Here is a 256,638-nt window from a genome sequence, read left to right as displayed (position 1 = left end):
GGATTCTTGCAAGATGAGCACGATGGGAATTACCCGTAAAGGATCGGCCGTCAGTCGAAAAGCCTACGCTCGACTCTCAGGAGCTCCTAGAATCTGGATGGTGGGTGTTATCTGTCAACTATCCGGATGTCTGTAGACGAGCGGACACACACACACCAATCCTTGTCCGCCCGGAAAAGTGTCGATTCGAACTATTTGAAAAGATAGTACCGATCCTTTCATTGACCGGGGTAAGAAATGCTTAGTACGCCCTCCCGGAAAGCGAACGATAAATGTCTCCGGTTTTAGTTTGCTGTCGACTTTGGATACTGGCCAGAGATTGTGTCCAAATCCATTCGGTCGAATGCGGGGCAGAACCCAGGAAGAGTGCACAGATTTTTGCTGATACAATCAATTAATTGCTGCAAATGGTCGGTGGCTCTCCACGGATGAACCTGCCTGCAACCAGACCACGCTTCCGAGGACTCGGTACGTCCAGATAGCTGCTGCTGCTCGTCCAGTACGGGCCAGTGACGGCGTCACTGTCGGTGAAATGAAATGATCCGCAAAATGCAAAGTTAATCCGTACCGGATTTGGCACGTTACATTGGCTGCCGACTGTCTGGGCGACTGTGTGTGTGTGAGAGTGTCTCTGCTACGGACGACAAATATTCGACACTGGTACTGGATGTGCCCGGTTCGAAACCGCACGAACCGACGCTTCCGGATGTCATTGTCGGTGTGCTTCTGTCGAATGGAAAATCAGACACCGCCCGGTCGCTTATCTAGGCTAGGCTGGCGGTGTGGTACCGAGAGACGAGCGATATGGTCCGGTTGCTTTATCTCTCTGGACAGGACCGATATTTGGTACGATTTAAGCACACCGCCAGCAAAGCTTCTCGATAGTGCCTGTGAACAATAGATTTATTTCTTACGGTGAAGCTGTGTGCCTGAAAGGTAAATATTTGATTGCTGTAGCAATTTAACTTGTTGTAAAAAATGCGTGAATTTTACTCTCCTTTAAGCCTTTTTGGCCAATTTTTTGAGCTTATATGATTAAAATTTGTTATTCAAAAATACTAATAATAATGTGCTGAACTAAAGGATAATCAAATGTTTAAAGAATTTTTTTAGAAATTTCTTTTTCTTGGCTTATCGAGCTACTGGGTTACGTCGAGTGATTGACTTACTTTAGACTTGCTGATCCGCCGTGATTTGAGAGCTTTAAATGTATCAATTTTAGGTTATGTCCAGCCAGTATTCCTACGATATCTCGAAAGGTGCTAGTTTTCAATAAGCTTTATGAAAAAAAGTGAATTAATAATACAATGAAAATAATTGAAGCTGGTTTCTTGAAACTATAGGTAATCTTTGATAAAAATAATTCAATTTTCTAGCCATGCTAGACACGCTCTGCTATCCTATTCGAGCCTTCACATTAGTAGCAATCCTACAACATGCTTCATATTATGCAAAATACCAACATTTGAAAAACTCTAGCCAATTTAATTAAGATTCAAGTACATATTTTTATCTCAACATTCTACAATGCATCCATCAAAGAGGCAAACAACACTGCGCAGCTGTATGCCGCACAATCCCTCTCGGCACTGTTTGAACCAAGTGGTAAGGTAATGGAAATTCTTGCTAAACAACTAATCACAATAAAATGTGCAACACTATTCAGAGGAAAATTCTCACCCGTACCAGGGGAAAAAATTGCATCCAATTGAAGTGACTCCACCTCCAAGAATCTCATTCATTTTCAATCTTCTACCGAGCGCGCCTGGACGTCTTTTCTTCGTATCCGTACATTTTCGTTTTAAAAACGAGGAACGAAACACACGCAAAAGCATCCAACAAGCACATTTTGAAATGGGACGACACCGTGACAGTGAGTTCATATTTCATTACGAAAAATATTGTCCAGCAATTTATCCGCCAGGGCCGGGAAGCAGAGTGCCCAGGTTGAATAAAAACCGTCCGAGTCGACAACTTTTACCGGTTTTTACCTAGTTTATGTATGTTTTTTTGTTGCCTTCTTTTCTTTCTGCCCCAACACCGACAGTTTTCGTGCCCCAAAACGTGCACCTTCGGCAAGATGCTTTCCCCTTCCCCACGAGGGGGGAAAACAAACGCCAAATGCACTTCGGGATCCCCATCAAACACGCGCACGAGAAACGTGATCTTTTTTAGTCGACAAATAACTGTGACAGTTTGCGAGCGTTATCTGTGTGGAAACTAGAGCCCTGTGCATCGCAGCTCAGAAGTGCTGATCGTGCACTGGCAAGACGATTATGCAGTTGACAATATTATGCTTTGCTGCAAATCGTGCCCCATCGGACGGGGAAGCTTTTCGCCGACACTGGCGAAAGGGTAGTGCCAGTCGGTGCATGTGCAGCGCCCATCATACACACTAATTGACAGCCGGTGAGCATCGTTCATTAGCGCCCGAAAACTTGGATGATGCTGTTGGGTGGAAAATAAAGCCCGGACTCCCGTAATATGACACTCTGCACTGTCAACGATCGGAGGCATCAGCAGCAGGAAATTCCACCAAACCAACACTAAAGAGGTTTTAGCACACAAACCCATTTTTATGTCACTTATCTTTATCCAACAGCAACCATTATCATTTTGACTATTGTTCTTGGCTCGTATCAATAGACAAAAGTCCATTAAAATTGTGCTAAACTTTGAACTTCGAATCAGGGCTCTACTCAAGCTCTCCTACCAGATTGACAGGGTTAAGGAAAGTATTAATTATTCTTCCACAATACATCCATATATTTTTATTGCACTCTTAAAGCAAACACACACACACATACAACCCCTCAGTGACTAATCCTAACAGTGGACCGTTATCGGAAAAGTCGAATGTTTTCACTACACTTCAAAATCTGAACCGCCATTTGCATGAAATTGAAACCAGCTTCAACCATCCGAACGATTCGGGGCGTGAGAGGAAAAGCGAAAGAATGAGGAGAGTGTCAGTGTTAGGGAACGCTTACTTAATGCCTTAAGATTACGAAAACCATTCACCATTATCCACTCGATTCCTTTCTATTGACCTTTTTTGTTGTTGTTGGTGGCTTGGTTGCGTTATGCTAATCGGGGAGTCCATCGCTAGAGGGATGTTAACATCTCCTTTGGGGGTTTTGCATAAGTGGGTTTTGCTGGGTTCATGTTTGGAGATTGTTCGAAAGAATAGTTTCGGTAAGATGGTGCTCTTTATGGAAGTACTCTGCAGTTCATAATGTCTTAAAAGTAGGTTCCGTTTTTCATCGCTCGTGCTCCAGGCTCTTGGCATTTTTAAAAGTAGCTGTGTGAGATGTTCATTACGATTTTCTAGGACACAGTATCATTCAAACGTTCTACTCAATTAGGTCTCATTTTTAGTGTTGCTATAAACGACTTTGCGAGATACGTCATCTATCACCCCAATGAATCATTAACGCATCTTTTCTTTCTCCAATATTTTGGGAAGAATTTCTCACAATATAATCCTCAATTTAAGCTATAGAACTGCCTTGAAAAACTTGCTACAAAATCTCAAACTTTAGAAAAATATTTTTATTTGTTGAAATTATTCAAACTCATTCAGTCTCATGCAAAACTATCAGAAAATTAAATCGAGCAGTAATTGCTGAGTGCCCTTTTTCTTCTGAACGTAATTTAACCTCTTCCAGCAAAACACGCTGCGGCAATTGAAAGTACTCAAAAACCTCTACATACTGTGATTTTCTCTTCATTGACTTGCTGATTTTCGTACAGTCCTCGTACGAGACTGTCAGCAAATTGATGTCGAGAGAAAAAGTATTCCCTAGTCCATACACAAATAAGCAAAAATTATATCGTCCCTGGCAATTCTGCATTCATGCAATCATGCTAAAAAAAAATCCTCCGGCTTCGACACATTCTGCCAATCGCTTCCGGTTTTGGTACGTAGTTAACACAACTTCCCAAGCACCAAGCAGGACGGTTAGACGATTGCATCAACCGAGCACCGCTTCAAAAAACTGGGCACTGCTGAGCGTGATTTTCTTCCGTGTGTCTTCCGACCAGATCCAGTCCGACAGAAGAAAAGCGGTATCGTTAAAGTGAAAATTTCTACGATTGTTCACGACGATCAGGACACCAAAGTGGGTGGGAGGAACAATTCAAATCACCAGTACTCCACTGCACATGCACACGTTCCGCCACACACTGAGCAATCGTGCACAGAAGAAACGGGGAAAAAGGCTCCCATCGAGGGAGCAATTTTGGGGAAGTTGTTTGAAAACGATTCAAACGAACCAAAAATAAGGTACCGCACCGGGTATCGTCATAGTTTGGGGGTCTGTTTCGTACTCTAAAGGGCGTCAAGCTTTCTTCATTCAACTCCAGCTTTAGCTTAGACGATTGTACTGCGAAGAGCATTCCGGAAGAACGTACCCGTTTTGCTGCTTGTTGGACACTCGGGTTGGGCTGTGCGAGAGTTTTAGAAAGTTCGTTTAAGATTATCGACAATAAGCGGGTTTTCGTCGAGCGTTGACAAAAGGAAAGCTACCGGAGCAGTCGGTGGCACAACATTCCTGGCTTCCGCTGAGACTGACGTTTAACAGTGGCGAACATCGAGCGCTTGGAACATCGACAACCGACCGGTAACGGGACCGATCCCGTTCACCATTAGCGCCATTACACCGTTTACGGTAGTTGGTTGTTGGAATGTGGCTGCCCAATAGCAGGGGAGCTGTAGTTGAAAAGGGTTGTAGTTATTTTCTTGGTACTCTAAATGTCTACTTTGGCGACGCTGACTTGGAGATTTGGGGAGGTTTTTTCCTGGTGTTCGTTTTGAAGTTTCCAACAACTAGTACGCGGTAAAGGATCGGGTGATGATTGCCGAGCTGCTGTTGTACGTACGAAATTGCCAATTGTTGCGATAGTGTGATACACGGGTCTGCATAGTTCATCATGATCCGTCAAGTGCAGCTAAGTGCAAGTCAGTAATCGTTGGGTTTTTCAATATTCCAAAGGAAAAAGCTCCGCTATTTCAATCGCAAAGGAAAATCTACTTTGTTTAGTGGAGTATAACTTGGCATAACGACCTACTAAGTCACGCCGGTCGGCCAGCCTTGACAGTGTCAGGACGTCTTCAAGGAGCATTAAAAAATCTTATTGGACATAATTATAAGTGCAACATAATTATGACTAAATAAAAGCTGAACAAGCTGATACAAATTAAAAATTACATCATAGGAAAAAGGGGAAAGTTTCGGCCTTCCCATTCCTTTTATTTTCTTCTTCTCGGGATCCTCAGGTTTAAACCACGTCGTGATGCCGAGGCCAGATTGAGAGTTCGTTTCCAGGGAATTCGATCTAGAGTTGCAATCCTCTATTGACGGTTGCATCCGATCTACGACAGGTTCCTGAACAGGTAACAGGCTGAAGTCTTCTGAACTTTTCCTGTGTAACAGAACTTCTCTACCACTTCAAGATCGTCGCTGTCCACTGAAACTACGGAACTTTGTCTTCGTCGAATTGGTCTTAATCCAGTTCCAGCGTCTTAGGAAACAGGTGTACATCTTTCCCACCGACCCAGATGTCCATCCAATAATGCCATCTGCAAACCCAAAGAATTTATAGAATTCGGGTGAAAATCACCTACACCTACCCCTAGAGATTCCTTAATTAGTCAACAGTTATTGCTTAATAAGACTTCATTTAATTTAATCCCTAATTAATCAATATTAATAAGGCTTTATTAGGACAACTTCGTGATGTAAATTGACCTTGATATAAGCTAAACCAGGTTTGAAAATAGCCATCCAAGCTAGCTTTCCCTCCATCAAAATCCTTACAAGCCTAAATCCCTTTAGCTCTACGACGACCATACGCTGTTAACATTGTAATCCCTTTCCACACATTCACGCGCACCCATTCGCAACCAGTACGCAACCAATTATTGATCTTATTTATCGCTTCGATGAATGATTTTAATTGATTTATAATCCAACCCAGGTCAACACTGCTCAAATGCTGCTGCATAGCGCATCCGCGTGTGCGTTGGGATAATGACTTGCCGCTGCCGAACGTTATCATCACCGTCACCAACCCCGGGCGTATGGCGTCATCATTATCGCCGCCCGTCAGATGCTTATGGTGCCCTTTTTGCTCAATGGAGTGAACTTAAAAAATTGGTTTGCCACAAAACTCTCCACAACCCGATTTTCAGTTTCACGAAAAACCTCAAACTTCGAATCGAACGTTCACGTAAAAGTTTTGCTAAATTGCATCGATACAATTTACTTGCAGCCCTTAATGGCTGTTTAAAATGATTCTCATCCCTCCGAAGGTGGGTTTGGAAGCAGCGAGACACCGAAGAAGCAGCCGACAAAAATGTATGCAGAAAATAAATGCACATTACAAAAGTATAATCGGCTTAACTGCTTAATTTGAACGACCCCTCTTGCGTGTACACCGTGTGTACGGGTGCCGGAGCGAAAATATTATCAACTTTCCTAATTGAAACATAAGCAGTTTAGCTTGCCAAGTGCAACCGACACAGCACAGCATTGCATGTGTCAATTGGAGCGACATACTACAGACAAGCGCGTCGTCTGGGCGTTGGTTGTGTGATGAATGTGACAAAATGGAGACGGCAGAGCACCGATCGGAACAGGGTGAACAACCGGCAAAAAGGGAAAATTAAGAATGTACAACAGTGTTGCTTGTACTGCGCTACGCCAAGCTCTTTACCTGTGTGCGCCATTTTTCCTCGGAAATTCCACACTCACACACATAGTAACCGTGGCATACAATCCAGCCCGGGCGCCACAACTATAAGCAGCAGCGGTAAAGCTTTTGCAACCAAAGTTTTCAGCCCAGATTTCCTCTGATGTTACAACGCTACAAAACGACAGCGGACCCACTTAAACGATTCGAAACCCAGTTTTCGGAGGGCGACCATTTTCCAGTGAATGATTTCCATTCGCCGAAAGAACCTTCTCAGAGCGAAATTTGTATGAAGCGTGGAAAATCGCGCCCCTCCCCACGGTCGAAATATTAATGCAGTGTGCACACAACGGCAACGGATTAAAACTTTCCCTTGATTATGTTGATCGGATTTGATACGCTCGAGCGACGGTGAGCCTACCGGCCCTTTTGCAGGCCTCCATAAAGGATTGCCTACCCCGTAAGCATAATGGCACAGCAGTGGATGTATTTTACACTCCAAAATACGGCAGAGAAAAGCTTCTTGTTGACAGAAATGCGCGAAAGTTGTGTAAACGTATTAGCCGACTGCCGCTAGAGCTTCTTTAACTGAGCAGCAAGCGTTACTTCCTTGCCCAAAGTGGTATGGAGAAGAAAAAGAATGTGGCAAACTGCCAAACAAGGTAAATTAATTAATCCTCTCTTTTACACCTAGCTGCCGCACTGATAAAAAGATGTAAGATTAATGTCAACCGAGTGGTAACACCGAACCGGTGTGGGGTTAGAAAAATCGCACCCCAGGAGAAAGTCATTAAATCTGAAGCCTGGGTGTGTACCGTTGTCGATAGCGCTGTCGTTGGAAAAAGTTTAGGCTACATCTCAATCGTGATGATGTTCAGAATTTATCGTGCGTTTTTTAATTGGTAATCTGAGTGGAAAATCAGGACATTGGAAAATATTTACAAAGATAGGGAAGGAACTACTCTACTACGCTTTAGACCAATCTGTCTTAAGGAAGATATTCGTGGATTTAGAATTGTTAGACCACTTAGCCCGCCAAAAACCCGTTAAATACGTCTTTTACTCTGTAAATCTTTTTCACATAATTAACACATAGTCTTTGAAAAACGTATTTCCCAATAAAAAATCCTAACACCTCTAAACTTCCAATAACTTTAAAAATCGTTTAGTGTTTCTCTATTCAAGGTAAGTCATCAAAACTCTTCCGAAATCAGAAAGGAATGTTTTTACCGCATATCCACAGTTGTTTATTGATACCGACGTGCTCCATCAATACTCAACAAGGGTCCCCCTAAACAAAGTAGAACTCGATGTCTCCAGCGTTATTGAATCATGAATCCAGCGTGTCCAGAAGTCCAGAAAAAACCAGCGTGATCATGAAGATCACCTAAACAGTCATTTGAGTAAAGCATTTAGTGAGCTCGATCTCCATTGCGATTACAGTAAGCGTAATCAATGAATTTTTCCAGAGTAATATTCTACCGCCAGGACAGTAGCTCGAAAGACAACATTGTGTTAGGGATTTGAGCATTTTTCCACACGGGAGACTCTCATTCGAAGAACAACTCGATCACGTTAGGAATGGATCGGTCAGGAATGGAGTTTGCTAGCGTAGTGTGCGGATATCACATATTGAGATACATCGCAGGATCTCGATAAGACTAGGGACTTGAAAAGCATCTTGAACAGGCACGGCCGTCTTTCATGACAGGTCTCTTAAATTATCTTCGAGTTAGTATCTTCGATTGACTGGTTCGAATCCGTCAGATCGCTTTCGAACTCGGACAATGCTGGAAATTACCGAACCACGGACATCTTTTGCCTCCCGCGACTAAACTTAAAGCTAAACTTACGCTTCATGAGTACTAGCACATAAATGTAGGCAATATCTATTCGCTTTGTTGTTGAGTCTTGAGACCGTTAATCAATCCTTAACAACAGAGTCCGCCCTGACCTGCGTGACCTAGCACCTCGTAAAGTCAAGAAGAAGCAGTAAAATCAATTGCCTGCTTCTCGGCGCCAACAAACATGAAATCTACTTTCTTTACCCTTTAACCCTACATCACCGTCACAGTATCAAACATAAATCAAATGCAGATGAATCTCGTAAAAGAAAGCTTCAACTAATAAATTAATTACAACACGAATCATCCATCCATTTTATCCCTTTCTCTTTCGTTCCACTATTTCATATCCTCTCGCTATCAGGTAAGTAATTTGAATAAATCATTCTCTACAGCGTGTGCACGTTCTTATCTCGATATCAATAAACTGTTCGAATTGCCACTACACAATTACGATAATTCGATTTAGTTTTTTTTTTTTCATTTATTGCGGAATATATTTCTTTCAAGTCGTAACCGGAGGAAAAAAAAGAAGGAACAGAAACAGAGCTATCCAAAATGGAACGAAATCCAACCTTCTTTCTGGTGCGGGAGCTGACTCAACAAAACTACTTCAAACGATCGACGAACCTACTTGCCAATAAAGCATTCACCCAGCGAATCCAGTGAATCGCCGGGAACACAGCACCATTCACTGGCGAAATGAATTTTATGCAGCTCACATAGATTTCGTTTCCCATTTTTTAAGGGGTTTCTATTTCTTGCCCTGCTTTCACCTGCACTCGGGTGCGCTTAGTGCTCATCTTCTTAAAAAACCCCCTTACGCCGATGCCGGGGCAAATTCAATCAACCATTAAAACGAATCGCTTTTAAATCCTTCCCTTACCATATCGGGGCATAGCTTTCTGCAGTCTTGAAGAGACGCATGCTTTGCGTTGTTCATCTGGGTTCAGCGGGAGCGATTCCAGGGTAATCGTACCACCGGTCAATCCATTCAATTCACCGGGCAAAGGATTTACCTTCCTTCCTTTTTTTTCTTCTTTCTTTACAATGAGAATGGAAGTGGAAACCCAATCTGCTCGCTCGTTGGAAACTGCAGTAACTGGAGAGAAAATTAGGACCCCGGGATTGTACATATTTCCTTCCGCATGCACGGCGGCCAATTTTAGTCTGAAATTTCAAACATTTGCGGGACGCGTCGTTGGAATGGCGAGCGAAAAGAAAAAGAAAGGAATCTTACCGTACAATGGCAAGAAAGATTCAAGGATGAGCATTCGTAGCATGAGCAAGCATTTTCCTGTTTTCCATCGACTCGAATCGGGTCTAAAGCGATTTTCAATCTTCACTTTCAGCAATGACGATCCCACTCTTTCTCTCTCTACTCGTCTACTTCCCTTACTACTTCTGCTCGCAATCAAACGACACGAAAATAAGCCTCAACCGTGGTGAACTATTTCCGCTTTGACACCCCACCATCCCGGCGGGAATACACGGAACGGGCATTCTGACATTAAAATTACAAATTGAAAACACCTGAAGAATCCTTAAGCGCTTCAGCAGAAGAGTGCCAGCAAAAGTGACGCAAACCGGGTACACACAGAATACACAACACATTGGCAGCGTTAAAACCGGCAAGACCGGCCATTTTCCGTGTGTACCGATTTTCCACTTCCAAGGATTGGTAGAAATGTTGGAGGAATGGTGGGGGGGTGGGATGGGTAGAAAGAAAAAGTTTTTACGTCCGCTTTGCCTTCATCAAGGTGTCGGTGTGTGTTTCCTGTAATTTTCTCTCCCGGTACGGTACTGGTGCCTGGAATATCAGCTCTACGGAAACCGGGTCTCGTAGAATTCACCTTCACTCTCGGTATGGGAAAATGGAAAACTGAAAAGTGACTAACAGCTCACGGGGAACAGGATGGGGAGGGGGGCTGGAGGGATGAATCTGCTTGTAATCGTTTTGCATATAAATACCTGTGTAAGCCTTTTTCGCCAGTTTCCGTTCATCGTTGAAATGATGAGGCGAAAAATGGTCGGGATGGGAACGGGACGGAAAATGCTTCTATTACATTGACGAAAATAAAATCAACCCAGAACGGCTGACGGGAAGAGATGGTTACGTTACAACTATGGTAAAATTTTCCAAACGAGAGAGGAAAGGAGAGGTAGGGTAAGGTTTTATTTTTCGATTAAAGTTTTCTTTCCGCATTAGTCATTTGCATTCAAAGGCTGACAGACAGTTTTAACTGGCATCAAAATTTAATTGAAAATTCATTATATTCCACACAAATATCTCTTCTCATTTTATGCAATGGGAAGAGTTATACATTTGTGCATTAAACAATTGTCTATTAATTTGTTATTGATTATGACGGACAATTGTCTATTAATAAACTCCTATTTTTTTTATTTATGTCAATTCGCCATCATATTTTAACCCTAAAAAATTCTGTTCATAGATAAGCAGAGGCAGGGGCCTGTGAATTTAATGATTCTTTCTTATAATTCACTGATCGGCTCTCTGAACTGGATGATACCTCGTAGTTGGTTAGTCAAACCCTACTGCTAGGGAAAGGTTCGAATGGGATTTGAATCCTGGTCCTTTCATGTGAAGGCTGTCGCCGCTGTCAGTTCTACGTGCCGCCCCGGTGAATTCAAAGCATCTGTTCTATGTTAGAAAAAAATATTGGCAATTAAAAAAGTAGTGAAGAATATAAGAAAGCTTCTTGGGAGTATGGGAAATTGTAGACAAACAGATGTTGTATTTGGTCTCCAAAAACGTCGGTTCAATATCACAGTTCTAGCAAAAGGCTACCACTACCGGAAATATGCTTGTTGATAGCTATCTTCAAAACTGAGATCATTATCTCATAGGTTCAGAGCCCCTCATACGGCCCCTGCTAACACGAGACCCTCACTACAAGGTCTGTGGCAGCTGTTTACTCCGCCATCCATTATATCTGCTGTTGAGGCGCCCCTATCAGATTGAATTTAATGGCCGAGGGAGACATTGTGACTTCGGAGACCTTAGTCCACGTTGGCTGGTACACAACAGGTTGGCTGATAAATCCCCGGTCTAACAAAGAAAAACACATTTTTTTGTCAAAATTCGTTTTTATTATTCAACATAGTTCAAGAGCGATACAACGTTTATAACGACCTTCCAATTTGTTGATACCATTTTGGTAGTACTCCTTCGGTTTTGCCTCAAAATAGGCCTCAGTTTCGGCGACCACCTCTTCATTGCAGCCAAATTTTTTCCCTGCGAGCATCCTTTTGAGGTCTGAGAACAAGAAAAAGTCGCTGGGGGCCAGATCTGGAGAATACGGTGGGTGGGGAAGCAATTCGAAGCCCAATTCATGAATTTTTGCCATCGTTCTCAATGACTTGTGGCACGGTACGTTGTCTTGGTGGAACAACACTTTTTTCTTCTTCGTTCTTTTTTCGTTCGTCAAGCAACCAAAAGTTGCTTGACAAAAGACGCTCTGTCTCACAAACTAATTGACATACAGACGTCAAAATTTTGACACGAATCATTTGAAGGTTGGTGCTATATAAAAATAATATGCATTTAATTCTAGCGGCGCATTCTATGTGTCAGACCGGGGACTTATCAGCCAACCTGTTACATCTACATTATATTATTTTTTATCAACTGAATCTTCTCCTTAACAGTTTCGTTCTACTGACCTGAACGCTATCATCAATGAATTAGTTATCGTTGAGACTATGGTGGTTATTTAAAAAAAAAAAAAAAACAAATCTGATTCCATATCCTAACTCAATATTACTTCTCCTGTGAAGTCTGATGTGGAATTTCCTTACTAACTTCATCCCTTTTACAGACATTTTTTCCGCGTATATTTATAGAGGCTTTGAGTCTCTGAGACTACATTCGCCTCTCTTTCAAAAGACAATGAAAAGGAAAAACTTTGAAGTCCTTACGCAATTTTCTGGACGGTGGTTTGTGTCCGAATTGAATCAACTCGTCAAAAAAATTAAAAATCTTTTTTTTTTCTTTATTCTTTTTCCAATCAAAAATAGACAAACCTCCACTTCGCATCTGAATTCTTCAATCATTATCAGTGGGAAAAAATGGAAAACTTCTTTCTAACTCTATTTCTATCATTAGCGCCTGATCATTCTGATCAACCAAACTCTTTATTCAAAACTTTTTTACACTCACTCTAAGCCTCTATGCTGTGATTACAGCAGAGAGGGCAGAGGATACATACATAAAAGAAACAAATTTGTTGCCTCATCCTGGTGGGAATTGTGAGCAAAATTGTCCCTCCAAATCCGAATGCTAGGCAGCAAAACCGTGATGGTTGGTACGGGCAAGTAAAGCATGCCACATTTCGTCACGTACTGGACACACACACACACACTTTGTCTCTCTTTCTCGAGGGAAATTGATTTCGCCGCACAGCAACTTTGGCAACAATCGAACACATGATGAATTCGGCGATGTAGTAACGATTCGGCAGACAGGCCAGTAGTAAATAAATATAAAATTCTTGCCTTCACTTCAGAGACAAACCCCTAGCTGCTGATTCGCACGGCTATCTTCTAATAAGCTTCCAAATTCCCCCAATTTGAGCAGGGCACGTCCACAGACACATCCGAGCGGGACGCAAGGGCAAAGCAAATCGCTGATTTACAGGCGAAAAATAATCGGATTCGTACGTTTACAGATGGTTAAGATGGGAATTGGCAATCGACGAGAGAAAGGAAGAGTAAAGCAAATATAGGAAAAAAAGGGGACGAAAATTTGGAAAACTCTTCCTTTTTTTTTTTTTTTTTTGGTGGACGAAAAAATCCAACCGGGGCACGTCTTGTAACACACCAGCATGCACATGGTATGTTTCAAATATATTTTTCACCAAATGTTCCCGTTTGTTGTGGAAGCGAATGGCGGAAGCAAGGACATACCCATTCTTCCGCCCAACGACGGGACTAGGAAAGGATTGTTGGATGGATTTTGAAATAATGCCAACGAGAACGAAGCATCAAATCAACCATCCAAATCATGTACAGGCGCGTACGTCTTCGTAAGTTTTGGAGCTCTCTCTCGCACGATACTGACTACGCTGGATGTACAGTACACACAACACCATCCGATCCGTGTTGATGATGCCGATGATGATGATGATGATGATGGTGGTGCCCGGGAGCGTAAAGCATTCTAATGGAGCTCCCTGCAAACCCGGAAGCGGTACAGTTGACAGGATTGTACTTCGGCATGCACCCGCGTTCTACTCAACTCGCCTCACTTCCCAACTCCCTCCCACCGGAACCGACCGGAAACTGTAGCAAAATCCATCACGATGCCACCCTCCGAAACCCCACACACCATTTGACCTCCTCCATCCGGTGGCAAGTGTAAAGGAGAAAAATTGAATATTTTGTGATCAAAATTTCAATTTCTCTCCACGTTCGACAAAACCCCAGAGTCTGGAGGCCGAAACGAAACGTACCCGTACTACCCGGCCCCGTGAGCTGCGATGCCGCTGGATTTGGATTGGAAGGAAACGGCAAATCACATGCCACCAGCATCGGTCCACCATACGATCCTTCTGATGGCGTCCATGTTACTCCATGTTGCTGTAGCCTTCCGGAGTGGCGTTGGGTAGTTATAAGTGTATAAAGAGTTCACTCTCACTTCCGCCCTCGGGGAGGACGAGGGGGATGAAGGTTGATCTTTGGCCCAGATGCAGCTTATGTGTGTGAGTATGTGCAGCACTAAATCGCAACACGGCATCTCAGCTCGTATACAAAGCGAATGCAGCCCAACATATCGGAAGGCACTGCGTTTCGCGAGCGTAGAGTGCTCGAACCAGTGTAGAATAAAATATGATGTAGGTTTTTCCACCGTTATTTGTCTCATCCCTGTGATCTGTATCGAATGATTCACAAGCAGTAGATATTGGGAAGCAAGTACGTATTGTTCGCATGCTTCAAGATAAGTCATTACTAATGATCGAATTTTAGATTTCGACTTCGTTCTAGTTTTCGTAGAGATTTGTTTGTGTACAAATATGATAATGATCTATCGTTCGCACGAAAATAAAATCAAATAGTCACATTACACATTCAAAGAAATCCAAATCATCAGATTATAACCAGCTCATATCAGATATCAGATATATCAGATTATTTACACAAATCGTATCAGAATTATAGTCAAGCTTTTGGACCATCAAGTACTTGATTGTATCCGAAAAGATCGTTATTTTACACTTATTTCATCATCTACATGAACATTTCCGTAATATTTAATCTATTCAGGCTATAACGTTCTGTAAAGTAGAATTTGATTATTAAATTAATACGCAAGGTCCCGTTGAAGGAAAGAAATACAAGTAAACCAGTTGCACGTCTCCCCGGAAGGTCCTCGTCTTCGACCTTGTCTCGACCATTCTTGAAATCACTTTACCATTTTTACACATTTTTCTTCGACATAGATTCTTCCCCGAAAGCTTTTTGTAACATCCGCAGCGTTTATTTCATTGCGCAAACAAAAATTTAATACATGCGCGCTGCTCCATAAACTTGGACATGGTCAATATGGACAAAAACACTTGGCGCAGCTCCGAATAAAAACTCGACTCGTTGTGGCTCGAAAAGTGGCAGAACTGTGAAAAACATAAATGTTAACAAACTAAAACAAAGGGCTTCTTTTGGCGCGCGAAATTTGACATCCAATGTCATCTTACTTTTCGGACACAGTTGTAGATGTTGGTCTCGGTGCATCTAGTCCCAATTGCCACATAACTAAGATTGCAAAATGTAGCTTTCGCCACACAAAGAACTAGTAAAAACCTTACTTTCCTTCTGAACGAATTTTTGACATTAGTTAGCGGATTCTACTCAGACAGCTCAAGGACAAAAGGAACGATTTGAATACGTAAGACCCAATTTATAAACACCTGGAAAGAACTCTTTTCCTGCTAATTATCAGCTATGTTTCGTGCTTAATCTCATCTGTAACTCAAACATTATCTTAAATTCAAATTGTTTATTCATTTTAAAGCATCTCCTTTCTTATGTTATTCTGATAGAATCGATATGCATTTTATGAGCTATCTCTATCTACAATGGTAAAACATTGCATATATGCAATCCCCCGGTAATCCTCTTTCTAAGGCGTGCAATGTTGTAATTCCAAGAATTTAAGTTTCGATTCATATTTGTTATGAGAGAGAAAAAGCTTATTCAAGGTTTTTGTATACCTCAAGCAAACAAAACGAAAACTCATGCTGAAACCTGATCAATCTCAAGTCATTCAGGAGCGTACGGAATTCCAATGCAATCCCATAGTTTGATTTTATATTGCTCCAAACATTCTCAAGATTTTCTTGAATCCGGGCAAAAGCATGCTGATATTAGCATTCCTAGAAATGGGATAGACAACATATTGGAACACACATACACCCGTCCAACCGTAGTTGAAAATAAATATAAAAGAAAACGTAAAATCAAACATTGCAAAGTCGGAGCCACACACACATCGCGTGTCGTATAATCACGCGCATAAAAACTAAATGCACACTTACCCGTATGAGAAGCGTCATGAATTTTTGAGAGATTTTTCCTGCCCTGACAGCTGGATAAATTCGATTCGACATGATATGGCACTCACAGCATGTAAATGCAGATGTCATAAGCCAATTAAATGTGTTTTTCAAAATCTACCGTTGTGTTTATGCTACTCCAACCTCGGACGGAAAACGGTGCGCTCCGGTTCGATTCCTTACGGTATGGCAGCTGCGTGCTGTAAATATTCATACCGGCGTGAACAAGATTCGAGGCAAAGGATCTTCGTCGGGCTTTTCACGACACACACACACACACCCTTCCACCAGGGACAAGCGCTTGCACCGTCACCGGTGTCATAATATGCTTTGATATGTTTTCCTTTTCATTTCTTCTTTTCCATCTTGTGTGAAGTGTTCCTTTCTTTATATGCGGAGACTTCTTCGGGGTTTTTTCCATCCACCAATTGACCCCCACGGTTGCCGGTTGCAGAATCTAAAGACGGTGGCATGCTTCCACAAGGAGCGTCTCGTTTGTGCAAAACCGCATCTAAGGAAAGCAAATGTAGGGGACAAAAAATGAATATCAGCTTACGAAGGGGACGAGTTCAACTTGGTCCCCGGGAATGCACCACGAGAGCGTCACCGAAATTGCATATCGCTCGGTACGGTCGCCCACGGAGGAAGGCTAAATATTTGCGCAAGCACTTTTGCCCGGAACATGGAAAATAGATTTGCGGCTTTTCGATTGAAAACGATGCGAGTGAAGCGATAGTCGAGCGCATCCTTTGCCACCATTTATTTGACGTCGACAGCTATAACGGTGCCGGCGTGTGCTCCACGGCGAAGTCCAAATTGTGAAATATAGAGCGCCGTCCATTGCATTGTGCGGTGCGGTGGGAGTGATTTTCGTATTAGCCACATCTTGCTGTGTATGTGTATGATAAATCGGGTAGGAAAGCATCGGTTCAATCAAATTTTGAACTGATAAGTTGAAGCGATGAAGGTGCAAAATGCAATTTCCGTGTGCTATGAAACCAAAAAATGGGTAGTAACTCCTCATACTTCTTATTTTTATACGATAAAAACTGTAGTTCTGTAAACTGTAAAACACTGTAAACGCCTGTTCTACGCCTTCAAAGCTATTTTTCATCAGGGACGTCCTGGCAGTATTGCCTCCAAAGTTTGTTAATAAACAAAAAGGATTTACTATAATCATAATGTTTTGTGGGAAGGTACAGTTATTTTGAGAGTTCCAAGAAAATTTTTTTAACCTAGGACATCACAAAAAACATAACTCAAACTACATCAGTAACGATCTTTAAATCAAAGAGCTCGTTTATAGCTTCAAAGTTTCAGGACGGCGTAAAACACTCTCAGTATCTAAGGTGACATGCCTTCCCCAAAATTCTTCGATAATGAGTTCTGAGAAGGCCACATCATACAGTTAAAGTTTTTTGGATTCCTGACAATATTTTACAGTAATGAGTTTTAAAACAATGGACCATAATGTGTTTGAGATTCCTGACAATGCTTTAAAGTAATGAGTTTTAAACAATGGACCTCTTTCGTACTTAATAGCAGAAGAAGAATATGTTCCGAGAAGGCTAACATACGATTAAAGTTTTTGCGATTTCTGACAATAGAAACAGTTAATAGTTAATAGTTAATAGCAAAGAGTCTAGTACAGATATCTAAGATCATTCATGAAACATTCTTCAATATTATACTCTGGATAAAATGTAATTTAAATTAAAATTTTAAGCACTTAACGTAGTCATACAAGCGATATGTAATCAGTCAAGTAATATTTATCCATTACAAAATGCACATCAAATTGCTTGTAACCACAACCGTTGTTTAAGAACACGGCCATGCTGTTCGCCGGGAAACTTTATCCACTGCGAAGCGCACAGCTCAAAGGTGCATCAAATGTTTCACAACTTCATCGATCGTAATGAGCGGACGACTTTAATTGGTACGGTAACGAGACACTGGGACACACAAAGATTGACACTTTCAAATTGGCCCGATGGTTGCACGATACCCAGCGACCCAGCACCCTTGTCTCCCTTCGCGTTAGCCCTGGGATCTGGGGTCAAAAGTTTACCTTGACAGTCCCACTTTCTGTCGACTGTGGCAACCCGGATGTTCCGCCTGGCTGAATCATTGAACACGTTCACCAGCACCAGACCACCTGTGTGCACCACCACCGGTTCTTCCCTCTTCCACAATCCAAGTGTTCTCACCTTCCCAGAACACACAGACACACACACACACCGAAGGATTGAAAGTTTCAGGAAAATTTTAAGTGACAGTTTGAAGAGGGAAGAGATATTAGTCCCGTGATGATTTAGCACCACACCGGTACGGGCGATAACTTTCGGCACCGATACTGAACGCGGTGCGCGATGGATGGAAGCAGCGTCTTTTCTGTCCGCTAGGGCAGCAAGAAATGTTCCACCATACTCGGTGGAGAAACTTCACCATCCCTTAAAAACTTTACACGGCCGATATAACGGCTACCGGTTGTATCGGTTGCCGTATGGTTTATCTCTTCACCCAACTGTCACCCCTGCAACGTTACACAGCTCAAGCAGAAGCAGCAGAAGGATAAGCTCACCCATCCGGTCGAAGTTGACCTATTATTATTATTATTGGCTTTGCTTAGGTTTCTCCTGTTCGGGTCCTAGGCGCACCGACTCTTACTTTGTTGCTGGGTGTGGTTTTGGGGGCCACCATTCTCTTGTGCTTGCTTTATTGCGCTTCAACGCCAAATTTAATTGAAACGAGCTGATTAACACCTTCGGAAAAAGGGACAACTTCCGTGCCAGGCCTTTTTGACCTTCGCTTCTATTTCTCTTTAGCTGATTCTTCCATCCATCCCGATGGTGGGTAAGGCTTAATCTTTTTAAACGATTTCAAATCGTCTTTTTTTGGCACAGATTTTGGAGTTTACCTGTTCAGGGATTATTTATTCTAACGCTTCTTGAAATCTATTTCTGTTGTTCAAAGGCATGTTTAGTAGGACTTTCAAATCCTATCTTTTGCACTAAAAGCATGATACACGCTGTGTTGTAATTTCACAACATGCATTACACGCTGAACCTACAAAGCTTCCGGTCGGACACGAAGAAGGAAGATAACAAGGCCAGTAAATGTACCGTCGCCTCGTAATGGTCTATGATGCACTGCTCATGTGGGAAATAAAATAAGATAATATCCTGACAGCAAATTAGGTTGATTCTGTTTGTCGGTTCAGCATCGTCGGTTCGCCGTTCCATCCTTCCCATGGGTGCCATGGTGCCGGTGCTGACGACTCACCTGTTGGGTACTGCTTGGGCTTCACCGAACCAGAGTCCACCACCAGCAAGAGCGGGTGGGCACAATTGTTGAGATAAAACACAACCAACTAAAGTAGCACGGGGTAGAAGAAGACCGGGAAAAATCGTTGTTCGTGAGGCAAAAAGGCGGACAACCCCAGAGCGGTCCTAGAAATGATAACGATTCAAGTGTTCAAGTTGCCCGTCTGTGGGTGTGTAAGTTCCCAAGGAACACATTACATCCCTGAACACTTTCTAACCGCAACCGTAGCTAGCGGGAGAGTTTCGTTACTTTACACAATATTTCTACCGCTCTTCACAGGAACAGCAAATTGAGACTGTCGTGGCCTCGTGCCGTCATGGTGGCAGGTTTATTTTTCTCAAACTTTTCCACCAATACCGACCCCGAAAAACGGGGCACCAAACGAGAAGCCAGGTGTGAGTTATCTTGCCGCGTGAATATTTTACCCGGCACGGCTTGGGATAAAGGCTTCGTACTGCAACGCTTAAACCACCGACTAGACACAGTCCTAATGGAGCCACTATTTATCTATCCGGTAGTCACCACTAACTAATGATCTTCCTTAAGCCACACACACACTACGAAGACCACGACCAAAATGGAAGTAAAACTCGGAGGAAAGACGAGCGGCTGATGATTTTTCTTAACTGCAGCCACAGAACAGCAATATTCACTCGCCCCACCTTCTCGTTCGTAGCTGACGTGCAGTGAGCGGAAGTGCCGTTGAACATTTGCTATCTATGCAGTTACCCATCGGTGTAATTCAACGGCTTCAATCCGACACACGGCTCACATTAACATTTGCTTGCCACCGAAATTAAGCTTCGATAATGGTGGTGCTTGGTGGAAAATTTTGGCACTTGTTTTGCATACCCAACCATCGACGGAGTTTGCCAGCATGGCCGGAAGTAATCTTTTCCGTACGTTCCCGGCTGTGTGGTCCCCGCGGGTGATTAATATTTATTGGAAGGTTGGAGGAACGCTTTTAATTGGTTTCGGTGGATGTTTTTAGACCATTTGCACACCTGTGGATGGTAGGTGGAAATGAGCTGGTTAGTTCAATGCACAGGAGAAAACACATGCTGCGAATATTACATTCGGTCACATCGGTTACATTCTTCTCCGAGTAATATCGGAAGGTTTTACGTTTGTATGAGATACTCTTAAAGTATGCAATCATTAGTATTTAGGGCATTTTAAATCACGTATTCGATAGAAGATATGTTTGGTACGAATCGATATGTTTGTATCCTTAATATTTAGTTCGAGTAAAAATGTTTAAGCGATTATACGGCTTTATCTGTGCCATTTGTTTTGTAAAGTTTGATATAAAGTTCTCTCTCTTTCTCTCACATTCCCTCGTTTCCTTGCTCACTGTAAAGCATGTCATCGTGACAACAATAAGTCATCCTCCAATAAGGGATACTCGATCCCTGAAAGCATTTTCCCATACATGTTGGTACCCTATCTCCGGCAGCCCCTGCTTTACCCGATCCAGATAAATCTATTCCCGGCATGATCCTGGAGGTCGTTAAGCCAAAAATAAAAATAAGATGAAGTAGAAAAACTTCAAGCTATGAATTGAGAAATTACTCGACATATGCCTTAATTGATAAATAATTAAGCATGCAAAAAAGATGACTTGAACTACAAAAAAGTCATCAGTATTTCATACTTCTTGGAGTAAGCTTTCAAGAAACAAACCATACTGAAACCTGCCTCAATTATTACTATTTAACTTTAATACATTAATTCATAGTATCTTCTTCATTCAACAGGCTTTACCATAACCAGAATGCATTTTTATAGCAAATCGTTTATGTATTCGATACCAGCTATTCGATTGCATTTCTTACTTTCTTACCACTAACCACCTCCAGTTTGTGGTGCACTTTCGAAACGAACTCGGTATTCCACATCGTCATCGTCACGTGCGTTACCCAGCGCACTTATGGTCTAACCGCCATGACACACATAAGCCAAAATGTTCCAATTTTTTAAGCTTCGCCAAATGTCTTACAAGTTGAAGAATGTAATGTGGGCGAGAGAGAGAGAGAAAAAGAGAGAGAGAGAGAGAGAGAGAGAGAGAGAGAGAGAGAGAGGTAGAGAGAGATTGTAAATATATTTAACCAACACTTCCTAAGCTGACGCGCGGCTTCCTTAATTTTGGCCGAGCAAAAACTATGCAACCATTTCCGGAACCACTCGCCATGCGGCCACAAGTACTAACAAGAAGCTAGGTTAGCGCATGCATTCACTCCCATGTTCAGTCCCGCTTATCAAAGACCGTGCAGTGCATAGCATTCCGGACCGCAGGTGTATCGTTTCTGTCAAGTTTACTGCAAATTGAGATATCGCCATTTTACCAACACACCATGAGAGCGCTGTATTGTCGCGGCGTACCCGTGGAATCTCAACGCGTTCATGCCGGCTCCTTCTTTGGAGCATAAGTTCGTTCCGTGCGGTTCCGTTTTTTTGGAACGCTCCAAATGTTTGGCAAAGAAGTTTGGTCACACAAAGGAAGGCGAGCGTTTTCGCACGCACAAGCTGCGACACTTGCGCCGGCGAAAGTTATTTGTGCGTTGTGTAATTGCTTTGATATTTTCTCGTGAAGTTGATTTCTTTTCACACTGCCCACGGGCAACGTTCGACGGTGTGTGAATTTATTTATTCCTCCCACGGGGCGTTCCTCAAACCCGTTTCTTTCTTTAAGGCTTTCATTGCAATTTTTTGTTTGCTTTTTCTGTTCATTTCACATACCGTCTCGCCCCCCCCCCGGTTTTGGCTTTGATCCATCGCATTCCGGCGTTAAATCCCATTAGCTCGGGCCCGCAAGCTGGTGGTGGATCTAATTTATAAAAGAACACAAAGGCTGCTTCCGATTGGCACGCATCCCCCCTACTGCGGCTCACCACTCCACTGCCGGAAGCATAAACACTCATACTGGATGGCAGCACAAGCGTTGTTCCAGCTCCTGTGCCACATTGTCCCAACCGTTGTGCTTCCGGCTGGGAAAGCATGCGGTTACGCACGATACGCTACGTGGAAATGATCATTACGACCGGGGTTTCGAGCGGTTCGCACGCGCTTCGAAGGGAAAAGTCAACTCGTTCACTAATTGCGTAGGCCTCCAGCAACAGCAGCGCGCTCTCCGTCCGTGTGCAAAAGTTTGGCTCCGGACGCGGTTCCGGCTCCGGTTCCTATTGTGTGTGTTTGTGCGTACGTTGCGTTTGTAAAGTTTGCTTTCGACGAAATTTCTACCCCGGGCTCTAGGTTTTTGCTAAACAATTAGAAGAGTTATGATCCGCGAAGACGCAAACACGGTAAACCACGGTCTGATGATTGCTTAGTGTTGGTGTACAATGGCGCGGTCTGGAAATCGGTAGACAAAGGCCCTTCAATGGGGGGGTGCGTATGAACTGATGTGCGTAATCTAATATTATTTCTGGCTATAGTCATTTGCTTGTCTCGCTCACTAATACTCAATCGAGGTGGTAATGATGTCAGTTTAAAAAAAAACTCAAACATATAAGCTGATAATTAAGGCTTAACAATGTCATGTAATGTAGTATAAAATCATTTTATCATATAATAAAAATATAATAAATATTTAAAAAAACAAAAAATCATTGGATATGAAACAGATAAAATGATTATGCATAAAACTTTAACAAAACTAAACAGGGGATAATTAAAGAAGAAAATGTATTCACTGAAATAGAATGAATAAAATAAATTACATTGAATTTATTTGTAAAACCTTAAAAAAAACGACAAAACACTACATATTAAAAAATACAATGAGAAATAATAAAATTTAAAAAAGCAACATGAAAAAATGGTAAAATAAAATAAAATAAATGAAATACACAAATAATAATGACAAAACAAAAAAAACTTTTATAAAAAAGGAAAGATTGCAATACAGCAAAGTACTATAAAATAAACTGCAATAATTTAAAAACAAAAACCATTGCTAATTTTAAGGAAAGCAGCTAAGATCATACAAAAAATATAACAAATGTTGCAATAAAAATTATTAAAAATTACAAAACACTGGCAAATCAACTTAAATCAGAAGGAAAAAAAAGAAAGTTACTACAAAAACATTCCAACATTCTAAGAAGCTTGTATTTCACTAAAGAGAACCAGGTAGAGTTCGCATAGCTACCATTTTCTCTCAAAACAGCACAATAATTGTGTAAATTCTTTACCTATACAAGCCAATCATAACTAATCGAACCCAATTGATCAGTCGACTTCTAAGAACTGTCCGCATAAAATACCTTCCCAACCCATACAGAGCAGCAGCACAATCGTAATCATAATCCAATCTTGTCTAATCTACTGACAAATTATACTCATTAATTATTTCACCAGAGAGCACTACCTCCGGTCTCGCATTTGCCAGAAAATGAAGGAATTCGTGTACCCGATCGTAGCCACGTCACGATTATCTAAATAATTTTCAAATTCATTATCGCTTATGTCGATGTAACGAGCATGAATTATTCAAATGAAGTGGCCCAATTCGGACGGCTGCAAACCGACACACTTGGCTGGTGGTTACGATACACGAAACACTAGCTCACACACTCCAGGCTGGTGGTTTGATTTATAATGAAAGCTCGTACCGGGACAGGGCCAAAGTGTTCCCCGTGTATGCAGATGCAGATCCATTCGATTCAATTTTATTTTCTTCTGACCATCACCGACCAAACGCGTACGCAACTACTTCATTTTCCTTTTTGTTTTTACTTTCAACTCTACGATACCAACGCGAGAACAAAACACAGCAGCAACCAAATACCACACACATAAAACAAGGTGCACAGCACGAGAAACAGCAGCAGTTGATTAAAAATTGATGTCGCTTGCCTTAATTACCGCTAAGCAGACTTTATTAAAGCTGCTGGACGGACGCACGCGTTGCTCTGTAAGTTGCCCAGGAGGGTCGGGCTGCCTTTCTTTTCAGCAGAATGCGCCAAGTTGCTACCGGTAGGCTATCGTCTTGTTCTACCAAAAATTAAAAAAAAACCCCAACTACACTTTGCGTTTGCTTGCACCAGGTGCAACTTCACTAGAGGGCGCTTCGAAGCAGCGAGGATAATCAACCCAGACTCCTGAGGGGTCTGTGGGTCGGTCGAACTCTTCGTCCGTCCTTGGTGCAAGAACACCACAACACTGCAATGTGTCTGCAATTGAAAGTGGTGTAGTGTACTTAAGCATACATTATGCATAATGCAACTCGCCTGAGTTTGGTGCCTTTTTTTTTTGCTGTTGTTTGCTTTGGTCTCATTTTCCCCCGATTGTTCGCGAGATTGCACCGGCCAGGGTGAGTTTTTCCTTCGTGTATTTTATTTATTTTCGCCTAAGAGAACAACAACCCCTTAAACCACTGTGCCACCTGGAGGGATGCTTCCTGTTGCAGTGTGTATCGGTGGAAGGTTTAAAGAAGGAATAGTACCAGCACAACAGTTGCCCAGCGGTAGCAACGTTAATGCAGTGCCATTTGTCGAAGGAATAAGTTATGTCGTTGCCATGCTGATAAAAAAACCCACTAAGTGCTGAGAGTAAATCAGGCAGCTTTTGGTTTTAATTTCTAGAAACAGTACCACAGGCATGCCCTTTAACAAACGATTGCCTAAAACGATTATTAATCATTCATTTCATTGGTGCAAAAGCAAAGTCGTGCTCGAGCAGGAGCTTCAAACAAATCTGATACGGCTTCCCGTTGTAGGATGCAAATCAATTGCCGCACTAAAATCGACTGCCAAACAAAATCGTTCGTACACGAACGCGAACCGGCTGCCGTTGGGTGGCCTTTAAAAAAAAACCCCATCTTTTACAATTTATGTTCCACGCCAAACCGTTAAACAATTCTCACTTCATCTGCCAACATAACGAATGGAGTGAACAAATCTCCGTGCCTGGAAAATGGGAAAACAAATGCAAAACGTTCGTGGAGCATGATGGTGAACACGAGAAGCCAAGTAAAAGGGCGAAAATAAAAACATACACTCGCGCTCTACAAAGAGTGAAGGCGGGGCAAAAAAAAATCATGCCACGAAAACTCTTCAACTTCAACTACAAGCTCGCCCCAAAACCCGGGCACACGGAGCATTTTCAGCCGGGGAATCCTTTCAAGCGAGAAGCACTGTTTATGCCCTCCACCCTGTTCAACATTACTTTGAAGGGTAGAGCTGTATTTGTTTTTTGTTTCAATCCAAAGCTCGCTTGTACTGATGATGTCAGTACATTACATCCACTCCAAACGCGAGTCACAATATTCTGCCCTGCTAACCGAAATGGCGGTCACATTATTACAAACAAACCTTTTTTTTTTTTGGAAGGGTTTCTGCATACCAAAGGAATGAGGCATTTGTGCTTAGGGCGCAAATTAGAAGGAAACTATTTACTTTGGATCTATTCTTAGGATTCGGTGGTAAATAAAGTGTTGCTCTAAATCATTCATTTGCCGTAACATACTCACATGTCGTGCAGTTGCTATAAATTCAATAAGTGTTTTGAAATCTTATTACAAAAGCACTATTTTATAGCTTACTGACTTAAGACGATTATAGCACATCTTAGTTACTAATTATAACAAACCATTAATTAACAGTGCTTCGCTCGGTTTACTCTAGCTCTATTTTTGCGATTAAGAAGTGAATGAAGAGATGCTGAATATCTTTTATGATTTTTTGGCTTCAAGAACTTTTTGAAGCTCGTCACATAATAACTATTTTCTAGCTTACTGACTTCAGACTTTTATGGCACTACTTAGTAACTAATCATGGGAAACCATAAATCAAAAGTGTAAACGTACATACAGAAATGGTGATAGCCATGCAAATCAAATTTCATTTGGGATTTCCATTGCGGTTACCACGTTTGGTATTTCAATAGAAAACCCCTGTAAAGCTACACCTTCTACATTTCACATTCAAGAGTTAATGGTTGGCAGCTGGTTCGCCTTGCATGTAAACCCACCCATTGCCGAATGGGGACGTGTGTTGATTTACGCAATTGAATTACCTTTAAATTCCAACAGCCGTGTTAATCCTATCAATCAATCGCCATCCCACGTTCGAATGTAGCTCCCTCTAAAACACCACCCACTAACCCCCTCCTGACCCGCTCCCCACCAAAACGGGAGAACAAAATAAAAAGCGCAATCACGCGATGGATTTTCGCGGTAGGAAAATCGAAAAGGATTGCATCAGCCTGGCGCCAAGAAGTGTGTGTGTGTGTGTGTGTGTATGGAAAAAAGCACCAAAACCTTTCAACACCGGCTTTGCCAACTCATTCCCAAAAATCTCTTCCTCACCTACTCCCCCTCCACCCACCTGGGTGAAACTTTTCCAATAAAATAGCGCTCGAGCAAATTGAAATGTTTTCGAACTCGTAATTTTACGGATCGGCAAATGGCGCCATCGGGCCATCCCGCCAGCCATAGATGGATTGTAAATGGCCGTAGCCTGGGGGGAGGGGAGATCACCGGGAAACGCCAAAATCCTCACATGGTGGAAAATCCGTCACTTTGAAAAAACATTACCACCGGTACGTACTGCCAACGATTCGCCACTGTTCTGTTTCATCAGTGCGAGTAGTCGACATGACTCCAATGAACTTTCCAACCGTCAACCGACTAATGTGTTGCGAAAATGTATTACTTCATGTGGATGTTTGAATGGTAGGAGAGCTAGGAGGAGGATAAAGCGAGTTGGATCTGAAGTTTAACTAAAAAGCCCCTGTACAAAAGCGTTTGTTAACAGCAACAAGAAAGAAACATTCGCGTTGGGATTTAGGGGTTGTAATCAGCTTTCACTAGTAAAAAATGAATAAAACACACTTTACCCAGAATAACAAACGTACATCAGCAGACGAACGAGCAGGTATGGAGCGAAAAATAAAAAGAGTTTCCTTACAGCTTTGAGAAGCAACAGAAGTTTGTCAAGAGCAACATGTATTGGGCGAAGAGATGCAAAATAAACCTTACTACCAAGCAATACCACACAAAGATTTTCTAATTCTGCCATAACATAATCCCATAAAGTGTCAAATACTCAAAAGCCTCCAATTCATCACCTAATGTGCTTACGACACCCCCCAGTAAAAGACCATTACATATGCAACAATTCTTCATGCTTACTGGTGCGAGATATTGACTGAAGTCACCAAGCTCATCTTCACATCGGTCATGGCTTCAAAGCTTCTACCAAAACGTACCAGCTTATTAGGTGAATAACGGTCGCGATCCAACACTCTATACTCTAAACGACCTTGTAGCTAATATTAATGCTCATACATCAACCCTTTCGGAGGCGCGTACTGTTTAACAATGCTAAAAAAACTAGTTTTTGACTCACCTTTTTTGACTTCCGACTATCATGATCATATTAAAGATAAACCTGTTTTTCAAAAGTCGGTACAGTAGGATCATAAAACATGTTTCTTCACCAAAGATGTTCACCTACACCATAAGAAAGCACGATGCGTTCAGGAGAGAGAATCCGGTGATTCTATCGAAGAAAAGCGACGCAGTTCATCAAATTCGACCACTTAAAATCCCCAAAAAACCTGTTCTGCAAACCTTGCCTGCGAAAAGTGCGAAAACTAACGATAATGTTACCCATGGAAGCGTGTATCAGAAACAAAATAGTTGCCTCTGAGCTCTCGCAGCGGGCGGTTGGGCTTCACCGGAGCAGCTGGGTAGTTTAGAGTGTTTAAGTGTGAACAAAGAAGACGGTATGGAATCTCCGTTCCGGAAGCTCGTTTTTTGGGGGCTTGTCCTCGGTGTGATATCCGAAACTTCCGCCCAGGATTATCGTGCAACTTGCGGCAGACGGAGGGTGAAATCGGTTTACCTTATCCGAAATGGGCTAGATGCAAAGCTGGGTCACTGGCCATGGTATGCGGCCATTTACGCGAAGAATGAAAGTGGTGCAGTCAACTATAAGTGCGGCGGTTCGATCATCGACGAGAACACTATCCTGACAGGTACGTGTTTAGGGAGACGCAAATGGCATTCAAATAGCATAATTGGTGCTTGTTTCTTTCGTTCTTTTAGCTGCTAGTTGTCTCTTTAAAACTGGCACGACAAACACAAGCGACATCTCTATCCAACTCGGCAACATCCATCTGACGGAAGAAACCGAGGACACTCAAATTCATGATGTAAAGGAAATCATACAGCATCCCGAATTTAGTGGCGATGCTTCGAATGATATCGCCCTGATCAAGCTAGCGACCAACATCACAATGACGAAGTTTGTGCAACCTGTATGTTTGTGGACCATGAGTGACTATTCATACTCAATTATGGATAAGAAAGGAACGATCGTGGGCTTTGGTTTGGAAAATCATTTAAAACAAACAACACTAGATGTCGTAGATTATTTGACGTGTATAAATAGCGATCGCGAAGTGTTTGGCAATCTACACATGTCAGAAATGTTATGTGTTGAAGGACAGGATGGTACCGGTGCGTGTAGCGAAGAGAGCGGTGGCGGTTTATACTTCGAAGTCGAAGGCAAATGGTTTGTTCGGGGCATTGCTTCGCTCATTCCAGGGCAAACGGAAAATGAAATATGTACTACCACCAAGCACGCTGCTTTTACCGACGTTACAAAGCATATCGACTGGATTAAGAGGTACATCGATCCTGAGATTTTGCCACTAAGTTCTGAAGCAATCGATGTGGATTATGCAGAGAAGCTTGAACTGTTTGATTTGAATACGTGTGGTGTGGCATCGAACTCGATCGCCGCCGGTGGTGTACAGTGGACCTTACCGTGGGTTGGATTCGTCGGAATTTATCGTCCTTTGGACCATACTATCGATAAGAGATGTGTGGTAACGCTACTTAACGAATGGTATGCTGTTGGGCCTGCACATTGCTTCCAAAACGATGGATTAGAGTAAGTAGACGACTTGAGTTATTTCTTCTCAAAACGACGACAATTGCGAATTAATTCTTCACGTTATAGGAGACGAGTTCTTCTCGGTGGTCATACCGAAATGGCACAATCGAATTGTGATGATCATATGAGTCAGGAAGCATGCGAAAGCCATACACAAATGCTCCAAATCCAAACAATCTACATTTATCCAACGTACAGTATCAACAATACAGCGGACAATATAGCGCTTATTGAGTTGCTCAACCCAGCCGATACCACACAACCGAATGTAAGGCCTATCTGCATACCTATCGAGCCCAAGTTGCGCATCGACTCCACAACCGGTCTTACAATTGCCTTCCAAACATCGTCTCCAAAATCCTTTGGTAGCAAACCGGTTAACTACATCGATTCCGAGATCTGTACTAAAAAGTACGCTGAACAAGAGTTCCCTCTATTCCTTGCATCAAAACGACTGTGCACACAAATCTCGACTGTCGATGCGCAGAACTGTACTCAGCTGAAAGCTGGTGCTCCTCTCCAGGTGCGAAAGAGGACTAACGACAAGGAGCGATATTTCCTGCGAGGATTCGATTTGTTTGAGCGCTCCTGCTCAACAGAGTTGCCCTCTGTCTTTAACAATGTCAATCCCTATCTGGACTGGATACTGTACAATATGAGATACAGAGATTGGGAAGATGTGGACGATATAGCAAACGATGAGGATTCTATCATAGAGGAAAGCTGGAATCAGTTGCGCCATGAACTAGACCAGGAAAAAATTTCTCTATTTAATCTGGACACTTGTGGAGTTACAGCCACAATTGCTAACAATGAAACAAAAGTTGATCGTACCTTCTATCCCTGGATGGGACTGTTGGTAACGCACAAAAATACAATGAAACCGCTAACGTACATCGAGAGCACGATTGTATTGATCAGTGATCGATATGCATTAGCTCCAGCACACATCGTGAACAACACTATGTCATGGTGTGTATATATTTAGTTATAAAACTACAACATTGAAATCTTCTCATAGGATTTGACGAAATTGTTCTTTGCTATTGCAGGCGATTTGTTATTCTAGGACAGTGCAACGATTTGCTCTTAGCCAGCTGTGCCAACTCGAATTGTGACCATTTGTTTCATAAAATGGAAATTAAAAACATCCTAATTCATCCCTCGTACGTCGGTGACCCCAAGCTTCACAACATCGCTCTAATTGAGTTTATGAAACCAGCGGATTTGCAGCATCGCTTCATCAATCCCATATGCTTGCCACTCGTACAAGAGATCCGGGATACAAATCCATTAGAATTGACAGTGGTGCCTTTCAGGAACTATGATAACGAGATTAAAACTTTAGCAGTGATGCATCCATTAAACTGCCAAGTGCAGTTTGCACAGGAAGGCATGCTGGTATCATTAGATCAAATTCCCAAATGTGCTGAGGTCGCGAATAAGATAGTTGGAAAACGTGTGTTCCTTAAATCTGGAGCAATGCTGCAAACTACTTCACTGATTGGCGGACAAGATCGCTACTTCCTCAGAGGCATTAATATACTCAATGACAACGTTACAGAAAGATATCAATACTTGCCGTACGCGTTTACGGATACCGATCGGTATCTAGACTGGATCTTGGCTAACATGAAACCAATCTCCAACCTAAGCTCATCTGCAACACACGATCTAGCCGAGTATCAGCCTGTTAATTCTGGTCCAGTAAATCTTACTTCCGTGAAGAATCAGGAAGAATCGCTCAATCTGACAACCTGTGGAGTGTACCCGAAAGTGCAAGAATCGACAAACAAGCTCTACTCTCCTTGGATGGGATATGTGACCGCTCATCCCGATCCTAAGGATTTACTGTGTGTGGTAATTTTGATAAGCGAATCGTACGTCTTGGGACCAGTTCACCCCATCATCGATCGTACAGAGTATTTATCTTGAACAGTATGTTTTACCTGTTAGTTGGTTAGTCTTATTAAACTCTTTTTTTACCTACAGCATAAAGATCCAGCTTGGCAGTATGATCGACTCATCCGACGTGGAGTGCGAAGAAGGCGACGAATCTACGCTTTGTGATCCGGAATTGCAGCGCATCCCAATAAAGAAAATGATTGTCCATCCGCTCTTCAATCGATCGGATTACAGCAACGACATCATGCTGCTGCAGCTCTCACGATCAGTGAAAAAACCCCAGATTAATCCGATTTGTTTGCCGATCAACGATCAGATTCGAAGTTACGATATTTCGAACATAAGAGCCCACGCCTTTAATTTGGTCACGTTGAACTTCGTCGCGAAAAAGCTGGACGAGAACACGTACATTCCTTCGACCGAGTGTCAACACCGGTGGAACAAATTGGCACTGAACTGGCAGCTGGAAAATGTGACCCAATGCATAGTGGCTCAATTTTCTCCAAACACGGAATGTTTGACAACACTACCCGGTTTTCCGGTGTATACTCTTCAAACATTGGATGGAATGGAAAGACTATTCCTGCGCGGGTTTGCCAAGGCATGGCCTCATTTCTGTAGCAAATACTATCCCGTCATTTACACTAGCATTGATGCTCACCTGGGCTGGATACTGGAGAACGTTAGCAACAGCAGTGCAGTTGTTTAACTTACGAAAGACGAGAATCAACTGTTAAAAAACCGTTTCGAACATAAAGCATTTAATGTAACCACTGGTGCATGAAATAAAGATTGGTGTGAATCATCTCATCTCTATCGGTTTGTGTTATGAGAAAATATGTCTTAAGCCTCTAGGTCTTATGACTGCCACCTTATTAAGTTTTACTTTCTTATTTCTTTATAAGAAACCTATAGCGTACATCAGTTAAACCTGTTTGATCATCTATTCTTAGCTACAAGCGATCATACAATCGCTAACGTGCGCTCGTTTTCGGGCTTTTACACACAAACTAGTTTTCTGTAGCAACAGGTTTCTGGAGATGTTTAATAAAGATGATAGAATGGAAGAAGATTTTAGATGCACAGCTCATTTGTGCCGGAGGACAGTTGAGTATATATAGAGGTGGCAGCGGTATTTTCTTTGCAGTCGAAGACAAATGATTTATTCTAGGTAGTGTTAATATCTTTTATCCAATTGACATTAACATTACAATTCTTCATTGCATACTTATTCGGACGTTGCCGAGATCTTAACTACCCAGTGATCATACTGGGTAGTTAAGATTTGATTGAAAAAGATCCTTGTACCCATTTTACTATATCAAGAAGTTGTATAACTTATGACTTCTTTCTATTTTTGATTATGATTTATGATTCCCTTCTATTTAAGAACAAAGGATTAATACGTACATGGGACCGGTCGTCATTATACGAATTACTGATATTCGGACGGACAACGGTATCTAACACCATTGTGACCAGTTTCTTTCGACTCTATAGCAAATATCTACTATGCTGCGTCTGCCCTTCAGGCAAACTGCGTGCCTTCCGTGCCAGAACTCAAGAACGACCATTTACAGGCTTTACAGCGCACCAAACGGGGGAGAAATGGCTTTCGAATTTAACGATATTCGGAATCCTCTGATCCAATATTTTGTTATTCGCATGAGGTCCGTTTTAAATGCGTCATCAAAACTTCTGGGCGTATCATACTGAACGATTGGCCCCAACTTGTTCACTTCCGAGTATTAAAAGCATCGCTACTTTCACCATCAAACGGCATATGTTCTACGTAATCAAAATCTACGCTCATCCACGCAGTTCTCGCTGAGCTCTTACGGTGTGAAATTGATTTTTACGAGTTCCGACAGCAAGCTCATTCCTACCACATAAGATGAATTATCGGCGTTGGATCTACGTGGTTCTGACATTAGTGCTCTATGCTGTATCTCAAACTTCTGTGAGGAAGTCGACTGCGATGAGGCAGACGATTTTTGAATTCTGTGGCTTTAGTACGTGTCCAAAACCGACTGGATGCACAAGCAGCACACTGGCAGTGGCATGCGGCCATTTATTATAAGAATAGCAAAAATGGCATCTACTACACATGTGGTGGAACCACCATCGACCACAACACGATCCTCACTGGCATGAAAGGAAGTGACAAAAAAACATCACTTGATATGCTAAATGGATATTTATCTTTTTTTATCTTCAGCCGCTCATTGTGTCTTTGAGATTGGTGTGCCTAGTAAACTCTCATTTCACATCGGCCGCATCCATCTGACGGATGATTCGGAGTATACTCAGAAATTTAACGCCGAAGATGTAATACTCCATCCCGACTTCAAGGGAACTAGAATTGATAACGATATTGCTCTGATTAAGCTGGCGGGCAAAATCAAGCTCACGAAGTCAGTAGCGGTCCGGGTAAAATCATCGGCAAGAACGGAACGATCGTTGGGTTTGGCTTCACCGAAGCAAAAGCTGTATCGAAAGAAAACGCTGGAGCAAACGTTAGTGGATGTGGTCGATGCGTTGACATGCATATCTAGTGATTGCGATGTACTTGGAATTCAGCTTACTACAAATATGATCTGTGCAAGGGGTCAGGAAGGTGCGTGCAGCGGAGATAGTGGTGGTGGTATGTTCTTTAAAATTAAAGACAGCTGGTTAGTACGAGGTATCGCTTCGTTTACTACACGAAAAATCATAGACGGACTTTGCGATCCTTCGGTGTACACCGTGTATACAGACAGAGCGAAATATATGGCCTGGATTGCCGATGCCCGTCTTTACAATCGTTAAGCCAAGACGAAGAAGTATAGTAAGATTAATAATAATAAATTCATCGTTTGCAAATTCTAGCATTTATTCTTCGAAAATCTTTAATAAATTTTTCTCTAAAATAAAATATATGAGTCTCCCACTAATTATTTTATGCATCAAACAGACACTGCTTTTAAATCTTTTCATTTTTGTCTCTTAGAACGCAATAATTAAAAATCTTTCAAAATTGGGTTTTCAATTTTAACCAGTTTCAATTCAAACTACCCAATCTCATCAGGTTTTTCGAAAAAAAAAAATAAATACCCGAATCTTCTTTTTAGACGTGTTGAAATAAGTCCAGTATATCGAAACCTGTTCTTGAGGGCATTTTTTTTCTATCTACCAGCTGACAAATTTTTAGCGCTACGAATAAAAGAAGTATTTTTCCAAACCTGTTTTGTGTTGCAACAAGTTTTCGTAAATTTTATATCTTTATGATCGAAACACCGATTTAAGAAGTGCTTTTTTGCGTATCTACAACGTTAGCTCAGTCAGTCAATCAATCGCTCAGAACGAATCAATGCTCAGTACAGAGCAGAATAGAAAAAGTGCAGAAATAAATCATGGCGCTGCTGATATATTGTGAAATACATACGCTGTGCTAACTATTTTATAATTGTTTAAATTGGGAAAAGCTTCCAGATCAGATAGTTCTATGTTTAAAATCAATGACAAATAAAGCTTTATCACGCAGCATGTTAATAAAGATCTACTCCCAGTCAAAAAGGATTCTAAAATATAATTCTAAACAAGTTTTATATCGAAAATTGACAATATCTCGTTTCCATTGGATACTGTTGAACTTGCTTCCTGTAACGTGTGAGTGACATGCTAATAAAATGCTAATCAGCAAGTTTCGTCTAAAGAATTTATGGCTCGATACTGTAAACTATTTTAACGATGTTTCTAATGAATACAACGGCAAAAAATCTTTAAATTCTTTCCAGCAGTGTTCACGTGCTGCTAGTATCGAGAAGTCTACAAACAGCAATCGTAAATTAGCGTCCGGCAAGAACATTCAAGTTTAACGACAAAACCAAACAACCCAAAAACCTGTTCGACGTGCCCACTAATGAAAATCGTAAGAACGGGCCCACAGCATCCAAACGATGGTGTTTTATACAGTCGAGAAGAACGCAGAACACAACAGTTGCCGCTGAGCTACCACGCCGCGCAGTTAGTACGAGTGTTCCAAGTGTCAAGTGCCTGTGTATAAGCATGTGGTCTCAGTGCTGGATCTCTATCTCTCTGGTGCTCGTGCTCAGTGCAATTTTCCAAACATCGGCACTGGATTATCGAGTGATTTGTGGCAAACGAAAGGTGAAATCGGTCTACTTGATCCAGAATGGGCTAAACGCAAAGCCGGGACACTGGCCGTGGCATGCGGCCATTTACTATAAGGATAGCAAAAATGGTATCGACTACAAATGTGGTGGATCCATCATCGATGACAGCACTATCCTCACAGGTATGAGTTTGTAGACATGGCATACAACTCCGAATGGCACGTGTTCTCTCTTCAATTCTAGCTGGTCATTGTGTTTTTTCAACTGGCGTGGTACGAGCAAGCAAACTCTCAGTTCACGTCGGCCGCATCCATCTGACGGATGATTCGGAGTATACTCAGAAATTTGACGCCGAAGATGTAATACTCCACCCCGACTTTAAGGGAACTAGAATCGATAACGATATTGCTCTGATCAAGCTGGCGGGTAAAATCAAGCTCACGAAGTTTGTGCAACCCGTTTGCCTGTGGACTATGGATGACAGTAGCGGTCCGGGTAAAATCATCGGCAAGAACGGAACGATCGTTGGGTTTGGCTTCACCGAAGCAAAAGCTGTATCGAACACGCTGAAGCAAACGTTAGTGGGTGTGGTTGATCCATTGACATGCATAAATAGTGATCGCGACGTATTTGGGAACCAACTTACATCCAACATGGTGTGTGCTCGGGGGCAGGAAGGTGCTAGTGCGTGCAGCGGAGATAGTGGTGGCGGTATGTTCGTCGAAGTCGAAGGCAAATGGTATGTGCGGGGCATTGTTTCCTTCATTCCACGATTGACCCAAGAAGGACTTTGCGATGCAAAGTCATACACCGCCTTTACCGATGTAACAAAGTATGTAGATTGGATTAAGAAGTACATCGATCCTGATATATTGCCTCGGAGCTCTGATGTGATTGAGGTTGATTACGACGAAAAGGTTCAATTGTTTGATTTGAATACGTGCGGAATGATATCAAACTCGCTCGTCGCCGATGGCGCCCGTTGGACGTTACCATGGGTTGGATTCGTCGGAATCTATAAGTCGGCGAATGATACTATCGATAAGAGATGCGCAGTTACATTGTTAAATCAATGGTACGCTGTTGGCCCTGCACATTGCTTCCAAAACGATGGACTAGAGTAAGTGTACACCGTGGGTGTAGGTTGGAAGCAATTTTCCTACGATTTAATGAACATTTTCAATTACTTTCTTCATTACAGGAGACGAGTTCTTCTCGGTGGTCACACCGAGCTCACACAGCCAAAATGTGACAATCGAAGGAGCAAAGCATTATGTGAAAGCCCTACACAAATGCTCGAAATCCAAACAATCTACATTAATCCAACGTACAGTATCAACAATACAGCGGACAATATAGCGCTTATTGAGCTGCTCAACCCAGCCGATACCTCACAACCGAATGTACGGCCTATCTGCATACCTATCGTGCCCAAGCTTCGCTCAAACACTACCACAGATCTTACAATTGCCTCCCAAATGGCATCTCCAAAATCCTTTGGTAGCAAACCGGTTAACTACATCGATTCCGAAGTCTGTACTAAGAAGTACGCTGAACAAGGGTTCCCTCTATTCCTTGCATCAAAACGATTGTGCACACAAATCCCTAACAGAGCAGCACAAGACTGCATTCAGCTTAAAACTGGTGCACCACTCCAACAGCTGAGAAGGATCAATGGTAGAAGGCAATACTTCCTGCGAGGATTCGATATATTTGGACGCTCTTGTTCCCCATCGTTGCCCTCTGTTTATAGTAACATCAATGAATTCCTGGACTGGATACTGTACAACATGAAGCCTAATGTTGTGGAAAAGACTGAAGAAACTACAAACAGTGAGGACACTGCTATAATGGAAAGTTGGAATCAGTTACACCAAGGGCCGGAACTCGAAAAGCTGTCTCTGCTCAATCTGGATATCTGTGGCGTGACGACTGTGAACGTTGATACGGTCGAGGATCGTACTTTCTATCCCTGGATGGGACTGTTGGTAACGCACAAAAATACAATGGAACCGCTAACGTACATCGAGAGCACGGTTGTATTGATCAGTGATCGATATGCATTAGCTCCAGCACACATCGTGAGCAATTCTGTGTCATGGTGAGTACCGGGAAGCTTTCTACTTAGAATAAGTGTTTACTAACTACCTAATGCAATGCCATTTCAGGCGATTTGTCGTTCTAGGTTACTGTAATTCCTTGCTTTTAGTAAGTTGTGCCAGCACGCCATGCGATCATCTGTTCAAAAAAATAGAAATCAAAAACATCCTAATCCATCCCTCCTATAATGGTGACCCCAAGCTTCACAACATCGCTCTGATTGAGTTTATGAAACCAGCAGATTTGCAGCATAAATACATTAAACCTATATGCTTGCCGCTTACTAAAGAGCTGCGCAAGAGTATACCGGCAGATTTGACGGTAATGCCTTTTAGGAACTATGATAATGAGGTACGCAATTTGACACTGATTCGCAACACAACCTGTCAGGAGCGGTTTGTGCAGGAAGGATTCGTAACTCCCTTGAATACAGCTCCACTGTGTGCTGAAGAAACATACAAGGCTAGTAAAGACCGTGTGTTCCTTAAATCGGGCGCAATGCTGCAAACTCCGTCTCGGATTGACGGACAAGATCGCTACTTCCTCAGAGGCATTAATATTCTAAATGACACAATTAAGGAGGAATACCAATACTTACCGTACGCGTTTACCAACACCGATTTGTATCTAGACTGGATTCTGGATAATATGAATGACGCGTCCCAGGAGAACAGCACCACAAACGATCTAGTCGAACGTCTTGCAGTTGATTCTCGTGAGGTTAATCTTCCAACAGTAAGACAGCGCTTTAAGAAGAAGCTGTTCAACCTAAATACCTGTGGAGTGTACCCGAAAGTGCAAGAAACGACAAACAAGCTCTACTCACCTTGGTTGGGATATGTGACCGCTCATCCCGATCCTAAGGATCTACTGTGTATGGTAATTTTGATAAGCGAATGGTACGTCGTGGGACCAGTTCACCCCATCATCGATCGTACAGAGTATGTATTTACTTCTTTTACCTGCTAGAAGGTCAGTCTTGTGAATCTCTTATCTTTCTCTACTCACAGCATAAAGATCCAGCTCGGCAGTATGATCGACTCATCCGACGTGGAGTGCGAAGAAGGCGACGAATCTACGCTTTGTGATCCGGAATTGCAGCGCATCCCAATAAAGAAAATGATTGTCCATCCGCTCTTCAATCGATCGGATTACAGCAACGACATCATGCTGCTGCAGCTCTCACGATCAGTGAAAAAACCCCAGATTAATCCAATTTGTTTGCCGATCAACGATCAGATTCGAAGTTACGATATTTCGAACATAAGAGCCCACGCCTTTAATTTGGTCACGTTGAACTTCGTCGCGAAAAAGCTGGACGAGAACACGTACATTCCTTCAACCGAGTGTCAACACCGGTGGAACAAATTGGCACTGAACTGGCAGCTGGAAAATGTGACCCAATGCATAGTGGCTCAATTTTCTCCAAACACGGAATGTTTGACAACACTACCCGGTTTTCCGGTGTATACGCTTCAAAAGATTAATGGAAAAGATCGACTGTTCTTGCGCGGGTTTGCCAAGGCGTGGCCTCATTTCTGTAGCAAATACTATCCCGTGGTGTATACTAACATAGATATATATTTGGACTGGATACTACAGAACATGGATGCAAGCTTAGATTACCAACAGCTATCCTTTGACCTGCGCAAGGAACTAATATTCGATTAGAACGTACCAAAACAAATGAATTTCTCTGGTTCAAACTTATGTATGTAGTTATTTGAACTGCAGTGGAAGTAGATGTACGGAGCTGATGTAAGTGAGATTATAATGAAGCCTGTTTTTATTACAATAAAAACCATTGCACATATTCTAAAAAATGATTCAAATTTATTACAACGATAGAAAAAAAGCTTCAAAAAGCTATAAATTTACACCGAACCAGAAAGCCAGCAGAATGTAACGTCACAACTTTTACCTCTGCCCATCGGTACAAATATTTGTCAACCGCACACAACCACTTTTGACAATTGGTCAAAAATCAAGTTGATCCGGACAAAGTTTTACCGTATATTGCGTGTAGTAAAAAACATACCTTTCATCCTTTGTGACTGCTATTGTTAGAGACTTATGAAACGTAGTTTTTTTTAAAGGGAATTAAAATCAATTAGTTGTATAGAAACTATTTGATTGACATGGAAATAGAGCAAAAATCTCTTATTAGAATGCATTAAGAATGTTGGAAAAGCAAACAAAATGCAGAAACGCTAGTTAATCCGATGCTGCAGTAAGTGATGGCTAAAAATAGTTTGTGTTCCACAACGATGAACTTTTGCCATGTTCTGTTTGCCATCAGGAACACTCACTGCGAAATACAAGAAAGAACCTCCAATTGGTGCATAGGAAATGTTTGGTGTAATGAACAAACCTAGCGTCTCTAGGTTTAGCCCAGGCTGGCACACATGTTGGTAGCTTTCTTGCACCAGAAACCAGCCATCGTCATTCATCCACCAACCGGGAACATCAACAGTAGCCGAAGTTTATCGTTTGATAAAAAGTCAACGATAAATTAACGTCCGCTTTTGACGTTACCGAAATGAATTCTTCTACCAACCGCTGGGGATAGCTGTTTTTGAGCTTCTCTGCATTAACGCCGATTATAGGGCATAAAAACAGGGCAAGATTAAGCAGCCTTGGTGCCAGCTTAATGCCACAAATACATCCAAAGCATCTGTTGCAATCCAGTTTTGCAGTTGGTCAGGACACGCTCAAGAGTGTGTTTTACGTTTTAAAGACATTTAACTTTGAAGACATATTTTGCCTTCATTGTTCTCCGGAAGAGTGTCTATTTTATTCCAACGAAAAACCACAAACACGCCGACGATGTACTAGTAAGGTGCAAGATTCGACCGACAACTAAAGTAAGCTTTGTAAACGATCATCTCTATCACGTCCTTTTGGTTGGGGCAGTAACGCACACATAGTACACACAAAAACAAACACACTCATTGATAACGATCAGTGACTTTTGAATTATTTCACTAACTCCATCCGCTCTATGGTTTGCAATAAGTCTCCGTCTTTTTAAACCCGAAGCACACTCTATCCACTTTGCGGGGGAACCGGAGTATTCCATAATTTTCTTTCCAGGCACTAAGCAGCACACTGCAAAATGCACGGTTCAGTACCAACACTAACCATCCGTTCGGGATATCGCCGTACAGCCGTCCAGTGCTCGGAAGGACGAGAAAATGCTTATTAGTCCAGTCCGGCCAAGCCACACTATCCATCAAGATTATGCACATTGGGAAAGGTAGCGCCAAATTTGGTAACGTACCAGCAGCGACCGTAGCAGTGAGCTCCAGTTTCGAGTCCGAGGGAAAATATTTTAATTAAAATGTCTCATAAAGAGTTATCTTTCTAGCGGTATCGGTTAAACGATCAGCTCGAAGGCCTTGAAAGGAAGTGAAGAGTAGAGTTTATTTGCTTGATTTATTTATTTTTTATTTTTGAAATACATTATTTAAAGTAAACTGTACGTTCCCAGTTGCCATGTGTTTGGCGAAAATTGTGTGAACTACAGTTTCTTGATGATTTAACAGTATTTTATTTCTCTTTTTGCAATGCAATGAACTTATATTTACTCACCCGGATATGGTAGTGGCATTAGAGATGAACTTCTACCACCACCAATGTCAGCACTTTTACCACTTACGCCCCTTATCCGAGCAACCAGCACTGATTGCCAGCTGTTTCAAAGAACGCATCCTTCCAATTTGCCTTCGTTAGCTTAATTGCGAACCGAGGCACCAGCACCATGAACCAGTTGGTCAAGTTGATAGGGTTTATGATTTGCGAAACATTCCAGGATGGCTGATTTGGAGGTTATCGAGAATGGACGAGCTTTTGGGCATCTTGCTTCCTCGTGGTTTGTTGCCTTACGACGGACAAGTAAATACGACCAATGAAATTTGTGTTCTTCCCACCGTCTAGACACATTTCTCTAACCCTTGTTTGGATGTACGGCAGTAGACAACTTTCAGCAAAAGCTTAAACCAAACAACGTCACCATTTATTCACTGCCGTGATCATGCTGCAAGCTAGCACAAATGAATGTACCTCGCAACCTACACCAATATGCCACGAAACGTTTCCCGTGCAATCCATCCAAGATAGTGGCTAACGTTCGTGTACACCCCTGGTACACCTTCCTTCCCACAGCGGGGCCATCCGAAGCTGGTAATTCCGGCCAAATACCAAAGGCCATCGGCAGACTCCATTAGCGGACCGCCCGAGTCCCCGTGGCACGTATCCTGACCACGAACTCCACCGGCACATATGTGGCCCACACCCACACCACCGTCATTCGGTACCTGGAACAGCTTCTTGCACTTATCCATATCAAATCCGCGAAGATTTATCTGCTTCAGCAGGTATGACATGCCGGAATCTGAATTTTATGGGGAATAAAACATATTAGAAAGAGAGAAAGAGAGAGAGAGACCCAAACATCTCCACCATAACAGCACACCGACCTTGATCGGTTGAACCCCAACCAGCGGCCGTATACTCCGTACCAGGGCCACCCGGTGGCAGGAGGGTTTCGTTCACCGGCAGACAAATAGGTGCGACAAAGACATTATACTCAACGTCGGTCGCCAGCTCGATCAGTGCAATGTCGTTCACATGTACCGCGTAGTTGACGTGATAGTCGGGATGAACGACGAATCGGGCCACATCATAGTCCTTCCGGCAGATCGGTACATCGTAGCCCTCGACCTGTTTGCAATCTTTATTGCCACGATGGTTCATAAAATTCCATTCCGCTACACGAACAGAGGTGCTAGACAACGAGATGATGGACAACCGGTTAAGAGTATTGATCACACGGTGTCAGCTGCCCACTTACATCGCCCATCCCTTCTTCTTGGCCGCTGTGTAGCAATGGGCAGCGGTCAGAACGAACCGCTTGCTGATCAACGAACCAGCACAGTTCGACTGAATCTTACGATTGCGCGTCTGAAACCGTAACAACGCCATCCAAGGAAACTCTCCTATCTCCGTATCATTCCCACCGATAATGCGCACACCGAACGACGACGGTCCACACTGCGGTTCATTCTGAAAACGGGGACAGCAAACGAGTGCCGTCCCGTCTGGCCGTGTACCGCACTGCAATCCCTCCAGGAATTCTGTGTCGTTGTAGAAAAAAGTGTCTCTACGCAGAAAGTCCAACACGTAGCCACAGTCACGCACTCTTACACATCGTCCAGCGATACCTTTAGGCGTTACACACGGTTGCGATTCTTGTTCGCCATTAGAACATTGTACAGCAGCCGTAAGAATACACACTACACCGAAAAGAAATATCCACGAGTTATGCATCCGGATGACGATGTAGGAAGAGCGAAATTGGTCGTCGACTGTGGCCGATGAGTGTTAAAACTGCACTGCCCGTTCAACAGGGTCGCTATTCGATCTGGAGTGCTACGTAGAGAGAAGAATAACTAACGCCCCCTTTTTGTAAGCCAACTGCACTATCTCTGGTCCAGGTCCGCAAAAAATGCACCAAGAAATGGAATTCCCCCGTTGAGCTGACATTCATTGTGGATCAACATCGGTTGTATTATGGTGGATCTTCAACGTCAGATCGGTTGAACGGTCTTAGAACCACGAAATATACTCTTCTGCAATCAAACACAGCACCAACGAGACAATGTCAGCGATTGTCACATTTAGCCTTGCCAAGGCCAACGTGAGGAACGAATGATTAACCTCATTCTACTAAAAATAAATAAGCTAACGTGTAAACAGTGCTTCAGAAGAGCTAACACGACAACGCATTGGCGCCAGCTCATTCAGAGGCATGATGATTTATGGTGGGGAATCCCCGACGCTAAAAGCGAGAAGCGAGATATAATCGGTGCGTGGCTTCATGAGCTCTTCTGTGCGTTTTTTATGTCACAACGGCTTAGTGGAGGCGGTAATAAGATATGACATAATATGTATTTATCTTCTTCCTTTTTCTTCTTAATGATCTACGGCGAGAAGTGTTGGAGCCGCCACCTGCACAAATATTCGTCATTTTTGTGATAGCAGAGCCGGTCTTCACGCGATAGGATGGTTTGAACCGGGGTTCAAATCCCATCCGAAACGTTTCCCTGTAATGACGACCGACCGATCTAGTTTAACTAACCAGTAACTAAGTAAGAATGAGAGAGTGATTAAAATCTTTCCTATGTATGATTTTAATAAACTCCTCTCGAATAATTTTTACGACTCTTCTGTAATTTGAATCGCGCAGTGTTTTAACAAAACTTTTGGAATTTGTTTTAATAAAACTCACTCTAAAGGAGTTACTAGTCGCCAGAGAAATTCAAATCGCAGAGAGTTTAGGATCATCCGATGTTGAAGGACCTCTGACACCATCCTACGCCGGTCTTCACACGACAGAACCGGGCTTCAAATCCCATCCGTTAAGCAAATAATTTTAAGGAAGAATTTAATCTGCTTTAGTGTTATTATACAAAGTTGTTTAAATACAGTACAATCAACTGATGCAATAAATATCGCCGTCCATTCCCACACTATCCATCACGAACGAAACACCACCCAAATTTGCATACATGTGAGACCGTTTTTTAATTAAATCTTAATTGTTGCGCCATATTGTAGTGCTCCAAAAACTGGAACTAGAAAAAGATTTTTAAAAAACACGTCCAAAAACGCTATAAAAAGCCTAATCATTTCAGGCTCACCAACTTCAACCATCGCCTTCCATAAGCTGATCAGACAAGCCTTTCGTTCGCTACTTCGAGAAAAATGCATTAGCTACATCCTTTCAGGGATGCCAGATACACTAGCCGGTAACCTTTTCATTCATTCTTTCTACTGATCAGCAGCTTGTCAGCAAACCCTCACCTGACCGTGTCTGTTCTCCACAAGTAAGCACACACCGAGTGAGTGGTTTTGCGGTGCAGTGTGCCTTGTTGTGTGAGCTTTCTTCGTCCGGGAAGGTCGGTAGCAAACCGAGGGAAGTTGAGCCACTGGCGTTTATCGCATCATCGTACGCTTCTAAGCGACCAACTCATGCCGGGCGTCCAATCATGTTTTAATTCAACTTTATCCCTTGTTAATTGGAACGGACCCAAACGTACGTATTTTATAACCTTGTGCTTGTTTCGCTGTACTTTTTGCAACCTTTTTTTTTTTTTTTGTTGCGTTGCTCATTTCATTACTTTTTTTTTTTGTTCCTGTACCTATTTAGCACAACACTCTTTGCATCATCAGGCATCCTCCAGTCATCAATAAGGATTAAGGTTGAAAAAGAGGAAAAAAGGAAAATATGAAGCCACCGTCTCTGACTAATGGGTTGCCAGAATCGCTACGAAAGGTTCGAAAGAACCTTTATGGAAAACTAATAGAAAACAAGGATGCAATTATTCACAACCAAACTTTACAATGCCTGGATTCGATCGGTTTAAAGAATTTTTTGTTAATCTACCCTCCTGAATGTATGCAATACGCGTGTTGAATATTGTGTCTGCTCGCTATTATTATAATTAGCGAATAAAAGTTAACAATTGCATACCTTCAGGGTACTTTTAACTGAAAGTGTCAACACTACTGTAATCTCATGCTTATTACAGATCGATAGTGTTATCTTAATCACCACACACTCACTACAGAATCTCTACTTTACCAGGTTAATCCTCATTGTCAAAAGAAGGGTCAAACAAAGCTACTATTAAACCCTAAAACCAACCTGTAAGGCCTTAAACAATGACACGAATACATCGTTCTTGTGCCGTTCAACTATGTCCTTTGTTTATCTTTGAGAAATATTTTTATAAAGTACTTCACCTATCTTCTCCCAGCACGTTCTCTTGCCTAAAAGACAGTTTCACTATTTGTGTTTTCGTTAGTGTAAAGGTACAAACAGTTGTGACCCCTTTGCGTTATGATTTTCTTCCAAACGAGCTCGTATCAGCTATCTCAGAAGATGTTCTTCATCCCTTTGCTGGACTTGGTGGATGGAAAAGGCTCGGATCGCACTGACCGGCTGTGATTGCAATGAATGGCAGGTACAAGGCACAATAGTGTATGGATTTTCCCGAAGAAAGAGTGTTCAAGTGTAGGGCCTACAATTAAACATTACTCTTACCGTTAGTGATAAGGTGCCTTGGGTTTGAAATCACCTGTCACTTTTGTTGTTGAGTTTCTCACAAATACACGCAAATAATTCTACGCCTTTATGAGTGTAGATTGTGCGTGCTCGTATGTCCCTATTACGGTGCCCTAATGTGTAAGAATATAGGGCCTAGCATAATCTTACAGGCTCTTTGTCTTCCGAGAACGATCCTATCACATAATTTGCAATTCTTTCCAGTGTATTTCAGTGCCAGGTCTAACACGTACAATTTACAACATTAATAAAAGCGATGCTTTGGTTACTGTTGCAATAAAATTGTGAAGAAAATAATATACAACAAACCTCTACCAGCTGCCGGCAGCTATTATATTAGGAAAATAATTCCATCGTTTGTAAATCGTCTCATCTCTCTCGAGGTTACAAAACGAAGCGGAGAAAAAAAAGGCTCAAGCACTGCAATAAGAACTATATTGCAGTTTTACATCATTTTCCTACAAGGGAACGATTTACGTACGGCGTAAATACACCTCGCACATCAGGTACGGTAAGCACGAAGAGTAAATAATTTCTCCCTCCGGTGCCCACGGCCCCTCGGATGCGGCTCGATATTGCCTATACACATTCGCCATTACACATTATCCTTCAAACCCCGTACGAAAGTGCAATATTTTCTTGCTCTACGTGCCTCGTAGCGAAACGAGACACAAAACGCCCCGGCGAAGGTGTAATCGAATCGTTCTTTCACCTCTTTCTCATAATGAATGGTAAAAGTGTATTTCATTTTGAAAAGGGTTTTTTTTTATTTTTACTTTCCACCGCTGGCAACTGAACGCGAGCTGCAATGAATTACTGATGGGTTTACTTATTTTTTTTCTTAAATTAATTCTCCATATTTGTTCCTCTATCTTGCTTCTTCAGATTTTATTTTTCAAAAGAATCTTCAAGCACCTTGTAGCTTTTTCAGCATTACTCAGTACTACTGCGAGCCGCACGCCAAGTAGAAAATTGCCTCATTTAAATGTGTCTACAGCATGGATTTGAATAATTTATTTGCCAATGTCGGCAGAGTGGAGTTGAATAATTACAAAGCCCCGGCCGCACGTAATCAGCGTTGCCTGAGCATTCTGAGCATCTCCAGCCTGTTACATCGACCGCGCCAGTAGAAGAGGAACTGCGTTTCGATATTACAAGTACTTCATCAGACGTTGCGCATTTCCACTCGATGATTTTTCCGACCCTTTTGCCTGCCGCTCCAATTTCTCCCCCCCCCCCCCCCCATTTCCGTGTCATTGTTTGGGTGGGTGATGAGGGTGCTGACGAAAAATGCTTAATTTCATCACTTTCCCCCATCCTTTTCTTTGCTTTGCTTTCTATCGCTTTTCGCCTCGCCTTGCCGTGCTCTATCTGATCGGGATACCCACCCTGCCCTCCCTATCCCCAGTACCTACACTTCCGGTTGGCAATTTTCGGAACTCATATCGGGTGCGGTATGGTGTGTCGGCGTCGAACGTTCTGTGAAATCAAGAAATCACCATCAAGAAATAGAGATCGCACCGGAAATTCGTATTATGAACGAACGAATTAACACGTTGCCGGTTTCCTGTGGCTGTTGCTGTAGTGGGTATGCAAAAAGAACACAGTCTATTGTGTGTAGTGTGTATTCGGAATTTCGTATCGAAATTCTTTTCGAAATCGTCAAAAACCTACGGAAAATAGAATCACATTCCCTTGCGGTGCTGAAGATAGCGAGTAAGTGCATTTACTAATCGATTTGGAATGGAATGGAAATGGATTGAAATGACGAAAAGTTTTTAATGTCATTAATCAGTTCACAGAGCTCAGTGCAGTGCGTTACATTTTTTTAGGGACGTCCTGGCCGTATTGCTTGGTTCTCAGTTACTAACCAAATAAATTTTTCATTGTTTTGGAAACATTTCTTGTATGAAGGCCTTGTTGCATCCGCATATGTCATTGTACGCTTGAACAAAACACTTTTTTGTGTGAAGTTTTTGCCCCGTTTGTAAGAAACAATAATGAAAAAGTCTCTAAAACTACGAGTTTATCGTACAGCTTGGCTATCTCATTGTACTGTAAATTAGACTTTCCAATCAAAGCTCGCTTGGTCATGTCATGATAAAGATTCCTAACTATCCCACCTGTTATGCTTGTAGCCCACACGGATAGAGGAGGCGTGGTAGGCCCAGATTGAGGTGGGAGGACGGCGTGGAATCATCCTCCATCAAGGCCGGGATAACGTGAGCGGTTCCGGACTCTGCTGCGGCAGGCCAAGACCGCAAAGCGGTTGTAGCGCCTGATAAGTAAGTAAGTAAAGTTTGTGTTGGCTGCCCAGATGGACAGATTAGGTATGGTAGGCCTAAATAGAGTAGAAATAAATAAATTAATCTCCCCGGAATCGTCGAAATAACTGGAACATCTGGCGACGGAGTCCGGAGTCCAAGGCGGAGGCCCGGACCCGTCCACACCCATCCACAAGTGCTTTAAAGAACATTTCGATTCAAATCTTCTGACCAGCCAAGGAGAAGGGGAAGAGGAGGAGAGGGTATCCTGTGATTCACCAAGAAATGATTGAAGTGATATGCTGAGAATATTTGCGGTCATACCGAGGGGTTTGAGCCGAGAGAAATGTTTCAAAAGGTTCAGATGGTTTTGGAAGATTCCGGACAAATCCGGACGGTTCCGACGGTGCTGGGCGATTCAGGGCGGTTCCGGACGATTCCTGGTGATTGTAGGCGGATCCAGCGAAGCCGTGGGTTCACTCCAGACAACCCATTACCAACCCTGGAGTTGACATGTACGCCGGTTGCATATGTTGTGAAGCCAAAAGTTTACAAGCTTTTACAAAAAATGTTGAATATGACTTCTTCATTATATGACTTCTCATTTTATTTTTTATTATTGTTTCATTTTTTTTTCAATAATTCTTTCCCATTGTCGTGTGGTCAACATCACATGTACAGTCAGATGATGTAAATGATTTATTTTCTAATTTAATTTGATATTCTTGAAATGTTACAGGATTGCACAAACCCAAAATCACAGTAAATGTCTCACAATCACACCCATTTATCAAATTCTCAGACTCACAGAATCACCAGTTTTGCACCCTTAACAAACACATTTCTTGCTTCGATTTCTGTTCCCTTTGAAGAAATGGCACGAAAGGAAGCGAGCGCCAAATGATGATTAAAATTAAAAATGGATGCATTCACGCATCAACCCCTTAAATGAAAAGAATAGTAGAAGCTTCCGGAGCCTTTTTATTCCTCACGGTAGGAAACATCAAAACATTACCGAAGCTTTAGCGGTTCGCGTAAATATAGACGTACTAATTATAACACGATTATGATGCTATAAATCAACGATGGCAGGCAAACGGCAAAATTAAGATAATGGCACAAGGACCGCGAAGAAAGCGCCAAAGTTAAGCAAAATGAGATGGCGCGCACAAAAATTGGCGAAGCAAAGCGTGGAGTAGAAACCCTTTTTTTTTTTTGGCTGCACGGAACGGAAGCACGAAAGGTCGATTGCTTAATAGGCAACCGGAAGTAGCCGAGTCCTTTCTCGAGAAAAAAAAGGGTTAACAATCAAGCTGCCCAGTGTGGCCAAACGCTTTTTTTGTCTTGCTAACCGTCACTGCAGATGGGTTTTTTTTTTAATTTTACCGTTTCCCTCGTTTGCTTAACGTTTTGCGTGGACGATCTTGATTCTTGTGGTGCAAAACTGTTATTCTCGCTCATTGGACACGCTTCACGCAAATCGGGAGGGGGGTTGTGCATCGTTAGGCGGCAGGATGTGGCAGAAGCGCGGGAGGCAGAAGTTAACACGGGAGTGGTGCGGAAAGCAGGAAAGATAAATCGACGCAAAAATGAGCCACCAGTACGATGGACCGAGGATGGTTGGCGCAAAGTGGGAAACAATTGCAGATGCGCTTTTCTTCTAGCGCCTCATTTTGCTCGGTTTTTTTTTTATTAGATGTTGCTTTTCAAAGTTTTACCTACCGTTCGCTTTTATTCTACAGTTTGTGATGTCTTCATTCGGACCACTTCATCTTACCCAACCGCCAAGCTCACATCTTCACGAAACGATTGAATAAATGATGATGCGACAAAATGAGGGGAACGCTGCACAAGATAGAGCGATAGAGTGGGGAAAAAAAGTATTTTCAGCTCGACCAACTTCCAAGTGGGATGAGGAAAGATGGCGCCAGCCATTGCCGCGCCCGACAGCTGCCACCAAGGAAGTTCGATAAATTTGCACGAAAAACATATTTCCGGTAAATTTCAAGGTTTCTTAAAGGGTATACAATAAAATAGGGGATTTTTTATGTTCAACTTTGCAGGTCAAAATCATTTTTTTGTTGTATTTAAATTTTGAACAAAGTTATGTTAGTTGGATTTAATATTTCAGCCGCCATTTAAAGTTTTTTCAAACAAAAAAGCTTAAAATTTCATTAAAATGGAGACAAATATGCTGCTTTTGTCAAAGTAGTAAAATTATTCTCATAGGCGTCAAACATAAGTGGCAAGTCCTTGGTACTATCGATAGTTGTGGATATGATTTAATACCGATCATGTCGAGTGGGAGCCTTCAGTACATCAATTTCAGCTCCATTTTTTCCATCATACAAAATCCACACGTGCCATGGTCTATAAATGGTGGTCCATAAATTACGTAACGCTAAAATCATTTTTTACACTCCCCCCCCCCCCCCCCCCCTTTCGTAACAAAACGTAATACCAGAACAGCACCCCCCCCCCCCCAACAAAATGTCAAATTTTATTTAACTCAACCTATTTCATATTAAAATGTCAACTTATTTATCGATACCTGTTATTGGACTGTTTGACTAATAATACTCAAAATAAATCAATAATTACGTAATTTTTTGACCGTAACAAAGAGTTATGCTACAAAAAAAGATGAGAATTTAAGACAAAGGATTATAAGCCTTTGACTATCCCCCTGCTACGCTAGAAGGAACCCCTTCGCCCCCTTCGAGCGTTACGTGAGTTATGGATGCTCCCCCCCCCCCCCTCCCACTAGTCCTTTTGATCACCTGTAAAAAAAGCAAAAAAAAAACTACCGACCCTGAGCCTTAAAATATTGTGTCTGAAATTGCTTTTGTTTACATTATTATATACATTCGCTTACACAGCATCACTTTAAGAACTGCTCCAAGAAAATATAAGCTTGACGATTAATGTTTGACTTCTCTAACTCGAAACCAATAATGCCGTTTGACTCGATATGCGTGATTCAAGAAGGTTGGTTTGACAGTTTGTCTGTTAGAGAACCGTAATCGTCACTAAAGCATTTGAAATAGAAACATGTCAACCAAAAAAAAAAGGTCCTTCCCGAACAACGTTTTGTTTTTAGTGAGTGACATATAAAAATAGTTCGCACGCACGTGCTCTTACCGTTCAGAACCATAGAACTACAAACCCACGACTGAGTGGTACTTCCCCCGGCTTACCTACATCATATCAACCGACATACACCGGTACGTACATACCTAATTGAGAGACATTTTCATCGGGCATGAGCAGGGGCAGAGGCGTGGAGCATTTTTAAAAACCTTTTCTCTGCTACCTGTCATGTTGACCAACCGGCTCACCAGTCACCGCACGCAATCAGACCCCTCTGCCCTTAGGCGAAATTGGGCAGAAGTGATTATGTGAATGCTAAATGCCGTTGCGACGGACAGACGGAGCATACGAAACGGTGGAAAGCACTTTCTCGACGTGCAAGAAGGTAGGGAAAATATGAATTTTTCATCACATCCATGCATTTCCATATTCAACCAAAATAAGCATTCGAACGGCCAACCAACCGACCGACCGACAGACCGACCGACCTAACCCCGACAGATATGTCTGTGACTTTGCCTTTGCTACACTCTCAGCTTCGATCCTACGTTTAGCTGTTGTTGATCATCGCTTTCCTCCACTGAAAGCGAGCAAAAGCTGGGAAAATGTAAATCCCAACGAAAAAATGGAAAAACCTCCCTTCAACGAGCAAATGTCCATCTTTATTCGAGTGGCAAACGCTCCATGTATGTACAGGCTGTGGCATGTGTTGGGTATGGATGTGTGCCGGTCAGTTTGGAACTAGTTTTCCCGAAAATGGGGTAGTTGGAAGGTGTGGGAACAATAAAAGGCTTAGGATAAGTTTCCACCATTCGGTAAGGTAATTGACGGCATCAATAATTAATCTGCACCAAACCGTACGGTGTCTGCGGCGGTAGACACACTGCGGCCGGGCAGAAAAGGTTTTGGAACAACACTTTCCGCTACAGCTACTATTGTGATCGGTTATGTTATTCAAGGTGGAAACGTTTTCTTTTACGCATGATTTTAGTACAAACTACATTCTGGACGGGTTGCTAGTAGGACGGTAAATTATGTTCTTTGTACGAAGAAAAATCGATTTAATAGAGTTCGGAGAATCGAAAACAGGCTACAGAAATTGTGTTAATGTACATCAGCAGCAGCATGAATTTTTACCGTAGCAACTTCATCGGATTATTTAAATTTACACAACAAACAGCGTTATTCCTGGAATCGATCGTTGCGGATCGTTTTTGTGCTGGTTAACCGATTCCCAATAATTAAAGCCTGCCTTTTTTGTTAACAGATGTGACAGTTAAAAGCTAAACGAAACATTACTAAGTGACAAAGTTGCTGTAATATCGTTCGGGAAGCGGTGGATAACAGCGTTCATTTGAGTTCATTTGTGTTCGCCAAAACATCCAAACTTTTTTATTTGGTGATGCTAGCAGGCATAAAGGAAGCGCCCGGTAGTAAAGGCGATAAGCCTTCACACGACAGAACCGAGGTTCAATTCCCATACGGATCCGTTCTCCCGTGGTGAGAACTGTGCCTGTTCAATTACATACTATCAAGAAGTCTCGTAAGCCAATCGACGGCGCCGTGACCTTAGTAGTATACTTAAGCCAAGTAGTATTTTTTGTAGTTTCATATGAAAAGGAGAGAAAAATCAAAATATTAATAAAGTGCCATGCATTGAAGTATAAGAAATGATCATGTGACATACCAAGCTTGAGCATCTTGGCTCCATAAGTCAAGATTTTTGTCGTAAAAATGCTCTAACAATCTCTAGAGTTATAGAACTTTACAGTTATTCATTGTAAAATCCATAAATTGTGTGTTAAACTAGAGGAAATTTCAAGATTGATGCAGGATCTATCATTTATTGCACCATTGAGTATTGAATCATAAAAGACTTATAATCGTCCAGTATTAAACTAAGCAAATCCAACTAAAACAAGCAATTGTTCAATTGAGTGTTGTGTTTGTATTTCTGTTTGAGTTACGTAAAATGTTATCAAAATTGGAACTTAAACCTCAATCAAATCTTCAATGAAAAATTAAGATAAATCCTATTTTAAGAGCTTTCTTTGGAAATACCATCTCAGTTGGGGTTTCCTTTAGAATCACTGTATAATCAATTCCACGTACGAAGAGATAATCGTGATAAGGTTTAATACCAACTTCTTAGAGTTAGTAACAGGTAACGGCTACGGCTTCAACAAACTTACTAGAATTTTAAAGCTAATCTAAGGTTAGCACACTTAATTAAAAACCCTCTGGCCCACTGTCATTTTGAATAGAGCATCAAACGTTCTCGGAACGATCGAATTCAAGCATGAAGTCTGATTAACTTTCTTATTTGCAACCTAATCAACGAAAATCTAGCTCATCTCACTCAAGCAACTACATCGGAAATAAGCTAAATGTGAATATCCGTCTGCCGATGTCAGGTGTGAAGATTTTGCTTTGGCTTTCGAAAATCTGTCAAAAACACTATGTGTGTCACACGGTGCAAATGCGAAATACTAATACACTACATTTGATTCGTTTGACAGTTTCGTCGAGCCGCTGTGGCACCACAAATCGATCCCGAACGGTGCCGATTTCCGAAAAGATTTGGTTGAAAAGCATTTCCGTTTGTTCTTTTTATTTTCATAAGCCAACGGTTTGCTGCCGGACCGACGGGAAGACAACGAGACGAGCGCACAAGTGTGAATGGTGTTTGATTTTAGGCATTGCCAGAGATGTACAGTTGGTGCGAACGGAATACAACCCCCCGAATCGGTTTTATTCTGTAAGAAAAGTATAAAATAAATCCTATTCCCACCACCGACACCACCGAGGGTCGTCTATTCCTTTTCTTGCCTTATTTGCACCACACCACGAAAGACCACGTCTGTCAATCGGTTTGAGAAAGGATGACATCAGACTGACAGACGGATGCAAGCAAGATCGGGTACGGGAAAGCATTTGAAGATGGCACACATCTTCTCACTACTCCTCTCTTTTTCGAGATTCGACCACTTTTGTCGTGTGTATGCATTCACAGGGAACCGAAAGACAGAAAAACACACACACGTGCTCAAAACGTGTGATAACGGACGGAACGCTTCTTTCCTTTTGATGCGCCAATACCTCCGGCGGTCCTTTTTATCTTTGCCTGCGCTTGATTCAATCACAATTCCCATACATCACGCTATAATCCTATCGATCAAAGGAGTCACTTCCGATTATGTGCTTTCCGGACACCGGCGCTGTTCGAACCATTGCGACAATCACGAGGCGAAAGTAAATCTTACCACTTTTGATCCAAAGACACCGCCAACTGTTGAGTTTCGAAGAGGGGAGTTGGATAGGTCGAAGATTTATCCCTGCTGATCGAAGATTTATCCGAAATTGGGTGGGATATCGAATTCCCTCCCTTTTTCCCACACAATAATCCAGCTCTATGCCGTTTGGTTGGCTTCTTGAATCAATTACCAAACGGACGACTCGCCACGAGTAGAGTCGACTAACACTTATTCGACTATTTTTTTCCCAGTGATCATTCTTTATTCCTTTAGCCAAGGCGATTAACAGACGCATTGCGTGAGGTAACGAATTAGGTAGCGGAACCATCACCAGCCAGTTTCACTTTCCACCCGAGGATAGGTCAAGATCGATGAGATCGACAATTTCATGAAGATTGATTAGTATTCGACTAGTATTAAGTGAGTGAAAAGTAAGAAATTATGGAGATTTAAGTCGTTTAAAGCAGATGCTCGGATGATTTTTCTTTAGATGAAGATTTTATTTTTTATGTTCTTTGTTTATTGATTATATTTCTTGCTTCTTTATTTTCATTATAATATTTTTCTACATCACTTTACTAATCAATTTACATTTTATGAGCTTTTTACCCTCAATTCTTGCTTTTATTCTATTGTTTTTAATTTCATAAGTTCATGTTCATTCTCTTGTTCACTTCGTTCTTTGTAAGTTCATTTTATAAGTTTATTTTATTAAATATAATTGAATCAGTCTCTTTAATATACACTTTACTAAATTTTTCCTTTCTTTTTTGTTATTATTGCTTATCTTGGATGATTTTACGATTGATATATGTATTTTATCTTCTTTCTTCATTCCTTATTTATTTATTTGGTTATAAATGCCATTTTATCCTTTTTTGATTTTCATTGTAATTTTCATTTTAAATTATTTATTGTTTGCATCAGTAACATAATTTTTTTCCTATTTTTACTTTATTTACTTATTGATAGAACATGAATAAAGAAGTGTTCAATGGTAATTCTTATTTTTATATTTTTTCTCACATAATTCGCACTTCTTTTATCCTGATTTCTTTTTCTTTTTTTTTATTTATAGTAGAAATTATTTCACATTGTGTTGGTTTAGGTACATGATTTTTTGTTTCTTTGTTTTTCCTGAGTCTGAGCTATCTTTATTCACTTATTTTACTAATCAATTACATATCTTTTTATAATTTTTTTATCTCCTAAATTGCAAAATTTTCAGCAATTTTCATGCTCATGATCGCTGTATTGAAGCTTGGTTTCCATTTACCAACCACAAGCCAAACTCCTTTTACTCGATTTCCACCCCATTTGCTCCACGCATGCATTCGAAACGGATCCTTTTTCACAATATTTTTGGGAAGGAAATATTGTCGATGCCAACGCGTTCCCCATTTGTGGTTCGTTAGCTCGCTAGCCTGCCCCCGGGCCGGGACGTTACCCTCAAGTGCACCAGCGCACTGGACAAACGATGTACCGACAGCATGTAATCGGATTACTTAGTGTAATGTTCATAACCACTAAACTGATGATTCCTGTAATTGTCCGCAGAAGGCTCCCAACGCACTCCATGGCCGGTTTCCATTTTTTCCCCCCGTTCTGCTTTCGAGAGACTTTTTCCACCCGCTTTTCTGCACTGTTGTTGCTTTGCATCATCGTTATTATAATACTATTTACCCTGCTCCCTTTATGTAGCGTTAGCACGGCCAAAAGGATTTCAATCGTGGCAACTGTCGGATGTACATCACGGCTGCCCCGAGCGGCAAATAGTAAAAGAGAAGTTCGCCACTCATCCAGTCGGTGGTAGCGTTGATTCACTTACCCCAGCGAACACGGGACGAATCGAGCGTTGAAGATACAACCACACAAAAAATGGCACTCTTTCCTACGTGATGGAGTCGTCATTCGTTTGCCATTACACACGCGGCTGATGCGATGCGTCTAATTGAAATTTAAACGCTGTCCGACGCTCACGGACTCAAAAGGGTAGCTAGCTGGCCATTTTTGTACCATCTTTTCAGCGTTTCAGTTGGGGTCCGGTTTTTGGATAACTCGTACAGCATTTTTTTTATTATTTTTACTGACTATAATTATGGAACTCTGTGCCTGCGCTCTCTTTTCACACAGCGAAACGTCCTGTGGATAAGGACTAGACTTCGAAATTCCCCCGACTCATTGCACTAACTGTCTGAGTGTGCATTTGGTGGTTGATTTTATGCACACTTTTTATATCCCTATCTGTCTATAAAACTCACTCAGCTCGCAAATAGATGGCTGTAGCAGTTTCAAGGGAGAAAAACTGGTATATCAATTAAGTGTTTTTAATGTTCCACACCGCCGGATGGACCACTGTCCCGCATGAAGAGTTCCGTCCATCGTTGTTTTCCCGCCAGCGAAAGGTCCACTTATACCGTATTTTGCTTATTTACCCAAGCGCTTACCCAAAATTCTTTTAACCACATTCTTCTACCGGTTTAAGCCCGTCACGCCGTCTGAAGAGGGCTCCACAATGAGGGAAGAAAAAACTCAACTCACAAACTCGCAATCCGGCCGGATCGTTTTGCATTCAACCAAAAATTAATGCACACTCTGCACGCTGCACGCTCCACATGCGCCTCGATGTGCCACCTAGTCTTGGTCTCGAGTTCTATTTTTCTTTCCCTCACAGTGCAACTTGTACCGCTTCAAAAGAGGATCCCAATTTTGCGTGTGCATTGTGCCTCCCGGGACATCAACGCCATACAACGGTCCCCGCGCGCTGTGGTTTTGAATTGAATTTGAATATATTTTCCGCGGTGAAGTTTTGCGTACGATTCATCTTTTATCCATTTTTCAATCTCTGCGTCCAGATGTGCAGTGTTTCGGCCGGGGAGTTCTTTTTGAAGTTCTAGCTATTGCAATGGATGAATCTGCATTTTTGTGCTCCAAAACTCGTTTTCAATGTGCCAGAAGTTGTGCTGCGTTTCGTTTGGTTTCTCGTTGTGTACTTTTTTTTATCTCGGGTAAGATTTAGATTTTGAACGATAAATAAATAAAAAATGTTAGATACATGTACTGATAAACATTGCTTGAAGCTCTAAACTCACGAAATGTAATGCAAATTCATTAACAGTATTGTAGTTTGGCTTTAAATCAATTTCAACCATGTTAACACTATTTTACACCAGCAAATAGCCAGCGCTGCATCACTGCGTACGTGTACCAAAGCTGCAGACAAAAGACTTTCCCCCCGGAGATGGAATCGACTCCATTAATTGTTATGGCATTGTTTTTACCTCCGGCGATCTTCCTGAGCGGCGATGTACGCTGTACGGATGGACGGTAATGGCCATCAGAGGATCAGAGAACCGCTGGTGGTGCCCGCAAGGTGCGGAACACATCTTTCCGATGCACTTGCATCAAACGGATGGAACTGGTGATTCCGATAGCATCAAAGGAACCAAAACCGGATGTATCAATTATGTAGACACGTACCGGAAGGTACGTGGAACAGCCACGTACGCCCGATGGTAAAGCGAACGGACCTGATGATCTATCCGACGGCTGGTGATTGAAGGAAGCTAGCGACCAATAGTTACATACCGTTGGATACTGTTTGTAATGTACTCTAAAACATGCACCGCAGTACCGTGTACGGCCAAAGGGAGATAATTAAAGGAATCTGTTAACTACCGTTGCTGCTTTTACTTAATGGAAATTAGATATATGTATGTTTACATTATTAAATAATTATTTATTTAAGGAAAATATATTCCACATTATACACAAAAAGCTAGGAAGCGATTTTTTAAGAGGTACAACTTTTTTCTTCTGTCCCAATTTATTTAAACAAATTAAGAAATTGATCACGATTCCTACCAATTAACCCTATGAAGCACATCAGAGTGAATTTACATCAAGCATCACATGAACAACGAAAATGGTAAGCGCTTGTAACCAACTTTTAAACAGCTTTCAAGCGTCAAAAACTATCAATAACTGTTTTAGGTCTGTTTCAAAATGAACCAAAAAAAAAAAACACGTCAGGGAAATGTTTTTCTTTAGAGCAGCTCCAGATAAACACAAATCGCTGCGCAACTCAAATTTTGGGGAAAAAATGCTTTTGTACGTTTGGTTGGAAATGTGTCAAACATCGACAGTATTTTGAAAGAAAATTAAAGGCGAGTAATGTAACAATTTACTAAACCATTCTAAAACTATACTCACGCTGGTCACATCTGTCACAACATTCTGCAAGGACGTAGCACTGTCAGGAAATAGGAATTGCTGAGATAGATGAGAATTAGTGAATAAAATAGATAGATGAGAATTACTGAAGAAAAAACGAAAATAGCTAAATTTCTAAAAAGAGTAAAATGACGAAGATTTTATACTTAACCAAAATACATCCAGCAAAGTCAAATTCCTTACATGGCGTTCATTTAAAATTATACAAATTATTGTAAATTTGTTCACTGTTTCGATTCACAAATCGGTTCTATCACGCAAATTATGTTCAGAAAGCTTAAAACGCACGAAATACCTCCCTATGTCAACAAAACAGCTACAACGTTCCTTTTCCTCCTTAATCAGCCTTTAAGCAGTAACAAAATTGATTTTCTTTTTTTTTCTAACTATTTGGAATGCTTCTCTCGCTCTTAGTACAACCAGGAAGCAAAAGCGCTCGGCAGCAACGCAACCTATTATTGACCACTCACGACCAGCATACCCTTGAACTTCCAGACAAAATATAAAAAAAAGTCCCACACACCGTTAATTACCAACTCTTCCACTAGAGCGAGAAGCACTGGTACCAGCGCACCAGGCCACGATGGAAATCCTTTGTCCCTTTTCACCACCACTAATTATACGTCAATCAATGACAGTGACAGGAGCGGCAGGCGAAAGGTCAGCCGTGGATGTTTTGTTGGCGGCCGGCACACAACGGTGGGCAGTGTTGGGGGTGAAATAAATCTTTTTGTCGTACCGCTTTGCCGTATGCGCGGCGGAACGGTTTAGCCGAGGCATCACGCCAGCCAATTAGCTTTATCAATCTCGGACCGATTTGTAGCATCCGATCGTTCATTTGTAATCCTGTCAATAAAACGCTACCGATGCGATGAAGTGCTGATCCCGCTGTATACATGTACCCCCGGATGCATGTAATTAGGGAAGAATTACCATTCATACGGCAGCATGCTACAAGCGTTTGCTGTAACAAAACATGAATAGAAAAGCTCGTTGCACATTTTGCGCGAATAAATTACAACTAGCGGGTGCCGACCAGATCAAACGCAACTCAACGCCCTCCGCATGAACACATCCGAGCGAGTCGCTCATTACACCGGAATTAACCCGGAAAAACGGTTCTACACAGTGGTTCCCATTACCGTCCGTTTCTTTTAATTATGTGCCCCTTTTTCTTGTGACCGCCCGGCATCCCACGGCCGGATGATTAGGGAGGGCGAGAGAAGGAGCGTAAATGAAGCGGTAAATGAAAAGTTCGCCCTCGCATCGTCGGCAAGTGGACGATACAAAAACACTATCAATGAGCGGTTCGCTTTTTACGCTAATTTAAGCACTAATATAATCACCCCGAGGGCGAAAGGTAGGTGGCGCTCTTTGGGCTGCTTTTACGCGGTGCGGTGTGATGTTTTTTTGGGTGAGTTTGTTCTTACTTGTACTTTTTTTTTCCTCCTTACTATCGGATGTGGGATGTGGACTGAATGCGTATAGGTAGAATATTTGGGGAGGTATTATTACGCTTGCCAGGCATGTTTTCCACAAACTACGGCAGTTTCGGTGAGCAAGGACGCAGGGAACGGAAGCTGTTTCTAAGTCCTCTCGATTCTGTGGCTCATCCGTAGTCGAGGTGATGTGCTGGTTCGCGATGGGTATCATAAAATTTTTATGACCCTTGAAGCACCCGGTGCTGGTGATCTTCAACCCGAAAGCTACAACGAAGACGGCTAAGACCAGCACAGCAATAGCTCACCCTGAGATTAGGAGTGGACATTTGATGGTTAATTGGGACACAAATTAAGTAAAGCTTCAAGGGTAGAAAACAATTTTGGTTTAGGACTTGGTTGCAGGAGATTGATTGTGAAATGAAATTTGACATAAAATTATGACGGTTATCAATTTTTTTATATGTCTTGTTAATGATCAGCGATAAAGAAAAACTAAATTTATTAGACAGTACATCGAATTAAAGACAACATCTTGCCAGATAAGTGATAGAAAATAAATACTCCTTTTTATCTTATTTTAAGCGTTTCCAGCCGTTTTAAACCTTAACAGACTTTGCTATACGGCGTAATCGGACAGTCAGTTCTCACTATGAAAAAATGGTTTGGATGGGATTTGACCTCTGGTCCTGCCATACGAAAAACGATGCCTCTATAGCGTCTCCCATCGGATCGCATAAAATAAAATTAAATACAAAGGAAATTAAATTAAAAACAAAGGAAAAAGGAGAGATATTTCTAATCCAAGTACATGGTAGAAATCGGGAAATTAATTCTTCAAGACGATTTGACAGGTGTAAAAATTACCAACTTTGATGTACAAAGCCCTCAACTCTCAATACTTCAAGATGAAGGTGTTCAAGGTTTTTTTTTTTTATAACAAAATGTAAATTATCATTAACAAATTGTTATAATTGTTCATCTGTCCTAATCGTTCTCTCTGCAACACCTACTGTGCAAACGAATCAAGACATTACCGTCCGACGTAATCAGCCATGCTGATTGGACCGTTCCCTCGTAGCTCCGGAGCGCCCAGAGACTCAGAAGGACACTACGGACGCTTGATTTATGGTTACCGAGGAATCAACCCCGAACCAAAAACACACACACACACTGCAGAAGCACGGCAACAACAACTTAACAACAACAAAAACACACACAAAAAAGCTAACCACCGTGCGAAAACGTCACCGTGGACAGCAGGCTGGCAGGTTTATGCGGTTTTATGCTCGTCTAATTCGAACGAAAGCAACCATTCGCCGCGAGTCGTATGTTTTGCACGGCAGGAACACTTTACCGGCGCCCTCTTCTGGTACCCTGCCTTGCACAAAGAACGAAATTCATTAGCATTTCGATGCTCCTCGTGTGTGTGTGTGTGTGTGTGTGTGTGTGTAAGTGTGTAGGCGGACACACAGTTCCACAACAGGCCAGTGTGCAGTGAAAGCTCACTTAAAAGCTTCCGGATGCAAATCAAGCAAACCACCGCAAAACTAATGGCGGTTGAAAGCACGTCACGACGCTACGGTACCGGAGCGGCCTGGGTTGTGTCCTGTTTTCTTTATTTCATTTGATTTCATCCCCTGTTCGAGCGATCGCTCGTAGAGCTGGCGAAAGATTAACTTGCTGGCAAGCTGGCAGTGGCGATAGAGAGCCAAATCATGCGTTCGAGGTTTTTCGTTTTCGTTTTATTTCTTTTAATACAAACCATCTGCACTAACTTTTCACATCCGCCGTTCGCTCAAATCAACGAACAGTAAAAAAAAATGAGCCGGCTTTTTACTCGTGCTTTTTTCCCTTGCACAAAATGGTATATTATCGAGATCATCACACCGTGGCCACTGTTGGATAATGCTATTCCGCCACGGATCACTGTGAACTGTTTTTTTTCTACCGCTCTTTGTGCGTTATCCACTAAATCGAAAGCGGGGGCGATTTCGGTAAGATTTGCATAGCGGGATTTACGGGAATGAAAATTTATGGTAAAGTGCGTTGGCAAGCGATTTAGCGTAAAATTTCCCATTCTTGCACAGCTACTAACCTTCCACAATGGGCGGGTGGTTGTGATGTTTATGAGGCAATTTTTATCTTTTAAGCGTTACAAATCTTCAATCGAGGCACGCGAAAAAAAAAGTGCGCCTGGTAGCATTTTACTCACATTTGATCCGATGGGCGGAGCGCGAAAGGTAAGCATATTTGCCAGATAATGATATAAAATATTTAAATTTATTATTACACTCGTATCTTTTGCTACGCACCATCATCGTTACCTTACGCTCATCAAATATTTCGCCAACCATGCCAGACGAATTTATTCCACTCAGACAAGCTCGGCTGTCAAAGCTCCAAAATGAAACAAAGAAAACACGCACACACGTTGATTCAAAATATACAATGCTTTCTTTATGCATTAATTATTTTAAAGGCATGGCAAAACAGCAGACAAATGAAGCGATTCATTTTATTTTAATGCACAAACCACACATTCACAGAGAAATATAGCGCTCGGTAATGAAAATTGATACATTCCTTGTACGGTCCCGAGGGTATTGTCACAGACCTTGGGTCCAATTTTACAGTTTCTGATTGAAGCTTATAATTACGCGGTGTCGCACTATGTTTTAACAGTGGACATGGTGGTTTGAGAATGTAATATTTCATTTGAGAAACAATTTGTTTTGCTTACTAGACTTACTGATAATGGACACTTACTTGGTGGTCGGTTGTTGGTAGTTCAGCACTCACTGCGCTCGAAGTGTACACAAAGCTGCTAGCGCATAAGCTACCAAGTGACGTAAATACGGCCTAGTGAGGTAGCGTGTTTGCCCGATTTTTATTTATCTTGCATTCAAATGCATATAAGTGGCGCCAGTCATCACTGGACAGGACCGGATATTCGATCTCGTTCGGTATATTTCTTTTTTGTTGGGTCGATAATCTAGCTACGAGCCAAATTCAAGCCAAAGAAGCCCTATTAATGAATTATTTGCATCTAAAGAGTTAAACGAAGCATTGACAAGGTTAGCTAATAGGGTTTAAAAAATTACAAAATAGTACAGTTTCCGAAACTCAAGATACCAATTTTTTCATTTCTTATAATATTTTAAATAAAATGTCCGTCCTATGGCCTTTCAGCTAGACAGCATAGTGCAACATAAGTAAAAAAAACGAATAAGATCCATCCTCTCACTTTCCAAAAGCTGCACCGAATAACACATTCTCGAAGCCTGTGAAACGCAAAATAATGTTTGTTTACTCATACTGTCAGCCACTCCCCCCCTCCACCCGTCGTAAATTCCTCTGTCACCCCCAGCTAAAAAAAAACCCCTGCAAACATCGGAAAACAATCCGTCACCGAAACCGGTTTCCCTTTTGTGCGCTGCAGAAATGCATTCACACATTCCCGTGCATCCGACATGAATTTAATTTTCCCTCATCATCATCGCCCGTCGTCATCTTCGCTGCCGGTGCTGTGATTCATAAACAATCGACCCGGCACCCCCCCATAGGACCTTTGCTTCCTGTGATAGAGTCATTAACGTCACCGTCGTTAAAATAATTATAAAATTGATTTATTGTATCATTACTTTTAATACGATATTAATGCAATGAATTTTCCACCTAGCACCGTGCTGCTGTTGCGTCGTCGTCGTCATCAATGCAGGTGCAGGAGCAAGCCGCATTTCGCATGCAGCGTGCACATGCACGCAAGTGGCACACGTCACACAGCGTCGGGAACCGTATTGGTGGAAATTATACGGACCAATTTATGCTTTCAATCGCATCTCATATCAAGCGGCAAATGAATGCTTCAACTGCTAGTTTTTGTATTCTTTAGCGATGTAGCTTGAACGAAAAAAATCCTCAAAAGAGTTTTAGTATCAAACATTAGAGTTAATATGGAACAGAAAATGTGCAGCACATATCTATGGTACCACAATACAGTGTCCTTTTCCGTGCGTTACTTTTAATAATAAATTCTGAAACGCATCATCTCCCATCCTTCCACATTTGAATGCGTGTGTGATGATTTTCCCGAAACCCTTTCTCGTTGAATAAATAAACAAACAAGTCCAGCACGTATGGCTGGGTTCACTTTAATGTGAACAGCACCATGGAATGCATTCCAATGCACGCACGCTACTACAGTAAAGAGCCAATCTCCGTCTGACCGTTGTTCGGACGTAGCACCGGAAAAAAAATGCCAGAAATGGAAAGCCAGAAGTCCAGGTCCCCAATGAAAATGTTTCAGAGGACGGAGGGGAGGGGGGGGGACCTACTTTGCATATATTGATCCAATCCAATTATCGAGTAGACTAACGGCTATGAAATATTTATCGATACTACCGGTACCGGCTTGTCCCACCGGGAAGCAAGCAAGAGCGAACGTGTTCCGGAGCGGAAGCCTAATGATGTTGCAAAATTTGCTAAAAGTCACACTAAAATGCACCTCATCGATCCCGGGTAGCACCGGTACCGGAGCCGCATTATTCACTGACGCCTAACCGACCGGAAGGGTTCATAAATCGTGATGGCAAAAGCACTAACCGCGATGTTCTATACACACACACACACACACAGCTGGTACGCATTTCGATAGGTGGATAATGTTGCTCTGTTTTGCTGTACGCTCGGGTCATCAACACAAATTATGCCACACGGCCAGGTGACGTACAGCTCGAACGGCGCTATGCTGTATTCTTTGTGAATAATCTAAAAAGGACCAGGCGTCTCCATTATGGGGATGTTTTTTTATTTTTGTCGCATCATTAATACCGCTCGAATTTGCATCATCTATCATTTACGCTGATATAAGAAAAACTCTAAAAAATAGCCTTTTTTCAATCAATATAATATAAATGTATTTATTGATAAAATACTGTAAAGATCAAAATAAATATAGCAATATTTTGTAGCATAATTAAAATCGGCATTGGGGCTTGAAACCAGATACCAAGCGCATTCAAACAACCATTTCACATTTAACCCCTAAAACGACCAATACTCATCCTGACCCCTTGACAAAACACAGATTTTATCGATGGTTTGATAATCACACTGTCGAACACAGATTGTGACAGTGACCACGTTTCATGCCCCGGTGCTGCAAATGTCATCAAACTCAACCTCTCGCTCGCTCTCTCTCTCTCTCCCTCTACCTGTTCCTCCCTTTAGAACACACTACACAAATCACCACTATGTACAACATTAGCTACCACGGGATTGTGAATTTCCCCGGCACCGGCGTAAACCACTCGAACGCCCATTACACTCCTGGGGCCGTACCGTGGCATCAGGGCTGGTCAGTAATTATCGCAACCATAGCGAGTGTACAGGCGAAGGTTATGATAATAAAGTGATCGCAGCGCCCAGCTCCGAAATCCGATTGAGTCGCCAAATGCAGCCCGCGTTTACAATTATGTGCAAATTTAACAGATTTTAAATGGTTATCTAGCCAGTTACGGTTACGCGGGGGTCGCGGCCCGATGACACGGTGGTACGTGATTTTTGAACCGACAAACCCACAAAACGTACTCAACCGTGGGGCAGTTCACACAACTCACCAGGTCCGCCTCCATGTGGTCATGGGCTGCCACACCGTACCGGGCGCCTCCATTCGCTTTGATTCGATCATTTGATGTTGTCTCTCTGGTGAGCCTGTAATTTATTTTATTTGGCTTTGAATTTAAATTAGACTCATTAAGGGTGTGTCTGTGTGTGTGCGTGTTTTTGGTGTAAATTGTGTTACGCACCTTCCTGTGTTTTTTCTTCTTCTTCTTCTACCCCTAGTTACAGGCAAAGCGGTATGCTTTGTACACAGTGCACTCTGATCTGTCATGGGTAGTAGCGTACGATATGCTGTACACAATTAACCCATCACGATAATGTACGGTCGGTACAGCTAACTGCCCGTGCAAAGATCAACACGATCAGATAAATAACGCTTAATCGATAAATGGCATCCATCTGGGACCGCCCCGCAGATGGAACCTAGCGGACACACTCAACGCCACGCATGAATGGTTCATTCGGTACTTTGTCTCCGTTATCTTTGTGCTTGGTTGGGAAGCTATTACTATCGTTAAAATGGTGCACAAAATGGCTAATTGATAAATTGATTAATTTCATTTGCTGCACAATGAAGGTTTTTTTTATAGAAAAATAACAAAAGCATGATATAATGCATGGAGTGGGGACAATTTTGCTGCACATTAGTTATTTTATTGCAGTCTAGTTCTTTCGTAAGATCTTCAAGCCCATAATATTGAAATTTTGACATATTAAGATTTATTTTACAAAGCATCTGACGGTGGCGAAGACCAGCAGGATACGATGACTGGGGCATGTTATGAAAATGCCGGACTCATGACTCGCCAAGAAGGTATTCGTCAGCGACGCCCAGTTCGGCACGAGACGTCAAGGAGCACAGCGAGTTCGTTGGTTCGAACAGGTGAAGGAAGACCTGTCGGAGCTCGGGTGCCTACATGGATGGGAAGCTGCAGCCTGGGATCGAGTTTCCTGGAGATCTATTATTGGCCATGCCATGTCACGACGACGTGATCCTTAAAAGAGCAGGCCAACATGATGGTGATGATGATTTACAAAGTACCTGGCGCCTCCATTAATTCGTTCATATTCCAATTAAAAGAATAAAGATAATTCTTGTAATTCTGATCGCTTTTGTAATCTCAAGCTTTCACTCAATGACTAAAATTCATCTGTTTCATAATAAAAAAAAATCATTCATACATTTTCCTTATCGTAGTTTACAACCATATGGTGCTCAAATGTCAACGTCATGTTAAAGTTATCACTGTAATCAAATCCTTCTAGTCACCCACGATCTTCATCTAACTGTATATGACAAGAAACGTACGTTTCTCCCCCCTTCGAAGGCTATGACCATACCGTACCAGGTACGTTAAGCACATCATCAACTTCCAGCACATCACAGTCAAAAACAGCCCAATAGGTCACTACCGTTACGTGTGAACACTTTTGCTCTTCTAACCTCCCCAGTATCCGGCACGGAGTAGCATCAAGCAGAAACAACAAAAAAATAAATCCTACCATCATCATTCATCTCGAATGAAGAAGAAAAAAAGCAGTACATATTAAAACCCTCTGCGTACCATATGACAAGGTGGCGAGCATACACGTCCCACCAGGCACACCGACAGCCATCCCGAAACTATTTTTCATTTGCATCTGGCCACAGACCCGTGAACCATTCGTCCAAACTCCAAACCGTACGAGACACCGAAACATTCACACGCAGACACTAAAAAGAAAGAAAAGCATCCGTCTCCCAAGACGCGCTACGGACATTGCGCGAGGACACCACCAATATTAAGTGAGAAAATATATATGAAAGCCTCATTTTTCTGTCGTAAATTTTCCCCTGATATTAAATATAATGTATCATTTTAATAGTTTTCCGCCCGGGTTCTGGGTGTTCATCCCCCAACCGGCGATTCCACCCGGCTCGGCATGACATTCATAATTCTGGGTCCGAGCCGTTCGGGCTCGTCCCGTTTTGCCGCCATGATTTACGCTACTATTTTTATTCTCACTTAACTACACCACCGTATTCAGTCCCTTTTTTTTGCTTTCTTTTTCTTCTTTCCCCTCTCACACACACACACTCACACGCCTAAGAACACAGCACAGAACGGTCACACGGCAAAAGACAAATGAAAAGAAAAGTCTTTCAAAACGCGTCTGACTTTCTACTGGGGCAAAATAAAACGGGGCGTAAGCGAAGGCTGGATGGTGAGCCAAATAGCAAAAGCAAAGGAGATGAAAGTACTGAATGCAGGCAGGAGCAGCAGTTCAAGTAAATTGTTTCCCCATTCAAACTCTGGGTGGACTTCATTTTGTTGCGCTAGAAGCGTACCGGGGGTTCCCCGGACTTATTGTGACGGAGTGCAACGATCCATTACGCTGCGTCACTTGCTTTTATTAATCTTCAAGGTAAAGCGTTGTTCGTGCCCGGCTGCCCTGCTTCCCCTGTGAGATTGTACAGCACCAAGCACCAGGCTCCATCTGCAAATCCAATCTGCAATCGTTGCTCGTGCTTTTATTTAAACACCAACCATTCGAACGAATATCAAAGTCTCCCACCGTATGGTGGATTGATGTAAAAATGTATAGCAACGTCTGTTAAATTCTGTAATCTTTGCTCTTTTCACCAAACGTGCACCACCAGCCGGCACGCTCGAATGTGCTGGCCTGGTCCACCGCGCGAACACGTTGATTGGTCTCGTTTGGCGTTGTAAAACGCCAATCCAACATCGTTTGCGTCGACGGTAACGTGGGTCATCACCCATGTTGCCGGTCTGTCGTGTGCAAATTTGTGTGTAAAAGTATAAAAAAAACATATTTATGAGCAGCCATGAATTTCGCTCCAGCTCACTATCTCACTCGCCCTCTGCATCTGTGACGTTCATCGTTGTTTAGCTTGAATCGGTTCAGGAGTGTGTCTGATTTTGTTCGAGTGTGTCTCAACGATTTATTCACTGACATTGTTGGGTGAGCTTACTACTTCTTTACTTTTTTTTCTCTTTCTTCCACCAGTATGACAAAGACAACCAAGTGGGAAAGGCAACTTGTCCTTGTGCTACATGCCACCAGTGTTGTCATTCCGTTTGAAATTGATATTTCATTTTTCACGTTTCCATTAAATCCGTGTATGTGTGGCGTATGCACGACGACGATTCGTCCCAGGTTGTCGTTTGCATCCTACGCGCTCGTCCTTTAACTCTTGCACTGAATGCAGAAGCTTATGTTTGACTCCATTACGGATGCTTTTTATGATGTTTTTGCAAAGAAAGAAGCACTTTAGTGGAGCGGAGTCAACCCGCCATGCTGCATCGTATAAAACGTATTAAAGCACTGCTTGAAAAAGAATCTGGATTTGTACATTAAAAATGAAAAAAAGATTGTGGGAGAAGTTATAGAAAACATCAACAAAAATATGTAATTCAATTAAAGTATAAAAATATATTAATAATTCTTTTTTGCAAAATTGCTCCTGATCTACATGATATGGAAAAGAGGACGCCATATGTCACTCTAAAATCCCAATATTTCCGATACTCACATCAACGCCATCAGATTGACGCTTTTTTTCTAATAGGCCTGCTTTCTCCATGTGAAAGTCATCCAGTCATGCTAAAGGGGAGTCCACCGGGCCAACAAACTCCGACCTTCCCATCTGAGCCGGCTGGGATGCCAGACGAATAAGCTGAGGTTTTGATGGCTGCCAAAGCATCGGCCTTAGTACGCAGTGCATGTTAACGGGGACGGTCTACATGCAGCCTGATCCACCGCATGCAGTGTTATCATCCGCTTGGGTCCCCCGGTTCGAAAAGTGCTGCGAGCTGTAGCCCACAACGAATTAGTTGTTGTAAGAGCCCCGATGGCTTCCTCGAGTCTAAGCGATCGTGAACCTTATACACCAGACATCTCTAACCAAGATGTCACAGCGTGGCGCTGGAACATTTCCTTTATATGAAACATCTCTCTTACAGAAGTAAAGCCTACCCTGATAATTAGGTAAGAAGACGAAAAACGTTTAGGTTTACACCGCACGATTCCGTATCGTACCAAAGTACCAAGAGCGTGGCGCCTGACAATACTTGGTCTCTTTTGGGATCCAAGGGAATCTTAAAAAAAAACAACCAACGCCAACCCACCAGAGCCTGGTTTACTGCTTGTAGAGCCCGTCATTGTATTGGCTCCTCCTTATAGTTTTTCACATATGGACCCAAATACCACTGCAAATATTTTTCTCGTGAACGCAGGTAAACGATTACACGAATTACGATGTTTTCGATTCTGACTTCTTACACAATATATTTTCAACTAGTATAAAGATGCTATCACCTATCACCAATCATAATCACCATCTTGCAGGGTCAACAGTGGTTGTCGCCATTCTTTTGGTTCTTATCTTGTTGATGGTGGCTGTTGGAATAAGAAAGCTTATGCCCCTCTAAACGATCTTTCAAAAATACATCAAAACGAAGCTCAACAGAGGTTGTTTGTATTAATTTGTTTTCCTATTTCAAGCCTCCTTACATTCGTCATCATCACTCGTACGACGAAAGTCATCATATTCTGTTTACTGACAACTTCGAAACTCAAACTGATTGCATAATTTAAAGCCATCTCCAGAGAGATTCCTCTACCAAAAATGATGCAAAGCCACGAATGTTGCGACGACGAAATGCCACATTTTATCATGTATCAATGTGACTATTTAGCCCGCGAGGGGGCTCATCCACTGGGACATAGCGCACCCTTTATACTTTGCCATCCGTTGACTCCGTTGTACGATGTTGCATACACGTCTAACTTCCTTACCACCTCGTGCCACTTGAGCCCGATCGATCGAAGACGTTGTTTGGTATGCGAGGTTCGTAAATAAGACGCCCAACCAGAAAAGTTTCGACAGTTGCCGTGATGGTGATGCGAAAGCGCGATCGATAGAGCTGTAAGAGAACGGTCGAAGGAGAAGGTGGGTACCATCTTCCCAACGGCCCCCTCCTCAAAGCCTTGACTTTCTCATCCTCACCGCATTAAAGTTTAATTAATTAAGTTTACCAAAGTCAATTTACGATTATCGTGTCTCACGTGTATCGCGAAACCAAACGTGTCTAAATACGTCGTCGTAGTGTCGCTTTCACAGTTCCAGCGCGTATGTGTGTTGCAGTTGAGGGAAGAAGCTAACCCTCAAAAGTGTCAAGGTAGTAGCTACCAAGGTTTCATCGGTCACGGGCATACAATATGGATGGGCCCCGCTGGTGCCGGTGAGTTCACAGGAATGACAATTCATAGTTTATGCATTTAGGTTTCGATGAACAACAGGCTGTTGCTGGGTGCTGGTCTGTACCTTAATGGGTTGCCAAGTGAAGCTATCGCTACGTTAAAGGAAATGTCAAACGTGAAGCTGTGAGCTATGACTTTGCCGAGATTAAATTCTTCCTAGCTTGTCCAGTTAAAGGGAGTTCTTTTTTACCTTTAACACGCGCTTTAAGCCGTCCGTCATTAGTCGTCCAATGTGCTCGCATGCAACGGAAGGTTTAAATGGTATGCGGCAATCCTTTCCAGCACCGTTCCGTACCCGTACCGCATAACCCATAGGGGATTAGTTCATTAGTTTCGGGCGTACCAGCTTTACGTGCCCAAACTTTGTAATAGCAATGGTGGACCGCACAACCACACACCGACCGGATGATGGGTTGGTGATGTGTGGAGAAAAATGCGTACCTGATCAGACGTGGCGTCGGTATGGACAGAATCACACAATTTCGTTCATTTGTTATCACTTTCAAAAACAATCTTTAAGGTAAAGTTTGCTTGATTGTTGTCAACATTTTGTTTAATAAAGTACGCCTTAAGATATGCAATTTTAAATCGCTGTCCGAAGCTCGTAAAACTACATACAATTGCATACATTTAGATCGGATCGGGAAAATTTATTAAATTTTATCACAAACGACACTCTAATGCTTTCGTGCCAAATCAAGTCAGAAAAGCAAGATTTGAACTCATTATGGTTGAGCAACAGTTGGCCACAAAATTACCACATAGCATCAGTTGTGATTATAGAGTTCTAATATAGTGGAAATGCTTTCAGTGACGATGAGAGCCAAAGGATAGAAAATAAAAGGGCGGAAAAAAGTTTTGTCTTCGTTTTACCTTATTTGTTCTCGCTCCCTCCCTTGACGTAATGGAGGTTAATCATCAACTATCGTCCACTATCGACCACGGCCGTTGCATCATTCATTCCGGTTAGCGTGTAGCGAAGTGAAAAGGGGTTTAACGCTTTAAGTCATGTTTGTTACTTACTTCTACCTCCAGTCCCGTACATTAGTCTCAAAATGGAGTCCCGTCCTTTCCACTGAATCCTTCCCTGAATCTCGGAATATCTCTACAGGTACACCTGGTTGCTTTACCGAGCCGTATGGTACAATTTTAACACACACACACACACACACGCCCCATGTCTGCACTTGAATGCTTTTAGTCTCGATGAGATCTACAAACTTCGATCCTGTGGCTAATGTAAAAACGTTAACCGTCAGCCCGCTGGCCAGACCCAGACTCCGCAGCAATTCGGTCCTACCGTTTTCGATAAGACTGCCTAATTCACCTTTTACCGGTACGCCAGGCTTACCGGGTACAGGGTAGGATTTAGATTAAAAAACTTTCCAATGGATTCCGGAACATCGCAAGTACTCTACTCACTCAGTAGTTTTTACGTGCTGTCAGTTGTTTCAGCTGCACTGGCTTTACCATTTTGTGTGCCCTACTGCTGGGAAAGGTCACTTTTCATCAGCAACTCAAAGCAGTTGAGTGTTTAGTGCGAGAGTGAGATGAGATTTTTTTTTAGTTAATTTACTAGTAAAAAAGTGTTCGGTTGCCATATTGTAGATGATCAATTTTATGTCCCCAAACATATTTGTGTCGATGAATTCAGCTCACCTAAGCTCAGAAACAACCTTTGGAAATTACACTCCTTGTATTTAATAGATGACGATCTCTTGCCAAGGATGTTTTTATGGACCAAGTGACGGAAAAAATCCTTTTTTCTCGCCGTCGAATTTTTCTCGTCTACCCACCAGCATCGTGGTTCACGGACAACCGTTTCCCTAGAGAGTGTTCTAAGTTTTCCAACATATTTCAGAGTATTTTGTCATAAAACACAGCATTAAAGAAGTATTACAGAAGCATAACATTTGCTTGCATTAAGCGTTATTTTTCTTATAATATAACTTTAAACAAAACACCCCCTATGATACCATAGATCGGAAACGAACTATGGAACTCCATTAAGCAGTACGGATTCCCTGGGAAACAGGTACGGCTGTTAAGGGCCACTTTGGACGGGGTGCAGTGCAAGGTGAGAGTTTCGAGCATGCTGTCGGAATCGTTCGAGGGTGTCATGCGAAGCGCGGGTTTCGATATCCTGGGCACGATTTTCACCCGATCTCTCCAATTCCTTGGCTAACGGGGATGACATCGACATTATCGTACGGACAACTGCGGCGATGTGGGAGGCGTACACCCGACTGAAACGCGAGGCCAATAGAGTTGGATTGAGAAACAATGCGACGAAGACAAAATACCTGTTTGCCGGAGGCTCTGACCGCGATGGAGCCCAACTCGGAAGCAGAGTATCAGTTGACGGCGTCGATCTCGACTGTGGCAGAGGAGTTCTGCTACCTTCAATCATCTACGGAAGGCACATTGTTCAGGGGAATCGTGTCTACTACGGACTCCACAAACTCCTACAATCCGAGAGACTCCAACAACACACGAAATGCACCTGGACTATGCTGACGGAGGACGCCAATGCACTCGCCATTTTCGATCGACGGGTGCTAAGGACTATCTTTGGACCGAGTGTGTGCGAGCAGGGCATGTGGCGAAGGTGTCCGTTGGCTGGATCAAGTGGAGCCAAACCTGTTGGAGACTGGATGTAGCCGTGGTTGGAGGACTGTAGCTCTGCACCGAGTTTACTGCAAACGGATTGGCGACCTGGCCATGTCTACGCGACGTGCTCAACCCTGAGTAAGCCAACAAGAAAACTTGACTTCGCATTCTTCCTGATAAGGGGAAAAATCCCTGATAAGTTGAGCCGTTGTTAGCTTTACATACAATGTGTGGGGGTTTTGGTTTGTTAAATAATTCATACGGCAGTGAGCGTCCTTATTGAAGTTATCCTTGTTATTTGGGTAGTGCCATACTTCAGAGGGCCAGCCATTTCTGGCTTCCTTAACTCTAATTTACCAGAATAGCAAAACAGTTAGACTCATGCGGGATTCCATACGTATGCAATCAGCATCGTTACGCGGTCGTTCTGTACATGTACTAAAGCTTTTTTAAACCTTTTCCTGGAAGTTGTTTAAATAATTTTTCAACTAACGTAAATATTTAATTAATCCTTGCAAAATAAGTTTTCTAACATTAAAAATACTTTCAATTACAAAATTCTTTACACAACTAACACTCATTTTCGCTATCCTCTTCTCTTCGCCTAACCTTACCAAACTCTTAATTGCTATAATTCTTTACAACATCTGTACAAATATTCATTAAAATTCTGCAACACCACGCTCATCAAATGGAAAATGGTTTCCACGAAAACACTAGCACCCAGGCACACTATTTTATTGCTTTCCACCAATGAATGTAGCGCCATAGGACTGGCTCAAAATAGATTAATTTCAAAGCCCTATGATAGGAAAATCGTCTCCCCCTCGCTCTCACACACACGCACGTGCATCCATTAAACCAAAGCAAAGTGATTCCAGCGATTCAATAAATACGAGCGCAATTTATCATCTGACGCGATCGAAGTACATACGGATGCGACCAAAAAGAAAAAAGCAGCAACGAACACAGAAGGATAATTTCCCTTAAAATGTCATTGCAGTGCGGATATTTCTTTTTCCCTAGGCATCGCTTTTAAACAACAACCACATACACCGAGAGAAAAAAAGATATGTGCCTGCTATAGGCAAACATAACGCGCTCAGTAAAACGTATAGAATATTGCAAAATATGACCGACCGATCGATATTGCGGGCGCAAGTTAAACAAATAACGCGCAGCAAAAACGTACCGCCTGAGAATGCAGCTCAATGAAAATTATTTGGTAACTATCGGATTTTCTTTTTTAATTATCAAAATTGCCACATTTCTACTTCCGTGCGCGGGTTGGGTGATACGTTGACCCTCGTTCGAACCCTTTACGGTGGGATATTGTGGATGTGCATATTACGTTACCTTCTTCAATGATGATTTTGGTTTGGTTTTTTGGAAATTTATTTTTCGCTTTTTTTATTTGTTATTTGCTTTCTCTTTAAATCGATACTGCAACAGCTCTCTCTTGCTCTCTTTCTTTTTTTATATTGATTCGTTTATAGTGATTTTGAATGCATATTATCTCGTTTCTTTTTTTCTTTTCCATTCTTTTTTTTTGCGACATAATTTAGCAGTGTATCTTTTACTCGGGAACTCACTGTCATGCAACATGCCGCGGTGGTTTATGAAATGCATACAGACAAAGTTGCACAACTACCTTCAACAGCACAACACAAACAAAAAGTCCAACCCAGAATGCAGTCGGAAATGGTGACAAACGTGGCACGTAAAAGCGGTGCAATTTTTGCCGAAAATAAAACTCTCGGCCAGCTCTAAAGGGAGCGAAAAAAAACAAGAATTCACCAGAATCGACATAATAAACGGCACACTGCAGTGATTCTCTTTCGCGGTTCGGAATATAATTGATACACCCGTGTGCCGAAATTTTATTCTTCGCCATTTACATTTTCGATGCACCTCCTTCACACACATACCACGTGACCTTTTGCCGAGGTTCGCTTGTTGTTTTGCTCCTTTACTCACTGTTATGTTTGTTATTCACATCCTTTAGTCGCGATTGTATTACCGACCCGAATCCGAACATGGTAACAACACGTGGCAAGGATTATTTTATTTCAAACGGCGTGGAGAGATTTCCCAGCAATTATGAACTTTTGCTGCTCTTTCTCTCTTTAATTGTTTTTTTTTTTTTGGGCAGAATCGTCCATTAGTAAGGATGAATGGAGTAAGCATTCATAATTGAAGCAACCGATACCAATAATCTGTAGAATATGGAATTTAAGTGTTGATCATGATGGTTACATGTCCACTAAGTTCGCTCTAATGGTCTCTTTTTTGCCTAATTTATTCAGCCTCTTCTGCTTTTCCTCAACCACATCGAGAAGGGTCTATCAGCTTTCCTTGACATAATTTTACATGTAAGCTGGATAGCTTAAGCTCAGGGAGACGAACCAACGCGTGGAAACCCGACGCGTCTACCGCCTATGTCTCCGAATCATTTAATTTTTAATATTTTTTCAAACTCAACTTCTTCTTCTTGGCTTGACGACTTTCTAAGGTAACGCCGGCCATCAAAGTGGCTTACTAGACTCTCCGATACCACGTAGTTGGACAGTCAGTCCTCACTGCGGAGGACGATCCGGATGAGATTTGAACCCCTATCCTGCCGTTTGAAGACCGAGACCGTTGTCGCCTACACCGGCTCGATGGCCTTACATCTCTAACACAACTAATTATAATTAATTAACTCTCCCGCAGATACTTCAATCTTACCCATGCTTGCCTTCCCCAGGAGCCCAGGAAAATTTGCAGTAGAAAGCTCAATTTTTAACTGAAAATATGTCAAACATTCGAACAACTGCGGAGCAAAATCTTTACGTTTTTGCTGCTTTTTTGCCAAATCTCTACAGAAACGGTTGGGATGGGATTTGAGCTCCTGTCCTGTAGTCTGGTATCCGGCGGCACGGCCGTCTCTATCACAAGATCGCCACTACACGAGAGTCAACTTTGTGTCCTCCTGTAGCCGTAAGAGGAATTCTCGTCTAGAGTATAGTCGATATAGGCGATATAGTTTATAGACATACAGATAACTCTTCGCAGTGCCTTAAGCAACATAAACTGTTTTGAGTTGAAAGATAAGTAGTGATTGTCTATTGTATGTTTTCACTGACCGGGAAGACATCGAACTATCCGTAACTGTACAGAAGACAAAATCAAATGACAGATACTTATCTAATGCAGCAGTACGTTTGCTTTTGTCGATCGCCTTACACAGCATTTAACTGAGCAAAAAGCGGATAAATCTAAACTCCGTTTTTCTCTACCAACCACACCAATGCCTTACCGCTTCGACAGAAAGGGCAGCAACTCCCAAATGCTTTAAAACATATGCCTGTGTACACTAGCATGCTTGCGTCCCACTCAACAGAGCACGCTATGAGTAGGAAGCAAATAAAATTGACCCTTTGTCTTGGAATAATCGTTTAGCTGTTTTTCCCCATTGCTTTTTGCTGCCTTTAAGAGTGTAAGAGAGGGAGAGATTGAGCAGGAGAGAGCTGGAGACCGTAGAAAACGGATGAAATCAACACCAAACGATACAAACCATCCACGGGGTACCGGCCGGGGTGAAGACTTGTAGACTGGTACAATTATTTACTACAATTTATCGTCCCCACGGGGGGGGAGTTCTAAGGACTACACACTCATCTACAGGCTAGTAGTGACTTTGAAGAACGGAAATAGCTTCCAACACTACCCGTTTAATGTGGAGTATGTTGTAGAATGGAATATTTGCGATAGCATGGACAATGAAAGGCAATGAAGACATGGACTGCTCGGACTGAAATCGTTAGAAGAAAATCGAAAATTTTTATTGCAACATTATAATTTTGAAAAATAAAGTTTGTTGAAGTGTTTTAAAGTAAAACCATAAAAAAGTGACTTTTCAAATAATTTAACTACAATACAAAATTCTGATTCATCACACTAGCTCACAGTACACTGCCTATAAATGGTCCCACCAAACGTGACAGCTCTTTATGGTGTCTTTTTTTTAAGCTCACCAACTTTGCAAACTATCGTTCAAACAATCTAAATCTAAAACACATTCTATTATTAATGCAAGCAAGAATTTTCTTACAGTCCTGCCAACCGGTACTAGCGACAGCAACGTGACCATCATCACGACCACACAACGAACGCGAAAGACATATCGGTAAACAACCATCGCTATTCGAATGATGATCGCATACATATTCACGAATCGTAGTAAAAACGTAAACCGTTTCAGTTTAGTTAAAAAAAACAAGAAAAATCACACGAGCGAATGAGCGTGTAATAAATCATTGTTTGAAAGTGAAGTGCGCTCGTGTTTTGCTTGTGGCGCGTCTGATCGTTATGTGCTTTTGCGTACTGCTGGACGATGTGATGTGATGCCCGGACATGCACGGCCAGTGCTACCATGCAAGTCCGTTGCTGGATCTATTACTTTTTTCCTTTCCCTCCCTTGGCACCTTTTACCGCCGCTCTTCTCATGCACCAATGCCATCTGGAGCGATATTTCGAACAATGGTTTGGCACACACACACACACAGCCATATATACTTACACGATGCAAACAAAAACAAAGCGGTTCGACATTTTTTTGTCACAAAACATCATCAGCAAACGGTCCGCGGCCAGCCCGAAAGCATATGTGCCGCGTGATGATGCAAGATATTTGGTACAGATTTTGTCGTGCTTTTTTACGAGCTTAGCTTTGCCTTTTTCATTTGGCTTTCTGATACATTTCTGTTCGGAAAAGTGGAGTTTTTTTAACGATACCTTTAGGAAAATAAGCTAAAAAGTGCTGTTGCTGCTGCTGCTGCTACAAGAGGAATCAGTATTTATCGCAAATTCGGATGTACACGCTCATTGAAGTAACAATAAATTTTCATCATCTCCCATTTTCCGCGTTTTCTTTTTAGTTTTGTGGCACTATGTTTTCTTTCTCCCTAACACACACACACACACACATAGACACATTTACCTTACGCCTGAGTGGTCCGATACATTTTGCAACCGATCAGGTGATTTAGGGCCGGCTGCAAAAGACCAAAGCACCATCATTTGGCAAATGGCATCAAATGTCCCGCAACCCCATTCGCGTAACAACAAATAACGATAATTCGCGCCGCTCAGTAAGTGCTATAAATTATTGCACCCAAACCGAATACACCGAGAACCTTCCAGTACTTTTTTTTTTTTTGTTCGTTTCTTTCCCGAATGCAATCGCATCGCCGTTGCATTGAATGATAGAAGACAAAAACAAAACCTCTGAAAAGTAACCTCCTCGCATGCCGTTCCGCAAGCGGGAAATAGAGATTCAAAATGGATCTCCGCATCCGGTTTCAAGCCTGAGAGGGGTGAATGGCAAAAAGGGAATGGCAAAACAAATTACCCTTTCCGCCTGTCCGTTTGCCGGGCGAGACTGGATCGGACTGGCTCGCCCAACCCGAAGCTCGGCGATGACAGCTTGACGATGGCTAACTAGCGACTCCCTTAATGACCGCCGAGGGACGTGTTGAGGAATTAAGATAGATTACAGCAAACGACCGCGCGAAAGGATCATCGCGATGGGATGCAGTGCGGTGGCTGAAGTTATGTGTTGGCGCTGTTCCGTTTTCTTAAAGGTTAAGCTTTACACGATACATTCAACGTATGCAAAGGACTTTGACGAAGAGTGCTGATCAAATGTTGCATTAGAAATACTGTAATGGTAAACATTTCACGATTTTGTGCTTCGCCTGGAACCAGTTGCCTAAGAAGTTAATATTGCTGTACAAGTTGCCTATTTGCAAGTTGCTTATTTGACATCTATTATCTTGGATTCTTTTAGATGGTCAGAGAGGCTACAAAAAAGCACTATCCCTTCTCTCCCGCTCTCAAGTCTCCCTGAATGTCCCATTCCACTCCTAACGTCCTCGTACATTCCTTTCTGATGTTCCAATCTAACAGATCGTTTCTTGTGTGTCTTCAACCCTTTCCATCTCGATATAGATTTCCATCTTTTCCATTGTGGTAAGGCTTTTCGTGGTCTTACCTTAACCTTTATCCCATCTTTGTCCCTTCCTTATCCTTAAGATTGTCAAATACATCGACTCAATATATTAAAATGCCTGTCCTTTACTATACTATGGACTTATTACTAGCTAACGCTTATCGAAACTAATTAGACAGCTCTACCTGAAATAGGAGCCTAGCGAGAGAAAAATAGACGGGAAAGAAGTCGAAAAAAGGATAGATGTGGATTTGAACGCGCGCAGTGCACGCAACAAAGCATTGCAGTGCGGCGAGTGAGAATGAATACAGGAAGACGAGTACGAGAAGGAATTCATACAAAAAGATCTACGATGGTGCATCAACACAGTGGAGAAGGAGGGAAACAATGATATAGTATAAGGCAAAGGATCCTCGTGATTCAAGGAACTGCAAGCCGAGCAACCGACACCAGTCTACGTACCAGAGAAGTGCAGAAGGCATCAAACCTTCTGAAAAATCTCAGCACTCTCTCGATACAGTCTATGTGAATCTTAGCCAATGGTGACCAAATCACCGACCAAATCTGACTAGAAGATCATCGAAATCGCACTCAACATGCTCCAAAACTCCAAACGTGTCACGAACTCTGGTAACAAGGGAGGTCGATATGATTGGTGAAGGTGAGACCCTCATCCTAAATTTGTTAAACCTATGCGGAGGGCTAAGGACTACCTTTAGCAGGGTGTGCGAGCAGTGCTTGAGGCGAAAGAGAATTAACCACAAGCTAGCTGAGGTGACTGGTGGTGCTGATATTTTGACGGTAGTCAAAGGCGCTAGGATACTTTGGCTGGGGCACGTGTTGAGGATGCCGGACTCATGCCCCACCCCGAAGGTGCCCGTCAGCGACCCATTCGGCACGAGGCGTAGAGAAGCATAGCAAGCTCGTTGGCTGGATCGAGTGGAGTTAAACCTGTAGGAAATCGGACTGCAGTCGTAGACCGAGTATCCTGGAAACTGATTGGCGGCCTGGCCATGGCCTGCGCAACGTGCTCAAGCCTGAGCAGGTCAAGAAGAAGAAGAAAAAGATGAGGAGGGTAATGAAGAGAGAAATAGGGACAAAGACACTATAGTTTTACTGAGGACAGCAGGCGCCTTCTTGGCATCCTGTTGAGCCTTGTCGTCTAGAATACTGGGGATTTTTCTAAAAAAAGCTTCGACGAGTTGACTTTAGTGCCGGGATAAGAGCCACTAACAGGTCTTTTCTTCTCTATTCAACAAGGGTCATAAGTGTGACTCTCGCACTGCTATTCTTATTACTCTCTTGTTGGGCAATAGTTTTTTGTTTTTTTGAAAACTGATGATACAAAGTGCTCAGATGAACTTTAGCGATGCATCCAGACACCGATATGCTCATACTACGACCAATAAATGTAATAAACAACTGTCAGTAAAATGGTGGATATTGCTCTTTCTGTACTTTTAACAGGAAAATAATAGATAAAAATAGAAAAGAATAGAAATATTACACAAAATAGGTAAAGGTCCCATTACAACCACAAGTCAAAAAGTCATGCGTGCAAAAACTATCATGCAAATGGAATTACCTATCCCACAACGAGTTTTAAGGTCATTCTGAACCAATGTTCGGCTAATAAATGTGCCCGGTGGTTTTTTTTTCCTCTTGTCATCGCACCAAAATACCAAGATGTAGAAGCAAAACAGCCAAGAACATATGCACTCACGGGTCAGTGGGCCACCCGTGTAAGTTGATTGTGTTTCCACGAAAAGGTTCGATGAAAAGTGTAAGGTACATCAAAGTTAAACCGACGGCCACATTGTGCACCTGTCGAACGGTGGATGTGACGTATGGCTGTGACAGTGCGCAAGAGATCAATGGGGCAAATTCAGCGCTCCCGGTACAGCACGAACCTGGTACCGTGCCCCGAACTTCAATCATACTTTCTCGATGATGAAACCGGTCCCGCTTCTTTCCTCTCTTGGTCTCGGTACCAACAATTCCCTGTTTCGGCTACCACCCAGATCAATATCGTAATGTGCGAACGAGCGAACAACGTACGATCGACCCGATTCGCTTCCGACGGCAGCTACGGTAACGGCAACTTTCAACGTAAATTGCATTCATCCCGCCATAATGTCCGCAATGGGTCCTTGGGCTTCCCCGTGGCACGTATTCGTACATTTGTGGCTTCGCGAAAATATCAAAAACCAGTCAGTCAATATCATTTTCTCTCCCTGCCATGCATCGTCCCCGCTACCAGTGATGTGGGTCAATCGCATTACGGTTGAAAGCGGTGCAAAAGGACCCGGGCCAGCTGTTTGTGGCAATCAATATTTTCTACCAGTTAATACGATTCACCCGGATGGGCTTCCGTTGATTGCGGGTTCGTAACAAGATTACAGCCTCCCTCGGCTCTCGTTCGCCTTCAGTTCCCAGAATACTCCGTATTCATTTTTTTTGTGTGTGCGTGTGCAGTTTTTGGAGTTCGGACGCTGACAGATCCATCAACTGCACCACCAATGGCAAATTAATCCATCACAATGATTATGATGACGATGATAAGTTCGAGTTTTATGAGTGGGTGATGCAATAGAAGCGTACGACACAGTTCTTATTGCTTCACGTTCAGTCTAAGCTTCCTTGAACGTGGCCACATGGCACACAAGTGGTCAAGTCTTGTAGTGGCAATCAAAAGACACAATTAAACCGCACAACACAGTAGGTAGTTGCGAGAAAATTGTGGGACAAAATTATTTCTTTTTAAATCGCCTGCAGGACAGGGGCTCACATTCCAACCGGACTGATCCTCCGTAGTGTGGACTAACTATCCAACTTGGTGGCATCAATGAGTATTAATAGGCTATTCGAAGGTCAACATGAAGTAGAAGATCGTTAAATCAAGAAGAAATTGTGAAACTCACGCTTGGTGTATGAGATTTTGCACTATTCCACCGGAAGGCTGTAAGTAAAATTATCTTTTCTGCTAATTTTAAGGTGAATTAGTTTTAAGTTGAGGTTGTTTTTTATGCGGAAATCAAAGAAAAACATATGGAAATCATTTGGAAAATCTATTTGTTTTAAAATATCTATTAAAAATTCAATTAAAAAACCAAGACAGAGTAACAAAGGAAAAAAAAAGATAAGTCCCATGGAGACGCCTGGTATCTGGTATCGCAGCTAGTTTTACAGTCTGTTGGTTTGAAATTTGTTTCAAATAAATGCGAGCTCTGCTTTAAATTGAATCTTCATCTTTTATTGAATCGCTTTATACGATATGGATAGGTCGCCAAAGGATCTTTACATGTTACAGGTACGCTGCCACAGCATATCTAAATCGAGGAGTGCACAACGACTGCTATATTCTACGGTACGTAGAGCGAATTTTGTGATTTTTCGCTAGATTGACTCCAGGCGCGACAGAGACCGACCGATCGACCACACTACGGATACCAATTCTACGACTGGTAGAACTAGCTAGAAGTAGAGCGGTTTGGACGATGTCGGGTCACGTAGCTCTTGCGCCAGAGGCTTCAACAGACCAACAAGCTGGTTGCCCCAATTAACGATGCGCTCCAGCTGGTCAAAGAGGCTCAACTAATCGTTATGGGGCACTCCAACGTAACTGACACAACGTTTATGTGTGATGATTGAGTCGTCCATATTGTAGATATAAAGCAAGTAATTGCCATTTCTAGCGAAAGTGAGGGTAACGTACTACTCGTGGAATAACTAAAGGCCAGGAATGGACCCTCTCAAATATGGGCTGAACATCTTGAAGAGTAGTGGATCGAGGTTACTCCCATTGTGGCTCCCCAGTGGCGGATTAACCTATAGGAGGAGGTGGCGGCCGCCAGGTGCCTAGCCAACCAGTGGGGCCTCACCGACCAGGGATGCCTCGCGGACCTCGTCGAGTCTCGTCGACCAGGGGGAGCCTCACCGGAGACAAGAGCTTCACCGATCAGGGAATCTCATGGGTTAGGGGAACCTTCTATGAAAGGGAATCATACCCTCGTTCCACGACGACCTAAGGAGTATCTTGTTGGTATGCAAAAATACTGGACAGAACATTGGATATGAAAAACCAATAATTGTATTTAAAATGAATGTGGTTGTTGTAGTCAACCCTTTCGTTAACTTTTTGCTAATTAATAGATTAGTTTTTATGTGTTACAAGCTATTAATCAATGTAAATATGTATTTTAAAACTTAATTTCAACAGAGACTTTTTAGTTTTCTTATAGTTTTGTTCAGTAAAGCTATCCTTCTACTAGTATATATCACATTTTTTCAATACACTTTTATTATTCAATTAACCTTCTCTATCACCACGTTCGTCGTTGACTTCACCTTCAAAAAGAACGGCGATTCCTGCTCCGGCTGATAAGTGGACGGCCGCACCTGATACACACCGGCCGGTATGCCTTGCAGATCGAGCACACAGAACCCGGACCGATAGACGCCAGTTTTTTGCGACACAAACGGTGCGGTGACGGTTTCATCCGACAGGGAAACGACCGTCAGATCCAATCCCACCTGATACACCTTCGGACCGCGCAGCTCGATCACCAGCTCGCTCGTATCGGCCGGCCCGATGTGCAACCGGTAGAGTGGATTGTTTTTGTACGTCAGCGGATGATTGAGGCAACCGCCCGCTGTTTTGCCCTTCCATTCACCGTTTAGCTGAAAATATTACACAACACATGGTCAGTGGGCCAGACAGCGGTTCTGTGGGTTTGGCACAGTCTTACATTTTCCACCGTCGTGTACCGCGGACCGAGCTGTTTCAGCTCAAACTTCGTACGACTGTACGCCCGCAGCGAGTAGTAGATGGTGGCCGTTTTTTCATACTGGGACACCACCAGCGTGTACCGCCGTTCGGCAGCCGGATCGAGCCGGATCTTGCACAGATAGTGTGGACTGTTGATGCGCACTCCATCAATGTACGGTGGTGGATCGGTTGGATAATACACACGCTTACCGTTGCTGTTGTACACCAGCACCGTAATGTATTCGTGATTTTCGCGAAAGTCTTCAATGCTGGTGATGTGCCGAGTTAGCAGTATCCATACCGATCCCCGGCCTGCCGGTACCGTTAGGCTAAACTGAGGATTATCGCCCACATTGTAAGCGTCCTTGGTTGGGCCGACACCCGCACTCCACGACTGGTGGATGCAGTAGGTGTACTGGAACAGTGCCGGATCCCAGTTGAGGTAAAACACATCGAAAAAGTTCATAATCGAGCGATAATCGATCCAAAACACGCCATTATCGTACGTGGCCGCCATTTTTGGATCGTATCCAAGCGTTCGCTGTAGTTCCGGCGTCCAGTGGACCGCATCCAGCTCGGAATAGTTGCCACGCCAGCGCAGATGTGACCAAGGATTCTTCAGCTGCAGCAGCTTCACACCATCCACCTCACGCATATCCAGCACGGCGTAAGCGTGCGTAGAAACGAGCCCGGTACGTTCGGCTTCCGCGTCTGTCAGCTCACCGGTAGCGACAGTTACCAAGCAACGACCCATAGCAAGCCCTTCCTGCAGTCGATTAAATACAGCGTCGGCATTAAAATCGGGTTCGGTTGATTTGACCAACGCTCGTTCCGGTATCCAACCCGTCAGTGCGTGCAGATCAATATTCTGAAGTTTGAGAAAGAAAATATTAATTGAACACCCTCACGCAATGCTTCCCATCTCCTTCCTTAGCAATACGTACACTGTTCGAGCCTGGGAAGTCATACCCTCCCATCAGCTTCATGTACGCCTTCTCCAGCAACGACACCCAAAACTCGTTCTTATTGCTCGAATACGAACAGAGCAGCTGATTGTACCGACCCAACGGCAGATAATCATCAATCACCACCTTCCGCGGTATTCCATTCACGTGCATGCGTACCGTGTACTTGCCGCTCGGGTTGTAAATCGGCTCATCCTTGCTGTTGCGCGGATAGATGATGGAGGTAAGTATTCGGCGTTTAAATTTCTTTTCAAACTGTGACGCAACGGCAAGCGACGCCACAAAGCTGCAGTCCGATACGACCGTCTGCCGGATGCTGTAAAAGTCCGCATGGTCACCGACAATCAGCTGCGGCGTCTCGCTCAGCTCACTAACGCGTGTCCAACCCACAAAGTCACGCTTTTGTTTCGGGGCCAGCTCCAGCATGCCGTCCTTATCGGTGAAGGGCATCGGGAAGTGGAACTTTTCCAGCAGATCGATATCCATAAAGGGGACGTACACTTTCGCGTTAATGTGCGACGTGTGCTCGAGTACTTTTTTTTCCTCGTTTGTGTAGGCATGCCGGTTGCCACTGATCTCCAGCGTGGGTCCCGCGCGTGATGGACTGGCTATGGGAAAATGTGAAAAGAAGAGGAATTATTGAACTGTTTTTATTGATGAGCGCTAAGGTGCGCTTCCACGGCTCCGGAGCCAGCTTCGATACAACGATTCCGGATCCGGTTCCGATTTCAAAACCGGAGCCATAGATTCGGAATCGGCTCTGGAGCCATGGGTTCTGTAACACTGAGCATTTACCTAATCCGCTACTATTTTTCACTGGCTGTAAGTTTGTTGGTGAATGACTCACGGACGGCTGCTGCTGTTGTTTGGGTTGAACAACCTGTCCCGTGTATTTGATGCCCTTCAGCTCCTCCGCCCGGTCCAGTGCCTGTTTGGCGAACTTGTTCAACTTCTCCCGCTTCTCGCGATCCTCCAGCCGAAGGATCTTTTCCACCGCCTGTCCATACAGATCGATCGCTTCATCCTTTTTGCCCGCCTCATCGGCATCCAGCGCACGGCCAAGGATGGAACGAATTTCCCCTTCACTAGTCATCAATCTACAAGCCTAAGATACGAGGTGGAACTATGTTTTATATGTACAGGGCAACCGATTTGGTTTGAGTCAGCGGTTCAATGAGATTTTCCAGGCTTAAGAAAAGATAGAACAGGGAATTAGAAAGGATTAACACCCGCAGGACAGTGCCAAACTATGACTCAGCTGTTGGATTTGTTATTGTTTACACTGCAAACTGTCAAAATTTGGGATCGCTCCTAAACTACGCTCCATTTTCCGACTCACAAAAACTCCAATTTTTGTTTTTATTTACGATACAAAAAATGTTGCAAAAATGCAAAAATTTACAATGTGTTTTTCGGTATTGTTTTAGTTGATTATTTTCATTATTTTCACGTCTTACTCTCTTTTTGATTGGATACAATTGACAGCGTTCTTCGTTAATATCCGTTGCCGCTGTCACAACAAACATTTTACCGCCAAAAGGCGCCTTCTGTGTTTTTCTCAATACCCATTTGTTTGCAAGAATAGGTTGGCCGCCTGTTGCAATTCCGCACCGGTTCCATGTCGTCCGATAAAGGATTTGAGCTAATAAGAGAGTTTGAACGTTCGACCGATCCTATACCAGCGTTTAATGTGTGTTCCACAACCCTATCTGCCCAATCGGTACCGTGTTTAAAGCAGCTTTTTCCGGTTTTTATTATAGGACGATGGCGTACGATCGGTACTTGAGGACATTTCAAAGATATACCAGGAAAACTATGCACACGCGTAAGATATTTGTATTAATTTATCTATCGACCACATACGCTAATATTGGACTTCTTTCGCAAACACCGCAGCATCACGTTCAACGAGACCGGAGATCGTAAATTTCTGCCCCTCGTTATGTATCGTCACAATTTGATAAAACGCCAGAAACGATGTGTGCTCGCCTACCTGGCAAATCGTTTACATCGTCTTAAACGGCTCCGATGGCACGTAGGTCCAATTTTACCGCCAGAAATCAAAGCTTGCATCAACGAGCCAGAATCGGTGTGGTTTAATAAATACTCCAGAATACTGGCCGAATATATGGCCTCCATCCATGACGGGTATGGGCTGAACCTGACGAACGACATTAAACCACCGAAATCACTGTACATCGAGGTCCGCTGCCTGACCGATTACGGGAAGTTTGAGCTGGAGAATGGGGAGATAATACTGCTAAAGAAGAACAGCCAACACTATCTACCAAAGTTTCAGTGCGAACAGCTGATTCGACAAGGAATTCTGCAACACATTACGTAGCCTTGTATCGTTTTTCTTTTCCACATTTCTCTTTTAATCCCATCCTATAAACCCACTACCCCCAAAATGTAATAAATGTAACAATTTTGGCTTACAACACTAGCACCTTCTTGAACGTATCACTCCGATAATCACACACATTGCACTGGAATCCCGCATCAGCCAGCTGGTTACCTTTCAGACAGAGGTAACAAAACACGTGCCTACATCCCATATGGTGTGGCAGTATGACCCGCTCATTGCAGTACGCACATTTTGTCTCCGCATTCAGTTCCACCCGTTCGTCCTGCCGATGAGTCGCTTCGAGTCGCAACAAATTCCTTATCTTTCGCTTCAACGCATGGTAATTTACGAAAGGGATGGTAAATCCGAGCAACTCCATAAAGCCGGCCCACACCAACTCACGCGTCATGTACGAGTAACCGATGTTCCGTCGTTTGGCTCCATCCAGCGACCGATGGTTGATACGCAGCAGACAGTCCACTAGCGAAGGTCTAGTGCCCGAACGAAGAAACTTGAAGAAGTTTACCAGATTAAACAGTACCAGCGCATTCTCGGCTAGCTGTACCAGCTGCTGAACCCGTGACCATCCTATCAGACGGTACTGGCAATTTTCTTTGGCGTATGGTAAAACGGTTGTTAAAAAGTAATGAAAGGCTAACTTTTCCGGCGTCAGCTGATCCTTTTCGTACGCTATTGAAAGCATCTGTTGGCCAAAGGTGGCGTACGAGGTACGTATTGAAAAGTTCCATAGTGCGGAATTTAACACAAAGTTTATCTCTGGCTGCAGGTGACTCAGCAAACCAGGCTACAAAAGGATATAAAAAAGGGGGGAAAGGGTAAGATCGGTGCTAGGAAAACATTTCACGTGCACTCTTCTTACCGGTAGAACCTGTAGAATGTTCTGTATCTGCTGTCGCAGAAGGTTTGTTATCTCATTGTCGAGTTGTATGGAGTCGAGCTAAAGCAGACATTAAAAGCAAACGGTCAGGGCAATCGATTGGAAGACAGATCAAAAGATTTAAAAAAGATCACGCACCTGATTCACCCGTGGCACAAAGTTTGTTTTCATCTTTCCCGAGCTTTGGTTTGCGGTCCCCATTATTTGGTCTATTTACAAATAGATTTGTTTTGATCTACCACTCCCAAGTAACACTTTCTTATCAACAAGAAACGCTCCGTCAGTTCAATTTTCTCCCAAAAAATCTTTGATATAGTAAATAAAGCTAGGAATAGACGTTATAATTTTTTATGAATTATTTTATGTTATGAAAATTGTCAGATTTTATAAACCTTTTTTCAAATAAAAACAACAACAAGACGTTATTATGCGTTACAGGCTTGCATGTCCGCTTGAATGATGGCGTTACAGAGCTACTAATACAACATTTTGGTGGCTAACCATTTGCATTCATGGCAAAAACTGTCTTTTTTCTCTATTTAGAATCCAAACACCATTTGCATGCAGTTTTTCAAGCAGCAGCAGTAAATTATTATCTAAAAATCGATCCCATCGCCAACCGTTTCATCAAATGGCTCTTGGGTAATTTCTTCTGTCAACTGTCATCGTGCATGCCCATGCATACGATCCCGCTGTGCAACCACTGGTGACGTTGTCTGCTTGCTTCGCACTCCGCATCCGACGTGGAATCAAAAGTGGACACATAGAGGAAAAAAGAACACAAATCGCAGCCAAGAAAGCCATAGCGCGTACGCTCGTGTTTCATTGCGTTTTGGAATTCTGCTTGCACTAGATCGTGGTGTTATTGAAAACATTTCCAGTCCCCCAATAAAGGTAGGTCAATCGTCATAGTGAAAGTGACCGTAGAACGTAAAAACCTCCCCTGTCTCCGAAACACTGCTAATTGGCTTTGTGTTGCACAGTGACGAAATGGATCAATTGACGAAATTCTACGAACCCGGTCGCTCGTTCGCCAAGGACTCGATCCGACTGATCAAGCGCTGCACCAAACCGGACCGCCGGGAGTTCCAGAAGATTGCCATCGCCACTGCTATCGGATTCTGCATTATGGGATTCATCGGTTTCTTCGTGAAACTGATACACATCCCGATCAACAACATCATCGTCGGATCATAAGCCGTACATCCAAGCGTTCCCTCTTTCTTTTCCCGTTCATCGTCACCGTTTATCCTGCGAGCAGAAGCGTCCAAAAACCCATCCACACACCCACCTTCATGGACTGAAAAATCAACGTTTCCCTCTTCTGTGCTTCGACTTTCTCCGGTATTTCCTATGATCCACTGAACTGGCACGAAGACGAAAGGCAGCAACGGCGCATGGTGTGCAGTTGGTGTAGTCGAAGGTGTTTCGGCGCCGTTCCCTAACGCTCGCGTATATAATAGTGTAATAATCCTGTTTTCGTGCGTTGCATATTAGAAGTAATTCATTCTTGTGGCCCACCGTTGCGTGCATTAGCGCAGGGTCGCGTATATTTTGTGAAAACGAATAAATAATTTATTGTTTCACTAAACAACATATCGATCATACCGCTTGGTGTGTTACACAGCGAAAGAAACAACTGTATTCTGTATGGAAGAGTATTTCATTACAATGGTGCGGTACAGCTACGTACCTTGCCTAGTTTGGATACGTGTTGGCTTGAGCTATTGTTTGAAGATGTTAAAAAAGTGATCAAAGCAAGAATATCATAATTAATCGTTCAAATGAGGAGTAATTATTAGGCACAGCAAATTGCAAAAGGATTGAAAAACATCTTCCGGAGAATGCACTCTCCGCGCAAGGTTTATGGTTATCAAAACTTAGTAATATTATTACAAGAAATATTGGCTTCGAGAAGAAAGATTTGCGACCAACTGCAATTCTACAGTAGCAAACGAAAAACAGCTACACTTCAATGTTCTTGCCAAACATTTGATCAAATGATTTACTTATGGAATCAGTCAAGTCAAGATGGACAATTAATATAAATCTACTAAAATTTTAACGGAATACATCAATTGGAATAAATATTTCACATTTTTACGTCATTTCGTTTAAATAAAATACTGGCTTCAGTACCGATTTTGCCCATATTCGTAGAACCCACTGTGTTTCGTCAACATATGTCAACACCCTGCCACAGTCTGCTCCACACAAAACCTTCCATCGCTATTCGTTTCTTTACGTCACACAGGCGATTCAGCGTCTGCAAGACAGAGACAACAACAACGCTCGGCCCAAACCCAACCAACCCCATAGCTAGTGCTAGACTACGCATTTAATACTCAGCCTGTCAAAACACAGACGTTTTATTGTTGGGCCCAGAAACGAAATTAAACAGGACAGGACCGTAGACGAGCGAACGAGAGTGTGTGTGCAGCAGAAAAAGAAAAGCAAAGCTTGTTGTCCTAAGTCCTTCGATTCTGTGGGGTGTCGTTATTATCCATTGTTTTCTCGGTGCATCACAACCTCTCGATCAAGCTGTCGTTCTCCGACACGCGTCCCCTTCCTCCCGTTTTCGGTTGAATTCCAGACGGCTGCTGGATGCCCCAGCACTTGCAGGGGGTGGACCAGCCCAGATAAAGGAACCCTTGTCATTATAGTACGGAGTTCGGAGCAAAACATTGTTCGTGTTTGCGTAGGGATACTATAGATTGTTGCCAATCTGTAGCAGTACAAGCGACCAGTGTAGTGTGCGTTTTGGAAGACATTCCGTCACCGTCGTCTAGCTGGCACCGAATCATCCGGATCATTCCTGTACTGTGTTGCCGTGCGTGATTCTGTGCGTGTGTAGAAAATAAGCGTGAATTCGTGTCCGCCCTTCTCCGTCTGCCGGAGGTACCACAGTGTAGGGTGTGTGAGTGTGTGCATCCCAACGGGGGGCAGAAAACCAAGTGTTGCCGTGTCTGTGGGTGCGGGGTAAAGCGCAAAAGTGTTCGGTTACGCGTACGCATCCGGTATCCGCTACGGAGCAGGCCAGGTGAAGGAAAATGCTGGCAGAATGTCGAATCCAACCCCCATACTGAGTTCGGCCATCTCCCGCCGCAATCCAAAGGACGAGTACGAGCTGATCCACAAGATCGGTTCCGGGACGTACGGCGATGTGTACAAGGTACGTGTAAGCGGATAAAGGGCAATCCCCATTCCAGCCCCCCTCGCGACCAAGAATGCGTCCGCGTGTTTGTGTCTGGCATGCTGCTGCCTTGGAGAGGATGCGTACACTGTTTCCTGGTTGATAATTTTAGATCATGCACATACTCAGCAGTACGCGGACCAGGAGAGCGAAAGTGTTTAATTATTCCTCGGTCCGGGGAATCTCATCTCCTCTCTCTCTCTCTCCCGCTTACGATTCCCCAGGTTAAGCCTCACCCGTCGATCTATTATAATTACATTCTTTCGTTTATGCCCTCTGGCGCATTCCTCTTCCAGGCCAAGAAGCTGCAGTCGAACGAGCTCGCTGCGATCAAAGTCATCAAGCTCGAGCAGGGCGATGACATCCAGATCATCCAGCAGGAGATACTGATGATGCGCGACTGCCGGCACTCGAACATCATCTCGTACTATGGCTCGTACATGCGCCACGACAAGCTCTGGATCTGCATGGAGTACTGCGGCGGGGGAAGTCTACAGGACATCTACCAGGTGACCGGACCGCTGACCGAGCTGCAGATCGCGTACATGTGCAGGGAAACGCTCCGTGGGCTGTCCTATCTGCACTCGATGGGCAAGATCCACCGCGATATCAAGGGCGCCAACATTCTGCTCACCGAGCGGGGTGATGTGAAGTTGGCCGATTTTGGCGTAAGCGCTCAGATCACGGCCACCATTAACAAGCGTCGGAGTTTCATCGGTAAGCATAGCTGAAGTGTGGCGATGGGGTGGTTTGTATCGGCTTACAATCTTTCGTTACGTTTCGTCGATCGAGAGATCGAAAGTGTAATCGATCGTCTATGAGTGTGCGAGTACGGTTTTCACTTTCTGCGATTTCCGTTTGGTCTTTGCCACGGTTCATTTCAACCGCTCCAAACGCACGCAATGTACTTCGGGACAGTTTCCTATAGGCACAAAAAGGAGGAAAAAGGCTTCTGAAACACAATTCCCGTCCTGGTACACGGGTGGACATGCTTGTTACGAGGCTTCGGTTGTGTTTATTACATTTCCTAGCCTGCACTGTAATGCAACTGTTGGCGCATCGGAGTGGTTACTTCCGCAAAAAGTCCGCCTACTGCTAGTCAATTAACATGGCACGCGATAAAGGGAATGCATTATCGCACCAAGAGAGTGGTTGGATTAACCCAAATGTTTACTAGCCTATTTCGCGCTAAAACTGCTTCGCGGACGAATCTGGCACTTTATAGAAAATTTATGGTCCTAGTACACACCACATAAACCTCCGAGTCATGCACTCTGTCCAAAGAAAATTGCTCAGTAAGATGTCTCGTGAGGCTTCAATGGATGGATCATGTCATGCAATTACCACCAGACAACCCAACTCCCAAAAAACCGTTTTTGTTTGCCCATCCGCGAATACCCGCGAAAAGCCAGGAGGCTAGTAGATTGACTAATGAAAGGAAGGTATTAAACTAGTTCTTAAACACTCTACCCGTTACTGGCTTTTCAATTCTGCGCAAAAAAAGCTCACTTCATATCGTAAACGATGCACATTCGTCAGCGGGTTGGCTCGTGTTTGCCATTGCGGGCCCTCAAGGCAAAAGGTGACCTGCGACGCGTGACGGATGTGATGCGATCTTCAGTCCGCTGCACGTCTGCTGGCACTTTTCTGCCGCAAGCGGGAGGTGTTGAAATGGTTTTTAATCGAATTGACACACTACATTTACCACCGTCCGCGGGAAGTTGGATGGACGAGAGGGGCTGTTGTGGGGGTGAGAATCAAGTGATATCGAGCAGTGGAAGCACATTGCGTTCCATTATTTGCTATTATTACGAGGATTTTTTTTAAACTCCACGCTAATATTAGATAAAGCAGCGAAAAATTGTGATCCTACAGAACTGCTTCGAAATCGCATTTCTGATACTGAATTAGCATAGACTAGGCAAATATAGCACGATGGCTTTTGTTTTGCGCTCTGCAACCAGCCAGCAAACGATAAGATAACACGGCTTCTCGGTGACTGGGTTGCTTTAAGAGTTGTATAAGGGACACATTTTGCTGTAATGTCGGGACGGTTCGCTGCCACTGATTACGCGGTGGGGCAATTTTTAATGTTTACATGATGCGAAATAGGGCTAATATTTACATTACTTTAAATTACTTTGTTGATTTGATCCTTGCAGCTTTAGAGAGAATCGTACACAGCATAATACTGGAGTTTACTCTTGGGGGCGGTACGGTGTTCAAGCCGGATTGTTTTTGTTAAGAAAAAAGAAGTACGGTAGCTCCTGTATTTTTATGCAAAACCGTTCTAATTCAGTAAAGATTTTCTAAAATGTGAAATAATGACTCATTCGCTATTTTGGGAGCGAGCCTGCCCAATGAGCTAGACTATCAGACCCTTACTACGAGGTAACGGTCAATATGGACTTCGTTTTCCCCATTTCAAATTCCAAAGATCCAAAGAATTTGTGTAGTGATGGAAAAAAATTAAATATAATATTTTGCTGATACAACAATTCATATTTTTCCTTATTAGGTACACCGTACTGGATGGCACCGGAGGTGGCGGCCGTCGAGCGGAAAGGTGGCTATAATCATCTGTGCGATATATGGGCCTGTGGTATCACAGCAATCGGTAAGTGCAAAATGGAAAAAAAGCACCAATTCATACTAATCGCCCCCGTTCGTTTCCAGAGCTGGCCGAACTGCAGCCTCCGATGTTTGATCTGCACCCGATGCGGGCACTCTTCCTGATGTCCAAGAGCGGTTTCAAGCCACCGACACTGAAGGAGAAGGAACGTTGGAGTACCAATTTTCATTCCTTCCTAAAGGTGGCGCTCACGAAAAATCCCAAAAAGCGACCGACTGCAGAACGGTTGCTGCAGCATGCCTTCTTCCAGTCGGACATGTCCATCCGGTTGCCCCAGGAGTTGCTGCAAAAGTATCAAAGCCCGCACGCGAGCTACTACTATGCGGATACAGAGGAAGAAGGAGTAATATTGCTTGCAGGTGGTCAACATGGAGGGCTAAATGTTAATTTTTTTTTTTATCTTACAGGCCATCGCAAATGGACCACAAAGAATTACGAGTAGAATGCATTCCTCCAATTCTGTTTACCATTGCAGTGAGTATAAGCGAAGAAAGTGTCTGCCGTTTGCTTCTTAACCAATGCTTTATTTTACACTTTTAGAACCGTTGGAAAACGAACGTTCATCTAGTCCAGAAACACTACCGAGTGATATGTAAGTATATGGTGGCTAGCACACCCAACTACTCACCTTCCCTGGCTAATTCATCTGCAGGATACGATGAACGGCTTAATGCATTTGCATAGAAAAAGCGATGCTATTTTCGTAGAGCAATGTTTAGAAAATGTCCTAAATGTTCGCTGGCTATTTTAACTTTCCAGTAACCAGTTGATTAAACCGATCCACGCTTAGTAACGTTTCCTTTCGACGCGCCCAAAACTTTGGAGATTGAAAAAAAAAATCACTTGAATGTGCCCGTGAATGATTAATGTCACTGTAACGTAATGGGGCGCCAACCGATTTAAACAATAGTGTCTCACATTCACAACACAGTGGTCTTTACAAGACAAGGAACACAAACACACACAATCCCAATTCACCCATACATCTACTAGGCTCTATTGATTGGACTCGTCTAGTTAAACAGCTAATTTAAAGAATGAATGTTAACAAAATAATCGCCAAACCGTCACAAATCACAAAGCTTGGTTCTCACACATACAAACACACACAAATCGATCGGTTAATTCATGTCGTTAATGGTTGGACTAGATTTAAATAGCATAATGTATATTTGTGTCGAAGAATAACGCCCTTCAAAGCAAGGGACAGTTTGCTTTTGTGTTGGCTTGTAGGCCAACGGTTGAACCATCTGCTTCGCGCGTTACATAGCTTACGGTCGAACAAAAGACGAATTTTCCATCCTATACCTTTGGGAAACTATTTCCAAAACAATAAGATGATGCTCCCGCGTGTTCTATCTACGCCCAAGATCTTATACTCTTTCTGTATCTATTTCTCTTTTCCTCTCTCTCTCTCTCCCTGTTCGGCTCTTAAACAAATCTTCTGCAAAAAAACTACAAAACTGGTGCCATATCTCTGTCTTGTGTTTTTTCTTCTATGTTTTTTCTTTTTTTTTTCTAGGAGTCTATTGCATTATATAGACGAGGAGTTGAAGATAAGGTAACAGACATCCGCCATCGTGCCACATTTGTTGTTTTCCATTTGCTCATTCCACACACACACACATACCCTCGATCAGCTCCATCTTAGCAGAAAAGGCATCCTGGGCAACAAGAGAAAAAAAAGAAAATCATTTTTTCCCATCCTTTCATCGTTTGCGCTCTTATGTGCAGGCGGTCATGTACATATATAAGTTCATTTAAGAATACTATCCACTTTCCATCTGAGTTTCCTTGTACTTACTGCTTAAGCGGTTTTCCCTGTTTCAATTTGTTTGCTCTGTATGTGTCGCCGTTATTGCATTTGTGTGTGTTTTCTTAGTCGAGGAAAGGATGTAATGTATGTACTATAAACCGTATTACAAAATAATGTTCGCTTGCATTCGGCTTGCATTTTGCAATTCAAAATGCTATCAACTGGTTTCAAGATTAATTATCATTATGTTAGTCAACGATGCTCAGTTTTCTAAGTATATAAAACAAGCGTCCACATGTTTAAAACAATTCACGATGTGAGATAACAACAATGTGAATAATTTAAAACTTATTACTTTTATAGAGTATTCCCAAGATTTGTTACGCTTTCCCACTGAAATTTTAAAACTTTCCCACTGTTTATTGACACTTTCTCGGATTGGATTATAATTATCCAGCAGTTTATTGGCCAGCTTGTAACTTTCAACATTATTTATAAAATAAACGGTGTGGGAAAGTGCACAACAACTGCATGGTACCTTGTATCCAGAACTGTTTATTGCTATAAAAATGTTGACGTTTGTTGTATAAGCTGGAAAACCCTGTTATTATAACTTTTTTTTTTTTTTTGAGAATTATGATTACAGAAGTTTTAGTAAATACATGAAAAGGTGAATTTTATTAGTAATGAATCAATGCTGACGCATAAAATACTATACTGCCTTCTGCATTTAAAGCTTAAGCTATTGCTCTCTTCAAAGTTTTATCGCTTTGGCCTTCCTCGCGTAAACACACAAGTTTTTTAGGTATTTTAAAGTCAATTATATTACTCGGCACGTACTCACACCTCACAGAAACTCAACTCAACAAACACACAGATTCACATTCTACCCCTTTGCCGTCATGCAATCAAACACACTTCACGTACCGTTCATACCGTTGCATCTTGTTGGGTAAATGTTTTCACCTTCACAAAACACTAGTTTTCGAAAAATTCCCGATCCACAAAACACCCCAGGCATGTTTGCCAAATATACCCAAATATACCACTCTGTAGCGCCTGAAAACTTGGTAAACTAATAAAATAATATGCGGATATTCTAACTAAACGTACGGGAACCAAATGTGGTCCTGTGGTTAACCATCCCATCTATAGCCTCCTACGTAATCTAAACTAAAACAATATGAATAAAAAAAGGATAATAATTTTCTATCCGCAAGCTAAACCGTCTTTGCAAGCTACTACTAATAAGCTAACATCGTAAGAGTCGTGTTTACTTTGCATAAAATTGCTTTTGAAGGTGCTGCTTTCCTTTTTTAGTCAGTGTACTTCCCGTAATGCTTTCCGTTTGCTTTGTAACGTAAGGCAATCCCTCGGTAGCTTCCAGATTTGCCGTATGACATTTTCGCCGCAGTGCGAACTCGAATCCCCGGTGTGGTCTTCCTTCTTTAGTATTGCCGTATGTCTTCAACCTTCTCTAAAAAAAAAAAATATTTTTTTTTTACCAATTTTACACCAACGTTTCATTTTATACCGTAAAGTAGAGGTTTTGGAAAGATTGTATAATTTTAAATTTTATTTGTATTTTTTTATCCTTTTCCATTCTGCGCTCTTGTTAATTTACTCATTGAACCCACTGAACTACAACAACGCCAGGCGTACGCTACCCCTGCACGATAATTCTCTGCTGGCGTGTGCGAACGATGACTTGCCCAGCGGTGGCAGCAATGGGCAGCAGCAGCATCGTACAGGGAATGGGTCCGGTGGTGCGGTCGGCGGTAGCAATCATCACCATCTACACCGCCATCTGCTCGACGATGAGGAGGACAGTTTGATTGCGTCGGACAGCAGCTACAGCATGACGGTTGGTGGACTATCGACGGGATCCGAGTATGACAATAATGGTCGCGATGATTCGACGCTCAGCTACGATGCAATGGATCAACTGACCGCCAAACTGGAGCAGCTGAATGCGGTAAGTGTTATTTATAGTCAATTATTTGGTAACGTGGGCGCGGCCCATGATGTGTGCAAAAGGTGTAACTAACCCAGACAGTTGGGTTCTCCACAATTAGCTCCTCTTTTTTTTTCAATAATTTACACAATTGGCTACCGAAGATATGTTATCTGTAAATTATCGAATGTATTAAGAGTTAATATAGAATTGTTCTTCATTAAATCCGTCAATGCAATGTACAGTGTAAGACAAAATATTAAGGTCATCCGGCATATTTGGACATCCTTTTCCACTGAAAAAACCAGGACGAACGCTCCACGTGCAAGGTTCTGTGGTCTGACCAGTGTGAGGTCAACGCCTCACTAATTGAACTGTCCGGCCGCTCTTATCTATTTATCTATTAAAACTATTAAACCAGGGAAAAACGGTTGCGGTGATGAAGTTGGTCTTCCTTCTTGGCGTAACAATTTACTTAGGTTACGCCGGCTAGCTCATAACTTGTTAGACTTATTGGTACCTTGTAAATGGAAAGTAAGTCCTTCATTACGGGAGAATGGTCGGGAGAGGATTTGAGCCTCATGTCTGTCCTGTGAAGACAAGCTCGGCTATAGTCTCTACCATCGGTCGACCTCTGTCCCTGATGATTTTGGTCATCACCATGATATTCTTCTTCTGGGACTGCTGTCTTGGCGATGACCAATTTTTTTGTCTTTGTAGATCAAAGACAAATGGTAAAAAGGTAAAATATAGATCAAAGGCAAATCAAGACATTTTACATAATTCAGAATGCGTTATTGCCGTGAGCCGAAAGAGAGATTTCGGGTAAAGATTAGTTTAGCAATAAAAAATAGAACAAATTTTGCTGATTACGCAGGTGATCATGTTTATTTTAATTATATTAAAGTATGACGGCTCTCCGCCATATTGTCCGTGGTTCATCATAGGATGAGGATGATTGGCACGATCTCTCGATCTTTGTTTCATTCAAAAACTTTAAATGTTTGTTGAGACAAAACTCAGTGGCAGAAGAGCCAATACATGCGATCGAGAATGGTTCTATCTACTACTGGATAAGCTTAAAAGAAATGCCCTAATCCAAATTCCTAATATCCTTGCCAGACTTATTGTTTCGTCTGGCAGCGTATGTAATGTGTAAGCATTTTTATTTCAAATTTCGCTTTGATTTTCTTTTTCAGCAAAACGGAGCTACCGCCATGAACGAATCACAAGACCATGGGAACAGTAGTAGTGGTGGCAGCAAGCGGCATTCGATGGATCAGCTGAATGAGCTGTTCAAGGGCATCGATAAGTCTTCCAGGCAGCGTAGTTTAAGTGACGGTGACGGTAACAGCGAAGGAGGTAAGCCGACATTCCGACACAACCGTACGCTTCATGGAACAAACATTTACTCCTTTCTCCCCCTCTCTCTCGCGATCCATGCACAGCGTCCGAATCGCAACCGGATCTGCTGAACAATACGCCACCCATTCCCCCGAAGCGACATCATCGTACCCGCCGTCATACGCCACCACGTCCCGTCTCCAATGGGTTACCGCCAACGCCGAAAGTGCATATGGGCGCCTGCTTCTCGAAGGTGTTCAACGATTGTCCGCTGCACATCCACTGTACCGCCTCTTGGATACATCCGGAAACGCGCGATCAGCATTTGCTGATCGGTGCGGAGGAAGGCATCTTCAATCTAAATCTGAACGAGCTGCATGACGCAGCGATCGAGCAGCTGTACCCGCGCCGTACGATTTGGCTGTACGTGATCAAGGACATCCTGATGTCGCTGTCCGGCAAGACGACCCAGCTGTACCGGCACGACCTGCTGGCGTTACATTCCAAGCAGACGCACCGCTTTTCGATGCACATGAAAAAGATCCCGGAAAAGCTGGTACCGCGCAAGTTTGCGCTCACGACAAAGGTGCCGGATACGAAGGGCTGCATGCAGTGTTGCGTGACGCGCAACCCGTACAATGGGTACAAGTATCTGTGCGGTTCGATGGCCAGTGGGATCTTTCTGATGCAATGGTACGGGGTTTCGAGAGTTTATTTTTTTTACACGGGTTTGAATGTAAAGCATCAAGCAAATTTACGCATTGTCCTTTCACATCTCTCTTTCTATAGGTACGATCCGTTGAACAAATTTATGCTACTGAAGCAGTGCGAATGGCCATCCGGTAATATCCAGTACTACGGTGCAAACTCGAACGTGTTCGAAATGATCATCACGCCCGAGCTGGAATATCCGATCGTGTGTGTAAATGTGCGGAAAGGCCCGAACGAGTCGCTGAAGTTAGATTTGATCAATACCAATAGCAGTAAGTGTGCGCGTACAGAGAAGTGATAGGATTTCCTGTTTGGTAAGCTACATTATTTTCCTTTATTGTTCCATCCAACAGCTCCCAGCTGGTTTAATACTACCGTCGAAGAGATGGATGGTATGGCAACGGTCATTAATAGACGGGATACACTTCGACCAATAAAAGTGCATCAGGTACGAAGCATTTATCAGGATGAAACCGGAAGTTTTTTGGCATATTTTTCGCAGGGTTTCCCATGAATGTTTGGATCCGTTTCACAGTTTTTCTTAAACATTGTTTGACTCTTCTTAATGCTGTTTTTTTCTTGTGAGGTTTAGGCGGATTGTAAGTGGCTTTGATTTTTAAAGAGGCTGTTGATCACACCTTTGAAATCGTCCAACACTTCTTCTATCTACGGTAAAAAGTCAGCAACGACGGTGACATAAATGTTGACGTCACGCAAGTCTAGTTTAAGGACCTCCACTCAAAACACGGCCCTCCAAATCACGATGGAGGAAGTCTCCCCTTTATAATCTATTTGCTCAGATACGCCTTTGAGACACGAACTCTATTAAGAACCGATGGAACCCCCTTAGCGCGACGCTCATGAAGAAGCTGCTTTTAAGAATTTTTGGACCCTTATGTGTGGAAGGATCATGGAGAATCCGCTGACGAGTTCTACGAACTGTATAATGATCGTCGGCGTGTCCTTAGAAGGTCGTTAAGCCAAGAAGATGAAGAAGGCTCCGGGTGAGCGCTACGCACCAGCGGCGGGCTAGTAAAGTTTTTTGGGACCGTTCACATGATATGTTAGTCCTAAAATGAGATGAAGTGGCATTGATCTTCTTCCCCAAACCGGCCAAGACTTTGAAAAATTCTAAAACTAAAAAAAAAATATCTGACAAACATTAAATAAACCATGAAACGCATTCAACAACGCGTAGGAAACCTGTAAATACATCGGGACGATCCAAAAAACCTTCGGGACAAGTCATTAAAATCTTCCGGTATGATCCTTCTTCTTTTCACTAAATTCTTCATAATTGATTCTTTGGCAGATTGAGAAGGATGCGATATTAGTGTGTTACGATCGGTTCGTACAAATCGTTGACATTCAGGGTTTCCCAAAGCAGAGCCGCAAGCTCATATCGCGCGTGGAATTTAGTTTTGTAATCGAAAGCATAGGTACGTTACTGAATGTTGTTTTTTTCTGGGTTCGAACTTTCAATTGATTGCCTTAATCACCGGTATTCTTCTTTCTCGTTCTTTTCTCAGTCTGTTTAACTGATAGTGTATTAGCGTTTCACAAATACGGTATGCAGGGTCGCTCGCTGAGGAACGGTGAAATTACGCAGGAAATTACCGATACGAGCCGCATCTACGAGCTTATCGGCAGCGACAAGTACGTGGAACTATGTTTTTTTTTTATTTTAAAGCAAAATATTAACACTCTCTGTGGAATATTTTCAGCAAAGTGGTAATGCTGCAAAGCCGCACGATCCGGGCGGACAGTGGCGAAGGGACGAGTGACGTTGGGCACGATCTGTACATATTGGCAGGCCACGAAGCAAGTTACTAGAAGTCAGCAACCAGCTACCAGTGTGGAACGCACATCCCTGTCGACGGTTTTTAGTTCCGTACGCACGGGAGGGGTTTTTTTTTTTTGCCGGAAGGCCGTGCCAGCCAAGTGATTGTTGTTTTTTTTAATGAAGATGATTTGATATTGATGGTGCAGGTAAGATTGCAAGGAAGAAGGAATACAAAAAAAGCGGATGAAATAGTAATCGTGAAGACGGGACGCTGGCGCGTAGCTCGAAAAAAGTATTAATCTTATTTTTAGTACGCATTTTATCCGGGACACTTGCTACACGATGTAACATTTTCAATTTCAATTCACGTACTCTATCGATCGAGAGGTTAAAAACAAAACACAAAAGGACGAATTTTTTTTTTTGCTTTCGCGTCTGCAGACATGTATTATTATTATTATTATTATTATTTGACAAAAGGGCAGCGGTTTGAATTTAATTCAAACAACAACACACACAGCAGAGTAAATTGATTGCATATTAATTAATATTTTTACACTGCGTATGGGGCTGCTAGCAAATTGTAAGCAGTACCTGGAGAGCTAATTTATCAATTACCACCTTACTATAGGCACTGCTGCACAAGCGTGGCAACGCAGGACACAGTCACAGACCTCCCCTGTTCTCAACACAAAAAAGTGCAAAAAAAAAAATTAAAAAGCAATCCATTCGGAAAGCAGATGTCTCAGAGAGTATATTTTTATACATAAAAAAGGCAATGTTTCTGTTCGGACTGGTTCTGGTTCGCATTAAGGTTCATATGATTGCTCAGCTAAGCAATAGAAAGGACATGCTTTCCCGACAGACTACTGCAGATTGATGGAGTATGTAAAACACCCGGGGCACTACTGATGAAAAACCTATTTACACAACAAAAAACAACACTATAAATGCTAGAAACTACTACAGAAACAAAAAACAGAAAAAATACTCCGTTAAAGTTGCTCGCGTACGAATGGGGAACGTGAGCCGTGAGTGTGCGTTACTATTAGAGAGACTCAACATGATAAAACAAAAGATGAAAACTTATGCATTTGCAAACATAAAATCACTTCACACTGGTATACACAGTAACATGCAAAAATATATATAAAACAGCAAGAACAAACAAAAGATACAACGGACACAAGAACATGAGCAAGTGATAAATGGTTAAACACAAATTACAAAACAAAAGAAAACTACATATAGCAATAAATTCAAACAATTTTTGAAACAGTACTAGTTGTAATAGGCAGTAGCGTTGGTCAACAAAACCCTAAAATGAATACAAACTAACGGAGAGGATAAAAAAGCCACATAAACACGAACAAATTAAAGAAAGAACCATGAAGACAGATAAAGAAAAAAAAACCCCATTCTGTGCTGTTTGCTTGCGCCACAACCAAAAAAGCCAGTGAGAACAAAGCCCCTCGTACGATTATATACTTTAAAGCGTGTTTTGTTTTTGTTTTGACTTACAAATGAAAAATTACTTAGCTAGCAATCAGTTTCGCAAACAGCCAGTTTAACTGATTATATGAAAATAATTGCGCATTTTACAGAACAATACAAAAGGCGGTGAAACGAAAAGATCAACGTGAAACACAGCCCTGTACTGTTTTTTGATGATCATCATGGTGCCTGTCATGTTTCATGTTGAAAGATCATTCCGTATCAATTTGAGGTAGCACGTGCAACTGTCAATTTGAAAAAGTAGTACACGTAGACGTTTCTTTGTGTTGTCTGCCAAAAGTTAAGCCTACCATATGTTACTGAGCTAGTTGCTCCTATTACTAAACCTTTATTTGTTTGTTTGTTTGTGTATGTATGTATGTTTGTGAGTGTAGTATTGTCAATGCCTACTATGACAGGCTCTTACCGTCAACAAATAATTCCACCAACAAGGACCACCATCAATTAATCATCCCTCTTTTGGAATAGGGCTCTGGCTCTTCCATGAATTCCACGAAAAATACATTCAAAACAACAGCAGCAGTGTGACGAACAGTTAAAACAAAAAAAAAACCCTTCCAGAAAATGGATTCTTTGCATTTTCTCTTTAGAGCACGTGTTTTGTGTCCCCTTACGGGGTAGCCGCATTTGCATTAATGACTTCGTTATGCATCGTTGTTTACACAAAGTAATACTGTTCTCGCGTTAGGTTACTAGCACTAATATACTATATACTCTTCGTTTTTTTTTTGAAATTGCGTTTATATTGCCGTACGGTGGGTTTCAATTGAGATTGAGATAGCAGAGTTTCCCAGTCAGCAGTAGTTCAGCACCTATTGGAACTCACAAAATGTTGCGATTCAAAGCGCAAACCACACATATACAAGTCAGTTTTAGGGTGATAGATTTACATTAGAGTGCATGTAAGGGGAAACACAATTGTGAGGGGTTTTTCTTTGGATTTCGAAAGATCCATCGTACAGAGCATCAGCGCTGGGAAGAGAAGATCAAACTCCAGATGAACAAATAGATTGTAAAATAGGAAACTTGATTAAAAGAAACAGTTGGATTGATTATGTAAAAACGAAACAAAACAAACGAAAAGGCGTGTTTGTGGATGCGTAAATAACCAAAACAAAACTGGGGGAAGCAAATGAAGTGTACGTAATAAAGAGAAGAAGAAAAAACTGGGAAGTTTAACCACGAGGTACGAGAGTAACAAAGCTTATAATTTGGTTATAAAAGGTGTGAATTTTGATCCACTTTGGTGAGTAATACGAAACGCTACATTACGTGGGAGCAAAAGACACAAATCCAGACACCACCAAGTCTTGAGGAAATCATCGTGAAAGAAGCACTTTGTAGCAGATTTATCAGGTAAGTGGACAACGAATTGGAGATCAAGTATCTCCGACGAATGGCATATTCTGACAGAAATAACATTGCAGAAGAAGTCTTCCATTGACTTCCAAAATTTAATCGTTAAATTTAAAAAGGAGGTTTTCCTGCGCCAGCTGAATCTCTTTGAAGCTTTTGCTTTAGTCAGTTAACATCATTACTGATACCTCGTTTATCCTCCTCACTATTACTAAGTTTTGTGGAAGACTTGTGGTGAACGTGAGAGGCAAAGAGAATTTTCCATTCGTCCTCAAGGTTGTCCGGAATTTAAAAAAAGCTTGACCTCATGGTGACAATCTGATCAGTCTTTGATTATCCGATTCCTAATCTTTTCTTCTAGTCAAGTAGATCTCCGTCTTCCATCATGTACATTAAATTTACAATCCTATTTACAGTAAGTTTCTTTCAATTCTCCATAATAATTTATAGAGTAAAGAGCGGTGAAGTGCGAATAGTTATTTGCGTTTGGTCTGTTCCTTCGAGCGTGCTCGTAGCGGAAACCATGAAAAAGCAAACGGATTTTTATTTGGTCAGTGTATGCGCGCGTATGTTAACGGTTTCTGTGTCCTATCATGTATGGACCTAGACTTAGCATGTAACTGTAACTTGCGGATTAACAGGGAATACGACGATACGACGACGAAGCTAACGATAAAATGTCCTTGTACTACCAGAGGCTCTAACACTGCTGGTAACGCTGCTTATATCTCTAGGCGTATAATAGATGAATGAAAACTGAAAGCTCCTAACCACAATTATTAAAACTGGCTATATATGTATGTTTGAAGGGGGGGGGGGGGGGGGGGAGGGTCCGGTTGGAAACGATTAAGGAATACCAGCGAGCAGGAATTCCGGCTCAATAATACATGATTAAAAAAACGATCAAGGGAAGAAGATAATAAAAAAGGCACTCGGTTTCGCGCGAGGATGATGCATGATGCGCCCCATGCGATTCTACTAAATCTTATGCGCAAATTGTTGATTCTGCTGTAAACTGGTGTCTTGTTGCTCTCAGCCACGCCGCCCTTCAGGAGGAGGACGTCGGATGCCCGTTAACGGAATGGATGCGGTTTTTCTAGAACGGAAAAGAGACACAGAGTGAGTTTTCTCAACGCTAAATCCAAGCTTAAACGTACTCCCAATTTAGGACAAAGGGAACACTTACAGTGGTGACTGCCGCAGTGGCCGACGCGAAGGCCTCCTCCAGCAATTCATCGTCGCGCTTCTGATTCACCTCGCCGCCATCATCGCTGCTAGTGTTGCTGTTGGTGCTGCTGCTGCCGCTCTCGTCCTCACTGCCACGATTCGAATCGTCCGTATCCGTCTCGGATTGCTTGCCGTCCGGTCCGTCTTCTTCTTCCGTCTGCTTTTCGATCATCAAATCGCGCAACATCAGGCTCAACTCTAGCACCAACTCGGGCGCCAGTTGCTGTCCGGCGTGCGTTGTCCTGGTACGCACGACGGGTGCTTGCTGAACGAGCTTGCAGCTCTTTGCCAGCTTCAGCTTTTCGCGCTTATCCTGGCACCGTTGCAGCACCTGCATTACCGGCATCCCGTACATGGTGAATTTCACCTGGCACCGTTGTTCGAACTCACGACATTTACCCTCCAGCTGGTTCCGAATCGTGGTCAGCTGTTCCTTTGCTTCCGCCAGTTCTTGCGGCATCTTACATTCGGCGTCCTGCAGCTGGAGCGAACGGTTCCAGAGTTCCGCCCACTGGTAGATTAGTCGGAAAATGGGCTCATTTTCGTGGTAATAGCTCTGGAGCAATTTCTGCTGCTCAATGTGCGCTATGAACGCTTCCTCGTCGAGCTGATCCGTGTACAGTACTTTGCACTGCTGGCGCTCATTTGGCAGGATCAGGCAACGCTCCCACCAAACGTTAATGCTTGCCCGGAAGCGTCGGAACATTTCTTCGATGATTTTCTGCCTATCGGCTGGTCGGCCCGCTTTCTTCTCGACGCGCATGTACGCTTCGATCGTCTTCTCGAACATTCCGTTTGTTGTTTTGGACACGGGAATTTCAATTTCCGAGACGGGCGATGACGGTGGCGCCGGTGGTGGGGAAACAGTCTTTTTACGCAATTCCTGTTCGACCGCCGTGTCGTCCTCCTCTTCACCTACCGGTAGTTCACCATCGGTACTGGTCGGCGGGATGGTTGATTCTTCGGATTGAGTTTGCTTCTTTCGTTTTTCCTGCTTTTTCGCCTTCTTTGTTTGTTGCTTGGTGGCGTTGGTTTGCTGTTGTTGTTGCTGCTGCTGCTGTTTACGCTCCAACAGTCCCGAAAGCACAAAGTCCAAATGTTGCAGCTCGTGCAGATTGCTCAGCGAAGGTATAAGCGTCTGTTCATTGATAAGTTCCCGGTGCCGGTCCTTCCGCGGTACCCAATCGAGCTGCTGTGCCTTCTTCCGGATGTCGGACTGCAGTTCGTCACGGGTCGCAATGCGTTTCACCTTTTCCGCACGCAACCGGCTAAGGTAATCGGCAAACTGGGCCATCTTTTGTGCGTCCGGAAGGAAGCCCGTTTCCGCATTGGCACACAGCGGTTCGTGTGGTGGTGCCGCTTCGCCCAACTCTGTGCAAATAAACCAAACAAATGAAAAGTTAAAGGGCGAAGTTTTCGCCGATTTTTTTTTGGAAATCGGGGGACACTTCTACCTTTGAGCAGCTGCACTTCCTCCCGCGTGTACTCTTCCATCAATCGTTTACGCTCGTCCGCTTGCTGCTGGAGCGTGTTGATTTGTTGCTGCAGCTCTGCTACCTTCCGGTCGAGCGACATATTTCCATGGTCCCACCCTTCTATTACGCCGTCCCTTATGCCAAGCACACGCTTCAGGTCGAACACTTTGTTTTGCAGTTCGCGGATCTGTTGCGTCTTGCGGACGCAAAAGTTCATCGTGAGACAGTAGATTTCACCCAGGAACTGTTCGATGCTCGACGGGAGTGAGGTTAGATAGTCTAGGTAGCAGATCTCGTCGAAAAACACCTTCCACACCTCCATCAGCAGCCTGACCTTGTGGTGCACAATCTCCAGCGAGTTTGTTAGCGTGTCTTGCCTTTTGGTGAGTGTGTTTTACATTTTTGTACGCCATCATCCGGGGTGTTTTTGTTCGCGGGTGTGCCAGGCAGAAAGTGGAGAAAGTGTAAGCAATCGGGAATAAGATTTAAGTATCGTGCCGGTTTGTGCCGTACCTAATTGTACCGCCACACGGATCGCAATACTTACTCCAGCTTTGCCAATTTACTCTCCATGATCGCAGCGCAGTATAGAAAAAGAGGTCGTAAAAAACTAAATAGATTCGCACCAGCGCAATATCGTAAACAGTCGTGGCCCGGTTTCCGACAATTGTCGACGAAATTCCGAGACGAGCGCACCCGTTTCTTCCTACCCTTCACTGGGAAAGTGATGCACTTTTTCGAAACAACACTCCGCACAACTGCGAAGGATGCATATTCGAACATTCGCTGCGAGCTGTCATTCGTGGAGAGTTTTATTATGACGTTATTTTGTCGGAAATATAAATAAAATTTTTTTTTTAAATCCTCAAGCAATTAAAAACAGCCGTAAATGCGTTTAAAAACATGAAAAAAATATTAATAAAACCCTGTCCCGAGAAATCAGAAAAACTTCATACTCCGGGCAACCTGGTTACCCTTGTAGTCAGCAACTTTGGAGGCTTATACATTTTTCATACGTGATACTATATCAATGTAACATTCTGGTGATTGTCTAGTTAACTATTCGTGATATAATGCAAAGGCCACGCCGGCCATCGAATGGCTTACTTGACTACCGATACCTCGTAGCTGGATAGTCAGTTCTCACTACCGGTACTTACACCGGTCCTCACGGTCAGGATTTGATTTGAATCCCAGTCCTGCCTCTGTCGCCTACGCAACCGGGACGCTCTGGTGGAAAGGTGTCCCTATTTGAATAAAAACCGTAATCTTTTCAGAAAAATTCAAGAAAATTTACAGATAAAGATAGCTATAACATGCTCATATAAAACAAAATTCAAGTCTAACGGAATCCCAACACTGCGAGCCACGGTAGATCTCAAAATTAAAATTTTAGTTTCACATGAGGGTTTGTTTATCGCTTTGAAATTGCTTTTTTTAGAACCTAGTGCATACTCAAGCTACCTACTCGAGACTACGGAGAAAAAACTAAAAACTGGATTTTTGACATTTTCCGACAGTTTCACGTGGATTTCAACAGTTTGAAATTTCCTGTGTTTCCTTGGGCATAACCAGGGCGGTTGTCTGGAATAGGGTCGATGCAGTTATGAATTTAATTGCTCACTAACCCTGCACGCCTCAGAAAAATTCCAACGCGTACAGCAATTTCAAATAAAAATCTATCGTTAAGAAATAGTTTTGAAAAAATTACAATAGAACAGTTAAATACGGGACAAAACTAAACTTTTTTTCTATTATTAACTGTTTAATAGTTTCCCAAAGAAGAGAAAATATATTCAGAAAATGAAATTCAACTGTTACCTTCGAACATTTCGAATTTTCCGTCAACTGTCATCGCAGCCGGCCACTGAACTGAAACTGCTCGGCAGAGAGTTTAAACGCCTGGGTAGACGTTTACCGTAACGAACTTTTTCAATGTCTGTTTTCTAGGTGCGTGCGACGCCCGCTTTTGTGCGCTTGGTGCCGTGTATTCGTGATAAAAAAGCAATCAAAACGTAGTTTTAAGTGGTTTGGCTTGTTCAACGCATGAAATAGTTTCACGAAACCGTTTTAATCGTCAAGAATAGATTGAATTTTTAAGCCTGTATAAAACACAAACTACAAGCAGAACGGTGCAAAACATCATGATGGAGTCAGCAACACCCATGGCGGATGATGATCCATTGTAAGTCTGGTGGTCAACTAACCACATTACCGATCGGATTGTGATTCTATTTTTGTTTCTTGTAGCCAAAAAATACATTCACAGTTGCGAAACATCTGTACCGTCGGCTTCAATCGGATGCATGTACTGTGGAGCGAAATGTTCGAAAGAAACATTTGCCTGGATTACTGCGAACGGTTGCCGGATCATATGATGTCATTTTTCGAGGAAGTGTACGAAGAAAGCTTCCAGCGAAAGCAACGGTTCGTGGAGGAAATTGCCCAGCTCAAGCAGGAGGCACTAAACTTGCAACGTTTGCTTGGCGAACAGACTCCGTGTTTGCCGCCGGGTACCGAAACGAAACCGCTGCTCGAGCAACGTTCCACATTGGATGCAAGCCTCGAAAAGATGAGACAGGCGCTGAGCAAAAGGCATGAAATAATCGATGAATATATGCTCGAGATGGAAACGTTGTGCGAAGGTGCGTATGGTGTGGGCTAGATTGTGTGTCATTTTTTATACATTTACTCTAGAGTTGGATGAATATTTTTTTAACGAATCTTTTGGGAGTCGTTTCTTGATTTGAATGACTCTTTTGAAAAGATTCTTTAAGCAGCTATACTAATTTAATGTTTGTTCACCATTCCCAGAGCTTAGCGAAGAGCCGAAAATACTGTCGAAAGATCCGCTACCAACAGAGCACGAGCTGACCGAGTTTCGCTCCTTTTTGGATCACCTGATGGCGGAAAAGATGCAGCGCTTGGATGAGATTGCAAACCTTCGACGGGAAACGAAGCGGCTCATGGGTTACCTGGAAACGGTTCCACTCACCGATGAGCAGCAGCGCCTACTGAATGCACGCAAGTTTCCACCAACACGCGCCAACATGTATGGGCTGCGTATGCTGCACGAAGATACGGTTGCTCAGTACGAAAGCCTGAAGCAACACATAGACGATGTGCGCCGCAAGCTAGAACGGTTGTGGCAATGTCTCGAAACCGATCCGGCCGTGGTACGGAAGTTCGGCAAGCTAACCTCCTACACCCAGACCACCTTCGACCGACTGTTTGCCGAGCACGATCGGTGCGAAACGTTGCGGCGCGAAAATATGAAAGCGTTCGTAGAGCGCACCCGATTCGAAATCACCGAATGGTGGGAACGATGCATGAAGTCGGCGGATGAGCGGGCCCGCTTTAGCACCTTTCACTCGGAAGAATTCAACGACGACACGCTGAAGCTGCACGAGCTCGAACTGGCAAGCTTGAAGGAATTTTACCATGAGAACGAACCCATCTTCCAGATGGTGCACCAGCGCCAGGAGATGTGGGATCGCATGCTGGCGCTCGAGAACAAATCGAACGATCCTACCCGTTACAACAACCGGGGCGGTAAGCTGCTCGATGAGGAAAAGGAACGGCGCCGGATCAGTTGCCAGCTGCCGAAAATTGAAGCCAAGCTGCTGGAAGCCTGCCAACGGTACGAAGAAGAAAATGGGCGCAAATTTACGGTGTACGGTACACCGGTGCAGGACGTGATCGAGCAGCAGTGGAAGCAGCGCGAAGAAAGCAAACATCAGATTTCGAGCGCTCGGAAGAAAGCGAACGGTTTGCTTGGCATTTCAACCGTTGGGCGGACACCGGGACGGGGCGGTGAATCGATGATCAAATCATCCTCCATTAGGTGCAACAATCGTTCGCGGCTGGTGGCCGGTAGTGGTGGTTCGGCCATGAAAGCACCAGTGACACCGCTGATCGCACGATCGGTAACGAAATCGGGTCCATGGTTAAAGCGTAAGCTGGCTACACCGACGAACAGTACCGGTACGCTGAACGTAAAGCGATCGTTGCTACGGGAGCTAAACAGTCCGGTGCTCGCCAATCGTACGGCCAACGGAACGAAGCTTACGATCGCGAAGGCAGCACCGGGGAAAATACCGGCGATTAAGGTGTACGACAGCAAGGCGGGAGGATCGGTCGCACAGAAGAGGGTAGGTTTTGAACATTTATCGTTTTGCACCAAGAGATCCGTATTGATAAAATTCCGTTCCGCCCATGGCAACATGGCCCATGCCCAGCAACCGTTTCCGTAACCGATTCCGGAACCAATCCGGAAAGTCAATTCTAATATCGACCAATTCCAGAGCAGTTTGCGATTCGTGGACTCGATTCCAATTCCGGTTGCAAGACAGTGAACGCTTCTGGTTTCATCTCTATTTTCATGCTCATTTCGCCACAACTTCTTATATTCTCTCCTTATTTTTCTTGCAGCGATCTCGCCGAAAGTCACAAAGCAAACGACGCAGCGTATCGCTCGCTAAGGTCCCGTCGGTTATTGTAAGCTCGACCGAAGGATCCATCATGCAGGAGTCGGTGTGCTATGAAAAGATTGAGGTATGTGTATAAACCCAACAACCGGTGTAACGTACGATTATGTCTGTTTCCTGTGTCTGTTTGTTAGCCTGTAAATAATCTATGGTGATGGAAATAAACTATAACTATCTAATTTAAACTGTGAAAACCGATCTTGTTGCCTGAGAACCTTTGTAGAGATTTACGGCAAGTAGTATTATTCGTTGAAGTAGTTGTTCAATTAAAATCAACGCACCTATAGTTCAAGGTTTTTCGCTACAATGTATATAATGTTTTGCCACTGTTCGCCTCATTTATTTTTCCCATCGATTTTCAGAACTTCTTCGACAACAACGTCCCGAATCGGTCGTCGGTCGTGCCCGAGAAGCTACAGGCGCGCCGCATTACCCGGCTGCAGCATCACCGAATGGCTGAATCGTTGCTCAAACTACCAACGACCGATAGCAGTTTTACCGAGGGCGAGGAAAACATTGAACCGATCGCTTCCGCACCACTTCCACCGATGTGTACTGGAGCTGTTGGTGTCCCTGCTAGCTTTTCCCACTCACCTGCCGCCTCTTCCACCCTGCTGCTACGGTCACCCGGTGTCGTCGGTACGAGCCACTCGACATCGATCGCTGGCAATAGTACGCGGCTCGGTGCTGGTTCTAGGCGGCTAAAGCCAGCCACTAAAAATTGTCCCATCATATTCTAGCTTACACTTAGCTCGTCCGTCCGTGCTGTTGCATAGTTTGTGTAGATTGTAAGTTTATAAAAGAAATGTAAAGCGGGGGAATTTTTCAAACGATCGAACAAAACGAAAACATGGGCGAATTCGAATGGTCCAGTTCATAGCTCCTCGAATATCGGATATGTACGCCAAGGCACTTACGCTACAGAAGCACAACACAAAAATGTGAACAGAGACAGTGGTTTTACATTCTGTACAAAGATGTTGTTATTTTTAATATTATTTAGTTTTTTTTTCGAGGAGAACATCTTTATATCCATTGAAATCGAACGTCGTTTTTGAACAAATAATGGTCGCGGACCTTGCTCTCTTTTTTATTTTTTTTATTTGAATACACTTCCCCATTAACGCACCTGATTAACGCTACGCTTTAGGAAATATGTTTACTTATTTGTCGGTTCAAGATCAGTTTAATTTACTGTTGAAAAATAAATATGGAATCAACTAACCGAAAGGCAGGAGAATCAATCGTTAATTCATTATTTAGTTCCGATCATTTGGATTCACGGATTACTATTTTTTTTTTAATGGTTGTAAACCAGCTGCACGCATCGGGGTTCTGAGGCAAGACGGGCTATCCTGCCTACAGTCTTAAATATCGCCTTCGCCTTTAATACCCCCTATACCAAGTAGTTGGGTAGTCAGTCCTCACTGCGGGGGGACGACCCGGATGGGATTTGAATCTCGGTCCTGCCGTTTGAAGACCGGTGCCGCTGTCGCCTACACCATCGGGCCCCAATATCGCCTTGGAAGGTGTCATATGAAACGCAGGACTTGATAACGACATCCGAGGCACAGATTTCTACCGGTCTCTTTAATTTATTGGTTTCGCGGATGACATCTACATCGTCGGCAACACGACAAATAAGGTGTGTGAGTCGTACTCCTGACTCAAATGTGAAGCAGTAAGAATTGAATTGATGATGAATGCGACGAGGATGAAAATTTACGCTGTACACCAAACCGGACATCCCGAAGTTAGCGAAGGCTGGCAGGATACGATTTTGAGGAAACCGGACTCGTGCCCCACGAAGAAAGTTTTCGTCAGGGACTCCCAGTTCGGCACGAGGCGTTTGGGAGCACAGCGAGTTCGTTAGCTGGATCAAGTGAAGCGAGAGTTGCCGGAGATCGGGCACCTACATGAGTGGGAAGCTGCAGCCAAAGATCCTGGAGTATCCTGGAGAATTATAGTGGACGCCATTGAGAGAAATAGAGAGAGAATGTGTTTTTCAGATGAAGTTGATCTCTAAGCAATAGATCCAACTTTTTGCACGGCGAAGCACTTCGTTTGGAAAATTATGTTCGCAATTGAAAGACACTGGCATTTAACGATCATTTCAAATATTGACAGTGGAAGTTGGCTGTCAAAACGACGATAAACAAACCCCGTGAAATGCCGTTTTTTATTGCTTTAATTGTCCGTAATTCAAATAAAAGCTGTGTTATTTGTTAAAATGTTGACCAAATTAGGCTTCAATATTAAAATAAATTTTTCTTGTGAATAATTCCAAACCAAGTGACATTACAATGTCCAGTGCGATGACCGAAGAAGGCGTCCACAGTGATCTTGTTGTTGTTGTTCCGAGCAGCACACATCTTTTGCCTTTCTTCGCCCCTCACACGCACACACACACATACACACTGAAACAATCCATCCCGTAATCAAGAAGTTCAGTTTATCTTGCTGCGAAAAGATGATTCCGCATCAGCGGCACGTAAAATAGTTCTTTGCTTCTTCACAAAGAAAAAGTCGGTGTCGTGTGTCTGTGCGCGCTTAAGGTGCAAAGAAAGTATTCGCTCGTGTTGCTGCAGTTTTTCAGTAAGGTTGCAGATATTGGCCCATCACCGGGTTCTAAATTGCTGTACCGAGCGAACGAACAAAACGGCTATTTGGTGAGAAGTTTGCCCCAATCGCCAAACAGGAATTGCCGGAATAAATGTGCGGAAAAGCAAAGAGTTAGGTTATTTGAATGAGAGGAAGAATTGGTGGTGAAAATCATCTTTGAAAAAACCCCCGCAAAACGGACATCGTTCCTTGGTAGTGTGACCGCAATCACGACTTCACTGTAGGAAGAGTTTTCATGTTTGCACAAAGCTCGCACGGGGCATGAGAAAAGCGCTAACGCACCATCACTCCTTCCCCTAATTGCCTCCCCCTCCCTACATTGTGTGCGTGTGTTTGTGTGTCCGTGTGCAGTTTATACAATCGGGTGAATTCACTGGCCTCCCAGCCTGCTTTTCGCTGATTGATTGTGGCGATCGAATGTTGGTTGCTGTTCGAAGCAACACACCAGCAATATAGCTCAAGGTGATTGCGATCGGAAAGAAGTGATTTTAACTGTACTACTACCACTGCTACCACGCAGAGGAGCAGTGAAAATAGTGCTAGGAATTATTGTGCGTCCGCTTCCGTGTTTTTAATATACTCTGTCGCTGTGTTTGTGTGCCGTCGATTGTTTCTGCTATCAGCATAAAATTGCTACTACAATCTGTCGTCGAGTGCAACGCCGGACGAGCGACGCTTTTCTGCTGCTGGGTAAGTTTTCCGCATACGTGCAAGGAAATCGGAAAAAGGGGCGGTCTGGAGGAGGGTGTTATTTCACCATTCGCCATAACCATATTCCACTTTCTTTGGCTTCAAGATCAAAGTGCGCTTGTGTTCCGGGTTTGCTTGCAAAGAGAAAGCGAGAAAGGCATAGAACGCGAAGTCGAAAGTGCGAGCAAGATAGAAGCAATATTGTGACAGATTATTGTTGTTGCTATCTGATGGATGTGTTGTTGATACAGGGGTTTTCAGTTGAAATATAAAATGCAAAGTCTATATAATATACAGGTCGATGCGTTTAGAGCAAAGGGACAAGTAAGCTTAGGAAGAGTTTTCGGCTCGAGGAGACGAATACTTTTTGACGTAAAGCCTTCGGCAATCACCCCCTTTCAACTGAAAACTTTTTGACATCTCGGACCGTGTATAGTGGCTTTGACAGTTAGAATGAAAACTGTTTGTGTAGATCACAATAGCCTGTTTGTGTTGGATGTATCGTTTCTTGCGCGAACGAGTGTTATTTTCACTGTTTCAAGAGATTCTTTACAGAGTGAAGGACTGGATTTGTATAGGATGTAGGAATGGGTCAAGCGTGTATGCCCTATTCGAAGGCGGGACTCGTTAGTGGTGGCTGGATTTGGTATCTTTCCATGAAGTGGTGTTGTGCTTGATGGGGCGGAGTTAGCGGAGGCCAAGTGTTGGGAGGTTTTGGGGTTTGGTAATGTGGAAGACATCTCGGTGGGAACGGGTGTTGTGTGCTACTGTTAGACGAAGTCGACCTCTGTTGGCCAGGCGGTCAACTTTGCGTTGTTTCCGGAATGACCCTCAGAAAACTATATTCGGGGACACAGGTATCTAGGATTCTAGGAGCTGAAAGGAGTTGCAAAGAGCCGTCATAAAGTCATTTGAGGCAAACAACTACTGGAACTCTGAGAATTACGATTTTAAATTGGTTTTTTAAACTTGATTACTGTCAGGATTCCTTCACGTTGCGTTTTAGAAATTTGAAACCATCCTATTTTATATTTGAATTGGAATGAAAACCCCTGTAAAGGGAGAAGAAAAAGTGAGGTTAAATCGTATTTGACAGTGCATTCTGTAAGAGTGAGCGAGATGTCTTGCATCTTGCATGCATACGGGTTTTTTTTGGGAAAAAGTATCAGAATTGCTCTTGGAAACACAACAACACGGCGAAGCTATGGAGATAGTTTTCCCCAATTTTCCATGTCAAAAATTTGGAAAATTTAATATTTTTTTAGATTTTGGATAATATGTAATGAGATGGGTCACCCTTCAGATCTTTATGAGCGCTCGAATTATCCAAAAAAAAGGTCAACAACGCTCAAACGAAAGCGATACTGTTTTGCTACTATCCTCCGTAAGGACACCAGAGTATCAATTTGTTTTTTTTTTTGGCCCATGAAGCAAGAATTTAAGCAAACTTTTAAACTACTGTTTTTACTTGCTTTTCCAGTGGTTCTGGTGAAAATGTAAATTTTGGAAAAGGTCAGTTTTTCACCACCTGACTCTGACGTCTACCGATGAGAGAATGAGCCGTGAGTCGTTGGAAAAGTCATCCGATTTTTCCAAACAAGAAGGACTACGCACACTAACACACCTTCGAAACACAGGGACAAAACATGCTGCTTTCGCGAGAGGAGTAAAACATTAAAGGGGGTTTTTTTGGTAGGGATAACACATCCCTCTCCCTTACAAATAGGACGAGAGTGCGAGAGAGAGAGAGAGAGTGTGAAAATATGCTACTATCGGGAGCATAAGAAAACGAGGCACAGATCGCAGAAGCACACGACAGTTTGGCTTCTTCTTTTGGCAATTGGTTCGCACGAAACTGTGTCTCCTGTCGTCGGTCCTGTGGCCAGTCTCTGTCCTGCCAGTGAGAGGTGAAAAATTGTGTTGTGTTGTGTAAGTGTTTCAGCGTTGTTCCGTACCGATTGTTGATTGGTGGGTTTTAATAGTAGGAATGAAGTAGGTGTTGATAGTGCGGATAGTTCTATAAGCTAGGAAGTGTTTTAGTACTGATGAACAAGGCAGAAATTGTAACCAAAAGAATGTAAGACAATCGAAAAGTCAAGGTAAATGCGTAGTAATTATGTACCAAAAAGAGAGTGAATCTCCACTTGCCACGATCATTGGTTATATACAGATACCTTTAATTTCCCTGTTCAACGGACCAACATCTACTGTCGACATTCTTTGTTGTCTACGTCCTCAGAAGTGTAAAAAACTATTGCGTAAATTCTGTAACCGTGTTCTAAACTTTTGAATGCGCATTCAAAATAAAAATCCATATTACGTCCCTCCTTAAAACTGGTAGAAAATCCTTTTTTTTTGTTGTTGTATCAAATATTTTCGCACAACCAAACAAACCTTGGATCGAAGTAGGTCGGATCAGCTAGCAGAGTGCTCAGGGAGTAGTTGGCTTTCTCACTCTACATAGCTCTATTGTCCAACCGTCTCATCCCGAACCGAACTCTCATTCTCACTCGCGTAGACACTATTCTATTTCCACCCAGTTTTCCCTCCCAGTTCAGGAGCCATTCCTCCCCTTCTCCCTCAAATATCCTCCCAAACGTTTACGTTCATTTCCTCGACAGTTCTTGAGGGTGACCCCTATATGTGGGTGAGGACAGTTATCCGGTGAAAAATTAAGCCCTGTCTACCGTACGGACAAACACACCTCCTCCACACAGCTGACCCGACGACCCGTCGATTTGCCGTGTTTCCTAATTTCGTACCACTTCGTATCGGCGCCGCAACAAACAAAACAACAAGCAAAAATTGTCCACATCCATTCGGTATTTCATAACGTTTTTATTTTTATACTTTTAGAGACCGACTAACTACTCCTCACTCACCAACCAGCGCAGTAAGAGATCGCCTGTAGTGAGATGAGTGCACGTTGTGCATCTAGCACCCCGTACACAGAGCGTGAAAGCGTGCAGTGGTGCAATTAGGTCCATGCGGTGTTTTTTTATTTTGTTCGCCAATGCAACACAGAACGTGCGATTGCTGCTGTGTTTTCGTGTGCGAAAACGCTCCCTCTACTGCCCTGCTGGTGGAAGCTGCTGATTCCCGTGCCCCGCGAGCGTGAGATGAGCGACGTGTGGTGACGTTGTTGTTCTTGACTCGATGCTCGATCACAGTTACATAAAGTTAGGTTGGTGATACAGTTTTGGCTCACGCGGCTTTTCACGCGGTGAGATAGGGAAAATCTGCACGCACACAAACACACACGCACGCACGGCACAGTGAGTGTGAGTAAGTGAGTGTGAGAAAACTGTTGTGTTGTGTGGTGAAAAGTGTTGTTGTGTGGTGCCCGGTTGTGTGCGAAACTACGTGATAGGCGTGTGTGTGGTGTGTTATGTGTGCTGTTAAGTGTGTCCCCCCCGTGCTTTTAATCGTTTGACCGCGAAGAAGAATTAGTGTGTGTTGGAAACTCTAAATCACCCCACCTTGACGTGTCCATCAAAAGGATTCACTCCTTTTACCACAAGATATAGGAAGAAAGGCCTACAAAATATTATCTGCTTAATACATCCAGTCAACCGTCGGCACGCAGTAGTCAAAAGCAAAAGTAGTGTCCCGGACAAGCCGGAGAACTCCCTCCCCCGTGAAAACGCTACAGTGAACGTGCGTCATCGTCCCATCGTCCTCGTGTTTATCGTTGCTGGTGCTGCGGTCAAACCCGAAAAGCCGTCAAACTGGAGCGACTTCCAGAATATCTGCGCGACACGGTGGACTGGTTTATGGGGTAAGTGTGTGGTTTTTCAAATTTTTTTTAATCACCATTTCCCTATTTTTAACACTTGACACTTTTATCCAACAATCGATCGAAACCCGTACAGTGAAGGTAATTTTTTCAAATGGGTCAGCTGTTCGCTAGGGGGAGTCACATATTTGGAATAGCTCGCTTTACTATAATTAACCCTTTTCCGATAAATAATGGGCCTATTTCCTTTGTCCGGCGTTGGAAGTAGCAATTTTCTATTTTCTAAACCAATCCTGGCCCTTCCTTGTCGTACAAGAAGAATATCATCGATCAATATGAAGAAAACATTTGAAGAAATTAGTTTTATACTTGTTTTTCGCATTGGACAGGGTTTACCAGGGTGGAAAATATGTGTCCACAAGTCTAAAACGATGCGTGCATGATTTGAGCACAAATTACACCATTCTAGTAGCAACAACTTGCTACATGAATAAAGCCTCATACTTAGTGCATGCCAGTGCAAAACCAACAATTCACATCTATTGATGTATCGTTCTGCTACGTTTTAAGCCACAACATCAACCCGGGTAAGAGTGATAATTTGTTTTCGGAGCTTCGCCAAGTGTTTTTATCCATATTGACCATGTCCAGGTTTGTGGAACAGCGCGCATTTGGTGGTCAACAATCGTCGGTTGACGATACGAGACCTTTCGGTACCTCCATCCGGCGAAACCGGCTGTGGAAAAACAAAAGCCGGTTTTTGCACCACGATAATGCGCCTTCCCATATGGCCATTATTTTGAGGGAGTTTTTCGAAACAACTTCCAACCCATATTGTTCCGGAACCGCTGTATTCGCCAGATTTGGCACCAGCCGACTTCTGGCTGTTCAACAAGCTAAAACGGCCGCTTCGGGGACACCGTTTGACACTATCGAGGGGATAGAAGCCGCAGCGACGCCGGAACTAAAGGAAATCCTAGCATCCGCGTTTTCCACCTGCTTCGAGGAGAGGGAGAAGAGGTGGAAAAGGTGCATTGCATCGGAAGGGGATTACTTCGAAGGTACCTTCATTTGGCGTAATGAAAGAAACATTTAAGAAAAAAAAACGCAGTCATTTTATTTTTCGGGCACAGTAGTATACAGTAGCCAATCTAACGATATTGACACATTGTTTAAAAAAATTGGATGGTGTTGCTAGAACGGGTTTTGTCGCAGACTTTTTGACATATCTCTCAGAGCTCGTCCACACGATAGATTTTCCTTTGGTCAGATAGTTAATCCGAGCTGGATTAAGCAATGCCTACCGAAGTTAGCGCAATGTATCAAAACGTACAAAAGCTTCGAATATTCACATGCATTGCCAAAATGTATGAATTTTGGGTGCCGAAATTCGATTATCATGCAAAAAATTGCAGTTCTTTTGCTAAAAAAAAGCATATTTATGACAATTATCTCTGGCAGTAAAAATAGCAAAATTTACACCGCGAACAGGTGCCAAAAGCGCGCAATATTCTCTCGTCTAGACACGGCCCTAAGCATCGTTTTCGACGAACGTTTGATTGCCTTTTTAAGGTGGTAAACCCTGTAAAGAAGCGAAGGTAAGCTTACTCTAGTTCATTCTCTAACCTTTCAAGAGCTTTTCGCACGAAGAACATATATCTTCCATTCACACGAATATGTAGCGTTTGCTAGCTTTAGCATCATCATCTATTCTATTCTATCGCTATTTTTACCGTCTCCATACTTGTTGACCTTTACGGCGGGATGTGGGCAGAGGCTCCTGGCTGTTATTTGCCCACTCGGGAGCATTAGCTCAGTGGAATGCACACCGCCGGAAAAGTATTCCGGGCGGAGACCTGTAAGTGGTGATAGAGTTAACATGATCGTCCTGAGCGTATATTTTTCCCAATAACCCTGCATATTCTACCGACACAAGGTATTGATTTTCTAATCTCATCTCTGGCGCACGGCGTAACACCAAGATGATGTCAGCTGGGAGGAAGATAGGAAAAAAATAATGTTTTTACATTTATGACAAGCGAATAAAAAGTGTTATTAATTGCTTTTTCCAGTTTGTCGAGATACGATCAGTTAAAGGTGGGTTTTTTTCCCTAGATTTACGTGTGTTTCCACCAATTAAAATGTAAAGAAGAGAAAAAAACACACAAAACTTCAAATCGCTGGAAAAACATCGACCGCATTAGTATTAGTTTTCCTCATTTTCCATACCGCACCAGTCTGTCTCTTGCCAAGGGGAAACCTTGCTTTTCCGGGTATCACACACAAGCATCGCAATTCGAAAATGGTGGAAAACGGAGGAAAAAACACACGCACGCATAAGCCCCACTTTTTTTACGCTACTGGCCGAGTAAAGCCGCAGTAAAGACAAAAAGGGGCTTTGGACAAAATTGGATTTTCTCCTTCGGACCCGTTTTTCGCAGCAAGGCAAACAGGAGTTCGGAGAGGAAATCCAATAGTGTGAAGCAGCAAGTACAAAACGTGAAGAAAAGTATCATTTCAATGGGAAAATCTGTTCATTTGCATACCACACACAGTAAAGGAAATGCATATGTTTGGATGGGATGGGTGTTTTTTCCCCCTTTTTCATTTGAATTGTTGTTGTGCAAAAATAATAATAAACTGATGTATGGAGAGAGAGCGAAAAAAAAGAAGATATATTTCACTCACGCTGCTTTTTTCCCTTATCAATCTCAGCACTGACGATCGATCAATGTTATCGTTCAATCACCGTTTTCTGAGTGCCCCGGGGAATGTCAAATTAAGTTTACGATGAATCATCGTGTATCTCATGTTGGCCTCTCGCTTTTATGGTGTGCGTTTACACCGATGATTTGCTGCTGTGAGCAATAGTTTGCCACACTGATTTGTTGCACATAATAGCGATCGATCGATCGTTATTGTAACACAAAATGGTGTGTGCGTGTGTGTGTATTTTCCAACGCAGCCCGCTGGAAGAAGAAGTCTTTCAGCATACGGACTGTGCGGTGGTGTGTTGGTTTGTTTGCTAATTTTCCTTTTTGGATGGTTTTTCCTTTCTCCTTCTCTTTCGTACCACTTTTGCATTTTCTGCAACGTGAGCAGTGAACGCTGCTTTAGTATCTAATTAGTGTGTAGTTTTGGGGAAAATTTTCCCCTCATACACACACACACACACACACACACACACACACACACACACACACACACACACACACACACACACACACACACACACACACAACTGTAAAGAAGTTGCTGTTTTGTGTCGGTGTTTGTGCTGGAAGAAAAAGAATAGAGGAACAGAAACTCACACTCATACAAATAGATGTGAAACGGTCGGAAAAACGTGATGGAAAACTCACGATGATAAATAAACTAGGTGAGGAGTGCAAAGAGAAGAGAACCGAAGCATTTTGAGTATGTAAATTATTCTACACTGGCAGCAGATGCATGATGGATCACGGATGTGCACAGGTCGCCATTGCACACGTGTACAGATCATTTTTATATGCGTTTTTCACTTATGTAGAGGACTTTTTCACCATCCTATGGACAATTGTTTTCTGTGGAGAAAAATATATATTTTTGGAAAACTGTATTTTTCTCATCCTGTCAAATTGAGCGGGTTGTTTGCACTTATCAGTGTTCCTTTTGCAACTTTTTGACGCTTTTAACAACTGTACTTGAGGCGAAACGATTAGGGATGCAATCGCACGACAGATTGACATATGTTGATTAAAATTTTTTTAAATTTTTAATCAGAAGTCTTCGTCGTATGCTCGATTGTTTGACGTAAGCTGGCAAAAATTTTCCATATTTTGAAACTGCGTCATCATCAGTATTCGCTAATGGTTGGGAGCTTTTCCAGGATTATTGTCAATGTTAGTCGAAGATTCATAAGCCGGCGTGGAACATTTTGGCCGTGACACACTCCTTTTTTCTCGTTTTCCGTCCTATAGTCTACAGTATTGGACAAAACAAGTGCAACCAATCAATCCGACTCATGAAACCCTACGTTGAAGGTTCATAATGAATCAACTGTGAGAAAGATGTTTTTAAGTTGATTGAAACATCACTTTTCGTGTTTATTATAACGTAAACTTCGTAAAAAAATATAAAAAATCAATGTTTTCCTCCTGGACAAAACAAGTACAACAAAACATGATCAATTCGGTGATTCATGATCTCCCACAAGGCTCTCTGTAGAGTTCATATCCGGAGATTTGGGTGGCCAGTTCATCATCATGATTTCATTAAACCTTAAACCACTATTTAACCACTTTGGCAGTGTGCTTCGGATCGTTGTCTGGCTGGAATATCCATTTTAATGGCATATTGCATACAGAATAAGGCAACAGAACATGTTTCAGGATGTCATTGTACATGAAACGGTCCATTATTCCATCCATTTGATGAATTGGACGGAGACCGCTCGCAGAAAAAACATCCCCAAAGCATTGCTCATCCTCCGCCATGATTCACCGTCTTTTGACAGTGAACGTGAGTCTAAGCGTTTTCTAGTTGTTCGACGTACACGGCAAATCCCGTCGCTTCCAAAGATGTTGAGATTCGACTCATCACTGCACAGAGCCGTCCTCCATTTCTGCACATATCAGTCAATATGGGATTGAGCAAACAGAAGTCTTTTATTCTTCAACGGCAAGTCGTCTGATTGTCGGGTCCGAAACAGATAACTGCATATCCATTCGCACCTCGAACGAAGATTTGAAAGAAGCCTTTTTCATGCTTCGTACGATCATAGTGTCCTCTCTTGGCGTGGCGGGCCGTGGTCTTCCGCCTCTATTGTCCACATAAATCTTTCCGGTTGCACGAAACTTCGAGCACAGTCTAGATACGGTCCATTTTTCCACCTCATACTTGTCACAAATTGTTTTTTGTGACATTTCACTCTTGAAATCATCGATTATTTTCATTCTTAGTTTCACTCCAAGGCTGTCAGATGTCATTCTGGTGTTTAGTAACAAAAATATAAAGAAAGCATCCGTACTGACCTTCCTCAATAATTATCAACGTTTATTTACCTTGTAATGTTACAATAGTACAAAAAAGACACTTTTTTCAGCAAGCGAATATTTTTCCGACGTAAAATAAAGTTCTTAAACGATGCTGGTAGAGAGAATAGTTCAAAGAAGCAAGAAATTGCAGTTGTTTTGACCGGCACAAAATGGTTCTTGTCCACAAAACACTCGCTGTGATCATCTGGACAGCGAAATATCTAGACTCCTGAACCGTCAACTGCAGTAAGTGTCTCGTTTTCTATTTAAAAAAATTAAATCTGCTGATCTGCCGTTCACCAGAAATGCGACGACTTTTGCTGTACAGTGGTATCGGCAAGTCTAGTAAGTAACCTTATGGCTGGCATGATCTTTGAAGGGCGTTAAGCCAAGAAAAAGAAGGAAGCTAAGGTTTGTACGTACGAATTAATCTCCGGATACCAGAGGAAGTCCAGTCAAGTAACATAGGCAAACACAGGAAGAAACCAAGATCCAAGGAAGAAACGATGGATTAGGAAAACTAGCTTCTACTTGGCTTAACGACTTTCTAAGGTCACACCGGCCATCGAATGGCTTACTAGACAACCGATACCACGTAGTTGAATAGTCAGTCCTCACTACGTTGGGACGGTCTGGATGGGATTTGAATTCCTGCACTTCTGTTTGAAGACCAGCGCCGCTGTCGTATCACCACAAGGCCGCCCAAATAGCAACTAGGGCACTACTAAGGCAAATTTGTCTATGGGGTTCTGAAGGAAAAGCTCAAGTTGGGGATGCTTTTTTTTCGAATAAATCGACTAAATAAAAAGTTTTCGCAGTTTGGACTAGCCCAAGACCAAGAGTTTGTTAGTGAATTGCCACTCAAAACAAGTCTTTCTATTAAAGAAATGGTGTGACAATTTGCTCCAACATCGAGCCACACTGTACCACCGAAGCTTCTGCGCATTGTACTTGCAAAGCTTTCTTGCACATCCACCAACAATCGCATTTACCATCAACAAACCTATACCGGTGTATGTACCGCTGCCAAACTACTGTGTGTGGTTCGCGAGTTGCGTACGATCAGCTTTTGCAGCTAGTTCCGCCTCCATGGCTTCTTCACACCACAACACGGGGTTGTTTTGCTTGGATGCCCCACAAGTCTAACTGTGTGTGTGTGTGTTGTGCCTCACTGAAAATGGCACACATTTTCCTTGCCCCGCACTTATCTGAAGACCAACGCCCGTTGGTGGCGGTACAACGTGGTGCGGCGGCAGGTCTTGATCGAGCCAAAACGCAACGCATATCTTATTGTGTGTTGTTGCGCGGTTCACGTTGTTGGGGTTCCTATTTCGTGTGAGTTTTCGGAGGAGGTAAGCGGTGGGGAGTCGCTCGGAGGAGGAGACGGCCTGCAGATGGAAGATAGGAAGCTTTCGCGGCGAGCCTCGAACATCGGCAATCGATGGGTCTCGTATGGTACAGTGTATGTGTGTGTGTATGGTTTGGATAACGTTAAAGCGAAAGGCACCAGTGTCCAGCAGCGCAGTAGAAGTACACAAGGTGCCCGCCTTTTTGTGCGAGCCTGCCGTCGAAGTTGGGCGGTTGTTGAAGTGTTCCGGGCCGTCGTTAGTTGGTGGGGTGGACGAGAATTTTGGGAAGATTTTTCCCGTCGCGTACGGGTATGTGATTAGTGATCAGTGATCTTAGACGACCTCAGAGACGATCGTCGATGTGATAAGATATTCGGATCAGATATCTGATAGCTGTACAGCTCAACTGCTCAAAATTGGTCCCAAAACGTATCTACGAGCGATCAAAAGTTTCTTCATTGAGGAAGATCTCACACTCTGCTTATCGCGTCACGTCACAAAAACAAGCTGGTGTCAGAGCAGTGTGTATATGGTGATAATAGCTCCTCCAAACCATTCCCACTTTCATCACGCACCATAGCTACTACCCCTATTTTCCACTGTTTTATCTTTACAACACAACCTTCGGCATGTCCCCCAAGGTCCCCTTATACTACTCCTCATACCGCTTCTTGACATAGTTTCGTACATATCGCTCCAGTAGTGTACACACATCCGACAGACAGTGCACCACCCCGTACAGTACAGAAAACCCCATATCGCGGTGCACACAGGTGTTTGGCAGTGTTTGCTTCGGTTGAGTCTGCTCAAACAGTGTCATCGGGTGCCATCGTTGGCCTAGTCCGCTGCCAACCTTCCTCGCGGGGTGAATTGTTGCTAGCTAGATCTTTCTGTGTTGTGTGCCGTGGGGTTGATAAAGAAGCAGGTGAATAAATTGCTTGTTCTGAGAGGCTTTCTTCGAGGTTTTCTGTTCTGTGGAGGAGTTCGATCAGTAAGTGTTAGCGATATTGATCGATTAAGTGTGTTCTTGACGTCTAAACACTCTACCCAACACATCAGATCAGTTTTTCGCGATCCTCGCTAATCATCGACCCTATCCCACACATAGTATTACACCCTATGCATGGGCAAGGTCAAGAAGCTGTGAATTTTCCACCCATCGAAGTGGAAATGATAAATAATCATGTGAAATTTATCACCCGCACAAATACAATCACATCGCGCGAGTTGGCGTTGGGAAAGTGTGAGGGCCTTTAGACTATCTCTCTGTGCGGGTGTTTGTGTGTGTGTGTGCTCCTTCTTCTTCTTCATGTACTAGGTCGTGATGAATGAGGTGTTGCTTAAATTTCTCAATTTTCCAGCCTGTTTGTTGTGCTGGTGTGCTGCAAGAAAAATGAAGTGTGGCAGCGAGCTGAAGCCGTTTTCTCCTTAGTGTGTGAGGGTGTGAAGTGAGCTCGCGAGGTCTTACCCGTTGGTGTGTTGATGTGTAGCAAGAGCGTTTTTGGTCAATAGTGTGTCGATTGAAACTAAAATTCGTTGGTTAAGCAAAAGGTGCAAGCATCAACCAGTGTTGGCGAATCTCCCGGAAACGATTCCCGCTTCCGACGCGTGCACGACTATGGACGGTGGTGGTGGTGGTCTGAGCAGTAGTAGCCGCTTCTCCAAAATGTGGACCACAGCCGTCCTGAACGCGATCACAAGCCGAGCGACATCGGCTTCGAAAAATTTCTCCGTACGCTACTCCTCCATACCGAACAATGATGGATCGTCCGGTGGTACGTCAGCGTCCGCGAGTAATCTCAGCAAGATTATGGGCGGTTCCGGCATCATACTGCCGCTGGACGTCGAGGAAACGGTTACGTGCTTCTGCAGGTTAGTTTAGTACGGTAATACGGAAACGTAAAAAGTATTGTACACACATCTCAAGCTGTTGGAGGCAAATTAATCTCCTCCAGCATTCGTACCACAAATTTGCTTCTATTCGTCTAAGAGAATCTTAATTGCTCGGGATTGTTGGGGCGCAGTTCCGTGCCGCTAAACTTCTAAACCCCTCCGCCAGGAAAACGATTCGATCCGGGAAGTATTTTTCATTCGCAATCATCATCATCATCGATGGGCTATTTCCATCTTCCGAAGTTGGTTTTGGAAGTAACAAACAAATTAAACAACAGGTCAAGAGAGCAGTTGCAAGTAAGTCAATTTTTAATTTGAGAGTCTTCCTTTATGGTTTGGCAAATCTTCGGAAGAAGAGCTTGCAGCAGCCAATGTTTGTAAGCGAATGGAGTTAGGAAGTTGAACTGTTCTATCCTTCAGGTTCTCCCTCAGAAATCACTGCAAATTCGTTCGCAAAACTTGTGAACGTTATTGGCAACTCTTGTTGCGGCGATGGATTGTGACGCATTCGTCCGTTCTAGAAAACCCCATTCGAACGTCATACATCCTCTTGGGGTTGCCTATGTTTCTGAAGTCTCAGGACTGTTGAACTCAAATAGTTCCTGCCAATAATCCTTTCACGACACCTGATGGATGATCGCATTTTGGGCGCATTGTTGGTAGCTTCTACACTTGATAGGCTCACCCAAAACACTTTATTAGGTACAACACGCATCACGCACATGCTCCACTAAAGAAGCCTTTTCCTTCCGGGATGTAGATGGTTGAAAAATTTGCCTGGAGTGTGGCTGTATATATCTTCAATCCCTTGGAGACCTTGCCTGGAAATAGGAACAGGAACAGCAAATGAAATTAGTCAGAGCGTCACGAATTGTGCACGAGTGGCAGCAGAGTACTAGTATTGGTGTTGCAGTTGGAAGCAACAATAGGAGACAATGTGTTCCTCCGTCACCGTACGTACGGTGGTCCACGTGCCATTTTGTGCCACACATCATCATTCCCCTGTTGTGAATTATTTGCGCTTGCCGTCGTTTCGCGGTTGACCACATCCGGCCACAGGGGCGGTCAGGTGGACGAAGGTGTGTGAGTTGTGATAGTGAAATTCGATTAGGTTTGCTGGAAGATATTATTGTTGTGGTTGGGGGATTTTTTGGGGTACAACACTGTGGTTGGCGGTTTTAGGCTGTTAGGGCGTTAGAAAATGTGTTGATTGCAAGTAAAATGTACATCGCGGATCGATGTTGATGGAAATTTAATCGAAGAAAATATTTTATTTACTTGTAGTTATATTTAAGGTGAAAAGATCTCACGTTAATATAGTTGTTATAGGCAAGAAACACATCAAATTTGCTTAGAATAAAAACCTTTACGGCGAGATTTTTGTTGAGATTCAAACACACGACCTTCCGTGTCTTTCGACACATCCAATTACTTACGGCTATCGATGGCATATGTTTCGCAACTGATTGTAGGTATACTTAAAACCTCTGTAATGCTTATTCGCAGCCAAGAAGAAAGCAAACATACTTGGCCTAAAATTTAATATATCGTTACATACTGTAACACGTGTTCTTTCGGTAAAGCACACTTATTGGCTTACGGATTGGTGTTTACACGCGTACTAACATCGTGGACGTTAGTTGCTAAACTCGCAAAAACTCTAAAAACATTTTAACATAATTTACTATTCCTATTATAAGTAAATTTATTAGGTTAAAGTAATCCACTATTTTGATCAACTGACTTGTTTTTCACGTCGTTCAGTAAGTGCACTAAACGGTGGAAAGTTTGTAGGTGGCGACCCTTCAAGTGCCACCACTTGAAGGTCATTTTGGGAAAGACACCACTCACTCACCAACTACACAAAACAAGTCAAAGCAGTGTCGTCCGGAAAGTGGACACCGAAAGGCTTCTTCGCGTCCTTCAATTTGACTCATTATCATCCATTCTTGGGGGTGTCCGGTTGCGCTCGATTTGAGTCCGGGGCACGCTGTACGCATGCTAATGTAAGGTGGAAAAAATACACATTCACGAAGTACCTTTCGTCAATCGTGAGTGTGTTGCTCACTTGTTAAGCCCATTAGTATCAGCACAAGGTGGAAAACAGCGGCAGCGAATTGCTCTTTTCTGCTTAAGAAAATATTTCTGAAGACGATGAAAAAAATCACAATCACATGTCAATCATTTTTCACCTGCTTCATTCTGTACATTCCCTTTTTTTAAGGAGATTTTCCAAAAGTAAATTGTGCCTCTGCACCGTTTTGTTTTCTTCTTCTGCTTCTGTTAACCATAAGTACCGGAAGAGGTAAAAAAGCGTTAAGAAACCTCCCTGATGCTGATATAATATGCGTTGGCGCGTAAGCTTTGCGATGAAGCCTGGCCTGAACCGGTAAAAAAAATCATTCTCAAACTAACAGTAACAACCGGCAAAAATCCCCAAACCCATTTCTTTCCTTCTTTTTGCCAAACCGTGGGCCAAAATTCACACACACACACACACTCAACAACAAAATGGCATCGTCAACATGAATCAGGTGAGAAAGAGCACCAAAAGTTCGGGAAATCTTGTAGGTGGAAAGGATGAAAAGAATGCCCAAAAGATAAAAGCGTGGAATCGTGTGGGTACAACCACACCGAGCAGCAGTAGCACCAATCCGATGACGATACACGTACCATAGCCGTCCACTTTGGGATTGAAAGAAAAGAGAAAAAGTAAAATCCCAGCACAGACCCCGCACAGAATAACAGGAAGTAATGTGTAATAAATCATTTTTAACAATGTTGTTCTGGTTTTTTGCGTTTTTTTCTTTCTTCGTTTGGGTGGTTTGGCTGATGAATTTTATATCTGGTGTTTAGTCATTTTCGGTAATGTTCAGACGGGTGAATGCGTAGAGCCCCGTAACTGTCGCCACGCGTTAGAATCAGTTGCTTTGTTCTGGTTTAACGTTTTCATTTGAATTTAATCACTGTCGATCACTGTGCGATCTTTTGAAAGACTTTAAACATGTTTTTTGCGTTTTTTAATATTTTTATTATCTTCCGTTTCTTCTTTTTAGATAATTATGAACAAATTTCATAAGGAATTGTAAAATTTTTAATTTTTTGAATATCAATTTATTTGTTTTATGATTTGATCGGTGTGCTATTCATATTACGTTTTGTGTTTGATGATTTACAACATTTTTCTTCTTGGCCTGCTCAGGATTGAGCACGTCGCGTCGACATGGGCAGGTCGCCAATCAGTTTCCAGGAATCTCGCTCTAGGGCTGCAGTCCGATTTCCTTTGACCGATATAGGTTTGACTCCACTCGATCCAGCCTACGATCTTTCTGTGCTTATCTCGTGTCGAATGGGTCGCTGACGAGCCCATTCTTGGTTGAGCATGAGTCCGGCATCCTCATCACGTGGCCCAGCCGTCGTATCCTTCCGGCTTTGACTACCATTAGGATATCAGCACCGCCAAACAGCTCAGCTAGCTCGTGGTTTATTCTCCTTCGACACACGCCCTGCTCGCACAAAAATAGTCCTTAGCACCCGTCGTTCGAAAATGGCGAGTGCATTGGCGTCCTCCGTCAGCATAGTCCAGGTGCATTTCGTGTGTTGTTGGAGTCTCCCGGATCGTAGGAGTTTGTGGAGTCCGTAGTAGGCACGATTCCCCTGAACAATGCGCCTTCGGTAGATGATTGAAGGTAGCAGAACCCCTCTACCACCTCAAGATCGTCACCATCAACTGATACTCTGTTTCCGAGTCGTGCGCGATCACGGTGAGAGCCTCCGGCAAACAGGTATTTTGTCTTCGTCGCATTGATCCTCAATCGAATTCTATTTACCTCGCGTTTGAGTCGGGTATACGCCTCGCACACCGCCGCAGTTGTCCGTCCGATGATGTCGATGTCATCCGCGCTTCGCATGGCATCCTCCAGACCCCGGTGACATTCGAACGATTCCGACAGCATGCTCGAATCTCTCACCCATCACTGCACTTTGTCCATACTACTGCATGGGGCTCCATAGTTCGGTCCGATCTATGGTATCGTACGCCGCCTTGAAGTCAATGAACAGGTGGTGCGTAGGGATCTGGTGCTCGCGTAATTTTTGGAGGATCTGCCGTAGAGTGAAGATTTGGTCGGTTGTCTATTTGCCTCCAACAAATCCAGCTTGATAGCTTCCGACGAAATCTGTAGCAAGGGGCTCCAGTCTGCAGAAGAGTATTCTGGATAGGATCTTATAGGCAGCATTCAGGGCTGTGATTGCCCGGAAGTTAGCACAGTCCATTCTTTCGCCCTTTTTTAAAGCCGGATGTATGACACCCAGTTTCCACTCGTCCGGTAGTTCTTCCTGATCGCAAATCTTAACAATCAATCGATGCATGGTGGCGGAAAGCCTCTCCGGACCCATCTTGAACAGCTGATGATTCGTTGCATTTCAGCTGTTAGTGGAGTGGCACTGATGACTTCGTCCAGTGCATTTAACACTTTATATCGAACATTACTCCCCATGGTGATCGAACAGTGTGAGAAAGTGTTGCGTTGTCACAAAAAAGGGACAAGTTTTAAGAGGAATCGTATACAACGAAATAGTTTTAATTAAAAACTTAACACATTCAAAACTGGGTGTTCAAACGGTACACATTGGTCGCGTGTCAAGGGGGAACGTTGTTCGTTCTTTGCTTTCCAAAGTAGGTCAAGGAGCCTCAATTATGTCATTACACTGCACATTTGCAACGACAAACTTTCTTCTGATGCTTGTCTTTCGCTCTTTCTCTCTTTCTCCCCCCCCCCCATCTGATGTAACGCATGCTTGTCCCGGATCGCTGGTGGTTGAATGTTGAAAGTTGCAGTCTGTCGTTCATTTGCATACCCAGTTTGGATACTTCTTCTGGAAGAATGTTCTCCCTTTATTTAAAAAAAGGACATAAGAAACCCTTGATGCAAGCTGTTGCAGTGATGGAATGTTTGTCCTTTTTGTTTCCACATTCCGCCCCTCTGTGAGAGAAGGCGTTGGTTGGATAACGCGTAATCCTGTAAATGTTTGGCTGAATAAAATTTTCGCCATGCCAGCGCATACAATTTATACTTTCACTGTTTAGGATGGGATGTTTTAGAAACGCTGCGAACTGCTTCTAAAAAATGCATTTGAAGGAAAGAAGGGATTTTCCTTGCATGCTCCCTTTTCTCGTAGAACATTTAAATGTAAATTTAATTATTTTTTTCACACTCTCGTGTTTGCGTGGAGTAGCATTTTTTTTTTCGTGCGAATATTTTTAAACCATGCACTCATCGTTTTGCTTGAAACTTTTTTCCCGACCATATGCGCGCTTTTTCCCCGGTCATCTGTTCATCTGGTGGCGTTGCCACGTTCTTGTGCGATGGTAATGATGGTGAAAAAAGAGGCAAATCATAAACCAAACAATGCAAATCACAGAAGAAGATGTTCTTTCCTCCCAAAAAGATATTGTGGATAACGTAGGTGTTTATTTGCCTGCTGGGGTTGTTTTCATTGTTCCGCATACGCGCATTGCATTAGCGCGGGATGAATTTTGCCGACAAAGAACGAACAGGATGAAATTAAAACATTCCAGCGCGGATAAAATGACTAATTGGTGGACGGTGGTTGCATTGTTTTGTTATTTTTGTGTAAATATTTTCCTTACATTTACTGGCTCTCTAGTGGAAAAAATGTAATGCAGTTTTTATCGCAATTTTTTTCCTTTGAACTGTCTGATAATCGGTAATCAATGCAGTGTGATTAATTAGCTCCTAAGCTAGTAATTGCATTATAGACAACAGCTAACCACAAGAGGATGTGATCGCTTGCTGCATTTCATTATTATTGCGTCAGTTAATTCTTGTCCCTTTTTGGCTGTTGCTGACGGGCGTACGAAGGTAATGGATTCAGATGTTCTGTATGATCCAAGCCAAATGTGATGTATATTTTTCTGCAAACTGCTACAAGTAAAATCAACGAACTATTTGTGATTGGATCCGTAAATCTATTTATACAATCGAACGCTTGGTTTTGAGTGTGGATTTTTGTTTGAAAAAATGATAATATAATTTAAATTTTTTTTTTAATTGATCCGCTCCATTAGTCGCTTTCTTAGCTGACAGTAAGTTGGATGAGAAACATTTACTCAAATCAATGGAAAACATATGAGCACGACCGCTAATTGAGGCTAATTGAAAGCATTTCAAGCAGACGGTTCATTAACAAATCAGTAACGTTCGTTTCTACCTTACAAATCTACTTGGACAAAATTACAGGGATTTTCAGTTGATTAGAATTGCGGACTGTTGGTTGTTGTGTTTTAGCACTCAGATTCCAGATTGTTATCAGCTGCTTGTTTCCTTGCATACTGTTCATCATTTGTTATATATTGGAAACTATGCACACACACACACACACACACACACGCTTTGAGCCCGCAATTAGTTTGTAAATCAAACAGCAATGTACAGTGGCATTACTTGCATACTTTCTAGAAAGTCGATAGAAAACAGGATTTGTTTTCGTTTTTGCGCCATCGTTTGATACTGAACAGTTCTTGATTTTTTTTTCATTAGTTTTGAAGCGATTATCGACAACGTATTATCTTATCCTCTTAAATGTATTAAAAAATTTTCATTCATTTTTTTATTGGTCATCCAAAATTTAAATGTTTTAAAAGCTTGTTTGGTAGAAAAATCCTGATCGGTACTGAGCAATTGCCGGCTGCATTTAAAAGTTAATTCCACAAATTAAATAATGTTAATACTAACTGTGTGCGAGCATTGATGACCGAAATATGCCGTTTGTATGCAGTGTTTACTGAAGTTTGATTGTTTGCAAGTGGTTAATCAATCTCTAGAAAACCCTGTAATTAAAATTGATTCAAACAGTACTTAACCCTACTTATATAAAATTTTCATAGTATTTATTAAATTTTCCATTTATTTCAGTTCAGCAAACTAAACCCCCCCCCCCCCCCCCTTTTTTTTTTTGACCATGAAATTACATTCTGTCTGTCGAATCGAAGCTTCGCTACCACATGTACGTTGGATGTTTTGAAATTAATTCCTAATAATCGTAGCAAGCGTAGCAATTCAAACCATTTACTGCCAAATGGTAACGGTTTCCGTGTGCTGCTGGACGGATAGCACTTAATCTAATGCCTTTTTGTTACAGGCCTGCAAGCATGTCATAACACAAAACAAAGTAAAGGTTTGCACGCAAACGTTTGGACACATCGAATCCTTAACTCTGTTCGCAGGGCTGAAGTGTTCGTGACAATTTTTGTGTTGCTGCAATACACGACTCTTTGATGGTGGTACATGGGACGACTGAATTAGGATGCTCCCTGATGTGTGTATTTTTATCACAGAAACTAAATTTTGATTGCGAAACTAGGAAAACTGCTTAATGTCTGAGGTTCCATTCCACCGGTTCAGACTACAAATTAGTCTATTCTTCTTCTTCTTCTTCTTCTTCGTTGCGAGGATATATCCCGGTTCGGTACAAGAGTCCAGCTTCCTGGGCCCTCCGGCACTAGTTCGTGATTGTGAAACACGATCCCCTTAAAGCTATCAGGACCGGCTACTTATGGCCATATGTCCTAAATTAGTCTATGGCGTCCCCAGTGGTGCTATATGATTTTTTTTTACACCAATGAGTAGGTATTAGAACACTCTTCACTGTTATGGAGTAGTTTTGGCATGATCGTGCTTGTTTAAGTTATTATTAACTATTGAGCTGTAACGTAGACAATTAATTGTGATCACCCACTTAGACAATTCGACTTAGTCCGTGAGAAAAATAGGAAAATTCCTTATAAACGCATCTTCTACTGTCGGATAGATATTAACACTGTTTCGGGAACGTCAAAGCATCACATAAAAAGGTACATCAAAATCGTCTTTCAGGAAGAGTGGATCGTCAGCTAAGTCGGAAGGTGTGGCGAACGTTAAAGGCTAACCCTAGGTTTTCGTATGGGGCTTTCGCAACAGGCAGGAGAGCAGGCTACCGCTCTTTTCGTGCCTCAAAGCAACCAAACATAATTCTGAAGTAAAATTTCATCTTCAAAACACGCTCTCTAAAATTGTATTACCAGGTTCAGACGAGGTACGCGGGTTACGTTGTTATGGATGATGAAATGAACATAACAATGCGAATCACGCAGATTCCTGGCCAAAAATATTATGTTGCCACAGCTATGAGCGATGTTCCCAACAGATATAAATTCATTTTTTTTGGCTGACAAATTTGCCCTTAAACTCGTGGTATGGTAAACCATCGTGGTAAACCATCTGCAGCTGTGGGCGCAAAAGATGGGATTTTTAACGAATCAATCCATGAATTTGACAGTTTATAAAATTCAGTGTCTGGGAAAAGTGTGTTTTGCTTTTTATTAAAGCTCGTAAAGACCCAATCAAGTTCTGTCAGTCGAGAGGTGCTGCAATCGCACAGCAATAATAATTGACAAAACTATGAATCCACGGAACTGTACAGAATTCCGTCTAATAGAAAAATATTGGGCTATAAAGAGATGAAATTGAAAAAAGCAGGTAAAACCACAAAAATAACTGCCCAAACTAACGTACTTTTGAAAAAAAAAACCCGCTACTGAAGTGGATAAATTGGCTGTGCAGCAATTTATGAGTAGTTTCAAAAGTAAGGTCTGGTAAAACATATTTGTCTACGTTAAAAATGACTAGTTTTACGGCATGTGATGAGTGACCGAATTCTAAATGAATGACGCTTTATAATGCAAATAACATTATATGATAGTTTAATTGAAACTATTGTATTTTCATACCTAATTCACATGCGCCATGTTTGTTGTTATTTTATTTTTCGTTGCGAAACCTACTAATGGAACGTGAAATGTCTCCACTTTCCCATCCGTTGGCATGTTTGACGTCGCAATTTTCCATGCCCAAACAAGAAGCAGCAGCGAGAGGGGGTGGTTGGTTGGCACCATCATCTCTCGATCATGCACAACCGGAGGGGATGCTACATGAAAATGCATCAGCCCCCCCCTCGTCAGCGTCCCGATTCTCCGCGTTGCTGATTGCTTCTAAAATTAGACACATCTGAGAAGTTACCATCTCTGCTGCTTCCGTGGAAACGGCACAGAGGCAGAGCAAAATAATCGATATTCTGGCGACACTAAAAATAAGACGCATTCACGCAAGGTTCCTTTAACACGCGTCTCAAAGATGCTTCCTTCTCCGGTTTGCTGTTTTCGGTGTACAATAGTGTCGTCTCGCGCTCCGGTTGGCGATTGGGGGAAAGCAATAATTAATTCATCCAATGATTTTGCTGTTGTTTTATGTTCGGCAACGAAAAAAATCAATCTAAAATCACATTATTAAGCTTAAATACAACAAAAAATATTGCTCCTCGAACCACAAAACTTCTCAAGACATCGTCCAATCTCGGCCAACAAAACGTAAATCTTTATCGCCCCCAAAAACATCGGTCAGCGCATCCGTGGCACGTAACGTACTCGTTAAAAAGTCGTAAAAATAAATATCCACACTCGACGCCTATCACACCCGGCCGCCGTTCCCCGTTTTGCTTTCGCGCCACATCTATTATCTCCAGCTTTCGGTCGGTAGTTAAATCGACGGATTTAACGGATCTGCTGGTTAAAGGTCCCCACGGACTAAACCTCCGGGTGTCACTTGTCTGTCACTCGTGGTGGTTCTCGGTGTGGATGTTTTGTTGCTGGGTGCCATATCCATTACCACAAACGGCAATCGTCAGGAGATGGTTTTCGTTATTTCCTTTAGCATGGGATGACAATGATACAATATGTGACCGTTTACGGCATCGGGACGTAAATTAATTTCATTTAGGATGTAATGATTTTGACACTTGGCAGGCATTTCTTAATCGTATCATTAGAAACATTTAGATTATACGGATTTTTAATGGAGAATTTCTAAGAAAATCGGTGACAATTTCTGAACATTACTTTCTTGTAAAGTTAATTTCTGAATTAGGAATTCCTTTTAGTAAGCGGCATCCATCGCAACGTCGTCGCACAGGTAACGCAACGTCGAACGTCAAATCGAAAATACATTTCAATAAATTTCACCCGTTTGTACCGATTGGACTGTTCGGGAGCACAGCGTACTTGAACCTTTGCCATTAAATGGAGCACCCCCGAGATACGCTGCGTGTGTTCTTGCCGTTGCTCCCGAAGGACATCCCACCGTCGTTGCGCGGAGTCTATTTCCATTTGCAAACCATCGATTTCCATCCGTCCTCCTAAGCGAAGGGCCTGGCAAAAGGTCACCGTCAGCGTGTGTGTGGTGGCGTCACATTGGCGCTACATTTCGGACCAAACGAGTCGGTGTTTTTGGGTGTACCGGACGCGCTCGGTGTGCTGTTTTCCAACGCTGGCCTTGGCTTGTTAGTTGGCTTCCCCTTTTTCTCGCGATTGGTAATGAAATTTATTGAATCTTGTTGTCCGTCGGCAATAGCGTTACGAGAGTTGGGGGGCCACAACCGCGGACAACATAAATTTGACAATAATCTGCTTTAAATGCTTGTTTGACGGGCTAATGTGTGGTTGAAATTGGTGGTTGTTAATCGGAAACGATAGATTTGCCTCATCATGCTTGCCTGGGAGAAAGGGAATCAAGGAGGTGGAAATGAGTGGCGACCACGGGGAAGAGGTTTCTAAGTCGATTAAAATAATTGTCTTGTGTTAATATGCAGTGCACGGTTACGCGCGAACAGAATCAGTTCTTTCTGCTAGAACCGTTCAGCTAATTGCCAGTCGGAGATCGAAACGATTTATCTAATTTCTAGTCGGGGAATCATGTATTTTTAAGAAAAACAAGGTCAAGATTCGAAATTTGTAGGACTGCTGGGGCGGCCTGGTATTGTAGGCGACAGCGGCGCATGTCTTCAAACGGCAGGCAGGACCGGGGTTTAAATCCTATCCGGACCGTCACACACGTAGTGAGGTCTAACTATCCAACTACGGTGGTATCGGGAAGTCTAGTAAGACTTTCGATAGCCGGCGTGACCTTAAAGATCTTAAGGTTTAAGTCAAGAAGAATAAGATGAAGTAGTAGTAGAAAATAAGAAGGAGAGTAGATAAAATTAAAAAAAACTTTATTCAAACAGTATGAAAAACAAATACAAATTATCAATCAGAGTAAAAAACGTTAGTAAAAAAAGAAAAACTATCAAACTGTAATAATATAAAAAGTTAAAGAATTAGTAGCAAGGTTACATGAGCAATAAGGCCTTAAAGAGTACCACTGAAATCTACTTATGGGGCCCTTTAATGACCTAATCTATGCACTTGGGCAGATCGGTGGAAGAGGAGACAACGACACCGCTCTTTATACGACAGGACAGTAGTTCAAATCAAATGCAGAACGTTCTTCTGCAGTGAGAATTTACTATCCAACTAAGTGGTATCAGCAAGTCAAGTAAGCTATTTAATGGCCGACCTGGCCGAGAAGGCCTTCGAACCAAGAAAAAGAGAGAGAGAGACGGTTTTAGCTTGAGAAAATCTAGAATTTCTAACCAGCTTCTGCTAAACAATCGATCAGTCATAAGCAGTTAAACCGAGATCTGACAGGTTGGTTGGTTTGACCGATTGGTTGCTAAAAGAATTGTTTTTAAAAACTTTTACAAAAAATTTAACAACTACGTAAAAAATTTATATAAAGGGTTTTCAGTGATTTTAAGTAAAAAATCCTTTGTTTACAATTCCCAAGCATCGTTGACGTGCGCTGGCCCTGCCAAAGAAGCTAAAAAAAATCAAAACAAACAATTTTTCGGACATCTGCTCGATTCTAATTTCTGCTTATGACACTGGCTGGTTTTGCTTTTAAGTTTGCATGGAAAAAGCGTGCAGCATTTTGGCCTCGGAATGACAAAACATATGTAAAAAAAAAACTGGTTTAAGTCATCATAGACCCTAATATTGGGTCAAAGTAGTTAAAATAGCACAATTTTGAGTAGTCCTGACGTTCAGTTGTGATTGGTTAATAAAACCAATAATTTAAGGAGGCAAACAGTGAAGCCTTATGTTATTACACAGAAACACAAAGAAGATTTACAAAGCTAATTAACAAGAGCTTAAACAATGGCAATTAAAACGACAAAGTAAGAAAAAGGCTTCAAGCTAAAAACACGAAAAAACGCACCATTTCAAAGCACCGTCGCTATGTCTGCAGATTCTTTGTAAAGTATTCTAAAGAAGCCAGCCTTACGGCACAGCATGAAAAGAACGCCCTTTCCTTCAGCTGGATACCATTACATCATCCATTTTTCTTGGTTTTTCCTCCTGTCGCCCGTTGTCGTTGTGCTCCCGCCAACTCCAAGGGGGTTTTTTTTGGGATAGAATGGCCTGATCTGTTTAGAGGGTTTCCAATGCGCAACGATGATGCCATTGATTGCATAATGTGTTTATTGAGTTCGGAAGGCGATGGCGCACATTAATGGGGGTGGAATGGTGTTATTCCGTTACACAGGTCACCAGAGTCGTCCATGACGAGACCGTGGGGCCGTGTCCGTGTAAATCTGGGCGGATGAAAATTTACTTTAAACGCGTGGCAGATTTGCTACTTTGTTGTCGCGCCTAGAAGGCGCTTTAAATTGTTCCTATCGGCATCGGATGCAAAAAACAAAATGACCAGTTCGGAATTAGATTTTCCGGTTTCCTTTTCCTCGGCGAGCTATCTCCAAAGAGCAAACTTGTTTTGTTTTTTCTTCAGAAATTCAAAGGCTCGCCGAAGTAAAAGTCAATTTGATTGCTCATCACAACTTTTGGCTGTGAGGTGAAATTAGTTTCGCTTAAGGAAACAACACCGGGACAGTAAAATTTGTTTCGCAACTGAAGGTGCACCAACACACACACACACACACAGCAGCCAAGCATAGAGAAGAGGATTCTGTTGTCCGTCCAGTCCCGGGAAGGCAGAAGATCGATCTCTTGTTGGCTGAGCTGTGAGATTTATGGAACGCGGAAAGGACATCCTTTTCCTGCGGTGCAAGCGGAGTGCACTGGTAGCGGAGGATGGAAAGCTTTGTGGAAACTTTTCGTGCCATCGGTTGTCATTACGGTAACCTTGAAAAATCGATCGCACGTGCTGCGCTGCAGAGTGGGAACGCCTCGGGGAGCCCGTGCAGGATTGGAAAAACATACTGTGTGTTACAGTGTTGAAGGAGTGATGTTTTGTCAAGTTTTAAGCCATTTTTGCTGCAGGACATTACATCGCCAATTTCTAGCAATTCACTAACTTTAAAACTTAATTTTTCTTATCTTTTTTTTAGTAAGTTTTCTTTAAAATAAGAACCCATTTCATTTACTACCAAAACAGGGGGGGTTCAAGTGAAAGTGTAGAAATGGACAAACTAGTTCATTGTGTGTGCGTATTTTTGTTTTCTTCTCCTGCTTTTTCATCACTCCATTGCTTTGCATAACATCAGAACCAAAAACTCACGCCACCTCACGAACGCATAAAGCGCATGTCCGCCGTTTGAGTTTGCACGAGTTTGTGTGCGTACATGTGTTTGGGAATCGTTTTCCGTTCGCCTTTTCCCACCCCGAGATAAGTGACACCGTCGCGATGGGGCTTTTATCTTCTCTCACCTTAACCTAGAACGGATTTTACTTTTCTCACCGAAGAAAAGGACAAATTTTCTCACTCACTCACTGGTGCTGGTGACAGTTGTTGCTCACTTATGTCATCCATTCATTTCCACACGAGGTTAGAGAACCACACTTACGTATGCAACGTTTGTGTGTGTGTGTTTGTGGTTTTTCCTGTTTTCAAGCTGTCTGTGTGTGTGTGTGTTTCGGAAGTGGAAAACTCTAGAGGAAAGCTCTCATATCCCAGCTCTTTCTAGCGCGCTCTTCTATCAAGCGCGGCCCGTTTGAAAATCAGCTGTTGTTTGTTTTTGCAGAGACTTTGGTCGCCACTTTGAGGCCAAGGTGGTTGTGGTCCGAGGCAGAATGTACGGGTTCCACGACGTACGATCCTGCGTGGTTCCGTGTTGCAGTGATTAGTGTTCTGTCCCTTTCGTTCCACTTGCATTTGTATCTCCCTTGCATCAAGGGTTTACTATACGTTGTAACACTTTCATCCCTTTATCTCGATGATTAAGCCATGTGACGCAGTATTCTATTGTATGGATTTTTTTTTTTTGAGCCTAAAAAACAATTAATGATGTGTAGTAAAGATTAAAAAGAATTTAAGAAATTAACTAAGAATTAATTTGATTTCTACTAACTTTTTGTAATACATCTAACAATATACCTAATGGCTTCCTTCTTTTCCATTTTCATTTCAGGTGAGTGTGATGCAACTTTTTCTTCATCAAATTGAAATGGATTAACGTTTGGGTTTTCGCTCGATTTGAATTCCCAATCGCAAATATTCGGTCCATTTTAACGCTGCCGCCACGGGTTAGGCAATATATTCTCTGTCAAATTAAACATTGCTTGTTCAAACAGAACAGGTTTGTTGGGTCAGGCAAGGCAAGACTCCTCGCAAGATATACATTTACCGGAACCCTCGATAATGTTGCGTAAGTAAAATACTGTTGAGACTGCTTTTCCGTTCAGAGGGTACGTTCATTTGCCTACATCACTACGGCTACTCTCGATGTTTTTTTTTGTCTTCTTCTGGGTTCTCGATAAGACCGAATATTCGAAAAGCAGCAGGTCACCTTTCAATCGGTCACTGAACCGATCATCCATCCCGGCTCTGGTGTGAACGTTTTGGGAGGCAAACAAAATTGAAAACCAAATATGAACGGCGGCCCGGTAATGGAAGCCGCTGACACGGTAGCGGAAGAATCCATCAGAAAATGGCGTGCGAGACGTCCACAAGGGAAAGGAAGGTGTCCGGGTGCCGTTAGAGTGTCAATGTCTCATTGGTGCGCCTTTTGGACGCAATGCCACCGGTTGATGTGTCCTCCGGCGATGACCTAACCTCCACTCGGACACACCCCTGGGGAAGACCCGTAAATTACAACGCGTAGGCTGATTTGAGCTTTTTTTGAGGGTGAGTTTGATTGGAAGATTTTGGAACCTTGTCTCGCACACACACACACGAACACCCGAGAGAGTCGTCACCTAGGTCCATCGCGACATCGGAATTCAATCTCCGTATCGTGCTGGGTGATCGTAAAGGTACCTCGGATCCGTGTCGGATGGATGTCCCCGTTACTCATAAACACGTGCCCACGTCCCGGGTGGGAACATTGCACCCGGGCAAGAAATCGCCGAAGGCACGATAGGACTAGCAAATAGGGTATCGATATCTTGGAGCTCTCTGTATCAAGAATGTTATCGTAAAGAGCAAGCAAAGAAGCTCATATTGGATGACTCAATGACTCCGTTTGGTTGATGCGGACGTCAACAGCTGGTCCGTCGGAATGATTAGTTATTTTTGGTCCGCGTGGGTGTAAATGTATTGACTTACTTGATGCACTAACATAAATCCTTCTTCCAGATTGCGAATCGGAATACATCATCCTAATCGTTTAACAACCTTATGCTCATTAAACTTGATGTGCTTTCTGTGACTGGCTGTAGCCTTTGTTTGTCATCCAAAAATCAAAGAATTAGAAACATTAAAGGTGTGCTCTCGCTCTTTATCTCTTTCAACGCGAAGAAGCAGCTAATGTTAACCATCACCGGAAACTTTTCCTAAGTAGCTCTCTCCCCCCACCCCCCTCCCCACTTGCTCTAGCTTCTACCATTGCTCCACATCGACTAATCAGTCATGTCGTCAGTCAGGGAAGAAGGATACGAAAAGTTTCCCGTTGTCAGGACTTGCTTTCCAACTTTGGGGCTAATTTCGAGCCATTTCTCCCGGCGCGTCCTTACACCGACTAATGAAGAACTGTAGTAAGGGCTGAAGACTTTGTTACCGTTCTTCTGCATCCGTGTACAGTCACAGTCCAACAAACACATCCCGCTTTGCTGACGAGCAGAAGTCGTCGACACCTTTTAAATTTGAAAAAAAAAAAAAACGAATAGTGCGAACAAACTCCTCCGTTGCGCCTGGGGTTTTGTTGCGCGGGCGAAGCTTGGCAATGATAAGGCCACGCAAGATATAGCAGCAACAAAGAGGAGAAGCAATCGGAGGTCCCAGGTCCCAGGCAGAAGATGAATGGTCCCGCATCTAATGCTGACGCCGGATGGCAGCCATGCCCCGTTGCTTGCTGCAGGGGCTTAGTTGCAAAGGCGGGACAGAATACCTCTTGACAGGTCGGTAATAATTTCGTGTCGTTCGAGATCAAAGTGTCGGTCTTGTCGGAGGAATAAACAGCAGGCATAAGGTATACCGACAGCTAGAAGCTCTGTACCACGCGTGTTTGGTAGAGGAAGATACAACTTTACAGCAACATTTTGCGTTTACAAATTCGTAGCAAACGTGCCATTGTTGTTTTCGGTTGGTTTTGGATGGGAATATTGCCAAAGTTTTCCATTTTGTGCGTTTTAATCGCTAGGAGGAAACATTTGTTAGTGGCAGTTTCTCTTATAATATACTACCCAAAATTAAGTGTCTTTTAACGCCAGGCTCTCTACCGCTTGTCCATTTAAGTGAACGATTTCAATTAAATTCCTAACCTTCCCTCTTTCTACCTTTAGTTGTTGGTGTTCATTCATGAAGAACGAAATGAAAAATCGAACTTCTGTGATACAGCAATTCCATTAGTCACACGTCGTCACACGCGGAGCCAAGAGTCGATTGGTAGCGGAAGGCCAGAAATCAATTCACCGAAGATCCTGTGAAATTGAACTCCCAGTTCGGGTGGGTTTCAGGGAGGAAATCGTTCCGAGCACCTTTAAACTCCGAAGCTCCGAAGAGTTTGGAATGGAACCCCTGGGCCAGGTGCGCTGCCGGTTGATTTTTGAAGCCTTAGAAGCGTGTGGAAGAAAATGTGCACCAAAGGGACGTACCAAAAAAAAAAGGACGTCCTTGCCTGGTTTTCGTGTTCTGGGAAAGCGCTGTGCTGGATCGCCGCCGCGCGCCACCTACAGCGTGGTTAATTTAATTGTACACTTATCGAAGGACGGAAGGTTTTCGGCCGGTCCTTTACAGCAACGTCCTGGGTGGATCAGGTTTCTGTTTTATTTTGTTGAGCTGAGCAGGTCTTTTCGTTAGGATAGGTTAGGGCGATGAAGATGAAATGTAAGCGTATCTCTCGAATTAGTTTTTGGGGCGATGATTGCAATTAATCGAAATGATTTTAATCACATTCAAAGCAACTTTTTGGAACTGTCAATACACTTCAAGTAAAATTAAATAGTATGAGCTTCACAACAATTATCGACCGATCTAAGAATGATTGTTAAGCTTGTTTGTACAATCCTATGATGGAATGAAGTTCGGATCTGTCCATCGACTCGATTCGATTGTCGAAAAATTCCATCCAATTGGTGGTGGCATCTTAAAAGTTTAGTGCCGTTCGAGTCTCACCTTTCCATTTCGTGCATTCTTTTCAAGTTCGACTGTGATACCTTTTGCTACTTTGGAGTATTGTCGCCATAGTATCGCCACTTTATCGTGACGCGATTGATTAAGAAGGTTAGACTTATAAGACATTATCCCAACTCCATTACCCGAAGGTACGGGATTCATTGATAGGAATCCTGGGTTCTGCCCTCTTCTAAAAGACCGAAACCGCACCGACTTCGGTTCTGTGCTGCGACGAGAAACAAAACGTGTGTAACGAAATTGTGGAAATAGCCAACACCAAAAGAAGACACCCATTCAGGGAGAAAATGTAACCAAGGTACAAAGTGAATTTTGCTGACCTTTGGAAGATTTGAAACCCGAATTGGAAAGAGTGTTTAGCAGGATGACGTACCAGAGAAAGACAATAAAAGAGAGGATATTCATTGAAATTGGTGGGCAAGAATCCCTTTTAGTTACAATAGTTTTTTTTTTTTTTTTGGTAATACTTGGCGTCCCTTTCCATGTGTAAATTGAGAATAGAAATCCATTCTTCTTCTAGCTCAGCACCGTGCATAAAACGCTTTTTGTTTATCTCCAAAAATCGTGCAAATATTTCCGTAAAAGTGAGTGCAAAATTGTGTCCACTTTAGATTGGTTATTTTTAAACCGTTCCCGAGTGTCGGATTCTTTAAACGAAACGCAAAAAAAAAAGACAAAATGGAAATATAAATACATAAAACAGCAGCAGATAGCGAGTGCATCATGTACACATTTCCATCCAATTTGGTTTGTTGTTGTTTCGTTTGTTGTTGTTTGTCTCGCTTCTCCGAGGAACAGGGTTAATTTTAACTTTTGCTGTTTAGTTTTGTGCTCTTTTCTGCATATCGGTTTTTATTTTTAAATTTTATGGGTTACCATAAACGAGGCTTTTAGAAGTTTTATTTTTCTTGGGAAAATTTTGGTTTGATTTCTCTCGTTTCATTGGCCATTTTTTCATCATTAAGCAAAACAAAAGTGGCAAGTCAAGAAATAATTTTTCCATAAGCTCCGCATAAGTTCTGGTTTTCGCTTGTTCTTGCTGGTTCTTGCTGGCTGTTTCCTTCATTTTATTATTAATTTAATATCGATGTTCAAGAAATAGTAGAGAAAAAATTCATCAAATAACGAGCATGTGAGTTCTACATGCATTTTTCTACCGTCCCGGCATGAATAAATGTAAAAGGATGAATTGCATGCGGAAAATAGGAAGCAAACATTGTAAAGAAAACCTCATGTGATCATGCAATCGTTGTGCGCCGAGCGGGAGTAAACATGACACCGTTAGTGCTATCGTTTAACATCCCAAAACGAGGTTGGATCAGAATTGCGAATGCGAGCAATTAGCACTACGTCGTCGCACTTTTTGAGGATGGAGTTGTGGGCACACAACATCGCGGGCGGTTGATGTTTATCGACACATCGTAAACATCGTCGCAGGCTGTTGCCGGTGACACAATCATCATCAGTGTCTAGCTTTTGCAGCACAACAACCTGATATCCAGTTTGATAGATTTGTGTAATAAATTTTCACTTTTGAAGGTGCGTGTGACGTTGAATTGAGGGATTGAAAAGGTGAAACGAAAGATTTTTAAAATGTTTATATGTTATGAGTTTTGAAGAAGATAATAATAATATTTTTACATTTTATTCATTAATATTTTCTTTGGAACAAATTAATTGCAAATGACAAATTTGGACCGCATTGCAATGGATTTCTCCCGCAGTGCACATGGTGAGAGAATTCATTTTCTCAGAATGTAGTGGTGAGAACGAGTTTGTTTATTTTATTTCCTTCTCACTTCAGTGAACGAGTATCACACATTTCGATTTGTTTATTGCATCCTTGCTCATTTTTTCTGACATACTTGTGTAATATTTTTGTACAACTTTTTCGTATATTCTAAAACCACATTTATTTTGTTAAAAAATAATTGTGTACAAAATAAGTGAAGCACACTGAAACGGCTGTTGGTTTCAGCTCACGCAGGTGACAAGATCGCGCGTAAGAAACGGCACATCGAGCAAAATCATGCTTCTCACTATAGCGAGAAGCATTATTTTGCTCGCTAGTGAATTTCATGAGAAGGCGTGAGAAAGAGAGAGGGAGAAACCTCACTCGCTCATTTCTTGCGTGCATTTTGGAAGCTGGCCGGTGAGATGAAACGTCAAACCGCGCTCAGTTCATTTCGAGCCGTTGCGAGGATTGGTCGCGAGCCGCGCGCGTGAATTACGTGATTTACCGTGTGTGGTGGCATCGTGTGGAGAAGTGTATTTCAGACCCCGGGGTTTTTTTAATTGTGTTTGTGTGCCTTTTTAAAGGCTTCACTTAAACAGGCCCGAAGCGCGATCGCGACCAATAGCGGCAATAATTTGCAATGAGCAGCACCTAAAAATGTACGTTTTGCAGTTAAAAGGTGTTTAAATTGAAAACGTACGCAAGTATTTGTTTGTGCTGTTTCTGTGGGAGGGTCGAGGGAGGGAAAGTGTTTAAATAAAAATATTTCAAAGTAGTGCACAAAGTGTGGTCCCATAAATTGGGGTCAAAAACATAATGAAAAATATGTGCGTTTTAAAAGCGATCAAGTAACGATCGGATATGGTGTGGTGGTGATGTGCTGTGATAATTTCATACTGTTGTAATAGTGAATTGATCGAAATGATGCTTTACCTCAAATACCATGTTGGCGTACTTGTGCTGTGTTTGTGTGCGAGCACTTTAGTGTTGCAGTAAATGGTTAAACAAAAATACATTTACTCCGTCTACGATCGCACTAATTAAAAGTCTGAACATATCGTGCCTTTTCTAAAGTACAATAAAATCCATCCATCAAACGGTTTCCTGTACTACATACAAACACATTCACACACAAAAATGCACACCTGTCGCATTACTCGCTTTTTGATTTCATCTCATCTCATTTCCCTCTGTTCGCGGTACTCATTTTAGAACCTTTAGTGAACCACTAACTCACGCACACGTTCACGCGCTGGGGAAAGATCGTTTAAATCTTTCCAACCATTTCTGCAGCATCCGGTGCGTGTGTTGGTGGTAAGATTGAAGCGAACAAAAAAAAAAAAAAACAGCTGGAGAAAATACCCTTCATGCTGTGGAAGGAAAGTTCGATGATCGGACAAATCATTACATGTTCACCCATCCACGGCAAAGGCACCAGAAAGAAGCAGTGAATGATGAGAAGTTGTTCTACCACCACGTAACAACCACTTGTTTCTTTTCATCTTGTGGTCTGTTCCCTTCATCTAGCGCAGATGGGAATGGGGGAAGCAAACCAAACCCAACCCGGAAGATCTGTTTTTATTAAAGTGAGGTGAAATGATGTGAAAATTAACGTACTTGTTAAGGGTTTTCTGTGTCTTCTGTGTGTGTGTGTGTGAGCACTGGTATACGGTTGCCACGTGTGTGTTTAACGAACTGTTTCAAAATTGTCCTTTCGAAACAGGGGTTTTCCTTGAATTTAATTGTAATGTAATGGGCAATTTTCGTACATTCTGTTGCGTATCCTTTCACAAATACATAGCAAAAAAAAAAACCCACCCACCTAACCCAGCCAAGCAACGGTAAAGTGTGTCTGCTTGTTGGTGTGGTGAACGACCGATTTAGCAGCAGTTGAAAACAATAATAATCAAAATCATGCGAGAATAATTCATGCAATGAGCTCGCGCCCTCGGTGTTGCGCTGCGGCGAGCACGCTTCAAAATTAAGAAACGCGGATAACTGCGAAACGGGAAAAATCAAACGCCCGCACATTGCCAAGAAACCAGGAACGGAATAAAAAAAAAGGCAATGGCCCCTAGCAACACCGAGGCGAGTGTGTGTGAGTTTATGTTTTTATTTCCTTTGCTTTCGCAAAGTTTGACCGTTTTGTGAGACGTTTTGGGCGGGAGGCATACATAAAAAGTACAGCACCCCACACCATTAGAAGGCGCACAAATGTTGGAAGGAAGAAACAAAACCCAAAGAAAAAAAAACCAAGAATCCGGGTGATCGGACACAAACGAGCTGGAACCATCATCATCCATCGATCGTGGAATAATATTTCCTTCGCTCGGAATCGAGCGGGAATGGTGCAGACCGCAAAAGGACGGAGAACGGGGTTACAATTTTGGTGTGTTAGAAGTAGACAATCATTATTCTTGCGTTGAAATACGGAAGGAAAATCGGGGAGAAGCGTGCGTTACATTTTTTTTGTATAATTTGTTTGTGCAAAATGTAAGATAAAACAAGATGAACGATTTTTCCATGATTTAGCTAGGAAAACCCTGCTTGCGGTGCAGTCCAGTCCAACTGGGATTCGATTTCGGGTCCCGTTGGACTACCACTAAGCCACTGGACTTCTCGGGAGTTAGTAAAGCACGGCACCAACCTAAAAAAGGGTCACGGCGTTAAACTTTGAACGCCATAAATAATGCAATAAATCCCTTTTAATCAACGCTCCTAGTGGCGGGGTATGGCAATCACACGCAATCGAAAAATCTCACCATCACATAATTTCTCCCAAAGTTCGTAACCCGGCTCAAAGGTGATAAATTAATTTTAAAATCATCCCACTTATCGCCGAATAGAAACAACGAGGGTTCATAAAAAATGCTCAATTTTTGAACCATCAAAAAGCGGGTCAAATGTCGACACAAATTGATGGATATTGTAAGCCATACTTTCAAGAGGAGTCGGTTGAAATTTGAAGAAGGGTGTTAATGCTATTCTTGGATAGGTGGGAGCTTTACTTACTTAGCTAGAGATACTGCCGTCACTTAGTATACTTGAATTGATTTCCCAACCGGAAGGATCCATCTTGATCCATTTCCAGTTGGGATCTTTTGGTGCCATTTTTCCACATAGATGGCGTAAACAGACATTCAGCAATGAGTTGTCCTGTGTCATTCACACGACATGATCACGCCGAGTGAAGCCTATGAATGCCTACCAAGCCTGTGAACACCAATGATTTAAGAAGACTTGAAGCCTCGGATGTTTCTAGCTGATTTTAGATGGAAGGGAAGGCAGTAAACCAGTTAGTGAGCCGCAAAACCCTTCAGGGTAGCAAAGAATCCTTGGAGTTTTCCTCACACCTTCATCTCACTTGTGACTTTGCTCATTACGAGTGCAGCTGCTATCATTTTCTCCAAAATGTATCATATGGTGAAGACCTGATCAGTGATACCTTCCGAAAATGGCGATTGCCTTCTTGAACGATAAAAAAATAGCTTCAACCTTTTCTCTACTGGCCTAAATATTAAATTGTTGTTAGCTATCATCTGCATAACGTTGCAAGGAAACGACGAACCATCATTTTCAAGGCTCATTCGTCTGATATGAAGGTGCAACAACGCAGAAAAAAAAGAATAAATAATACAAAAATGCAAATTTTTCCTTCGCGAAGGATATTAATATTCATGCGAATCTTTTCACTATAGGTTAAATCTTCAACTAGGTATTACGTATGCCGAGTGATCTCTAAAAAAAAAACCATACCGTACGAAGCATACTACTTCCGGTGGGAATATGAGCTAATAGCTGGGAATTACATAAAATGGCTCACACCAAAAGGAAGCAGCTGACATGGCTTTTTTTTTTCTTCTATCCCTCCATTTTTTGCTCTAACATGCTAAACGACACATCAAAGAAACGATAAATGATAATGAGCATATCGTATCGAAGCTGTATGGAAATTGGCAAAACATCGCGAATAATGGTGGCGCGAGCGTTGTGCTTTACGGATCCCCTTTTTTTAGTGCGGATGTTTTTGAATTCAGGTTCGGGGGGTTCTTCGCACGGATATACGTGTTTGTGCGTATTGGAAATACAATTATAGTAATGTTTGTTATTTGAGCAGAGTTTAATATGTAGAGCAGAATAGGAACGAAAGACTGTTGTTAATTAGTGATAACTCATTAACAACAGGCTTTATCTTTTATGGTCGTATTTCTTGTAGCTGAAAGAGCAAATTGTGTTGTACTCGCATCACAATTCGACAGAATATTCAAAATATTTCTTCTCCTAAGCAGGTGTTGCTAAACGATGGGTTAACCGTTGCAACTCCTTGCTTAAATATTCATTTATATTCATATTTTGAAGCCTGGTACCGCACGTCGGAATGGCAAAAGCGAATCCATATTGTTCCAATAAACCTCGCAATCTTTGCTTTCCCTGTGCGAGATATTCAGCTTTTCGACCATTCGTCCCGTCCCGTGTCCATCAAACAACCAATGGCGCGTTGCATAATTGATAGAGACCCGATCTGGAGATGGAGGTTACGGGAAAATGATTTATCAAATATGGACGACATGGCGCGAAAACACAGGGAGACGGGGTACGGAAAAACGTCACAAAAAGTAGGTCAACTCGGTTCAGACCCGCCGAAGAAGAAGTTTCCGACAGAGGGAAAACCGAACCGCCCGCCGGAGACAGGTAATAGACGGTTTTTAGATCCCTTTTTTTTTTATATAACCGACACGTGTGAGGTTTTGTGGTGTGATGAGAAGGGTGGAAATTAGAAACAGCAGGAGAAGGAGACATTTAGAGAAAGGGTTGGCTGTCAATTTATTCAATTTGCTTGATAAAATATCTACGAGAAAATTGTCAACCGAGGGGGCGTGCACGGTTGTGTCGCGCGCACCAGTTTCTGTCGTCTTTTGGGAAAAAAGTCGTCCGATTGGAAGAAAAAATAGTATCACGACACAACTATACCAAACCTGTAAATGGAGCTCGTTCTGTTGGAGTGTATCGTGTGCGGGAAGTTACATCACACGCTTGGTAGATGCACCAGATGGACTGCGAGCAGCAGAGTTTGTGCAGCTTCCGAATAAGGACTCTTTCTCTTGGGAGGAGTTGACTGTCTGACTGCTACAAAGAACTACTTATGGTAAGGGTGTGGAATGAAAATTTTATGTGCTTTCATACAAGTTTAATTAGGCACTTCCACATGTGTTGCGTCTCTGTTGTATTCGTGTGGCAATGGACACACGAGCTTCATCGGAGCTTCGAAAACGAAAACCCCCACTTCCTTTTGGAGCGAATGATTAAATTCAAAAACTAATCCAATCTCGAAAGCCCGGTGTGTGCTGGAGTCTGTCAAGCATTATTTATTAAAACGCCCAGAATTTCTGATTCTGATTCGGGTGCTCTGCTCATTTGCACAACCAATTCCATTCCCTAGCCTATGTTCTGCTTTTCCCGTGCTTCCTCAAGCGCCTCGGTATGGCTGTTGGACACACCGAAACGGCATCGACGAAACAGGACCTTGAAGAGCTAATCAAATTAAGCATTATTGACCTCACACTTTCCGCAATCCATCGTTTGGAATTAAGCGCTCCCAATCAACTTCGGATTATGAAGGTCGATTTGTTGCTACCCGGAGAAAGGTTGCCGTTTGTCGTTTGGAAGTTAGCGTGTTGACCGGACCTTAATGCCCCGTGTGTCCCCGGCGTATCGTTTTCTGGTTGACACGCTGCTTCACACACCCCCTTCGGATATCTACTCCGTCTCTCGACTGTGCGGTCAAACGTCACGGCTTTAGGGGGGCTCATCAATAAATCATGCTTATCCTCGTTAAGTTACGATAATGTTACGTTCAAAATGGATGAACGGGACGGGAAACCCTGCTACAATTTGTGCGCGGGTTCGCTGCAGTATAGCAATGCCCTTCTCCAGAACATCTTCGTTACTGTTGGAGAGCAAAACTTTAATTTATTCAATGAAAGTGCGTCCCAACAAGTTTACATGCCTTTGATCGAATGTCTAAGCACGAGTTTGCAGGAAATTCACCCACAGTCCCGTGTAGAAAACCTAGCCTCTAGCTCACTCATCATCCCTCAAGCCTGGTCCAATACAGGTCACCAATGATAGAGAAGACGCTTTCTTCCTCTCTCGTGACACAGCGTCTCTTGGCCGGGTTTTTGTCATAATTTGTGGTGGGCAAATCATTTTCCATTTTCCCATTCAACACTGGCGACCGATCCAACCCTCCCCCGAGTGCTGGAGGCATTTTCCCAGTCTCTGTACCGTTTTTGTTGTTTCTGGCTTTCCTCGCGAACAGCTCATCTTTCTTCATCGCGGTGTAATGCCATTTTGGATCACGCGCTAATCGCGCGTCTGGGAATTAGAACATGAGAATTGGATCTACCGAGGGCGCGCGCGCGCTATACACGTTGTTCGGGGTGTCGTTTTTTTCTGTCCAGCTTCTTCTGGCTTGTGGAGCTGTGTAGGTTAGGTGTTTTGGTGTGGGAAAGATACTGATGAACTACTCCGACTGATCGACTCGACAGTTTTCTTTTTTTTTTTTTGGTGTTGCGAGCAGCAATTAATCATTAGAGATTAAGATGCTCGGAAAGGCGCGATGACAGGTCCTATAAATGGTTGTAAAGTAGGGATAAAAAACAAAAAAAAAAGCATCTTCCAAGCTGAACCAGCAATATGGATTAGAGGGCGGGATATAACGCTAGTCTAAAGCAAAAAAAAAAGTGAGAATAGATTGTGATCCATCGACGACCATTTCAACTATTTGCTAATTGCTAACAGTACCCTTCCTCCGGGAGTCACATTCTATTGTTAGCGGGCCGTAGCAATCTCGATAAGCTATTAGTTGGAGAGAGGAATAGCTAAAGTAATGGTGCAATCTAGTTGAACTCCGTTTGCCATTATATCACCCGATTACGGCGATACTCGCTTATATCAGATAGTTAGTTCACCATATGGAGTGATCTATTTTGCCACTGCGATCTCAAAGTCCACTGTTCATTTGTAAATATTCTTTCTTTCGGAAGGCCACCATTTTATGGAAGTCCTTCAAAGTCGACCTCATTGAAAAATTGGAATATGCTTCATAAAAAGGGTATTTTGGACCTACGCAAAGAAATCGATTCAAAGTGCCACAAGCGTTAGTTGCTGGTCCCTGATGGATATAATTAGGCGCCAATTTCCACACTCTCCAAAACCGGTAACCTCTAACTTCCAACTACACTTTGTAATAATTTACTGCTGCTGCTGGTTGATTGCTAATCATTTGTCTGTTGATCTTTGAAGGCTCACTTAAACCTATCCGCGTAGCAAAACTTAAGCAGTGGCTGCAATATGGCCGATTACAACACACACCACTCCTGTGCGCAGCCATGCCTTCAATGTCACTAATTTACAGCCCAGCACTAAGTAAGCAAGCAAACATCTCCAGCAAAAGCGGTGGACCTCTACTTTAGGTTCCGCTTGAAGTTGTTGTCGGGCAGGCTCGTCAAAACACCAACTCGGCTAGAAATTTGAAGTGTACACTCTGGGCTTGGACCTTCACGTCCCTCCCCTTACGCTCGGAAAACAATTATCGGGCGGGCGGGTTTTCGCGGTCGTCCCAAATGATGCCCATCAGCGGGTTTTGTTCGGTGAAGTCGGAGGAAGGCGGTCATTGCTTTTCCGTTTCCAATACAACCCGCTGCCTAGGCGGGATGGATGGCAGAAGTTTAACCCAGTTAGGTTTTAGCCTTTCCAAATGCCAAACCACCTAATCCTTCATCATCGTACGATCGCGAGCAACCGCTGGTGAAGCGGTGATGATGGTTTGGATTGGATTTTGTTGTTTTTACCGTTCGCCACAATTGGACATCCGAGTGGCCCTCCGAGTCTAAGATCGGGAGATCTCGTCCGGTAGTGGCTGCAATTGAGAAGTCGTGCGTTTTGCTGCTCGAATTAAGCGCGCGTTACCTTAGGAACGGTTCCGAAGCAGTTCCAAGGCTTTTTCGTAGGGCGCCTACAATGCACTTTGGGTGCCATAATCGAATTAAACTGGAACGAGTTCGAAGAAACGGTGAAGCTCATGGAATCGTCAACGATTGGCGTCGATGTAACTGTGTATCGAATTATACTTTCGATCTTGAAGCTTAGAGAGATCATAGAGATCCATCCGTTTGTGTCGTTACCCGTCGAAACCGTGCAGCTGGGATCATTGTAGTTTTCCTAAGCTCTTCCATGATCGTGATCCCCTGGTAGAAAATCACGACCTACATCACGAGCTTTGTGAGTGGAAAATCTGGGTTTCCTTAATCTAAATCTGTAGCTAATAGGAGCTGCAAAGTTTATGTTTTACAGTTTCTTCAAGCTTCTCTCGTTGTGTCTTTAGCGAAAATTGTTTCGACAACTTACACGGGACTTCCCCCTGTTGAATCGTACGAATCCGTTTATCTTCCCGATCAGTTCTCAGTCCGACTGCTTGCTTTTGGAGTTGGAACTCGTTGATGGCAAGACATCAAAAACCGGTTTTCACCAAAAAGCGCTGCCACTGTGGCTATTATCGCCAGAGGCTTGATCGTGGCGCCTGTTCCTAAAAATAAAATCTCCACCACTAAATTGACCCCCGACGGATGATGGTGATGCTTGTGGTTGGGTGCATTCTGTGGACTAATTCTTCTTTCCTGCTTCAAACTGCCGCAGAATTCGGTTCGATTTTTGCAACAGCCGCGCTTAAAAGAAGGTGGGCATAAATTACACTAAATCATCCAAAATAATCTTCCCGCGGGCGTAGCACAAGTCACCAGTCAGACAGGCCATGGCAGAATGAAGCACAGCGGCCATTACACATCGGTTGAGTGAAGTGTAACCGTCCAAACAATCACGCGTCCCTGGTACAATTTGCGTTCTGATCTTGAGTAGGCTGCTGATTCATAATAGGGAACTGCTGCTGCTGCCACACCAGTTCCTTCAAGGTATCGTCTTTTTCGTCTTGAAGACGATAGTAATGGTCTGAATTTTGGCAGGGACAAACCAAACGTGCGGGCTGAGCATCAAACACATCAATCATTTGGGATGAATTGATTCTTGGTAAACACGAGACGAGATGATGAAACGTGTTCGAGTATGCGTGCGGATGAAGAGATGCCGGATGTGTGTCTGAAGGAGAAACGGACCAAGAAAGGCAAAATGGTTTCATTTTCATCGGAATGTGTTCCCGGGATGAAAAGGACAAGCTGCGAAACGAAGCGCATTGATATTTCGTTCTCCGGCGATGGTGCAGAGGAACTTGAGGAACTCTTCGCAGGAACACGGCAGGGCTTTTACCGGAGGGCTTTAAGGGAGGTTTTGAAATGACGGATCTCTTTCGTATAGTGTTCCTTTTATGAGGTAAAGTTATAGGCTCTTTGGTACTCCCATTCGTCCTTTTGGGTTCGTCCCATTGCTAGAATGGACAGGGCTGGAGGTCGAAGTGTTAATCAAGGCTCAAAGTTGCTATTTTTTTTAAATCAATCAGCAACACTCGTGACATGGTAGTCTTTCGCGCAACCCTTCATAACATCCAACAAACCCATTTTGCTGTGGACAACGTTAGTTTAATGGCCCTAACGATTTGCTATCCTTGAGCCTAGTGTCCATATTTGTTGGTGAAGCTTTTAATTACTGCATCACGTGTCACACGTTGTGCCATCACTAGCCCAACAGTCAAACCACAGCAAAAAAAGCTAATAACTTAGACACGACGAAAAAAAACCGCCATGATGCGCCACTAAAAGCTCAACTCCGACAGAAGGTTCCTCCTCATCATAAGGGTAATTACGGTTATACTCGCAAAGGTGTGTGAGTTGTTCGTCTCTCAACTTTTTCTTCACGGCAAAGGATTTATGAGCGTGAGAGAATTGCTTGAAATTACGTATCGACGCAAAATAAACTGCCGTGCCTGCGAGCTTAGGCTTCGGGCGGGCGGCAGTTTCTAGTTTCGTTTGGTTCACGACCTTTTTTTTCGGGGTGGGCACGTACAAGCGCTGAAAAGAGGCTTGGCTTTCGCATATGACACGTTAACCTTGACGCTGGAAGCGCACAATTCTGCGACATTGTGTGTGTGTGTGTCCCTCAGCAATTTAATTACATTTCTTTGTACACGTGGTTCTGGTGTGGTTATTGCCACCAGTTGGTGGGGAAAGTGAAATTCTTAATTGAATATTTCCGGCTAATGTAATCAACCATTCATCATGCGAACCTTACATGATCTGTGTTACGTTACAGGGTGGAAGAGTCAGCCAGCTGTGTAACGCATGTATGACTCATTGAGATGTATCCCAAAGCCCCTTGTTTATCTGACCCTCACTGATCAGTCTGGTTTGAAAGTGGGACCTTTTGTTGCTGTATCCAAATGTTGTTGCCCACATAATCAACCTCATAGCTAATAGTCCACCGAGGGTAACAAACGATCACGTTTCGGCAACAAGATCTGCTCCAGATTAGCAGCAGCAGCAGCATTAAGTTTAGTCATAGGTGAAAGGGAAACAAAGTGAGATTGTACCAGAGGTCCGCCACGTCGCAAAAGCCTCGAACAACGACGCAGTACGCTGTATCTTGCAATCCCTGTCCCTGCCAAACCTATTTTTTCTCGCTACGGCGAAGATGCCGAAGATCGTGACGAGAAGTGTCTGATCACTGCCATACAGCAGCCTATAGCCGAGGGAAGACAACAGCAGCATCCTAACGATATCCGAGAAGTGTCTGGAAAGAATCGTGGCCACAATGCGCTGTGCGCTGGTCTCGGGCATACAATGTGGAGTGTTGCTCCCGCTGTGTGTTGGGTTTCCATTGTCTGGTCGAGTGTTTTCTTCTGCCCAAAAGGGCAATTAATCAGACACCGCGTTGCCTCCACCATATCTCGTTCTGGATGTTTGAAGTACGGCAGCAGCGTGGTTTGTTGTGCACGATTGTTTTAGAGGGTGCCCTATGTGCTCTATACCCTTCCGATTGGCTTACGCCTAGACACAATGTCCAGTGGAGGAGATAGTGGTCTGCACGACCGTGAGGTTTCATTGCTTCACTTCCTTGACAGCGATCATTCACCGTTGGCGGTTTGGCGGCGCTACCATCCCCATTGGTACAACAAGTCCCATTATGCCGTCCAATCTACTGACAAACAACTACCATATCCAGGTACCGTGCCGTCGTCGAAGTGTCCAATCCCAAACACACTAGTCTAGGTGGCTCCATAATCACCTACTCTCACTTTTACTTCTTGTTTTACGGATCGTAAGTAACACAGGAGTATTGCTTTTTTGCTGTTGTGGTTATTGTAGTTGCGGGTGTGATCTTATCCGATGTGTATGTGTGCTGAGGGGGGGAGTGGGTGGAGGGAGGTATCTCTTTGTCCGGTTCGTAAACGACTTCCTCGTTGTACTCGTCGGGTACTTCCCTTTTTTGGTCGCTATGCGGTGGCGCAATGAACGTTTGTAATTGTGCTTCATACCGATCGGTATGGACATCATCATCCATTATCAAGAAACCTGAGCTTCTGACGTCACGCTGCTCCGTATATCCGCAATATTTACAATGAACCAACCACGCTACAGAATTACCAGCAAGGTCAAATTAAATATTTTGTTTTTCGTTGCTTTCAGACGGAAACTTGGAAACACTCCATATGGGATCGCTATTTTGCAAATTGCGTTTCAAACCCGAAATAAGCAATTCGACGAATTTTCTATCATATGTTTTGATGGCATGTTTTTCCTTCGCTGAAAAATACGCCCTCCTTCTCTCTCGTTCTCTCTCCGACAAGCGGGAAAATGTGTCTGAATCGCTTCCAATTTTCCACGACACAATAATCCACGGAATGGGAGAACCATTTGCCCATCGTGTTCCCATGAAATCGGACTGAATGCTGAACCGATCCCGTTCGGTGTAGAGCAAATAATGGAGCCTCCCTTGGGCTGAGAAGCCTCTCCAGCTCACAGCTAGTTCAATTTTCCAAGGTGTACAACTGCACCCCCCCCCCCCCCCCTCCCTGATCGGGGTCAGGTTTGATTCACGCGCATTTCTATAAAGTGATTTGTTCCACCATGGTGCATGGGAGCCGCGAGATCCTTTTTGGATCTGATGATGGCAACCGTGGTACGCTCTGGAGCAAATAGGATTACACGCTAACCGCTCGGCTCGTGGATCATGGAGTAACACAACATTGTTTGCATTTAGATGTTTGCAAACACTCAGAACAAATCAAACATTTGCTGCAATGTGGGGGCGATGAAGGGATGGATTTATCCGTAAATGATGTGCTACATAAAAGATCAGCTGGATGAGCGCTTCCCGGCGACGGTCTGTTTTACAGCGTTGATGTGTATTTTGAAATGTTTTTTTTTTTTTTACCGAGTCAAACAAGTCTTACTTCATCCCCATGAAGGTCTTTGGGCGTTTTCTCTTCCGCAATTTTTAAAACGCTCACAATGTGTTGCAAACAGTCATCGTTACCTGTCCATGGGTAGGTTGTTTTACTTTTTGTGGTAGTTATAATGGTAAATCGGTGGAACAAACATACCGTCCCTAAATCGGTGTGACTCGTCGGGGTACGATGGGGTGACCTCGAAACACTACTCTGTTGCCAATATTGACCTAGAAAATAAAAATTACTACAGTTTTTTGTGTGCCACAGCAAACAGCGTACAGCAAAATATCAACACTGTTGATTGTCATCGCAAATCAGCTAAATTAGTTACGCCTTCTGCCGGTGCCAAGCATTGAAGCGGTAGCCAAATTTTTTTCCCAATCTGGTTTCGGACCCTTTTGCTGTGTGCGTGTGTGTTCAAACATTTTGTTTAAGCGAACAAAATTGTGGGCGAAATTTTCCTCCCAAAAAATGATATTCTATGCTCAACTGTATATTGCGATATGATTTACTGGTTAAAGAGACGATTGTCTGAGACTCAAAGCCTCTGTAAATAAACGAAAATAAAAATTATTTGTTAAAGGGTTTTCGAACAGCAACAAACCAACGATCACTGGGGTTTGAGGATATATTATTTGTTATGCTCTTTTTTTCCTTCTTCCTATGTACAATCGAGGCCATTTCGTTCCGTAACTGATCCCTCGAGTTAGGTGCGGTTTATTTTATACCGGAGTACGTTTATTGCAAACACTTCCTATTTAAATAATTTTGCTGCGCTTTTTTGTCGCCAACAAAAAGGGTAAAGTAAATAGATTCGTTGAAGTGGTCTGCTGGTCATTTTTGTCGACCTTGCGCGCCCTGTTGATGTTTAATGTTTGGAAGGATAACTATCTGTCTTATGGCTTTCAAACTGTTTTTAAATTGTCCTCATCTTACATAGCCTCGACTTAGGTTTGTCTCTTGAAAGAAATAAGATCATAGCCGGTATTGTTTCCTTTCTCAATTCTTACTCTACCATCTACACTGTACGATCACATTCCCAAGGTGAGATTGCTATCTTATCACTTTACCATCAACCCAACAACAATGGACTATCCTATTTTTATCCTCAGTGTTCACCATTAAAGATGACCGGTTGACAGCGCACGCCGTGTCACAAAAGCGTTTCAATTTACGGTCGGGTAAAGGCACATTTGTACGACTTCCATTCTTTTGGAAGCTTTGAAACCCTGTAAAATCTACCTCCGAAAAAAAAAAATCCACCATCACAACAAAACGCACAATTAAACCATTCTCTCTACGAAAGCGCTTAAGAAGTGTGTGCGTGGTACACTTCCTTACAAAGAGAAAAAAAATTTTTTTTTTTTTAAGTGTTCGTATTTTTGAAGCCAGTTTTTCCTCGCTTTTTTTCGTTCTTCTTTGTGTCAGAAATCGCACGTGACTTTGGAGGGTAACAGAAAGTCAAGAACGGACAAGAAAAACTGCTCACCCCCAACAACGCGTTCATCTGCTGGCCCGAGCTGCGTATGCGCTCCGTTGACAATAGTCGACGATCGCTTCTCTCATGTCAACTTACGCAAAGTAGCGTAACGATCATAAAGTTCCCGGTGCCGCTCATGTGCTGTGTGACATTGTGTGGTTAGGATTTGTTTCTCGGCCCCGAAACAGACGGTGCGTTGTTTGCGGTTTAAATGTCGACCCGGCTTATGGGGTTGGAAGACAAAACAAATGCTGGTGGATTTTGTTTGTTGCCGTTGCCTGCCATGAAACGGGGCCATTGTTTCGAGCAAGATTTCTTAAGACCAGATTAGGAACCGAGACCACCAGCATCTCTCGCTGAATGTGGCCAGTCCCGAAAACAATATCTCCATCAGTCCATCAACAGTAGATAGATTTTGTGTTGACGCATTGGATAATGTGTGCGTGGTGCAGATGAAGGATTAGTTTTCATCGAGCTCTTGGTTTGACGTATGACCAGAGATTGAGATTTTGTTCTTCAAAATATCGCCAGAGATTATATTATTTTAATTAGCGCCTTAACATTAAGTTTCAATTGGAGTTCGATCATAAGCCATGAAGCTTTGCCATTCCAGATTTAAATAAAATTGCTTTTTGAACGGTTTAATCTTGAGTTAAGTAGTTCTTCACGGGCCGTCTGGATCTTCTACCAGGTCTGACTATCCAGCTCCAGGTCAAATTAAGTCAAGGAGAGTTACAGATGGCAAGCCAAAACCTCTCTAGGATGAATTTCCAAAGAAGAATTAATCATCTCGATGGGATGGCCCGTAGTAGTAGCACATAGTGGTAGAAGCGAATTAACTGATATTTAAAACCCCATCAAGACTGTCATCCCTCCGTACGAAGGACTCGATTTTCTAGCTACAGGAAAATGAAGTCAAGCAGGCTCGGATTAATAGACTGAAACTTTCCTAGAGCGGCCTGGTGGTATAGGCGACAGCGGTGTCAATCTTCACACTGCACGATCTAGAATCGAATCCCATCAGGATCGTTCCCTCGTAGTGAGGACTGACTGTCTAGTCTAGTAAGCCATTAAATGGCCGGCGTGACATAGTAGGATCGTTAAGCCAAGAGGAACCTTTTGATGGTTTTAACACGAAGTATCACGACTATACTAAGCAGTACAAAAGCTACATGAGAAAATATTCAAAATCCTCCATGTTAGCTGCTTGTGCTGTAACTTATGCAACTGTATTAATTAAAGACTTCAGACTAAAGACTTGAAATTGAAAGCAAAACAACAAATTAAATCCTTCGCACAATCTTTTTTTCGTCACACAGATCGCAGTGTTTTGAAGGGGCTTAAAATTCAACATTTAAATCGTCTGCTCGTGATCTCAACTCCTTTTTCTTCGTGATGTAACGTAATGGAAGGGAATTACTTTGTTGCTTATTACAGAGATCGTTCCATTTTTAATCATGTGTTCTAGAGGACTGTCCGGTGGTAGTGTTGACAGTGGGGCCGATCTGCACAAGGCAGGACTGGAATTAATATCCCATCCAGATCGTTCCTCCTTATTGAAGACTACAGTCCAGAAAGTCATTTAATGGCTGGCTGATATTCCGCGGTCGTTAAGCCAAGAAGAAGTTATCACCATAGAGAAGAAACGCACACATGTGACAATAGAGAGCAAACATTTTTGTTTAAATGTATCTTCTCCACCCTGGGGGAAGCAAGAAAAAGATCAAACGACAAACAATATTCCGCCAAAACAATTCTGTAAGTGCGAAAGTGTGTTTTATTTTTTTTGGGACATGTGTTCTCTGTAACAGACAACCATCTTTCGTGCACCTCGGTTCTGGCTGTAGATAAAAGTTGGTTGCAGATGACGTAAAAATAAACGTCTTACCTACCCACCTACCTTCCAGTACCAGAAGCCCATCTCGCAAGAGGCGGCGGAGAAGCAACATACACGCAAAAAAGGTTCACCAGAGTGCAACGTGTTGCAGTGTGTCATATCATGGCCGGGTGTAAGTGAAACTCACAACCGGAATAAAAACAATGGTCTTGCTGTTGTAGTGTTTCGCCGTCGTAAAAAAAAGTGAGTTAAGAAACGATAAACTGCATTGAATGTAAATAATGCGTAAGACGATGACTGCGGCGGCTGGTAGTAAGTGCAGCATATCTCGCTACTTGATATGGTTGTGATATAAGTTTCCTTTAATTTCTTGCACCTTCTTTTGTTGGCCGCTTCGAGCCAGATTTTCATTCATCGGGGGTTTTTTCTTCAATGAATAATCGTAAAAAAAACATCATCTGCTGCTAGCTAACTTAGGCTTGGCGGCTGGGAATTGGAAAGTGAGACACAGACACAAATAAACGCGGGTTTTTCGATAATGTTGCGTTTTTTTTCCATACCCAGTTTTGTTATCGTTTCTATTTTCTAGTGTTTGTTTGTTTGTTTTCTTTGTTTCACTTTTTCGTTCGCTTTGCTACATTTAATTGTTCGTTTTACACGTCCTCTTTTCACTCTCGGCTTGATGAAGATGATGACTTTTTTGCGTGTCTTTGGTGATGTTGCGTTTGCGTTTTTTTCTTCTATCTGTTGTTGTTTATTTTATATGGAAACAAATAAAAGGGAAGCTGGAGGGATAATATAAGTGTGAAGCAAGTTATTAAAACGCGTAATAATGATGAAAAACAAAGAGAAGAGCTAATCAAAAAAGCGAGAAATGTGGTGAAACATTAGTAAAACATAAGAAAGTTATAATATTAAGCAAACAAAAGATATAAAAGCGAAAAGTGTGTGCACGACGTGCTACAACATACAACAGCAAAGTACGCCAAACAGACAAACGATCATAGACGAAAACAAAAACAAAAGTACTTTCAAAGCAAGCAATTTCCGTACGTTCTTTTCATTTCCTTAACGATAAATTTAACAATCAGCATCCTCCTCCGTGTTTCCACAGAAAGAAGCAGCAGCAGTTCCGTGAGTGATCGCGAGTGCGCAAGAAAGAAAACAGAGAGAGAAAAAATCAATTGAATCAAGTGAAAGTGGGGTGAAAATAAGCAAAAGAAAGCACAAGAAATTGAAAAAGAAATCTCCACCCGCGCCCCCTGCCCGGTCCACAGTTGAGATGCTGATGAGAGGCTGGCAGACGATGCTGGCAAACTGCGTGGAGTAGAGGATATGTGGTGGTTCTTTGCTGTTTGGTGCCGTCGGTTTGCAGCGTAGTTTTTGTTTGTTTGTGCTTTGTTTTTTTTTTATGTACATAACCTCAGATCCAGTCGTGTTTTAATCTTTTGCGAGACAGATTTGCCTCTGCTGTGAATATCGTGTGTGTGCGCGTGCGCGGAGGAAAAAGTTTTGTATGGCATAAGAGAAGTTTTGCCTCAAACGTTAGTGGGACGCAGTTTTGTGCTTACCGTCAACCCCAAACCCTTTTGGGGGTCGCTAGAAATATCTCTGCACCGTTTTTTCTCTCTATCCTTTGCTTCTTCGTGGCGCTGAACCCGGTGGGTGGGACGAGGTGGCGATAAAGGGGCAAGGACGACAACGCTGGAGGATACGCTCTTCCGGTTGAGCAAGTTGCGCGAACGTTTGAAGGCGATGCTTCGCTCACCGGCACATCTGATCGGGCACGGTCCGGGAGCGGGCGGTGGGGGCGTGGTGGGGCTGCACAGTCATGCCTCGTCGCCGCCCCACGCCCGGCCCTCGCTGTTCGACTCGTGCCACAGGAAGATCCGGCTCATCGGCGGTGGCCCAGTCGCATTTCTCGGCGGTTTAGTAGCGTAAGTATCTGAGGACGTAATCTAGGACAAAGAAATAGAATATATTTTTTGGGTTTAAGTTACTGAAGTAAGAGTTAGCTGAAGAACCTCTCGACAAGCTGTTATGGGAAGGTATTCCTAGTCCAAAAAACGCTTCTTTTGGTACCATTTTATTTCAGCGATCTTCGATCGCGACCATGGATTATGTCGGCAACTATTGAAGAATATTAGGTAATGATTTGAATAATTCTCAGTATGATTTTCTTACCAGTTCACATATTTTCTAAAAAATCTTGTTGGTGCAACATGATGAACCATCTTTTTTGAAAGAGGACACCAACTTCCGGTATTAAAACCGGAGGTCCTAATGGAAAGAAAAACATAAAAGGAGGATAGGAGACAATTCAGATGTCCACGCTATTCTTCTTTGTCCAAGGCCTTTGAGTCCTGAAAGCTTTGAGTCTTGTGCCTGCTCGGGGAAGAGAGATGATTTTGCAGATTCCTATTCTGATTCTAATGTATTATACGGTCTTGCAAAACTATCGAGTTTTCTGCAAAATATTTCTACTGAAGAAAGAGAGCTGTAAAACCAAATAAATTATTACCGTCTATTCGGAAGACCTCAGGACCTTCAAATTCTTCATCCGGATACTCGATGATGATGGCTGGTACTGAAAATACATCATCGAACCCAGTTACTCAGCCATAAACATCTCAAAACATCGCTGCAAAAAATAGTCTTTTATGGGTTTTAGTCTGCTATGCTAGTCACCAAGAAACAAGTTCCTCATAAGAAACACTAATCTTTTTCGTAATACATTCATTAGTTAGATATCATTTAGAATTCTAAAAATCCAGATGGTTGGAAACTCGAAACCTTTTTCATTGTTCCAAATAGATTCATCGATCCAGCAATGAGGCCTTCTTCCAATTGCTTTGCCTGGTTTAACGTGCTCCAACTTATATTCCCTACCTTGATGCCAATAGGCCATGGACAGAAAAGACAATTTTCCACGCTGCGGTAGATTAAAGCGCATCCTCTGGGGAATTTCTTCACTTCAACCACTACGCTCGATCCCCATTTTGGTCGATTAACATCATCCCACGATCTACATTCTTCCAGCTGAATGATTACAGCTCCACGTTTATGCCTCTCGGGAGAATCACGATGGTTTCTTTCATCTGCAACCGGTAGAATCAATCCTCAGTGTTGATTTTTTACGGACTTTATTTTGTTTTTATCAACTCCTGCCGGCAAATATTTATTTGTTGTTTAACTAAAGCGAGAAAAAAATGTCTCGAATCAATCCACACTACCTACTGCAGCGCTAAAGTTGAAGTTACGTTCCGCCTTTACCCCGTTAAACTTTCTCCTTGAGCCTGCACAAATTGAAAAGCAAAAAGGTTTTCCATCCGCTGCTGCCGTTTTACGTTGCTTGTGGGAAGCGTTTTACGGTTGAGAGACTTTTCGCGTTTGTTGATCATGATGCCGTGCGCTCGATAATCTGCTTCTTTCCAGCTAGCCAGCTGCGTCTCTGGGCGGGTAATGGTGACGGACCGTTGCGCATCATCGTAATGTCATTTTTCCACCGATATCCACCTTCAAGTGTAGGCCGACTGGTAGTGTCCTCGTTTTTGTTGTTGCTTCACTGCTGTCCACTGCTTTCTGTTGTTTTATTGAAACGCATCGGTACATCGGCAGCTGTCTCATACAGAGCGAGGTACTAGATCATGGCGGGCACTGTGCGGTTAAAGCAAATGAGCTGAATTTTCCCAGTTTATTTTCCCGGATTTTGTCTTCGGGAGAGCAGAGCAGGGAGGGAAAGCAGGGGAAGCAGAGGTTTCCGTTACCGGTGTGGCGAGACATCAAAGAGTCGCTGAATGCGTCCGACAGCTGACAAATGGGATGGTAATGCTTACATATTTTCGGTGAACTAAACGGATTCGGTACACTGTTTGCTGGAACATGGTTTCTTTTCCCTCCCATTCGATTCAAAACAATTATTTAAGCGGTTTTTTGTTTGGGAAATTGTTTTCCAGAAGAAAGAAACGAAGCAAAAATGTCTTGAAGAATACATCCATTTAAGATCTAACGCTTCATAATTGTCGAGCATCACCTTTCAAGAACATTCCGATTAAAGAGTTCAGATACTTCCACTGGAAACGATTAATATTTGATACGTTGCGTTAACGAGCATAAAACGCTGTTGAATGTTTTCGTACGATGATCTTCCTGCAGACTTTCGACGAAGTCTCTGATGACGCAAGAACTGCTATTGAAGCAGCAATAAAACACATTCTCACCCTGGGAATGTATCGTACAACGATTTTGCTGACGAAGCAAGTTTCCAACTTGCTTGCTGTGTAAGAATCGATTCTCTTGCACCCAACATCGATCGATGATGATGGGAAAGTGGAGTATTTCCGAGCTCGGGCAGTGTTTGTTATTATGAGCGTATGATTTTTGTTTCCCCGAAGCCCATGTGAAGTCGGCTTTTTTGCAAAAATAACCCGATGGGAATTATGAAAAACAGTGAGAAGGAAAACAAAGGCTCGAAGTCCTGAAGAAGTTCAACATGGGATCGATTTTCTTACTGATTTTATAGCATGATTCGCGTGAGAAAAGGGACGCTGAATGTTGTATGTCTTATAGCCACTGCACTAAGTCGTTCTATTAAAAGTTTATTGCAAATAAGACACATTAAGTAACAACCAATAATTCACACCTCTATTGGGACGTTACTTCGCACTAGCAAGATGTACACACAGTATAAAATTCCATTAGTCACTATTATACCCTCAACAACATGTACTACGCTTTCCGAAATAACCATGTGTATGCTTTTGATATCCGCCGGCCGTAACTGTGCAAATATTGGTGCATCCGCTTTGCCGTACCTCTGTGTGAGGTACGGGAATTGTTGTGCTGGTACTGTGAAGGTGAGAATGTGACCACTCTCGGACCGACCAATGTGCTCTTATCACCAGCCGGCTCCTGCATCGGAGCATTGCATTGCATCAATCGCACGATGTAGTAGTCGAAAATCGTACACTCACAGGCGTTCTTGTTGGCCAGTGCAGTTGTCCAGCTGTGAAGTCGCATGTAGGGATAATGTTTTAGCATCGTCTGCAGCGTTCGTCTCGTTTCCGCGGTATCACTGTCGTACGATACGAACAACCAATATCCGATGGCGTGTGCATGCTTCTTCACCATATTGTTGCACAACTCCACCAACAGTACGCTTGATGCGTGACCCCAAAGTTCGTACCCAAAGTGCGGCCCGGAGCACATACCGTTCGGTGGTACGTTTACGCCAGAACGCAACTGTAGCTGAACTCCACAGCAACGATCACCATCCGCGTAGGTAAATTGCATTTTCGCCAAATCTACCGTATACACCGCCGTCGTTTGTTTGCAGCTCAGCGTTAGCTGTAGCTGTGTGGCGGTTGTACAACGTACCGAAAGGTCCAAGCAGCGCCAATTGATGCCACCGATGCGAAACAATGTATCGACTAAAGTGCCACCGGTTGGTTGGTAGGGTTGATAATCGACCGGGTAGAGACGCCATTCAGTGCCAATGTTGGACCGATTGGCGCACATCGCTAGTATAGAGTTTGTACTGGTTGGAGGCGGTATGCAGTGTCCAGCACGTTGGAGTCCTAAAATCGTCGAGGAGTAGGCTAGCAACAACCAGCACCACAACACCATTGTGGGCCAGCATGTAACGTTTGACTACTTGAGACACTTGATGACGTCCTATATATGAGCCTCAATCTGTACGATGATTTAGAATTCTACATCAATCATAGCCTTATAATTAATGAAGGCATTAAATGGGTACTTTCAACTTAATGGGCAGGAAAATTTCATGGTGAAAAGCATTTACATTGGAGTTGTGTCAGAATTAATTCAGGTGGACAGTACTCCAGACTTTCTTGAGGTTGAGACATTAAGTACTGCATATGAATTAATAATATCTTCTAAAGCTTCTCAACATTGATCCAGTAACAACCATGTGCCTTCAGTAGATGTTAGAACTCCCCGTAAGAAATTTGTGTCTGGAGCAACTTTCTCAACGCTGGAGCGGAGCAACCGTCTGCAAAGTGGTTTTCTAGTAGGGCTCTGTATCAGTAGGAGTGGTTCAACGCAAACTAGTTCTACTAGCGAGTCCTTCCCTTGCAACTTCTCCCCTATCACTAGACCAGTTTCTAAAGGTATCAGCTTAAAGACAACCGCGTGTACAAAACTGTCACATGTGTTCTCACATGCCGTTACTTGATCCGGTGGAGTGCAGGCTCCTTGTTCCGGGTGCGCAACGATCACGTCTCGTTCGTTCTAGAGATCAGCGATCGTCGCGTACGTGTTCTGTGTGTGTGTGTGGGGGGTGTGCTTTGATTTGTGATCGCGTGGGCAATTTGGTGCGCGTACGGAGCAGGAACGGAAAAAACCGGAAAGTCAGTGTTCCAACCACTGAACACGCGTATTGTGCACGGATTCTACAGACGGGTATTGTTTTTCGCTGGGGAAGTAGTTGCGCCACAACAGCTACAGTACTTCGCCAGAACAAGGAGTCGGAAACTAGGGCGCAACGCGAAAGACAAACACACAACATGCAATGGACGCTTGTAGGCTCTACTTTGTAAGATAGAGCATGGTCATCAACTTTTGTTATACGGAACAAGGCTAAACCGTGCCGTGACCATCGAGAAACAATCGATGTGGATTAGTTTATTACACTATCCCGCTTACAATATTCCCCAGACAACCGGGCCGCTTTGGTAGAAAGTGTCCACAGCGCGGCGACGGTGACTCTTTGTGGGTGCGAAGATGACGTTAAACTTTCAAACAGCGGGATATGGATTGTGTGGGGCTCGTGAAGGTTAATTGTTTTGTTTACCAAACCTCGGACTTCCCGCTATTGTCGCGCTGCATCAAACGCGGAGAGGAAGAACGCGTGCACCCATCATCATCAGCTGGAACCGTGATTGCGTTCTGCCTGAGAGGATCAAGCTGGTTTGTAGCAAAGGGAAAATGTCTTTGTCCCCCTGTGTACAGGAAGATTGTTTCTTCGCGCGTGGCGTTTGAAGAATGAAAGCTGTGTTCGCGGTTGGTGAGCACATGCGCCGACAACACGTCAGTGTTCACAGATAACAACAGCAATATTCACATTGCGAAAGGAATTTCGAAACGGAACAAGTCATGGTTAGATGACAGTTGCGCTGTGTATTGTTCAGAACACTTCATCTGTTGTTTTCAAGCTTTTGTTTTGTTTGAATGGATGGCAGTATTTTGACAATTAAATTACTAAATTTCATCAATCACAGCGTAGCGGCGAAAGACGCACTCTTATTACTACAAACGCCTCAAGACTATTGCAATAAAAGTGTGCCTTCAAGTACGCTGATTTAAATGACGACTTTACAACAGCAAACTAATGAACTGCAATTGTGCAGTGTCCTTGGCCAGATCTTAATGCAATCCGGTTCCGGGAGAAATGCATCCGACTGGTCTCGGCCCTTTCCTTCCCTTTTCCCTTGTGCGCTGGAATAATGGGAAATTTGCATTATGATTCATGGGTAGAAAGCACGGGTCTTGACCAGTTTTCTGCACGGTCATCGTAGTTGTACGGAGGTTACGTGAACCGTTTTTCCCTGCAACTCTCGTTTGCATAATGCGGCGCGGCCCGCGTGTGTGCGCCTACCTGTTGCAAAGCGGATTTTTTGTTTGGCAAGTCGCGAAAACGACGCTTCCTTGGAACCCGCGGCTCCGCAACCCTTAAGGTTTCTACTAAAGGTCATGTTGCTGGTGCTGTTGGTGGTTCCGTGCACACCCGACGGAAGCTATTGTTATGATTTGACCGCACGCGCTTGCCTTTCTTTCGGTCGGCGTGTATCCCGTGTGTCGGGAGATTGGTGCCAATTGTGCCACACGCGCAAATGGTCACGAAGCCCGTTAATTCGTTTTTCTTCCAGTGCGACGATGGGAAAAGCCTTTTGCAAACAGTGTTCCGGTGTAGTGGTGCAGGTTTTCTGTTGGCTTCTAACCTACTTCCTTTCCTTTTGTTACTTTATCGTACCAGATAACTGTCAGAAATGTTTCCTTTTCTTATTTGCTAACGTTGGATGCATAAAGATAATTGCTAAGGACAGTTCGGTATAGCACACGTTCAACAGCCAATTTCGTTTTCTTTTTGTAAAACGCTAAACGAATACTAAATGGCTCGTTATAGTTTTTTTTTTGTATTTAAATTGTAATTTTATATTTAAAGTCTTCAACTGTGAGGAAATACCTGTTTCTTCCGCATCATAAAAACCACATCCTTGTGATGATCAAACGTAAAAGGCAAAACCGGCACCACTCTGTCATGTAGCCTCATCACTCTGCTCGATCACATCCGCTGCTTTTGTCGCACGTTTTTTTCAAAAGCTCTCTCTCGAACGCAGAAGGCGAAGAGAAGAATTTATCGAAATAATACTGGGGTGGGTTCAAAAAACTTGCCAGAATGTTAAATGTGATGTAAGCGAGCAGCGGGCGAGAAGCGTACCGCTTTTACAATGTAAAGCACGCCCTTTCGGAGTCGGCGAGGAAACCGGGGTTGGGAATCTTTCAAGAGCATCATAAAAGCAAACGGATACTGTGCAAATATTGGTGCATCCGCTTTGCCGTACCTGTGTGTGAGGCACGGGAATTGTTGTGCTGGTACTATGAAGGTGAGAATGTGACCATTTTCCCGCACGGTTGTTACCAAGGGGCAGGTGACGTTGAGTAGCCAAAATGCTACAGGCAACAAAAAAAAAAAAAAAAGGTGCTGGAAAAGAAAATGTAAATACCATTCTTTGTGACTCAAAACCTTTGAAAAAAAATAGCCCTCGTGAACAAGCCGTAAGATGTGTAGCGGAAGCACGAGAGGAAGCATACACATCGCCAGTGGGCGACAGAGTGCAACAAATTTTGGATTAATCTTTCAAGGTCCCTTTTTTTCGCTGGAGATCCCCGGGAAAGGATGTTGGGATGCTGGAAGCCGTGGAACGAGATGGTGATGGTAGCGAGAAAATGTTGGCTTTTGATGCTGGAAGACAGCGGCCCAACATTGACGGGAAGGTTTTTGAGGAATAAATATTTACCCCAAACGAAAAACGTCAGTCATTCCATTGTTCCGGAACGAAACTTTCCGTTCGGTAATGGATGAAGGATGAGGAAACAGTTTTTTTTTTAACAAAGTGATGCATTTTTCGGAACTACGTACTGTAGGTATTATAGAGAGGAAGGCTTCAAATCTTACATCAAACGGACTTAGATAGTGAAATTGGCTCCTGAACTGTTGGATGACATGGCTTTGAAGAAACGTTTTCTTTGTCTTATTTGCATCAATACACGGTGTCGATCGTAAATGATTCACCTTTATCATTTAAATCTCTTTAAATGTCAAGTGAATAACTGTTTTTTGTACCGTAAAACATTCAAGTCTCGATGGGTAAGAGGCAGCTCATCAGATTCGCTCATGTAAACTTAGGTTCTGCTGTGCGTGAATTGAAAAGGCATGATTGAAACGTGAATAAATTTCTCGAGTGTGAATAAATCAACAAGATGCTTCAAAGAGAAGCTGTATCTATGTGAGCGGTTGATCAGCACGAGAACTGGAAGAGAGATGTTCAACGGCAGCCGTTATCTTCAAGGATATGTGCTTTTGCTAACGATCGTAGCATACTTTAAGGCGCTTCAAAGCAAATGTAAAAAGAGGCTGCTCCATCTTTTTTTTACTAATGTGTGTGTTACAGACGTTCGTTCCATTTATTAACTCATCCGATCGACGTGTCTTAATAAGGTGTAAGGATGATTAATTGCTCAATATCGTCTACTTTTGTTACCGGCGAAGTCTAAGTGCATCGAAACCCATTTACAATGTGTAGATAATGTCTGTCAAAAGTCTCCATGTTCACTTGCAAGTTGAATCCCTGGCGACAGCCGAAGGTGATCAACAGCATTGAAGCCTATGGAGATGTAAAGGGAGCATTAGATAAACTCCTTGATGATGAAAATATCATCGTACCAAGGTTTTTCTTCTCCATCGGACAGCGAAGGAAAGATACGACATTAGCGTAGGCTACCGCACCATCCACTCTAGGATAAACAGTTGATTTATCCACGATTGTTGCTGCACAACCAGGCGATACCAACATGGGAGACGCAACACCACCCACATAAACACATGGCGGGGGACAAACCACCAGCTTCAGTGTTTTGCATTTGCTGTTTGTCACTCGATTAGACACCCACTCGCGCCTAGTGACTAGTGAAGTTGTAGTTCCCTGCTGTTGTAAGTGAAGCCGAATCTCTTGTGCACAGCAGCACACGATTAGTTCAAGGGAATACGTGGCTGACCCTGAAATTCGCTTAGGGAAGGGGTGCAGCCAGCGCGCGACTCGGCACTCGGTTGTAACTGGGGTGTTTCGATAATTGTCATTCGTCGCCAAGGAACTGCAAAATTCGTTTTGCCGTATGTAGACTAGTTTGTCGTATGAGAGCTTTTTGCATGACGCAAGACGGAAAGCGAGATATAGGAATCGTGGACTTTTATGTAAACTTCATTATCGAAGATTGAAGATTTGGATTACACATTACCTTAGCCAAGTTTTGTCTGTTTGGGGCTCTAGCGCAAATTCGTCCACAGGACATCGCGGACATCGTGCAATTACTAACTATTAGATTTGACCTCGTTTTTGTTTTGCTTTGGAACCTAAATAATACTGATAACACAGCTCAAAACAGCAACAAATTTGTGTGCCCGTTTTGCTTCCTATTTGGGTCCAAACCAACCTGTCAGCCGACTACCGATTGACATTATTCAAGCTGTCATTTTCACCCGGCCGCCAGTGAGGGTGCGCTGAGGTGATGTGTCGCGCACTCACATGTACAACACGCTACTCTCTATCACACTGACAGCTGACCGGTTTGACTTGAGCTTAATTTAGGCCCACCAGCTGATGGTAACGGTGATGATGACGATGATGATAATGATGATGATGCGGTTGTGCACGCTTGGCCGCCTCTGTGCCCGTTGCACGCGCCGGTTGTTCGCATCTCTCATCTCATCGTACGTTCCGAAAGCTGACAGGGGCCGTGATGTTGCAATCGGTCGGTTTTACTACTTGCCTAGTGACCGCGACATCCACACACATACGGAGGGAGAGCACCACGTTGTCGTCATGTATGATGGTGCGAAACCATCATATCGTCGCGGTGTCTGAATCGGTCGTTATTTGACCTACTCATACATGTAACTGGGGTTGCTGTAGGAATAAAACTGTTTGTAGAAGAAGCAAAGCTACTACTAGCAGAGCGCTAGGTAGTAGGCAACTTTTCAGCACCTCACAAACATCATTTTCGGTGCTGTTACTCAGATGTCAAGTGAAATTTCAGCACACAGTTTCGGGGCTGGCGTAATCTCTGAACCGGTGGTGGATACACGGCTAGTATTTTTTGGCACTGACAACCCGGCAGCGAGTTGGCGTTGAAGTTGAAGCACATGTTCTGTTGACAGGTTACCAACGTCGAAAAAATCGACTGGATTGAAGTATTAAGATCGTAAGTATATTAAGAAAGGACCCCCACTAGGCCTTCCACCGATGGACATCTTTCTCCTGTGTCTGGCCGTGTTTTCAAACTAGTTTCTAACGACCAAGGTAACTCGATCAACACACGCGGCTGAAAGTGTTTAGACTTGGCGTTCGGTGCTGCCTGCATCTGCATGTTCCAACGCCAGTTTGTAGGTAGTGTTGAAGGTTTGTTTTCCTTCTCTAGAACACCTCAACCTTCCGCGGTTGTCCCTTGGCGTCAAACTGTGGCTGGTAATTGATACTGGTTTGCAGGCTGTACCATTCTCCGCCCGACACTCACTCGCCACGCTACAAATTGCTGCAACGTATCACTGCTAACCTGATTCTAATGTCAAGGTTGCTTCTAAGTTAAAGACTCGGCTTACCTGATGGTAAGGAAGTGTCACCGAAACCGGAGGTGTGTGTGTGTGTGTGTGGACAGTGGACATGATGATAAACGCATGTCAGTTAGGTATGCCTTCACGTTTTGTCGGTTCCTGCTAAATACTATCGTGGCGCTGCACATACGTTCATGTCTTAACACTCCCAGACACCACCAATTACAACGTAGCTTCGGGATGTTTGCCCAAGGCGGCAGTCACACGTTATCCGATAGGTAGTGCTTCGGGTGGAGTCGATGAAATTTTATACACCCAAAGAAGTAAAAGTGAACCACGAGTCGCACCGGGAGACACGGACCGAGCTATGACGGCGAATGTGCGTAGTAGAGTATTTGACTACTAATTTTCATCACACCCAACTTCGTCAAGCTTTCGTCACTGATTTGCGCTGTTGCGCTGGCATTTTCCGCAACAGTGTATTCCCATTGATCTTTACTGTTACGCTTTAATGGCTGTTTCATGTGCGTATTTTTCAGCGTTTCTCCTTAACAGCTGTTTTAACTCTCCCCACGTGGAAGGCAATCAAATTAGGAATGGCTTTTTTCGGTCGGTATTTTACCCACCCTTCGATGCATGCAGCGACTCAATTTGCACTCCCCATTGACACAGTGAAGTGGCCCAAAATGGTAGACCGATCAAGTGTTGAAATTAAAACGCGATTCTAGTGGTAAGTGGTAAAAGAGTCTGGTGACGATCTTTTTTTTTTTTTTTGTGGTACAGCCAATGGTTAAGTTACGCGCGCCCGTCGACTGAGTGTCATTATGATTGATTTGTTTACGCGCCCGGATCGAGTTCGGATTAGTCATTGCTGGTGTTGTGCCCACCACACCCCACAGACTCTTGGTTGGTTTGGCCGTTTCGGCACGTGCATTTCCAGGCGTGATTTCGAAGTGTAACACCCGCAGCTGGAGAGTTTTTATTTTCCTCACCGTTACGATCCAATTACTTGTTGTTTTGTGGTGCTTTGCGCTGTTTTGTTCAGTTTGGTTGAATTTCCTAGAAGCTGCGAAAATGTCAAGCGAATGGGAAATGGGAAGAAAATGAGTGAAGTAAGAGATTTCTGTTTTCACAAACTTGGCTGGAGGCACACAAAAGCTGGTGGGATTTTATATGTTGAACGTTTTAAAGTTGTTTTCCGATCATCGCATCCGAAGGGCGTATACTCCCTCAAAACGCAATATCTATTTTCAGTATCTTTATATTAATAAATCCGAATATTCCTGTCTCAACTTTTGCTCCGAAGGTCAGTTGTACTGTTAGTCACCGCTAATTGAATCACGCGGAATTGAAAACAGTCCAAACAACTACGAGGAATTGAGAATGTTTTCCTAAACATCACACATCCAAGGAAAACATAAAATCTCCGCCCGTGCTACGCTTGTGTGCCATTAGTTCTAATGGCTGTAGGCACTAATATTGGGGGGTTAATTTAAATATAGATTAAAATGTAACGCGAAATCACCTCGCTAATATCTTTGACCTTGTGCAGCAACCCGGCTGAGCAGGAAAACTCTCCAGATGGCACTTAAAGCATAGCATAGCGTGCTACCAAAAAATGGAACAAAATGAGAAATAAAAAAAAAAGGAACTAATCAGAAGGCAGTTTTCTCTCCGCTTTTTTTTTCGTGTGTGTGGGCCAAGTTCATTATCTACTGATTATGATCGTTATCATCATATGCGCCTGTTTTTAGTATTTTTGCACCCGTTTTCTTCGGTTCGGCGCTGCAAAAGGTTGTGATTTTTCGCGAGCAACCGCCATAATTACAACCCCGAAACGGGGTTAAAAGTTCAATAGGGTGCGTTTTTCTTGTTGCTTTTTTTGCAAACATTTTCCCTTTTTTTCCAATACAGGAAGAAGAGAAAAAAAAAACCTCCAACGTCAAACCCAACATTGAAGAAAGAAAGCAAAAGCAAAAAATGGAAACATTAAACAGACCTAAAGGTGCTTGAAATTGCGTTTTCTAAAGTAGGCAAAACTGTGCAAAGTAAAACAAAACTGAACTGAACCTCCCCCCGTACTGCGGGGAGTTAATTTTAAACTCACCAAACAGAGCTCACGAGTGTGCGCGAGTGTAGTACTTCCGGTTTTGCTTTGATGGGCAGCTTTGGGACCTTTTGGGGCAGAAGGAAAATAGCAAACAAGCGCACAAACACGATCATTGGGAATTACTTTTAATTTAGCTTATGTGTTTTGGTGCCGGCTTCCTCCAGCTCGTTTCTTTTGTTTTTTTGCAGTGTTTTTGTAACTGCTTGCCATTTGTATGTGAATAATAGTTGGCCGGTTTTGGCAGCGAAAGAACTTTACGACCCTTTTCGGGAGGAAAAGAAATAAATGATAGTTAAAATGTAATGGGTTTGAATAATTAATAGGCAAGCTTTTTGCTGTTGTAACGAATCAAAAGAGAGAGAGATTTGTTTGGCCAATAAAGTGTTTTGTTGTTGCATCAGTGAAGTGTGTGTTAACATTAAAAAGAAAGGAAGACTTTGTAAGTCGGCTAATGAAAAATCATAATAACAGTGCCACAGTTCTCACACTTGTTGCAGCTACTTGGTGCGCTCTTTAACGTTCTCATTGTGTTACCAAAATGTGCCATTCTGGAGACCGTAAATTTCAAGCAGAATAAGAACTCAACTGGTAACATGTGGGCTGGTAATTGTTTTACCCGAGACAGTAAAACACAATTTTTTGGCAATTTTTTCTGTTCTTCATTCAACTACCAACTTACAACTCACATTCAAGGCTTCAATTTTTTTATACAATTTTTGTAGTAGTATTTGTTCTTTGCCCCAAAATATGCCTCAGTTACGGCGATCATCTCCTTATTCGACGAAAATTTCTTCCCAGCATCCTTTTGAGATCTGAGAAAAGAAAATAGTCGCTGAAAGCCGGATCTGTGGATGGAATACGGTGGGTGGGGCAATAATTCTTTTTCTTAAAAAGTGGCCGTTTTTCGGCGAACTCGTCCTTCAAACACTACAAAAACTCGATATAGTAGTCACTGTTAATGGTCTTTCCTTTCCCAAAAAAGTCGATAAAGATTATTCCTTGTGAATCCCAAAAAACTGACAATACAACCTTGGCAGCTGATCGTTGCGTTTTTCTCCGCTTTGGAGCAGGTTCATCGTGTCTAGTCCGCTCGCATGGCTATCAATGGACTTCAGAATGCAGTGGTGAAGCCAGGTCTCATCCATGGTAACATACCGACACAAAAACTCGGATTTATTTCGCTCAAACAGCTCCAGAAACTGCTCTGGAGCTGTTTGAGCGAAACTTTTGTTTTTTGATAATTATTCAAAAAACAAAAGTTGCGTCTCACAAAATGCTCTAACGCACTAGGTTATTGTTTGAAAGCTGTCAAATTTTGACAGAACTCGTGCCAAGGTTGGCACAAACTAAAAATGATGTATGTATTTAATTTTACCAGGGCGATCTTTGTGTCAGGCCAAACAATTATCAGCCGATCACACAAATATTGCACACAGGCTAAAGTGAAATTTTAAAATCATCGTTACACACACACCCCAGGTTTACCATCGTTTACAACACACTTCTCCTGCTCGTTTTATTAATCCCCGCCGTTTTTCGAACTGCCTCCATGCCTACCGGTGTAACGCTCCCCTTTTCCCCCCGCACCGTTCTTCTGCCATCGATTTTCCAACGTTAAATGGGCACAAATGTCGAAAAAAAAAGTACGGCTTACGCTTAATTGGCGTAATTACATGCTAACTGTAAATTTAATGAAGCTGCAATTTATACACTCCTCTGCCCGGGTTCGGTCGTTACTCCACGCGTTCTCGTTGCGCGCCATTTCCGTAACTGGGTTAGATGAATTAAGCAAAGGGTGGCGTTAAGAAAGGGGCCCACCAAGGAGGGAAAGGAAGTTTGTAAAAATGGAAAGGATGCAAGAAAGGGGGTGAGATGATTCTGATGAAATATGTGGAAATCATTCTCGTGATGGGGCACGTTCGCTCGTTAGTAATCGATTCCATTTTGACCGTGAATCTCTTGAATTTCTTTGGTGGCGAAAAGGCAGTGTGTGCGGCATACAAACAGACGTACATTTGTCATGGTGATTTTATAACGCTTTACTGTAACTAACTAAAACACAATTTGATCTGCTGGAAAGGCGTATGTACGTGCGATAAAATTATATTTACGTGTGTAGTACCTTGTGCCGCGAAGGGTTAATATACGTTGCAGTATTACAGCGAACGACTGTCGTTGATTGCACCAATTATCGATCGCTGGTAATTGTTTGATTTGTCGTCACATACAATCCGCATTGAGTGAGGGCGCCGGATCAGCTGACGATGGTGTGTCTAGTGTGTTTGGATTTTGATGTTGTATCAGTGTAGTTCCTGTACCAACATAAAAAAAACCCCGGCGATGAGCAAACGAGAGAGGACGATCCGTTTTTCGTAATGCCTTTAATGTCACGCGTTGACCGAACGATGATCAGAGCACAACTTGGGGAAGTGGATCGTTTTACAATTTCCGCCCCTTTTGGTTACCTTTTTCCCGGTTCCATTTTCCATCGAAGCCTAGATCCCACCTAACGGAACCCTGTTGTTTGGGTAGCCACGGGACAGAGGGAACGGTGGAAATATTTGTTTGTAGAAAATTTATTTGTTTGCAGTTCAAACATATTAAATGACGCAGAATTGCAATGCTTTTTCTTTCTCTTTTGCTGTAAATTTTAGTCCAGTTCGCTTGGTATACTGTTTTACTGATATTTTGTTTTGTATTTTATTCTCGTTTTAGGTAAGTGCCATGGCGTGCCTCAACTGTACATCAATCTTTAGCGAATCGATCCGGAACTTACAAGGATCAAGTGTTGTGGAAAAGTCAAGCAAGGAAATTATCTTCAATCCTGAAAAATTCACTAGATAGTGTTAAGAATTGAGTAGCCCGTATGTATGGAAATATTGCAATTTGTTAAAGCCTCGGCTATTCAGCTAAAACTGCGAAGAATCCATGATGTACAATGTCAGACCGTAGTTTGAGGTTGTTTTGTATCCAGAATTCTGCACTGCTTCAGACATACGGACGCTTATTGTCCCAGTAAACACTGATAGTTCTTACCTCGTAGTTGAATGGTCAGACCTCCCTACGGAGGAAGGGTTTTCATGGGATTTAAACCCTGCTCCGGCTGTGTGAAATCCAGCACCACTGTCTCCTCCATCACTTGGCCACCACCAATAAACCCTGATAGTAATTATAAGAAAATTGGGGACAGATCAAGATCGATAAAGATCGAAGATGGAGATTTAGTTGCAAACAGTCTTTATAGACATCTTTTTGATTACTTATACTTCTATGCGCCATAACTAAAGCCTAAGCAAAGCCTTTCTTTATGCCCTTTTGTTCACTACGGGGCCACTTTCCATTCCAGAAAAGAAAAGATCTAAATGGATTTTTTTTCTCACCATTGTTTCTCATCGATTCTATCACCAAACAGCGTAATTTTTTTTTCTTGTGAGCCCCTTTTAGTTCGGTTTTGTTTGGTCCGACGACGACGACCTCCTTTTACGCATGAACAATAGCGGGCGAATGCGACACAACCGAATGGTCATCATCGGGAGTGTGAGAGGATGTTTGATAGATACACATTTAGCGCTTTTCTCACACGAAACACCTCGCTTGCGAGCTTTTAAAAGTGAAGTGTCAAAAAGTGAAAGCGCCGGCATCCGTTGTGAATGTGACGATTTTCAATTATGACTCTGTAAAGGAAAAACAAAACACACTCACACGAAGGAGGCCAAGTGGATAGAATGGAACTGATGATGATGAAGCTGCTGATTGTATGGTTTAATTTTCTGAATGAACATGAGAAGAAACAAACGCGCGAAACTTGTGCGTCACACCTGCGTGTCGTAGTTTCATTGTAAGTTTGACTTTTTTTTTTTTACACGTGATGATAATGGGAAAAGTAAAAGAAACTGGCAAAGAAACGTAGGCAATGGTTAACCATTAAACGTGAGCCAAAAAATAGCCAGCAAGAGTGAAAAGAACAATCGCACCCTGCTCGCGAAGGTCAAATCGTGGAGTTGACAGACGCGAAAATCATTCATCATGCCGTTTTGGACCCAGGGTGTGTGATTGAGCGTGTGATCATGTTTGCTGCGGACATATCAAGTGGCACGCTTGACTAATGAATTTCAAAGTGATTCAATTTTTGCCATCATTTGGCACTACATTATACTGATTGAAAAATATAGTTTTTAGAAGAGAAATTTGTAAAAAATAATATTATTTTCAACCAAAAGTTATTGCTACAAAATTGCCACCAAGTTAGCAGGTATGGCAGGTTCTTCCTACGCTACGTAAAAACTAGAACAGAGTGAAAATGGCGTTTTGTTTTCGCCATTTATTTTTGTTATTTTCCAACGGAACCATGATGGTGTAATGCCTTTAAAAGAAAATGATGGATGGAGCACTTACTCCCTCGATGCAAACAAGCCAAGCGCTTCTCTTGTACACGCCACCGCCTGTGTTACGCCTTATCTGGGTGTTGTGGATGGGGGAGGCGGTCAGTGGGTGATATGCTTTTGTGAGTGCTGCCCGTGTCCCATGGAAAGTTGGCTGAATATTCATGAACGAACGAATGAACGGTACTGCCCCCAACACGATCGGTTCTTTTTTTTCTGCAATGTATTTATTTTGTGCTCTGCAGTTTACCAACCGTCACTCATCGTGGAAAAGCGATCGTGAATGGAAAAATGCATGCACTTGCCGCTGGGAAAGCACAGTGGGATTTGAAAAATATTTTATTGGAAAATAATTTTCAATGATTATTGACTCATTTTTATGTTAAAAATTCATAGAATTATAAGCTTAAAGTAAAATTTATTTTTATAGAGACTTCTTCAGTAATTCCTATCACGTTTTTATATGTTCTCACCATTTGTGTCTGTGTGTGTGTACTTGTAAAACCAAGAAACAGCGGTATATGATGAAAATATGAAACGAAAACGGACGTGTTGTGATGATCGTTTCGCGTTTGGCGCGGAAAATGGCGCGTGATTGATTGCCTACTTCCTTTGCCCGGTGCTCTCCAACCCGCATATTTTGAAACGGAGGAGCACTATCGGCTATCGCTAAACGTAACAAACGAGACCACCACGATGGGGCACCACGAAGAAGTTGGACGACGACCTACCCTTATGTGGGCTTATCGATCCCTCGATACTGTCGGCTGCTGCTGCACCATTTTCTGTTCCTTCTTCTTATGTTGAAGTTGTTTTTAACCATAAACAGGATGGGACGAAGATTTAATTTTATGCACATGACACACACACACCACCGCCATAATTACCGGAACCGGTACGGATTTTTCCTTCCTTTATTTTATTTTGTGTTCCTTTTACAGTTTGCTCATCTAACCATTGCACTGCCAGTGTGTGAGGTATCAGGATTTATTTTCCATGGTTGTTGGTAGTATCAATCATACTTTATTTCATATTGTTTAATTTTTTTATGGCATGGTACGCTTTTTACAAAATTTCCGAAATATATTGGTGCACTTTGTAGTGAATATAGTTTTTTTTTTTACTTGTAATTGTAATGATATATTTATGAGCACATGCACAGAAAAAACATCATCGAATAAATCGTGTTGATAAAACATTATCGCTCATTACATTAATTCTATTTTCCATATTCATCATCAACCGGCCACGTATTGACAGCGCTGCTGTTGATGCTGCTGTATCTGACCCGTTCGTCGAACTATTGCGTGCTGCAGTGTGTGCCGTTTGCGCATTCTTATTTATTTTACAACGCCCAACCCTTCGATACAAGATGCGGTCGTCGTCGTCGGGGGTACAATGTTCCGTTGCGCCCGCAATAAATAGCATCTGCACAAAGTTGGCAATAATTATTCCGGTTAAGCAGCACCAGCAGCACACAATGGTTCGAACGAATGTTACCAAGCAGCGCTCAGGTGCTGCTTATAGAACACCGTCAAAGTGACTCACTTTTCCTGCACCAAAGTTGCCCAGGAAGGTGAATCGGCGATGGTATTTGTGAACAATTTATGGGAACAGTATTTTACGATGCTCGTCCTCGCCCGATTCCCATATTCTGAGCGGTGCAGAGAGCAAAAATCGATTCCAAATGTTTTGTGAAATTATCCAATATTTTGTTTTCCACCGAAGAATAGCTTAGTTTTCGCTTAATCGCATTCGCACCGCGTGTTCCAATCGTATTCCGTTGGTGGTCATTCTTGGCCGGGTGTTGTTAAATTAAATGTAATGGCTTGCTTTTTATAGTTCGAGTTCTATTTCGTTGTCGCCCGCATTTTGCAAATGGAGCAAGGCGATCCGTCGTAGACAACTTTATTGGTTTGGAGCGTTTGATTGCTTTGACCAGCGGGAATATGCAGGAAACACGGACCAAGGACAAGCGTTTTTCGACGTTGTTGCTGCACCTTGCTGCCGGTGGTAAACATGTGGCCTGTTAGTCGACCGGTGTAGCGAAAATCGTGACACCGGAACCAGTTTGATTGCTTTCAAAAGAGTTTTTAGAACACACACGAGGAGTGGAATTGATATCAGAATTGATGCTGTTTGTGTGGTCTTAAAAATGGAAGAATCCGACAAAGATACAGCCGAAACGAAAAGCGCCCTAAGTGCTCTAGAATTTTCTGTACGACTTCGTTTACATAACTGACAAATGAAACGTCAAATAATGAAACTTCAAAAATTACAAGACTGCACGATCAGCTGATTAAATGTTGAAAAAAGTTTTAAATTTTTTAAAAATCTGTTAAAAAGATAGTACTTTTGTTTTGCTATAAAATTTCAAAAGAAAACCCCTGTATGAAGTTCTTTCTCTGAGCGATCGTATACGGAATCACTTTTTCTTAACTAGTTGGCAAAAAGTGCGATCATATTCGTATAAGAATAGGTTCCTCGTGGAAGAGAAAGCAACTCAAGCGATCGACAGGTTGCTACAATGCCGTGCCCAACAGACAGCAGAACAGGGAAAGCAACTTTAGCAAGCCTCCCCGTCCATGTGCTTAATAAATTTCGTCGTCGATCGGCTTCTTTCTCTCTCAACTGATCACCCTTTCTTCTCCCGTCACCATTACCACCGAGTTATGCAACGGTTATGTATTTCATCTTAAACTGCAACAGTTTTCTTTTTGCAGCACGTGGTGCGCACCTCGGAGTGTGTCGGCTCTGGCTCGCTGGCTTACTTTGACCCAGACAGTTGCGTCTTGTCGCTTTTTTCTCTCTTTCCCGCCGACATGTTGCAAATTGCTTTACAAGTTTTTCAAGTAAGTGCAAAGAAGAAGTGAGGGTGAAATCCTTGGCCAATCTCTGTGTTTGATGGTCAACTTTGATAGAGAAGAACTCGAGAGAGAACTCTTAAGGGGTATCTTCGTTTGAGTTGTACTACTCAAACACGGAACACAGTTTTTACTACATTGTTTGACTGTGAAAATGTTGCCCAATCCCACTTACTTTGCATACATTGGGGGTAAGTTTTGCAAGTATCATCACAATCCATCCAGCATACCAATAATGGTGACTGCTTTTGGTTCTGGTTCCCGGCTATGCGTACTTGTTCCTCTCACCATAACCATTATGCTCATCAGCATTATAACAAAAAACAAAAAGAGATCCCCTACTTGAACTTGCCCCCCCCCCCCCGCCCACCTGCCCATGTTTGTAGTTCTTCTTCTTTTTGATCTGTTCCATTACCTTCGAATTTTGCTCGAGTTAGCCGTGTAACTGTCGTAAGCACACGCGAAGGAAGCGCGAAGATGCAGATGCAAAAGCGGACTGGACAACACAACTCGTTTCGTCTTTCGACCCAAAGCAAAACGAGTGTCTGTGTGTGGTGGCTTAACGGTGGTTTCCCGGCTTGTATCTTGTTTTCTCTCGCTTCTGCACAAAAACATGCTGCGAAAAGGAGGAAAATCCATACCCAACGTGCGATCGAGCGGTGGTGCAAAGAGCTGATGCTTTGAGGGAGGGCCGGTTTTTGGCCCCCTAAGACAGTGACCCATTTTCCTCCCCCGTTGTAGCCCCGTTCGTGTTGTGTTGGGTTCGTCGTTTTTTTTTTGTTGTTGCTCCTTTTTGTCCCCTTTCCAATGACACAGGAGGGGGGTTCTTGTGCGTGTCTACCTTGGAAACAGACGACTGTTTAGACGCGACAAGCAAAGGAACACATCGATGACAGGGGAGGGGATTCTCGAGAGGAAAACGAGAAAAACCAGCCGAGCCCGGGCCCAACGACAATAACAGAAACAACTTGTCTTCTACGGTGAATTGCGTAATTGTGAGCCATTTAATGCGACGGCTTAGTGACAAAAAGGTCATAAAAACATTCAAATAAACATTGAAGCGATTCCGGTAAGCCTTTTTGGAGTTGACATTGTATTATCACACGACTAATGAGCGCTGGATTGTGCTAAATTTGTTGCAAAAATGATTTGCAACCAACTTTCATATAATACATAGACAATCAATCCGATTGTCGATTAGGGATTTATTGGACGCTGCTATTAAGAGCCCAACAATTAGAGGCTCAATTTTAATAACCTTTCGACATTAAATATGCTATAAATAAATCTTCAAATATTTCCACAACCCTACTTTTGGTGGTGACCTTCGTTAGTGTTTAAGGTTCAACGTCCACAGGGACGCAAATTCGTGTCAGTTGCCTTAGAAAAAAATATATGTTATTGTTTTTACTGCCACTTGTCATCGCACACAGCCCTGTCATCCCTGCGCGAACGTGACAATAAATTCCAATTGAAGCAAATTATCGAAAGATCTGATTGCGTCTGCCCTGATTGCTGTCGATTGTTGCCGGCTCGCTACTACTGTCTGCAAGTGACGTTGTTCTTAAGTTCACTGTCACTGTTTTCCTTCCTCACTTCTCACAATCCATCTAGACCGTTTGATAATGTCATAAAAACACGCAACTTACCATTTTGATTGGCACTCAGGCGTTGGAGCAGTTTGGTAAGATGGTCTGAAAAAAAAAAAAAAAGGTTTCATTTGATTTTATCGTCCTCTTCGAGCAAATCGGGGAGTGACGGTGGAACCTGATGGCGCGGTGGTTAGATTGAAAGATTTGGAGCATTCATGAAGAGAGAGAAGTCTAGAACTTTAGCACCCCAAAGTCGGAAGAAGTTAGTTAGACATATTTGATAACTTCAATTAGGTACGAATGATTAGACGAGTAACCTTTCGAACAAAAATAACGCACATTGATCGGTATGATGGCGTTATACAACCGCAAAGAAAAACTCTGTTTTTGGCGAGCCAAGCGATTTGCTATAAAAATAAATATTATAGCAGTTTTAGCCACAACAAGATGGCGAGTATGTTTCTTCCTGAGTCATTAGACATTGGTTGCTACTAATTAAGATTACTACTGAGCGATTGGGACACAGAACGAGCCGCGCCAGCTACGGTCGTTTAATTATGATTTTAATTAACTACATTCAGCTGCTTTATACAGTGTTGAAATGTGAGCTAGCCACCAACAGTTGGGGCCGGGCTCGATTGGATTGTATTTAAAGACAGGAATTGAGTTCTGCAACGGGTGAGCGATGGGGTAAAGTGTATCCTCCTTTTTTATTATTTTGCTACGGTACCAAACAAAATGGCGAAATAAAACGAAAGTAAACACACACGCCCGGCTATCTACGCCCTTCCCCGACCTTCATCCTATTCGAAGGGGAAAAGGAGCTGAGGTTTTTAATTTGCCTCATTTTTTGAAACGAAACATACGCCCTCGATCCGTCTCGTTAGCAACCAGAGCTGAGTTAGATGCGACCCGGACATTTTAAGAATATTGGTCGGTCTGTTACCTACACAGAAGATGGTTGCATGTTGTGTGCGAGAATTGAAAGTGCATTTACCTTGCCTCTGCTGTTTGTTGGCACATCGTCAGCAAATGGCACACGTAAACAAATTAATCATATACCAAACGATCATCAAACTTAACCAACGCTCCGACAGATACTAACCAACTGTGCGGCAGACACACCCCTGCAGAACGTCGATGCTCTGAACACAAATGTCATGCACCCCTTTTTTGCGAAAGGAGAAGAGGGAGGTAATGGACATTGGATGCTCGGTCGAGTATCGTCACAGAAATATTCATCAAACTGTGTGCGCCACCCAACAACCGAACGATTCATTCCAAAGGTCACAGCACAACGAGCAGAACGAGTGGTTGAGGGTCAGTCGGTGGTGGAATGAAGTATATTTTTGAACGATATACAGCACGACGGTACCGATGCGAATGTCTAGGTCTAGGTTTTCGCCTTTTAAAAATGCCGGGTTCGTTAAAAATAAGTCACAAAAGAGCAGCGGGAACGCTGCTCGTTCTGCTGTAACGAAGAATCACCCTTTCCATGCAACTATTACCCGACGGATCCCAGTCAGCTCTCAAGCGACATCTAGCGTAAATGTGAGAGAAAGCTATCGATTTTGATAGCTACAATTACTCATCGGATGGGGCTGTCAGCTCCAAAGGTGTCCAAAATGGCGAAAGAAAAGGTGCCAATGTATGACTGCAAAACTTAGCAGTCGGTTTGACGCTTGATATTTACATGAGAGAAAATTCGCGAAAATGGCACTACAAAACGAAGCATCAATCAACGTTTTGCACTCTATATCCTTCCTTTCTTTGAGACTCAAATCGCAACCATGCGATTGTTGGATCATAAAGATCATCATTGATTTGAAGTGTGATTTGTATCTCAGCACGATGTCAGAAAAAAACGACTTTGAATGTCAAACTAATCTCTCTTAGTCGTTACGAGCGTCCTTGTAGTGGCTCCGTCTAGCGGATAAATGGAAAAATGTTAAAACGTCACCATTCCTTCTACCACTAAGCAAATAATGGCATCGCTTACAGCAGCACTAAATTAGCACAATTGTGGTGACTTACAAGCTGTGAAAAATCAAAAGCCATCTCCATGGTAGTATGAATTTTCTCACCAAAGGCTCCATTTTTAACGTCCAACCTTGAAGGAGGTGACATTTTCCAAATGAGAACAGTATAAATAACTTTCGGAAGTGCCAACGATGTGCTAGAACAATAGTGTCCGGCTGCCCTCAGAGTAGGCTATTTTGACATATTAGTAGCAGTGCCTTTTTTGCATAATCTATACCACCATCATCATCATCAACAACGTTATCATCTGCCTGAGCTAACCACTCGGATGAATGACCACGACGACGCCATACGTCGGGTGCGTTAAACATTGACTAATCGAGCGCAAACTAGCTAGCCGATAAAGAAGAAGGGTACAGGGAAAATGGAGAAGCCCACCGAAAAACGATTGAAGGGCGCTTGGTCAAACCACGAGGAACGCTTTCCTCCACGTAACACAACGACGCCGACGTTCACGATCATGCGTGTGACCCAATGTCGTATGCAAATGAGGAACGATATTTCTGTCCCGGTGTGCTCGCGATGATGCTGATAAATGTCGCTGAACCAGAAACCCTCGCGAGAAGGTGTCGTCAGACCAGTGTTTTGTTGTGGGGAAGCTTTGGGGAAGCCTCCACGATTTCTTAACGTGCGCGAGTGGTACAGTTAATCCTCCGGGAAGACCTTAACCTGGTTTTTGGACGTTCGTTGCTTTTAGTAGTAATAGTTGTTTCTGGGGTTAAATATATCAGGCTTGGTTTGGGCGTGTTTTATAGGAATTGTTAAATGTCCCGCGACAATTAATTTTGCCTGTCACTTTGTCGTCTTTTTATTTTATTATTGAAAATATTTTTCAAAAAATGTTGAAAAAATCATCTGCGATGAAATATGCCCAGATATGTGAACAGCTTTTCTATGAATTAGGTTTTGGTCAGTATGATGAAACGATAAGCATCGTGAAAAGAGCAATTTTTATTTTAAAAGTTATGGTCGCTTCACAATTATCACAATTTCCCAAATCACTTCATTTATTCGGAAATTCTCATGGAGGAAACGTATAAATATTATTCCTTCAAACGGAGACCACCACCGGTAGGCGTTCATTGCTCACGATTAGAAGTAAACGTGGCTAAAGTTGGCTCAATTTGTTTGTTTACGCTCGGTGAGAACTAAATGGGGCCACTACATACTAGCACTGCACAAAACACTCCCACCAACGGTCAAACGGTGACGTTCGGGACGGTGCTAGAAGTGGAACAACTCCAGGAAAAAAAAGTGCGTACGAGCATTAATTTAAAATGCAAATTTATCTTGCTTACATCAACAGAAAGGCCTTACCAGTGCACAGTGGGCAACTGTGCAGTACAAACGCTGGAATGAAAAACGGATTTTTCTAAATACTTTATGATCGTTTTCGCTACAATTACGCCCTCCTTTGATCGTCGTTTCTCCTACCGCCCCTATTCTTATACAGCTGACGTTCTTATAAAGATTTTTCCAATATCCGTAGAACGGTTGCTGGCATCATATTTTAGCTGTAGTTTATTCAAATATACTTGATATGTTTCTATGAAATATACGCTTATGGCTAGTTGATTGATTAGTCTCATACAATTAATAGGTAAGCATTGTCAGTCGAGCTCGATTTCAACGATTAAATGTGCTGTTTTACTAGCAAGAACGCGACTCCTGACCTCAAGGCTATTGAATTTCTATCTTCTTCGGATCCGCTGTCACTTGAACGAATGAATTCAAAATCAAAAATAGTTTTCTTTCAGTACCTTTGAAATAAATAAAATTTCAAGAAGTATGTTCCGCATTGGCCCTTTCAATGTAATTTATTATTTAATTATTTTTGCGACGTTTCAAAAATAACAAAATATTCCAAATTCTTCCATTAGTTCCTTAGCTACAGTTGTCTGATTTTAACAAAAACCATTGTACATTTTTTAACATTTTTACATGGTCAAACTTTGATGGTTTATTGCTCAAAAATGTTCTAATAAAAGTGGCTGATATTTTGACTGTACACGTTAGTTATTAGTAAGTATTTGTATTTTCGGAAAATGAATACGAGTTTTTACGATCGTGCAAATGATTTTTAGATTTTTGTATACTGCATTTCACCGACTATGGAGTGTGTACGCGCGTGAGCCGATGCTGTCCCACTATTCCTACCAGAGCCACTTCAACCATTTGTTTGTGACAGCGTTTAGGGGGTGTAAATATAGGGCGCACAACCACTGGCAAACAAAAAGGTGAATATAGTACACCGAATGGTTGAAGTACCCACCATTTAAATACGGGTCAATCTTAAAACCATCGATCGAGCAGGTAAAACACTATTTTTTACCAAAGTTGAACTCGTTCGCTTATGGACGAAAGCAACGCTTCAGAGATTGACGTCTAGAGAGATGACCTTTTCGAGTTTGTTGGTGGTTTTCACCTCTTTTTTCTTCTTCCTTTCCCTCTTATTTCTAGTGCACTTGAAAATCGATCGACTGTTTTTAATGTTGGGCAGGATACAAAAAAAAAAAACAATCATCGATCGCTGCTGTTTGCCGCTTGCTGCTTGTGGTCGAAAGTGAAGTTTAACCCTGGGAAGAGTGAGAGCTGTTCCCGAAAAAGGGGTTTCCTAACTGAACACACTCTTCACTCAAAAAACCTTCAATTACGAGGTCAATAGGAACCCGAGTTGAGGGCTCTAACTGAGGGGAGTACACAAAACTTTCTTCTAAACCGGAAGCACGCGTAAATGCGTTCGCTGCTGATGATGGTATTGGTCGTACGCGGAAGCGAGAACTTGCCTGCTGCTGCGGGTTGACGAAAAACTAGGCTTGGTTAATGGTCCTATTCTTCCTCAACCCTTTTCACTCACTTTTTTACAAACTGAAACACCATGTTTCGTAATTTACATCGATGTTGTTTCGGAAGCAGCATCAGCTAGTTATAAATTTGTTACAATTTTTTGCATGTTTTTCTCCTAAAGTTTTTACATATTGCTACGCTCTGCGGGTCCCGCACAACTATTATCTTCCCGTGGTTGTTGTTTTTTTTTGCGTCAGTTTTGTTGACCTGTGAAAGGTGCCTCCCATTACACTACAGCCACCGGAAAGGTGGAGATGCAGGGAAATAAAATGCTGCACTTTTAATGCATCCGGTTTCCGGGAGTGTCATCGTAGCAAGGACATGTATGATATGTTCTTTGTCCTTTCTTTTATGCTCTGTTCTATCGAAACACACACACACACAATCAACGGCTGTTTTTGGAATATGTGTGAAGAGTCCTTGTAACAGAACAACAATAACAACACCAGGCTACAACTCCCATCGATCCTCTTAATCATTGGTGGTCGTCTGCTGCATCGTTTCACATTCTGTTCCTTCACTCTCAAAACCCAACTTGGTTGCCTCTTGCTTGCAACGACAAAAGACCTGCATCGCACGATAATGGGTTTTGTGTACTCTACACACTACTCCGCATAATGGTGACACCGGGTGCCCGCGCGTTCGTGTGTGTGTGTTTGGGGGTCCATTTTCCCGCACATGTGCAAAATGGTTGTTAGACTCGCGCTTCACATTGTGCACAAACGTGCAATATTGTGACCTTCCCACGTGTGCCACGACTGCATGCGTGTATATGTGGGTCTGTGTGCCCTGTGAGGCGTTCTTGGTGGATAACCCAACCGAACACACATACACGCCACTTTTTAACGTTATGATAATCCCGTTTTATGTTTCTAGTGTGGCACCCGAACACACGTTGTAATGTGTGCCACAACACAGCGAGTTATACCTTTTTGCACCTTTTCACCTTTAAGCTTCCGTAGTGTGGTGTGTAAATCGATCGAAGTTGGCAGAACCACGTTTCTGTGGATAGTAGGATTGCCATTTTTGCATCGGGGTGCAATTTGCACACGTGTAGGAAGCTTTCTTTGTGCAAATGGTTCGCTACACTCACCTCACGGTTCATTAGCTTGCCCTTTTTGGCTTTTTGGCAGTCGAAAGTGGTCTGGTGGTGAGCGTAAAGATAGTTCGATATAATGACCAAAGTGGGTTAATTTATAGAATGTCGATTAACAGGTAATGGTGAAGAAGGTTTATCGATTTCTTTATGTTGTATTACATGCATTTGAACGAGATTAAAATTAGCTGCTAGTAAGATAGACATATAAAACAGATTCTACTTACCTTGAAAATATCGTTAAAATCCAATAGATGGCACTCATTTTTAAACCCTTAAATTTTGTCCTGTATTATAGACTAGTTCATTAGCTTTGGTAGATCCTTACAAATGTCCCAAGGTCCTACTAGCCACGTGCACTTAATCTGAATCAATATTACATCATTCAGAGCGTACATTACATTAACGCATGCTAATAAATAACATCTTTCAATTATCATCCCTAATTGACGGGCGCCAGAGAGATGTAAAAGCCCTATCAGCATTCGGCATCGGTTCACAACCCCGCCAAAGATCGGTCGGGTGGATTCCGGTAGCGAAAAAGAAAATCACCGCACATCTAAAAAGCGATCAAAATGGTTCCGCTTCCCTGCCTGCTAAATAGATGGCGCCTCGATAGATACTGTTTCCCAATAGCTGCTGATCTAGCTGATGGTTGAATGTAAATCAATGTCTGTGTGGTGATGCGGTAATAAGTCTGGACATGGAGACAGTGTTAATAATCTCTGTACTGTTTGTGCACATGTCACGTCAGCGGCTGCCTTTTCTGTGCTTACTGTCTGATGGTGACGGCACCGTGGTAATTATGGTTCTAGCTCGAAGCAGCAGACGACGGTCTAGGATGTAAACACCACAGATGATGTGAAAAGCTTCTTTTAGATGGGTGAAAGAATACTCTGAGTGGAAAGAAAACCTCCTAAAAAACTTCAACCGGATGAGAGGGATTCCGACTAACGGATTTAAGGAGTTCCACCATGCGTTTGCTTCATTCGCCGGTTTGTAGCGTGCAGTAGGAAGAGCGCACACCCCGACGGGCGATCATTACTTGCCACTCGCGCTCGGTTACTTAATCACCTCGTATGATGCTTATCATCGCCACGCCATCTGGCGAGCGAGATCTTCGATGGGTGGAGGAGCAGAAAATGGTGGAGAATAAGAGCATACACAGAGACATAGAAATAGAAGCAAACAAACAAAAAAACAGACAAACGGCAACGAAATGAAACGTGTTAACCTAACAAAAAGGTAAGCCAGCAGGAAGGAAGCAGCTAGACACGGATGGCGCCGTTACTTCGTAACAGTCTTCGATAAGAGAGCGTCTCAGCAGTGCACACACTGGGCTGACTCGATAATGGGTAAACCACAGCTTTTCGCTTTCGCTTTATTCAAATCGGTATTAGGATCGTGGCTTGTCGTTTCCTTTTCTTTTTTCACTACCCTCTGCTCTACACTCTCAACGGCTCTAGCTGTACGGATACGTTGCACAAACGCCATGTGAGGTGTGATAGCGGGCGGTATAATGATAGAGAGCGAGGTGTTCCAGTCGAAAGACTCCCTCACTATCGTGGCAGTCCGTAGGTTAGCGCTTTACGTACTAATAATTCCATTTTACTACCCACCAATTGGCACACTCCGGACTCCGGTTTGTAGTGACGCGGAAAGAAGGGGTGTAGTGGATACTGGCGGATATGTGTGTTGCACACGATGGCACGATCTATGCAAATCCCAACCACAATGCATCGGCAGCGGTCCGATGATGAATAGGTCGCATTGTCGACCGGAGAGATGATGTCCGAAGCATCTGTCAGTGGCGTTAGTTCTCTAGGGCACGGTAAGTGAGGATCGTTGTGTGTGCTTTATTCGAGAGTGCTACCAGCGGGCATACCACCGCACGTTGCATAATCGAGCAATGTGCATATGCACCACACACACACAAACCATACCGATCGTTGTGCAAGCCAAGCCGCCCGCGATCACCGCAACACAGTAGCAATTTGAGTGTTCTTTACCGACAAGCGAAAACCCCTGGTGGGTGGTAGAGTGGGTCCGATTATCGTCATCGTTTCACCGTGAAAAAAAATATGAAGGGAACAAAAGAGTAGAGGAGATAGAGAGATTGGGAGGGAGAGATCCATTGACAATAGGTAATTTGAACGCAGTTTATTTCTGTACGCTACGATATCGCTTTGTATGATGTAGGGTAGTTGATGTCTATTAGTATTATCTCACCAGTACTGAAAAAAAAAACTAATTTGTCTATTAGTTAGTGTATGTGAATAGATCTGTTCATTCTATGAAGGCACATTATAAGCATTTGATTTCTGATGATCACGTCATGATCATATCGAACGACCCTAACCTTTGAGGATCGTATAGGTATTCTAGTGTCAAATAAGGAAGTTGTGGCAGTCACACTAGGTCTCGCCGGCCATTAAGTGGCTAACAGATCTTGTTGATTCCAGCTGAAAAACCAGCGCCGATGTTGTCTCTATCATCGGACCCAGTTAGTACATTAGTTGAGCATTAGTTTTCTGATAGTATTGATCAACTAATGTATTGAATGTCCTACCTCCTTGAAGATCCTAGATTGGTAAAAGTCTTCAGCACTAAATCCGTGATATCGACATTAAAAACTCAAACAATTTCAATTCCCTACCGATCCTAACTCCAACACAGTACAGATGATACATCTGGTAGTTACTGCACCCCATTAAAAAATGTCCAAATTGCACCGGACGGATGCCATAAAGCGTCTAGCCTGTTTTACTAGCCGACAAACTCTCCGTGCTCTGACATCCGGTAGCGAAACTCCGGACGTTTCAAAATCGAGAACCACTCTCCCACTGTGGGTCTGTTTGTACCTTTGCTTTCTTCCGGAACTAAAGCTTGGGTCATTTTTGATCTCATGAGTTGGATGTACTGGTGCATCGGTCGACCAATCTCGAAAGGGTGTTATTATTGTACCCTCGAGCTTGTTAGTTTTTTTATTTTTATTCCCAAACTTTCAAAGGCGCCTGCAAAAGCAAAACAAAAACAATCCCATCACACACTACCCATGCTGTGTGTGTGTGTCAATAAAAGGGAGTTTCTTTTCTGATCCGGAAAAGAAAAGGTAACACAAACACGTGAATGGTACAGTGATCCATTTTCCGAGCTCCAGTTCCATCTGGACGAACTTGCCCCCAAAAACTGCAACCGAGGGCGGGGCGCAGATTTACGTCTGCGGACGACATCTGGCAGAATCGAAATAATAGTTTGCTGCTCTAGAGTTGGAGGTGAACTCCCGGTCTTTTGGGGGTTTTTTTTTCTTTGCCGAAGTAAAAGGGAACTGCGCTCTGTTCATATTGCACATACACCATGCTGCGGTTGTTTATTGATTGTTGGATCGAGATTTTACAACATCAACTCCCTGCCCCCAATCCTTACATATTCGGTCGGGTTTTCGCTGCTTTAGTTTGGATGTTTTTTTTTGGAGCGATTTTTATTGCATCGATCGGCCCGTGTGTTGGGGTGCCCGCGTGCACATCAATCGATTTCCTCTTGCTGAAGGGAGCAGCACCAAAAACAAAATTTCCCCCCAGGAAGTCTCGAGTTGTTGGAGTCGTCAATGCATCTGGTTTGCTGTGTATGGAAATCATTTCAATAGCTAGAATTTTGTTGAGCAACAACCATTCTCAAGTACTGCGGGCACGTCCAAAGTTCATACCGTTTCGGGTTGAGTTTCCCAACGCGCCCCGAGTAGAATCGATGCGAACCAAAGCATGAAGCACTTTCGCCAATATTGTTTCATTCTCGCTGCGCAACCTTATGAATGTGACATTTCTCGTCATCCCGTTGCCAGTAAAACAGAGACAAATTTCAACATGATGCGGCCCGCATTTACCGGGGAAACATTATTGTCTTTTGAATGGAGATGCAGCGCAATCATGTGTAGCGCGCATACTGAAGGCTTCGGTATGATTTTATTGCCTTCAAGCGCATGGCATGGCGAGGTGGACGTGCACACATGGTATTATGGTCTATCGTTGCGTGACATGCCGTAAGCGAGGACCCAACCCTCTGTGATGGCAACAACGCGTTGATGATATCACTCGCTTTTGATTTACTGTTGGGATCGATTTTGATTTAGATTTTCCAATTCTTTTTTTCAAAAGTTTCTTGGAAAACTCGTGTACAATTCCTATGTCCATTGAGGCCTACCGCATGACAGGCCGGCCCTGTCGGAAGTATTGCTTTCATCTCACCTGCACCCTATTTTACATCACACACGCTAATTACTACCGATCACAGGTGCCTTCGTCTAAACGTGTCCAAAGCACATTTACTTAACACCCTTCAGCCGTCTGTTAGGTAACCTTGGAAAATGTTCGTGTGGTGTGACAATTTTTCAAGATCATACATTTAAGCCGCTTTACGAAGTTGCATCGCAACTGCTCAGCTAAAAATCTTCCCTGTTTGATTTACATTTAAACGGCTCAGCAGCGCCGTGTGCCCTCCGTGTGTCATCATTCGCTGGTTCGCTTCTCTCGGTGTAGTGTTAGTTCATTTGCATTTCGTTGAATTGATCTCACCCGTGTGACGACCGGACCAGAAGTCAATTGGGACGACATTGAAGTTCCCTTTTTCGGTCATGACACGGTCTGTACCGGGTGATGCTTAAGGGAAGCATACTAAAGTGTATGTGTGTGTGTGGACATAAGCTGCTTTTGTTTTGAGTGAGCCTTTGGGGGTGACGTCCACCTGTCACAACTAACTCACTGTACTAAGGCGGCTGGGAAAGCGTTCCCAATATCCGAGTTCCCGTGCTGACATCATCCAATTTTGATTTGGCTGTTGCTTCCGAGCTACTTGTATGCACTTCAGTGACACAAGCTCTCGATTGTTTGCTTTCCAAACTGTCCAAAAGCTCCAAGATCTTCCCCCGGAATGCTTCCGTCCTTCCGTCCTTCTTAGAGCTGGAGAAAATTCACATTGTACTCGAAAGACAGTTTCAGTTACACTCGTCCACCATCTGCCCGTAAGAAAACAATTCATCATCCACCCAAAAGTGACTGTGGACGTGCTTTATTAAGACTCAAACTGTCGGCGAAAAGACGCCAGCATATTCTGACCAGTAGCCATGCCTTTCGGTGTGGGGGGAGTGATGCAAACAGCAGCAGAGATCGGGCGCGTCATCGCTCGGAAAACATCACTTCCACCGCACTCCCTCGCTTTCTCGTCCGTGAAACAACAAACACCACCGAGAGCGCTACTACTGTTTTTCGGACGACGGGAGTGTTGCGTTTGCATAACCTCGATCATCGTGTACATCTACCACGCTTGGTGTGTGAAGTTTGCCGTGTACCGTCCTCCGGATCTGACGTAGTTTTTCGAGAGCTATTTGTTCTATTTTTTGTGGATCTTTGACTTTCTTTGCTTGTTCAGACTTGAGATGGAGAAGAGTTCTTTTTGGGGGGGGGGGGGGGAGGGGGGGGTTTCTCTGCGTAAGTTTTGGCATCAGTTTCGGTGGAAGTTCTTCGTTCGTTATTGCATGATCATGGTACATCATTTGTCCGGTTTCGCTTTGTTTCACAACCGGCTAGAGTGACGCATAAGGTGGCAAAAGGAAGACTGTACTGTATTAAAGAGAGGTGAGGTTTCCATCACTTTCCACCTCAATGGGGGAGAAACCTATCAGTAAGTAACCAGTGTGTTATTTATTCTGGCACTTACACACCTAATCGTTCGCCCCAGAAACCCAGTTTTCCGATAGTGGTCAGCTGATTGTACCTCAAGAACAGTTCCACCGCGCCTTTACTCGTACTTTCGGGTAGAACTTTCCATTCAAAACAGCACCAACCTAGGGGTTCCTTCAAAAATCTAATCACATGTAAACAGGCCCAATTTGCCTCCCGACCCCGATCAGGTGTTTGTACGGCAACTGTTTACGTTGTGAATGTGGTAGCGTAGCACCCGAGGCACTGCACTGTACGATGCTATGTAGAACAAATCAGGGCCCTTGAGGTGTACTTAGTCAGCACTTCCTTCTTGGCAGTCGTTGTGGATCGTTTCACCTCTAAGCATGTGCGAAGCAACACCGAACCTTTCGGACAAGTTTTATTTAGATTAGGGTCCGATTTGAAAGTTTAATTGCGCCTTACTCCCCCCCCCCCTCCCCCCACGCAGCTCTGTGACACCGCACCGCCTTCCCCATTCTATCAAGCCTGAAGTGATGCCTTTTTTCTGTCCCTTCACCATTCATCGTCGTCACGAAACGTTAAATTCGAAGAACATTAGGAAATAGAGAGAAGCACCTCTATAGCGCCGCCTCACGACGCACGAAACCCAACGGTCGTCGTCGTCGGTCATGGTTCATGTCGGTATTATGCAAATCGAGCGCAACCGTAACATCGAAGTACAATTACACACACACACACACGAAGAACTGTCGCCGACACTTCGAACCGCGTGAATGGTTCTCGACGAAATGAATAACGATGACTCTGTGGTTGAGACACACGGTACACACAAAATAATGAGCGCTTCAATGTGCCGATCGTGTGATATATGGTTCTTAGTTAATTAATCTTGCACCATAAGTCGTGATAATTGTGAGTCGCGAAATCTTTGGACCATAAAATCGAACCCTAGAAGAGGACCAAATTTTGCACAACGATTTTCTGCTTATTTGAAGACCCAAGCTCAAGTTTGATACCACAGTCAGTTTGACATTTACCTGGCGGATTTGTTTCATCCAACTGGATGACATTTCGGCATGTCTCACTGTACTCTCTTCGACCTTTTTTGCAGTCGTGCACTTTGTTCCCGGTTCCAATAAACCATAACTTCTACTGCAGGTGAAAGTGATCCATCTTTCAGTTCTTTCACTGGAAGCAAACCTTCAGAGAGAGAATGAGCATGGAAACTTTGTGCTGCTCTATGTGTTAGCAGGGAGTTCGGGGACGCGCAGTACATTCACGGACCCACACACCGTCACCATAATCACGTTCTCTCTCATCAACCCCACTCTTGTACAGTTTCAGATCCCGGGAACACCGCATTAAAATGGTGAATTCCGCAAAAAGCAAAAGCGAAGCATTTTTGCGTTTGACTAATCGTTTTCTTGTTTCGATTCGTTTCGTTTCTGCCCTTGACAGGAGGGTGTGTTGGGTGTGTTACAATGTTTTTCTTCCTAGGAAACTGTTACTTACCCTTGAATGAAGCAGAAGCGATCGCGGGGGAGCGATAGGAGAGGATGTGGTGTCACTGCGGCACATTACTTTCAATCGAAAGAAGTTAACGAACATCTCCACTTACTTCTGCACCCTTCGAAAACATAACAATGTCACTTTAGTGTGGTTGGGTAGTCACTGCTCCCGGCACTGTGGCCTGGTGTACGACTTTGTCGGTTTAATTTCAGTTTCCCCAAAGCCCAAAGTGTGTGGGTAGCGTGGTCCATCCGTGAGGTTTGGCGACAACAATCGGGCGTTACTTTACAAATTAGGAAATATGTTTTGTACGTGTCTCGGTCGATGTACGATTCCGTTATGCTAGCGACTTCTAGCAGACGAGCGTGCTGCTAATGACTTCGCGAAGTGTGTAGTGTTTTGGATCGATCACATAATGAAGAGTTATCGATGTATAGTTTAAGGTTAATTTATTCGACTATGTTACTCTTTAACCGTTATATCACTGTGCAACACAAAGTATTAATTTGTTTTTTTTTTATTTCTTTCTACTTTTAGGTAAGTGTCGATTAGCTCTGGACTTGGGGATTTGTAATGCAAGCGAGCGGTTATGAGACTGATACATTAAGAATAGAAGGTTATATTTATTGAAGAATACAAGCAGAACATTCCACTGAGAGGAAAGACCGAATAAAATAAGGTTTAAAAATTCAAAAAAAAATTAAGAATAATTTTTACTTATTGAAGTGTATTTAATTTTTGAAAAATCTTATATAAACTGTCTAATACTGTAAGGAGCTATAGTATACAATTTAACCTTTTAATGCTTGTGTGATCGAGTACAAGAGTGATAGCTATAAGGCCTGATTTTCGATGGAATGTCTAAGAAATGTACAAAAAATCCTGCCGGCACCATGCGTCTCCATCGCTATTCTACAACCCTTCAAATTTTATTCTGTTGCGAAATTTCAACATGTTTTAGTACATTTATCGAATAAAACCCCAAACAATTCGCTTTTGACACACACAACCCATTCTCTGCAGTATGTTACACTGCGTGAGATAAAGCCAAGGGTGAGCATCGAACACCAAAAACTCTCCCCGGTTGAGAAGAGTAGTCTGTGCATGAGTCAAAGTTTGAGAGAAAAATCATACCCTTCATGCAGAGCTTTTTTAAACTTTGCTCACTTTAAAAAGCTCGTCCACGATTGCTCTCTCGGCTCACCGGTGAGACACAGGTGAATGAACACACAGCCGGATGAGCTCACCCCGTTGTGGCTGTTGTGGTCAGAAACAAAACAAACCAAACCAACCCTCCTACAGTCGCACGTACGTACATTCACTTGCGGGATAATTCAGCCACCCTGCGGACAAACCCCCACCCCCACGAGTGGTCCGATGTTGTGAGTTCGGGGTGCGGGCGCACTCTCTCTCTCTCACTCGCTCAGTTACGAATGAATACTTCCCGGGTGTACCAGTACGGAGTTCGGTTCCGCCACGCGGATGTTGTGCTGTGCCTGTGCCGCTGTGAACACAATGTGCCCCGGCACTGCTGCTGTAAAGCCACTCGTTTTTTTGGTGTCAGCTGATTTACACTGTTCGCGTTCAAAATATCACTTCCAAGTAATCGGAAGCCGGTGGCCCGAATAAACAAGAAATAAAAAAAAAACAAGGGGCCCAAGGCGGGGCAGGGGTCCCCCAATTTAGTGTCACATTTTCTGACCCCAAACGCGTGTGTGTGTGTTTTTCGTTGCTGCTAGTTTAATTCTAAAAGTCGCCCTTTGCTGCAATGCAGTGGTAAAACGACGAATTATTAGTTTTACGGGGTGAGAAAGTACAACAACCGGCGTGTAGTAGTGTACTGCCTAGTAAAGGTTGTGCCTGTCGTGCCTGCCCGTAACGGAACCGGAAAATCGGGAAAAGTGAAAAACTCTTTTATTGATAAATCATTTGAGAAAGTTTGTTTTTTCGGTGTCGAAAGCATACACACAAAGCGCCACGTGAAAACAAGTGTGAAAAGTGAGTGTTTGCTTACCCCCACATATGGCGTTAGTTACCGTTATCCGATGAGTTTTTGTTGTTGTTTGTCGGAAAGTGAATTAAAATGAAACCCGCTTAAAATGTGCGATTAAATTAAGATTGAGTTGCAAGAGAAAAATTGCTGCGATTCTGCTTCCCGTGGATAAGAGTAATGTTAGATTCCATCAGGTGTCTCCCATCACAAACCAACCCGTTTTTTTTTTTAATGGATATGAGTCATATGAGTGGTACCCGGATTTTGGGCAGTAGTGCGTATGTGTGATGGTGCTGTTTTTTTTTTGCGCAACTACAACCACCACCACACACCGTAGAGTTACAATGGGCGAAAGTAAGCCACAGTAGCAGCGCTGGGTACACGCGTGAAAGCTAACTAAATGCGCGAACCGAACAGAAAATAGCGCTCACGCACGTGAAAGTGAGGCGAAGCGGTGGACACTTTACACTGAGTTCTCATTGTTTTTTTTGCTTGTCATTATTATTAGCCGACCCCCGCAACAAATCTCCCCTAAAGTGTCAGAGAGTCCTTAGCCACCTTAGCGTCTGAAGACTTCAACTTCACCCTGTTTGCTTTGAGCTTCACTGGAGCGGATAAGCGTCAATAGTTTTTGGTGGGTTTGCGATTCGTCACGTTGATGACTCATCCCAGAGTGTATGGAGGCTTGTCATCCAAGCGTTAGTCTTCAAACACTGGAGAATCCCCCTTTTTTTAACCCGGGAACAGTGGATTAGTTCCCCCGTGACTCATGATCGTGCTTAGTGAATATTAAATTGAAGTTCGGGCCCACTAGAGAAAGTAGTTTGCTAAGATGTCGTCGTTGCACAGGTGTGTGTGGGTGTGTTTTCACCCTTTTAAGTGTGACCTTAAACACACAAACTCTGAGTAACATAGACAGGTGTCATCAGCCAAAACGGTGTCTGACATATTAAGATGGGCGAATTATTAGGAGATTTATGTGTCATTGCTTGCGTGGATATTCGAAAGGACCTCTCAATAAAGCAATCATGGCGTATTATTGGTGCTTAGCATATAATTAAAACATTGACCTTCGAGGAGAGTGTATAGAGAGGGCACAAATCATACTGTTGCCTGCGTGCAGACTTTGCGGACCTTTGCGGAGTGACTCAAGCAAGTACTTGTGGTGACGAAATTTGCCATTGCGTTCACCATTTTTTTTAACAACATGCCACCATCAGCACCGGTGCGAATGGGAGGTTTTGTGGTCACACGAAAGAACAATTCTGAGCTGCCTTTGAGGTTTACCTTTTCTCAGGGCGCGATAAAACCCGAAACGAGGTTATGTGTCTTATAATACGCTGCTTACCTTTGTGCTGATTTAGCTGTTAAAGGTGATTTTTTTTTCTTCTCTCTGCTCCAAACAAGCGGCATATGGGAAATACGGTTAAAGGCAACAACGGCCTCAAAAGAGCACCACCAAAAAGTATCCCATCATTATCCAGTTAGTTTAATTTATTACCGGAACACGATATCCATCGTTTCCTTTTTTCCTTCGCTGGCACAAGCCGTCGCGAATTCCTACATTCGGCACGTATTTTTATTGCTGTACATTAGTCTGTTTCCGATAAATTTGCCCTATTGTATGCTTCTTTTCCATACCATTTCCATTCGATTGGAAAACCGACCGGTACACGGTTGCGAATCATAATAAAGGACATTAATCCGATTCTTTTCTTTCTCTCTTGAGGCTGCAATGTGACCTTCGTGTCGATCTTTCAGGTTTAAAAGTGCGGAAAAACAGAATGTTGTCCCATGTTGTGGAAAAATTGTACTCTCCAGCTTTTACAGCTCAGTTATATCCTCAAACTGTGTCCACCGGTAGTCGTAGAAAACCCCTGAAAGAGAGAGCATGGCGTGCCGCTCGACTGCTGTCTGTGATCTGTACAGGAACATTAATATTTTTGCGACTGTGAAAACTGCGGGAAAACAAAACTGGGACTTAAATCACGTCCAATTAAGCTTCCTTTTTTTTCGTCTTTTATTTTACTCGGACCATAATCTTCTTTTCGGGGGAAGTGCTCACTGATATAGCACGCCGTATCACCATCGCCATTGCGTCGTAAAAGTATTTTCTTCTTGTGCGCCGGGTCGTCGCATCAAGAATAAGGCAAGATGAGCTACACACGCCGCACTCACGTTTGCTAGAATAGGGGAGGATTTTGTACATTTCGCCTTTTTTGTTTTTGTTTTACAGCCGGCCAAGAACAGACACAGAAAGATCTTATGGGGGCAGATGGGGGTTTCCATTTGCAATTTTGTAACAGGAGGTTCTTCAACCTTCGAGCGATGTGGCTCTGGAGTAGAAGTAGTAGTAGGTAGAAAATAAAAATTTCTTTTTTATTACTGCACCCCTCAGACCGGAACCGAGGTATGATTACTCGCTTCTATTTAGTACGCACCGCACTTCATGGAGCGATTGGTAGAGAGTCCTACCTTCACGGAGGTAACGGGTCTGTCGAGAGCTTTTCCTCTTGAGCGAGAAGGAACACCGTCTAGTGAGGATTATGCGTGTTTTACTCGTCTGTATGTGTGAGCTGTGTATGTGGTCAAGTTATGAGCCTCTCGGATTTTCGCTATTTATTTACTGCCGCAATTTGAATTTCAAAAAAAGGCTCAAGAATTTGTCTTGTGTTTATGGCGTTACTCTGCAGCTGAAAGCAGTTGAAAAGCAACAGTTCAATACACTCATTTTGTCGCATATTTAATGCGTTAACTCGCGTGCTTCCCAAAGACGAAAATTTTTGCAAGCCACATTCGCTAAAACAAACAGCTGGCCTTCACCATCGCACCATATGGTTGAGCTTTTATTTTGGGGTTTGCGAATTTTCCAACCTCTCCCTGGAGGCGCTTTATATACAGCGCTTGCTATTGTTCTCCGTAAGCCTGTCTGCTGTGTGTGTGTTTGTGTTTTGAAGCCAAGTCACAAATTGCTGTATGCCGCGCGTTTCCAGTTTTTGCCGCATAATGTTGCGTTCTCAGACCTCCCCTCTCCCTGCCCAGTGGCTCCCGTCCCAAGCCAAAGCACAAAACTGCCAGCTTTTTTTTCCACCTTTCCCCTCGGGTAGGCAATTTTTTGGGAAGCGAAAAAAAAGCGGAAACTAAAAACGATAAAGCTATCCAAAGAATCCAAGGTCATTAGTGAGTTGGTTTGGGGGATTTTTTTCCCCCTTCTTTCTTGGTATGTGAAGTTCGACGGGGGAGGAGGTCCTCGAGCGATTCGTTACGCGTTTGGTAACGATTTTCCGACGAGCATAAAACATTATATTCTTTCGCTTTGCCCTTTCTTTCGGGGAGGTTATTCTAGAACACAAGCGCACAGTCACAAGAACTATGGGGATGGTTGGAAACATATTTTTGTATGTGTTTGTCAATGTTTCGAGCCGCTAGAGGTTGAATGTTTATCTGCAGTGCAGGACGACTAAAAAAAAAGCAACAGCAAAACAAACACTAAAGACCACAATTGGGATCGTTCCGTGACGGGGTTGCTACTGTGTGCTGTAGTGTTTGTAGCTCACATACATAGAAAATACATTTTTGGTTTGCTTAAAGCTCACCCAACAACTAAACCCCACTGTGGCTCGAGAACGTTCTCCTCGAAGTTCTCCGTTTGTCCTGGCTGGCTGCCTGTGCCCGGTCTGTCTGTCCCTGTCTGTGTCCATTCGACTGTGCGCTCGTGTCAGTATGTCCCCTAACACCCCTAACGACCACCCAGTACACGTGCCGGGACGGATGAAGGATAATTGTTCCTGTTGATTGGAGCTGTCAGCTTCACATGCCTGTCCTTCCACCGAGCACAAAACAGACGGAGGACACCGTCGGCGGTGATCAGCGTCAGCCAAGAAAATGGACACACTTTCGGAAGATGTCTGGACCTAATGAGCCGTATTAATCTATTGAGAAATGAAATTTGCTGCCTCACTGGCGAGGGTGAATCTTTGCGATTATAATTTGTCGCAAAATTTACAACCAATGATGCGGCACATTGTTATCGTTGATATGGTCAATCGGAAGAGTTTTTGGGAGATATTTCCAGAACAGCAGTCAGTTCTGCTAGAGGTAAGGGATAAAAGAGGACTTTTTGACAGTCACGACGTTTCGTGATAAGATCGTAAGATAATTCTTAATAGGCTTCAATAATAAGGAAGCTGAAGCTCAGTTTTCGCGCAGTTTTTCCCGCGTTAAACTAGCTAGAGTGATGATTTACAGCTGTGATGACTCCCTCCGGTAAAGCATTGGTTGTGTTAGATTAGAGCAATAAAAGGTCGTATCGGTTCTAGATAAAACCACAGCTTCAAATTAGACCAATAACGGTTCGAACACGCCCAGGCAGGCCACCCACGGATCCTCCTAACTGACCTTGTGCTTGTTTTCGGTTGGCGGCTGGTGTGGATTGGCCAACTTTGAGCGAGAAAAGGATATGAATTATTGAAGTCTTTCGCTACACGTGGGAATTTAGTGGAATAGTCACACCACACCACGGTTTTACTATCCCCCCTTCCTCAACCGAACAAATATCCTCGATTGGCACAAGGTCAAGCCAGTTGGCTACCGTCCAACGTGGAATCCCTATCTTCCAGTGCGAAAGATGGCGTGGGAATGGATCGTTAGCCACTCCATGTGGTGCACGTGCACCGGGATAAAGAAATGGTTGGTTTGCTTTTATGTTGCTGCTTGCAAATAACTGCGACTTCGACAGCTGCACGGCTTAAGGTTGGAATTTTACTGCCCGCAACATGATAAGTAAGCAGCCAAAAGTATTAGTTTTGTAACCTTTTTTTTACCACATTTGCTGATCAAATAGTTGGATAAGTGAAGTTGCTTCTGCATGATATCCTGTACCCTCACACTCAAGACTGTTGCACTATTGACAATTGCCAATCGAGTTTTGTGGCGTAACTTTACTGCCTAAAGCCTATATTTGTCGATTCAATTTTAGCCGATAAGACGAATATCCGGACACAGTTTCTCGCCAGTTCTTGTCTCGTGCGCACCCTTTTCTATTTGCAAATATGAATCACACATGTGGCTTATCTCAGGCTTCAATAAACATTGGACACACACACACCGCAAGGCTCCAAAGCCTTCAAAGCACGAAAAAAGCAGGGGTGTGTGGAAGTACGTTTTACGACGTCGCAGAAAATGTCATCGGCTTTTCGGTGTGGTCCTGTACCAATAAGCCTACCACTTTATCCCCGATAAAGGTGATTCCCTCCCCGATCTCTCTAATCTATTTCGCATACCTTGGTGGAAATAAAATCTATAAATCCCCCCCCCACCGTTCGTTTCGATCCCCCAATAAGATAAGCACTATGTAAGGGTGTTGGTGGTGCGATTTTACCTCTTTTTCTGTTGTTTTGGACCAGCAGTTCCAATGGTCTGATAGGGGGGAGCTGCTCCGGTAGTCACCTGATCATGCTCACCACTTTGAAGCGTACAAGTTGCGATCCAACTTAAGAACCCGGGCGGTGTCTCTCACGCTCCCGGTTATGTTGGCCGCGCGTCATCAGCACCTTCCGCCCGTGGGTCGCCAACAAATCGTTCTGTTGCGAGAGGGTTGCCCCTTTGAGGAGGGACAGAGCGAGATAGGTGTCGATGCTTATCGCAACGTGACAGGGCGATATTCGCGACATCGCAAACACAGCTGAACTGGGAAGATGGGGTCCCGCTCGCTCGCTCAACGCGCGTTATCAGTAGACGATTTGATACCGTGAAGTGAAGGAGTGTGCACACACAGAGCGCAACACCTTTTTTGGGGAAGTTTTTTTTTTCATATTCGGTGCTTTCAGTATTAGGTTTATTGATTTGCATTCCGAATTCGCAAATCCGCGCCCTAGTATTATTAAACCTCAGGAAGCAGAATCGCATGTTGTGTGTGGAACGGTGGGCAGACGCGGCAAGATTTTAATGCCCACAGGCAATAATGTTTGTGTTCCAGTTGATGTTGTTTGTTTCGGTAGCAGCCACACAAGTATGATCCATCAATTTAAGAAGAACCAGCGCTGGTGGTGTCCGTTCCATTTCTTCTGCGAGTGCATCCTGCGCCGGACGCCGTCATCGAGACGGCGCAAGTACATTCAGCGATAATATCGCACACGGTCGGGATTTTGTGGTGTTTGGTGCTGTGTATGGTGTGACAGTGAAAAGAGAAGAAGCTAAGAAGGGCAAACACAAAACTAGTGTACTTATACCTTGACGTATGTGACGTCTGCAGCTGTGATACATTCGTGTGTGGTTCCTACTCTTACTACTGCTTCGTAATCGTCGTGATCGTCTACGAAATTCTAGTCTCCAGAAAGGAAAGCCTCTCCTCATTGAAGAAAACACCTCGGAAGGAACGGACCCAGCTCCTGCCGAAGTATTCCGACCTGCCCGCCCACCCGAAAGTGCCAATGAAAAGTGTGTATGAGCGCCCGTCACCTTCCAAGCTGGGCCTGATCGAGTGTATACTGTACCTGCGGAAGCCTATGTGGCAGGTGGGAATCGTACCGGCAAAACTGACTGACGCACTCGGATCACTCGTGCGCTATGCTCAGGAATCTCTCAACATCTTCTTCTGTCCGACGTAAGTTCGACCCGGCACGTGCATCGTGTTACCTGGATGACATTTAATTCATTCAGAATTCTTTGCTGCTGCCCAGTCGGCCAAGTCGCAATTGATCAAGTGACTGTTTTGCGACTAGAATTTTCCGTTTTTGGGCTAGTTCCAATTTCTCAATGTTCATTTCATTAAAATCTCACTGATCGTCGTTACTGTAATTGCTGGGGCACAAGTTGATGCGAGATGGGGCCTAGCAAGCAAGGGACCTTACCCTTTTCAATATATCCCCTATTCCCTGTTAAGAACACAGCACCATGGCAGATGGAATACAGGATGTTTAATGCCAACTTTATAAGTCATAATTTCCATAACCGTGTACAGTGAGCGAGTGAGAAAGATATAGTGAGGTACAGATCTGGTCATGTGTGATGAGTTTCATATCTACTCGCCCAATTCGTGCGAGGTTCTCCAAACCGCCACCGGCGGGAATAATTAACCATATGTTACAGAACGATCATAAAACAACGGTCGGATCGAGCGGGGTAATACTAAAACAGCTGGCGACAGTAAAATCTCATGTACGGGTCACGGTTTCGACATTCAAAGAAGGTAGCTTTAGTCTATGAAAACGAAGTCTCTCTAGTTCTTCACAGACCTTGAACCTGTTGTGAATCCAGATTTCAAGTTTCTTCAACAATTCGCCAGCAATAATATCTTGAACCATCCTCCTTCTCAAGATACTAATGACCTGTATCACAGCACTCACGTGTACTCTGCGGCTAGTCAACTACGCAAACAATCTCACACACCCCTCCACCGGTCCAGTGTAGGCCTGTTGTTGTTTACTGTGTGCGACCATAAAGACCATTATATTCGCAAAACGGTGTACGCAATGGCTGGGACGTGCCCACGACGCACTTCCTCAATCAATTGGGGGAAGAGTTGGCAATGCCGCTTGACCACACTCGGCACATCATCAGGCATCAAAACAATCTGGGAAAGGGGGACCTTGGTCAGAAGACAATTGTTTACATGACGGCTGCAAATGACGCGCCGCGAGAGAGCGCAGATGACTGTCGAATGAGGATCGTACGATCGTCTCGCAGCGGACTCATTTAGACTCAATTGACCTCTGGAAGTGGTGTGGTCTCTGGTGCTTGTGTTCGTTTTATTCCTCTCGCCTCGTAATCGTGATGATACGCGTGAGTAAATACGCAAGACCATGGAACCTTACGTTCGCCCGTCAGGCGATAAAGAGACACACGGGCAGCAAATAATAGTATCAGCCACTATATTACGTGCCGTTATAATTTGGCGTGATGGGTGTGTGTGCGTTATGCCAACCCGTCGTGTCTCGCTACTCTAACTTCGAGCAACGCACACGCGTTGATGAATGATGTGATTAAAGTAAGAGAGATAGAGGTGGGAAGTGGGATGATGCGAGGAAGATATGGTGTGGGAGCCACCCACGCAAACACACTTTTCGCGTACACCCTCCCTATTGTATGAGTGCCTGTGTGTGTGTGTGTGTGTGTGTGTGTGTGTGTGTGTGTGTGTGTAGTACACCACCTGAAGTACACCACCTGATATGAGGCGATAGAAGAGGTGTTGTTCGCGTTTATGAGTGGTGATATCCATGTTCGTCTGGCCTGACGAGGCATCGGTTTGATACCGTTTTCGCATAGAGGTCTATTTCCGGTGTTACAGAGGGTCGTGGTCGTGCAATAGCTTATAGTGCACGGTAGATATGGGTTTGATGAGCTTGCGGCCATTAAGACGATTAAGCCGAGTGTCCTAGTTTTGATGCTTCCTTCTTTCACTTCCGACCTAATGGTGACCAATAATAGTTTTCAAGATCCGGTTCGATCGACCGAGTATGTCGGTCACGTGATGGATCACGACTTTGTCTCAACTTCTCAACATACAAAAGCGCCTTTTTACATGCATGTAAATTCATCAGTAAAGAACCTCCTGCCCCCATATCATTAAGTGGCCTCGTGACGTTCCCGTTCGGGAACTCTCGATTGAAACTTTATCAGCTAATTTGACCAAAGCGCAAACCAAACGCTCTCGCTCGTTTTTATCGAACCGGGAAGAGGTCTCGTGATAATGGTTTTTTTTTTTCGTCTCCATTCCCTCCTATCAAACTTGCCTTTCTTTGTCGCCCCGCTTCTCACGACAGCAAGAAAAAAACCGCCATCTTTATGATTATTTTCATAGTGCGCAAAATGGATCTTTTCTTGGTTTGAAATGTGGTGTGAATTAAAAAAAATCAGTTCTTCCCCGCAAGAGTCCGGTACGACTACTGCCATTACTGTAGCCAACCTCGGCGATTCGGTTGGTTGACTGCGTTGACCCAAATATCTGTCGGAGTGGAAAACATCTGGTTCGCACGAGCCACAAACCCGACACATGCGTGAAAGAAAAGTCTGACGTTATAAGATCAAAGAACCTAGAATTTGCGTGGAAGATTTTGTGATTTCTTAATGGAGGAAAATAGAACGGGGTGGAAAGATAAGGTTAGATACGAAAAAAAAAAAATGGTGAAACATAACACAGTTCATTACCGTTCATTCGTTTCCGAGTGTAGGATAGAGACTGAAGATCAGCAAGAGTCTCCCCACGCTAATTTACGATCGCTTAGACCGTAACCGTCCACGCTCATGCATCCATTTAGACTCCGGATTGCATCTAGAATGGGGAAATGCATTTCGAAACGGAATGCCTTCGAAATCAAAATTCACTTCCCTAGCGCAACTTTCAATTTCTCAAACATCCGCAAAACCACGAGATCAGGAGAGCAAGCACGTGTTTCGTTGGGTCGTTGGATGCAAGTCAGCCCCAAGCGAATCTCGTAATTAAGCAACGAAGATCTTTTTTGAGTTAATGCTCATCTTAATGGGCCTCAGAAATCGTCCAATGATGATGAAACTGCAACATTAAAATAGAGTGTTCTATCGTGAGTTTTTTCTGAAGTAAAATATTTATAACGTTGCTTGGCTAGAAGTATTTGACCGGTCTTGTTGTTTTAGCATTAACTGTCTATTAACTGTTGGTCATGTTGCTTATGTGTTTTTCTTTCCCTTTATTTCCATTTACAGAAAGGCCCGACGCAAGGAACGAGACGGAGATTCGAATCAGGGCGACACAAAGCTTTACCTCGAGGAAGGTTTATTAGAGCGGAAGCTACCCGATGCGGACCTCCGGTTATTAGTCGATCTACCTGCCGGACTGGACTACAACGAATGGCTAGCCTCGCACAGTAAGTAGCAGTAGTAGATTGATTTAGATCATTAACGCACAGTGTGTGAGATCCTCGAAATGTCTTCAAACCACCCCCCTCTCTAGTTGTCAGTGAAGTCCAAAAACTTCATCAGCCATATTTTGGTAAACGAAAGCTTTAAAATCCGCCATTTTCGTCAACTTTTACGATACGGATACGGTTGCCTAACAAGAATTATTAAAAAAATATGACACTGCTTGATGAGGATCGCCATTCATCATAAACTTCCCACGTCAGCTTTTTTTTGTGTGCGGCTTAACAATCATTCCCCCCAGACATGGTGTCGCCCACCCATGTATAGAGGATGAGACGATTTAAACCACGCTTTTTCTGCCCCTTGGACGCATGATGCGCAAAGTTGATAGTGGTGTCATCGTTCCCTCGTTTATTTAGGTGGGTTTTTTCGTGTTTCGTATAACCTTTTTGCTTGCTCTCTTGCTCGCTCTTCCTAAATAGCCCCAAACATTGAAGACGACGCGTGCGAGATAATGTGATTCATCGTTGGGTGTCATCTTAACACTCGTCACAGCTCACACGTCGCGTCTGGTTGGTGTCATAGTTTTGATGGATTCTGTCAAAGCGCGGTGGTATCTTTGTTGCCCTCATTTCTCGTCCACCACAGCTCGTGCTGTGTGGAATTCTCTAGAATACCTATCCTGCCATTATTAGTTACATACTTAAACTTAAAAGACACATCGGGTCTTCTTTCACACTTTTTTTTCTAGAGGACCTTACCTCCAGTGCCAATCTAATCACCAACCTCGAATGCAATGATAAAGAGCATCGCGATAATACTGCTATTATAGCTGGAATAATAGCTCATAATCTTCTGCCCCCGAGATCCCCGAGGCTCACTGTCTCCGGGGGCTCGATTGTCATCAATCAAGTGGAGTTCCGCTCCCCGAGTGTACTGGAGTTCCGCTCTCTCTAGACTTATTTTTTTCGTTTTTCAATTGCTTTTTGAGTGAATAAAAGAAGCAAAACGCATTCCTGTTTTTGTTTGTGCCAACTTCTGCTCAACGCTTGATGGTGCGGTTTGCATCTAGCTCACCAGACAGCTGATTTCAAATGTCAAGTGTCCAAACAGTGTCTCGGCGCTCTCCTGTATGTGGTTAGCCACTGACCAACTTCATCTCTTGCGAAGGATATCCTTCTCTCGAATTTTGACAGCTTCAAAAAACAATGTTTGAGGTCCGATGCCAAGCCTAACTTCTCGAACAAAAAATACACCAATAGAAAAGGAAAGAAAAAGTTGCCGGATTTTTGGTTGGTGGTATGATTGTTGGAGCTGCTTTTTGTTCCAATGTCCATTTCATTCGAAACTCGTTTCTGATATGATAAATGATGGCGAAGGTCGCGTTGGATTGGAGTTTTTTTTTTCGCATTTGAATATGCAAATTGTGTTTGAAAATAAGGCATCATGAGGCATAACAGAAGAATTGTTAGTAGTTCATATTTTTTTAAACGGTAAAACTACATTCTAATCTTTCAATATCTAATGCATTTCAAAAAAAGCTAATCGAAACGTTTCAATTTCTACTTTTAGCCCTTGCGCTGTTCGAGCACGTCAACCTCGTGTACGGTACCATCAGTGAATTCTGCACTACATCCGGCTGTCCAGACATGACCGGCCCAGGAACTAGGTGAGCAAGTGAGCGTGTGAAAGAGCACGGCAAACAAATGCATAGGGGTGTGTGTGTGTGTGTGTGTGTGTGTGTGTGTGTGTGCGTTTTAACGACTTTGCATATCTCGAACGCGATAAAGTGACGCGCCCGTCGTCCCGCACCGGACACTCGCTGGCACGCATATGTCACGCACGTCCTATTGAAGTCCAGCGAGGTGTTTAGGCTATCTTGGGCAACTTTCTTCTGCGGGCGCAATAATGGCGTCACGTTCGGGTTCCGTCTGACAGATGCCCGGACGTTGATTGTGCAGACTGAGCACGATCGAACTTTAAATCCACGACCTCTTTGTAGTGTACTATCGCGTTAGAACTTTGGGTTGAGTTTGGTTGTCACGTCCATCAAGCTTCGCGTCGGAACGATCGAATCACGCAGACGGGTGATATTGTGTCACCCGATCGTAAATCGTAGCTACCGTACCGTACCGTACGTACCGCTTTTTCATTCGAAAGACCTCAATTGAACATTTATTTGTGTAGCGTGTTGGTATATCTCCCCAAAGTCCGGAACATAACAGGATGTTCTGAAATAATAAATCTCGATCGTGCCCGGGCATTACTTTCTTCGTGCTTGCGGCTGAAAGACAGACGTACTTAACAAATAAACACAGTGTAATGAATCGGGTATGCCTTGAGGGAATCGAATTTTGCAATAAATTATTTTGCCCGCCTTTAATGAAAATAAATTAAACTCATGACGAAGACTGAAGGCAACGGCTCGAAGAAAGTAGCATCGGAATGTTTGATCAAAATCCATCCCCAACATTCGTCCGAAGAATGAGGGAATATTGTGTGTGTGTCTCTTCAGTTTTATAGCTGGACGTTTTTTAATATCTTCTCACGTGCTTATCATAATTTCGTATGCACAATGTATCGTCATTTATGGAAAACTTAAAGATTGACCCCTTTTAAACCACACCCCCAAGGGTCTTCAGTCTACAGTCCAGATTGTTTTGAAATAAAAGGGACAGTTTGACCCGACGCACCACAGCACAACAATACCAAAAGCGAGCGATACATCGCGCATGATAAAGCAAACAGGAACTCAACCTCACCGACGCGTTCTTTGATCGTGTCCGACCTGCGGCACGAAGAACTCGTCTTAGATATTCTCCTTTCCAGAAAATGAGCAGTTCCGACCTCCCATGGTGTTTGTAAAAGGAGGAAGATGAGCAAAGCGCAACGTTCGAGAGGTTATTTTTTGGAGTTTTGTATGACGGTGCACATTCCAGTGTTCCTCCGTGTACCAATAGTGTACGACTATTACCTCATCACTTTGGGATCGTTTTGTGATGCTAGAACATCAAGAAGTGTTGTTCTTTTGTAGGAGGATTACCACGCTTATCCGTCATCAACTCAAGATTATACTTTGATCGCTTATTCTTCTTCTTGGCTTAACGATCTTGTTGGTCGCACCGATCATCTAAGGCTTACTATATTTTCTGTAAAGCGTATGCGGATGCGGATGGGATTTGAACTCCGGTTCTGCCGTGTGAAGACCGGCGCTGATTTCTCCCCAGTTCTTCAATCTTCGCCGTCATGATCGCCATCACTACAGAGTAAAACGAAGTAGTTGTAGGCTGTTCTTAGTACAAAATTTGATGTCAAGCGATCGACTTGGACGACAGCTATCAAATGGGACAGCTGACATCGTTATAAAAAAATACGGACATAAACACTCAAGACTAATAAATGTTGTTCCTTTCGCTCTCTCTCTCTCCCTGTCTCACTGTTTGTTTGCCTTCAGGATGTACCTCTGGTTCGACGAGAAGGGCAAGAAGACGCGGGTGGCGGCCCCACAGTACATCGACTACGTGATGACATTCACCCAGAAGACGGTCAGCGACGAGTCGATCTTTCCCACCAAATATGCCAATGAGTTCCCTAGTTCGTTCGAGAGCATCGCTAGAAAAATCGTACGTTTACTGTTTCATGTGATTGCGCACCTGTACGCGGCCCACTTCCGAGAGGTCGCCCTGCTCGGGCTGCACGCGCATCTTAACCTCACTTTCGCGCATCTGACCGCGTTCCATAGGTAAGTGTTTCGTAAGTCTTGGTGCTCGAAGCTCCAAAGGATACCACCAAATGAAATTTCTTCTTCTTCTGCTTCTTTTAGGCGATTTAATCTGATAGAATCCAAAGAAACGGAAGTACTGCGCGATCTGGAGATTGCGCTCCGCCTGACGGACGATCCGACGGCCCCGGCGACGGCGGCCACCGACAGTAGTGCCTCGATCGCGTCCACGACCTCGGCCTCGACCGGCACGACCAACACGTGCTCGTCCTCGTCCACGTCCTCGACCGCTTCCTGCTCGCCGCCGCTACTCCTAACCTCCACCAACACCAGCGCCGTGCCGCCAAACAATGGTGCGGTGAACAGTAGCGGCTGCCCTACCCAGCTACCACCCTCCTCCTCCACCACCAACGCCTACAGTGCGGACAACAATAATAGCAGTAGTAGTGATAATACCAACAGCAGCAGCACCACCGCCCTCAACCATGCACTCATCGATGGGGACGCGACGGCACAGCCGATCTGCAAGCAGCCGCTCGAATCGGGCAGCGTTGTAAATAGTAATAGTCATAATCATCACGCCCATCCCCATCACCATCATCATCACCAGCACAAGGTGGAATCGTGTGCGACGGGCGGTGGTGGTAGTGGTAGCAGCACGGGTAGTGTCGGTGTGACCGGATGCGGTGTCGGCTATAGTGTTGGAGGTGGTGGTGGGGGCGGAGGCGGTGGACATTCAGGTGGTGGGCCAAGCTCGCAGCAGTCGTCCAACACGCAAACAACGGCATAGTGGATACGTTGGACAGCGAGCGTTGGGGCCGGCGCCGGAACCATGTTCCTGCTGGGCGGGGCGGCGTGCTGTGGGGCCCTCCAGGTGCCCACCCAAATCTGACCAAAATGTGATCTTAAAAAACAAAAAAACAAAAAAACGAAGGAAGAGGAATAAGAGTAGCAAGCAAACACATAGACGCACACACACACGCGCGCGCACACTATCACAAATGACAGGATGAAGAGGTGTGTGAGAGTGTGGTGTTGATGGTTGCTAGGTGATCTGTACGCTCCTTGAAAGCGTGCTTTGCTTTTTCAGTATCCTTCTCACACACTCACACAAACTAGACATCAAAAGTCATCACCACCACTAACACAAAACGTACACAGACCGGAGAGAGCTTGGTTACATTCAATCTTACTTTTTGTGTTGTTGTTTTAAATGACTCTAGAAACCATTTTTAAGTGTAGAATGTGTGTGTGTGTGCCCCTCTATGTGTGTTCGTAAGTGATGTGAGGAAGGGTTGTTGCACACCAGCGAATGGATAATATATATTTGTGTTAATGTGTAGTGTATTCAAAAGGAATAGTGAAGAAAAACCCCTCCTGCAGAACCTGATCGCGCACGATAGGAAGACATTATTAAAAGTTTTAACTGGAATGTATGAGTTACGAACAACCTTTTTCCCGCACACACACACACACACACACACACAAACAGTTAAAAAAGGACGAGTAGAGAAGGATAAACAGGACGTCCATCTTTTTTGGTATTTGGCGTTTTGTGGAGCATAATTTGTCGAGTGATGTTATCCTCTGTTTACGTTTATCGTTTGCCTCTTTTTAAAATTATAATGATCCGACTTTAATTTAAATTATGTACTAAATTCTTTTTTTCAAAAATCAAACCCGTTTTTTTTGTTCTCTTCCTGTTCATTTTACCATTTCTTCTCTGTTATCTAATTCTAGTTTCTTTGTTTTTCTGTCTTTTCCCTCTTGTAGAAAGCATTGTGTTGTTTTAACTGTTTATTCGCTTATTAACACCGTTTTTATCCTCAATGATGGTTGTTTTTGCTTGTGTTGGTGTTTGTTTTTTTCCTTCTAGCAAGAAAAAAAGAAAAGAAATGCTACGAAAAGTTGCTGTGAAACGAGAAAAAAAACAAAGCTAATAGAAATAGGAATTCCTTTCCTTTCTAAGTGCTTGTTGTGGTAAAAACGTAAAGAAAAGATCAATTGTTAGGTAAACAACTATATAAGGTAATAGACACAAAATATACACAAACACACAAAAGAATGGTGATATGAACGTTACTGTATCCTCCTTCAAACAGACACCATTTAGGGATGTTTTTTCTTCTTCTATTTTTCATGCCTTTTTTTCCTTTACAAACAATTTCTTTTACTCTTTTCTTATCTTTTTTTTTATTCGTTTGTTTTTGTATTTTTTTCGCACTTTGAATATTGTTTTGATCGTTATTTTTAAGGTTAGATATCTTTTCTTTTGTACTTCTTTTCTGTTCTGAAAAATCAGCCCTGTATGTCTGTCAGGTGATTTAATAGTTTTAACATTAGAAAAATCCTACCAACCAACAAAATGTCCTTCAAATTAATAGAAAAAAGGAAAAAAATCACTGTTAATAGAGCGCAGCATATAATAAAATCCAAACCATTACACACAACAAAAAAACACAAACCAACACATTAGGAGAAACTGACCAGTCGGATCTCTTCGAACGGCTGTTACAGTGCCCCTAACGCAGGAAAAAATCTCTTAGTAAACGGCTCACGTGTTAATATAATCTTCCCTGCAGCGAAAACAGCGAACAAAGAAATCCGGAAGGGCAGAGAATCCTTCCTCCGCCCTTCCCCTCCTACGCTGTGCGTTAAAGTTTCACAAACAAATACAAGTAGAATAACACTGCAGCAAATAAACAAAAAAAAAAAAGGTGAAGAAAGCAAATGAAAACAGTGCAGTAGAAAAGAAAAACTGCACCGTGATTGCTGCTTTGCTTAAAAGAAGAAAGTGTGTATAGAAAGAGATAGTAAGAGCTAAATACTAAAAAACAAAAAAACAACTGCAAGAAGAAGGAGAAACTAAAAATAAAGCACGCTGTGTGAAACAAAAAGCAAATAAAACACACACACACACACACTCACACAAGCAGATGAAAGATGAAAAAATTAACACAAAAAGAAAGATAAACACACAGAATTAGGTCTATAAAATAAATATATATATATATTTAATACAGAGATATAGAAGAGAGGGGTAGAGAGAGAGAGTCAAGTTATAGAAACAAAATAAAAAAAGAAAATAATAAACAAAACTGTATGAAGCAGACAAGTAGAATAGGATGGGGTAAGCAACACATGTGTTACAAGAGCGTGATAAAAAAGGAGGAAAAATAAGTGAAAGTGAACTGGACGCGTGGGCGTGTTACAATAGCAGATGTGTGAGTAAAAACTAGTGAGACGAAAAAAAAAACAAAAAATAGTGAGAAGTCAAGGATACGACGACTCAAAAGATACATTTCTTTTGCTCTAGAAAAGAAGTTTGCAAAGATAGAACGTAAAGGTGAATCAGTAAACACAGTAAACGAAGGTGAAAAATGAGCTCACCTACTCACACAGAAAGCAAAGGTTCCCTTAGCAACCTTGTGAATATGTGTGCGTGAAACAGAGAGAAGTGTTAGAGGTGAGTTAGATCAGTACATAAAGAGAGCGAAAAAAAGGGAGAAAAAATTACTAAAAAAGAAACACACTTGATGCAAATACATAATCCTGCAATTGTTGTTATTTCGCGCGTTTTGTACGCTTTTGGGTATGGGTGTAATGGTCTGTTATCCTTGTCCGAAAGAAGAAAAAAATGTGCAAGTGTTTGTGCAGTGCGTGGTGGAAAGGAGAAGAAAGCAGACTTAAAAGCAACAGAAATGGTTTGTTTTGCTTCTTTTATTTCTTCTTATCTTTAAATCCATTTTAATATTAATTAATATTATCTTTTATTTTAGTTAATTTTCTACATACACATACACATAGGTGCATCGTCACTTCATCATTATCATCAAGATCATCATCATCAAAAACTCATGGCTGTAAATTCCATTTTCATCTCAAAACCTCACACGGACGAGCTGCTGTGGAATATTTGAGGGAAAGCAACAACGTTTCATCTTCATTCATCGTGTTTTAATTTTTCATTCAGCAAGTCTGCACAACTATGACGCGAAATGAAGAAAACACACACATACATTGTGATAGTGCAAGTGGGAAACAGAGAGTGATCGAACACACAGACGAAAAAGTGGGGAAAAAGGCATGAAAATAAAGGAAAAGCTAAACTATTCTATATCACAGAGACAAACAGTAGAAAAGGAGTTAAAGAACAAACAAGTAAAATAGTAAAACAAATGCCCCCTCAAGCTTTTTGTTGGTCTAGTTGTTATGGTTGCACTTACCAGAAAAACGAAAAAAGAAAATAAAAACAAAAAAATATATAATAAAGCAGCCGAAAACCCCGGGAAGCGTGCTACCAGAAGGTTAAAGCGAAAGACGTTAAAGGAACAGATTTATAAGAGTAGAAATATTTAGTGAGAATAGCCTGGCTGGTAAAAAGGAACCAGTAAAGGAACATTATTTTAGTAGTGATGAGTGGATATTAAAAATGAGAAAGCATTAATGCACCGCAAACAATCTGCAGCAAGAACAAAGTTCTTCATCCAATCATAAGAAAACTGTGTATAAAAGAAGTGTAAAAAATCCGTTTTTGAAGAGTAGTGAAGAGCTAACGGATTTTTCAAATCAGTAGGCTGAGCCGCAATACAGCACAAAGTGCGGCGGCTTACTTTGTTCCAAATTTGTGTGCGTGTTGTATTTAGAGAAAGTTGCGTTATTTGATGTTGCGAAAGCTGATAGAAAAAGAAGGGAAAAGAGAGAGAGAGAGAAAATAACAATAACAAAAAAACGGATACACAAGCATAAAAAACAGTGGGACGTTGCATAACTTTAGGCTGATTGACAAAAGTGGCCTTTAGAAGAAATAATTGTCTATTGCGTCCTCCCTCTCGTCGTACTTTTGTCTATTTGTTTTGTTTTCTATTTGAGCAACAAAAAAAAAACATTTAAAAATTTAAAAAAACCCCCTTTTTAGCAAACACTGATGCAAGGAAATATTGTTTAAATATATTTAGGAATATAATAATAGGAAATATTATTTAAACAAAAGTAGAATGCAACAACCGTATAAAAAGAGATAAAACATAGCTTCTTTTGTATTCGATCAATTTTATTTTGTAAATAGTTGTTCTTTATTCGTTAATAAAATAAGCCCAAGTTTTGTTTGAAATAACATAACTAACAAACTAATGAAGCACATACGCCATATCAGACGTTATCACTAACTAACACGCAGTTTTTGTTCCCTTGATAAAAAGCTTTAATTTTTAAACCATATTTAATTTCCCCTTTTTAAATTTATGTTTTTATTTAGTTCAACAGTCAATTGAAAATAATGAAAAACACGCTACAAAACAGAAAAAAAAACTCTTACCGAACACGCTGCTCTAAAGTAACTAAAGAAAACTGCTGAAAAGAAATAAATTTAACACAAACAAAAAAAAACAGAAGAATTATGAAAATAATATATAACAACAAGAAAACAAAAACCTTTTTGCAGCTTAGTATGTTTACAATAGCAAACAGCAAAATAAAAAAAGGAAAAAAATTCAGCGAATTTAAGATAAAGAAAGCAAAAAAAAAAAAACAAATGAAAAGTTGTTAACAACTTGAACAACCGCGATAATGCTACTTAAGTAAAACAGAATAAGAAAAAAAAGAACACATTATAAAGCGAAGTGAATGCCCTTTAGTGTGTGTCGCCTGGAATAAGAAAAGCAAATCCGATACGCGACGAAGAAAACAGAAAGTGCAAGAGAAAAAAAATCATCATCACGCCTATATATATATATATATATATATATATATATATATATATATATATATATATATATATATATATATATATATATATATATATATATATATATATATATATATATATATATATATATATATATATATATATATATATATATATGTATATATATATATACACATATATATATATATAGCCTGTACATCTTTTTCGCGGCAAGAGAAATAATAATGATAATAAAATACAGAAAGAAAGATTTAAAACAAACCCCCCTTCTGTGAGTGTTCGAAATTCTACTGAGTCAATCATCCAGATTTTACAGCGAGATCGCTTCAACATTCGCGCCGTTCTTATGTGGAAGGTTTTGAAAGGAAAGGAAAGCTAAGTAAATGGGGTGGTTTTTGGGGATCCTAGCGGACAACCGAAGTTCATCTCGATCCTTACCTGTTTGTCCTATATTGTAAGCATTTTTAACGGTTGCCCTCTAGTTCTGCTGTAAATTCTTCATTTTTTTAAATTTTATTTTATTTGATTTTTATTTGATTTGATTTTGTTCGGACCAAGGCACAAAACTTGTACTAACGTAACTAAGTGTATTACAAAGAAGAAAAAAAAACATACGAATAGGACTAGTTGCCTGTTTCCACAGGATAGAGGACAGAGGATCACGGTACCGAAGATTTCGGGAGGGATTGTAGATGTAGATAAGTGTGAAGAGGGTCAGGAGCATGTCTCACCCAGTTGAAGAGCCAGAGCTTTGATACGTCTACACACCAGAGAATCCAAGCTCAAAGTGGAGCAGGAAGCACTCCCAAGGGCACAAGAGATAACGCAGACACTCCAGAGATTTCCTTCCTTCCCCACAATTCTTGCTTATGAATGGGAATTGAGGAAAAGCTTCAAGAGTCAACATAGAGTCAACCAAGATGACGGACAGTTGATACACGATTAAGGGAAAACAAGTTTAAATAAAAATAAATGGACAACAGAAGCGAGAAATAGACCTTTTTTCCCCCGATAGGCGGAAAAACGAGCGAGTTATCGCCGATTTTCCACGGGAATGCTGGGTTTTTCCTCCATAACTAGGTAAAGGAGTGGAGGGATCGGGTTGAGGTATTGTACAAAAAGGTGAGCGGCCCAAAGACGCATCCAAATTCATGCCGATCGAGCGAAAACTGAGGGAGTTATGGGGAGCTGATTTTCCACGGGAATGCTGGGTTTTTCCTCCATAACTAGGTAAAGGAGTGGAGGGATCGGGTTGAGGTATTGTACAAAAAGGTGAGCGGCCCAAAGACGCATCCAAATTCATGCCGATCGAGCGAAAACTGAGGGAGTTATGGGGAGCTGATTTTCCACGGGAATGCTGGGTTTTTCCTCAATAACTGGGAGAAGGAGTGAAGGGATTGGATTGGGGTGTTCTACAAAAAGGTGCGCGGGTTAAAGACGCATCCAACGGTAGGTCATTCATCTCGGTAGGACCAGGAACGAGCGAGTTATCGCTGATTTTCCATGGGAATGCTTCATAACTAGGTGAAGGGGTGGAGGGATCGGGTTGAGGTGCTCTGCAAAAAGATGCGCGGGACAAAGATACATTCAACGGTAGGTCATTCATCTCGATCTGACTAAAATTGAGCGAGTTATCGCTGATTTTTCACGGGAATGCTGGGTTTTTCCTCCATAACTAGGTGAAGACGCGGAGGGATCGGGTTGGGGTGTTCTGCAAAAAGATGCGCAAGACAAAGACGCATCTAACGGTAGGTCATTCATCCCGATTGGCGAAAAACTGAGGGAGTAACCGCCGATTTTCCACGGGAATGCTGGGTTTTTCCTTAATAACTAGGTGAAGACGCGGAGGGATCGGGTTGGGGTGTTCTGCAAAAAGATGCGCAAGACAAAGACGCATCTAACGGTAGGTCATTCATCCCGATTGGCGAAAAACTGAGGGAGTAACCGCCGATTTTCCACGGGAATGCTGGGTTTTTCCTTAATAACTGGGTGAAGGAGTGGAGGGATCGGGTTGAGGTGTTCTGCAAAAAGATGCGCAAGACAAAGACGCATCTAACGGTAGGTCATTCATCCCGATTGGCGAAAAACTGAGGGAGTAACCGCCGATTTTCCACGGGAATGCTGGGTTTTTCCTTAATAACTAGGTGAAGGAGTGGAGGGATCGGGTTGAGGTGTTCTACAAAAAGATGCACGGCTCAAAGACACATCCAATGGTAGGTCATTCATCCCGATTGGCGGAAAAATGAGGGAGTAATCGCCGATTTGCCACGGGAATGCTGCTGGCGGAATTTCCCGGAAGTTTGTGGAAAATCCCCCTTAGTCCCCTTCGACATTCAAAATCACATTTGGAGGGGTTTTTGAAAGATATTTCAAGAAAGAAATAAAAATTAGGAAAATAAATTAATTTTGATGAACACACTTAAAATGGCACGGAAAAATATTTGTCATCTCGGAAAGAAATTATTTTCCAATCAGTTTTTAAAACTTCCATTTGCTACCTCCTCGGATTCATGCTCTCCTGTTACTCCTGGTCGAATTTTGCCGCATAAAAATTTCCGGATTTTTGACAAAAATTTCCAGATTTTTGCCACAAAAATCCGACCAGGAGTAACAGGAGAGCATGATTTCATGGAGGTAGCTCGGGTCGGCCAAAAATTTCGAAAATCTGTTTTAAAATCCAAAGTCAGTTTTAAATTTGGGTTGGAAATTTTAAGTCTGAAATTCAACTATAATTTTTGCCTCGGGATTTTATAACTGATCTTGGATTTTAAGATTGGATTTTCGATTTTTCGGCCGACCCGAGCTACTTCCATGAAATCATGCTCTCCTGTTACTCCTGGTCGGATTTTTGTGGCAAAAATCTGGAAATTTTTGTCAAAAATCCGGAAATTTTTATGCGGCAAAATTCGACCAGGAGTAACAGGAGAGCATGAATCCGAGGAGGTAGCAAATGGAAGTTTTAAAAACGGATTGGAAAATAATTTCTTTCCGAGATGACAAATATTTTTCCGTGCCATTTTAAGTGTGTTCTTCAAAATTAATTTATTTTCCTAATTTTTATTTCTTTCTTGAAATATCTTTCAAAACCCCTCCAAAACGTGATTTTGAATGTCGAAGGTGACTAAGGGGGATTTTCCTCAAACTCCCGGGAAATTCCACCAGCAGCATTCCCGTGGAAAATCGGCGGTTACTCCCTCATTTTTTCGCCAATCGGGATGAATGACCTACCGTTGGATGCGTCTTTGGCCAGCGCACCTTTTTGTAGAACACCTCAACTCGATCCCTCCACCCCTTCACCTAGTTATGGAGGAAAAACCCAACATTCCCGTGGAAAATCGGCGATAACTCCCCCATTTTTCCGCCAATCGGTATGAACGACCTACCGTTGGATGCGTCTTTGGGCCGCGCACCTTTTTGTAGAACACCTCAACCCGATCCCTCCACCCCTTCACCCTGTTATTGAGGAAAAACCAAAGCAGTCCTTTGGAAAATCGGCGATTACTCGCTCAGTTTTGGTCCGATCAGGATGAATGACCTACCGTTGGATGTGTCTATGGTCCGCCCACCTTTTTGTAGAACACCTCAACCCGATCCCTCCACCACTTCACCTAGTTATTGAGGAAAAACCCAAGCAGTCCTTTGGAAAATCGGCGATAACTCCCTCATTTTTCCACCAATCGGGTTGAACGACCTACTGTTGGATGCGTCTTTGTCCCGCGCACCTTTTTGTAGAACACCTCAACTCGATCCCTCCACCCCTTCACCTAGTTATGGAGGAAAAACCCAACATTCCCGTGGAAAATCGGCGATAACTTCCCCATTTTTCCGCCAATCGGTATGAACGACCTACCGTTGGATGCGTCTTTGGGCCGCGCACCTTTTTGTAGAACACCTCAACCCGATCCCACCACTCCTTCACCTAGTTTTGGCGGAAAAACCCAGCATTCCCGTGGAAAATCAGCGATAACTCGCCCAGTTTTAGTCCGATCGGGATGAATGACCTACCGTTGGATGCGTCTTTGGTCCATCCACCTTTTTGTAGAACACCTTAACTTGATTCCTCTGACCCCATGGAAGTTAAAAAAGTAAAAACAAAATACTTATCTTTCGGTCATGAAAATATATTTTTGCGTGAAAATTACGTTGGTCTTTCAATTTTACATTCTTTGTCCTCATTTTTGTTCTTTCTTTAAACTTATTGTACAAAAATAGCATGTTTTTTGCGACAACGTTACCGTACAACCTCTACCGTACTTCAGAATTCCAAAGTCGATTTTGAACATAACGTAACATAAGGATACGAATACTTGTTTTGGGACAATAACTCCATTTTCCATGCGAATGCTGGGGTTTTTCCGCAATAACTGGGTGGTGAGTGCAGTTATCGGTGCACGATGCAGGGCTACGATATGCGAACCACTCCAATCGGACCAAAACTGATCGAGTTATCGCATCTTCTAGCGGAAAACCCCATAACTCCATCATTTTTGGTCCGATCAGGGCGTTCAGCATAGCGTTGGATACGTTAGGATTTAAGACGCGCATTTTTTGTTGATTGACCCATCTCGATCCCGTCATCAATGCTTCCAGTTATTGCGGAAACCCCCCTGTTTTTCGCTTTGTCACCAAAGAATGGCGCACTCTGATTGCTCAATACTTATTTGTCTGTCGGACTGTCGGACTGACTCTCTCTGACTCGTCCGTCCTTCCTGCTTATTCTGAATTACACTGCACGATTCTCTTTAACAACCTTCTCTAACAAGACTAATATCCAAAGTAGCTTTCATGGCACGAATTTCCACCGATTTTAGGCTTTCCTAGTCCGAGTGTATTAATTTCCATCGATACATCAGGTCAAGACGTTTCAAGTTGATCGGCGCCGAAAATGTACCTAAACTATCCTGTGCGTAACAAGATAAAAAAACCTATTTATGAGGAAAAACAATCCCATTAGCATTCATTATCTCACTTCACACATTAAACGAACCTAACGATACGCTAACTAATCGTTTCACATCACCGAAAAGCGAGAGTATGTTCTCACCCTATGGATAAATAACAATAAAAAAATGCCTATTGATTGATACACCGGATTGATACGTCGATCAATTCATCCGAGCCTGAAAAGAGTAATAAAACGAAAAAAAAACATAAATAACAACTGGATCTTCTTATTAGCATTCAAAAGGAGGAAAGAAACAACTTACAGTAAAGCAGCGCCAAGTAAGGTTGCTCCAGTAGATAATCCGGACGGCAGTGAGCCACTGAACGGTGAGTATCGTGAACCGCTGCTTGGTCCTGCGAAGCTACTCAAAAACCCACCTGTAAAACGGTAAAAGGAATGATTATTTTTGGGCCGTTCCTAAATGTGTAAATGATTTTCTGGTAATAAATCATGTTTTTGAATATTTTTTTTTTCCTCTGACAAACTCGGCAATGTCATGGCAAGATTTGTGCCAGTCACCATGGAAACCGGTTTCTTTTTGGTAATTTTTGAGATGTGTGTTCGATCTAAGCAATCATACCTCTCTCTCCGATTGGGGTTGGATAGACGGGACCGGGCTGAGCTGATCCGTACGGTGAGTAACCTGGTGGCGGCGCACCGTAATAGGGCGTACTAGCAGGTCCAGGATATTGCACTGTTTGTGGTTGAGGTTGGTAGTAGCCCGACGGTTGCTGGTACATTGGCTGAGGTTGTACATACTGGTACTGTGATTGTTGCGTCGCTGGCTGTTGATACTGGATAACCTGTGGCGGTTGGGTTACTGGTTGTTGGTATTGGATGATCTGGGGTGCTTGTGTCACGGGCAGTTGGACGTTATACTGGACGTTTTGAGGCTGCTGTACTTCCGGTACAGTCACCACAGACTGCTGAAGATCGTTAGTGTTTGACACTAGGGAAGAAAGGGTAAAACATTAATTCACACTTCACCTCAAGTGTCCTAAACTCTTACCTTTGCCTTCATCAACTACGACGTATTTAGGCGTATCGTCCTCGGAAAATGCTGCCGGTATAACCTCTATTCCTGGGCCCGATTCTAGCGGATGCGCTTCAACTATACTCCAGACGCTTGCGAGCCAAAACAAACTAAACCAGGAAATGGATTTCAACAATGTCCAAAATGCCATTTTTGCGTGTGTCCCACGATGAGCGAACCGTTCTTCAACACAACCTTCTAGAAGGAAAGGAAATAACAACTGAGCGTCTGTGTAAGTAGACACACGCATCTCGGATGATGCGCGAATTTTTAGCTTTTCTCTATCTTGGTTTTATAAACCGGTTTTAACAATGCGCTGCGTACACTCGCGCACCTGATGTGACCAATTCACACCATTCGGAAACGTTGAATGAAATACTCGCTTCTCTCTAGCAAAGCGGGGAAGAAACCGGATGAAAACCTCTCGCCTGATGAGATTCTTATGCAAACTATACAAACTGGTAAAGTAGTATAGGAATTTGTATATTGACTTATAAAATAAAATTACACTACTACATTTGTTAACAAAAGCAGTTAAATTTGAATGTGAATATTTTCCATTGGTCGCCATAGTGAGATGTAAACCAACGCAGATCTCACACTAGCGTGAGATGAGTCTTACTACACTCTCGCTACAAAGCAAAGCTAGGCCCGCACAAACGGTATTCTTACCTTAGAAAAACACCTCTTATAACATTATTTCCATTGAAAATCCTTTTATCTTCATCCCACGATGGTTTTTCAGCAACAAAACGTCAGGTTTTCCAGTCTGCAAGAAATTTTCATAACAGGCAACCACGCCGCTTATCACTCCGTCGTTCGAGTGAGATCGTTTCGGTGAGCGCCAAACGTTTGACGTTTCTGCCAACTTGACATGTTTTGACGTTTGGCAGCTGACAGTTGGTGGGAAAAGCTGGGAAAGTTTATTACGACGAATCAGTAGCAGGTGGGGGAAGGCTAAAAGAAAAACATTCACCCCCAAAAGGGATAACATTTTAGAGGATACAAAAATAATATTATTCACGTTTTGTGATTGTTTGCTTTTTGCTGTAATAAACAAAAGGAAAGGAATTTGCAATGCACGATTGAAGGCGCAGAAAGGAGTGCTATCGAGGACGACGACGACGAGGACAGTGTGTTTTGTTTTTGTTCGGGAGCAGACAAACAGAAAATCCCAGCGTGGCGTGTAAATCTGCTGCTGCACGAATGTGACTCACCATTACGGTTCACTCCCGGGAATAATTGGTACCGCTGCTGCTGCTGCTTCAGAAGGCATTCTATACAAGATTCAGGTTATCGAAGCACAATGATCACACTCGCCCGCAAGAAGAAAGAATCGGGCAATGGTGGTGGAGCTGGCGGTAATGGTGGATCCACCACCGGAAGCACCGGCAGCAGTCCTATGGCCGATACACCGAAACGGATATCGATAAGAGAGTTTCTGCTCGTGAAGGAAGTGCAAGAGCTGGAACAGAACTTACCGACCACCTGCAAGGTGACGTTCCACGATCCGAACGTGCTGAGCGAGTTTACGCTGGTGATCAGTCCGAACGAAGGTTTCTGGTGCGGTGGTCGCTTTAAGTTCAGCATTCTCGTACCGGAAGAGTACAACATGGCGGTGAGTTTGAGCCGCAAAGGAGGAATTTGACTGTATTAATCAGTTAAAATGTTCCTTTTTTTATTCTAGCCACCGAAAGTGAAATGTCTTACCAAGCTGTGGCACCCGAACATATCCGTGGACGGGGACATCTGTCTATCGCTGCTCCGGCTAAACTCGATCGACGGTCTCGGTTGGGCACCGACACGCCGCCTCAAGGATGTCATCTGGGGTCTTAACTCACTCTTCACCGTAAGAAATTGCGAAGTAAATTGCTTCTCTCTATCCCATTTCTAATATTGAAATTCTTGCCCCCTGTCAGGACCTGCTAAACTTTGACGATCCGCTCAACATCGAAGCGGCGGAACAGTATTCCAAAGACAAGGAGCGCTTCCAGGCGAAGGTGCGCGAGTATGTGTCCGCATACGCGAGAAGATAATAATTCAAGGTTCCCGACCTGTCTCCCACCTTCCTTTCCCTTCCTTACCACCACTCCAAGAGACTGTGACCCTGTCGTTTCGGGACTGGCCCTTCGGACAGATGACAGAGAACGGACAAGAGAAAGAGAGAAGCAACCCCATGTAAACCCACATGATAATAGATTGTGCACCTTGCTGGCAAAAAAAGCATCAGTATATTGTACACACAGTTAATGACAAAAACAGAGGTCATTACAATGAATTGGTAAAAAGGACAAAATCTTATAAGGCTTATGTAAACAGAACACGCAAATAGTTTTGAAATACTGAAATACTTCGGTAGATACACTCACACACTCACTTCAATTGTTCAAGAAACATTCACGTATTTCTTTGCAAAATAGAATTAAACCAAGAAGAGGCACCAGTTCTCTTTCTCTCTCTCTCTCTTTGTCTCTCACTCTCTTCCGTTGTCCCTTTAAACAAGGTGAAAGGGCACCCAACAGGATTCAGAATTGTAATTATAATTAATATACCGGTAAAATACTGATAATCGAATTTTCGTACGTAAGTTTAGCAATGTCTAGTAAATAAATAAATAAATGAAGAAAACAAAAAAAAACTGTTGAAAAAAAGTACTAAATACGCGGGTTTTTGATGAGAAATAGTTAAAAGAAGCACCACTTAAAAAGGAATGATTAGGAAACTCGTTTTTGATGTTTTTTTTTTTACTCAACGTGCTCTGTTTCAACAAACTCGCAAAATGTCAGAAATGTTTTATATTTCCATGTATGTTTAAATCAGTGTTGTTTTTTTGTGTTTGTTTGTTTTGTTTATACATTTTCGCTTTTCTTTGCTCACATTTCGTTTGGTTCATCATATATGTATTTAATTTTGTTGTGATATTTCGCTTTTCCCTCTTAATTCTTTCTCGGGAAAATTGCGTTGTAGTTTGATTATAAGTTAACTGTTTCTCTTCCTTTCGCTCTTCTTTATATCGCTTTGATTTGCTTGATTTATTTTGCTAGTATAATGCATCCGGCTTTTCTGCTTTGATGGTGAGTGTTTTACTGCTGATACTATTTTGATGAGGAATGAATGATGAAAGGAATGAAGGAATGAATGATGTATAACACTTCTGTTTTGGTAATTTAAAAAAAAAGAAGAATGATAAATGATAACATAGGATTTGGTGTAAACTTCCAACAAAATTCGAATGATTGGATGAAGAAACTACATTCAAAAATATATCCTCTTATTAAAGAGTCTTTTAAGAGACTGTTTCAGTTACAGATACAGTTTCTTTCTTTAGTAAATACACTCCCCAAAACACACTTTTCTATAGACAGAAGGAGTTGTTCTAACTTTGGCCAGACAACTATTCAAATGTTTGGTAATTTTTAAAACTTTTGCAAAATACATCGCCATTCCTGTTGTATTCATTTCTATTTTTAGAAATAAAAAAATTATCTTCCTAGAACAGAAAACACAGAAAGAAAGGAAACAAATTTAAAAATGATGTTCCTATACTGCTGCTGCACACGAAAGCTTTTTTCAATGATTCGATATTAGTAACGCTCCCGACCAATAGATGGCGCTACGATCCGAATGTTCATCGCGCTTATTTTCAACAATTTGAAGATCGTTTAATGCAACATGAACGAATTATTCTTTTTCTTTTTAATAAACTTTGACCCCCATTTGATATCATAAAAGGTAAGTTCCCAAGAGCATTATTTCTCGGAAAAAAACAGAGACAAGCAAAAAAGGCATTATGGGGTAGCCGTATACTTGAATCGTGGTGTCTCATTCGTATGACAACATTCTTATCAATTTCTTGGTAAGTCATTAAAATGGAAAGGATTTGACTCGTAAGTGTCAGGTAATGTCAGTAAAATTCAAAGATTTCATAATTTAAAACAAAATGTCGCGTCCCAACCGATTAAATTGGGGTTTTTTTCTAATTCGGAACATCCAAAACGCGATGATTAAGGTATCATTAGCTATTAAGTAAAACTAAGCAAAAAGAGCACCGGGTTTCAGTTAATCCCGCTCCCGGGAGAGACTTCCAACTTTCATCGTTTGTCTATATTTTCATCCTCTCATTTCACAAGCGAGCACACGCGCTCTCGCACACACGCACACGAGTGTTATTGTATGTTTTAGACTTAAAATCAAAAAGCGAATTCTAACCTAAGGCCGAAGAAATTATAACCTAAGAAACGAAATTACTACACAACAATATTAATAAATGAACATATTATGATACAAAGAGACGGACCGATTGTGTGGCCAAGAGACGACTGGCACATTTTCGCCTTTCTTTTCGTTTTTCCTCCATCGGGAAGGGGGGGGGGGGGGTTTCCCGACGGTATGAGCGTAATGTGTGTGAGGCAGAGAGAAAACGATTTCCCATTTTTTTTGCCAATTATATTATGTACTTTGTAAATTGTACTTCGATTTAGATAAAATTGAGCCAAAGCAGCGTATGAATAATCAGTGAGATAAAAATTATAAACAAAATCTGGAAACTGAATGACGATAAAAAAAGTAAGGAAATAGAAGGAAAAAGGGTTAGGTGAGAATGCGGCTCATAGTTGCATTTAGTTTGTGGCTTTTGCTGATCGGGATACTCAAATTTTGCCCTTGCTTGTTGTGTGTGTGTGTGTGGCGGGTGATCATTTCGTTCATTTTACTACCCATTTGTTACGTGCTTTCCCATCCCATATTTTCTATTATTTTTGTATAACATTAGGTATGCGACTACTATTGAATATTGGGTGCCTCTCTGCAGTCTCCGAAGCAGGATGACGGTTGTTTTAAAATGGAAAGCTCAGCAAAAAATCGATCCAATACCATCCCTGCTTTTTCTGTGGGTGTGTGTAATTGTTTGTTTTCTAAATCTTGAATACTATCTAAAGCAATCTTGCCTAAAGAATCTGCTACGAAACACAAAGCTGAACTAAACAAGGGAATTAAATTTGAAAATGAACACTCTACGATTTTTTACGTATTCTTTACACAATAAAAAATTAAGCTTCTTCCTTTTCACAAAATATTAATCCATTTTTACCGTCTACGATATACATTCCTGCCTCGCAAAGTCAGTTCCACACATCTAAGTCCACCTCTTTGATCTACTTAATTTCTGAGCATTTCCTTAAACACACCTTCCTTCCTTGCTCGACACGTGTGTCTCATTCGCCATTTACAACGTGCACTGAAAAGGGAAAAAAACCACCCGCAATTAGAACTCCCTCTATGTGTCCTACCCCCCACACACACGCACGCACGCACATCACTCTCACGCTATTATTATTATCATATCCGTAATGATGTCTACATATTATTAATCATAATTATTACGTGTATCACTAATCCTAGCGGTAGCTTTTTTTGAGAAAATAATTGTTTACGCTTAGCCATCCATTTCCGGTTCCGAGGATTTACACTGCTGCTGCTGCTGCTGCTGCTGGTGCTGCGTTTCACATCACACATCCTTCGTGCTGGATTGCTGCTGTCTCGGCTAATTATTTCTCAGTGAATTTTTAATGGTTGTATGGTATAGCTTGAGCGACCCCATTTACAGTCTTTGATTTTAGTACATCGTTCTCGTAGGACATGATGGTTTCCGTACCGTTCTCGTACACCCTGCAAAACGATTTGCAAAAAACCGATTAAAAACGGATCAATCACAACAGAAGGGACACCCCAAGCTCTTGTTTTTACTTTTTCGTCATCAGCTTCTTGCCATTGATGAAGGTGGTCGAGGTGGAGGTACGCTTGACGGGTCCACCGCCACTGTAGCTAAACTCCGACACGGAACTCATGCCACCCCGGGGCGCCATATGCCCGTTGTTGAAGAAATCATCCATCAGCCCGAAGCTCATCAGCGGCGTCATAAACGGTGACGAGATGACGTTTTGCGGGTGTGAGTGTCGCTGCTGATGGTAATGATGCTGGTGCCCGTTGGTGGCCCCATTCGACCGGCGGCCATGCTGATGCGCAGGTTGACTAACTGTGGACGGGGGTGAAAATGTGGACGTTGGAAGAGTAGAAATTAAAATTATATCCTCTAGGATCTGCATACACGTTCTGGGGGATAGCAACAGGCACACATACTTCTAAACAACTCATCGAACGGCGATCCACCGAAGAACTCTCGGAACACATCTTCCGGATCGCGGAATGTGAACGGGAAGCCGAAGAACTCGAAATCATCCATACCGCCGTTGCTGCCATTGTGTCGCCGGTGTCGCGTGCTCTGATGGTAGCGATCGGAACCTCCATTGTTGATCAGCCCATCCTTGCCATACTGATCGTAGATGCGCCGTTTCTTTTCTGTTTGATCGTGCAGATTGGTAAACATTTTTAGAATAAATTAATATACATATCGATATTCGCGTTAAATTAGAAGAGAAACAGCATGCCACACATTATTCGCGAGTTAATTTTGTTACAACTGGAATACGAATCTTAGTATGGTCCATAAAAAAAGGTTAGTACGACACGGGACAACCATTTTTCACACATGATTAGTCGATTTTCAGCTCTTTAAAGAGCAGAAACACATACGAATGTAATTAAAGGGTGTTCGCAGTTACACGGTTCGCCCGGAAAAGAACCAGATCTTCCCAGGTTCTACTGGATACTTCAGCCTGTTCAGCATGTTAATCCAATCACTATTTACAAGCAAAATCTGTCAAATCAATGCGCTGCGAACGCTCTGTATAAACACAAAAGCGCACAAGCTTCCTCCCCCCGCTTAAAGTTCGTATCAGTTAGGGGATTTTCTTATGTTTTTTAGACAAAGAAAACCATTTTGGTAATCACCACACACGCAAATGATCTCTCCAATAGAGGTTTTACTAAAACGCTCAAAAAACTAAACACACTCGACGGGTTTATGTTTAGTAGTTAGATGCTCGGCATGAAAACGGTAGTAGTAGTTGGGTTTTCACATGCGAAAGCGTAAATAAAAGACGCATTATTATACAGAATACATAGAGTATGTATGGTACAACTAGTAAACAATCTATACCAAAGAAGCGGAAAAACGGCGTCGTCTCAAAAAATCCTCTAAACGAATCTCTAAACGTACGACTGCTGCTACTATTTTCCCGGCCACCGGTCGATCCGTACCGGGTGCCGCCGGACCCATAGCGATGGTGATGGTAATGGTCATAACCACCGTTGCGACTGTAGTCGCGGTTGGTATAGGCGGTGTAGCTGCCGGTGGTGGTAGTGCCACCGGTACCGCCACCGCTGGCACTTTTCCGTGTGCCCCGATTGTCGTAGATGTGTCGTTTGTACGCTAGTTTATGACAAGAACAGATCAAAACGCTCATGAAAAACCACCTCTCATTTTACCTTCTACCTCCGCAACTTCCTACCACAATCAATAACCTTCTCCCGTTAGCAAAATAAAAACCTCTTTTTGACCATTAAAAACCCTATTTTGAAATGATATCTGATTTGCCCCAACTTACCATCGGAGAGTACTTCGTATGCTTCCGAAATTTCCTTAAACCGCCTGTTGGACTCTTCTGGATTGTCCGGATTTTTGTCTGGATGCCATCGAAGGGCCAATTTTTTGTACCTAAAATATAAAAAATGCGTGCAATTAGAGTCGAGCTCCTTCACTGCTTTCAAATGTCTACAAACTACAACTTACGCCTTTTTTATTTCAGCCTCTGATGCCGTTCTGGACACTTCCAGAACTTTGTAGTAGTCCACCATTTTGATTACGAGGGGGAGGAAGGTTAGCAATAGTACCTAGTGGGGTGTTTTCTGTTGCGGGACCGTCCTTACGGTTTTGTGGTTCCTCTCTCACTATGTGCTCTTTCTACACACTCCTACACTTCCTTTGATTTAACGATGATGATGCATGTCTTCCTGTTGTGCTGTGTCGAAGAAATGAATGCGTACCCTGCTCTCCGCGGTGCTCAAATTCAACGCAGGTTGAAGAACTACCTCAACGATGGATTTGGAGCTGAGCCGAAACTATCCGCTCGAATCTGATCAAATTACAAAAGAGAGAAAGAAAAACATACGTTACTAGATTTGTTGACTGAAAAGTATGTATACACAAAAATATATAGATCTTGGTTGTCTTTATACATCTCCACTTTAAAAACCTCGAGCTATCGGTGAGTCATGCGCGTGAAACGTTCGGCACACAATTCGACACCATATGCTAGCGCATTATCCCCCCTTTGAGGTTAGTGACACTTTTTCCTCACCATTCTTTGCTCTGCAGCATCCACCCACCCACCACCATATTACGCGCTCTATTCCCATATACAGACGGCCTTCTTTACGGTTATGCGGGGCGGCCGGTTCGTTCCAAACCTGTCGAAACCTGACCCTGGTTGTGTGCGCGGTGCGCCCTGGTGATGGTATGGTTTTGTCCATGACAATCGATTAGTATTATTCATAATCCGCTTTTGGGGATCTCAATATTGCTTCCTACTGATGCGAGAAGACCTTCCGCAAAGAGCAACGGTTGTATCGAAATGGTGGTTGAAATCGATCTATTAGCTTGAGGATGCTACCACCACGTGTTGTTTGTCAATTGGGGGGGGCATGGGGGTGTCAACAACTGTAACTGTTTATCCGAAATTGGTATCATCACAAACAACAAAGGATGAGCATGCAGCATGCAGCATAGGAGTTCAATAGTTCCAGATGTTGGTGACCGGTAAGCGAGTAAGTTCAGTGTCCTGTGCTGTTCAAGTACCGACACGTGTTTGGAATCTTCTAAACTGGAGCCCGTGTCTCTTCAGGTCAGATCAGACATCACACCACACACGTTGGAAGTAAAACTAGTTATATAGAGGTCTCCGGTGCTATAGTACAGAGATTTCAGGTAGTCTTACAATCAGCGCTAAAAATCATGATTGGCAATCACTTAGAACAGACAAATAATGACGCTTGATTGTTGATAAAACAGAGACTCGCCAACTCTCATTTACGTAGCTTCCGTGCAAGTCATCGCCTTTTAAACCTAGTTATCTCCAACGTTGGTCTCAGAGGTGGGGTTTCTCTAGAGAAAGTTTTCCCTTTCGGTGCGCCCAAAACAGATAGTCCTTTGTCCAGCATTATTTCATCAATCCTCAATACACCCTCACATCTCATGCCCGGATCACGACTGACTTTTAGACAGCAAACGGACAACAGTTTCTTCACGTCATTGACGGTCTTACGACACATGATACGTACATACACCACGCTGGGCATGAGCACAGAAGGGTGGTGGTGGTGGTACGTCACCAGAACAGAGATATGGCTACTTACTAACTGCACTGCCGAGCCGTGTCACCGCGTTGTGACGTTTGCCTTTCGGTAACGATATTAAGCAGTCATAACAACACGATTTCAAAAACCGGTATTTGCAACGGGATTGAACAGGAGATACACGTATGTACGTGTGCCCACCACTCCCCACCAGTGAGGTAGATGCAATCGTGATGATGATGATGAAAGAATCACTCCACCACCAGGTGTGTTCTGTGTTCTGTATGGTCTGTCTCTGATTGCAAATCAAAAACCGCGACTTACTTTCTGTGCGGCTTTACCGGGGTGAAGTTAAATGAGGGCACCTCCACTCGCGGTTTACTCACGTATCACTTCCCGATTTGATTCGGTGACGTGTGGCCCAATCACAGTAGTATTGATAGGATTTGTTGATGGAGAATGTTTAAAAATTCCCCAGAAATTCCCAACAGCAGTCCGAAGCGTGCTTGCTCGATCACCGAACGATGATCACTGATCATGAGTCACGGATATTTAGTTTTTCTTTTCCACAAATTTCACAACTACACTATGTGTGTCATCTCACTCACTGCTACTTACAATCCAACACCGCCGGGAAGATCAGTGAACGATTTTGCATCGTTCAGTGGACCACATCGTGATCAAACATACGTTTGCGTTTTGGACCTTTCGACCAAGAACTTTTGATAGGGAACCGTCTGAACAGCGTTTCACTTTGGTTTGGGCCAGTTGCCATCCTTATCAGTGTCACACACCAACACCCGCATCTCTCTTATCGGGTAAGTACACGATAAGGGTTTAAACAGTACGTGTGCGTAGCCGGATGGGGCCCTCGCTTGTGTACGCACCTCGCTAAATTGCAATGGTCACACAGAGCAGTAAGAGGCGTGTTGATTGGCTTGTATATACTCTGTCGTGCAAACGTTGACCCAGACCTAGTATACACCCGTTGATCGTATACGTCGATAGTAGCAACTCCAACTCACCATTGCAAAGCATCAAACGCCTTCCGTGACACTGCACATCACCGTCGTTGCTGATCGTTGTCTTTGCAGTCCAGGCAGAGAGTTTTCATCTCCACCAAGCAATCGAAATTGCCTTCCAGTAAAACACAAAACCCCACTGACAAAAGGGTTTGCTTGTAGTTCGTGTGGCTGAGAAGCTGGCCCTGTTGCGTCACATTAAAAGTGACATTGAAACACTTACCACCAACCACAAGGCACACACTCGCGAGAGCACAGACAGTTCAAACATTTCAAGATAATGAAAAAAGGCAAACAGTGCCACCCTTCGACTTGTAATGCTGTTGCAGTTGGTCAGGAAAATTACAGCTTTTGCAATGCAGCACTACAACTATGCTTCTCACTTGCTACAGGCGGAGAGGATTAATGCCATTCGTCATGCACCATCATGCAACTCGGCGCAAAGTTCGTCGGTGTGTTGAATAGTCTTCTCGTGGAAGATAGATAACGCAAACTGGACAGCTGACGAATTACACGTTATTGCTCATATAATGCACTCGCGCTGATGAATCACACCCAACGTGTATGAAGCTCCAGCACTATCTGAAGGGAAATACCACGTTAAAGTCTCACACAACTTTGCAGACGTGTGTCCTAAACATCCTAAGGTTAAATTTCCCATTATCACTTGGAGATTTGAAAACAATCCAGTGTCCTACATCTCAAACCAACGATCTATTCCCTTCTAATAACCATTTTCTCCGACACGCGGCAAGAATCTGCAATTTTTTTCCCCTTTAACGCCAGAGTCCAAAGGTATCTCATAAAACACCTCCGGGACACGTAAGGCGGCACCGTGTGTAGAAACGTGCATAGGAAAAGTTTAGAGAGATGTGAAACAAATGGGAGTTCAAATGTCGTTACACCCCACAACAGCGTACACCTCCACCACATACCTAAGTTGGACTTTAGTACAACACTTTCGCAAAAAAAAAGCCCGTTTAGCGCGCGCGTCTTTTGGAGGTTTGGTTGGCGTGTTGCCTTTTACGTTGAACCGGCAACATAGTTTCCGCAACTGTTATTGCTCACCACGATTAGCACCGCAGACTCGAATGTTTCCTAATGCTTAGGACACCTCCTTTGCCAACCTTTGTGTGTTCCGCATTTGTGCGAGGAGATTGTTGAAATTGCCCATATGCGAAATGCGCGCGTGTGGTTCAGCAAGTGGGCAACACCACAAACCGTTGTTTTATCGAATCGAACGAAGCTGGTGGGAAATTGGCACGTCTTGGCCTTGCACACACTACACACAGCTTTGATCCAGGGGAGGAGGTCCCGGCAAACATTGGTATCCGGATCGAATGGATTAAGATTGAAGAAGGGAGAGTTTCAGGTGGGTGTGGGATTGCATACCGAAACACCGTGCTGCATGCATGCATGCATGCATGATTGTGTGCGGTGCATTACTACACTCTGTGGTGTGAGGGGTCGCTCTTATCCGATTGCCACACATTCTTTCATGCTGAATTTTCAATTGCCCTCCGGGAGAGTCTTATTGCGGGCTGCCATCTTAATGGCAAAGTTCCGCATGTCCCCCGAGGGAAAGGGCAAGTTAATTCATTGAGGTGAAATTGTTGCGGTTAACAGAGTTCACTTCCTAAAGTCCCAGAAATTGAACGCCAACAAATTTCTAGATCTTATCGTTCTATCAAGCAGGAAGAAAGTGGGACAGGCTTTCTCCTTTTCGCCTTTGAAGCTCAGCAACGCATACACTAGCTCTGATGACTTTGTCAGACGATTAAGAGCGCAAAAAATAAGCACATGTCTGCAGTGAAATGACAAATAGCACATCCAGTCGAAAAATGCCTTACAGCTACGCAATATTTTATGCTATTGTCAATGCACATTGCAACACTATTCAATTATGCTGCCGCTACCGTCGCGGATACACATCGGAGAATGAGGACAAAGGGTTTCAAAAGTCGCAAGCCGGATTGGAGGGGACCTGAAGAAACTACAGTAATGTTGTGTCAAACAATGAAACCATCATCGTGCTGGTGGCTGAGGACTTGAAGGTTCTTGGACCTAGCAGTGGGTGTCAGTGGATGTTACCTATTGACGCATCTTATGCGTGTCTTCTAAATCGGTATTTGCCTCGGAGCTGTCACCATTAAAATGACGGGGAGCAAAATTTGATACAAGAAGAAATTATCTTTGGTTGAAAGATCCAACGTCCCGTTATCACTATTACGCACCTTCTGTGTGACGCCACTACTATTCAAATACATGAGACAGTGTGTTTAGAAACTTTGCACCATAGTGCAACCACCACTTACAGGCCAGGGAATGCCCGTCATTCTACTCCCTCTTTCATAATCATTTTCCACCGAAACCTTTCCATTGTTTTCCGGCTCGGCCCCTCCGTCGATGTAAAAGCCATTACATAGTGTCCCCGCGCGTCACCAGCGTTCGACAACACGGCCCGGAGGTTAAAATGAAAACTTCCCCGTAAAATAAAGTCACAGAGCACTCCTGTGCTGGTTTTTGATAGCTTTTGCTTCCAACCAACGGAGATGATGGCGCGCACCTTATTCCATCGCCACGCCTTATTTATCTCTCTCTCTCGAAAAGAAAAGAAAAATAGCTTACGCAACACGGATTGTGATTATTATGTTATGGCGGTTATAATTTAAAACTATCAAAACCGCAAGAAAGTAGTAGCACCGTCACGCCTTGAAACATGCCCTTTAATTTCATTTTTGCTTCCAGCAGAGCACGCAACTCGTCACCTAAGCTCAGCACCAGCCAGCGCTACCGTGTGCTGGAAGTTTTAATTCAATTTTTACCAAGGTGCTGCTGACAGACGACCCCAGGACCGGGACGGCCTTCTACACTTCCTCTCTCAATTACGCACCGCATATGCTTGGACTGGAACCTTTTTTTTTCCTTTTCATTCTGCATTTGTTTACACGAAACGAGTGGCCCATTAGTTTCATGCACGATTAGACGCTTCCACCGGATGTCCGATGAGTTTTCGCTTTGGCAGGTTTTGCCCCGTCCGTGATGCAATCGTCTCGTATACCGAGAGCTGTGTGTCACGTACACGGTTCTTTCGCTGTTACCTCGTGCATGACATTCTAGTTCTAGACCGTGGCGTGGAGTAAATGTTTGCCCTTCCGAATGATAATTAAGTCGAAGCGCAAACGAAACGCACGCAGCGCGAAAGTGGGGCCAATCATACGAGCCAATACAAACGAAAAATGGAAAATGGTTGGAGTGAAGTGTTTTTGAAATTTTGTAGCTTTGATATCAGTTGGAAATTTCCACACTAGAACGACCTCTGCTGATCGTTTTGACTAGTTTTAGATTTTTAATTAGTAGCCACGCAGTACGTCATTTTTTCCACGTAAAATAGCAAGAACATTGCTAAGATGTGATAATAATGGATTAATCAAATCATTTAATAATTCAGACCTGTGAAATTTCGACCCATGAATTCCAGTTCAAACGATTGGCCATTTTTAAGGGCGTATACATCGAGTTCTATCCAAGCGATTCTATTTTTTTTAAATAAATTTTTTTGAAATTTTTTAATCAACTTAAATATAAAACAATATTAATTATCATTGTAGGAAGAATGGCTGCAAGAATTTTTCGGTTGGCTAAGGAACTTAAAAAGTTGCTTTAAACAATACCAGAACATTATACTCTTCAACAACAAAGATTGTATACCAGATGACTCCCGAAAATGGTATCAAATCGGTATTTCTAATAACAATACATCTTTACGAATTTGCTGATAATGTAAAACTTTTGTTTATGGTAAATGTACAACGAAGAAATTGTTTCATTGCTAACGTTGCAAAGGAGAAAAAAATAATTTATTTATTTATTTATTTCTACTGAGTAAAAACAAACATTAATCAACACAATTTCACAATTAATTAAAGTTTGAAAATAAAAAATGTATAGTAATTTAATGGATGGAATAAACAAAAATATAGCCGTTACCTTTGACCAGTAATTTTGACAGATCCGGTCGAAATGATACTTTCTTAACATTGGTCGTTCTAGTGTTAAGTTATGCTTTTACACGCCATTTTTTACTTAAAAGATTTCTAACAGCTGCCGTTGTCGGAACGGTATATAATCAGAAATATTTTACAGACTATTTACCCACAGTCAAATAGATATGAAATGTAGGGGAAGTAACAGATCCATAATAAATATCTCGAAATACCTTCAGTCAATCAACTGCTAATCATTCAATTCTGTTTACAGTGGCTGAATGATACCTTTAGCTAAACACAGTACGATACGCGGCAGATTACTCACAGCGAGTGGATTATAGCGAAATTACAGACTACCACCCATGGGGAGAAGGAAAAACGCCTCCGTTGATCTGAAACCCCCCATTTAATCTTAACGTGAAAGAAACTGAACTCTCTAAAGAAGACATTACCCTGCCAAAGAGGAGGCCAATAATCGCATAAACCATCAAGAGATGGGTACGTTTGAGACGGTACCCGACTTAAGACGGAACCCTCCGGATTAATATTCCTTCCCTCTATAATCCTGGCGCACGGCTACAAGCGCAAGGGAAAACAATAATCAGCAACAGGTCTCGTTTGTGGGCACACTATTGGCACTAGCCGATTGAAAACACTCGGATATTCCCACGTTGTAGATTAATTACACCAAGCGACAAAGAGATTCACTACTTTCGCAAACAATATGGCCCGCAGTGTCACGCATCGCATAAGAACGAACACGAAAAGGCATCTCCACCATTACCATTAGAGCGAATGTTGAGCACGGCGAGCGACCAGAACCATAATAATAGCACAATCACGAACTTGACCCACACACCACGGTTCAGCCATTACTTTCATTGCTGTATGGCAAATCGGTTTCGTTTAGAAAACCGCGGGTGCACCACTGATTTGGGGTGTAACAGTAAGTTCTTGGCAACAATTTAGCTTCCGGACATTACAAACGTGCAACTCACGGTGGGAAAAATGCTACGTCAAAAGTGCTTCCGCCACGATCTGCGATCGAGACGCGAGACGCAAATGAAAAGTGAAATAAAATTTAATTTCTTAAGCACCACGCGAAAGATCGTGCCGAAGAAGGCGAATAAGTAAAACACGCCTTTTCCTCAGCTTCTTTTTCTATGGAGAGATCGATCAGCGAAGTGATTAAACGACACCACCCCCCATCGCGTACAGCTATTAGCACGGATGGGAGAAGAGTTTCTATATAAAGGTAGAGAACCTCCGCGATCAAGGGAAGTAGAAGAAAATATAGATGATGATCTCTATCTCTGCTGTTGAGGCACGACGACAATAAGCCGCGATTTGGCTTATGATCGTTACACCACCATAAACTATCAGATGATGATGATGATGATGACGATAGGACCCCATATACTGATGTTGCGAACGGAGAACTGTTGCTTCATTCTCCTAGGGGAAACAAGAATGGCGTAAGACGTTACCTTCCCGACAATCCTCGCTGGCAAGACTATATAAAGATATCGTTAAATTGAAGCTAAACGATCCATTGTGTTATGCCCTCTATGCTGTCGGGAAGCGACTAATCGATGCTGATCGGTTGACTACGATGCACAAAAGCATAAAAGACGATCTACCCATACTTGCTTCAAGTGTCACACTAGATTTCCTCCTATCGCTTGAAGACGTAATCGATTCACCTACAACATCACAGACACAATTGTTACAATTGAAGCGTTCTCCAGAGAGTTTGCCAATTGCCGTGTGCATCCAATGCTACTCGCTTTAGTTTTGTTTATTGAAGTAAATCAAGGCCAATATCGGATGCATTGCCCGCGTGTCTATGTGTGAACCACACAAATTGTTTCAATGTTCCCGCAGTAATGATGCTGTACTTTGATTTTACGATGGGTGTGAATTGATTTAACGATTCATTTCGAAGCGTCTTTTTTGTTTTGTTTCACGAAGGACAAAGGTCACCAAAAAAAAAAAAAAAAATAGGCGCGTTATAAAGCAATATGGCTGCACTTCAATGTAGGGGGTGGCACATGAGTGGTTGATAAAGCAATTCGTTCGCATTTCATGCCAAAAGCTCGAATGGATTAACCAGCGGAATAGAAGTTCTTCAAGGGTGCACCTAGTACCCCACTTAACGCGACACAGACACCACGTGCAGGGCAACGAGCAGCGCGCCATGACAGAAAAATAGGGAAAATGTGCTCGACACACACGGGTTACAACAACTGCCGGCTAATTCATTTGCCACAATCCGCTTCTAGCGCACACTTCTATTGGGTGCTTTTCCGGTAGGTTTTTGTTTTTGCGCACACTTGGTAAAAGGGGTTTTAGAATCTGGTCGTGTTGCTGACTCATGCAAAGGATAATTCGTTCGGTCTGACTTGCGCAAAGCGTCGAGGTCACATACGCGACCGTTCCATTACTTGGCAATTTTAAGTGCGAGGCCTTCCTAAACCTTTGTATCGTTGGTGTTCTGAAGGAGAGCATTGGAGTTCCTTTAGATATCGGAGTCAAAATGGCGTAAATATATCAAACCGCACTTTACAAATATTGTAAATAAAAATTTAAAATGCTTCATTTATTGTTGATGTCTTGAAAAGAAATGGAAATCCGATATTCCATTCAATAAGGAAACAATATTATCATTCCTTCAAGCTAACCACATTCCTTGCTCATCAGCAAGGATTAATTTAAATTGTTCGAATTACAGCCAACCATACCACTTCACTATCAACTGCCTATCAGACATCTCCGGCAAACTAAACGGCTCTTTTGCGCACATCAAGAAATGCCGCGAGATTGCCAACCGAGAAAGCAAACCAACACACAATAAATTGCTACCGTATTTCATCGGACCTATCGGACTTTCATGATGCGCCCCCACCGGTTGTGATCGTGACTGGTGACGCGTGCCGGCGGCAAATAAATAATTGACCGAAGAAAGAAGCATTCCGAACGAACGGGTTTCATCGGTACAAATCATGGTTGCATTGTGTGCTACAGACGATATAATCTTGAAGAAGAATTGGAGCTTACCCTTTGGAGAGATGCAATGAAACCAGGAGTTTCATACTTTTTGGGACAAGCTTAATCCAACCATCACTAAAATTGATTGCATTTAAGCATTATACATTTTTGTTTGTTAGTTTTGAGCCCGAATAAAAAAAAAGCTCTCCATCATAAGCCTCCCGCGGAAGATGACTTGTGAACAAACATAATCAAAAAATTATGTCTTCCAAACGATAGATTGTAATCTTCCTGCACCGATTATCAGTCAACAAAACTACAGGGTGTCCTATAGATTCTCCCTCGGCGAGTGTGCTGCGAAGCGATGGAAAAACGGCCTCACACTTCCCTTCGGGGGTTAATTTCCTGGCGATTGATGAAGTCTATTAAAGGCAATGGGCCACCGTCGGTCGGGCCCGGCTTCCAGAAAACGCCACCGTCGGCCGACGATCAACTGCACAACACGGGAGAGCTACTTACACTCCCATTATCCGCAATAGCACACCATTGCAATCCATCTATCTTTCCTATCTATCTAGCTTTTCGCTGATTGCTTTTGCCTACCTTTTACAGAAACCCCTGGAGGACACGAACGAACGAACGCGCGCGCGCGCGCTCGCTCCTAGGCCAATTGTTGTGTTTTTCCATGACATGCTCCGGAGCAGTGGCTGCGCCTAACCAGGGAGAAAAGGGAGATGATAGGGGCACACAGTCGAGAAAGTTACGGACGAACTTTCCCATGCACTTATCTGCGTCGCTTGCGCACCCACGATCGAATGATGGTGGTGGTGGCCACGATAAATCCACACCGTAGCCCAACCAACCTGCAGTAGAAGAGGGCTCCATCCCCGCGGACAAGACCATTTCCGTTTCGTTTACGATGTGTTTTCATACACGCCTTCGGTGTACCTTTGGTTGTAACCGACGAGGTGATGAAAAATCGAGGTCGATCGGACCAAACTCGCGAACTTTGGTACAAAAATGCATTTTGCAAAACACGTGCAACGGTTTTTTTTTATTCGCCTTACTGTTTGTTGGTGAATAGCTGTTTTCAGTAGCGTTTGCGCATTTAAGGGCCTACAGACTACAAACACACGAACGAAAAGATCACGGGAGTGTCAGGAACCTTGGCAGCTCAAGTCCAACTTCAACGTCCACTGCTGGATGGGAGAGAAATTCAGAAAATAGAAAGATTTAAGCGATAAAAACATCTCCATGCTGTCTCATTACCGTCACGATGTGGACAGATGGCTATTAAAAGGCATTAAGCCAAGCAATTAAATGTCGGCAAAATCACTTCCAACGTTGGACACAAAACAACAAGCCGACAGTAAATGTTTGGAGACACTTGGGCGTAATGTGTTTGAGAGCTTTTTCGTACTACATGTTAGCCCATATTTGGACAGCTTTTCCATGTCCAAAAAGCTTTCCTTCGGACAATTAAATGCAATTAAATGAGGGGAAAACCAATCATTCTCAGCGCATTGCTACTGCAGCCTGACGCGTGTCTGTTATTTTCTTTGGTGTCAACAATCATTTCTATTTGCCAATTTATGGGCGCCTTTTTTGTACGCCCACAGTACAAGACCAACTCCTGAAACAAACAGCACAGTTTGAAACGATAGATTTATGTCCCCACAGAAGCTGCAATTGTCTGCAAGTGCCGGGTGGACTAATGCAGAGCGCGAGCGTATCAGGGTCGGCACGCAAGCAGTGACCCACATAAATGGAATGGAAGCGTCGCCCTCTACGCTTCCCATTGACTTACAATACGATATCGCGACGAATAATGGAGGCGCCGATCGAACGTGGCCATAATCATTTCCGGTGGCAATTTCAAAGCATTGGTGCGCCACCCATTCGCAACACCATTATAAATGGGGAAGGTATCGTTCGGGGATGGATTAATGGTCCCCAATAGATGTACCAGAGATAAGTAATATTTGCTTCAGCATTCCCGTATTAAGGGCATCGCAGTACATTCCATAAATGAAAACGTTTTCTTTGTTTTTCTATGTGTGATTGTAGATCGACGATCGGAGAGACGAATCTTCAAAAAATAGCGCATTAAATCCTTAATATCTTTTCTCATGTTTCGCGTCCCGAACGATCAAGAGTACGACAAACAGACGTTAATTGCAGAGTCCACCAGGAATTGTACCTCAGCTGTGATTCTTTTTTTTTTTCCCCACAACACTCATGGTGAACGTTCTCCACAATTATTATTCATCATCCAGACATGCCCCTCCACTTCTAATCCCGGAGAAAGAGGCGGAAAAAATGACAGCTTTCTCTTCCACGGGTGGCGTGGCGTGAAGATGAAAAATTGGGCATGAAATTAAGAGCTTTGCGCCAAATCGTTCCCTGGGATGCAAAAACGCCGCACATCATAGATGGATTGGGTTGGATGGAGATGTTTTCCCGCACTAATGAACGGGGAGGCCTAATCATCATTATTATGTTGATTCGCTCAGGAAGGTCTTAACATATTGCGAGCTGGCATCTCTCTCTCGCTCTCAATCGAGTCGATTATTAGAGTTTACCTTGTGACTTTAAGGTTCCGGAAGTCGACATTAATGCACTTAATGTTCCACCGGGTTCGGTGGAAAGGAAGTGATTTAAATCGCCATTTACTAGTTAAATAAACCTTTGTGCTTTTCTATCAACGCAGCAGGTAATATACTTTCGCTTGCGGTGTTTTTTTTAAAGAAATAAATTACTTTATTTAATGAATTATTGATGATTGGTTTAAACAGCAAAATTAGAAAAAATGTCTAATAGTTTGTTTAGTTTAGTCTGTGGCTGATAAAGTCGTGCCCAAATGCCATCGAATATTCATTTACACAAAAATTAAGTTAAAGACATCATAAATTATAGGCAAAGGGCTCTCGAGTTTGTATTGTGATGCATGACAGCTGCGATAAGCTGTCATATGTGTCGGGCTAATGAAATTGAATGTTCTCAATCAAAAATACGCTGCTTGCAGCTACAACTACACGCCGCAATCAAGATATCAAGTGCGGCGTGTCAAAAAACATGTCCGTGCCAGTGAAAACGAAATCTTAAACCCCTATAACTCATATCACTATGCCCATATTATCCACCTCTAAACATCCACACACCACAGCTGGGAGTGAGTTCAAACACTTGAAAGAGAAATTTTCATTCTTTAACTCCACACAACCCATGCTATGTCCATAATAGATCGTAATAAATCCCTCATCATCATTCACTTCAAATATGCTCTCCACAATTCGCTCATCAATAGGATGACCAAGTTTCCATCACGCAGAGTGTGTGAGATGTACTCCCCACCCGTGGAGCGTTAGGGAATAGGGAAGTTTTCCCATACTTCCCATATTCATTCGCATTAAAACGCAACATCACGCAGCCCCAATTATGATCGATTAGGTCGGTCAGGTGATGATCCCTTTTTCCCGCATGACTACACACACATACATATGTACAAAAGTCGTGGTTACACAGGTTCCATCTAACCTTAACCACAGCTAGCCTATCAGTTCCCCTGTACGACGAGCGATACCCGCGTGGATAATTATTTTATACACATTTCTCTCTTTTCTCGACACGTTTGACCACATCAGCAATTGGGGTAATGAAGTATGTTTGGGGGAAAAAAAAGGAAAAAAACAACATCATGTTACAGGTTGAGTTGAGTTCAGGTGTTGCTGTGTCCTGACCTGGCTCGAGAGTGCTTGGGTGGCATTTGCGGTCAGTATCAGCCACTTTCAGACCGGTGTCATCCCCTATCGACATCTCGGTTCACATGACAAGGTGCTGTGTGAGTTTTTACGATAGAGTTTTACGGTGCAATATCACATAAAACCGAACAAGACATGCAACGAACATGGTTCCGGTGTACGCTAGTAAGGGATTTGTGTGATAGAGCGGGCCATAACACATAAATGTACTTTGGCGTGTGTTGCTTGAGAACTTGAATTTCTCATACTGAAGTGTCCGTTTTTTTAAATAAATTTTCCGATACACATCTCGCTAAAACGAACGTTGGGGTACACAAGCAACGTCAGGCAGATGGAAGATAGTAGCAAGATAAACAATGATACAAGAAAAAACAATAAACCTACCACATATCTTACCCGATAGATCTGACTGACTGACCGACCGACCCAATGACTGACTGATCTAAACACAGATCACCAGCTTTCAAAAGCTAGTTTTCCACGCTATGTGCAAAAAAATACACACACAAACGGCATTCACTATCTTCTCATCACTGTGCCTCGCGAACCAAGCAGCATCTCTCCCCTAGCTCAGCAAATGATCTAGAGATAGGGGAATCAGGAAAAAAGCAAGGTCACAAACCCCGGCCTCCTATTCTCCCATCTGCTTGCGAAGCGAAGGAAAATGAAAACACGGAAAATCAGCGCAACATAGCTCTAAAGGAAACTGGCTGAAAAGGCCAACAGCAAAGAAACAGAAACACAAGGCCATAATAATTAATTAATGATGCACACACCCACCCAACCCAGCTCGAGCGAACCACGTGTGTGTCCGTGTTGAATAAGCGTTCCAAGCGAACAAAAATGTACGAATGAGAAAAAAAGGAAAACATATTGCTTTTATGTTTTGCGATTTTTTGCTTTGTTGTTTTACTGTTTTTCTTTTAAATTGCTCATCCATCTGCATACCGGGAGCAGAACTCGTTGGAATGAAAAATAAATTTACCCACAACAGCAAGCAAGCTAGTGACGATCGCATGATGGGTGGATTTAAATAAATATGAGTTCAATTCGTGTGATAAACACGTGCTCCGTATCACTCGAACACGTTTCCTCCGCCGGAAGGGCACGTACCCATTACATTCAGGTATTTGTTTTGCAGGCACAGATTGGCACATCCCTTGTAAAGTAAAGGGATGTTTCAAAAATTCCGACCGCCAAAGATCAGCTGTTTGAAAGCGAACCAGCGGACGGGGGTAGAGAAAAAAGGACACACACATCCTTTTTCTTGCAGAATGGGTTTGTCAGCATCAATGCCCTCACTATACGTTCACTGGACATTATGCTCCCCAAGACAAGGAAGAAAGAGCGAGACAGATTTATTCGCTCTTGTTCAACGTGCGGCGTGTTTCGCTAGCGATGCGTAAAGTGAACATAAAATAACACAGCGTTAGACAGAGAGGGTGAATCACTCGCAGCATATCAGTAGGCAGCTTTTGCATGGTAACACAGTGGTACTGTTAAAGGGTTCTCTCCCGTATTGGAAAAATCTGCCTGAATAATAATATTAAGGGAGTTTGATATGCAAAAAAAAAATCCCTTTAAAGCACTATTAAGTGAGTTTTGTCAATAGGGAATTATACACTAGAACATTATAAACGATTTTTCTATAAGTATTTATGTTACTAGTTCTGCTTCTTCTTGTCTTAAGGACCTGCTAGGGTCATCATGCCGACCCATCTTCTTATACGCATGTAATTGGATATTCAAATTGTCAACTACGGAGGAACGGGATGGGATTTGAATCTTGGTCCTGCCCTGTGAAGACTGGCGCTGCTATCGCCTGAACCACCGGGCCGATTGGTTACTGTATGTAATATAATGGATTTAAACACTAACCATTTAAGGCCGTAATACCCGAATATAAATTAAAAAATAAATAAATGCAAATTTTTTATTTGTTAAAAATACCTTTTTACATCTGAAGGACCAAGATTTTATACCTGCAAATAAATTAAAAGAGGAAAATAATTGATAAAAATTTAGTAATTGGAAAAATGGAAAATATTATTCCTTATTGCAATCCTTTAATCCCTTTCATCCCTCTAATCAGTCTGCCACAGTTAAAGCGGTAAATCTCGTCCAGAAAAATCATTAATAACATTTAAATGACTCATCCACTAATGCTTCCACTCCACTTTAATCGTTAATGCCTAAGATTATTCTTCATCCATTTTTCCTTTGGCTACCGATTGGAACAGGAAGCTTGGTTTTGCCGACCTGTCCCAACAGTTTTGTCCCGCTAAACGACATAACGATTGACATACCGCCGGTAACCAAAGCCGTTGGTGAAACGGTTCGTGAACATTCTATATAGCCAGAGAGGAGAAGCGGTGTCTAGTTCACACTCCTCGATTGCTAAGGTGACAGCGGCTGCCAGAGTGTCTCATTAAAACATCTCACTTTCTCTACAAAGCTGTCGCGGCTATTTGCTTCTGGAAAAGAGGGCCCGCTATTTACGTTGAAGAACATTGCTGCTTTTATCTTCTCGCTTCCATGCTGATGCACAATTTTAACTCTGCATCATGGTCATGTTTTTTACATTCCTCGATGGGTGTGATAAAAAGCATGCTGCGGTGGCTTGTACAAACCGCCCTCCCGACTGACCTAATAAAAATGTACAAGCTTTATCGTACAAGTAACTGCGTTAACACGATACGAATAATTAAATTGACAATTCTAGCTAACTTTGTCATGCACAGGGTTTATGGCGGCCGCAGTTTCAAACTTGATGAAACTCGCCTCTGCTCTAAGCGAGACCATGAAGATCCTGCATGTGTCTGTGGCTTCGCGTCCGTCTATCCATTTAATTGACGTTGACTTGAGCTATTGAATCAAAGCCTCCGCGCGGCAAAGCAAAATCGCAACGCTCAAGTACCACAGCCGACGCACCGGCTGACGGCACGAGCGGAGTCAGCGCGGGAAAGGCTTGATGATAGTTTCCCTCCCAGGACAATTTACAGCAACGCCTCTTTAGCCACCGCCAGGGCAGTGCAGCAGGCCTTTAGAAAATAGTCAACGCTGCTGCTACACAGCCTCAGGAAGAAGTTGCGATTGTGCACCCCCCCGGCTCACAGCATCACGGCACAGACTGGCCGGCGCGCGAGCGAAATATCGTGATTGATGTCGGGGAATGGAACAAGACACCGCGAAGTGTAAACTTTTATCACCTTGCGCTCGTTCGACCTTTCCTGTACGCCTCTCTCGCATAAGCGTCTGTCGCATCCTCCCGAGGCAACAAGACATGACACCATCAATTTTCGCTGGCCCGCTTGAAAGATGGATGATACCCTACCAAGCGTCGCTCGCTTTCCGGCCACAAGAATGGCAAATGATCCATCTCTTGTAGAAAATGCAGGTTGCTTCTTCGCCTTATCCTAACCTATATTACACCATTTAGCAAAGCACGATCCGCAGATACATCTTGTGGTATTAATTCGCAATGAGCGTCGGACATTTGTCGAAAGCGTTTCGGAAGCGATTCGAAGGAGAATGGAGTTTTATTTTAGAGGAAAAAAAACTGGAAGCTAAGGGGCTCTCGCTTTGCTGTTGGAATCTACGTAAAATGTAAAATATCTTCTAAAATCAAATCTAAATTATTACGACTCAACCTCGAGAAATCTCGGCCTCCCATTTAGGGCTTTTTTTTTGACTTGATTTACACGTCGGTTTCTGTGGCGTGTTAAGACCAGCGTCGCTACCAACTCTACCACCAGAATATCTCCAACTAGAATTTTAATCAAGAGGATTTCTTTATCTTGAGCACTACTAGCTCGTTGGCCTCGGTCTGTGGTCTAGTCAGACGGCTGTATTGATAAAAAATAATCTTAACTTGATAATTAGTGTGCCGCGGTCTAGTGACATAACAAGTACAAAAAGTACATTGAAAACAAACGCTAAATAAACCAATAAAGATGTGTTAACTATCTAGATTCACTTCAGAGTGAACTTAACCTAGTTAATGGCAGTTAAAACAAGAGTAAACTCTAGGATTGCCATGACACTAGCAACAAAAAGGTGGATTAAATCGGCAAATACATAATTTATAGTTCGCCGTGCCGTGAACATCACTATTAATAGCGCTTAATCCATTCTTCTGGCATGATTCGTTATGTGTAGCAGCACACATAATCTCATCTTTCTGTTTTGCTTCCCATCGTCGTCGAATTTACGAAATTTAAAACCCTGTAGCACTTCCCTTGTGAACATACTTCACTCGACCACAACAGCAACAAGGGCGAGGAGTATCTGCTTAGTATGTGCACTATATTACAAATATGTTTTTTCAAACCTTTACCAACACATCACGAGCATGCTGGTCGCCGACAAAAGCAGCATAAGTGTAGCCGCCACATGCATACACTACCGGACACCCCTCTAACTCTCTCTCTCTCTCTCGCACACAACAGACACAGACTCAAGTGAGGCAATTTAGATTGACCTTGGTGTACAGTGATTCGGAAGCTTGTTGAGAGGAAAAGTCGGCCTGCCCGCACCGCAGCAAATTCCATTACTCATCGAAGGGCAGGCAGCATGAGATGAACCATGAAGTGTTTAAAACGGGGAGGGAAAACAGAAGATCTTCTAAAGTTTGCCGGTGTTGAGAGGTGTTTAGCAAACGATGGGCGCGTTTTCAGACTTACTGAACCGTTTAATTCTCCGATTCCGAAAGGGCGATTCCTCCTCCCAAAGTGTTTGCGTTTGGCGCAATCTAAGGCAAGGTAAGATACGATGACGAGGAAAAAGAAAAGCAATATCGTTAAAGCCAATATTTGAATATTCAAATCAGAGTCGAAGGAGTTATAGGTACACTCGAGCCGAAACCGCCACTTGTAATTAATCTTTTAATGAAGTGTTGTTTCTCTACCGGGAACGATGAAGCCTATTGGCCACGGCGATTAGGAGTTCTCACTGCATTTAGGTTGGATTCAAACAGAACACATTTGGCATTTATGCTGCTTAAGATAACAAATTTCACTGTCTTGTTTGATACTTTGTTGCACGCTGCCTAATGCCAAATTTGCCGAACCACTTATCACAACTGTTTTGAGGAACGTTTTCTAATCACCAAATTACAGAACTATGGTAGCTTCGAAAGCACCATTTCAATCAAACAACCAATGTAATGGAGAGTGTCAGATAAACCATCGCACACTCACAAACACTAACGAACTCTCCTGTCCCACAAGGTTTCAAGCCATTCCGGGAGATATTTTTATCTGCTTTTCTTCGCAGCATAAAGCGACCGTCCGGCACACTGCTTGCTTTCGTTTTCTTATCGTCAAACCACGCCTGGGTCAGAGCCATGGCAGTGGCGACGGCCTGTTTGACCACGAGTTGGATCCCATCCCGTGGACACAGGGCACCACTTCGGTTCTACTGATACGCGCTACTTTCACCTCCGAAAATGAAAACCGATTGGCAAAGCTGCCCTTTCGGGATACACGCATGGAGTGGCATTGGAAGTAGGTTTTGCAACCGCCGAAGCCCTCCGGCAATGCGATTTCCGATGCGAAGGAGAGCCAGAAAGTCCTACCTCCATTCCAACTACTTTCCATTGACAGTCCTGCGTGACTCTCCTCCCATCCACTTCGGGAGAAAGAATTTTCCCTACCGTGCACACCCTCCCTTTGAGTGGGGAAATCGAACATGACCGATTGCCGATCTCGTCTACCTGCCATTATGATTTGGATGGTGGTGAGCGATATTTAGGGCGCGTGATATGACGATCGTAAAAAAAAAAACTGCCTGCCAATCTAGCCGGAGTTTTTTGGGTCTGCTTGAGATCTACGACGTCAATCCGCGTCCACTACATGACACTCTAATCTGACAACGGATTTTACAGACAGCTAAAATCTTTCTTCTGATTGGGAGGAGCCTTTCGGAGACCTTTTTGAACGATTTGTTTGAAACATAAGCCATTCCCCCATCATGGCAAACTGACAGGAGAGAGAAAGTGTTTCGACTTTATCCACGTTCAGAATTTCGCTTATAAAGATCTTCGTCTTCTTAGGGACTACGATCTCAGGATGTCTTGTCTACAATTTCGAAACTCTTTCTTAGTACGTCAGTGGATAGTCTGGTTAGGATTTGACCCCACCGGCGGCTGCAATCTTAACGTCACAAAGGCTATCCAAGAAATTCTCCAATGCTCAGTGGATCCAGTTTTAACTTGTCGAGGAAGTTTTAAAGCATTACTCCAACAACTTGGAAAACTTTTTCAACAATTCTCAGAAATTATCACTTCTAGGAAGAGAAGTTCAGCTCAAAGGAAAATATTTCATTTCCAACCTTGCCCATGACAACTACCGTCATCAGAATTCCATTAGTACCTTCGTCCGGGCTGGTCATTACAGCAACGAGACTGGATGGACGATAAAAAGTGTACCTTTTTACAACATGCATTGACGCGGAATGTGTAGAGCACAAACAACCAAATCTTGTTTGTCCAACCACCCACACTTACCCACACCCAACGGTTCCTTACTTTGCAGAAGTTAAGCCCTCTGTTTCCTCCCTGCTACGGTGGAACGATAACATTCCTAACGTTACAACGGACCAAAGACCCAAGCGAAGATGAAACCCGCAGCATATTTCCTTCCAGCTTGCGGTTTTGTGTTTTTATTTTCTCACGCAAATAATTGCAGCAAAGACATCGATGTCCATACAAGGGGGTTAGAGCTTGCAAGGGAGGAATAAAAAAAAACAACGCCAATTTAAGCTAGCATTTGCTGGAGATATGCGGGCTGGAGGAGGCACATATCCTCACACAATGTAGGAGCGAAAGAAGCGATGCTTAGTTCCCATTTTTTCCCACCCGCCCATATATCGCCGGGAAGGAAAAATGGTAAAGAAATCGAAAGAAACGCGAGATTGTCAATCGATTCGAGCAAAACTTTCCAAACTGGTGACCCTTTTTTGGGCGTGCATTCGAAGCATCCGAATGGAATGGTGAACGAATGTGCCCCGCAATAGAAAAGGAAAAACATCCATAAAATGTGCGCTTGTCTTCAATTGGTAATTGAACACTTAGGGCACGGGGTTGTACGGACAAACAGCTGTAGAATGTGTCTTTGTGACTATCTTAAAGCCATTTAAAATTGGATTTTTTTGCACGGTACAAGGTACTAGGTTACTGATACTTCAAGAAGCTATGGCTGCAAAATAAATCGATTTAGCAATTCCCAAAACTGAATACATTATTCTCACTTCGGTGCACAACAAAACAATCGCATAAACATTAAAAAAAAGCATTCGAAAACAGATGCATTTCTGCACCACTTTCTCTCCTTTCGCTTTATAAATTAACCCATCGAAAACGGAACAACGCCGCTCGCCAACGAGTGTCAACCGAATTGGCAAAAATAAATTGATACAAAATGCAACGGTTGTCGGACGTCGTCGTGCGTTTTCCCAGCACGATTGAACACACGACAAATCTTTCAACGTTTCTGTCTTTTTGCTTTCTGATAAAAAAAAGCAAGACAAACATTCTGTTTGTGTATCCTTGTGTTTTTTTTTTTCTGTCCTAGTGAGATCTGCTCTGGTTTGCCTTTTATTTTTGTGTTGCGCGTACCACCACACGCACCAAAAACAGCAGAGTCTGTACTCTCTGCTACGGGTGGTGCCGGTCCAATTGATTCGATTCGATCGCATCCACACCCTTTGATGTTGTGTGATCGCGCAGGTTCGATTTGTTTCTTCTTTCTCTGCGCTCTCACTTTAATTATCTGCGTTCCGATCCGCCCGTTTTGTGATCGTTGCACACAAACGCTCGATAAGGTACCGTTGTCGTTTTGCCATCGTCGAAGCATCAAACGACCCCGCAATTCGAGGTGGCAAACGATTGATAGACGGGCTCGCGTTGACGACATTGAACGAGTGATGTGGCGAAGCAAAACGGTGGTGATGATGTCGTTCGGCACTCACGTTTAATTAAAGCGCATTCGCGATTGATTTATGCTGGACGATGGATCCGGGATCCGTATTATTCGAATTTGTTTTGCGTTTAATAGTCTTCATACGAACAAGAGATTAGAATATCTTTTTTTTTAACTCCCGGTGCAGGGCTGCTCTCTTTGCAGAAGAGCACCATCCTGATGGAACAAGCGTCCATCATTCACATTACGTGCCTCAACCCGGAGCCCCTCGCGGTTAATTACTCCGCTTATCGTTAAACCTGCCATTGATCGTCAGGATATCTGCTCCGCCAAGCAGCTCTTAGCACTCGTCATTAAAAAAATTGAGTAGTGATTCAACGTTCGTTCAAATTCAACGTTCAACATTCAACCCAAGTTTGGATCAGATCAAGGTTGAAGAAATCCATGTATTACCACACTAGTAATGGTTCAGATTATGTAAGAATAATATAGGTTTTCCAAACCCTACTCCGGCGGTTCGATGGTGAAGTGGTGGTGAAGGTTTGTTCTTCATTTTAGGGAAGGCTGGATGTCCCTTCTGTCCTGGCATCCTAAGGGGCTTTTAATAATTAGGAAACGTAGGCCCTCCGACAAGGCAGAGGATTGGGGATGAGGCTTTGCATTCAGAATCAACCACAACCACAACCACGCTAGAATGGTGTAATTTATGTGAAAATACTGGGCTGTTGTGTACCTCGAATCCTGGTAATTCTTATTTGTTTAACATTTTGTTTCAATTCTGTATAAATTCAAAGAGAAATTAATCAGAGGCGAACGAAGTCTTAGAGACTCAACGACTCTATGAGTCAATGCTCTCGAATAAAAATAGAGACATTAATGTAGCTTGATACTTCAACTGAACCACATATCAGTGCCTCGTATCAAACTCAAGCACAAACAGTAAACATTATCATATGGTTTCCACTATCTTGTACAACTTTCACTTCCCACGGGACACGAATAAATCAAAAGCACACACACACACACAAACACGACCATTAATGGGCACGAAATGATCGCATCGAAGCCTCTGTTGTCACCAACATACTCCCAATTACGCGCATCTCCCATCGCGCATCGGTACCAGCTGTCACCGGTACATCACCGCCATAGTCCACGTATCTCCCTCGTGCTTAAGTCGTTATTGAGTGGAGAAGGATTAAAGGCAAAACGTGTGTGCGGGTGTGAAACTGAAATGCGATCTATATTTTGCTTTAGATTTGGTTTCACGCTTCATTCGTTTGACTTTTTTTTTAATTTTTTGGGAAAAGGGCAATATCCCGCCATTCGTTCGGGTGTCTGTCAGGGTGAGGTTCATGGTCAAGTTGAGTTAAATGGGAAGGGAGCTCAAAAACCACAACACACAACACATCATCCCTACCACAATACTGCCCCGCCTTCTCATGGTCTGTTGGATCTTAATCGCCCCCAAAAGCGAGGAGCAACTCAACCACCCATTATGAATTGTCATCCACCACTGCCATTACTTTGGACAGATCTTAACACACAGCATCCAGGGGCCTCCCTGTCGATTTCCGCTCATGATACGCAAAAGGATTGTGTCAAACGGATCTCACTTCTCACCGTTCCCCCCAAGAGTCGTTTTAAGTTTTTAATGTGCAAAAGAAATCGAAAACAACAAAACGAACCCCACACACCACGATGATGCTGGGCATATTTTTTGGCTTTTTTGTTTGCAAAAAACGATGCTCCCATTCCCCCCAAATTGTTCCTCCACAAATCTAGGCGAGGTGCTGCTGCGCCGTGTGAGTTCCCGCGCTCCAAGTGGGGATTGGAAACGTCCAAACAGGTTCCATCTGTTCGGCGTTTTAGCGCGCACATTCTCACCAACCAGTATCGTATTATTTTCCGCATCCGCATCGTAACGGGAAACCCGGGACCCCGGGGGTTGGTTGATTTCTTCCCGCACACGCCGGATCTGTGTCCCTATTTATAGTCACATTCGCGCGGAAGGTGTGGAGTGTGATATTTTTGGAAAAATGTCGACTATTTGCGTTCTCCTTCCTTCCTTGCTTGCCCGTACGAGATTTCCGTTTTCCCCGTTGAGCATCGGCACACGGTAAAGATGGGAAGCAACAGGAAAGCATCACGCCAAGCAAAACTAACTGTACCGAAACGATCATCTGCGTATGGGGAGAGAAGCGATATCTTTGCGGAACACACCTTCACACGCGAGTTCGATGGATTTGGATTTTGAGGTTTGGTGGAAGCGTTGTTGGGCGGGTCGAAACAGTTTTGCTTTAAATAGATGCGAGTTTATTTTTAGCTTCCCGAAAAACCTGTCGAGGTAGTAGCCGGTGTAATGGGCCGAGAAATACACGAAAACGCCGGTGTGGTAAGGCATATTTTTGCCCTCGAATGAAGACGTTCGTTCGTCAGGTGTACACACAAAACTCGAAAAGTGAACTTGGGTTTATAGAAGTGGTACATGTTCTAAGAAGATCCGACATATCTA

At 42.9% G+C, this 256,638-nt stretch overlaps 15 protein-coding genes and 1 non-coding gene across 17 annotated transcripts; 9 read left to right on the top strand and 7 right to left on the bottom strand.

Annotated features, from left to right (window-relative positions):
- The first annotated feature begins 28,167 nt into the window (after nucleotides 1-28,167).
- Nucleotides 28,168-31,954, top strand: LOC126567574 (uncharacterized). Its single transcript, XM_050223791.1, has 5 exons — nucleotides 28,168-28,417; nucleotides 28,488-29,337; nucleotides 29,407-30,312; nucleotides 30,393-31,262; nucleotides 31,333-31,954. Exons 1-5 carry the CDS (start codon nucleotides 28,168-28,170, stop codon nucleotides 31,952-31,954), a joined length of 3,498 nt encoding a protein of 1,165 aa, XP_050079748.1.
- Nucleotides 31,955-33,223: 1,269 nt separating this feature from the next.
- On the top strand, nucleotides 33,224-34,053 carry LOC126567573 (vitamin K-dependent protein C-like). The gene is made up of 2 exons (XM_050223790.1): nucleotides 33,224-33,257; nucleotides 33,464-34,053. Exons 1-2 carry the CDS (start codon nucleotides 33,224-33,226, stop codon nucleotides 34,051-34,053), a joined length of 624 nt encoding a protein of 207 aa, XP_050079747.1.
- Nucleotides 34,054-35,292: 1,239 nt separating this feature from the next.
- Nucleotides 35,293-39,131, top strand: LOC126567572 (uncharacterized). Its single transcript, XM_050223788.1, has 5 exons — nucleotides 35,293-35,542; nucleotides 35,604-36,480; nucleotides 36,562-37,461; nucleotides 37,529-38,401; nucleotides 38,471-39,131. Exons 1-5 carry the CDS (start codon nucleotides 35,293-35,295, stop codon nucleotides 39,129-39,131), a joined length of 3,561 nt encoding a protein of 1,186 aa, XP_050079745.1.
- A 2,399-nt stretch (nucleotides 39,132-41,530) lies between these two features.
- LOC126568294 (CLIP domain-containing serine protease B14-like) lies at nucleotides 41,531-42,788 on the bottom strand. The gene is made up of 3 exons (XM_050224748.1): nucleotides 42,313-42,788; nucleotides 41,939-42,246; nucleotides 41,531-41,853 (listed from the first exon to the last, which is right to left on the bottom strand). Exons 1-3 carry the CDS (start codon nucleotides 42,786-42,788, stop codon nucleotides 41,531-41,533), a joined length of 1,107 nt encoding a protein of 368 aa, XP_050080705.1.
- Nucleotides 42,789-83,662: 40,874 nt separating this feature from the next.
- LOC126567935 (calpain-7-like) lies at nucleotides 83,663-86,195 on the bottom strand. The gene is made up of 4 exons (XM_050224305.1): nucleotides 85,889-86,195; nucleotides 85,073-85,701; nucleotides 84,109-84,996; nucleotides 83,663-84,040 (listed from the first exon to the last, which is right to left on the bottom strand). The coding sequence occupies exons 1-4, from the start codon at nucleotides 86,184-86,186 to the stop codon at nucleotides 83,666-83,668; spliced, it is 2,190 nt and encodes a 729-aa protein (XP_050080262.1). The 5' UTR covers nucleotides 86,187-86,195; the 3' UTR covers nucleotides 83,663-83,665.
- Nucleotides 86,196-86,705: 510 nt separating this feature from the next.
- On the top strand, nucleotides 86,706-87,438 carry LOC126568499 (DNA replication complex GINS protein PSF1-like). Its single transcript, XM_050224988.1, has 3 exons — nucleotides 86,706-86,783; nucleotides 86,854-86,918; nucleotides 86,990-87,438. Exons 1-3 carry the CDS (start codon nucleotides 86,712-86,714, stop codon nucleotides 87,435-87,437), a joined length of 585 nt encoding a protein of 194 aa, XP_050080945.1. The 5' UTR covers nucleotides 86,706-86,711; the 3' UTR covers nucleotide 87,438.
- A 73-nt stretch (nucleotides 87,439-87,511) lies between these two features.
- On the bottom strand, nucleotides 87,512-88,539 carry LOC126568407 (peroxisome biogenesis factor 2). Its single transcript, XM_050224876.1, has 3 exons — nucleotides 88,477-88,539; nucleotides 88,321-88,398; nucleotides 87,512-88,245 (listed from the first exon to the last, which is right to left on the bottom strand). The coding sequence occupies exons 1-3, from the start codon at nucleotides 88,537-88,539 to the stop codon at nucleotides 87,529-87,531; spliced, it is 858 nt and encodes a 285-aa protein (XP_050080833.1). The 3' UTR covers nucleotides 87,512-87,528.
- A 778-nt stretch (nucleotides 88,540-89,317) lies between these two features.
- LOC126568640 (protein transport protein Sec61 subunit gamma) lies at nucleotides 89,318-89,617 on the top strand. Its single transcript, XM_050225153.1, has one exon. The coding sequence runs from the start codon at nucleotides 89,329-89,331 to the stop codon at nucleotides 89,533-89,535; it is 207 nt and encodes a 68-aa protein (XP_050081110.1). The 5' UTR covers nucleotides 89,318-89,328; the 3' UTR covers nucleotides 89,536-89,617.
- A 1,691-nt stretch (nucleotides 89,618-91,308) lies between these two features.
- Nucleotides 91,309-101,765, top strand: LOC126567865 (mitogen-activated protein kinase kinase kinase kinase 5). Its single transcript, XM_050224188.1, has 15 exons — nucleotides 91,309-91,510; nucleotides 91,828-92,248; nucleotides 94,050-94,148; nucleotides 94,208-94,506; nucleotides 94,571-94,637; nucleotides 94,704-94,755; nucleotides 95,686-95,724; nucleotides 97,576-97,894; nucleotides 99,073-99,235; nucleotides 99,322-99,910; nucleotides 100,007-100,200; nucleotides 100,282-100,376; nucleotides 101,241-101,367; nucleotides 101,458-101,584; nucleotides 101,653-101,765. Exons 1-15 carry the CDS (start codon nucleotides 91,400-91,402, stop codon nucleotides 101,759-101,761), a joined length of 2,811 nt encoding a protein of 936 aa, XP_050080145.1. The 5' UTR covers nucleotides 91,309-91,399; the 3' UTR covers nucleotides 101,762-101,765.
- Nucleotides 101,766-105,543: 3,778 nt separating this feature from the next.
- Nucleotides 105,544-107,864, bottom strand: LOC126567997 (uncharacterized). Its single transcript, XM_050224391.1, has 4 exons — nucleotides 107,832-107,864; nucleotides 107,264-107,661; nucleotides 105,769-107,180; nucleotides 105,544-105,678 (listed from the first exon to the last, which is right to left on the bottom strand). The coding sequence occupies exons 1-4, from the start codon at nucleotides 107,855-107,857 to the stop codon at nucleotides 105,631-105,633; spliced, it is 1,884 nt and encodes a 627-aa protein (XP_050080348.1). The 5' UTR covers nucleotides 107,858-107,864; the 3' UTR covers nucleotides 105,544-105,630.
- Nucleotides 107,865-109,425: 1,561 nt separating this feature from the next.
- Nucleotides 109,426-112,512, top strand: LOC126567920 (protein regulator of cytokinesis 1-like). Its single transcript, XM_050224286.1, has 5 exons — nucleotides 109,426-109,469; nucleotides 109,535-109,929; nucleotides 110,099-111,435; nucleotides 111,716-111,838; nucleotides 112,134-112,512. The coding sequence occupies exons 1-5, from the start codon at nucleotides 109,429-109,431 to the stop codon at nucleotides 112,509-112,511; spliced, it is 2,274 nt and encodes a 757-aa protein (XP_050080243.1). The 5' UTR covers nucleotides 109,426-109,428; the 3' UTR covers nucleotide 112,512.
- Nucleotides 112,513-126,801: 14,289 nt separating this feature from the next.
- LOC126568161 (MOB kinase activator-like 2) lies at nucleotides 126,802-214,431 on the top strand. The gene is made up of 5 exons (XM_050224589.1): nucleotides 126,802-127,055; nucleotides 209,631-209,791; nucleotides 211,359-211,455; nucleotides 213,241-213,528; nucleotides 213,610-214,431. Exons 1-5 carry the CDS (start codon nucleotides 126,802-126,804, stop codon nucleotides 214,295-214,297), a joined length of 1,488 nt encoding a protein of 495 aa, XP_050080546.1. The 3' UTR covers nucleotides 214,298-214,431.
- A 9,986-nt stretch (nucleotides 214,432-224,417) lies between these two features.
- On the bottom strand, nucleotides 224,418-225,343 carry LOC126567571 (DNA translocase FtsK-like). Its single transcript, XM_050223787.1, has 3 exons — nucleotides 225,169-225,343; nucleotides 224,740-225,108; nucleotides 224,418-224,536 (listed from the first exon to the last, which is right to left on the bottom strand). The coding sequence occupies exons 1-3, from the start codon at nucleotides 225,341-225,343 to the stop codon at nucleotides 224,418-224,420; spliced, it is 663 nt and encodes a 220-aa protein (XP_050079744.1).
- Nucleotides 225,344-226,474: 1,131 nt separating this feature from the next.
- On the top strand, nucleotides 226,475-227,257 carry LOC126568497 (NEDD8-conjugating enzyme UBE2F-like). Its single transcript, XM_050224986.1, has 3 exons — nucleotides 226,475-226,810; nucleotides 226,880-227,041; nucleotides 227,112-227,257. The coding sequence occupies exons 1-3, from the start codon at nucleotides 226,499-226,501 to the stop codon at nucleotides 227,226-227,228; spliced, it is 591 nt and encodes a 196-aa protein (XP_050080943.1). The 5' UTR covers nucleotides 226,475-226,498; the 3' UTR covers nucleotides 227,229-227,257.
- Nucleotides 227,258-230,720: 3,463 nt separating this feature from the next.
- Nucleotides 230,721-232,947, bottom strand: LOC126568431 (dnaJ homolog subfamily B member 6). Of its 2 annotated transcripts, XM_050224904.1 has the most exons (6): nucleotides 232,883-232,947; nucleotides 232,698-232,807; nucleotides 232,250-232,522; nucleotides 231,331-231,549; nucleotides 230,938-231,226; nucleotides 230,721-230,859 (listed from the first exon to the last, which is right to left on the bottom strand). In XM_050224904.1, exons 1-6 carry the CDS (start codon nucleotides 232,945-232,947, stop codon nucleotides 230,757-230,759), a joined length of 1,059 nt encoding a protein of 352 aa, XP_050080861.1. In that variant the 3' UTR covers nucleotides 230,721-230,756. The 2 variants fall into 2 exon arrangements, with proteins under 2 accessions (XP_050080861.1, XP_050080860.1); XM_050224903.1 differs by lacking the exon at nucleotides 232,250-232,522.
- Nucleotides 232,948-247,380: 14,433 nt separating this feature from the next.
- On the bottom strand, nucleotides 247,381-247,548 carry LOC126560138 (U4atac minor spliceosomal RNA). Its single transcript, XR_007607057.1, has one exon. It is a non-coding gene; the product is annotated as a U4atac minor spliceosomal RNA (small nuclear RNA).
- Nucleotides 247,549-256,638: the final 9,090 nt, after the last annotated feature.

This window comes from Anopheles maculipalpis, chromosome 2RL (genome assembly GCF_943734695.1).
Source record: "Anopheles maculipalpis chromosome 2RL, idAnoMacuDA_375_x, whole genome shotgun sequence".
NCBI classification, from domain to species: domain Eukaryota; kingdom Metazoa; phylum Arthropoda; class Insecta; order Diptera; family Culicidae; genus Anopheles; species Anopheles maculipalpis.
Note: the sequence above shows the minus strand (reverse complement) of the source record. Positions and strands in the feature narration are given on the sequence as shown.

What these genes read in the sequence shown, in the direction of transcription:
- LOC126567574 (XM_050223791.1), top strand. Translation starts at nt 28,168, where the DNA reads ATGGAATCTCCGTTCCGGAAGCTCGTTTTTTGGGGGCTTGTCCTCGGT. An exon ending in CGAGAACACTATCCTGACAG is followed by an intron (nt 28,418 to 28,487) that starts GTACGTGTTTAG and finishes TCGTTCTTTTAG; the next exon opens with CTGCTAGTTGTCTCTTTAAA. An exon ending in TTCCAAAACGATGGATTAGA is followed by an intron (nt 29,338 to 29,406) that starts GTAAGTAGACGA and finishes TTCACGTTATAG; the next exon opens with GAGACGAGTTCTTCTCGGTG.
- LOC126567573 (XM_050223790.1), top strand. Translation starts at nt 33,224, where the DNA reads ATGAGGCAGACGATTTTTGAATTCTGTGGCTTTA. An exon ending in TTTTGAATTCTGTGGCTTTA is followed by an intron (nt 33,258 to 33,463) that starts GTACGTGTCCAA and finishes TTTTATCTTCAG; the next exon opens with CCGCTCATTGTGTCTTTGAG.
- LOC126567572 (XM_050223788.1), top strand. Translation starts at nt 35,293, where the DNA reads ATGTGGTCTCAGTGCTGGATCTCTATCTCTCTGGTGCTCGTGCTCAGT. An exon ending in TGACAGCACTATCCTCACAG is followed by an intron (nt 35,543 to 35,603) that starts GTATGAGTTTGT and finishes CTTCAATTCTAG; the next exon opens with CTGGTCATTGTGTTTTTTCA. An exon ending in CCCATCATCGATCGTACAGA is followed by an intron (nt 38,402 to 38,470) that starts GTATGTATTTAC and finishes CTCTACTCACAG; the next exon opens with CATAAAGATCCAGCTCGGCA.
- LOC126568294 (XM_050224748.1), bottom strand. Translation starts at nt 42,788, where the DNA reads ATGCATAACTCGTGGATATTTCTTTTCGGTGTAGTGTGTATTCTTACG. An exon ending in AAGAAGAAGGGATGGGCGAT is followed by an intron (nt 42,247 to 42,312) that starts GTAAGTGGGCAG and finishes CTCGTTGTCTAG; the next exon opens with CACCTCTGTTCGTGTAGCGG. An exon ending in TTGGGGTTCAACCGATCAAG is followed by an intron (nt 41,854 to 41,938) that starts GTCGGTGTGCTG and finishes CATAAAATTCAG; the next exon opens with ATTCCGGCATGTCATACCTG.
- LOC126567935 (XM_050224305.1), bottom strand. Translation starts at nt 86,186, where the DNA reads ATGACTAGTGAAGGGGAAATTCGTTCCATCCTTGGCCGTGCGCTGGAT. An exon ending in ACTTCCCAGGCTCGAACAGT is followed by an intron (nt 84,997 to 85,072) that starts GTACGTATTGCT and finishes CTCAAACTTCAG; the next exon opens with AATATTGATCTGCACGCACT. An exon ending in GGTACACGACGGTGGAAAAT is followed by an intron (nt 84,041 to 84,108) that starts GTAAGACTGTGC and finishes TAATATTTTCAG; the next exon opens with CTAAACGGTGAATGGAAGGG.
- LOC126568499 (XM_050224988.1), top strand. Translation starts at nt 86,712, where the DNA reads ATGTCGTCCGATAAAGGATTTGAGCTAATAAGAGAGTTTGAACGTTCG. An exon ending in ATCCTATACCAGCGTTTAAT is followed by an intron (nt 86,784 to 86,853) that starts GTGTGTTCCACA and finishes TTTTTATTATAG; the next exon opens with GACGATGGCGTACGATCGGT. An exon ending in CAGGAAAACTATGCACACGC is followed by an intron (nt 86,919 to 86,989) that starts GTAAGATATTTG and finishes CAAACACCGCAG; the next exon opens with CATCACGTTCAACGAGACCG.
- LOC126568407 (XM_050224876.1), bottom strand. Translation starts at nt 88,539, where the DNA reads ATGGGGACCGCAAACCAAAGCTCGGGAAAGATGAAAACAAACTTTGTG. An exon ending in TTGTGCCACGGGTGAATCAG is followed by an intron (nt 88,399 to 88,476) that starts GTGCGTGATCTT and finishes TGTCTGCTTTAG; the next exon opens with CTCGACTCCATACAACTCGA. An exon ending in ACATTCTACAGGTTCTACCG is followed by an intron (nt 88,246 to 88,320) that starts GTAAGAAGAGTG and finishes ATCCTTTTGTAG; the next exon opens with CCTGGTTTGCTGAGTCACCT.
- LOC126568640 (XM_050225153.1), top strand. Translation starts at nt 89,329, where the DNA reads ATGGATCAATTGACGAAATTCTACGAACCCGGTCGCTCGTTCGCCAAG.
- LOC126567865 (XM_050224188.1), top strand. Translation starts at nt 91,400, where the DNA reads ATGTCGAATCCAACCCCCATACTGAGTTCGGCCATCTCCCGCCGCAAT. An exon ending in GGGATCTTTCTGATGCAATG is followed by an intron (nt 99,911 to 100,006) that starts GTACGGGGTTTC and finishes CTCTTTCTATAG; the next exon opens with GTACGATCCGTTGAACAAAT. An exon ending in GACCAATAAAAGTGCATCAG is followed by an intron (nt 100,377 to 101,240) that starts GTACGAAGCATT and finishes ATTCTTTGGCAG; the next exon opens with ATTGAGAAGGATGCGATATT.
- LOC126567997 (XM_050224391.1), bottom strand. Translation starts at nt 107,857, where the DNA reads ATGGAGAGTAAATTGGCAAAGCTGGA. An exon ending in AGTAAATTGGCAAAGCTGGA is followed by an intron (nt 107,662 to 107,831) that starts GTAAGTATTGCG and finishes ACTCACCAAAAG; the next exon opens with GCAAGACACGCTAACAAACT. An exon ending in GGAAGTGCAGCTGCTCAAAG is followed by an intron (nt 107,181 to 107,263) that starts GTAGAAGTGTCC and finishes TTATTTGCACAG; the next exon opens with AGTTGGGCGAAGCGGCACCA.
- LOC126567920 (XM_050224286.1), top strand. Translation starts at nt 109,429, where the DNA reads ATGATGGAGTCAGCAACACCCATGGCGGATGATGATCCATT. An exon ending in GATGGAAACGTTGTGCGAAG is followed by an intron (nt 109,930 to 110,098) that starts GTGCGTATGGTG and finishes CACCATTCCCAG; the next exon opens with AGCTTAGCGAAGAGCCGAAA. An exon ending in TGTGCTATGAAAAGATTGAG is followed by an intron (nt 111,839 to 112,133) that starts GTATGTGTATAA and finishes ATCGATTTTCAG; the next exon opens with AACTTCTTCGACAACAACGT.
- LOC126568161 (XM_050224589.1), top strand. Translation starts at nt 126,802, where the DNA reads ATGGACGGTGGTGGTGGTGGTCTGAGCAGTAGTAGCCGCTTCTCCAAA. An exon ending in ACGGTTACGTGCTTCTGCAG is followed by an intron (nt 127,056 to 209,630) that starts GTTAGTTTAGTA and finishes TTCCATTTACAG; the next exon opens with AAAGGCCCGACGCAAGGAAC. An exon ending in ATGACCGGCCCAGGAACTAG is followed by an intron (nt 211,456 to 213,240) that starts GTGAGCAAGTGA and finishes GTTTGCCTTCAG; the next exon opens with GATGTACCTCTGGTTCGACG.
- LOC126567571 (XM_050223787.1), bottom strand. Translation starts at nt 225,343, where the DNA reads ATGGCATTTTGGACATTGTTGAAATCCATTTCCTGGTTTAGTTTGTTT. An exon ending in CGTAGTTGATGAAGGCAAAG is followed by an intron (nt 225,109 to 225,168) that starts GTAAGAGTTTAG and finishes TTTCTTCCCTAG; the next exon opens with TGTCAAACACTAACGATCTT. An exon ending in AACCCCAATCGGAGAGAGAG is followed by an intron (nt 224,537 to 224,739) that starts GTATGATTGCTT and finishes ACCGTTTTACAG; the next exon opens with GTGGGTTTTTGAGTAGCTTC.
- LOC126568497 (XM_050224986.1), top strand. Translation starts at nt 226,499, where the DNA reads ATGATCACACTCGCCCGCAAGAAGAAAGAATCGGGCAATGGTGGTGGA. An exon ending in CGGAAGAGTACAACATGGCG is followed by an intron (nt 226,811 to 226,879) that starts GTGAGTTTGAGC and finishes TTTTTATTCTAG; the next exon opens with CCACCGAAAGTGAAATGTCT. An exon ending in GTCTTAACTCACTCTTCACC is followed by an intron (nt 227,042 to 227,111) that starts GTAAGAAATTGC and finishes GCCCCCTGTCAG; the next exon opens with GACCTGCTAAACTTTGACGA.
- LOC126568431 (XM_050224904.1), bottom strand. Translation starts at nt 232,947, where the DNA reads ATGGTGGACTACTACAAAGTTCTGGAAGTGTCCAGAACGGCATCAGAG. An exon ending in GAGGCTGAAATAAAAAAGGC is followed by an intron (nt 232,808 to 232,882) that starts GTAAGTTGTAGT and finishes TTTATATTTTAG; the next exon opens with GTACAAAAAATTGGCCCTTC. An exon ending in AAGAAGCTGATGACGAAAAA is followed by an intron (nt 230,860 to 230,937) that starts GTAAAAACAAGA and finishes ATCGTTTTGCAG; the next exon opens with GGTGTACGAGAACGGTACGG.